Source organism: Opisthocomus hoazin, chromosome 3 (assembly GCF_030867145.1).
Source record: "Opisthocomus hoazin isolate bOpiHoa1 chromosome 3, bOpiHoa1.hap1, whole genome shotgun sequence".
NCBI classification, from domain to species: domain Eukaryota; kingdom Metazoa; phylum Chordata; class Aves; order Opisthocomiformes; family Opisthocomidae; genus Opisthocomus; species Opisthocomus hoazin.
This window is the reverse complement of record NC_134416.1, coordinates 13,593,945-13,882,302: the sequence shown is the minus strand read 5'-3', so window position 1 is coordinate 13,882,302 and position 288,358 is coordinate 13,593,945. Positions and strand designations below refer to the sequence as shown.

The 288,358-nt window shown below is 44.2% G+C and overlaps 5 protein-coding genes and 1 long non-coding RNA gene across 24 annotated transcripts; 2 read left to right on the top strand and 4 right to left on the bottom strand.

Annotated features, from left to right (window-relative positions):
- Positions 1–24,903: 24,903 nt before the first annotated feature.
- On the bottom strand, positions 24,904–59,016 carry TMEM65 (transmembrane protein 65). Of its 3 annotated transcripts, none has more exons than XM_075415597.1 (8): positions 58,554–59,016; positions 55,349–55,588; positions 36,265–36,309; positions 34,127–34,194; positions 32,761–32,815; positions 31,511–31,553; positions 30,398–30,503; positions 24,904–28,863 (listed from the first exon to the last, which is right to left on the bottom strand). In XM_075415597.1, the coding sequence occupies exons 1-8, from the start codon at positions 58,885–58,887 to the stop codon at positions 28,768–28,770; spliced, it is 987 nt and encodes a 328-aa protein (XP_075271712.1). In that variant the 5' UTR covers positions 58,888–59,016; the 3' UTR covers positions 24,904–28,767. The 3 variants fall into 3 exon arrangements, with proteins under 3 accessions (XP_075271712.1, XP_075271713.1, XP_075271714.1); XM_075415598.1 differs by lacking the exon at positions 55,349–55,588 and adding an exon at positions 50,654–50,734 and having other exon boundaries at positions 58,554–59,015; XM_075415599.1 differs by lacking the exon at positions 55,349–55,588 and having other exon boundaries at positions 58,554–59,011.
- A 39,773-nt stretch (positions 59,017–98,789) lies between these two features.
- Positions 98,790–106,276, top strand: RNF139 (ring finger protein 139). 2 transcript variants are annotated; one of them, XM_075415587.1, is made up of 2 exons: positions 98,790–99,085; positions 104,389–106,276. In XM_075415587.1, exons 1-2 carry the CDS (start codon positions 98,905–98,907, stop codon positions 106,197–106,199), a joined length of 1,992 nt encoding a protein of 663 aa, XP_075271702.1. In that variant the 5' UTR covers positions 98,790–98,904; the 3' UTR covers positions 106,200–106,276. The 2 variants fall into 2 exon arrangements, with proteins under 2 accessions (XP_075271702.1, XP_075271701.1); XM_075415586.1 differs by lacking the exon at positions 98,790–99,085 and adding an exon at positions 99,634–100,442.
- On the bottom strand, positions 100,394–101,304 carry LOC142360817 (uncharacterized). 2 transcript variants are annotated; one of them, XR_012763376.1, is made up of 3 exons: positions 101,216–101,304; positions 100,628–100,677; positions 100,394–100,481 (listed from the first exon to the last, which is right to left on the bottom strand). It is a non-coding gene; the product is annotated as an uncharacterized LOC142360817 (long non-coding RNA). The 2 variants fall into 2 exon arrangements; XR_012763375.1 differs by having other exon boundaries at positions 100,442–100,541.
- An 831-nt stretch (positions 106,277–107,107) lies between the features above and the next one.
- On the bottom strand, positions 107,108–125,999 carry TATDN1 (TatD DNase domain containing 1). Of its 5 annotated transcripts, none has more exons than XM_075415588.1 (13): positions 125,909–125,933; positions 124,761–124,826; positions 124,543–124,658; positions 124,092–124,141; positions 122,058–122,121; positions 120,704–120,847; positions 120,567–120,609; positions 113,288–113,373; positions 113,132–113,172; positions 111,663–111,739; positions 110,906–110,976; positions 110,272–110,398; positions 107,108–107,211 (listed from the first exon to the last, which is right to left on the bottom strand). In XM_075415588.1, exons 3-13 carry the CDS (start codon positions 124,649–124,651, stop codon positions 107,109–107,111), a joined length of 915 nt encoding a protein of 304 aa, XP_075271703.1. In that variant the 5' UTR covers positions 124,652–124,658; positions 124,761–124,826; positions 125,909–125,933; the 3' UTR covers position 107,108. The 5 variants fall into 5 exon arrangements, with proteins under 5 accessions (XP_075271703.1, XP_075271704.1, XP_075271705.1 ...); XM_075415589.1 differs by lacking the exon at positions 125,909–125,933 and adding an exon at positions 125,520–125,842; XM_075415590.1 differs by lacking the exon at positions 124,543–124,658 and having other exon boundaries at positions 125,909–125,999.
- On the top strand, positions 125,988–129,995 carry NDUFB9 (NADH:ubiquinone oxidoreductase subunit B9). The gene is made up of 4 exons (XM_075415593.1): positions 125,988–126,120; positions 126,512–126,704; positions 128,657–128,770; positions 129,749–129,995. The coding sequence occupies exons 1-4, from the start codon at positions 126,035–126,037 to the stop codon at positions 129,878–129,880; spliced, it is 525 nt and encodes a 174-aa protein (XP_075271708.1). The 5' UTR covers positions 125,988–126,034; the 3' UTR covers positions 129,881–129,995.
- A 3,828-nt stretch (positions 129,996–133,823) lies between these two features.
- Positions 133,824–266,753, bottom strand: MTSS1 (MTSS I-BAR domain containing 1). Of its 11 annotated transcripts, none has more exons than XM_075415577.1 (15): positions 266,019–266,753; positions 250,355–250,416; positions 247,559–247,632; positions 169,950–170,034; positions 168,598–168,689; positions 166,780–166,854; positions 160,989–161,000; positions 155,620–155,777; positions 154,221–154,328; positions 153,179–153,276; positions 150,940–151,150; positions 142,457–142,576; positions 139,005–139,169; positions 138,478–138,640; positions 133,824–136,787 (listed from the first exon to the last, which is right to left on the bottom strand). In XM_075415577.1, the coding sequence occupies exons 1-15, from the start codon at positions 266,088–266,090 to the stop codon at positions 136,090–136,092; spliced, it is 2,193 nt and encodes a 730-aa protein (XP_075271692.1). In that variant the 5' UTR covers positions 266,091–266,753; the 3' UTR covers positions 133,824–136,089. The 11 variants fall into 11 exon arrangements, with proteins under 11 accessions (XP_075271692.1, XP_075271689.1, XP_075271695.1 ...); XM_075415574.1 differs by lacking the exon at positions 142,457–142,576 and adding an exon at positions 141,245–141,439; XM_075415580.1 differs by lacking the exon at positions 142,457–142,576 and adding an exon at positions 141,245–141,439 and having other exon boundaries at positions 133,824–136,640.
- Positions 266,754–288,358: the final 21,605 nt, after the last annotated feature.

Here is a 288,358-nt window from a genome sequence, read left to right as displayed (position 1 = left end):
CATGGCTTCACTAAGGGCAAATTGTGCCTGACAAATTTGGTGGCCTTCTACGACGGGGTGACCGTGTTGGTGGCTAAGGGAAGAGAAACTGACATCATCTACCTGGACTTTAGCAAAGCATCTGATACTGTCTTGCATGACATCATCGTCTCTAAACTGGAGAGACACGGATTCGACAGATGGACCACTCAGTAGATAAGGAATTGGCTGGATGGTCGCACTCAAAAGAGTTGTGCTCAACAGTTTGATGTCCAAATGGAGACTAATGATGAGTGGCATTCCTCAGGGGTCAGTAATGGGACTGGTGCTGTTTAACATCTTTGTTGGTGACATGGACAGTTGGACTGAGTGCACCCTCAGCAAGTTTTCCAGCCACACCAAGCTGTTTGGTGTGGCTGACACACTGGAGGGAAGTGATAGTGTCCAGAGGCACCCAGACAGGCTTGAGAGGTGGGCCTGTGTGAACCTCATGAAGTTCAAAAAGGCCAATTGCAAGGTCCTGTACCTGGGTCGGGGCAATCCCAAGCACAAATCCAGGATGGGCAGAGAACGGATCGAGAGCACCCCTGAGCAGGACTTGGGGGCTCTGGCTAATGAGAAGCTCAACAGGACCCAGCAGTGTATGCTTGCAGCACAAAAGGCCAACCGTACCCTGGGGTGCATCAACAAAAGCATGGTCAGCAGGTCACAGAATCACAGAATCACAGAATAGTAGGGGCTGGAAGGGACCTCTGTGGGTCATCCAGTCCAACCCTCCTGCTGAAGCAGGGTCACCTACAGCAGGCTGCACAGGACCTTGTCCAGGCGGGTCTTGAATATCTCCAGAGAAGGACACTCCACAACCTCACTGGGCAGCCTGTTCCAGTGTTCCGTCACCCTCAGAGGGAAGAAGTTCTTCCTCCTGTTCAGAGGGAACTTCCTGTGCCTCAGTTTGTGCCCATTGCCCCTTGTCCTGTCACTGGGCACCACTGAAAAGAGCTTGGCCCCATCCTCCTGACACCCACCCTTCAGATATTTGTAAGCATTTATTAGGTCCCCTCGCAGCCTTCTCTTCTTCAGGTTGAACAAGCCCAGCTCCCTCAGCCTCTCCTCGTAGGGGAGATGTTCCAGTCCCCTCATCATCCTTGTAGCCCTCCGCTGGACTCTCTCCAGTAGCTCCTCATCTTTCTTGAACTGGGGAGCCCAGAACTGGACAGAGTACTCCAGATGACACCTCACCAGGGCAGTGTAGAGGGGAAGGAGAACCTCCCTCGTCCTGCTGGCCACACTCTTCTTGATGCACCCCAGGATCCCATTGGCTTTCTTGGCAGCCAGGGCACACTGCTGGCTCATGGTTAACCTGTCGTCCACCAGGACACCCAGGTCCCTCTCCACAGAGCTGCACTCCAGCAGGTCCGTCTCAAGCCTGTACTGGTGCATGAGGTTGTTCCTCCCCAGGTGCAGGACCCTGCATTTGCCTTTGTTGAACCTCATCAGGTTCCTCTCTGCCCAACTTTCTAGCCTATCCAGGTCACGCTGAATGGCAGCACAGCCTTCCGGTGTGTCTACCACACCTCCCATTTTGGTGTGATCAGCAAACTTGCTGAGGGTGCATTCTAACTCTTCATCCAGGTCGTTGATGAAGAAGTTAAACAAGACTGGGCCCAGTACTGACCCCTGGGGGACACCACTAGTTACCAGCCTCCAACTAGACTCAGAGCCGCTGATGACAACCCTCTGAGTTCTGCCATTCAGCCAGTTCTCTATCCACTTCACCGACCACTCATCCAGCCCACACTTCCTCAGCTTCCCTAGGAGGATATCATGGGAGACTGTGTCGAAAGCCTTGCTGAAGTCCAGGTAGACAACATCCACGGCTCTCCCTTCGTCTACCCAGCCAGTCATGTCATCGTAGAAAGCTATTAGATTGGTCAGGCATGATTTCCCCTTGGTGAATCCATGCTGACTACTCCTGATAACCTTCTTTTCTTCCACTTGCTTGATGATGGCTTCCAGGATAAGCTGCTCCATCACCTTTCCCGGGATGGAGGTGAGGCTGACCGGCCTGTAGTTCCCTGGCTCCTCCTTCTTGCCCTTTTTGAAGATTGGAGTGACACTGGCCTTTCTCCAGTCCTCCGGCACCTCTTCTGTCCTCCAGGACCTCTCAAAGATGATGGAGAGTGGCTCAGCAATGACATCCACCAGCTCTCTCAGCACTCGTGGATGCATTCCATCGGGGCCCATGGATTTGTGGACATCCAGATCGCTTAAGCGATCCCTCACACAGTCCTCCTCGACCAAGGGAAAGTCATCCTCTTTGTAGGCTTCTTCTCTTACCTCCGGGGCCTGGGATTCCTGAGGGCCAGTCTTAGCACTGAAGACTGAAGCAAAGAAGGCATTCAGTAGCTCTGCCTTCTCCGCATCCTCCGTCACCAGGACACCCGCCTCATTCAGCAGCGGCCCCACATTGTCCCTAGCCTTTCTTTTGCTGCTGAGGTGATTCTGCCCCTCTACTCTGCTCTGGCGAGACCCCACCTGGAGTCCTGAGTCCAGCTCTGGAGCCCTCAGCACAGGTAGGACATGGACCTGTTGGAGTGCATCCAGAGGATGATCAGAGGGCTGGAGCACCTCTCCTATAAGCAAAGGCTGAGAGAGTTGGGGCTGTTCAGCCTGGAGAAGAGAAGGCTGCAGGAGACCTTAGTACCTGAAGGAGGCCTACAAGAAAGCTGGAGAGGGACTTTTGACAAGGGCATGGAATGACAGGAAAAAGAATAATGGCTGTAAACTGAAAGAGGGTAGATTTAGACTAGATATAAGGAAGAAATTCTTTACCATGAGGGTGGTGAGGCCCTGGCACAGGTTGCCCAGAGAAGCTGTGGCTGCCCCCTCCCTGGTAGTGTTCAAGGCCAGGTTGGATGGGGCTTTGAGCAACCCAGTCTAGTGGAAGGTGTCCCTGCCCACGGCAGCGGGGTTGGACTGGATGATCTGTAAGGTCCCTTCCAACCCAAAACATTCTACAATTCTATGATGATTCTATGATTATTGCTGTGTCTTTTTTCAGTGAGCCCTGGATGGCACCCATTAACATCAGGAAGGGCTTCACCCTGGGAAACACAACTAGTAGATCTAGAGGTCTGTAGTGGTATTCCTGTATCACAAGGAAAGGAAAAACAGATAAGCAATAACAAGGCATTTTTTTTCTGTTCAGATTAATTATTACCATGCAATGTTTTCTCTTGTTCTACAAATTATATTTTCTCACCCAGCAGTGATTTTCCTAAAGATACTATTCATCTCCAGCCACTGCGCCAGCACTCTTCCCACTAGCTCCATACCCAAGTTTGACGGCTTGCACGCTAATGCCACTAAATATTGCGGAAAGGGTTGCCTTTCACATCAACCAGCAGTTCAAAGAGCCACAAGCCTGACCCAAAGTTCGGCATTTATCCAGCTAGAGAACATGCCAAGGCTTCTGAGAAAATAGATAGACTTTTTAACCTGTTTTCATCATTTATGTTGTCTTCTACACACAGAATGCTGTGTGCATAACTGGCCAATTATCGTCTCCCTTTACAAGAAAATCCTTACAACTACATAGGCAGAAACAAGAAAACCCTTTCAGAATGGATTTTAGGAAATTACATATGAAGTCAGATGTTCACCTCGCAAAAAGCCAGTATATGCTTCACATTAATTGCACAATATTTACGCCAAATGAAGATGTGGCCCACTCTAAGGAAAGCTTCAAAAATTTAGCAACCCTGAAAAGAATACGTAAAATCTTTCTTTTTTCCCCAAGGCATAGCGTTTCTTTTTAAAATTCCATAAATCTCATTTCCAGGGTAAATAATTTTCAGTCTTTAACAAACACCAGATGTATTGTACTATCTCTAGAAATGAGAGCTTCTTACTGCTAGATAAATTAAACCTCCAGTATGACTCGTGCTGCTGTCAGGAATTCCCAGTCTCCTGAGGACGGTTAGTGGTGATGCACAAATCGCATGCACTATCCCCTCCTCGCTGCCCATCTGTTCACCCTGAACCATGGTCCCTGCAAGCAATCACTGCTCTTCGTCACCTCCTGCTAGCGACACTCTGCAGTGACACGTGGGTCCCTCTTTGCCCAGGATGCACTGAGATGGTCTTGGTGTCTTAGTCTTCTCAGGAGAAAAGGACTGAGACATTTTCCCATCCATCAACACACACACAGAACAGCCAGAGCAGGGTGGTCCTGCTGCCATCTCAGCTGCCAGTATGGCCACACGAATTCCAGACACCCTGCTCTGAGCTGCTGGAAATGGGGAAACAAGCTGCAATACCTTATTATGCAGTCATTTAGCAAGAAAAGCCATCTATGTCTTATCATACACGTATTTTTATAAATCAAATATTTGTTTTCCCCTACCAAGCCTGTAGAGAAAGAGCTGCCACAGCTAGAGGGCCCTGGCTTTGCAGGCTGTGGTATAACAAAAAAATTAAATATTAAGTTAGGGTGGTGATTTGCTGGAATTGGGTTTTCAACACTTGTTCAGCAAGCCCTGAATAATTCAGCAGTATATTTGTTTCCTGTGAATAATGTGCTCAGTCTTGAACTCGTGCCAGTAAAAACTTACACTACATTGTTGTGAATTTCCTGCTGTACACAACAATAGCAGTGATGCTTACGGATAAAGGTATAATGGGGTTTGGGTGTGAATTTGCTCTGCATGTGCTCCAGTACAGACATACCCTTATGAATGACACCTGCTTACCATCACTTCAATGCTCATGTTTTACTGTTGTTTTCCATACCCCAAGTTCTTACTTGATTGCCTGAGAATGACTCAGGAGTCCCAGAATCTGCTGCTCCATCCTCTTCCTACCAATTCCTAGACACCGCAGTTCCGTGTTTTTACTAATGCTGAGCAAGCAAGCCAATGCCTTCACAACACCAGCTATCACAGCCCAGGTACGTTATTCCTGACTGGTAATGGTCAGCTCAGAGCCAACCATTTCATACATGAATTTAGGATTGGTTTTCACTGTGTATACCCCTGTACATTTACACGTATTGAATCTCATGTTTTTCTGCCCAGTCAGCCTTTCACTTGAAAGAACCTTCTGAAATTCTTCACATTTGGTCTGATTTTTTACTGCCCCCAAACTTTAGTGCCATTCTTATTCATTCTCTTTTTCAGTCTCTTATGAATATATTCAACAATGCGTTCAGCTGCCTTAGCCGTGAAATCATTCACTCGTTCCACAGGTTATGCATTCCTCCCCTCCATGCATATTGAAAAAAAATGAATTTTGGAGCAGGATGAAAGACAGAAATTGCAAAGGTAGAAAAAATACGAGCAGAAAGAAGACTACATGAAAATACATACAGCTGGGAAAGGAGACAGCTTTCCTCCCAGCCTTACATTGTCTACCTGGGACACAAACAGCACTGGACCCATCCCACGTGCACCCCTTCCTCCACCGTGGTGTGACAGCACAGGGCCACCTCTCCGTGACCCAGCTCTACACACATGCTCACATGTCTGCAAAGGGGACGGGAGCATCTCGGTGTCCCCCTGAAGAAGGCGCTTGGTTTGCCTCAGCACTGAGCAGTGGCACCGTGGTCGATGCTTGCAGCAGCACCTGGAAAGGGGATTATCTTGCTTGCCTGCAAGTGAATTATTTTGAATAAATAAATCCACATCCTAAACCCATCCAGAGCTTGGCATCCTTACAAAATGCCAGTATGTCCTCAAAAGTAATTGCTCGAGGCTGGCTGCTGAACATTTCCCTTTGGCACGTCAGGTCCCAAGCACCCAGGCCGTGATGGCTTCCCGGCAGACCAGAGAAATGCTGCGACGCCTCTGAGAGCAGCTGCCTGCGGGTGGGCAGCCATCAGCAACGGCACTTCTGCACCACATCTCCATGGCAGGAGGCCTGGGGCCCTCCAGTCATCCCCTCCACCCTGTGGAAGGGAAGGTGGAGGTAGATGAAGCTCTGCGATGTGTGCCAGATTCCTCCTCCATGACATAGAAAAGCAGCAGCCTCCAAACGCATCGCCTTTCCTACCTCTTGCAATCACCCATACGTCTCCCACCTCTGCGCCCAGGGTTTATCTGCTGTTACAGTCCATCTCCATCTATTCAAGCTCCAGCACCCAAGCAATGCATCAAGTGTCAGCTTAAGTGAATAGAATAGAGGATTTAGCAGAGAATAACAATAAAAAAAAAATTCCAGGAGTCCATGAGATCAGACTATGTAATCCCATGGCTGCTCCAAACCCTTAATAACAATGCCCCTAAATACACCACATCTTAAGATCAAATATCATCACAGCTGAGGAACACTGCATTTATAAAAAACGCTCCTAAAAATGTATTATTAAGCAGCACAAATATTTCCAGTAGTGCATCTTACAGGAAACTTCAACATTTAAACTTTTCTTTTAAATGTGCATTTCTTACGGAACAAACTCTGTCTCTGCTCCTTCTGGCACCTTTCTTTTGCATCTTTTCCACTCACTCAAGCAACATCATATTACAGGGAGGGGATTACAATAATCTCTTTGCAGACCTAAGTCTAAATGAAATAGTTTGGCACTTAAATAGAAGAAAAGAGGTCTTCCAGTTAGAGACCCATAAAAATCAGCAGGTATTACGTAAACACTTCCATTTTAATGAAACTACAGTCTTCGGTGGGAAACAATTCCACTAGCGGATTGGAATAATTCTAGTTAATAACTAGGGATATCTGTGAATTGCTGCAAAATACAAAACCATTAAAAATGCCCATGTGCAAGTGATGACTACCATTCAGTTCTGGTTACTCCCCTGTGTGGCATGGCTGCCTTGCAGCACAAAGGTAGAGAACACCTAGATCATACTGACAAAACCAGCCCGTCATTCTCAAAAACGTGGAAGAGACTCTCCACATTTTATTTTCAGGAGCGCTGTGGTGTCTGTTGGATCTGTCCTGAGGGCTTGGCTGCTAAGCAGCCCTGGTACAAACAGCGCTGCACTCCAGGAGAACCTGCTGGTGAGACCCAGGAGACTGCACTCTCTTCCAAAGATGTAACTAATGGTTCACGTATTCTCATTTTGCCCTCCCATTTGAATAACAGAACCATAGAATCATAGGTTTGGAAAAGACCTCTAAGATCACTGAGTCCTAATAAACCATATCCTGAAGAGCCACATCTACACGTTTTTTAAACACCTCCAGGGCTGGGGACTCCACCACCTCCCTGGGCAGCCTGTTCCAATGCCTGGCCACTCTCTCAGTAAAGTAATTTTTCCTAATATCCAATCTAAACCTCCCCTGATGCAACTTGAGGCCATTGCCTCTCATCCTATTGCTGGTTACCAGGGAGAAGAGACCAACACCCGCCTCACTACAACCTCATTTCAGGTAGTTCTAGAGAGCAACAAGGTCTTCCCTCAGCCTCCTCTTCTCCAGACTAAACAGCCCCAGCTCCCTCAGCTGCTCCTCATTAGACTTGTTCTCCAGTCCCCTCACCAGCCTCGTTGCCCTTCTCTGGACACGCTGCAGCACCTCAATGTCCTTCTTGTAGTGAGGGGCCCAAAACTGCACACAGTACTCCAGGTGCAGGCGATCACCTCCCTGCTCCTGCTGGCCACACTATTCCTGATACAAGCCAGGAAGCCGTTGGCCTTCTTGGCCATTTGGGCACACTGCCGGCTCATGTTCAGCCGGCAGTCAGCCTACACCCCAAGGTCCTTTTCCACCGTGCAGCCTTCCAGCCACTCCTCCCCAAGCCTGTAGTGTTGCATGGGGTTGTTTTGAAGGCAGCCACCAGCAAATTCAAAAATGAATTTGCTATTCATTTACTCAGTTTTATACCAAAACCTCAAAACCAGTGCCCAAGATTTTACAGCAGCCCTTCCAGAGGTTACAAAAAACACAAATACATTTTAATTGCTCACCAAGCTGCAAATTCTGCCTCCAAACTACATTTGTTTTCAAATCCACCTTGTCTAAAAGGCAGCAAACATCACAGACATCTCTGCCAGGTTCACTCAGCAACATGTCTGTATCTGGTCTTACAGTGCATCAAAGACATTCTCTCTGCCAAAGACCTGATGCTCTGAAACAATCTCTGAAAGCCTCCCTTCACCTGACTCCTTTTCCTTCTCCTGGCTTTCAAGACCAGGCTGTAACCAAGCCACGGACAGACAGGCAGCCGCACGCATCCCTGCCATGGCTGCGTGGCTCACTGGACATCCGTATTCTCTCTCCAGTGACAACCAAGTCTCACCATTCTCTAATTCTCACAGGCATCTAAACACTTTTTCTTTCTATCAGCACTCTTATTAGCATGAAAGGGTCTGAATGTGTGACACCTGCTCATGGTTTCATGTACCTAGTGCTGCTAGTCTCATGGGCTTTCACTTCCGCTGATGTGTTTAAGCACCGTCATCCTCACCACGATTTCCTTCTACATCAGTCACTGACCTCTGCTCATCTCTGGTCTCTGTGTTTTCTCAGTCTTGACCAGTGCTGGGAACAGGTTCAACGACTCAAAAAGCCTCCATACAAAGGCAATGCAGATGATTACCCCAAATGGAAAAGCTTTCACAAAACGGTAGTCACCAACAGCCCGAATAACAGATTGCAACACTATGTTGATTCTCTTTAAGTCTAATATTTACATTTACTTTTAAAAACAGACACGGCCCTTAGCCCCTATGATCTCTTGTTTGTTTGCAAATTGTCACAAACACTTGTCAGCAACAATTATCCAGTGTTTAACAAGACCAGCCTCGTTTCATGCTGAATTTTAAGTGTTCAGGAGTCCAAGGCATCCTCTGACACTAATGGGAAGGAGCTCTCTCCAGCTGCTCAGCTCCCATAAGACAGGATTGAACTTGCAAACAGTTCTTGCCATCCAGTTGAAGGAGTTTCACACTGAAGCAGTTGGGCGCAGGGAGACTTTAAGGACACACACAAAGGCGTTTGTTAGAAACAAAGAAAGTCTTTGTACAACTGAGACTTATCCCGGGCAAGACCTTAATTTCTAGGGTTCAGATACTGTCAAAGCACTTATAACAATTTATTGCAAGTTTGTACAAGAAGCACCCTTTCTCTGATAGCGACAAATTTGCCAGCATCAGTGTTCAGGGGGCATTTTGCAAAGCCTGTTAGCTGCAGCTCCTCTGAGTTTCAAAAGGTCTGAAATCTTCAGTTTTCCTCTACATTTCTGGCTTGAGTCATTCCAGCTATCCAGAAGTATTCAGGATCCAACCCTACCTCACTCCAAGTGAGCCTCCCATCAGGCAAACTATTATTCATAGCAATCGCTGACTGTCTCGACATCCTCAGTTCTCCTGTGCTTTGGATTCTGACTGTCCCCTTTTGCTATCTCCAGTCCCAGTCTGTGGTGAAAGCCTTCCCCAGTGCCCGGCCTGAGTCCAGAGACACCACCTCACACCAGCTTTGCATCAGCCTGAGCGTTACCCGAGTGCTGAGATGGTGCCGCAGGGTTGAGCATCAGTGTGGGAAACATGTCCTGAACCGTTCTCTGCCCCACTGGAAATGACTCACCCGTCCCTGGAGCTGCTGGGCAGCAAAACGCAGGCGGCCTGCCTTTGCTCTGAGTGTTGTGGAAGTCACGGAGGAAAGGGTGAAAAACAAAGGGGTCTATCTCCTTGTCTACGCAAGAGGCAGCAGGATTTCTTTCCTGGTGGAGGAATGCAACCCTGCATCCCCATGGGTAGGGATCAGCATAACATTTCCACCGCTCACCCCGAAAATCCTGCAGAACAAGCATCATTTTAAATACTCCCAAGGTACAGGTTTACTGCAGGATCTCTGCTCCAACTCAGCCTATGGCACAGAGAATTCATAATACTTCCAGAGGGGCCCAAAAGTCTTGGCCATACAAGCAATCTGAGATCCAGGAGCCTAACACAGGCAACTAAAAAAAAAAAAGTTTTCCTTGTGTCAGGCTCACGCGTTGCCCAAGGTCCCTCTGCGGCTCTGGGTACGACAGTTTAACCAGAACTCGGCAGGGCAGCTGTCTGATGGCCTCCTCCACGCTGCGCAGACAGCATAAAGCAGCAAAGGAATGAAAAGCAGAGTCAATCTGCAATTAAATAATAGCCTTTATGTTTTCCAATAGTTGTCTTCCAGCAGCTTTAAAATCTCCTTGTGCGCAAGATGTGTTTCTTATCTAATATTGGCATAAAGCTGATGATGTGCACCAGTTTTTATTTAAAAACCCCACCTCCCCTCCATTTTTTTTATTTACAGTGATAACTGTATTTAGAAGAAAATTCTCTTCTCCGGCTGCAGTCCCACAACCCACTCACAGATTAATTACACTGGTGGAGTGCCTGGAACCCAATTTTACTATTTAGCAGATGGTATTTCAGAAGCCTTCGATGCTACCATCTTTTTCACCTACATTACAACCAGTCTTTTCCTTATGCCCACCACCAGTCAACTGCAGATTGCATCCCCACCCCAGCCACTCTTTTAAACTATAAATTAATACTGAAAATGGTTTAGGATAAAATTCTTCAGTTTTCTTCTCTCTCCACTCCAGATAAGAAACACCCACTCCCACTGCTGCCTCCTCCAGATTAGACCAAGCCCTCAAAATCAGCCAAGTTTTTCTCTTCCACTGATCAATATTCTCCAGTGTCGATTAGAAAATAACCGCTTGCAGAAGGAGACTGGCCCAGAGGGCAGGAATAATGTTAAGGGGTTGCAAAGAGATAAACTTGGCCTGCAGGAGAAGAGCTATTTCATGCCAAGCCCTGCAAGCCACAGAAGGATTAGGCTGCATTTCTCACGTGCGCCCCAAGTAACTCATTCCAGAGAGATCAGTCCCTGCAGCTGTTGTATCCCCAGTCTGCTCAGAGCCAGCCGACCTGGAAAGGCAACACCTTTAGGAGGACACACACAAAAAGGGATGAGAAACAGAAATAAGCAACAAATCAGAGACGCATTTAAAAAGCAACAGAGATCCTGGTGCTGCTTACTGCCGACAGGGAGATGCAGAAGTAGACAGGCTCTCTTAGGACACCCCAGCTATGGCACGCTGCACGCCAAGGTAGCACCATGCGGGTGGTATGCTATTCGCAGGAGCTTCTTCCCACTAGGAAATCCAAAGGCAGTTTTTCCAAACCACACTTGCGACCACCAAAACCCTCCCAGTGTAATTCAGAACATGTATCCTTCCATCTCTGACAAGAACTGAGAATCCTGTAAGAGGTAAAAGGTGGACTTGACCATAGCAAAGTTTCCAAGCTCTCACTAATAATTAATTCTTAGCTACATACTGCTTGTTTTCTCTTCTTTATCACCAAAACCCTCTGAACTATCGCAGTTTCATTCCAAAGAAGAATTTTTTTTCACAGGATAACAAAAAAATATCCTACTGTCCTGGTTTTGGCTGGGATAGAGTTAATTTTCCTCCCAGCAGCTGCTGTGGTTTGGATTTAGTCTGAGAAGAATGTTGATAACACTGACGTTTTCAGTTGTTGCTAAGAAATTGAGGACATTTTCCAGTCTCCCATATTCAGCTAATGAGCAGGCGTGCAGGAGCTGGGAGGGAGCACAGCCAGGCAGCCAGCCCAAGCTGGCCAGTGGAAATATTCCATACCATGGGCATCATGCTCAGTTTATGAATGGGGGCTGGCCAGGGGGGAACTTCTTCTGTGAGTTTGATCTTTTCCATGAGTTCAGTCTTTTTTCCATGAGTTCAGCAAGTTCTGCGAAATTTTCAAGTTTGGCAAAATCCAGGAGCTCCAGGAAATCCATGGGTTCTACGATCGCTGCTCGGGGACTGACTGCATAATCAGTCATTGAGCAGTGAGAAAATTGTATTGTGTATAGCTTGTTTTACATATTCTTTATTACTCTTATTTCCTTTGTTGTCTTCTTAAACTGTCCTTATCTCAACCCACGAGTTTTAACTTTTGTCCATTCTCCTCCCCATCCCGCTGCGGGGGAGTGGAGGAGCAAGTGAGCAGCCACATGGTCCCAGCTGCCACATTACACCACGGCACCCACCTACAGAATCACATCATGTCTGAGGTGGGAAGAAGGGCTCTCTACAGATGGCCTAGTCCAACCCCTTGCTCAACACAGGGCCACCTACATCACATTGCTCAGGGCTGTGTCTGGTCAGGTTTTCAATATCTCCAAGAATGGAGACTCTACAACCTCTTTGGACAACCTGCTCCAGTGTTTTGAGCACCCTCAGAATAAAATGTTGGGTTTTTTTAATGTTTCAGTGGAATTTGCCATCCTGACACTGGGAAGCGCTGAGAACCACCTTTCTCTGTCTTCTTTACACGCCCCCCCCCACCCCCCCCAAGTCAAGCATCCACACATAGGTAAGGTGCCCCGAGCCTTCCTTTCTCCAGACTGAGTAATCCCAGCTCTCTCAAGCCTTTTCTCACAACAGATGTTCCAGTTCCTTGACCATCTTTGTGGCCCTTTACTGGACTTGCTCCAGTACGTCCATGTCTCTCCTGTACCGAGGAGCCCAGCTCTGGACACAGCACCCAGATGTGTCTGACCAGGGCTGAGTAGAGGGGAGGGATCACCTCCCTTGACCTGCTGGCAATGTCCAGCCTAACACCACCCAGGAGGCTGGTGGCCACATTTGCCATACGGGCACACTGCTGGCTCATGGTCTACTTGGTAGACCAGGACCCCAAGGGCATTTTCTGGGACCTGCTCCAGTGTGCAGCGGTGCATAGGGCTACTCCTGCCCAGGGCAATGCTTGGCACATCCCTTTGTTGGACTCCACGAGGCTCCTGACAGCCCACTTCTCCAGCCTATCCAGGTGCCTCTGGACAGCAGCACAACCCACTGGTGTATCAGCCACTCCTCCCAGTTTCATATCATCTACAAATGTGCTGACAGAGCACTCTGCCCAATCACCCAGGTTTAGTAATGACGAGGGTAAACAGTACTGGCCCCAGCACTGACCCCTGGGTCACCACTAGGGACTGGCCTCCATGTGGACATGGCTCTGGGCCCAGACCTTCAGGCAGCTTTCAGTCCACCTCCCTGCCTGCTTGCTAAAGGCAGGATAAACAGCATCCATTGCCCTCCACTTGTCCACTGAGCCCATCATCTTTGTAGGCGGCTATGCAAATTCAGTTAGAAATACTGAGAAATGACACACACATAGACAGGATAAATTATGTTATTTTAAGCTTCAAATGAAGATGATCCTTGAATTGTGATTCAATTTATATGCTCATCAAAGAACACACATTCATGCTTTGCTGAAGAACTAACATAACATCAGAGTGAAGTTTGTATTACAAATAGGCAGGTGGGTAGCTATTCCTCCCCATCTCTCCCCAGGAAAAGGACATTTGCTGGAGCTCCAACAGAGATGTCATCATGATAAACGTGCTCTTCAGTGAAAGGAATATACCACAGCCATTCAGATGCTGACTTAACCTTGTTGCCTCTTGACTCAAATCCATCATCTGTGTTAAGATAAATGATAAAGTATGTATTCTGAAATATGCATGTTAATGAAGCTAGCTTTACTTGAAGACAGTTGAAAGGGAAATTTCTTGACTTCTATCTGCTACTGAGTATATAGATTTTTTTTTCCCCAGTTTATTCAATTTCCACTTTGAAACACAAAAAACTGTGCCTCTCTGCCAAAGAAGTCAAACAATATTTGCAAAAAACCCACCAAGATTGTAAGGAAAAACTATGCAGAATCCAAACCTTTCACGTAGGTTAGTCAAAGCAACAAAATACACTCTCTCAGGCTCATCAACCAAAGCATCTCCGATTTTCACAGCAACACCCACCATCAGAGCTGAAAGAGTACCAGCAAGGCACATTCCTGCACTCCAGCTGCCTGCCTTAATATCCATAAAGGACCACATGCCCCCACAGGATTTTAATATAGTTGATTCATTTGATAAAATGTGAAGCATCTCTTCTTATTTTTTTCAATTTCTCAGAAGTTAATTCTCAGTCCTCCTTCATTGTACTACCCTCTATCCTGGTGACTCATCATTTTTCCTCTCCCAACAGCCCAGTTTTTAACCCAAATACTGTTTTCTCTCACTCTTCCCTGTTTGACACATCCATTTTCTGCATTCTAAGCAAAGCTCCACAGCAGCAGGCATCCCTCACATACACGTTACACCCCTGTTCAAAAAAGCTTACATCCCATTTCAACCACCATCACTTTCAGTGCTCCTTTTCCGCCTCCCTCCCCCACCAGCTCTGGTCCTTTTCTCTTTTTGCCAGATGCGGTTTTCTAACAATTTTTGAGGTCTCCCTCCAACAGCACGGAGTATTTAGTATGAGTAGCTGGACTTCACACTGTGCTGCTGTGACAGTTATTTTTGTGTCCGGTGCCAAAGTGATTTTTAAAAGCATCACAGCTCCCTGTTGCTGGTGTGAACCCAAATCTGTCCCGGTGGCAGACTTGGCTGGAATCAACCCTCTGCCGTCACTAATGCTGTCTGCCAACAGCTCTCTCAATGAGAGTGGAAGAACTCAATGGAGTTTTCTCCAGCAGAATTCTTCACCCACATGACCAGAGGCTGAACTTCTGATCAACAAGGGGGGCTGCAGCCATGAGAGGACAAGTGAGTACACCAGACAGATATATGTCAGATGACACACTGAGACAGCAGGGGTGGAAGCTTTCCATGGTCTCAATGTCATGCCAGAATGTGTCACGTTTGTGACAGAAAAGCCAGCTTTCCCACATGATAAGGGGAAACCTTTACTTTCATTTGGTCAAAATGATCTCGTGCCCACAAAACGTCCTCATCTTCTAGGTTAAAGGAACATCCACACCTTACTCAGTGTTGGTGCTGTACCCCACATACTGTGAACCCTCTATACAGAACATCTCTACAAGCAGACATTGAACAGTATCATCCCATACCCAAGTGATTCCAGCTTCAAGAGACTGGACCCTTAGTACTTACACACGTACTCTGATGTGAAAGCCCAGGTGAACTGACAAACATTAAGCCTACAGCATTGCAGAGGGCAGGAATGCACTGCGTCTATGCTTAGATGCTCCTTATCTACATATAGATCTTACAGTCCCTACCAATCTTCAGCTAAAGGGCTACGCTGGAGAAATAAATTGGTGTGGCCTCAGCACAGACCAAGTTTGCCCCAGGGGGACGTATCCTGTGCACACAATGGGTGCTCATCCTGTAGCAGCTGCATCTGAGTCTCAAGTTTAACCAGGGCTTATGCTCCAGGAGAAGGGGCCTTCCCACTTCCCCAGACACCCATCACGCACCCTATACAAGTGCTGCCCATTGCTAATAACATCTACGCATCTCATATAGTAGAGAATCAGACCAGCAGCAACTGCACTGAGGCCTCATCATCTGTTCAATGAATTTCACAGAATTCTTAGCACATTTTTCCATTTACTGGTGTGTTCTGCATACAGCCCTGCCAAATCTGCTTCAAATTGTTTAGAAGATCTGATACACCACTACCAGTATCTGTTCTGGCCAAGTTTCCCAAGCTGTACAGAGAACTGGAGACTGTAAAAGCAGCTTAGCAAAGAATCTGAGCTGCTTTTCCACAAGTCACTTGACTTAACACACTGAGGCAAGTCTCAGTATGGATGAGGCACTATATTTCTTTCAGGCCAAGAACGTAACAGCCTCCTTCCAGTGAAGCACAGCAGCTTCTTTGTTGCTTGCTAACAGAAATGTGAAGTCTGCCAATCCCGCACCACAACCAGAAATAATGCATTTATTTTCAATTTAGTAGCGTCTAGTCCTGAAGGTGAAAGACTTTATTATAGCTTTGAGTTTGCTTCAAGTTTGGAGCACAGACATATTAAATTGTCTCATCCATCAGTATTATTCTTCTCTTCACTTACACCTATTGCGGAAGCCACTCATCTTCCAGATCCTACAAGCCATGTATCAAAACCATCATACAGTGCAGAGCTGCAAGAGTCAGAGAAATGAACATGGGAAAACCCTAGGTGTTATTCAACAGACCTGCAAATGCAGATTTCACTTGGCTGGGTCACCGCCGTGACTCAGATGTACAATGCTCCTTGCTGGCTCATCTTCTGCCAGACAACTGGGCAGCAAACCTCCAAACCCAGCCCCAGAGCCCACTGCACGATGTACCACGGGCACAGGATCCAGTCCCAGGGAGCCAGAAAGCTGCCTGCAGTTCAAAAGCTGCAAAGTGCCAACATTGCATTTACCTCACTTCCATCCACAAGACTAAAGTTCAGGCAAAATTTACAGTTAGTCAGCTAAGGTTCCTCTCTGGAAGCAGAGACACACAAGCATCCTCTGGAGATGTCTGTCTGACTCCCTGGAGTGGCTCAGAGCTATGCATAACTTTAGACAGGCACAGTTAAGTGAGACAGATCCTACCCTCCAAACTGAATGCAAGCTGATGTGCTGCAGGTTCCTCCAGCAAAGTTATTAAGTGATAAAACTGCCAGTTTCAACAAATTGATTCAGAGAGTTTCCTCTTGAGGCTTGAACATTTAACAGTTCTTGAAAATGATGCAAAACATGCCAGGAAAAAGGATGGAGACAAAGATTGTGGGAAAAAAAGGAAAAAATATTGATTGTGTTCTTTATACGGGTGGTCAGTAATGCCAGAAGTAATGGCAGCAAAATTTTCCTATTTGTTATAGCTATCTCATGGTAATCTCTGGAATACCCCAGCCTGTGTTTATAAGCCCAGGAAAATGGAGCTTATTCACTTGCAGACAGCATAGCATCATATGGGACTAAGTGGCTGGCAGAACTGATATACAGAAAAGAGCAGTATGTTTCAACAGTGACTAAGAGTGGTTAAAAGAACGCGTATTTATTAAATATATGAATATTTACATACATATTACAATACACCAAACATGGGGAGGAATGAACTAGTATGACACACTGTGGAGTACTAATTCAAAGCAGCAAACTGCAGAACAGTTAAAAATGAAGGTTAGGGAAAAAAAACCCACTGTTGAAAGCAAAATACGTCAAAATTTAGCTACAGTTTGCAAAAGAACTACAGCATCAACATGCCGGCAACATCCTGGACATGATACTGCCAAATGTAGCCATAACAGCCACTCACGGACAGCAGCATCAACAGCTATGGGTGGTTTTTAATTATTCTAGCATTTACACTTCTCTACATCATCCAAGCAAAGACAAAGGCATCTTCAAAAAACACAGAATCTCTCCTGACTTTTATTCTAATCCTCTGTGCCACCACTGTTCCCTCTGCGTTTTCTTACAACCTGGAGGAAATACGAGTAACCACCCCGTCATCAATGTATCAAGAGGAAGCCACCAGCGAACTTTACTCAGAATGATATGAGACAAAATATGCAAAACCCACAATGTGTACTGAGTCAAAACTGGTTCCAGACGTAGGCAAGATCAGAGGACTGAAACCCTGGTACATCAGCAGACACTGACCTGTCATTTGCCCTGCAGCCCACGATTTCTGCCTTAACCAGGTGCTTCCCGGCAGCAGGAGCCTTCCAGGTTCCGAGTCATAGAATCACAGACTGGTAGGGGTTGGAAGGGACCTCTGTGGGTCATCTATTCCAACCCCCCTGCCGAAGCAGGGTCACCTACAGCAGGCTGCACAGGACCTTGTCCAGGCGGGTCTTGAATATCTCCAGAGAAGGAGAATCCACAGCCTCCCTGGGCAGCCTGTTCCAGGGCTCCATCCCCACACTTGCCCTGTGGTCTCTGCTCTCACAGGCACAACGCGTGGGTGCTGCCCCACAAGGAACTCCGCTCCCCACGGGAAATGACTGGCGGCTTCATCTGAGCTCACAGGAGCTCTCAGTGTGGCAAAACTCAGGGCATGCAGTGGCTCCGGTGCATCACAGGGACTCTGTCTCCTGCACTGCCATGCCCAGGCTTACGGACCGCACATGGGTGTTGGAGCCCCAATCCAACCACATGCAGAGTTTGACTTCCTAAATCCTTCCTAAAAAATCTACAGGAACTGAAAGAGATTCATGACTTGCCTAGACCAGATCACAAGTGTGTGTGAGTCATGGCGTATCTTGGAGACTTGTATTTTAAGGGCTTTCATCAGAACATTTTTAACCTGATTTGCATGAATTGATGACACAAGCCAGATTATTTTTGTGGTGGATTATATGAAAAAGTCTCTTCCACAACATTCAGGGCCATCTCACCAGGACACACACAAGATCAATGCCATAACAGAAAGCAACAGAATCACAGAATGGCAGGGGTAGGAAGAGACCTCTGTGGGTCATCTAGTCCAACCCCCCTGCCGAAGCAGGGTCACCTACAGCAGGCTGCACAGGACCTTGTCCAGGTGGGTCTTGAATATCTCCAGAGAAGGAGACTCCACAACCCCTCTGGGCAGCCTGTGCCAGTGCTCCATCACCCTCAGAGGGAAAGCTATGAAACCAATATGGTAAGCACACACTGAACAAGCAGCTAACATTGTATCTTCCATTGAGGCTGAAAGTCTTTTAAAGGAAATAGCCAAATTGTAAATAAAGTGTACTAATAATTGCCACCGCCTAATTGAAATGAAACACAGACTACCATTAAGTGGGAAAAGAAAGCACATCCTAACAACTTCTCCCATTTCAGATTCAGAGTGAGAAGAGAGACTATTTGTTTACATGTGACACCATCTTAACAGCACTTATCCAGCTAGGAACCATATGATAAGTTTCAAAACATGTTGAGTATTGTATTATATTATCGTATAGGAAAAAACCCACACTGTATTATTCTCAACAATGTTTTACAATGACATGCACAAAACAGAAACAGCAACTCTTTCACAGGCTGATTGCACATATGGAAAGCATCCTAATCTACTGAACTTGAAAATAAAAGGATTAAGAAATAAAATACACAAAATCCATCATTTCTGTTTAGTGTGACTCAGTTTAAATCAGAGTCAATATAGGACCTGCGCCAAAGTGGTTCTCATCAGATGGAACTCAGAAACCTTCTAGATTTGCAACCATCAGTGGGATTGCCAGAATGAAAGATACTGGTTTAGACTAAAACACTGCTGTTGTCTTTTTTTTTTTCAGATATTTTAATGAAATCAATAATTTATTTGTATTTCTTTGAAAGGAGGATTTACTTCCTTTCTGTATTCTTTTCAATTATATTCTTCAGTGTTTAATTATATGCCCCTCCACTGGCATCATAACCACAAGTGACTCAAGGAGACAGAAGCAAACCCACCACTGAGAGGGGGAAGCTACAGAACACTCACAAAACCCATCTTTTTTTTGTAGGCCACAATTCTCTTAGTGATTTATCAGTTATACTGTTTGCTGTGTCACACCATTGGTCTTTACTTGGCCTACCTTGTATTATACCTACTTCTAGCAACATCATACTGACAGCATTTAGGAGCACATTAGTTATAAGTATGCTATTAAGTTCCTTTTTGTTGGTCAATTTGTTTATTTTAACAGATTGCATTTTTCAAGCTAAGTAATTTACAATGGAGAGCCCTGCTGCTGTGCAACACGCGACGTCTGCGTGACACGGTAGCTGAAATGAAAACAAAAGAGTCGCAATTTGCTACCCAGAGACTGTCACAGAGAACAGCCATGCAGAAAGGAGGAGCTCTTCCCCGCTGGAAAGTTTCTAGAGAAGTCATTTGTTTCCCTGTCACCCCACTTCGCTACCAAGCTGCTCCACTTGCAATTCAAGGAGGTTTGCTTTACAACAGTAAACAGTTTCCATCCAACGAGCTAGTTATTTCATGCTGTAATAAACTCTTCCATTTCATGTACAAGCTAACTTGCACAACTGATCACAAGCAACAAAGTGCAAGCCAGGTCGATCAAAAATTGTGCAAACTCTGGGAAAAGGATAGGGCTGAAAGTCCCAAACACTCCAAATACTATGGCCTGGAGAACAACAGAAGGCAATGAGGATTAACACAAACATCGTGTTTTTGGTGCAGAGGCTGTATGGCAGTACCCTTCTGCATGCAGACCGTGACCAATCCCATCCTGAACTTGACACCTACAATACATCAAGCAAAACACACCCTCCAGTGCTGGTTTCTACCATATTCAAAGGGATCACAGGGTGCGCAGTAACCCATACGAAGTCACCCAGCTGCAACACGGCAAGTCTACATTCAGGCAGAGAAACCCCATTTCAGGAATCACCCTACCCTCAAAGCCTGCAGGGTATCTGCAAGTGACTGAGTTCATGAGTACCCAAAGCATTCATCTGTCATCTGGGTGACCCACAGAAACACTGCATGCAACTGCATTTTGGCTTTCTCCAAACTTTGTAACCTGCTAAAACATACAACCAAGCCATTAGTCTACCACAGAGTTAAGGAGATAGCTATCCTGAGATGATAAGGTTTCCAAGGTAGGCAGCCTCCTCTTTTTTTAGTATCTCGACGAGGGACTGCCCTTTTCCTCAGCTTGCCAATGTAATAGCCCCTAGCATAAACCAACACAATCCAAATAATTTCTTTTCCCAGAAGAATCATCCCACTGCCTGCCTGCCTTTACAAGGTGACTCAGTACTATGAACGAAGATGAGACTTCCTCTCCCAGCATGACAACTTCTTGGCATGATTTCCCACACGCAATGGCTCCAGTCAGTGTCTCTCCCAGTCCTGCCACCCCTCAGAGGTTTTGGTGCTCTCATAGAGGAAAGGGGGTAGAAAGAAAACAAGACCCTTCAGTGTTCCTACACAAAAAGGGGCAAGTAACTAATCAGAGGAAACCATGCAGAGAAAGTCACTTGCAGAACTGCATCAAAGCCTGTCTGAAACTTCACAGTCTGTTTTCCTTTTAAGATCTAACTAGCTTTTGATGTGGTCTTTGGTAACTAGGCAGTTGTATTGCGAACATAAATCACCTGCAATCATTCTCCCCTTCCTATTCAAGGACTCCTGTGTTCAAAAGGGGGTATTTTACTATCATTTTTCCTTTGATGGTTACTTCTATGCAGGGATTATTGGCAGCTCAGAGCTGAGATGTACAGAAAAGCCATGCTGGGGGAGAGAAGCCTCATCAGCTCGCTCTTCAAACCCCCCAGGATGCTAAAGGCACTCTGAGGCCCAGAGAACAGCAGGCAAGTAACATGAATGCAGATCAATTTTTTCTCTTTTAATAGATCCTCTGTGCACCCCCACGTAGGGAAAATGACCTGGCAGAATCCCATTCTCCTCCCTTTCCTCCTTGTTCCTACCTGGAAGTAACAGACAAGTCATTTTCAGCAAAAAGAGGGAGCATTCGCCACGGTGCAAACAGATCACCCTGCCAAATCCAGGCAGCAGTGCTGTGCAATGACAAAGCAGCATTCCATGTCACTAACTACCAGCCTGCTCAGTGGCCACCTCTTCCCCAATGGGAACAGTATCTGTAGGTCCAATGTGGCAAATCTTCCTCTTCAGATACATGTTTTCCAACTAGTGAATGTCCTGTTCAGTACACTTCATAATCCACTACAAAAGAAGTTATTTATTAATGGATAGTTTCAATACGTCCAGTTTTGGAAGGGCTTACACCCTCTAGGCAAAAGCACAAGGCCCTTTTAATAATCAAAGATATAAATAAGACACTGATAAGCACAAATTCAAGAAAAGAACACAAAATCCATCTGGTTTAGTCTCTAAATCCCACCTCTCTCGCAGCAATACGTATTAAGTCACATATAGGTAGTGAGGCTCATGTTCACTGCAACAGGGCACTATGAAATGCCTTGGACCTGGCTGATAGTTATGGGAAGAGCTCAATGGCTATCCAGTACCACCCCCCCCAACCATGAAACCATGTAAAACTTATCTCCCAGAGAGTTGTGACATGCACCTTCAGAAAAATTACTACTACACCCTGGATTTTAAAAATCTCACTTTGAAAATGAACAGCGCTTTCATTTCTTGAGGAAGACAGACATCCAGCAAATACTAACCATTTAAATACTCTTTACATTTTAGCATTAGCAGGTGGAGCCATCTCAAGCCTGGAACACAAGCAGATCTTGAGAACATCCTTACGACTGTAAGCAGTGCTATTCAAAAAAGGGAGATCCAAGTTTCCAGATGAAGAGTCTTCAGGTTCGAATCCCACTCTTCTTAACAGCTGTTATTTCTCGTAAGATGCAAAGCATCAAGATTATGGGAGGGGAAAAGTGTAGGAGATAGCACTGTTGCACCACAGCAGAAAACAACTCCATAGCCATTTCTGTTCTTCATGAAACTTTCAAAACTCGGCATTGTGACTAGGGTCTACCTGGTTGATTTAGTTTCACCTGTGGAAAAATTAAAAAAAAACAAACAAACACCACCAAAACAACAAGAAAAACAACAAAAAAACCCAATAAACCCCAAATAAAAAAACACCCCCAAAAAAACACAAAAAACCCAAAACCAAACAAAAAAAATCCCCAAAACAACTCCAAAACAAAACCCCCAACCATTAGGCAGCTCAAAGTCTGCGCACTGTTCATTTCTTTCTGAAGACATCTGACTATTGATTCTTCTCATATCCTGGTACGCACACCAACAACTAGAAGGTAGATTCGGCTGTCAGACAAATTTCCACTGGACTTCAAGGACAGGGTTGGAAAAGACATTCTTGATCTTTTGAGGCAACTGCAGCAATAGCATCATCTAGACGCCCTTCACTATGCAAGCCTGGGAGACCACAGTGAAAATTTCTCAGGGCAATTCTATAGCCCTGAGCTCGAGGATGCTGAGCAGTATGGACTGTTGGAGGTTATTATGGCCACAGCCGCACAGGTTTGGCTGAACGCCACACCTTAGCATAGAGGCATCCATTTTGGCCAGAATGGACAGACTTCTAAAACATTACTGTTAATGGTATTACCATGAGGACTGGAGAGTCTAAGGGGAAAACATCAGCTTTTCAGATCATGCACTTTGCAAAGGAAGATGCTGCCTAATCATGTGGGACCTTCATTTTCAAAGCAGCCAAATGCCGAATATAACTTAAAGCCTTGACAAGGCTCAGCCCCCAGAGGAGCTGAGCCATCACTGATACTTTTGTATTCAGAAGCCCTTCTCCATTCCAGCTCTGCTACAGTAAAAATCAGAACCAGGCAGGTGAAAACAAGAGATGATTGATAAAGATGACAATTTGGAGTTTCAACAAGAAAAAAATCTTGGTAGTGTTAGAAACCCACACCCATCCATTCCTGGATGCACAGGACATCCCTGAAGATACACACTATGACATGAAAAAGCAGGTCAAATGCAAATACTGACAAGCCCACTTAGACCAAGGCAGCATGGAACAATTTCATTGTTTTTTATTCTTGCTGGGACTGGAGTCAGTGAGCAGTACCAGACTTCCAACCCAAGATGCCCCCTCCTCCCAACTCCTGCAGCCAGATCCATCCAGTGAAGTCAGTGAGCAGGAGCCATCTGTTGAATGTGCATTAAGAGTAACATGTGAGCAAACGCTACCTCTACATTCATTGGATTATAATTACACACAGGACTATACTCTATGTGATATTTAGGAGAAAAATTGGGGTGAAGGTAGGACAGGGAGAAGAATACACGTCCTAGACGCCAGAAGTATTTCAGGCAGACTTGCCCAGAACAGGCAAACAAGGAATGCTTTTATGCTTTACAGCTCAGAGGAGTTGACTGCATTCTGCTCCGTGACAGCACAGGTCATGACTTTCTGTACGTTCATTTAATTTGAAAATACAACCACATTTATTACACTGAAGCACTCATCACTTCCAAAGTCTTCATGATTAATGCAGGGAAAAGGCTCGATAGACTGGAGCCTAATCATGCTCTACTTCTGTATCACTTTATGATTGTAGCAATCATATCGAAAGATAAAGGCATTTGTTACCCATCCCACCCCCAAACTGGATGTGGAAATGTTCTACGAAACCAAGCTGATGTGCAATAAAACTGCTGTTCTGGCCATTTACCTGTGCTGAAGCTGATACCTAACAAATGGAACCTCAAATCTGTTAAACAGTGTTACTACCTAGCATGCTCGGGGGAGCACAGAAACCAGTAGGGTACAGACAGCAATGTCACCATGAAGGCTGTTGTGACTAACCTTCACAGCCACCTACACGGCTCATGAACACAACCCGTGTTGGGTCATACAGTTAGATCAAGTCTTTAACCCAGTGCACGTATTTCCTTCTTTTACTCTGATGCATCTACTGCAATAAAGACACCCCACACAGGGAAACAGCTTGCTATGCTGCCCTTCAGTTGTCAGTATCTGAGGCAAGTCACCTACACAAGAAAATCACATCACTGTAGATTATTCTAATGACCACTGGATACCACAGACAGAACAGCAGGAGCAACTCATGAGACTGTGGAATAGCATTCAAAGCTGTATCATCATTACTTAAGACAGTTGCTTAGATACCTATGGACTACTGAGGGGAAAACCATTAAACCAAAGCTGTTTCCTGCCAGTTCTCTTCACACTGGCATCACCTACTTACAGGAGAGATACTACATCAGCACTGCACACTCCCTGTTGCTACCCAAGGTAACTTTTCTGAATTGCACACCCGAGGCCCAAAGACTGCCCTGCTCAAATCCTAGTGACCCCAGTCTCTCAGGGGAGCAGGGTGGGGGAAGGCTCACAGGTCTCTCTAGAAGGTTGGGTTTGTTTCAACTCAGGGAGGCAGTCTCCCAAAACAAAGCAAAAAAATCCTCCTGCATTTATCTTGGCTGGCGTTCAAATTCCAAGTTTGCCCAAAACCTTCCAACCCCCCTGCCCCAGTACTATTCTGAAGGAACACTCTGGACACCAAAGGTCCTGAACACCAAGACAAGGGCAAAAGCCTTAAAGACTTTAAAACAGTAGCTTGAATTTGTGTTATGAGGGCATAAACTGCAACCTGGAGTAACTCCACCTATTTTCTTAATATTTTAGGTTAAAAAAATTCTAGATGCACAAGACTCTCAGAGCAGGATGATAATTCCTCAATACTTTATTAAGGTCTTTAATTTACGTACCATCGCCCTGTCAGCATGTCATTAGAGCATGTAAAACACCAGACAGAGGAAACACGTTGGCTACAACAGTCATAGGCTCTCTGAACATTAATGCAGAGTTCTACTACACAATGCAATCAGAATAAAGTAACAGCCAACCTACAGAGGTCGTCAAAAGGGAGACGAGACCATCCTTCCAGTACACACACATTTTACTCACAGCATTTCTTTATGCACAGACACTCACAATAGGGACTCACCAAGGAGTGGAAAAAAGAAAAAAAGTGAAGAGCTCCAAACTCCGGGAAAGTTCAAAAAGACCTAGTTTGCATACAAAAACTCAGTTAATTCCAGAAGTCCAGTGCAAGTGGACTTCTGAATATTATTAATCAGAAACGCTACCAATTTACCATGCAAACATTTTAATTGTTTAAATTGCTCTCTTCCAAGCATGAAGAGACAGAAGCACCACTCCACAGTGGTATCTCCTATGACAGTGACAAAGGACCACCTGCTTTTAACTTAAATAATAAATTCCTGTTTTGTTCACTGAGGCTGAATACCCACAGGATATTATTAACATTTCCCCTCCAGCATCTGGTCTAATAAAGAAACACAAAACAGCTTTGCTGTAGTACAAAAGTTTACAGAAAGTTCGACAATTTAAAGACAATACAAAATATGTTGTCTGAATTCAAATAATTTATGTAAAGTACATGAATGAGAAAACAATGGTGAGAAGATTTGAGTAACCATATTATCAGATGCATGTTCTTTGTTCCTAGAGATAACATACAGTCAAAAACACATTTATATTTTAATTTACAATAAAAGACAGCATTTCAAAATAAACAATTTCAGGTTTATCAGCCCTTTAATGTGAAAAAATTCCTGTTAACAGAGGACAAACTGATAGAATAAAAAAATGAAGCAATACTGAAGTCTCTGAAAAAGCCTGTAGCGTTTGTTTTTCCTTTTATTCAGGAGGGAGAAGACAACACAAAACAAAGAGCGTTTTTGTTAGTGCTCTGTCTTCTCAGTTCAGTGTTTTAAACAGTGTGATCAGAGCATCCAGGATCACTTTCATCCATTTACACCAGAAAAAAGCTACCGTCCTTGTGAGGAGGCAGGGTGCAGATCAGGCACAGATCTTCCCTTCCGCATGAAGCAGCACCACATCCACACAAGAGTGGATCCCACAGGCGAGGCCAGCTACCCCTACTGAACTCAGAATGGCAGCTTGGCCCCAACAAGCACCTTCTCAAATCACACGTTATTTCTTCATGTTTGCCAAACACTGAAACCCCAGAAGTCACCTTCTTGATTACGGTATCAGACAACAACCTGAAACACCCAAGATTTCTTACCATGTGTCAGTTGCCCTCCACATATTTGTGGTCAACTAAATAGTTTAACAAGACAACACATATCAATTTCTTGGAAGATACTTTAGTTCATTAATTCTTGATAAAAGCATTGGTTGCAGTACAAGTCTGACATACAGCAACAAAACATACTCAGTTTACATGCACAAGCAATTTAACAATAGTACATGGTCTCTCCTATTGCCATTATAAAAATGAACTCTCACAATGACAGCAGACACGGCCTTCTGATTGTTCTCATGAGCTCCAAAAAAAGCTATGAAAACAGTGTTCCAGTTGGTATGATGGCAAAGAACATAGGTTTGGCCACTACTGGAAGACTGCAACGAAGATGCCAGTATCGTAATGGGAAATAGTGCTGGAACTACTGCAAAAACAGCTACAAAAAAGCTATGCAAAATTGTTTTAATGTGTACTTCAGTTTAAAAAAATAACATGTGGGAAATACAGCTCTGTACAGAAACATACCAGAAACAAAACTACGTGCAAATGAAGAAAAGTTAAGAGTTTAAGGCAAGACAAATGTGTGGATGATTAAAACACCTGATCACTGAAGTATTGTAAACCAGCAGCAATCTGTTGGGGAAAGAGTGCATAATTTTCTAGCAGGATTGTTTTTTGTGGGTTTTTTTGTGGTTGAAGCTGGTTTTTTGGTTTTCGTTTTTTTTTTTTTTTTTAATAGACTTCCAGCTTTGAAAATGCAAGCCAAAACTCCTCTGTGTCTGTGTTCTATTCTTGCCTGGCTGAGATTTCTTTCAGTTTTACAGTTTGGTCCAGATTCTCCTGGTTTAATGTACAAAGTACAGTATATGCTGCTAAGACTATTCACTGCAAGTCTTCCAACATCTGCTTTTCAAAAAAAACAGATACAACACTGTCACCTTTATTAAAGATTGATGTCAAAGTTTCAGTACTGCTGTTTAAAAGCTTCTAGAAATGAGAACAGAGAACTCAGATTTATGATCAAGAGATAAGCAACAGGCTCTGTAAAACGTACACGTTACAATAAGACTTTTCCTATGGCAAATAAAAGTCATCAGGGGAGTTAATTTTTATTTTTTTTTTTTTAAATTTCTTTCTAGGTTTCAGAAGTGCTAACAATTCCAGCAATAAAACTTTCAAAGTGCCCTGGCTGTGCTTTTCTTTTCAGTGTCTTTTCCAAACGGTATTCAAACAAGTAAGAAACCCTCTCCTCTAATCAACAGTTATCAGTTTAGCATTATGCCTTTGGCAAGTCAGATCCTGAAATGTGATGAATATATAGTAGTTGTCATCAATTTATTTGTAATCATATAAAAAAAGCACAGTTATATGTGACTGCACTGTCAGATCTGTAATACACCACATAGGACTGCAAAAATAAAAGGCAAAAAAGGAAAAAGGCCTCAAGTCTCCTTTTTTTGTTGTTTGTTTTTTCTACTAGTTGTCTCACAGCAAAAAAAAAAAATGGCAAAGGCATCTTAAATACAAAGTTATGATCTCCAAATCAGGTCCTCTAATCCAGACTGATGGTATACTTCATTATTTAAACTGAACCACCCACTACAAACTTGCAATGTCAGCACTCATTCATACCCTGAAGCATTTCCCAGCCTTGTCCACCCAATCAATTATTCACACCTTACTTTAAGCAGAACAATAAAAAAAAGTTTTGTGGTTTTGAAACAACTGGTCTGAATTCTTTAACACCACACTCAAGACTAAGGAAGACAAAATTAAGGATATCTCAACTCAATTCTCAAAATATTGTTTACAAATGAGAAAAAAAGGCGTGAATATGAAAGCAGAAAACGTGCTAACACACCACTGAAAAAATGGACTTGGTAAAGATCCTACCCTGGAAACACTTACCTTGTCAAAGGATTAAAATGATCATTTCAGAAGACAATTCAGAGACGCTTAGTCAGAATTGTGAAAAAATGCAAACTAGACTCTCCTAGATCAGTGAAATACCCAATCTAAAGGTAGTGCAAAATGATGGCTGGTGAGGGCGCAACCAGTCGTCTTGCAAAGTGAAGGACCTGACATTACTCACCACTGACCTCCTTAATAATCTGCATTGAAGGACCTGATGAACAGCTGTGAAATTTTGTCATGCAATTACAACTGCTAAGCAACTAATATCCAACTCAAGAGTGCTACTGTCATCCATGGTGGATTATTAAAGCAATAATCCATTAAAGAAAAAGTCAAAGGGGAAAGTGGTAAACATCAGTTGCCATAAGAGAAAACACTTCAAAAAACTTACAGTTAAACAAAAACTTAGATGGTATCTTATAAAAAGAAGTACTGAACACAACAACGCCACAATAAATTAGTGTTTCCATAAAACGACATGCTGAAGGTTTTGTTCCCAAGTCTATACATTTTTTACTGTCTGTTAATTCCTAAATATTGACAGCGTAATTGAATTATTGAGGTACAGCAGTTTACATTTGTGGATGTCTTGTAAAAAGGTTATTTTTTTTCTTCCAGTTTTTCTTCCTCATCGCCAAAGAACAACAAAGGAAACATTCCTAAAAGGCAGCCAATGGTCACTCCAATAGCTTTACCCTAGAGAAAGGGGGAAAAAAATTAAGTTTCTCACTGTTCAGTTGTTATTCGTTTGCTGTGTAGTACCAACACTACCAGGAAAACAGACCCTTTGTTCTAGCTTTTGGATAGAAGACCCATTTTTCTTAGCATGCAGACTAGAAACACAATCTATGAGAGACACACAGATACGACAAGGTTATAAACAGTGTACGCTGTGATAAAAGGCAATTCTGAATAAAGAGGAAGGGAATGACCCATGAAGAGCTGCTCACATGGTAAGGAAGGAGACAGAGTCAAAGGATTAGTAGGATGGCCAGGAAGACAAGGAAGGAAAAAAACCAACACACATTTTAGGTGTAATTATAAATGTATCTGCTTATGCAAGTTACCTAAGTCAGAAACAAGGAATTCTTTGCTAACATGATGGCTTGCAAAGGGACAAAAAAAAAAAAAAAAAAAAAAAAAAAGACTGGAAAACATTTCACAATTGACCCAGATGTAAAAGTCAAGAGGAAAGGAAAGAGGCAAGACATGCAACATCCAAACCACATCACCAGCAGCAGGTGGATAGTGTTGAGAAACTTAAGACAGTGGGTAAAAAACAAAAAATGCTAGCCTACAGGCCAAGATACTCAGATGTCTTTTCACAGAAAAGTGCTGTCAACGAACTGCAGTGCAATGACAGGCTTTTGCCACGGACTCTGCTTCCACCGAGAAGATTCTTATGCTGGACAGACTACATGGCAGCCAGCTGACAACATGACCATTCTTTGCTGCTCTATCCTTTCATCTATCACTGCTAAAAGGAGACATTTTCCCCCCCCAGCTTCTCCTCAGCAAGTGTTATTTCTCTTCTCTTAAATCTGCAAAAAGATGTGTTTCCTCTGGAAGGTTCATTCTGGCAAAGTGAAAGAAATATCTGTTTCTTTCTTCAGTTTCTTCTAATCTGTTTCGTTAATCAAAATAAACTAATGGGCTCATTGCTGAAGTGGGACTGCTTCAAATGTTTAAATGTTAATTAAGTGATCATCCTGAAAATTAATCTGCAAGATGAGTGTCCCATAACTGTAAATCCAGTCAGTGAATACTACTCAAATGCTAAAATTTTATCCAGGGGAAAGCTAATTTCATATCCAAGCTAATTATAGAATATTAAAAATTAATACATACTAGCACAGGTATATGAATAGCAAGCACATACAAAGAACCTATGTAAACTACTAAGTGGCCATAATTTTAAAATAACTATCTTATCACAGTAGCTAGAGCTCAACCCAGGTATCTGCACAGCATACATGAAGTCATGACAGCAACCATCCACGTTACTAGCCACTCATGGCTTGCTGCATACAAAAATCCACCCAAGCCTGAAACAATCCAGTCTCACGGTGCTCCCTGATGTCAGCTCACAACTAAACCTTCTGGCAAATGTGCAAGATGTTGGTGGTCGTGAAGTATTTAATGGCCAAAGTGACAAAAAGGATTTACCACATATTAGTTGAAAAAAAAAAAAAAGCTCCATGGACACAGTGCCTACCTACGGGATACTCACCAAGTGTGCACTGAGACGCGTTTGCCACATATCGGCTTGTTTGGGTGTCAGATCAGGGATCGACAGACCCAGTCGTGAAGCTAGCGCTTCTACATAACCTGCAAGACTGAAAGAACAAGAAAACAAGAACAAACGATTTTGGATCTGACAGTACCTTCTAGCGAGGGAAATATTTGAAGCACTGAACTTAAAATGAATAGCTTTTCCTTCAGCACACTGACAAAACCACAGAGAGATAAATATGGGAAAGTGTTTGGACTTCTGATGGTCACGTTTTGCAGTGTAAGTTAACTAATTTTCTCACTGATTTAATACTCAATATTTCCATAAAAACTTTATGCAGTAAGTCACAACTGGTGTGAATGTTGCTTTTGCAGAGCTTGTAAGTTCCTTTACTCAAGGAAAGATTACACACACATGCACTAGTTAGTAATAATCCTTGCTATTTGCAGAAAAAAAAAAATAGCGTGGGAAAACGAGGCATAACAGAAAGCTTTACTTTCAGCAATTAATCAGAAATTTCCTTTAAAAAGTAAAAAAACCACTCAGTTGTATCTGTTTATATCAGAAATAGGTTGCCTATATCTGGACACATCTCATATACATAACTGTTTTATGTGAGAAGGAAATGTCTTCATATCTAGGCATACTAGTATTCGAGGTGGTGTATTGTGTACAGTCTATATATTATATGATGAAAAAATGGGGGTTTCCATTTTGTATTTCAATGAACGCACTTAATGTAGAAAAAAAATTCTAACGGTTCCTTAAAAGCAAGCACTACCTACAGACTACACTGAATCAGGTTAAGCACCAATCCCAATTTTATCACTTAAAATATGTGATACTGTGATAGCAGGAAAGTTATTCTATTTCTGAACTATAGCACTGCAGTTTTAACCTCAACAAGAGCCACCTGATGTTCCAACTTTTTTTAGCAAGGACAGAATACATATGTACAGTCATGTAATTTACTGAAGCAAAATTCAAGAGGTAGGAAAAAAAAATAAAGTAATTTCGGCAGTTTGTATGTTTTAGTTCAGTAGCACCAATAGTGTTGGCAAGAGATGGGGGGGAAAAAACCAAACAGTCTTAATACAAGTTCAGACATACCCCAGTCCAGCTAAATCTGAAACAAGGTTTCCCAAAGCTGCAGCTGGAGAGAGGAAGAGGGAAAAAAAGAGAAGGCAGCAAGTATTAATTACAAACAAAATCAACTGGCAGCCCTCCCTCCCCCTGCTATCCCAGTGACCCTCACTCTGCTCAGTATATATAGCATAAAAGACTAGAAGTAATTTTCTTTTAGAGTTCTTCTAACCTTATTACAGTTTGTGAAGATACTAGCAGACTAACAAGAGGAAGTGCAAACATTTTTCTCAACTTCTAGGAAGAAAAACTGACAAACACAAAAAGGCCAAACTGACACCTGGAAATCAATGTAACAACTTTTCAGATGAGAGTTAAAAACAGCCAAGCGTCGCTGCCAGTTTCATACAGCTAAGGCTGGGCACCATGCAAGGCCTTAACAGTGCCTCAAGAGGCACAGGAGCTCTGGAAATCGGAGCTGTTACTCATGCATGTGGCTTTGATAAACTTTGACATATCCATGAACTGTGTCGATTTAGGAATAAATACTGCACACATGACTGAATAAAGTCACACACTTAAAATATGTGACTTCCCAGCAGATCTTACTGAGATAAGCTTTCTTGTGACTGTCTTGCATTGCAAGAGAGGGCGGCAAATTACTAAATTATGAAATTACTCTGCTATATACATTGCCATGTAAGCTATCTGCGTGCTTTCGAGCAATGCTGCACCTGCAGTTGGTGGATCCAGGAGCAGTTTCTTCCCCTCTCCCACTGCAGAGGCACCAAAGCTGTTGAGCAGAGCTTATCAGTTTTGGCCCAGTGCAGGAGCAGGGTGGCTGCTGGGCCCTTCCCATGGTATCACATGGAGGCAGAGAAGCCACCAAAAACACTGGTGAACACAATAAAAGGACACCAACACTGATTACTTAGCACTGCAAGCAAGCAGCAACTTACAAATACATACATATACACGTACATAAATATGAGGCCCTAGGTCAGTTCCATTACAGAAATGCAAATACACTTTCCCAGGTGACCCATGATTTGAACTTTTACATTAAAACCAACAACAAGCACTTCAAAAGCTATCTGAACTGTAATTCCACTTCTGTAAATGGAATATGCCCTTCCTTCAACCACAGGACGTTTCTTTATCAGGAAAAGCAGCTACAAGACCAATGAAGAACAATTTCCAGTCCTGTGGCCCACTTTCCGCCTAGAATACAGGAATGTGCCATATTAGTCTACATATATTACATTTTTCTTACTTGCCTGCCATAGTCGAAATGCCTAGGACAACTCCAATTGACAGTTCTATTTGGGTTCCCTGAAAAATAAAGAGTTTTCTCATTATCTAAGGGATTTGGAGTTAAAATACACGATATCGATTCAACTGGCAAAAGTATTGCTTACTGCTTGCTTAAGTTAAAATTGAAAGGATAAAGGGACATTACTTCTACTAGATCTGCACAACTTCTGCCCTCCTGGCATATGTATTTCCCTCTATGACAACAGCCTACTTCTGATACTCTTAGTATTTTATATTGTTTCATAATGGTCACCTAATGGACAAAACCAGTCTTTATCTCTGCATACTGTTTTCTCCACTGCAATTCTTAGCTGAATGTATAGCTCTGAATGCAAATATCTACAAACACTGAGCAAACAAATAAAATGCAGTACTGTAGTTCCTTACTTTTTCAGCTGAAGAAACACAAAGTCACATTGAACCGCATGATGAAACCGCAGTGTGTTGCCCAAGGATGAGAGACAATGGGTATGAATCAAAACAAGACACATTCCAGTTATAAGAAAATGTTTTCTACTGTGAGGACAGTCAAGCATTGGAAGAGGTTGTCCAGACAGGTTGTGCAGTCTCTGCCCTTGGAGCTCTCCAAGAACCACCACGTAAAATCATGAACAACTTGGTCTAGCCTTACAGCTGACCTCACTTTGAGCAGGAGGTTAGACTAGAGACCCTCAGAAGGTCCTGAGCAGGAGCAAGACTGGAGACCTAGTGGGTCCAGAGTCCGTTCCCACCTGAACTATCCCACAATTAAGATCACACTGTCATTCATAATGCTACATGAGGAAGGGTATCTTTAGCCTTTATCCATCTTCCTGTGCCACTAGCCCACATTTGATCTTCCACATGGACATGAAAATATCTCAAGCGTTACTCAGAAATGCCAGTCTACATCAGTAGAAATCAGCACCAGCACTAATACTGCCTGCATCGCACAGAACAAAGGAACTCATTAGTAAAAATCCTGAAGACCTATTCATCAATGCATTATAATCACATTATCATCTGTCAGTACAAAAAGAAAAAAATGTATTGACCACATGATCATAAACGTGTCTTACAGCACAAATTAGGAGTGGAAAAAAAAGCAAGCCTCTTCTTAATTCAGTAAAACTAATTACAATACTGGCCTTCAGAAGGAATAACAGTCCTTTGCATTCTGCAAGGGCTCAATAGAGCATGGACACCTTCTTTAAAAAAGAAAAATTAAAATAGAAATTAGTGAGTTGATACAGAGGGAATGGAGTCTTCCTGAAGCTCTCGTTTACTCATTTAATACTTGAACAATATGAATCATGCCAACTTGATCAAGGAATTAAATAATGAACTTACCGCAGCAATCATAATTGCGTTATCCAAAAATCCAAACCCTACAAAAGGTAATGCATTGTGGAAGAACACTAGAAGAAATAAGTAACAAAGAGAAAATAAATATTTGTAAGAGAGTTCACTAGTTCACACCAACAACTGAAATGCCAGTCTAATACTGCCTTTACGAGAAACAAAGACAACATACATAAAATCCCTGTCCTACTACTACTGTTAGCGATCTTTTTATTTCTGTTAGGTTTTGTAAAACCCTTTGTTATGCAAGTGTTACTACTGGCTTGCGAAGAACCAGTTAAACCAACTTACTCTTTGCAAATACTTGTACAATTTTGGATAGAAGCCACTTATGCCTACTAGTGCATAAGAGAAATATTTACACAAACTTTGATTCTATTTACAGTCCCACTAACTGATGTTGCAGTCATCACTGAAGATTGCCAAGCTGTCTCACCAGGCACCCTGCATTCTTTTCATGCTCAAAATAAAGCCCTTTTCCCTGCAAGTCCCTCTCTATTCCTGTGCAAGAGCTCCATCATCTTCACACGTTACTAAACATTCATGTTTTAGGAATATTTCGCGGGCCTAGGCAATTCTTATCCAAACTCCTTCAGCTAAATCTACAAATGTTCAGGCGGTTTTCATCTGTGTGTCACACAGCATTAATTATCTCACTGTTCAACCCAAACTTCTGTATCTTGATTTTGTTTAGGCATTATCATGAGGACCAGTTAAGACTTGAAGCGGCTCCTCAATACATTAAGAAATCAAGTTCCACCTTTTTGTTTCATGCATTTTTTTCTTTTCATTCCTGAAACTCCAAGTAAATCCTATTTGAAAATATATTCTAATTTCCTGTTCTATTTTCTCTCTCAAGTTTTAGCTTGTAAGCTTCTGATTAAGATGAGACTGAATTTGCACAGCATTGCCTCCAGTTGAGTCTCAAGTTGCAAGCATCATAAGGCTAAATACTGCACCAACAACAGGCTACTTCACTAAAACCAGTGCTTAGAAAGTTAGATCCATTCACCTTTCTTAACACTTCAAATGCATCAGCTGCTTAGGTCTTTTTCCCCACTTCAGATGAGAACAATAATTCCTACATTTTATAAACTCACAGAGAGGCAAACATATGAAGAGGGAAGAAAGAAGAGTGCATGAACCTCACAGTCATGTGAAAACAAACTGGTTTGAGTCCCTTCTGGATTTACTTCTCGCAGACAGCATGAATCCATGATCACAGAAAAAACAAAGTCACACAAGAGATCTTTCATGCTCAGGTACTAGAACACATTTGGACTTCTGTAACTATTCTGTAAGAATACACACAACTTCTTAAACGCACAGGTAAAAGACTAAAGCATAGAATGTATGAATTTTTTTTTTTATTATTTTTTTTAAAAACCACTGCAGGACAAAGACCCCCCCAAACCATAAATAACAAAAAAGCACACAGATATGCCCAGTATTTTCAAGTATTTTCAAAAAGTGTGTACCAAGCTCTGGAGCTACAAAGGGAGCTCAAATTCTTACCAAAATTGACAGAATTTTGGAATCCATGGAGTAAACAGAACCCCAAGGACTAAGCAAAAAATCCCCAAAGAAAATAAAGCGTAGATACCTAGAATAGGAAAATCTTCAACTAAGTATGTTTGCTCACTGAGAGAGTATAAAACCACAGAAAATACACTGATTTGGAAACTAAATCAGAATTAGAATGACCGTGGTATTATAAAGAATACCAAATCTATTTCCAATTTATCTGCAATTTTATCCTACTTCTCAGTCCTTTTAAAATATATGTGACAAAAAGCAAGTCAATAGTTTTAAGCTTAAACACAAAATCCTCCACAAGGTACTGCAGCATCAGCACCGCTTGGCTTAGAAAAAAGTGTTTGCTGCTGGCTTTGAACAGCACGCGCTCGTTGGGGCTTTCTGTCCCACTTTCACTGAACGGTGTGCATTCTCCACGTGAGGTGTTATGAAATAAAGACGACAGGGTGACCGTCTGTGCTTGCTTTCATTTTCTGTTATTTCATACGACAGGGATGAGGACAGACCAGCACTCATAGGAGAAAGATGAAGCAATTCAAAGACAGACTGAACAAATACTGAACCACATCCAACAAACATTCTTCTTTTACCATGTTTCAGTTGTCCTGGAGATGGTGGTGCAACCTCCAACTTCTCTAGAGAAGTCAAAATGGAATAAGAAAGTTAGCTAGTTAATATCAAATTCAGTCTATTATAATATAAAGTGTTTACCAAATTACTAGCAGGCAAAAAAGCAGTTGTTAAATTTAACAGCTTTAAAATTTGAAGAAAAATGCTTCACATCTACATTTTTATTATTTTTACATAAATACATTAAATGTCAAAAGCCTTAGAATATTACAAGATTAAAATAGTATAAGTAACAGCATACATTAGAAGCAGCTTGATAGCCATCTTTATTACTGAAAATTAGAAAAAACACACTAAATTTAGAAAAATCAGGAAACCTAGAGGGAATTGTATTTTATTATCTGTTTTTAGAGGTCCTCTAAGCATGCAGTACACAACCTTCTTTCCTCCAGAGCCAGTCTGCAAAAAAAACCCCTACCATTTCTGTTCTGGCAGAAGGCATCTTTTAACAGCTAGTACGATAATAAAAGCAAAATACTATGATGACATTAGAGACCGCTGATTTCAGTAACAGCGGATCACACTTGATCATTTGGTGCATGTTTCAGATATCCTGGCATCAAACCATTACGAGCCTGGAAGGACCAGGATGTCACTCCTGAACCAGACACAGTACTCTACAGGAAGCTAATGCAGTCTATTAGAAGTGACACACAGAACGCAGCAGCAACAGCTACCCATTTCACAGGGGCAAGGGAATGAAAACATGCTACTTTTTAAGGCTGTTTTTTTGTTTGTTTGCTCTTTGTTTTTTTTTTTTTAAGTGGATTTTGAGACTAGGATCCCTTTTTAAGGCAGGAAAAAAGTTGCCCCAATAGCTTTCAGTATTATGAACACTAGAGCTTTTGACCAGGTGTTTCTATGCTTTTGATTAGGTAACTTCTACAAGCAAAGATAAAAATATGGTAAAACATGAGAGGAGCCTACAACACTACCTCAAGGATTCAAATTTTACTTGGGGAAGCCAAGTACATGGAAAGACAGCACTGCAAAACCCAGGCTGTGAATCATTTGAGCAGATCTCTGAACTGTGCAGACCAGAGTGAGTATACCTGCATTCAAGTCATTCCTATATTCAAAGCTATTGTAAAGGAGAAACTAAAATACTCACTTAAAATAGCTTGTGGGGGAAAAAAGTAAAAACCGGTTGGACGATAATAGCAGTATTCAACCAACCAGGACACTGACTTCCAAGATAATTTCATTAGTAACTACTAAAGCTTGAAAGTTGTTATAATGTAAGACCTTAAACTAAAGAGCTGCTTCTTCCCTTTGACAATAGATAAACTACCTAAGCACTACAAACACCAGTTATCATGCAAGTAGAAGAAGTACAGCCCAAATACTATAGAAATACATACAGGATCCCCATCCACTACAAATGCTGAGGAATACACAGATTCTAACATCAGGCTTGAGGAAGAACAAAAGAACATCCCACGGTAAACAGAGGGGAGCTGTGCAAGAACCAACATTCCACAGCCACAGGCATCGTTGGTGCCTGACCGTCAAAAAAAGTCAGATCAAAATTTTCAGCTTGTCTTCAGGAAGGATGAATCCAGGAATGGGACCTATTTTCCCCAACACAAACTACTTCTGCACTTGTCTGCATATGATCTCATTCCATCCCCGCAGGTTAAGCGAAGCTTTTACAGAAGCATGGAAAAGAAAGCTGTCTGTATACACCAGTACTGCCATTTCATCAGCTTTTCTCAGAGATAGCAAATTCATACAACACTGAGGAAAATCAGAGCCACTTTGAACCAAAAAGATGATCTGAGGCCACTGTTTCCAAAAGCTCTACGTGCCCTCGGGGTGGCCAGGCAACCTAAGCCAGCACCATTACGTTCCTGATGAAGCTTTCCTAACCTCCTCTTGCTCCATCCTGCTGGATGCCAGGGAGAAAATGAAATCCCAAAATCACTAACTCAAGTATAGGTGGTCACTGAAGAGAGTGCTGCCCTACACCGACCAGTACAGTTCCTTGGCTTCATGTGACACTGCCACTGAAACCGTCCCCGCTGAAGTACCATCTATTCTTCAAGCCTAGCTCTCCATATACAAGGACTTCGTGATAAAAAGCTGTAACAGCACACAAAGGTCCAGGAAACACTTTTACCTCTAAGGCAGGCATCTTTTCATAGTCTGCCCTGATTCCGGTATCTAGTCAGTTTAGATAATTCCCAAGTGAAGTATTTTGGGTATCAACACAGAAGATCAAAGACTACTCAGTTTGTCACACCCCACTACAAAGCTCTAGAACATCAGACTTGTGGATTTAACTACAACTGATGTTTGAGTTTGATAGCACACGGCAGTCTACATAATTACACTCTGTTCAGTGTAGCTAGAAAGCTATTACAAAAAGCTAAGAACTGGTGCATAACTGATTTTAGAAACTCATTACCAAAAGGAGGAACTGAGGGCAAGAATTCGGTAGGAGAAAAAAAATAATCGTTTACGTATGTGAATAACGGCAGTTTCAGTCACATTAACTAGAAAGGACAAACTTCCTCCTTTGGAACGTAAGTCAAGGACTATCTTGGCATGATTTTACAAGGAGGGAGGCTGGGGAACACTACTTTGGTGTTAGAGGAGAGACGAGTTAGCGCAAGGTAGTGTCAAACAGCAAGGTATCAAATAAGCAAAAATTACTTCATCATTGACAATCTGCTTTGGTAGTATCGGATTCCTGCTAAATAGCTGTTGTATGAAGCAGGGCACCTACGGTGCTTCGACAACAGTAGGGCAGTCAAACATCAAACGGGAGGTCGCTAAGGACAGTGGCACCACACTCTGGAGACCAGACTGCTCTTGTCTGGCCATAGCGAACTCCTCTGCAGGTAACAGCGTATTCCTGTCATGTCCGTAAGAACTTTCCTTTGTTAAAAAAGAGTCTTGCTACACTCATCTGAAAGTGAGCCTGACATGCAGCTATCCTCCACAGTGAGATAAAAACTAGTTTGCCAGAATTAATCTGGGATCACACGTGTTAATGAGACAGGGATAGGAGAAGTCTGCCAGAAGAAGATCAGTTATCCAGCACAGGCCAATCCTGCCCACGCTGCAGAGAGGGAAGCTCCAGTCCCGACACCCTCTCTGCCTGAGCCAGGACAAACATCTCCAGCCCAGAGATGTCTAGTCCCACTCTGCTCAAAGCAGGGCCAAAGTGCTCAGGACCTCAGCACACGGGACCTGTAGGACCAGGCTCAAAGGAACAAGCCTTTAAGCACAAAGCAGTATTCTCCAACAGCTGAAGTAGAGAGCGCTGCCTGCTGCAGGGAATGGGGCTGGACCAGCTCAGCTCTACTCACAGAGCCCAAGGCTTAGTTTAAAGCTGGGACACTGGAAGGAAAAAAAAGAATTAAAGCAGAAAGAATTAAATAACTACTGTAGCACGAAAGCCAAGAGCCATTTTACAGAATCACTTTCAGTATCATCCCTTTAAAGCATAACATTTTAAAACTGAAAGATAGGAAGGCACCAGGGGAACATATCTCTTGGAGAGCCAAAAAAATTCTTTAAGCAATTTTTTTAAACCTCTAGATAGCAAAATGTATTTCAGAATAGGGTATTTATTCACATGAAGCTGTTCTGACTACTTGAAATTTCAAGGCTCAGCAAAAAAATGAGAAAAATCTTCAGAGAGTACAGCAAAGGATGTGTTTTACTGGAGGGAAAAAAAAAAGTCCAAATTGCAAAACCCCCTTTCAAGAACTGAAATCAGGCAGAATCCAACAGTTCAGAGTTTAAATGTCTGGGAAAAAACCCAAAGTACTCCAGTACAGCATTCCACAACAGCCATTCACCAGCTCGTCCTGTGCCACAGTGCTGAATAAGACACAAGAATTCACCTTATTGCAGAAGGAATAAAATGAAATGGCAGAGTAAGGAATACTGCTATTTTCTAACTGACATTCATTATCATAAATGAAGTTATAAACCAAGGTTCAAGTGGAACACAGGTCACAAGCCTTGAATTACCAAAGTCTAGGGAGCAGGAAAAAAAAAAAAACCTGCCTCTTAAATCTATTCTTGATCTTTTTTGAATTTACAGTATCACTTTTTTTGCTAACTAAACATATACTATTTTAGGTTTTTTTTCCTGATAGATAGAACCAAGCGGGATAGAACCCGGGGGGAATATAAAACTGTCGACATAAATAACACCATTATCTACAACTTGGCCCAAACCCAGCAAGTTCAATTAACTCTGTCAACTGTAGCCAACTTTAACCAAGACAGTACTTGCAATTCAGTTTTAAGATTATTTTTAGCCAACAAAAACCGCCAACTGACTAACGGGTAATGGGGGTGCATTTATTCACAGTTGGTGAAAAAAACCCCACTAAACAAAAGCCAGATAGTTGTCATCACGAGTTTTTGAATTATCAGTTTTTTAAGAACGGGCATACAAGGTAACTTGCAAGCCTAAAGGCATATATTATTATGTTTTACTCAAATTGCAGCTAAGATTGCTGTAAAATTTTATAGCTAAATCTGTTACTGTCACCCAAGGGCAGGAAACACATAACAGTGGTAACAGGTACTTGGGCCAGGGCTATCCCAGGAAGAAAAATGCTATAGCTGAGTATTGTTAAATCTAAGACAAGAATATAAGCAGTGTTTCACAGATTTTTAAATAGTGACCAAATTGTTACGATTAATGATTTCACAATGTATATCAAGCAGGTAAGGAGTAATACGAAAAAAATTAATAATCTCAGTCCATTACAACCCCGTTGTATGCTCCGAAGGGTAGTATGTTGTCTGGAAATCTCAACTCCATCAATCCTTTTCCTCCAAAAAGTCTGTCCAGGTCACTTCAGCAAATCATTCAGACTGCAAGGGCTTCACTTGCGCAGAACAAGAAATCAAACCAATTGTTGTGTCTATTATAAAGAGGTACTCCTTTACACATGAGTTCGTAAGAGGATCTTTATCCCCAAAATTCGGGATTGGAGCCTAGAAACAAGATGTGTGTTATTGCTCTGTTCACTACCTAGAGGTGGAACCTTAAGAGTAGATTCTGACTATGATGTATGAGTTCATTCATGGAATAAGCTCATAAGGCACATTCCCATCCGCCTTTGTTCCTCCTCTATTCTTCTCAACATTTTAACAAAAACTGCAAAAAAATCTCAGTACATACAGCAAACCACAAAGCTGAAAACCCACGTCCACTGATACTCAGTTGGGTTCCCTCAATATTCCAGACGGGGAAAAAAAATCCACAAGTTGACAGCTAAGGCAAAAAAATCTGCATCATTTGTTACAACTCACAAATGGTTTCCTGTTACTACAGCAATCAAGGCATGAAAGGATGCTGACTCGTGCAGTGCTAAATATAGATCTAGCTGTTAGCCTGTTCAGTCACATGCACACAAAAAGAGAAAGCTGAGCGAAGCACTAGGGAGAGACGAATAGACAGAGGACATGACAGAGTAATTTCTCCACTACCCCTGAAAAGATAACTATGTCCAAACAAATATTCTACATAAATACAAATAGGACACTACGAGCATTAAAGCTTTTTTTTTTAAATATTATCTGTAACAATGCAGAAAATTACACAGTGATCATGTTCCACCTCCCTCCCTGAAAAACCCTGAAGTTGCAGAAGACATTATCATCTTTATTTGAAACTATTGTTGTATCTAGTGGACCAAGTGCTGAACAAACTTTGCAGGAGTGCTGTTTGCTCCCTGGCATCAGCAACCAATTCCCTTCAGAACAAAACCCAGGAGTGATTTCAGGCACAGTTCGTTCCTGCGATCCCATCCTAGCAGGTGGGTAGCCCAGGCATATGGGCCCCAGGACAAATCCAGGGCTAAGTGCCATGTACAGTGGATGCAGCAAGCCTGCTCCAAATAAGAACAACGCTATGATTGGGAATACAACTGCTCTGCACCACCTCATCTAGTGGTCAGTAGTTACTCCCTAGAACTGATGCATTTAGCAACGGAAATGTACATTGTTTCTCACCGGATGCAGGACAGTCTAGGTTTAAACATCATAGAAGTTACTTTCAACTTTATCTGCAATGCCTATTGGATGTTCAGCATCAAATATTGTGTGTACACAATACACTTACCCTTTCATCCCTTCCAAAACCATGATACACCATTCATACCCTTTTAATGACGTTTAACAAAACACAGAGACCTAAGGTGGAAACCCTGACCAGAAATCTAGGAGAAAGCATAAAATGCAAACAGGTATCCCAGAGACTCGAATCACTGTAGTCTTCATTAAGAGGGTTTTTTTTCCCTGATCTAATCCAATTCTCTGTCAGTTAAACATCAGCCTTTCATTTCCACTCAAGCAGGTTCACACCAAAACAGATTTAAAGTGGTTCACTTAACAAGGTCTCAAACCACAGATGAAAAAAATTAGAAAGATGCTTGCCTCAAGATTCAAGGGGGTTAATCAGCTAAAATGATGACAATGCAGACAGGACTTGCAGTTTGTAACAGAGATGCAGGGTAAGGACAGAAACATGGAATCTGAGCTGTCTCCTTCAGAAAGAAACAGAGAATGCCAGAAAACCAGCTGAAGTGTTTGTATAAAAATGCCAGAAACACAGTAACATTGATAGGCAAGTGAACAGGAACAATAATGTGGTATTCTGATCTGCGCACTCCAGACATGAATGATTATATGTTATTTAACAACAAAGAAAAAAAAAAAAAACCACAAAATAAAAAAGGTGGTACTTGAGTACCACCAAGAAATAAATTGGCTGTAGCAATTCTCTGACTGAAGCAAGACATCCATAGAGTCACATTTCTTCTTTTCCCCCCTCACCCTCTCCATTTCAATGCTCGGGGACTGCAATGAGCTCCCAGGAGCTAGAGGAGGGACACCTCTCAGTGGCATAGCAAACTCTTCTGTCTTCGGATGAACGGATCTTCCCCTGGGATTATTAGCACCCTCTCCACTAGCTATGGAAAAAGACCAGATAAATCCTTCAGACTAACATTAGAGTGGAATTAATCTCACCCAAATATACTTGTCTAACCGTGTTTCAGTAAGCTGAGGTGTTGGCACTTCTGTCAGCACTGATTTTTCTTGGGCCTCTCGGGTTCGAGTGTCTATCAATCATTTAACCCATTCGCAGCTGAGCAGAGCAGCGGCTCAGCAACAGTGTTGAGCTGGAAACAAGTAAGATTAGAGCACCTATGTATTATCAGGGTACAAGACTGGGTTTTCAGCTGTCCTCTGTAGCAGGTTCATGTAAGACGATAAGAAAAGCAGTTCTGTGGCACATCACAAAAGATATATCAACAAGAATTATCAGAGCCCTGCACACAAGAGATCTGATCTATTAGAGGGCTTTCACCACCTTTAACTAGAGCAGTGTCAGGCACCACTGATGCCTATATACGCGTGCTGATGAAATACCTGGAGAGTTATATATACACAATTCTTTATCTAATGATGTTCCCCCAAACCCTGTTTCTAAAAAGAAATCTGAGAAGGTGGCGAGAAATTAGTTTATATATTCTCACCCCTCTGCTCCCTTATGCCCTCCCCTCACCTGCGCAAAACCACACTTGTTTCCCCAATATAGCATGAAGGAGAAAAAAAGGTAATTCATGAAGAACAGGGAGCAGTGCTGGCTTTCAAGCCCAGGCACATGATCCCCTGCTTGCAGCTAGCAGCGCATCCCTTCAGAGGACACAGCCAACTGATGACAGCCTGTGCAGCAACCGGGGGAATCGGGGAGCTCCCTCCTCCACCGCCCTAGCACGAAACCGAGCGTATTAATAACACAGGGGGCTTACGCCTCATAGCAGATGCATTGGACCAGGTCCATGCTATCCTCACTGGCTTTTTTCAACACACTTGCTATTTATACTGTCACTCCCAGGCACAGAGAGTGAGTTTTTGCCATTTGTAGCACCCAAGTGTCTTGAAATGATAAAAAGTGACTTGGTTAATATCAAGAGAAATGCTTACTGTAAGAGCAAATCCGAGGCAGGCAACAGCAGTGCTCCCCACAGTCCTTGGTACCAGCAGCACCAGCGCCCGCACTCAGTCACACAGCAACAACCCTGCCAACAGCCACCACCACGTGCAGGCAGCTACAGCAGTGCAGTAACACCAGCAGGGCAACTGGTCAATTTAATAGGTTTGGTGGGATTTTTTTTTTTTTCCTCTTTAAAGAGAGCTCTACCATCACCTTTACCGAAAGCTGAACACAAACTGCTACTAAATCACATACTGCTAAATACCAGCCTTTTCTTCAGCAGAAAGTTTCATTCCCTGCCAGAGGATGATGTTGGCAGGAAGTAAGACGGCAGAAATATGCTTCTCTGAAATAATTTTAAATACATATAGAGTTTATTGCTTTTCATCTATCTCAGAATTAAGACAACTACCCAGAATGAGAGACAGAGAGGACAGATAAACTGAATGATGTTCAAACATTTTGTTACAGACTGACATTAAGTGTAATTACACTCCTGCTAATTTTTCAGTGTATTGGGGCAACAGAGACAAAAGTATGAGTTCCCCTGAGGTCCTTAAGAAACTACTCATACCTGTCAGCAAAGAACAACACCATAAGAAGCCACTGACCATTTAAGTTCCAGCCATAAATTACACTCAGATAATTTGTACCTCTCTAGATAAATGCCTAATGAATACAGAACGCAGCAGAAATTAAGCTATTCTTAACTCTTAACCTACTGCTAGAGGTAATGCAATGGATTCATCAACTTCGTAGCTTTCTTCTTCCCTTCCCTACACAACTTCGCAAAGCCTCTGGCTGCATTTGTGAAACTAGTCAGACTTCAACATCTGACTCTCCGCATAGCCAAAGCCAACCCAAAACTTGGATTTAGCAAACTGCTGAAGGAATGAATGTTATATGATACAATGTAAAAATAGATTAAAAAGACACTTTCTGTGGAACTTGACTTCAAGGTGTTTTCTTTTGGCTTTTGTATTATAGGAATATGGAATATCTGCTGTGTTGTTATGCAGCTGCATTATTTAGTAATTTATTCTGCATGTGAATTCTAAGGTCTACTAAAAATAATCCCTCTGTTCATGAAAATGATCTGAAATTACTAAGATTGTTGGTTTTGTAAATAAAGTCATATAAATAAGGAGAAGCAGAGGAAAACAAAGATTGCTGGGCTCTACTCTTCCTACAAGTGAACATTTTTAAGTTCACTTTGAACTCTTCCAAGCAACTGTCTTTGTTTTGCAGAATAAAAGAGGAAAATTCTTCTCCTGGTCAGTGTTTCAGCAGCCTTTGGTAAGCACAAGCCCTCCCTCGGGAGGATTAACTAGCTCAGTTGCAAGTGCACCTCTGCAGCTTCCAACTGCAGAGCTACCGCAAGCTCCAGCCCACGTCACACCGCTGCAAGTCACAGCTGTGCACGCACTCCCTCCAAAGCAGCTTCGGGACCTCTGCTCTCTGAAGCGCTACACATCCCATCAGTTTATTTAATCCCAACGTTGCCTCATCGTCCCAGGAAACTACCCAGTGACAGTTTATGAAAGACTGGGTTCTGCCACTTAGCACAGTCTTTGTTTTTGAACTTGGCACATTCTCTCTTTTCCACTGCTGGTTGTTTTACCTTGCCACAATTTCAACTGTGAGCACGCAGTGGACTCCCATGAGCACTAAAATTACATGCTCCACCTCCAGGTCTGCTAATCAGCTTGAGAACTACTGAGTTACAAACACAAACCCACAGCTGAATCCAAAGTTTTCTGCATACATAAGCCTGTTCTGTTTTCTACATGGGAGGAAATACAGAATCTAATCTATTTAACACTTTTGCCCTTGGCAGTGGGAAGTATGCTGTGGTACTAGTGTATTGCTGCATCAGCAACATACCTGTAATGTCAGTGTTTACTGAGGACCTTAATTAAATTTGGGCTCTTGCAGTTTTTTCACGCTTTGTGACGGGGGCTGATCTCAGTGTGCCTCCAGCATCCTTCCCTCGCTCATTCTCAGCTGCTTCTCCAAAATGTGGGTAATGTTTACACAGCCTCTTCTCCAGCAGCGAGGAAGGGGATGGATTCACGCTGAGGACGCCTTTTGCAGTGCTGAAGCAAAGTGCTGTGTGATACAGGGAGGCAGCCACTGATCCCAAGAGGAATAAACGCGGCTAGAGAGCCGGAGAAAAGAAGAGAGACAGCTCCCTACCTAGTCACAAGATGAATTCTGAGGTCAAAATTGCTCCCAAATATAATTGCAGCTACTTGATAATACTAAAAATGCAACCTGGGAGATCAAACCAGTATTGCTCCCTAGTGCAAGTCACCACATGTGCCACTAGTGACGCAGAGAGATCCCAGAACAAACTCCCACCTGAGGCACAAAAACCCTCATAAGAAAACAGGAAAGGCAGAATCTTACAACAAATAGAAAACCGCACCTTTAAGTGATATAAAGTCACATAGCTGCTGCAAGGGATGATTCAATACACTTCCTCCCATTCCTAAACTCCCTCCAGACCATCTATTTGGGACTTTTCCTTTATTCTAGCACTTGTGCACAGCCAGGTGTACAGCCAGGCCCAGCGAAGAATGGCAGTGCCAGCATGGAAAGCAGGAACCGGACTGCATGCCCAGAGGTTATTAGGGCAGGGGGTGAGAACAGGGCACTCCCTTTGTATAACCTGGGCAAAGCCAAAAGTAAATCCACACCCATACAGAGAAGTCACATCTACTACACATCAGCTTGTCCTCAGCTCATCTGCCCATGCTCTAACCCTGCACTGGGGAAGCCATCTGAATTTTTTTCCTCCATGGCTGGGAAAGTATAATTAAAACATGCTTTTTTTAATTTATCTGAGCTTTTACACAAGGTCAGACATAAATCGCAGTAAATCTCAGCCATACTAGTCTCCAACTGCAAAAACTGAAATAAGTAGCATCTGAAAACAAGGCTGATAAGATAGGTTCCCAGCATCCAACCCAGAGAAGTAAACCAATAGTGAAAACATTACAAAGACTTCTTTTTCTTTCTGATAAACCAGGTCCAGCAACTGACTAAATAGCAAGTCACATATATTCCCCACTGGAACCAGTCATCTTTGACACGGGACATTTGTGCTGTATCAGAATCAAAAACACACCTTTGTTACGTTCCTTCTGTTCAGGGAGAGGGACACAATCACAAGAAGTCTGTCTGACATTTTCAAGAGGAAAAGGTCACCAGGCTGATTATTTATAACACCACTGTCATTTTTGCAGCTACCTATTCACTTTGCTTTATTTACTTTACTCTATGAGATAATATAAAATAAGTAATAAGAAAATTGGGAAGAGTGGGGTGTTAGGCTGCTCTCCCATCTCTGGCAAAAATCTTTATTAGGCAAGATGGCTATGGATGCAGCTGGCAATTTTAGTATCTTTTCATTTGAACAAAACAGTTCATTTTACATTTGTAGCATCACATCCTTATTTGTGCTTTGTAAAAATCAGCCCATTGCGAGGATTTAATGAAGCAAAGAAACAGCTGGACTGAAAGGCTATTTGCAGTCTGAAAGTACAAGCTGATGGTATTTAAGCAAGCAGCTGGCTAAAGAAATCGGTTTGTTCCATGCACGTTTCTCTCCAGTCTTCCATGAAACCAAATAAAGCCAATAAACTACCTTTTCTGCCCATTCAGACTGCTATGAAAGATGGGATAATATCCTGATCAAGACTGATGATTCACCCTCTTAGTTTAAGATGAGTTATAGCAAACTGGCCAGCAGTAAGGGACGGGATCACTGCATAGAGCCAAAAGCTATAAAGAGCAAGTAATTGAAAGCCATGAACAAAAAAGTTATTTTACCAGTACAATAACCAGAAAATGATGATGTCTAAAAGAAAAATGCAGCAGGTCAAAACGCAACAGTTACCTGTTGGTTCACAGTAAGCATTCGGACCTGAAGAAAATACCAGAGCTTGTGGCAATACACCTCTTCATACACCAGCACACCCCCAGGCAGACAGACAGAGCTCTGTCCGTGGCATGGACAAGAACCACATACCCTGTCCTGTGTCCCTTCCAAACCCTGCCTGAAGGCTTCCCAGAAAGTTCTAGAAGAACTGCTGGCGTCCAGCCAACAGGTCCCAGACTATCTCTGACAAGTGAGCTTTGGGAACCAAAGCCTGGGCCACCACCGAGACCCATGTCTCTGGCTTCTCTCAGTTCAAGCTGGCCTCACGGTAGCAGCCTTTTTTTCCCCTCAAGCTTTTCCACTCTTTTTGAAAAGAAAAAGATTTTTCAAGGCTTCGTCCTTCCCCCAGGTCACGCAGGAGTCTTTCACCAGGATCTCTGCCAAACAGTAGGCAAGCTTTAATTCTGGAAACGCCTGTGCTCCTATCTTAAAAGCTACCAAGTATTTAGCAAACATGCTGAGGAAGGGTTTTATCCCTGCATACAAGCAGCACGAGATAATAAAACAAGCCACTTGCTCCTTATGTCTGCTCTAACACGACAGGAGAGTTGCCATAGAATATGCCCCATCCCTAAACGCATAATATTGTCGTCTTCAAATGTGTTCCTATTTGTTCTTTTAATTATCTAGAGAGAAGCATGTAAATAAAAAAAAATGACCTGTTGGACCTTGCTAAAAGCTTAAGCATGTCAGTTTGTAAAAATTAAATTAAAAAAAAACCTCAAACACCACTGAGAAACCAATGAACATGATGAACCCATCACATAGAAATGGTAACTGGCAAATGACGCAGCAAAAAAAGTACAGCAAGTAGCAATATCAGTATGTATTATGGCTGCTAGGGTGGATATTAATAATTAACACACAAATACCTAAAAATCCAAGGTAAATGAACACTGGAAAGATCAGCTATGATTTCATCTCCCATAGTTTTGAATGACATTTGCACTTTGCTGGGTTAAAAAAGGTATTTTGGGGGCTTTGCCTTAAAATGCTCCTCGTGTTTCAGAGGACGCAAGGGTTTTGTTTCAGGCACGGGTTAGTCACCTCCCAAAAATTCCAAGGGACAAGTCTGACGTCAAAGGAAGTTCTCACACACAGCAACAAAACAGAAGCAAGAATGTGTGCTTTCAGGTTTTTGAAATAACACATGTTAACTTGAGAAAGAGAGGACCGGTGCACAAGACAGTTCACACGCACAAGTCCAGCTTTCCCCAATATGAGCCATGTCTTGTAAAAAAATAAATACCACCAGGAGATCCAAGACAGCTTCCTTAAGTACTCTGTCTGCATGATATACTTCTCTCGTTTTCCCATTTATTTTTACATTTTAGAAAATATTTTCTCCTAGAGACACTAGCTGCCTCTGTAGGCATTAGATTGCATTTAGATTGACTAAATAGTAAATAGACTGCATTTAGTCTGACTAAATAGTAAATAAGGCTGACTGAAGCTAAGAGGTTTCAGCTGAATGAGTAAGCATTAAAAAACATTTCTCTTAGATAAACTGGCAGACTTCGTTTTCTTTTAAGCTAGATCACACATTGAAAAAGCACCTGTGTTCACAGAACAAACATGATTCACTTCATTCATGCCTATTACATGGAGATACAAGTGTTTCTGATCTCTCACTCTGAAAAGATTAAGTTGCATTATGTATATAAAAGTTGCCGTTCAAGTGATCTTCCCTAAAAAGATCTAAATCAAAAGCACCCCTCTTACCAGAGAAGCTAGCTAAAAGGAAAATCTGTCTCCCGGTAGCTATAAAAAGTATTATTTTACACAAGACATACAGTTGAACAACGGCTCAAAGTTTAGATATTTTTCATTCATGATTTTAGAACTGTTCATGCATGACAGCTGTTTTGCACACATCACATGCTTAAACGCATGCAAAAGACAGAAAACAAATTTTAATTGGAGCAATCTTCTACTTTTTCTAAAACATTAATTGCAGGGAAGGGCACAGGCAGCTCACTAAATGGTATTTTTTAACAGTAATATTATTTCTGCATCATGTTTGGACCATGTGATTTAACGCACAGCACTTTCCTAGGAAAAGGCATAAGGTAGATGGCACTGAGTTTCTTCAAGTAAATGAAGCTGTTCCACAGCCTGAAATCTCTGGTCGTGTATGATCTAGAAACTATGGTACAGCTCAGGAGAGTTTCCACAAGACCAGGACTTGAAACACTTCTTTGATCTCCTTAAGGGTAAGTCCATGAAGTACTACAGGGATCACTGAAATCCTTCAGACTGAAAGCTTTCTACCAATATAAATAAACAAAACCTGTGTACTTTTATTTTTCGCAGCAATACATGCCAACTGCATCAAAACAAGCAAGCGGAAATTCCGTCAAACCAGCAGCCTGCTGGCCTTGTGCAATGCCACATCTTAGCAAACACACTCTTCTGTTTGTTTCTTTTACTGTACCAAAAGTACTGGCCTCCTCTGGTGACACTACCTCCTTCGCTGGCTTCTCAAGTGGTACCAGTGGTTTAGGATATCTGGATGCTACAACGAGTTTTCAAAAGCAAGACAGCAATAAGTCATTATTTAAAATCTTCCAGTCAATGTGGGAGTATCCACCAGCAAGGAAAGAGCCTTTCTAAACACCAGGACAACTGGATTTCTCTAGGTGTTGCACCAATTCCACTTGAAGGTTTGAAGGCTCTCCTCTGCAAAAACATACGGCAAAGTTTCTGCATTTAAGCAGAGAAGTCAGACCAGAACCCACTTTATGAGCAAGTAAAATTAGAGAATATTGAATAAAACCAAACCGCAATAGCAAAACCAACACAAACTTCAGAAAAAAGCACCTTGCTGAGCGTGCTTCAAAGGCAGACAGTCACAGTGACATCTGACATTGTCAGAGAACAGCTTCAGGGTAGTTTTACCACAAGTAACCAAGCATCAACTTTCCTGTTTATGACATTAAATCTCAGCCCCTTGTAACACTTCAGTAATATACACATGGCCCTGTCCCAAAGTACTATCTGTATTAGCATGAATAATATTAGCCTCCAAACAGACTTTAAAGTAGACAGTAGTACCAAATTTACTCAAAGTTAACACTGCATGAAAATTTTCCTATATAGTTAACATTTCCATAAGATACTATGTGTGTACTGAGATAACAGGATGAAAAATTCAACTTCCCCAAGCTACCTAAATTTGCATTTTATTGTTACTTAAAAAGGGAAGCCCAAATAAATCATATGCATCCAGTTGAAACAAAGCTTAAACACGAAAGAGCACCGCAATAAAGATGTGCAACGTCTGACTGAAGAACGCAACACAGTAAGTGCTAGAATGAACAATGGAAACAGATTTTCTTCTGCCCAAGAGTACATTTTGGAGGTGAGGTTTTGTTCGTGCATTTTTCAGAGTTTTGGGATTTGGTTCTTTGGTGTGTGTGTTTTTTTTTTTTTAACTACACTTTCACTTCTGAAAGGTTTCTTGGGGAATGGGGCACACCTCTCAATAGGACTTGAGAATTACTAAAATCTCTTAATTAAGGCACCCCCACACAGTGTCCAGACCTTCCCATGCACTTCATCTTTTCTGATAATGGGCATCCACATTCTTGAGACAGGATTTAAGAACAGAGAATCTAAAAAAAAAAACCTAACTAAATTTAATAAGTGAGAATCTGATCCAGGGATAAAAAGGAAGTGGAACTCCCACCTCTACTTGTTACTCGACAGAGCAGCTGCAGGGTTCACCTGACAACCAGCCTTACCCCTGTCACAACATCTACACAACCACCGAGAGCCGTCAGCAGAGTGAGAATCCAGCTTCTCCGGGCCGGGCTCCGTCCCAGCTCCCTGAATAGGGCAGAAGGCAGAGCCTTGCTCTTCAGCATTGAGGCCTGGGAAAGCCACAGTGGTTTTATGCATCGGGTATTCCAGATACAGAAGCACAGGACAGCTAAGGGGCTCAATACAGCTTATGGTTTCTCCTCCACTTCACCAAGGCATCAGAGCAACCAGAAAAAGATGTAACTCTTATTCCTCACTTTTTTTGTTCCACTGGCAAAATGGCATTAATTTCAAGTAAATGGGTGGATTTAATATTAGCATTAACTGACATTTAGGGTAAGAAGTCTTAAGTTTACTTTATCCTGTTCAATACTTTGCATTACACAGATGACCACCATGTGAAAAGAGAACAGTTCCACCTGTAGGTGTTACAGAAAGCATTCGGTAGAGTCTGTGTAGCACTCTTCCTTCTGCACTCTGCCTTCATGGGAGCGCTCCACGATTTTTCGGGGGGAAAATATGTTAATAAAGAGTTTCAGAAGCAAAAAGAGAAACAGCACATTTCTATCTGAAACACAATATTCCTTTCACCACTGAGTATTTTTGACTCAGCAGTGAGATTAGCAATAGTCCTAGTTTGTGTTGCGATGGTCTAAGAACATGAAGGGACTGCACACAGGCAAGCTGGCAAGAGTCTGCTGTTTTACGAGCTTGATGTGGCATCTCAAGCTTGCTAATTACACGCTTGCCAGCATTCTGCCAGAAGACCTTTTCCTAGAATAGCAATCAAGCACTAGAGTTAAAAAACAATTTCTTGACCTAGGTAACAGCAAGGGAGAGGTAGATGATCCTTCTCCACGCAGAGCTCAGAGTTCAGCTGTGTACCTTGGGCCTGTCAAGGAGAGAGGGAGAGACAAGCGTCCTCACCAGATGCCATCATACCCGCCAACACACACCAGCGAGACCATTCCCTCTTCCCCCAGTGCGTCGGGCTGGGCAGTCCTCCCAAGAAACCTCACACTTGCGCTGTGAAATCGCTCTTCAAACAAGTACTTCCAGAAGCATCAAATTATGCTTTGTTGTGTTAACACAGATTAAGTTCTAACAAAAAGAGGTACTAAAATCTGAATGGTTCTAAACCACCATGGCTGATGAACTGGTTTGTTCATACTAGCAAGAAGCACCTGACTCATCCAACAAACTTCTTCATAGGAGATTACATTTGCACTGACTAAAAACCTCAGTGAAATCCATTTGTCTTTGACGACATTTACAGTCTTCTGAATTAACTCTTCTTTTTAAAGTTGTGGAAGTAGAGGCATCTAGGCTCCAATAGTCCCCAAGCTATTCCAATAAACTGGAGAGTTCACAAATTTAACACCAGATCATAAACCAGAGATGTTTCTTCTGACACCAAAATAAGATTTCACCCAACACTGGCTAAAAGCTTGCAAATTCCTACAAAAAGATCTTGCCTCAGTTGTCAGCTCTATTGAATGCATGGAGGTGGTGTCCTTTACCCACACACTAGCTTTTTTTTAAAAAAAAAACAAAGACAAGATGCAGTAACTGGAAATTATGGGCATTTTTCAGAATGCACCAGTTTGGTCAGACTATTTATTAAACCATGTATGGTATGTTACATCAGTGCCTTCAAAGAGCACCTAGCTAGAGACTGCGTTCTCCAAGACCTACAAATTAAACCAACAAAACCAGCTGTCAAGACTGCACTGCTACTGAATTTTTGCATGTTTTCCAGTTACACAACCTCAACGTGCAGTAAAACAAGTAATTACACTTCAGAAGTTCTTTTATTTAGTGATCACATCACAAAAGCCTTCCATATAAAAATATAAAAGGCAACTTGGTGCTTTCAAGGAATTGTATTCAACATAAATTATATATCAAAAATATATTTTAATATAGTATATATAGACAAAGATAGATACTGTATATATACACTTTATGTATAGGCACACAAAGATGGGCAAACCGGAATTTGTTTCCTATCTTTGCAACAAAAGATGGGAAAATAATGCATTCTCTCACTATCAAGACCTGAGATTTCTTAGAGGCCCTAGATAGCCATCATATTAGTATTATTAATGGAAACTGGTTACATCTGGGCTGAAGAATTTTAACCCAGCACAGATAAGAACAACAGTACCTTAGAAGAAATAAAGACACAGCAGATGTGCTAAGTTTAATATTTCTTACCTAAGCAAGTCAAACCCTTTAGTTTTTTCCCCTCATTGTTACCAGGCTTGCTGCACTGCTTAGAAGTGCTTTCGTGAATCATTTCGTATTATATGCTGGAAACTAAAGGTAGAAAACCAGAATATAAGTCCCTTAAGAAAGAAGTTACATCTTCTTTCTAATACCACTCTTATGATGGAAAATTGCTACAGCAGGTCAGAGGCTTTAACCATTCTTCACACTGCCAGTAAAATTTTTACATTTTCATTTCCCCCATGCAAGAACGGAGGATATGACTGTGTTGCCAACAAAACTAAGCCTTGATTATCAGGCACCACTTCCACAAACAGGAAAGCACAACTATAACATTTAAACTGAATTGGCCTACTTGCTACTCCAGTGTTTCTGTAACCAGGAGAAAGAAAAATACAATATTTGTACTCAAGTCCACATGCACCATCTCCATCTGGTGTGGCTGACATGTTTATAAGAAACACAAGCTGAAATTTAAAACTTTGTTTCAAACCTCTTCATGGGAATATGTGAGACCTTATTCACCCTTCCAAGACTGGAAGACCGGGGGGGGGGAGAAAAAAGGCATTAATGAAGAAGGAAAACTAAATCCAGGTGAGAAGGTCTTGCAGCTGTCTTCAGAAAGAGAAATTCAGTGATGTTTTGACTAAATTTTAAGATAGTTCGCAACATAACTATTCCAGTCTAAATCACAGCAGTTCTTGAAACATCTTCTGAAAACAATTCCATCAAGATTCAGATTCATAGCCTTCCCCCCAGCTTCTCCTACGTAAAACCCATCTATTAATTTCAACTCAGGCTCCCAGCTTCACAGCCGTCCTTTATCACAAGCTCATAGATAGAGCTCTGTCTCCTGACTGATGCACTAAAACGAACAGAAGAATCTCAGTTTTTATTCATAAGCTAAACTGCTTAAACCGACTGCTACTGCTCAGCATTTGGGAGCTCCAAGAGTTCAGACACAAACACCCAGGCACGACAGGTGACAAGGTGATGGCAGGAACACCTTCTAAGCTACCCCACCCTAAACCTCTCCCCGCCTAGGGATTTGTGACTAGAGTGCAAACAGATGTGTTAAGTTTCAAAAATGCTTCAGAGACTCACCTAACTTACAGGTCAACAGCTATGACTCACCTACCTGAGGACCGTCCTTCAGCGTAGCAGCCGCAGCAAAGGATGGGTTTCCCTGTTGCCTCTGCCATTAGCGGAGGCCACAGATAGTGTGTCCTGTCATATTTCGCGCTAGGGCAATTAGTTGGTGGAACTGCATCCTTCTGGTGGTAGGCCTGGGAATGGGCCGAGGAACAGGCCCCATTTGGTTCTTGATGTGCCCAGGTCTCCCCATATTGCTGACAGCTTCCCCTAGCTGATATGGGGTCTGTTAGGGCACAGAAGAGGCAGTGAAGGAAGAAGGTCAAAACTTAACCCAATAAGGACCGCGCTAAGAAGGGTATGGACTAAGACCTCCCTTTCCATACAGAAGCATGAAAAGATCACAGGCACGAAACAAGCTTAAGCATAGTGGCAAAACTGCATAGGCTTTTCACGATTGAGGAGAGACTGATTTTCCAGACTCAGACAGGGCACAGGAGTTTACTCAGCAGGCAGACAACTGAATTTGAGGGCTGCATTTGGATCACTTCCATAGGAAATCAACACAGGAGTAAAACCAGCCACCTTCATCTACAGAATCAGCTACTGGGGCCTACAGCATGCTGCCACCGAATGAGAAGATCGAGAAGAAACCAAACACCTTTAAAACCATTTTATCTTGATTGCACACACCAGTTGTAAAAATCAAAATTGACACTAGCAGGTTAGAGAACTTGGAAAGCAGGGCACAAATACCTCTCACCCCCCATCTGCTACTCACAATCATAGCCTGTGTACCTAGTCAGATCATTCCTACACAGCCACCATTTCAACAGCAGGAAAGAGCAAGCATACAAAATATTATCTAACCATAATACAGCACGTGAAATACAGAGTACCAACACCTAGCCCAGAAATCATGTCATTTTCTTTCCAGTGCAGCCCTTCTATTCACTTTGCCTTCTCCTGGCATTCCTTGGTGTTTAGAGCGATGACACACATCCGACACTCCTCAAGAGCCTGGCTCTACGTTCACTGCCTCTCTTCACATAAAATCTAAATTCTGCCAGCATCAAACCTCTACAGAAAACAGCTAAGGGGAATCCATCCCCCCCAGGGACTCCTGGCATTAGTGTTGCCTTCCTCAGCCCAGAGCAGCTCCACACGTGCACACCAACGAGGATTCAGTGCTATGGTGGGTGACCTAACGAAAGCAGAGCACTTATTTTACCAACGCTGAATGACTTCTGTGCCATGTCTCCTCTCTTGTTCACATTATTTTAATTCTCTAGAATATCAGGCAATGTACACGAGGTACGCACTATAGTTCTAAGATTTTTTTACTCTAATTTTTATTGAAGACTTACTAGAAGCCCTTCTTGGTTATGGTTTTTCTTTTTCCACAACATACGAAGAAATATAAATTGTTAGAGTTAAAAGCTGACAGCTGTTATCATGCTGCAGTCCGGTAAAAAAAAAAAAAAAGCACATGAATGGAGCTGGCTAAAGAAAAAGATTAATTCTGAAAAAGTCATATCAAGCTACTGGTTGGGCAGATAAAGAATCTGACTCCAAAGACCAAGGTCTGATGGTGTTACAACACTTTGCGCAGCCCTTATCTGTGAGACTACAAAGCCCACAGCCGAGGTTTTGTCGAAACGATCTCTGGTGAGATTAATGAGATTAATGCTCGTGGTTTCAGGCACAAGTGAACTGCAATTTCCAATACCGAAATAAATGTGCAGTTTGCTAATAAGCAGTAAAGTCTCTAAACTCTGTAAAGTCTCTGTCTCCTATATCTTGAATCATCAGAAAGTCACAGTATTTTACAGAAACAGACTTTCATGCTATAGCTAACAACAACTGAGCAACAAGACATTACATAGGTCCATCTGTTGAATTATCTCTCTATAAACCTTAAGATATTATCCTGAAAGTCTCATTTGGATATCCACCACACGATCCTGCAGGTACACAGAAGCACTGTGAACAACCCAGTTTTACCTGAGCAGTAACTGCCAAGATAGAAACTCATGCAAAACCCTGATCACAAGAGCCCTTCAGCAGCTGAGAAGGATTTATTTTGGAAGAGTATTAGCTGTTAGTATTCAAAAGTTAGTGTCAGCTTACAGCTCAAAGCATACTTCCCACTATGCTAGAAAACAAATACAACTGAATCACGCTGTGCAAAACAGCGGCGCTGCTCCCGAAATGAACTGTTTAAGTGAACTACTCTGACTAGAAAAACTAGTGTTTATATGCCAGTGTGCTCTGAACAAAACCGAAGAGCTACCCGAAAAGGTTCTGTCCCTTTGTGAAAGCAGCACTCCCGTGCCTGACCCCTGTTCTCTGCCCACAAGATTTCTTCCAGTCACGTACAGAGGAGCGAGCCACAAGGCACAGAAGTGCCCTTTCCAAGGGCACGCTACTATCAAAGTCACAAAAGGGCCCAGATCAAACGCACACTGATCTCTTAAGTACCTGTTATCATCTCCGTTGCAACAAGGGCATAAATTACAGTTAAGCATCAGAACCAGGAGCACAGACGTTGTAATTAAGAGGATTTGCTTTGTCAGGCGTTTTGATTTGTTTCAGGGAAAGTGTCAAGTTGGCAAGAACAGTTGGATTAGACCAAAAAAAAAAAAAAATCACTGTGAATTATTTTAACTGGCGTTGCATAGCACTGTATTCAGAGACACATCTGTCAGCCTCCCCAGCACACACACACCTTCCCGCAAAAGAACCAGCACTTCCCAGGAGCAAAGCCGGCAAGCAGGCAGCTCTCTGCGCGCGGAGCTGTAACTCATGAATGAGCTCCCAGAGTAAGAGCAGCCCAGCGTCTCTTTGGAGGTCTGAAATCCATTTCCAGCTGTTCCAGCGTCAAGAGGATTTTACGGGGCACAATGTTCTACCCCCACCCCGAAAAATGGCCACCCACGCCTCTCCGAACTCATCCTTTAGAGGACAAACACGCAGAGGACGCGGCGTGGCGGGTCGGTCGAAGTTCTGAAGGCGCTGCGGATGCTTCTGGAAACCAAATGTCGGGTCGTGTGCCTCGCCCGACAGGCGGTCACGCTAACGCACGCCGGCACACGCCGCTCGACGCCTTGTCCCGCCGGAGTCTCCCACCCGCTCGCAGGACCCGCTGGGGGAATGCGGGAGGACCCACCCGAGACAAACTTCAGGGGCTGGCTCCCCGCACCCTCCCCACCCGCCCTCGGGCCGGGGGTCTGGGGGGAGCCGGCGCTCACCTTGGGCGATGGCGATGGACTCGAAGCGGTGCAGCTCCCGCAGCAGGCAGCTCCGCTCGGTGGAGTGCAGGCTGTAGATGAAATCGCGGGCCCCCTGCGCAGTGTTCAACGCCTCCATCGGCTCCTTCTTGGGGTGGGTGCCCAGCGCCCGCCCCGCCGCCGCCGGCGACCCCCGCGGGAGGAGCAGCCCCTCGCCGCCTCGCAGGCTGCCCAGGCGGCGGCGGCAGCAGCAGCGCGGCGGGCCGCGCAGCGAGCCCAGGCAGGAGGAGGGGGCGGCGGCGGGGCCCCCCGGCCGCCCCAGCAGCAGCGCCGCCCGGCCGAGCCACGCCGACATGGGGCAGGGGAAGGGCGCGGCGCTCGGGCCGAACAGAAACGCCCGCCGCGGAGCCCCCGGGCCGCGCTTCCCGCGGCTGCTGCCACCGCGGTACCCGAACCCGGCTCACCCGCCCCGCGGCCGCTCCCGCCGGCGGCGGCGGCGCCGCGTCCCCGCCCCGCGCTCCGCTCCGCGACGCCCGGGCCGCCTCAGCCGCTGCCGCCCATGGCCCCACGCCGGAGGCAGGGCGGGGCGGAGGGCGGCCCACACGGGGCGGCTCCGCGCAGGCGCGCAGCGGAGCAGGGCGGTGGCGGGCGGCGGCGCGGCCTGAGGGGGCGCCGCAGGCCGCGCCGCCGCCCGCCACCGCCTCGGGGCCAACGTCCCTCGCCCCTGAGGGGAAACCATCCTGGCCGCGGGGAGAGAAGGGCCGGGGCACCCCCTCTCCTCCAAACCCCGGCTCTTGGCGAAGCTCGCGTCCCAAACTCTTAGCATTATGTCTGTTATGAAGGTACCTGTAAGCCCACACGACTTCTCAGCAGAAGCAGCAGCAAAAGGTGCCCCCAGACAGCGCAAGCCTCCCGCATCTTACCAGAGTAGCAGAAATAAAGGTTTTGGCTTGTCTTTCCCATTTTCCAGGCCTTTGCCTTAGAGTATTGTACTGCAGTGTTGCAACATCCAGTCTTTTGTGTAGTATGCATTAGCTGTGTAGAGCATTTGGGGTTTTTTTTAATTAATTGTGTTTGAACCACCTGGAATCAGTGACGAGTGGAGTCCCTCAGGGGTCCGTACTGGGACCGGTGCTGTTCAATATATTCATCAATGACATGGACAGTGACATCGAGTGTACCCTCAGCAAGTTTGCAGATGACACCAAGCTGAGTGGTACAGTCGAGACACCAGAAGGACGGGATGCCATCCAGAGGGACCTGGACAAGCTGGAGAGGTGGGCCTGCGTGAACCTCATGAGGTTCAACAAGGCCAAGTGCAAGGTCCTACACCTGGGTCGGGGTAATCCCCGGTATCAATACAGGCTGGGGGATGAAAGGATCGAGAGCAGCTCTGCTGAGAAGGACTTGGGGGTACTGGTGGCTGAAAAGCTGGACATGAGCCGGCAATGTGCGCTGGCAGCCCAGAGGGCCAACCGTGTCCTGGGCTGCATCAAGAGAAGTGTGGCCAGCAGGTCAAGAGAGGTGATTCTGCCCCTCTACTCTGCTCTGGTGAGACCCCACCTAGAGTCCTGCGTCCAGCTCTGGAGCCCTCAGCACAAGAAGGACGTGGAACTGTTGGAGCAGGTCCAAAGGAGGGCTACAAAAATGATCCGAGGGCTGGAGTACCTCTCCTGTGAGGACAGGCTGAGAGAGTTGGGCTTGTTCAGCCTGGAGAAGAGAAGGCTGCGGGGAGACCTGATTGCAGCCTTTCAGTACTTAAAGGGAGCCTATAGGAAAGATGGGGACAATCTTTTTAGTAGAGACAGCAGCGACAGGACGAGGGGTAATGGTTTTAAACTAAAACAGGGTAGATTTAGGCTAGATATAAGGAAGAAATTCTTTACAATGAGGGTGGTGAAACATTGGAACGGGTTGCCCAGAGAGGTAGTGGAGGCCCCATCCCTGGAAACATTCAAGACCAGATTGGACAGGGCTCTGAGCAACCTGATGTAGTTAGTGGTGTCCCTGCTTGCTGCAGGGGGGTTGGACTAGATGACCTCTAGGGGTCCCTTCCAACCCAAAACTTTCTATGATTCTATGATTCTATAATGGTTACATATAGTTGAGGAGCTACGGGAGAGAGTCCAGCGGAGGGCTGCGAGGATGATGAGGGGACTGGAGCATCTGTCCTATGAGGAAAGGCTGAGGGAGCTGGGCTTGTTCAGCCTGAAGGGGAACTAATAAATGCTTATAAATATCTGAAGGGTGGGTGTCAGGGGGATGGGGCCAGACTCTTTTCAGTGGTGCCCAGTAACAGGACAAGGGGCAATGGGCACAAACTGAAGCATAGGAAGTTCCGTCTGAACGTGAGGAAGAACTTCTTCCCTCTGAGGGTGACGGAGCACTGGAACAGGCTGCCCAGAGAGGTTCTGGATTCTTCTTCTCTGGAGATATTCAAAACCTGCCTGGATGAGGTCCTGTGCAGCCTGCTGTAGGTGGCCCTTCTTTGGCAGGGGAGTTGGACTAGGTGATCCCCAGAGGTCTCTTCCAGCCCCTACCAGTCTGTGATTCTGTGTGATTCTGTGATTTTTAAAAATACACATACAGGGCACAGTTTACATCTTGAAGGAACAGAGGGTGTTTTAAAACCAGATATAAAGTGTTCTACTGTGCAGTCTGAACACCTCACTGGTGCATTCACCATCCTAGGGGTTAATCCAGGTTCTGCTTTTTCAAAGCACTATTCACAAAGTATTACATTTTGCAATTAGCCTGCAAAGAACCTAAATAACCACAACCGCAAGGGACTCTATGATATGCCTATCTCACTTAATACTAAGGTAAGCCACTTCTGGAGGCACTCAAAATTTATTGCTATATATCTAGCTCTTTTAATACCAGATGTAGCAGACTTCTGGAGGGGGGATGTCCATCCAGGTGGTTTCTTTGTTAGCGGGGTCTGGTGCCTTCTTGGAGGGAGACAGGCAGAAAGTTTTAACTTCTACCTGCTCCCTTCTCTGAAGGGAGAATTTAAAACTTTAAATGAAAAAGCAGTGTTTTCTCCTCAGTTCCACCACTGCAGAGTTAATGTGTGGTATAAAACCAAGGATCTCATGATCACCAGAGGTGTCTTACCTAGAGTATGCATTCAATATTTACTTGTAGTATGTGTACTGTAGAGAGGGAGAAGAAAGTGAGCACAGAAATATAGAAAATAAGTCCTAAAGGCTTGGATACATGGTGTTATAATTTTCACCCTGCTAGAGAAATAGTGGAGATAGATGGGTGTTGGTTACTATTTCCAGTTAAATGCAATTTTCCCTTGCAGCTAACAGATCCTGCCTCTGAGTCAAGAGATTTTTTACAGTTCTGTAACTCTTTCTTCTAGTGCTTACTGCTGACTTAGAGCCACTAAGCCTTTGATGATACCCGGAACTGTACTTATCTTCCTGGTGTTTTACTGAAAAAATTGTATCTTCTGCTACTCTTCAGGGGCAACATGGTAGTCAGTAATACTTTTCACTTTCAGAGAACTGTAACAACAGAGTTCATTAAAGGGTTCAAAGAATCAGATAGCTTTTTCAATAAAAATGGATGCTTCCATGCAGAAATGCAGGACATGCAATGGGATTGCCAAACACCTGAAAAAATACCATCTGAAAAATAAGGAAAAACAAGCTTTCCAGATGCCAAACTTTAATACCTCCATCTGACATCTTTCTGGTCATGTTATATATTTGATTTTGTATTCACACAGCTTGATTGCATCAGACTACAAAGACAGAGCAAAGAAGGAACACTGCTACCTGGCAAAAAAACGCAGCCCTTGCCAACCACACTGTACATCTGTTGTGAAAGGTGATTGCATTTGGATTATTCTTGGAGTGTTTTGATGTACTCGAAACATCACAGGTGTTTTCAGACACTGAAGGACAGAGTTTCTTCGTCTGGAGGGGCTGCCAGTCTGTCATGCCAGCCTGCAAAGGATTTTCTTATAGACGGGACCCTGTGCCAGTGCGGATCGCTGAATGTGGAATCAATGACAACGAATAGGGAGTTTCTAACATAGCCTTTAGGTATTTGCTGTGTAGGAATGTCAACCGTACAGAGAAGTGCAAGGACATTATTTAAGTAGACATGATACAATACTATTACAAAAATAAAGTCATTACTTGTGTGTCAGGGTTTAGCAGACTGTAAATTCTTCTGTGGGCAGCAGCTGTGGCTTGTGCCTTTCCAAGCCTTTAAATCTGCATTGAACAAATTGGAATAAAAATGTCTTCGGGGGACTATTCTGCAATGACAGGAAATGAACTGGATAACCTAATAGGTTTTTTCGATAATTCTTTGTTGGAACTTTTATTTTGTGAAAAAGTGAAATTGAAGCCATTGGCTAAACTGACACTTTAATTAATCAGACCGTCTATTTAACTCGATTCAGCAGGTGGTGTAGAGTAACTTTCTTTAGTCCCTGACACTCCAGCAGAGCTTGTGAACCTGCTGAAATGCATGTTTCTCACAATGTTCTGAAAAATGCAGAAGTTTCCCTTTATATTCTTGTTTTCTTGCTGATAGGTTGATTTTCTCCTAATATGATTTATTTTATGAGTGACCAAACTAATAAAGCTGGTTTACACACCAACTGACAGAATTAGGAGGAAATTGTTTAAAATACTACATGGAAAATTTGGTGATGTTCAGCCCTAAAAGCTAGAAAAATGCTTATGAAGAAATCACCCAAAAAGTGCCAACCGTCTTTAACAGGATTTCTGCAATGCCTCGTAAGGACTGCAGGGCTGAGAGACAAGTCTTTTTGTGGAGATTGGCAGGAAATATTAGGCAGCCTTCATCCTATATAAATATGGGGTACATATTTAATAATTATGCTTTTAAGTGGTGAAATAAAAGAATATTCATTATTCATGTAGGAACGTTCTGTTAAGGGAGTAGTGTGATTTTTCTGTCCAGTGCAAAGGTAAGCATTGTTAGCTAAGGCAAGACCAAGATTTGAAGGTTGGTAAATTTTTGATACTGTAAATTGCAACTATGTACAGTTTGTGTTTTACCCATTAAGCACTATATTTAGGCCTGGAGAAGAGAGGCTCCGGGGAGGCCCTATAGCAGCCTTTCAGTACCTGAAGGGGGCCTACAGGAAGGATGGGGAAAATCATTTTAGCAAGCCCTGTTGTGACAGGACAAGCAGTAAGGGCTTTAAACTTAGGGAGGATAGATTTAGACTAGATATAAGGAAGAATTTTTTTACAAGGAGGGTGGCGAAACACTGGAACAGGCTGCCGAGAGAGGTAGTGAAGGCCCCATCCCTGGAAACATTCAATGTCCAAATTTCTAGGAAACTTGCAGATAAATAGCTCCAGAGAGGCATGGACAAGCTACTTTTCTTCTGCTTCACATTTCTGAAAAAAGATGTGGCTGAGGGAGCTGGGGCTGTTTAGTCTGGAGAAGAGGAGGCTGAGGGGGGATCTTACTGCTCTCTACAACTACCTGAAAGGAGGTATTCCAACCTATGATTCTATGATTCTTCTGGTCCTGCTAGCCCAGCTAGGCTCTGGTCCTACTATTGTTTGTGTGCTGGCAGATGGAGGAATCCACAGAGAATGCAACATGATGCTCACTTAAAAAAGGAGCCCTGAAATATATTGACCACTTACTAGAACTTGAAATCCTATCTACAGTCTAAAATCAGAATGTAAGACAAGACTGGGAGCTTAAAATATCATCACTTATTGAAATAGTGCAATAATCTGATGTTTAGCAATAAAAGAAGTTAAAATAACTGTGAGAAGTTGTAGGAGCTGGATTGCAAATGGGTCTTTCTGACCATCACAATTTCCCTCCATGTACAGCTTTGTACAATCCTATGCATTATTATATTGATGAACAGTTATAAATGATTTCAAGACAATTTTTGGCATAGGACTCTGTACTGGCTTTGGCTGGGATAGAGTTACAGTTCTTCACAGTAGCTTGTACAGGGCTATGTTTCGGATTTGTGCTGAAACAGTGTAGATAATGCAGAGATGTTTTCGTTATTGCTGAGCAGTGCTTAAACAATGTCAAGGCCTGTTCTGGTCCTCCTCTTGTTCATGTAAATTACTCCATGTTCTTTACATTCAGGAAGCAGACAGGCAGATTGTGTGGTGTAAACAAAGCTGAGGATTGTGGCAGAAAATCACTGAAATAAGCTCCCTCTGGAACACTGTGTTTGAAAGGGATAGTATGTTTTTTGGGTATATAAACATGGAGTTATTAAAGACAAGATGAGAAGCTATACTTTTCCTTTCTTTCAGGGTAAATGCTTTTAGAATATTGTATTCAGCTACAGTGTCCTCAGTCTAAGATAAATTGCACTTTGCTCAGAAAACTGTTGGGACAATTATTAAAAGTTTGGAAAAATGCTGCCTAGTAAGAGACTCCAAAGATCAATTTATTCACTTTATTAACTGGAAGTTTCTGGGTTTAATATAATCTCTAAGTAACTTATTTTATAAAACAACATTTTCAGCACGCACTGAAATTATACAGAACAGTCACACTCATCAGTCCATACTGATGTATGGCAAGTCTTGAAGCTGAAAGCAGAATCAGACTACTGCACAAAATTTTGGCACTGAAAATAATTAACAGCTGGGACAACTTTCCCAAGGTTTATCTTCTAAAAGATAAGATTTGCTTCAGATAAGAATTAAGTGAAGTCTTAGCTTAGACAAGCTCTTAGCTCTTCTTTTAACTTTGACGAGCCGAAAGTAGGTGTTCACTAAAATTCCTCACACATTTGTAATATGTGGATACACAGCACTTCTTCAAATGAGTCCTGGAGTTTTTCACAGTGAACACAATGGAAACCTTTGCCCTTTGTCTTCTAATATTTGTGCTCCACTTGAAAAAGAGAAAAGATCAGTACATCCTTTGAGTTCAAAACAATGATTTTGTTAATAAATTGTGTAAGGTGACAGGGCTGAACTGTTCAAGTTAGTGAACTGCATTAAAATGTGTTGGGGAAAGATGTGAAAGAAGAGAAATATTCCAAAAGAGAGTAGGAAATGTCATAGAATTATCGAATGCTTTGGGTTGGAAGGGACCTTTAGAGTTCATCTAGCCCAACCCCCCTGCAGGGAGCAGGGACATCTTCAACTAGACCAGGTTGCTCAGAGCCCTGTCCAACCTGGCCTTGAGTGTTCTCAGGGATGGGGCATCTGCCACCTCTCTCGGCAATCTGTTCCAGTGTTTCACCACCCTCATGGTAAAAAATTTCTTCCTTGTATCCAGTCTAAATCTACCCTACCTTAGTTTAAAATCATTACTCTTTATCCTGTCACAACAGGCCTTGCCAAAAAGATTGTCTCCATCTTCCCCATAGGCCCCCTTTAAGTACTGAAAGGCTGCAATCAGGTCTCCCCGCAGCCTTCTCTTCTCCAGGCTGAACAACCCCATCTTTCTCAGCCTGTCCTCACAGGAGAGGTGTTCCAGCCCTTCGATCATCTTTGTGGCCTCCTCTGGACCATCTCCAAGGGGTCCATGTCTTTCCTGTGCTGAGGGCTCCAGAGCTGGACGCAGGACTCTAGGTGGGGTCTCACCAGAGCGGAGTAGAGTGGCAGAATCACCTCCCTTGACCTGCTGGCCACACTTCTCTTCATGCAGCCCAGGATATGGTTGGCCATCTGGGCTGTGAGTGCACATTGGTGGCTCATGTCCAGCTTTTCATCCACCAGTACCCCCAAGTCCTTCTCAGCAGAGCTGCTCTCAATCCCTTCATCCCCCAGCCTGTATTGATATCAGGGGTTGCTCTGACCCATGTGCAGGACCTTACACTTGGCCTTGTTGAACCTCATGAGGTTCACATAGGCCCATCTCTCCAGCTTGTCTTTGGATAACATCCTGTCCTTCTGGTATGTCATCCCATCCTTCCGGCATGTCAGTCCCATCCTTCTGGCATGTCAAAGAAACACAATATATAGAGCTTACATTTATTGGGCCCACTCAGCTGTTTTCTATTGTATGTTTCTCAGAAAAAGGACTAGGCGGTCTAATACAGTCTTTGGGAATTTCCACTGTACAGAGGGTCTCTCACAGCAGTGTAAAGCTGAGACTATCGTCGGGGGTACTTGAACATGCTTTCATGTTTGTAACATTCATTTTTGGTCATATGAAAACATTGAGCATGAACTGGAGTGGCTGACCTGCTGTGAGGACTGAGCAGCTCCTGCACAGCTCTGAAGTCAGGTGAACATACAGATGCTGTAAAGCACCTTTGCCCAGCACCTTCATCTGTCCCCTAAGCACTGGGGTGGCATATCATGCAAAAGATACTGTACCATTACCTTTCAAGCATGGAAAAAAGATAAAGCTCTCAAAGCATTATGAAGCAGTTGGATTAGGACCTTGGAGACACTCACCACTCCACGGTGGAAAATGGATGAAATGACCCAGAGTGACCCCGTCTTGATAATTTTTTGCTGTGACTGAAGCAGCCGTTCCCTTATGCTATATAAAACATTTCCATCAGCATTAACTGTGTTGCCCCTTGATCCTGTTTACCTCTATTGAACAAAGCTAATTAGTGACAGAAGATAAGAGTTAAATACCACCGAAAGGTTAGCCCAAGCTGTTGTTCAGCCTGTTTACACATTCAGCGAAAGGGGTGATGAACAACAGCTTTGTTACCTCTCACCAGAGGTTTTCAGGCAGTTTCAAATCACAGATTTCTCTGTCTTCCTTGGTTTTCCTCTTCATCAGTTGCTTTCTTTCTCTTACTACTTTTTTTCACTTTCTACTTTATGAGTCTTCTACCCATGCTATCCTGTTAAAACACTCATCCTGGCTGTTCTCAATCTATTGCTTTAAATGGATCTATGGCTGCTTTTTGGAGGCTTTCACCAGTCCACTATTGCTCCTTGCTGGGCCTCTGTTTTTCCAGTTTAAGTCATTCATGCCAACCCTGATGAAGTCCTCCAGCTCCAAAATTCAACCCTTTCTCCTCTCTCCAGCAAGAACTAAGCTCATCCTTAAGAAAGCTGTTTTCCACTCTAACATGCAAATTGTTTACTCAGTCCTACCTTCCTTCTCTTCAACAAATGTATGTTTTAGATTTAGGCCTCTCGATAGTCTACACATAGGTCTGAAGTCTGCGCTTTACACACAAGTCCACAACCATGCAGTATCCAAATGCCTTCACCTGGATTTCAGCGGTGGTCAGAACCTGTTTAGATAATGCTCCCTTTCAGGCTAATAGTCCTAACTCTTCTTCTTGACAGGAATGAAGACAGACAAGTTCCTTCACACCATGGCAGAGTCTCCCATATCATCGTGTGTTTTACTGAGAGGAACAGTGGCTTTTCCTTGCTTTGCTTTGTGAAATTGCTATTTGAGTGTCATAGCAGCAATTGCAGAAAATGCGTAGCAAAAGAAAGACTAAAATGAAATAATGTTCAGGTCTAAAGTGAAAGTTACTCTACCCAATGCCTAGCACAGATAGATCCTTGTAGAAACTGGAACACCTCCTTAGCTGCTTGAAGAAGTGCAGCAACAGTGTAATATAACATCTTTCTCTCCAGTAAATCTTTAGAAAAATTTGCTGCCGCATTTTCCTTTTGACTTTCCTTTAATTCCTTGCCTTTCCTGTAATTCCTGTTTACCACTTTTCACCAGTGACATCACAATGGATATGATACTTAATTTTCTTCTCATGGGGATGGGTATGTATTTGAAAATCCTTCTCCCCCATTCGTTGTTGTTTATTGGGAAAATGTGTTGTGACTTCACCTTAGAATCATAGAATCATAGAATGATTCCTTCAGTAACCATGGCAGGTAGTATTGAGGTCCCCCATACAATATTTTCAATTTCCATTTACTCATTTATTGACAAATAAGTTGCTATTTGAAGCTGGCTTATTATACAAAAGCAAATATGATTATATACCATGATAATGTGATGGGCCCTGTCTATAATTGTAAAATTTCATAGCCTCAACTCATTTTAAAAATTCCATTTTAAAAGTCACATGATGTATTAAGTTCTGTGAATACAAATTAGGATGCCAATAATTAACTGATTCTATCATGTAAATAGTTCTCAAGAAGGAAATAAGCAGGTGTGATCTGCCAAAGAAATCCGACATCTTACTATAAAATTATTTGTATCTGCATTGTCTAGAAGCTTGAGAGTCTTCTAAATCAGGGAACAAACTCTTTTCTCAGCAGGGCCACATGCATATGTCCCCTCAAATTTAAGAAACACAATAATAATCAGGATAAATTAGAATCCAGATTTAGAACTTTTCTGATGAATAGCTGTGGTGCAGATTTAACTGATGGATTAATTCATGAGGAGCATGGCAATGAATTTTTAGTTGCTACCTATTTAAATTTTGGAATATTTGCACTGTTCCAGTTAGATCTTAAAAAATTATATTGCATACAAGATGCTCCATTTATTTAATTGTTTATAAAAGATATATAAATCTATTTAAAATACAGAGATGTATGATAACAAATAGGTGAAAAGGAAAGAGGAGAAGAAACAGATGGTGTGTAAGATCCTGATAATAGTTTACACTAATATTTCATTCACCAGTGGAAAGAAAAAGCTAGAGGCAGTTCATAATAACTACAGACACATAGTCATCTCCCAAGTGTGCACATGACTGTCAAATGCTAAATCCACCATCACAACAAATGGTGTTATTAACACACGTTTTTATGGTATGGTGGTTTTGTTTTTAATTAACCACTTAATTTCTATAGAGATAAATAAAGATAAAATTGAAAGTCTTCATTCCTTTTTCCCTTAGCCATAACAAAATAAATTAACTTCCTAAGAGTAAGAGTTACAAGGCAGGGAACTTTTTTAGTAAACTGGCTACTCACAGAAAAGAATTTGAATATGCATGCTATGCTTGCGTGACTGTCTCCTGTGCAGATAAAATAATGATGGGTAACTCCAGCTGACTGTTTTTGGTATTATATTCAACCTACTGTCAAATTGGACTATGAGAGGAGGCAACTAGAGAATGTTTGTAACGGGAAACTCCTTTACCTCCAGAAAACCAGATCAAATACAGAATAAATCAGTAATGACCAAAAGTCCCTGCTTTGCAATGGCTGGACCAGTATCACAGCCTGAGCCCGTTCCTGAACAACATCATTTTGTATTGAAATAGAAACAATCTGAATTGTTAGAAGTAGCTGTGTGGATACAGAGAGACTGATACACCATTTCACTGTTGCTTAGGGTTCGCTGTTGGCAGTCCCTGAGAGTGTGCTTGCTGTACCGGTTGTGTCAACAAAGCAGTATTACCAGGAGCAAGGTATGAAGTCTTGCCTTGGCACTAAATTCAAAATGGCCCAATGAAGCTGATAATCCAGCTGTTACAGGAAAATGTGTGACTATTGCCCGTATTTTATAATATTAGCATGTATTCTGCAAAAGTTAGTATCTGTTATGTTTCAGTAATTCAGGTGATAATTGTAATAATTGTTAATGTATTTTCTGAACCTGATTTCATTCCCAAGATTTGGATACATCACCCTTATCCAGGAGACCTGGACAAGTAGGTGACAGATGGAATTCTCCTCCTAAACTCACAGGCAGGGGCAGAAAACTGGCAGTATTCATTGTAGCAAAGTATGAGGGTTTGGCCAGTGTATCTTGGCTCCATTCCCTGTGTTCTCTCAGGGTCTACCCTCCCTCTTTATTTTCTCCCTGTGCTGTTGTTGAGAGTGCTGCTGTAGAACAATGTGCAGGGTATGAAATCTGTCCTCTGCAAGCTCTTTAAGAAAGTGCTCTGAGCTGAAGAAGAGTCAGAACAAGGAAAGACACTTAGCAGAATGGTTATTAAAATTAAATATGAAAATGTTGGAAAGGAGAATGAACATTATGAGTCAGAACTGAAGCCAGACTTTAGTCACAAGACACTTTATATGGAGAGCAGGTTATTCCATACCTACCTGTTGTAGGGTTTCTTATATTCATGCAAAGGTCAGGTATCAATCACTGTCAATAATGAGATGTGTGAACTAGAGGGACAGCAGGCTGCATGAACAATGTCATAACCAATATTTCTTGTCTCTCTTGCATCCGAAGTTATTTGTTTGGAAGATGTTAGGGCAGATACACAAGCAAATAGTCCTGTGTAATAAGGGAGAATGCTTGCTGCCAGTCTTTTGTATCTCACTTGTGATATCCAAAGATTTACCTTGCTTTTAAACTGCTTATATTTCTTTCGAATTTTTCAGCACCTTGATAACCCATGGAAGAATGTAGTGCTGAATAAAGTGACCCGGGTTCTCTCAGCCAAAGAACTGCCATCATTGAGGATGGCTGAAATGTTCATTGCTTTGATTTTTTTAAAGAAAAAAATGGCAGATCAGCTGTGAGTCTATTTATTACCAACACAATAGGCCATTATTGTACTCTTGTTTTTCTCTTTTGCTCTCAGTCTACAGCAAAGTCTCTTTGAACTAATTTCTTTTCAAATGTGGATAGAATAAATGTACAGAACATGCATGTGGGAATAAAAGGCACTACAGCATCTGAAAACATATTTGTTGACTTATTGACCTGTTTTCATCAGGTACTTTAATGCCATACAGGAATTCTTTTCAAGAATATTGTTCTGTTAAAAGATGTAACAGATGCAGAGGGAATAAATTGCCTTTAAGCGGATTTACGTGTTACATAGATATTTGTATTTGGTAAACAAACAGCGGGTTTGAGCCAAACTTTGAGGTGCCTGAAGATAAATAGGTTCTGCAGTGCTATGACATTTCTGTCACTCAGTGTAATACTCCATAACCATTCAGTTTATAGTGTTGCTTTAACAGGAAAAGGAACCACAAGTTTATATTTCATTTGTTTGTTTATTTGTTTGTTTCATTCTACTGTCTTTTTATATGCTTGTACAACTATGAGAGATAAAGATCTTACGTTAAAAAAAACTTTGCCCCCAACAATGCGCCTCAGCATTTAAGACTGCTTGCTCATAGGAAGGACAGCCAGAGTCTGTCCTGCCTGATTTCTTTACAGCTATGTAATCCAAGAAGCCATCGATTTTGTTTTATTACTGTGCTTCAGTATTGCCCAGACCTCAGTGATCTCTGCCAGGCGTGTTAGGTCATCTGTTTCAGCATTTCAGCTTTGTGCTGCCTCTTGGAAGTTCGCCTCTTATGCCCAGCAGCCTACGTGATCTGGATCAGCAACATAAACTTTCACACTTTTGACTCTGTGTTACCCTTGTGGACTTTCTGTCAGTCTCTTTAGCCTGGCTGAGCCGTAGTTTGCCTGCTGGGCTTTACTGCCTGAACTTCAGATTTCCATGGACTGTAGTGACTGAAGTGACCAGTTCAGATTTAGACATCTAAGTTTTGAGACATCGATGGTGGCATCTACAGTGTAGGTGTCTCTGTGTAGGTGTCTGGGCTTCCAGTATAGACAGGAAGGAGACGCAGACACCTCCGGAGGGCAACTCCCTTGGCTTAACCTTAGAGGCCTGTCCGATGATGAGCTTAACCACCCTTTACTCGTGCCTGGGTATCAGCACAGGCTGTAAAGGGAACCGGCAGTGACTGTGACTTTAATGCATAACTTCCAGGTGCATAAGCTTTAGCAGATGAATCTTACTCAAAACCACATTTAAAGCACAGATAACACTACATTTTCCTCAGATTCTACTTTGTTTTTACTTACTCTGCTTTTCTGCTACAATGCCTAGGTCAGATTTTAAACCTGGTCAGCAGAGTGCTTGCTCTCCAGCAGGGAATAAAGCCACAGGACAACAGGATGCAGGCTCAGTGCATGGGATTTCAGCTGGTCTACCGATTTGTGCAGAACAAGGGATCCTGCATTTTGTACTGGGCATATGGCAGAAGGTAAATCCCAAAATCCAGACTAACTTAATCCATATTTATCCTGTTGTTTTACACTCTTCGCTCTCAAATTAATCCAGAATATAAACTTATCTTGTCAGTACAAATTATTATCTGAAGAACAATTGATATTTTTCTCAAAACTATGTATTTTGGCTAGGAAAAAAATATTAATAGGCCTTTGTGCATGAACTGTAACTGAGGGAGAAACAACTTTTCTAGAAGTTGCTAGTCATGATGCACCATAGGAGCTATTTGTTGATACCAGCCATTGTTATTTTCTGCTGTATTGCCACTACCAAATGTGATTTTTAAGTGATTTAGAAAATTATTCCTGTGGAGGGTTTGAAAGCACATTGTGCCACTATTAGGTGGTAATGCAGACATGATGTTAAGGACTCAAGGCAAATATTCTATAGACATATTAGTGATACGGTGTTCTCCAGAGAAGCAGCTTCCAAACTGGAGATTGCAATGGTGCTTAGAAATACAAGTGCAATCACAAGCAGAAGTTTTGCTCTTGGCATTGCTATAAGCGAAATAAATGATCAGTAACATAGCAGTGGTAATACCAGCCATTGCAACACAATTCTTCCAGATTTCTGTCTCTTCCATATCCAAGCTAATTATGTGATTATGTAAGGAGAAAGAACCAGCTCTTCTATATCTACGACAAAAAAATGCACTGTGTGTTCACTTGTGTTTGTTGTGTGTATTGCCTCTTCATTTTTGCAATTGTATAAGCTTACTATTTTCTCCTAAAAAAAATATTTCACAGGCACAGATACCAATGAACTTGAGATTTGAGACTTTGTTGTTTAACATGTGGCACCTAACTCATAAAATCAGGGTATGAGAAGAAATTTTTCAGAATAAGCAATATGAAGTCTAGTAACAAACAAGGACCTTTCTTAGCAAATTGACGATGTATTTCAGACTCCACAAAATGGATGTGAAGAGGTTCACAACAGGAGAATATTGGATTCCCAACAGCAGAGATTGCCTTTGGTTTTCCACAGCACAGAAAGTTGCAGTTGTTCCTTCCATGGCTGGGTAATTTCATTACCAAAGCACGGCTGGCCAGAGAGGTCTATAAACACACACACAGGATTTTGGGGGTAGAGTACAAGAAGAGCAATTTGTTAACACATCTATAAACTGGGAATAGCTTCAGAGAATCAGCATCAAAATACTGCTATAGTTTTTTGTTCTGATCCAGTCTCTGCCAGACATTTCCCATTTATGTACAGCTCTTGCTTAGGTTCAATATATGGAAGACACTGGACACTTTAAAAGGAGGCTACAGCCTGCACCTAAATCAGAGATTTGCTTAGAAAGTTGTACTGCTTCCTCTTTGCAAAACACCTTTTAGGTTATGGGTTTTTTTTGTTATTCTTTGGGAGTTTGGGGCTTGTAAAGTACATTCTGTTAGTATTTTCAAGGCTTTTATCATAAGCACAATGACCAGAAACTTACCTAAAAAGACAAAAAAAAGAGACTGTTGTGTAAACTTTAGACTTTTAGACTTGGGCTCTCAAAACCCCCACTCTACCATATCACAAGAATCATTAAAGCTCTTAGTGATTGCCCGGAGTGGAGATTTACTGTATGGTAGGGAGATCTTGAAACTTCTGGCATTCCACTTTTAGGTTTGGGTAGTGTTGCTGTCCTCATCAGCTTCAAATGACATCAGGGGGATCCTCAGCACATCTGAAGGTCAGACAGCAACTGAGACACCAGAAAGTTAGGGTTATGAGTACTTGTGGTGGTGCAGCCCCGCACCCCCGGCAATCTCAGAACCAGCCAGCGTTGTATTCTTGCATGTACTCCACGAGCAGTTGGCTGGTGTGACCAGCCATTTTTCTTGCCTTGGAACGAGAGCAGTGAGTTGGGACGATCAGGCACTCCCTGTCTGTACCTGAAGCCTCTGCTACCCCCGTTTGGTAAAGGCCAGAACTACATGGTCCGAGGAACACCAGAATGACCCTGTTGTCGGCAAGAGTTGCTTCACACGGTCAGGATGGAAAGTTACTGATGAGAGTCAATCATCTTGAGACCCTATAAACAGCGGTACCAAGGAAGGTCCTTTGAGCTCTCCTGGACCACAGCAGGCTGTGCCCAGTATCTCCCTCTGAGTGGAAGGCCTCTCAGAGCACTTCGAACTCTGAAGTTCAAAGTTACCTGGGCTGAACTATAGGGATCCCTCGCTCCTTGAGGCTCAACCTTTGCCCGTTGAGAAAATAATTTGAAGTGAGTATTTCACTGAACTCCAGGGGAATTTTAACAGGTACCTTTATTTATGCATATTGTCTGTCTGTGTGTGTGTGTGAATCGATTCAAAGCATAATATCCTATTACTGTGATTGTAGTAGTGCATTCTTTTTAATCACTCTGTAAATGCCAAGTTAACCAGTGATTAATTGCTGCTTAGTTTCTGTGATTTTCCTTCTCCCTCTCCAACACCTTTAATTACTGCTAGACATATCCTTTAGACATAATATTATTTTATTATAAGACCCCTTTAAACGATCCTGACAACATAAAATATCTATACAATTCAGTGAAACAAAGTCTACACCCTTTAAAAGCCCTATTACTCTGCTATTGTGCAATGAAAGCATCTTACTGTAGAAGAACACTTGAAAGCCAAGAATCTGAGAAAAAAACAAATCTTCAAGAGCTCTTAAGAGAGCTCTTTGCAACTGTAACACCATCAGCTAGCATCATCTAGAAATGTGCATCGTCCCATATAAAATATGAAGTTATATATAAAATATGTTACAGAACTTGTTCTGAATTCTGCTTGTGTATGCACTTTACCTCTGGGCACGTTCTCTCTTGTCTTGGAAGATCTGAGTGAAGCTTCTCTTTTCTCCATCCTGTTCTCAGCAAATCATCAGGAAGGGAATTGCTCAATAGCAGATGTAATAACCAAAGAAAAATCACAGTCTGTGTGGGATGCCTTTATAATTATAAAATGAAAGAAAAAATTTGGCTCAGTAGATAGAAAGATATTCTATAAGGATCCAGTTACACAGAAGTATAGAATTAATACCAAATAGGTAAAATTCTGTAGGTAGAAGTATATGAGAATATACATATTGATCAGGATGTAATACATAATTCATCTGTAAGGGTTACAAGCACTATTTTTTTATTTGTGTTATTGATTCAAAGTATCTGGAGAAGTATGATTGCTGCAGCTGCTGTGAACGTTGTGAGGGAATGAGGCCCTGACTCAAGAGAACTTTGTGCCAGAGAAGTCTGGCAGTGGCTATCCTATCAATAACCTTGATACTGAAACCATTATGAAATGCTAGTGATAAGAATATACAGCAACCAAGGATTCACAGGTAAATTTTCCTCTTGTCCTTCTGATAACACATTTATATAGCACTTTGTACTTTTAAAGAGATAGATAAATGTCAGTGAATTAATTCTCACTAGAAGGAGGTGCTTCCACATTACAAGCAGTGAAAACACTAATAATGAATCACTGATTTAAGACCTGCCAGTCTCATGCACCACATGTGAGACTTACTCATTCAATTCCCTGTTCATCGTCCTCTGCGGTGGCATTTCTAGGTCAGGTGCTTGCTGTACAGCCACATCGACTCTCTCCTGCTTTCTTGATCCCACACGCTAGGTGCTGTGATCTGTTTACCAGCTGTATCTTAGATCTCTTGACCAGCGGCAGCCTGTGTGTTGGGACAGCTGAGCCGCCCTGCTCTGCAGCCGTGGGTCATTATCCAGCAGTGCCTGATGCCAGGGAGCCCTTCCAGAAGCCAAAGCCCTCAGCTGTAGATTTGCATCATGATTAATGAATGATGCAGGCTTACCTTGTTGCGTGATCTGACACACGGGCATACAGCCCAGACTCGGACCCAGCAGACAGATGGACAGCCCTGATGTGGGCATGTCAAGTCACACGTCCCATGAGGTGATCGAACACAGGGGGGACTCCTATACAGGCTGGGAAGAAACATTAGACGTACCTTACTTGGAAGATCTATCATCGCACAAAAAATTCAAGCCAAGTGTGAAAATATTTCAGCTAATCCTGCTTTTAAAGCCATTGAAGTCCCACTGTAGGTCATGTTCCAAGCAGCCTGAATTGGCTTTAAAGCCTTCTAAAAATATATTTTAAAAAATTCAGTAAAAGAATTTCAAGACACCTAAAGCTTTGTCTATACAATAGCTCGAGCTGAGTTTAAAATTGAGAAAGCATCTCCCCAGTGTGCAACAGTTTTTTAAAAACTGATAGTAGGAATTACATCTGCCCTGAAGTCTCAGCTTTGCCATAATCCTATACGGAGTCCACAAGAGGCCACCACCTGTCGGTAGTAACAAACAGAGATGTTAAGAACAAACATACTGTTATCATGTTTTGGGTAGACTTCAACATATTCCCGTTTATTTAAACGTTATTGAAACTATGTATCAATATTAACTATTTTGAATATTGATGCACTATGCACATCTTTTATCTGTTTATATATTTACCTATTAAAATACTTCCTAACACAATGATCAAGTAATATTAAGTCTTCTCTACCATCCTCAGAGAGGGACAGATTTGTTCCAGCTATGCAGAAGTTCTCTGTGCACGCGAAGTATGATCTTGTTAGCACTGTGAATGCTACCTCTTTGCTAAAATAGCCCCTTTCATCTGGTTACTTAGAATCCTCTAGCAAATTTAGATCTAAAGCCCATCTCCAGGCAGCCATCCAACTAAACTCAGTAGGGCTTTCCTCAAAACTGTGGCAAGGTTAAAGCACAGCTCCTTCTGAAGGCGATTAAGAGTAGCTCTTTCAAGCAGAGCCTAGCAAGAAAAAGCAGAGCTTTGGGAGAAAGAGTGACAGAGAGGAATGTGCTTTAATAATTTCATTCATTTTTAGGCTTGTTATGGCTTTTATTGTGGAGTATACAAAATCAATCCCATACAAGCATGGGACAGATACAGTCAAAGCGCGAGCAGCTCCTGTCAGTGTTCTTCCAATACAGGAAGATCGCGATCTTAAAAACTGTCAGCTCTCTCCAATGAAAATACGTATTTACAGACACAGATAAAAAGGGTACAGCATGCCATACAGTAACACTGACAGCCAGGCCTTTTGCTGAAAGTTTGGAAATTCCCCTCTTCTTCTTTTCCCAATTTACTTCAAAAAAGTCTTGTTTATAGAATCGTAGAATCATAGAATGGTAAGGGTTGGAAGGGACCTTAAAGATCATCTAGTTCCAACCCCCCTGCCATGAGCAGGGACATCTTCCACTAGACCTGGCTGCTCAGAGCTCCATCCAACCTGGCCTTGAGCACTTCCAGGGAGGGGGCAGCCACAGCTTCTCTGGGCAACCTGTGCCAGTGTTTCACTACCCTCATGGTGAAGAATTTCATCCTAATATCTAATCTAAATCTACCCTCTTTTAGTTTAGAGCTGTTCCCCCCTTGTCCTATCACTACACACCCTTGTGAAAAGTCCCTCTCCATCCTTTCTGTAGGCCCCCTTCAGGTACTGGAAGGCTGCTAGAAGGTCACCCCGCAGCCTTCTCCAGGCTGAACAGCCCCAAATCCCTCAGCCTGTCCTTGTAGGAGAGGTACTCCAGCCCTCTGATCATCTTCGTGGCCCTCCTCTGGACCCACTCGAGCACATCCATGTCCTTCTTATGTTGGGGGCTCCAGAGCTGGATGCAGGGCTCCAGGTGGGGTCTCACGAGAGCAGAGTAAAGTGGCAGAATCACCTCCCTCGACCTGCTGGCCACACTTCTCTTGATGCAGCCCAGGGTATGGTTTGCTTTCTGAGCTGCAAGGGCACATTGCCAGCTCATGTTGAGCTTCTCATCCACCAGTACCCCCAAGTCCTTCTCCTCAGGGCTGCTCTCGAGCCACTCTCTGCCCAGCCTGTACTTGTGTTTCAGATTGCCCAGACCCACGTGCATCTGACATTTGTGATGCCTATGGTAAAAATAAGGGCGATTTTGGAGAGAAAGAACATGTGCTTTTAACTCTTAATAGAGATTTTCCACTGGGTTATTTTTGTGTAGTCATGTGATGGTGATTTGTAGACCACAAGGCTCTGAGGATCATTTCCTCTACAGATGTTGGAGAAATCTACATTATTTTACAGGGAGCAGATGCTTCTGCATACTGATACTAGCATTTCATTACAGCTAAAGAATCACAAGCTCAGAAACAATGAACTGGCTGTAAAATTTCACTTCCAAACTGGGTGGTCTCTGTGTTCCTCTTTAATTTCAAATTAAATCTACACTGGACCACTAAAACACCTAGCTCTTCATGCAATCATTCAAAATAGTAAACTTGAAAGTTTGCATTATGTGATAAACTTGCAAAAATAAAAGTCATTCAAATGAAAAATCGGTTACGTGAACTTAAATCTTGTTTCTAGATCCCAAAAGAATTATCATACCGAATTAGGCTATACCAGTTAGATACTTGGTTACCTTGTCCAGTGTCTCATTGTTATCAGTTATCATTAGGCACCAACATGAAAAAGATAAATATCTTCTTAACCATATGCCATTAATGGTTTCCTCATCTCCTGAAACATAAAGGTTCATATCCATTTTCCATATGCATATCCATGTCCGAATCCTCATCCACATAAATATTTAGCTCTTTTCAGCTGAGCTGTTTTATTCAGTGTCATCCAGCAGCAAAAAAATATTGTATAATTAATATAATTATAATGAAATTTAACAAGTTCAAATGCTAGATTCTGCACCTGGGACGGAGTAACACTGGGCACAAGTATAGATTGGGAGAGGAGTGGCTGGAGAGCAGCCCTGCAGAGGGAGCTGGGGGTGCTGGCTGGCAGCAGGCTCAGTAGGAGCCAGCAGTGTGCCCTGGCAGCCCGGAGGGCAAACCGCATGCCAGGGTGCATCAAACACAGCATGACCAGCCAGCCAAAAGAGCTGATCATCCTGTTGTGTTCAGCGTTGGTGTGGCCTCACCTGGAGTGCTGTGTGCAGTTCTGGGCCCCGCAATTTAAGGATGTGAAGGTCCTTGAATGTGGCCAGAGGAGGGCAACAAAGCTGGTGGTAGGGCTGGAAGGAATGTCCTGTGAGGAGTGGCTGAGGACTCTGGGTTTGTCTAGCTTGGAGAAAAGGAGGCTGACAGGCAACCTCATTGCCCTGCACAGCTTCCTGAGGAGGGGACGTGAGGAGGGAGGTGCTGAGCTCTTCTCCCTGGTATCCAGTGACAGGACACGTGGGAATGATTCAAAGCTGCGCCAGAGGAGGTTTAGTTTAGACTGCACGTTAGGAAGCACTTCTTTACTGAAAGGGTGGTCAAACACTGGAACAGGCTCCCAAGAGAGGTGGTCGATGCCCCGAGCCTGTCAGTGTTTAAGAGGCATTTGGACAATGCCCTTAATAACAGGCTTTATCTTTTGGCCAGCCCTGAATTGGTCAAGCAGTTGGACTAGATGATTGTTGTAGGTTCCTTCCAACTGAAATAGTCTAGTCTATTCTACTCTATAATATAATTTACTGTAATATAATAGAATATTTACTGATATTCACTTTTCTTTGACCTTATGCCAATTTCATCTGTTTCTGCTATATAACTCTATTGTGCATGATAGGGAAACTCTTTTTTTTCAAAGCCTCTGAAATCCATGAATGAAGAAAATTTTCTCTCCTTGACATACAATAAGATTCTTTCACTGACTGGCTTTATGCAGCTGCATAGACACAGTAAAGTAGTGATTGACCTCAGCATCTTTCTTAACCTACCTGTCCCCTCACTTCTTTTATCTGTGACTAATGGTGTCACTGTTCTTCCTGCCACCCACACCTTCTAAACTGGGTGTCTTTTGTTTATTCCTTTTTTGGAGCGCTTTCTTTTCACCATCATCTTCATTAATGTAAAATTTCTCATTCCCAGCTTCACAGCTCTGCAGGATACCCTATTAGCTTCCTTTTTGCCTTCTTCCTACATTCACTAACTATCCCAATTCTTTTGTATCTTTTCATTCTCACAATTCAGCTCTCAGTATGGAATCTTAAAGAAACTCCACCAGGACACTAGGGCCTTACTCTGATGACCCACTCCACTCACACTTCTGGCCTGCGGCATCAAGAGAAACAGTTGGATTTAGAAATATCGTTTGGCTTGAATGCATCGTCAGCCAGACACATGTGTGGGCAATAATATATAAATTGATGGTTTATGTGGCTACAAATATTTTAGGAATAGCAAATCACCCTTGAATTATTTTGATGTTGTGCTTGACATTTCATATTATTTTTGCTAGTTCTGGAGGAGGGAAGATGGTGAGGGGGAGTGAAACCTACTGTCAATATTTTTCCTGTGAAGGTTCCTGGCATCTTTAGCATTAGCTGGCTTCACTCTTAATTTTGAGATAATCACTTTACTGTGCACAGTGGGCTGAAAGGAATAGTATACCTTTATGCAGGTTTGATTATCTATTATGCAACTCAGAAGCTTATTTTTTGTACTGTGTGGTGGATTCAAACTTGCTGTTCCCTAAATTTCCTTGCCCTGGAATATATTCTAATGTCGGACTGCCACTGCCAGATTTTTTTGTGGACTCTTGTCAGAATCAGAAAGATCTCATTAAACTATAGTTGTGCAGACTTAGTTTTTGATGTTATCACCTCAACTGAATTCAAACCCAGAAGAGGAATTTTTGTTTTATGTGAAAATGGGACTGTTAAGTTTTACCTTAATTCCTATTTGGTTTTAGGTCAGCCCTGTGGGGAAAGAAGAAAGCAGTTTTCTCAGCCTTTGCTGTGGACATTCAATTTTACAGATTCTAAATTGGTGGAATGTGCTGCTGCTTGTTTACTGACAGAAATATCTCATACTAAATTAGTTCACTCCAAATCTCTTCTTCTATTATCGGCCATGAAGCTCCAGTGTCCAAGTCAGTGATATCGTATTAGCAGCTCAAATGGTTTAAAAGCAATCTGAAAATGTGGGATTTTATATGAATGTATTCTTTCTACTTAAAGTGGTTTTCTACTTATTTCTGGGAAAGCAGCTAAGGGACTTGAATATGTTACATTAGAGAGGACAATATCTATGGCACAGGTGAAGCTGCCAGGGGTTACTCTGCAATAATTTTATCCACTGTAAGTTAAGGTTAGCCACGTTACAGTGGAGAGAGACCAGCCTACTCCATCCAGTCATCTCAGGGGGCTGAGGCTGTTGCATACAATTACTTCTAGACTGTTACTGGGTGGGCAGCTGAGAAACAGGAGCAAGGAGGATTACAGGCTGAGGTCTTTCAGACCCCAGTGCAAGCCTGCAGTAGCTGAGACAAAAAGAGGCTGGGCAAGGACTAAAAGATGCAGAAACTTCAGATATGGGCCATATCTGAAGATGAGCAGTGCAGACAGGTCACTCCGCTCTTCAGAATCCATCTAGCAGGCCAGTGTGGGCACAGCTAATGACGCACCTTGTAGGTGTGTTTCTACCCCCAGCCTGCAAAGCCCCAGCAGTCCATGCAGCTGCAGGGCACTGTGCCTATACCTGCATCTCTCAGTGCTTGCAGCCTCAGAGCCCAGCCACTTGGGAATCACTGTGCAAGTTCCTCTGCCTTTGTTTTATTTTAAAAGCAAGAAAACCCTAGCCAAAAAAAGTAGGAGTTTGATTTTCTTTCATGTCAACAATCCACAGCCATCACAGTTTTTGCGACACCTGGTGAGTTAGCAAAGATGATGGATGCGAGGCATTATTCAGATCTGTCTGCAGCCATTACGCTGGCCTGGAGAAGGGGAGGAGGGCTTCGAAGGCTCACATCCATCATGTGACTTGGAAACCACACCAGGCAGTATCAAAGCTGTAGCTGCAACTCTCTCATCCTCATCCTGCCAAGAAATACATGCCAGCCTGGCACTGGCTCCAGCAGGCAAAACAAGTGGTAGGGATGGAAGGAGACATTAATGCAAAATCCTGGTGGACGACAAGTTGACCATGAGCCAGCAGTGTGCCCTTGCTGCCAAGAAGGCCAATGGGATCCTGGGGTGCATTAGGAGGAGTGTGGCCAGCAGGTCGAGGGAGGTTCTCCTCCCCCTCTACCCTAGTGAGGCCCCATCTGGAGTACTGCATCCAGTTCTGTGCTCCCCTGTTCAAGAAAGATGAGGAGCTACTGGAGAGAGTCCAGCGGAGGGCTACGAAGATGATGAGGAAACTGGAGCATCTGTCCTATGAGGAAAGGCTGAGGGAGCTGGGCTTGTTTAGCCTGAAGAAGAGAAGGCTGAGAGGGGACCTTACAAATGCCTATAAATATCTGAAGGGTGGGTGTCAGGAGGATGAGGCCTGATTCTTTTCAGTGATGCCCAGTGACAGGACAAGGGGCAATGGGCACAAACTGAAGCATAGGAAGTTCCACCTGAACACGAGGAGGAACTTCTTCCCTCTGAGGGTGACAGAGCCATGGCACAGGCTGCCCATGGAGGTTGTGGAGTCTCCTTCTCTGGAAATATTCAAGACCCGCCTGGACAAGGTCCTGTGCAGCCTGCTGTAGGTGACCCTGCTTCAGCAGGGGGGTTGGACTAGATGACCCACAGAGGTCCCTTCCTACCCCTACCATTCTGTGATTCTGTAATCCTGTTCAGGTGAATTCAGTCACAAAATTCTCATTTCTTCAGGGGACCAAGATGTTACACCTTGCACTCAACTATGGGAGTGTGTCTTCTTAAAATGATTAGGAGAGGCTCAGCAATCACTTTCAATAGCCCATTAGGAGATAAATGAATCCTAAAAACCTGCTGGCTCCCACCTCTTGCTGTAACTGCTTGCTTAAGCTAATCTTGCTGCTTCACGTAAGTGAAGATTAAAGAGGGTGGTAAAAAGTAGCTAATAGCTAAGGAAGGAGGTTTTCTTTCTCTTCCTGGTTACAGTTCAGCTTATTTCGTTACCTTATTAATCATCTCTAATGATGTCTAAGTATACATGGAAGCTGTGGACATTTAGGAAACAGCAAATTGGTCCTTGCTCCAACCACCTTTCTGTGTACACGGCAGCAGAGATGATAATGTGTCCCAGGACGGGAACTTAATGGACTTGTCTGGTGGAATACTACTTGTCAGGGGCAGAGAAGGGAGAACAGGAGGTTTCATATGGATAATTGCTTAAATAATGTGAAAACTAGATGAGTTTGAAAACAGCCTGAATGAGAAATTGTGTAGAGGCAAGGAGAGCAAATGACTCATTTTGCTTCTGAACCGCAATAGTGAAAAGCTGCCAGGTATTTGGTGCTAGAAAGCAACAGTTAGTGTATTAAACTTTGTAGTAGTGGTGGGTTAGAGGCAAAACCAGCTCTGTGTAACACAGCATTTACTGTTATATTCTGAATTCTTGCACAGAAGGTAATTGGCTGAAAAGAGAACAAATTTATACTTACCACATGCAGATACTTACAGTACTTACCATATAAAGCAGACATCTTTCTGGGACATGAAGGATGAAATATCTTTCCACATAAATTATTGGGATTTTTTCTTTCAACTTCAAAGAAGCAATCCAGAGACATTAGGAGATGAAGAAAATTAGCATAATCAGCTCACACTGTTTAATCCCCCTCTGTGTCATTGGTTAACACTTTGATCCAGGCCAGGTTTATATGATCTGTAATTGCCCTATTACACTGACTGTTACAACTGTCAGATAGCTCACAATGTGCATCTTGGATTTTACAGAAAGATGCACTACGCGCAATATAGCCTTTAAAAGTATAGTTATATGAAGTATAATGGAGAAAGGAGAGCACAGAACAATATGGGAGCTACAAAAGAAAATGCTTTCAATTCTGAATATTTTATACAGTTATAATACTCATGTATTTTTTATTCTTTCTTTTTAAAAAACTCTGAAGATTTGATAGTGACTGGACTGATGACCAGGATGGAGGTCAGTGATGGATGACCGACAGAAGAACACAACAGGAGAAGGAGGGCTTCTAGCAGCAGATTTATCAGAAAACTAAGGAATCTCTTGGAAGCTGTGATGTTGCCATCAGATGGCATGAGCACTGAAGGCTCAGGACTACCACAGGTAAGGAAATCAGCTTCTCTTAGGCAAATATTTATTGCTTGACACCTGTCACTATAATGTTCATGTCACTGTGATCAGAGACATGAAGTCATCTCGGACTTCATTTCGAATACAGGAGCTGTAAATTCTATCCTTCGGTTCAGTCAATGGCTAACTCCCTCTGACTAAGGTGAAATCACCCACAGGTAGCTTCCATCTGAAATGAGACGAATGTGCACTGTTTGCAGACCATGCAATTCATGCCACAGTACTACTAGAACAGAAATTTGGTACAAATTACTGTTATTAACAAAATGCTTGCTGTTACGGTAGAAGGAAGCAGCTTAAATGGCAGCTGTTTTATTTTCTCTTGAAAGTTGAAGAAACACATTTAGATTTCGACACCTCTGCTTGATTTTGTATCATTAAAAGGAAATAGTGCCAGTTCTGTAGGAACTTTCCCCATTTGTCGTGGACTCAGCTGGTTTCCTTAGCTCCACTGAGCTCAACAATGTGAAAACAGCTGATAACTTGGTTTTATGGCCAAATGTTATTCATTCCATTATATAAAATCTGGATGTTACTCCAATACACGAAATCTGAAAGAGAAAAAGGTAAAAACAGTATATTATACCGGTTGCTGAGAGAAAAATCTTGACAGCAATGGACTATTGGTTAAATTTGGCAACATAACTTGGTGGGAACAGGAATAGGTGGTTCAAAATGGCTCTAAGAATGCTGAACAAGGATGAAACAAAACCAGCACTATAGGTGGTCTCTGTATAACAGGCTTTGGGCAATGGCTACAATTATTTTGTACTTTCTAGAGATTAATTTCGCTTTGGAATATGCAAAGTTCACATACACATACCTGTGAATCATTTTTCAGTGGCACATTTATAATTCTTAGAGATGTTATCTTCCAACACAAGAAGAAAAACATTCCAGTCATGACAATTTCTATTTTTAAACTGGCTTCTGGAAGAAAGAAAAAAAAAAGCAAACAAAGTGCTATAAAAATCTGCAGCAAGGAGAGAGAATAATGGGATGGGCCACTCAGTCCTCGATAGTCAGATGCATTAGATGTATTACTCTGAGGTCTAATGTATCCAAGCTCTTCCCATGGCTTTCTTCCCCTCCTCCCACAATTGCCAGTAGCATGCGTGGTTCAGAGTATGAGCCTGTCAGACCATATTATGCTTTTTTATTTCCCTGTGAAAAGCCTAACCAAATGGGATTACAGGGGGTTTACAGGGTTGGGGTTTTTTTTTTACTTCAATATTTTGCTTTTGTTAAAAGGGCCAATTCTGACTCCAGGCACTATTATTTTCAGTTAATTTTTTTGCAGAAGTGCTTTGGCTTTTACTGTTTCAGCTGCTGATGGAAACTGTTCTGTTTATTATAAATAATTAAACTACAGAAAATCCACATATTCTTCTTCCCTTTATGATTATTTAATGTTTTTTTTCAACTCACACTATGTATGTGTTGCCAGGAACAAAAAAAAAAAGACAACAAGAAAGTTATTGAAGCTGTGAGCATCGCTAGTAACAATCTTTATCATGTGCAAACTACAGGTTTTTAGGATGCAGATGATGAAAAACACTGTAATCAAGTTTTCAAGGGATGTCCATTACTGCTTGATGAGGTAGATCTGTCCTTACCCCTGCTTCTTGTGCACGATCCCATCCTCTTCCTCAGACCAGCAGTTGCAATCATGTGTTCAAGTGATAATCCAAATCAGGGAGCTACTCTAGGGGAAAAAAAAACAGCGCTTAGTCCATAGTCTGGCTCATTGTACAGCCACGTGAGCTCCATGCTGGGATAGAGGGAGGACACTGAACCGTCTTGCCAGGAGATAAGGGACCACCCATTTCACCAGCAGCTCAGAAGTCCATCAGCTCAAAATGATCAAGAAAGCACACCCAGATGGGCTAATCCAAATCCTGCTAAAGCCACTGCAGCACTCCGTATCATCTCCTGTTTGGAAGGATTTCAGAGATATGGGTCACCAGAGAGCACATCACTCATACCGCAGCACTACGGACACCCTGGCCAAAACCTGGGAACAGTAGGAAGGGACATTCGGGAGCCAGAGCTGCTCCTGGAATCATCCATCGCAACTTTGAAAAGGTTTCTCACAGCACTGAGCAGTAGGGAGTGAATCCTCTTTAATCAGACTCTGGGCTGGGACCAACAATTTGGCTCTCAGAAAGAATACAGCATATTTTTTGCTGACAGTGCAAATAAAGATCCTCTTGTAAAAATTGTCATACCAGACAAATATATTTTCCATAGTTGGTATCTACAGACTTTTTTTATCTGGGCAAAACCGAGGCTGCAATTCCAGCAGCAGTACTGGCACATGGTTTGTGTCGAAACACTGAGCTGGACTGGGGAACTGCCTAGCCAGTAAAAGGATAACATCTTTTCCTTCCAGCCTTTTTTCCAGCAGGATGCCATTTCCAGTGCAATGCACTGTGAAATGATGCTGTGTAGCAGAATAGAATAGAATAGAACAGAACAGAACACATCATAGTGGCATAGTACAAATACTAGAAAAACTCCATCATTTTCTGTGTAGATGTTAATTATGAACGTTCAGTCAATACACTGATGAAAATTATTAAAATGAGTATATGTAGTAATTTTGATTCAGTTCATCGCCATCTGCTAGTATCAGAAATATCAATATGCTAAGTTATTTTAAATTAATAACAACTATCCATACTCTTGTTATACTAGGGTAAAAAGCATCAAGAATATTCCTTTTAGCTGTTTCTCTACCCTGATGTTACAAAAAGCATCAATGGCAGAATTTCCACAACCCACTAGGAAGCTCATCTCTGCACTGCGCTGCCTTTGCAGATGGAAAGCTTTCTGTAATACCTAATTGAATAATCCTTTACTGCATGTTATGTCATCTTCTTTTTTTCCTGCCCTCAAAGGTAATGCAGAAAATGTGATCATCACTGGACAGTTTTTCCTCAAAAAATCAACTGGTATATGGATATGTTTTGGTTTGAAGGCTGCAGTGCTTTTAACTAAAAGAAATAAATCTTATCTTACACGATGTAATGGGGATGAGGGGTTATGTCTTCTTCCTCAATCTGAGGTATAACACCATCCTTTGCAGGTTTGAAACTTCTTGTATGCCTGCAGTATTATCAAATAGGCAGAAGAAATCTATCATCCCTGTACCATTTCCACATATGCTTTTGAGTAATGAAACATCTAAAGCTTCTGCTTCATTCCTTGCTAAAGACAATCCTAGCTGCTCAGAATATGCATATGGAAATCAGGTTAACAAAAGTCTTAGCAGTAATGCAAATGGATGGGAGAAAAACCCTGTCTCCTCTTTGTGGTATGTTCTGCTTTGTTTGTATCAGCCTTCTTTCCCAAAAATCCTTCCCCACTCTTTAGCTCCACTGCAAGCAAAGTGATTGTATAGGCTGGCGGTGCTGGGCAGCAGCAGTGTTTCAGCCCACCCTGAGCAGTGATGGAGAACTGAGCTTCCTACAGCAGACCTGTCCTCTGCCTGGCCTGTGAGCGAGCGAGTGCAGCCCCTGGTGACCTGGTACGATGATTCCAAGGCAGTGTTAGCAGGACATGCTTCTGTGCCACCGCATGCAGTTGCTACCATGGCTTTGTGTGCGCTGGTCGGAACTGAAATGTAGGCTGATGCCCACAACACCTTCCCCAAAAAAGTCCGCAGTACTGGGAAATAATCTGAGCCTTTGCCTCTCCTGTTGGAAATGCACATCCATAATTAATCACAATCTTAATTTACGACTTTTAGATTCCTCACTAGTAGCAACTTCTCACATAGCTACCTCAGCATTACTGTTACTGCCTCCACTGACACTGGAGGCTCATTCTGTCCTGGTGAACAATGCCTGGGCTTCAGTTCTTAACACATCTATGGCATCTCAGCCGGCTTACAGCAATACAACATGTCTGGCTTTAAAACCTTCGACAAATGTCTCTGTAATTTTACCCCGTCCCTTCACAACCCTGCCCTTTGTTCCCTTTGCCTGTTTCCATAACAAAATGTAATTGTGTTCAAGACCCCTGTCCCGACCTCTGGGGAAACCAGTGACCTGTGCCCAGGATATCTGAAAGATCAGCTAAAGGCTACAGTGAAATTCTCTGCCAGCAAGTCAGCTCTGTAGCAAGGTGGAGTATCTTAGAGTAAAGCTCCTTGGTCTAGAAGGTCACACTTCTTGCAGTCCTGGTCTAAAACTATGAAATGAGCTCCCATAAGGTCAGAGACATGATGAGCATCGTGAAATTTTGCTCTAAGTGGTATGTGTAGTTCTTTAACTTTGTCTTCTCTACGGAGTCTTTGCACACGGAGGAATGCCAGGTCTGTGAAAAGGAGCTTTGCAGAAACAGAATGTTTGGCCTCTACTGGGAAGCGAGTACTTTGCTCTCCTCAATTTGCACTTCCAGCCAACTCAAAAAGGCGTTGACAAATTAAGAGCTTTATCTAGTTACCAACAGCTGGAATGCAGGCAGAATTCATCTACTTCTAAGGAAGTAAAAGGATGGCTTGCAGTTCTGGAAAGGACTGAGAAACTGCCAGTCTTTGACAGCTGAGAGGGGACAGTGTCAGACTGTGAAGCAGTATCTGAATTCATGGCATGCTTATCCTTGCGCCTCCCCATGCTGAAGTTTGGGAAGGAATGAAGGAAATAGTAACAGAGTAAAGCAAAGAATTAACAGCAGATTGTAATTCTCTGTAAGTCCATAAGCCAAGACAAGATATATCCTGCCAGCTGTGGGAGTGGGTGCTGGATCAGAAAGCCCAGAGCTGGGGCAGGTGTTGGGTAATATTTGTAACCTAATTGTGTGGGATTCCTCCATGGTTTTTCAGAACTGCTGTTACAGAGCCAGACACTAAATGTGTTAAGACTGGCACTGTGTTGTGTCCCGTGGGAGCATGCCTCGCGTCAGTGATGGCAGTGGGCTCCCAGGGACTCGCCTCCCCGAGCGCTTCTTCCCTCCCTGGACATACGCAGCTGCAAATCACTGCAGGCTTTGTCATCTTTTGTCACCTTACAGTTTAACCATTACAAGGATAACGAAAATAATGTTAACGTTTCTAGTGTTGACTGGGAATTATTTTATTCTTACAACCAGAAGACGGGTCTGTTTGGCACACTTTGCTTCCTCCCACAAAACACGCCTGCCATCTTCTGGCCAGGCCACCAAGCATCTCGGGGCTGGCTGGAAACTCCTTTTGGAGAATGGGCTTCTCCAGTTAACGCCATCGACCAGGCAAGCACGTTGAAATTAAATCCTGCTTTGGGGTGTGAAGTTCCCCTGTCACAGAAGAATTGAGCTTTTAAGCTGTGCAAAACTCCTCTCTCTTGATTCGTAAGGATTGGCATGAGTTTTTGCTTTTATCTTCATACCTGCAAATATCCTGGGAGTTTCATTTATTTCAAGTCTGAAGGGGACATTCAGCCAAAAGAGTCATTATTATGCTGCTTTTACGTTTCAGTCACAAGTTTCAGTGGCTTTTATAGGAAACCAATGTTGATAAAAACTGGAATTATGGTTTTCATGAATATTTATTAAACACCAACATTGCAGTGGAATGTGAGGCTGAGCAAAGTTCTCATGGTGTCAGGTTCCAACACAAATATTTCATGTGGCTCTAATCAAAGCCGGTGCTGGAGTTTGATATCACCTTAGGAAGCTTGAAGGAATTTGCTAACTAGGAGTAAAATCTTGTTTGGCAGTCAAGCGTTCAATTCTGAAAACAATTCTTTGCTTCTCACGATCTTCAAAACAAAGCTGACTCTCTTCCTGAAGAACATGAGTTGTTTTAGGTACAAGAACTATTGTTTGATATTTTACAACCTGTGATGCAGAACTTTAGATTCCATGCTCATAAATACTCCCTTTAAAGACTGTGACTAACCCACAGGAGCAGAATTATGACTTTTTTTTTTCCAGGTTAAAGCCATCCTGTAGGAAAATGGAATCATATGAAAATCAAAACACTTCTCAAACTGCATTGCATTAATGAACTTGAGAGCAAAGTGGGAAAAAGCTATGATGATGTTTTCTAAACAGGACACTGACCTGCATTTTCTTTTCAATATCAAATGTAGTACACAGTATTTCTTTATAATATATGCATACAATTTACACCTTATGTGCATATTATACATATACATATTATACATATCGATGCAAATAATACTGAATCTTTAAAATAAATACTTGAATTGCTCAGAATTTTTATATTTTCAATGGCTCAATATTAAAATATAAAACTGGTTCATAAAATAGAAATTCTGCGCTCCACATCACTTGCAGTTAAGAGGGATACGGTGGGAACTGGGGCCACCTGCACAAGCATGTGAAAAATCAGTCTGGTTAGTTTCAGCACCCTCCCAAAATTTCCAAGGCCACTTCCTACATCGTTGGTGGAGACTGGGCGGTTCAGCCCTTAGCGGTACACTTCCTCTCACCCACCTTAAGTCAAACAACGGGTTGGGAACCATCTAGCTTCCCTGGACAGGCGATGAGGTCTTCTCTGATATTTCTGGAGGATACCACCTCTCCAAAGACAAGTGTGTAAGACAGTGGGTGTCTGCCTCCCTTCACTGATTTCTCAGGAAGCCTGGATAGTTAACACAGAGTAGGTTTTAGACAGCAGTCAGCTGAGAGGAATCCTACCCCAGGCGTCTCGAGATGGTGATAAATGCAAAGAGCTGAAAGGAGCTTATTTCGCTCCATTAACAGAGGAAGTGAGGCTGACTGGATGTCCAGCTTCAACTCTTCAACATCAGGCAGAGGTCTGCTAGACATTAGTCCACATTTCTGCATCACCCCCCTGAAATTTATCACCGTGTACACTAAGGTCTGGATTTCCCTGGGAGAAGAAAGGCTAGACTGGTCCTTCTTTTGCACTATGCTACAAATCACTTACGCTCTGCTTCATGGGAGACAAAACTACCCTCTTCTTCCCATCCTCTCATCAAGATATGGTAATGGCATTAAACTGAAAGAGGGTAGATTTAGAGAAGGTATAAGAAAGAAATTCTTCGCTCTGAGGGTGGTGAGGCCCTGGCACAGGTTTCCCAGAGAAGCTGTGGCTGCCCCCTCCCTGGCAGTGTTCAAGGCCAGATTGGACGGGGCTTTGGGCAGCCTGGTCTGGTGGGAGGTGTCCCTGCCCGTGGCAGGGGGGTTGGAATGAGATGATCTGTGAGGTCCCTTCCAACCCAAACCATTCTATGATTCTGTCAGTCTAAGATGGCAGCTCTATGCAGTCTGAATCACACTAATCCCTCTGACCCAGCCTCATGCACAATATTCAGACCTGTCTTTTTGCTGACCATGTTCAATCATTTGCAAACACACTGCTGAAGGCTTTTCATGGGAGCAATGTTAGGATCCTCCTCTGCCAGGGAGGATCTTCCAAGACGACCACATTTTCTGCTGTGGCAGATCTAGTTTCCAGTATAATTTGGATTCTCTCGACTTTTGTCTCTCAAGTTGCCTGTAAAGAAGTGTCTCCCAGATCAGCTCTTCTGAAGACTGAAATAATCCTGAGATGTGTCTTTTTAGCTAAAAGCAGAAAATTATTCTTTCTGACATGCTTCATTAATAATAATTTAAAAAGCTACAATACAGAGCAGCTGACACTTCCAATTGTTTTTAACTATTTTTATGTTACCTAACTGGTGTTAACTAGCTTGAAGTGGTCTCACTGGTGACCAGCAGTACAGTTCGGGCCTATGAACCGTTTTCTGTTATCAGGAACTAGCTACACTTAGTAGCCCACAGATTAGCAAACAGCTCCTGTTTGGGACTACGTATGCAAAGCACAGGGTTGTTCTGCGTGTGAATTCTGAACCCTGAGCTTTTCCACTATGATTTTTTCTGCTAAGGCTTTGTACTGGTAGTGGAGTTCAGCGAGACTGGCAATTCAGTGTGAACCTCGAGACTGGGACCACTGAACGTCGTCCTGCTGAGAAGCGGAGGAAAGCTCTGGCAGATGAGGCTCAGCCCAGTGGTGACAGGGAGATTCATGTTTCCACAGAAAGCTGGGATTTCCTCTACAAGGTGGGATTTTTCAGGAAGACCACATTTTCTGCTGTGGTATGTCTAGTTTCCAGTATAATTCTGATTCTCTCCACATTTGTCTTTCACAAAATGAGTAGCACAAATGGTAAAATGAATGCCGAGCCCCACAGTTGAAGGAACCTGCCTTGCTCTTTGTTATTTCACTTTGTAACTCATGAGTTCCACAATTATATTCCAGATGTTGCTAAATATCCAAGAGAAACAGTACTGCAAGGCCTCTGCTTTGCATATGTTGAATTAGAATAGCCAGATCGTGCCTTTCAGCTGTACAACTCACCACATGCAGCCATGCATCACCTCGTAAGGGGAAAAAAAGTGGAGTGTTACATGTAATTATTTTTGTTAGTGATAAAAACAACATAGAGCAAGGTTCTATAATGTACAGCTGCTATTTAATTTGTGTTCTCAAAGGGATAATCTTCATTAATGAAGTTAAAAATTAACACTGGATCTGCATTTTATTTATTACATTTACAGCTGTATAACACAAAGCATGGCTGAGGTCAGAGAAACTGCTGTGATGGCAGGATTTGCCCTTCCGTGTGCTCCACACAAAGTATCACAGATGTTTTTATTTCTCCCTCTCAGTCAGGCAAACCATTTCTGAGCTGCTGTCTGGCATTCAAAAATATTAGCTGCACCCGCTGTCAGGCCTTTCTAGTTTCCCACCTGTTTTAGGAAAGACACATTTTTCTGTGAACTAACAGATACTGAGCTCACAAGAAGTAATAGCCAAGAACATCTGCAGAACAGAAACTAAAATTAAAATCCAGAAAAATACTGAATATCAATTCTTGGGACAAATTTCAAGCATCTGCTCTGAGGTACTGTAAATATATTTTACTACTTTAATGTTCTGGGGTTATTTTTACTGAGTATCTAATTTGTAGTAAAGCACGGTGTCTTTTCTGCCGTGGGTTAGTAAGAGGACTGAGAGGGCTGGTGAAGCCATTAAGAAAGGGTATGATACCCAACAGACAGGATAATATTGCCTGTCTCTAGCAAGATGGACTTGAAAAATCAAATATCACAGCAGGAGAAAAAGGGATACTTGGCAGTAAAAAAAAAAAAAAAAAGAGCTTTACTCTTTCTTTTTGCTTGCTTACCTAAGTCTTTAAATCAGGTCTGGACTACGTAGTTTGCAGCTCTGGACAAGCAAGCAAACCTCTGCAGCAGAAGCCACAATGTGTGTGTGTGGCCAGTTACGAAAGACAGACATTTCTCCATGTAGCGCTTGGAAAACAAAACAACAACAGAACCAGAGTAGGTGAAGGATCAGGGAGGAGCAATCTCAAGTGGTGCCCTTCCCAAAGGCCCCAGCACGGAGGAGGGCTGGGGCCAAGAAGGCCAAAGGCGAGTGCTGCCTCGAGCACGGCACCTCCGGCAGCAGCCGGGCAGCAGAGCTCTGCGGGCAGCCGGACGGCCTTGTCCCCGGCCACCGTCCTCGCAGAGGGAAGAGGCCGGTGCCCGGTGGCAGCAGCTCTCTGTAGCCAGACAGACGCCAGGAAGGGGTTGCAGTCCTTAGATATATTCCATGTCTCCTTCTTTTCTTGTCTCCTTGCTAAGTACGCTGCTCATAGTTAGGAAATGACATAAATATGCCAGTGAGCAACTGCTAATATAATTTGTTCTGTACACACTTTTTTTCACAGGAGGCAAAGCCCAAAGGCTCTTACTCTGCACAGTTTTATAGAAAACTACTGCCACAAACAGCAAGGTCTGACCCATTGCTTTGCAATCATCTTTTTGCCTTAAAGAGAATGAGAAAGTTTGTCATTAAAGGAATATGGGGAAAATGATAGAACTGAGATTGTCCTGGTGCTGCTGATGCATGTCCGTGGGTCTTGTCTCCTGTCAGAGGTGATCCAAGACTCGCCCCTGTGTTTTGACTCTCCAGTGCGTGCCTTGTTTTGTTGAGCCAGAAAACTCTTCTAGGCCTTTTGAATTTCCCAAGGGAGCATCCTCTTCAAAAAACAAGCATAAAAGTGCCATCCCCCACTGAGGGAAACAAAGTGAGTGCTCATACGTTACGGACATTGTCACTTCACGCAGGTGTGAAATGAAAATCGATCTTTCACACAAACAAGTTATGACAATTTATTTTGTCAAATATTTACTGTGAGTAAATTGCTTTCTGCTGTCTTAGCTTCTTTTAAGAAATACTATCTAAGCCCACTGCATTTAGCTGTAGGGAAGGAATAAAACCCAAACTTAATACAATAACTGATCTTAAACACATTAATTTTTATAGGCAAATTCTTAATATACTGAAAAGACCCCTATGTCAATAACAACAGTTAAAGGTTTTACTTCAGCTTTTCAAACGTTATCTTGATTTGCTCTTTTTCTCTTCAGAAGAAGACACAGATATAAACTTTCCATGGGTAAAGACTACCGATGGCTTTAATTATAATATTAAAAACAGTCATGCGAGTGTAAATTGTTTCCATTGAACCTTAAGCAGGAACACGTCAGTCTTTAAATATTTTGCAAGCACCCCATTGAAAGTGCCACGCAGGAGAGTCTGTCTGTGCTGAACTGCAGGACAAGGCAGATGCGGGGAAGTCCACGCCTCCACCTGCATTAGCTGGCAATCCGCTGCAGGAGTGGCACGCGCCCTGACACAGCCACGCGCACTGCGTTGGGGCAGGCAGAACTGGTGAGGTCAGCAGCGGCGGCACCACGGCACAGATGGGTGTCACCCACACACTGGGTCCACCACAGCCGACATTAATAAAACATTGATATTTGGCTTTTAGAAAATGCAGATACGTTGGTCTCTTTCATGCTGGAGTATCACCCTAGGAGATGATATCATCTCTATCATCATGTATAGAAGATGAAGAGAAGAAAATCCACTTTAGGTTCCTTTCATGACTCCTGGGTTTTGTTTCAGTCCAAAATAGAGAGAGACGTCCTCACCGACTGCAATGAAAAAGCTGTTGGGACAAAACGAAAGATAGACTGTGCAGAGCTTTATTCTTATATAAGGAGTGCAAAACGATAGAGGGTAATTCACCGCAAAAGGTATCTGGGAAGGAGAAATGAAATTTGGACATAGTTAATGGATTGCTATGTTCATTGCGAACTGAAACGAATTTTGGACATGCACATTTTGCACTGCTTAGCAGCCAACTCTTTTCATTCTTACAAAATTATTTATTGGTATTTTATCAGGCTAAATTTACACGTGGTATTTCAAGGCAGAGATATCGTGTGTATTTAAAGCTTTTCAGGATCTTGTAATTAGAAAAACAAACAGTCCTCTAAAACCCTCCCTGCATTTTTGGGTTTTTTACATATAAAAATGTGATTTTTGCAAGACGATGTGATTTTGTAGTATCTGACGGAAACACTGGCGTTAATCCAATAGAGCCTTTGGCTTGAAGGGCTCATGAGAGCACTTAAGGAAAAGGAGGAGTTTTAAAAACTCAAAAGTTGATTTGCCAAAACCTGGTGTTAGCATGGCCTCGGCACAGGCTGTGGAAAGTACACAGCTCTGCCGTTCCATAAGATAACAGAGATTGCTTCATGGCCAGTTACTGCAGCGCACGCTACTTACACCGCTGTAGCTCCAGGAAATCGTCAGTTGCTGCCCTTGGTATTTGTACTTATGAAGTGCATCTTGTTCTAAAAAAGCCAAAAAAATTTAATGGCTTTTGAAAAAACGTCTATGAATTTTGACCACTCTGAGCTGTCAAAAAAACCCCAAAATAATTCTTACATGACTGAGAATAAAGCCGCAACCTTCTGCCACATGCCGTATAAAACATCAAAGAATTCCGGTGACATATTTGTCATTGAAACAAACCGATCTGTGACTCATGGCCTGATCTAGGAGGTGTGTTAAATTATTCGGAAAGCATTTTCAAGTGTTAAGTTCTTATTTATTAAGGAACAAATCCCTAGGGCGTGTTCTTTTGCGCTGCCTTGTCATGGGGTGTCTGCCTGACACCTGACACGTTTACCAAGTCAGGTACACACAGCCACCACGATCTGTGGAACAACCTTCACCGGGGAGTTCAGGACTATTTGCCCTGGACAATTAATCTGTGTAGACAAATAAAGGGGCTTTCTGCTTCATCCCTGTGTTAGTTTGTGAACGAGAAATTGCAGAACTCCCCAAGTAAGAAAACTTTTAAAACAGGAATATTAATACGAATTTACTTAGAATAGGATTTAACGCCTGGATATAAAAAGAACTTGAGACTGCTTTTAACCCTAGAAATAATATGGCAAATTTTCCTGAATTTGTGTATAAAACTGAAGTGAGTTCGGTTGAGTTATGCTTGTGTAACAAAGTTGAATTTGATTTATCATTCCACATGTGAATTTATGCAGTGCAAATTGCAAAATTAAAAATTTCCAGTAGGTGTCCTCTTCCTACATATTGTATGTATGGGAATCATAGAGTCAAGAATGGTTTGGGTTGGAAGGGACCTCACAGATCATCTCATTCCAACCCCCTGCCATGGGCAGGGACACCTCCCACCAGACCAGGCTGCTCAAAGCCCCGTCCAACCTGGCCTTGAACACTGCCAGGGAGGGGGCAGCCACAGCTTCTCTGGGCAACCTGTGCCAGGGCCTCACCACCCTCACAGTAAAGAATTTCTTCCTTAACCCAATCTAAATCTGCCCTCTTTCAGTATAAAGCCATCACCCCTCGTCCAACCCCTACGTGCCCTTGTAAAAAGTCCTTCTAAATTTTTTTTTAGCTCAACAAGTAGGAGTATTACACACTGCAACAAGTTTTCTGAAGAACATGTGTAAAATATGCATGAATTTGATGTGATACGCTCTACTAACACTAGGATTTCTGGAATGTTTGCAACATGGAACTGTTTATGCGCAAAATAATTTGCAGATATCCATGACTGTACTTACACGCCTAAATAACATCTGTAAAATATGCCTGTAAGTGCACATATTTAAACCTGAAAATCCATTTAATGGATTCCATTTAGTCCACATGTCCTTAAAGCAATATAAATATGTACTGCAGCATTGCCTCTGATCCCGAAACTCGTATCGCAAAAACAGACTTAAGATCCTCTTTACTTATTGGGGTATTACATGAAGTTGTGAGGGCCCCAGGAGGGCAGGGAATTCCAGTCCCATAAATGGTGTTTCAAGTTCATAGAATCACAGAATCATGGGTTGGAAAAGACATCTAAGATCATCAAGTCCAACCACCCACCCAACACCACCATGCCTGCTAAACCATGTCCCGAAGTGCCACATGGACATGTTTTTGAACACCTCCAGGGATGGTGACTCCACCACCTCCCTGGGCAGCCTGTTCCAATGCCTGACCACTCTTTCAGTAAAGAAATTTTTCCTAATATCCAATCTAAACCTCCCCTGGTGCAACTTGAGGCCACTGCCTCTCGTCCTATCGCTGGTTACTTGGGAGAAGAGACCAACACCCGCCTCACTACAACCTCCTTTCAGGTAGTTGTAGAGAGCAATAAGGTCCCCCCTCAGCCTCCTCTTCTCCAGACTGAACAGCCTCAGCTCCCTCAGGCACTCCCGAGCGTGGAGGATTTGATTTCCTAAACAATGAAGTTGTTGATTTCTTGGAATTACACCTCATATAAATAAATACTTCTGTGTGGATTATTGAGAATTATCAAGTATCCAGCACTGCTTGATTTACATTGCTTTTCATTTCGAAGCAAATACTTTTATTTATAATCAGCGGAGTTATACTTCGCTGAGCAGTAAAATTAGGCAAGCCTGAACGGGGGTGATCCAGCCGCCCCGCTCCCCAGCCAGCAGGCGCGCTCCGCCTTTCAGACCCGCGCTGTGGCCTGGCGCGGGGCTCCGCACTGGGGCAGAGCTTCCCTGGGCAGGCGCTCTGTCCCCGGCGGGGGACGGTGCCTCACAGCCCTCCGAGCCGCCGCCTCCCGCTGCCGCAGCCGGGGGAGCCGAGCGCAGCGCGGCCCGACGCCCGCTCCGGGCGGGGCGGGAAGCGGCCCCGCTTCAGGCGGGCCGCCGCCGGCTGCACCTTTGCCTTCGATTTATTCATTTTACTTCTTAAACCCGCCCAGCTTGGCGCTTCCAGTCCCTTCTGCCCCCGGCCCCCCGGGCACCGGCCCCGGGAGCAGCCCCTCGCCGAGCCTGAGGGCGGCACCGGCGCCCCTCGCCGCCTCAGGCAGCGCGAGGGGGAGCCGGGGGCGGGGCCGCGCAGCGCCCCGCCCCGCCCCGCGGCCCGGCGCTGCCGAGCGCAGAGGAAGATGGAGGCGGCAGCGGCGCGGCGGGGGGCCCGGGCGGGCCGGGCGGCGGGCGCGGGGCGGTAGCGAGCCCGCAGGCCGCCCCCGCTCCCCCTCCGCTCCCCGAGAGGCGGGAGAGCGGCGCCGCCCTTCCCCCTCCCTCGCAGGGGATGGCGGCCCCGGGCCCTCCGCAGCTCCCGTGGCTGCGGCTGGGCCCGCGGCTGCGGGCCGGGCTGGAGGTCGCGCTGCGGGTGCCCAGCCTGTTCCTCATCGACGCCATCTTCAACTCCTCCCCGCTGCCGGGGGGCTCCCTGGGCGCCGCGCTGCTGGGCGTGCTGCTGCGGCTGCTGGGTGAGAGACCTTCCCCTCCCGCCCCGACGCCCTTCCTGCCTCCCCCTCCGCCGGCCGGGCGCGGGGCGGGGGGACGGAGGACGCGGCGCTGCCGCCGGGCCTGGGCGCGGGCCCCGCCTCGCCGCCGCCTGCCCCCGCTGGCCTTGTTCGCAGCCGCGGGAGGGGCGCGGCCGCCGCCTGCCCCCCGTCCCCTCAGCCCAGCGCCCTGGTGCCGGCGGCCGCCCGCGTCCCCTCCCCTACCCCTTCCGCCGCCCCGGCCTCCCCGGCTCCCCGGTTCACTGCTCGGCGTGGGGCTCCTCCTGGGAGCCGCGCCGCCGGCGTCTCCCGGCCCGGCCCGTCCGTCCCCCCCGCCTCCTCCACCGCCGCCCCGCAGGGCCCGGGCCGGCTCCCCCCCCCCCCCGGCGGGGACGCGGGCGGGCGCTGCTGGCCACGTGCGCGGGGCTGCGGGGCTGCCGGCCCCCGCCGCGGCGGGAAGCGTCACCGCGCTGCGGGCCGGGCTGCTGAACCGGTGGGCGCGGGGGGCTGCTGAAGTCCGCCGGAGGAGCGGCAGCCCCGGACGCTGGTCCCCGGAGGAAGGAGAAGCCCCCTGAACCTCGGCGATGGCTGTTTGTTAAGCACTGTGTCCGTCCGTGGGATGCGGGCTGCCGGTCCCCGGTGTGACCGGGTGATGCTGTTCCCGGTGTTCCTTGTGAGCCCGGACTCCGCGTCGCCTCAGCTGGAGCCCCGTCCTGCGAACGGCCAGTCCCCGAGGCAGGAGGGAGAGGAGGATCCGAAGCCCAGCAAGAGCGTTCCGGAGGCTTGCGACATGTTGATTCGGGGTCTTGTTTGATGTTGGCAGTAGAAAGAAATAGGAAAGAAGTAGGTGGTGTGGCTGTCGGGGTCGGAAGCTGAGAGGAGCAGTGGAAAGGAGAGGTCCAGGGTGAGGAGCATGGTGGTGGTGGCACAGCAGAAGCTGAGGAGTGGAGGGGGTCAAGCAAAGGATGAGCGATGGCAAGGCAGCGGGGCCAGGGACAAGGGGAGCGGAGGGAGGAAGTGGCACAACAGTTGTCCGGCGTGGGCCCTTCTGGTGCAGGGTGCTGGGGACTCGGTGTGGGCAGCCAGGCCCAGGGGCTGCTGAGCCACCTGCACGGGACCGACAGCCGCTCCGACAGCTCTGGGACTGGGAGGAGGGGTTCTTCCTCCCGGCTTCCCATTTTCTCACCCCTTTGTTCCGCACTTCTGGAACTGCTAAGAGCGCTCCCCACTGATGATGCCTTTTGTTAAAAAAATGACATTGCCATGCCTCACCGACTTACTCTTAGGAGTCCTTGGCTGTATGATCCAGGCGCTGCAGGAAGTGCCATGAGATTGATCCCAGGTGAGGGAGACTGGTGGATGTGTTACGCGACGATCCCTCCTAGGTGTGGGATTAACAGATTCAGGCACTGTTCGGGATTGCATCTGTGTGATCGCTTTTCTGGAAGGGTTTGGGGAAGAAGTGGGTTATCCCTCCCCTGCCTCTGGCAAAAGAGCTTTGGGAACAGTTTATGCCAAGAGACTTACCTTGTACTTTGAGACAAGTGGTCTGTGGCTCTTGGCTTTCCAAAATTAAACTAAAAATAAAATGTAACCAGTTGAAGATAATGTTAAAGACCTTCCGCATGGTTCAGACAACAGAGTGCTTTTGCTTCTCTCTTTTCCGCATCTGAATTGAAGGATTGCAGGGTTGGGGTTTTGCTGTTGTTAGGATAAACTGAAATATTTAAATACTGGGGAAGTTGCTTTTTTAGTTACTGCTTGCAGGCTTTGAAAGACCGATCTGAATTTTTCCTGTAGCACAATACTATTTAGCATAGGATAAACGCATAACTTGGCCTCTAGATACAAGGCTGCAGCTCTGGAGAGATCTGGTAGCTTTTGGGGTGATGTTGCACAGTTCTGAAATACTCTGCGGGCGCAGGTCTTCAAGAATGTGCACAGAGGTCTGCGTGATTTTTGAAAAGTTTCACTGCAGGATTCCTTGGTCTGATTTTTTTCTGAGTTTCTAGACAAGTACATGGAGTTACAGAGAGCACAGACCAAGCTCTACAACTGGAGTGGAGTTTTTGTTTAAGCTGATCGACCTTGCTTTGTCTCCGGCACGCTCTTTACCTTTCATAGCTTTGCAGGTGGTTTTTTCGAGTGTCTGGGCTCCAGCAGGTCCACCACCCCAGGAGTGTGAAGCTGTCCCTGCAGACAGCAGTCCCTTCTCAGCGAGGACGCCAGTTTTTGAGAGAGTTCCTAGAAGTGCTGTAGTCTGTAGAGAGACGTGGAAGCAAGTGGAATGGCTGGGGCTAGGGAAAAAAATGCTTTGGCAGTTCCACAGGATTAGAACACTCCCGTGTAAAGGTAATTGAACTCTGCAGCCGACTGAAAGTCAGATCCCAGGTAGTGTGCTGCTATAAAGATATGGACAGACTGCAGGAGTTGAAGGAAAAAATGAGGGAGGGATTCATTGTAACACAAGAAGTGATTTTTAAAAGTAGATGTGCGTTGTTCGGTTCAGTGCTGTGCTCGGAGGCCACACTCCAGAGGGCTGGGGATGGGCTGGCAGGGACAGAACAGGGAAGGTGAGCAGCAGTCTGTACAGACACACGAGACAAACCTTACCAGAGGAGGAACTGCAGCAGCCCTGCCAGAGGGAAAGTGGGAACAGATTTGCTGTTCGGTGAACACTTTGCAGGGCAGGGGGAAGTCTCGTTGTGGCTAGACGGGCTGGGCAGCCGAAGTGGAGCTGGGGAGAGGAGTCCTTGCCCCGCCACCAAGGCTGGAGTTGCCGCCGGTGGTCTTTGGAGGTTCCTCTGGGGGGGGTCTCGGCTTTCCCACGCAATGCTGGCAGAGAAATGCTTTCCCTTTCACTAGTGGCCCTCTCGAGGAAGCAGGAGGTGCAGCTGGTCTACCGAGCCGTTGCGGTGCTGTTCTCCGGGCTGCGTCCCGCGGGCGAGACGTCGGTGTAGCACAGGCCTGCTGCTGCAGCTGCCAGGGAGAGGAATAGCTTTCGTGGGCAGGCATGCTTCAGAGCTGCCAGCTTAGTGCTGTCAGGGCAAAATGCACCTCGTTTGGCTCAAATGATCAGAATTATTGAGTGTGTTACAGGCATGTGGAGCCTTTGCTGTGATTTTTGAGAAAAGACAAAGGGCACAAACTCGTCAGCAGCGATGGCTTTCCCCTGGGTGGTTACAGTGGTACGCATGAAAAGGCAGCGCGCCTTGGCAAGTCACTCAGTCGAGCTGGGTTTCAAACAAGTGCTGTCTGTGAGATATATTCAGCGTGTCATGGAGGAACTGAGCTACGGTACAAGGCGCTTTCTGAAAACTGGCTGAGGCTTTTCCCCAGTCCTCTTCACAAGGTTACTAGGTTAATGATTAGTTAAGGAGAATGTTTTTATGCCAGCCAATGCAGTCTGCCTTGTGCTGCTGATTCATGTTGACCCTCTCCCTTCTTATTCAGTCCTCCAGCCTGGGGTTTTTTGTTTGGCTGTGGTTTTTTTGATACAAGCAGCTGGCCACGCTACTGGTGGAATCAAATGCTGGTTCCTAGCAAAATTTTGTATTCCTATCAGCAAGATACCATGGCTTAAAATACATTTTTGTTAAACGCTTCATTATGGAGGATTTGGAACAATCTAAAATCCAGTCGTCAGAAGAGACTGATGTTGTCCTCCAGCTCAAAGAGGATTACTTGTGATTTCATTAGTTTTAGTCCAGAGATTGAAAACAATTTACAATCAAATATTAAGTTGTAGAGATCAAAATCTCTCCAAAGTGGTTTGGCTGAATCACAGAATCACAGAATGTTCGGGGTTGGAAGGGACCTCTGTGGGTCATCTAGTCCAACCCTCCTGCCGAAGCAGGGTCACCTACAGCAGACTGCACAGGACCTTGTCCAGGTGGGCCTTGAATATCTCCAGAGAAGGAGAATCCACAGCCTCCCTGGGCAGCCTGTTCCAGTGCTCTGTCACCCTCAGAGGGAAGAAGTTCTTCCTCATGTTCACATTCAGAACTTCCTGTGCTTCAGTTTGTGCCCATTGCCCCTTGTCCTGTCACTGGGCACCACTGAAAAGAGTCTGGCCTCATCCTCCTGATACCCACCCTTAAGATATTTATGGGCATATATTAGGTCCCCTTGCAGCCTTCTCTTCTTCAGGCTGAACAAGCCCAGCTCCCTCAGCTTTTCCTCGTAGGAGAGATGCTCCAGTCCCCTCATCATCCTCGTAGCCCTCCGCTGGACTCTCTCCAGTAGCTCCTCATCTGAGAAAGCCATTACATAGACTGGAAGCTGGTTGAGAAGCCCAAAACAAAGGCACTGTGTTTCCTGAACAAAAAAATGTTTAAGGAAGTGAATCTAGTGATAAGTGCCATTTAATTTAATATTTGTTAGGGCAGTGCCCTTACCTATTGAGTACAGAGTGATGAAATTCATAATCTGCACTACAGGAGGAGGTTACTGCAAGGACATGAATGTAGTCCCAAGGTCCTACAGATGCTGTGACAGGATTTATCATAGGAAGGTGCAGACTTTCCAGCCGTGGTCAAGATGTGTTCATGGTCAGGGGAGGGAAGGGTTAGCAAACAGGAATTACAAGATCGAAATCAGACTTCTGACAAGTAAGACGCGGGTTCGCACTGGCATTGGCACAGAGGTGACTGGTGCAGTTTTGGGTTCTGTGTACTATGGAAGGTCTTCTCCAGGAGACTATCACAAATGAAACCAAACTGAAGGGAACTGGAAGGAGAGTGCCCTCTCCCCAGTAAACTACAGCAAATTTTCACTATTTTCCCATTAAAGGGTTTAGCTAAACTGTTTTGGCAACTGTTATCTTTAGTACTCCAGCTTGGACATCTGGAGTTGAGGGCTCAAGTGAATTAAGGGACTTAGTAAATTTTACTCATTTATTCCTTATTAACTTTGCCTGTTGGGGTGATGCTACATCTGGTAATTCTTTTCTGCTTTTAGAACTTGTCTACCCTTAGATTTCAAGGGTGAGGCTGAAAGACTGAGCGGAGTTGCCACTGCTCCAGTCTGAAACCACAGCTGAACGTAACAGTAACTGTGACGTAATGCTTGCGCTGGCTCTGCATCGCAGCTGCAGTGCACAGAGGTGTTAAATGCGGAGATCAAGTCGTCCTCTCCTCTGTTCTCCGAGAAGGGCACCGCTGGTAATGGGAAGTTATGAGTGACTAACTGGGAAGTGAGACATGAAATAAATGTTGCTCCAAAGCTAATAGGTTAAAGTCTGTTGTTGAATTTCTGCTGAGAACTAAATGATATCAATCTGTTTTCAGGTGTCTTTGTATCCAGTGTTGTTCTGGTCCTACAACAGCGAGCACTTTTCAAGTTTTATATGATTGCCTCAGCATTTCTGCTGGCTGCGACTTCAGTGTTGGTGAATTACTATGCCTCTTTGCACATAAACTTCTACAGTGCCTACTACACAGCTGCGTTTGGAATTCAGATCTTCCCTCATAAAGGACCTTCGCTCTGGATGGCCCTGTCCATCCTGCAGCTCACCTTTGGAATCGGATACGTTACGCTGCTCAACATGCAGTCCGTATACTCTCAACTCATCATCCTGGATATACTGATTCCTGTCATTGGCTTGGTTGTTGAATTACCTTTAAATGTTCGGCAGATACTCGTTCTTATTTCGGGCCTAGTTCTGACACTAAATACCGCAGCCATTTTAGTTATGAAAATTAAATGGTTCTATTATTCGGTGCGATACGTTTATCTGCTGGTGAGGCACATGTATCGCATCTATGGGTTGCAGCTGTTGATGGAAGATACGTGGAAGAGGATTCGGTTTCCAGCGGTACTGCGTGTCTTCTGGCTAACGAGACTTACAGCACAAGCTGTGGTATTAACATACGTTGTAAAGATGGCTGAAACTAACGCAGAAGAAAAATTCTTCTTGATACCATGGGACAGCTGCTGGGAACTGATTTGCAGTCTGATCATCAGTGGGTGCGACTCGACTCTAACAGTGTTGGGCATGAGTGCCGTCATTTCCTCAGTAGCGCATTATTTGGGACTCGGCATCTTGGCCTTCATCGGGTCAACCGATGAGGATGACAAAAGGCTGGGGTTTGTGGCGCCTGTCTTGTTTTTCATTTTGGCTCTGCAGACTGGTTTAAGTGGACTGAAACCAGAAGAACGATTAGTTCGCCTGAGTCGAAACATGTGCCTTTTGTTGACCGCAGTCCTGCATTTCATCCATGGCATGACAGACCCCGTGCTGATGTCTCTCAGTGCCTCCCACGTGTCATCGTTTCGCCGACACTTCCCTGTACTCTTTGTTTCTGCTTGCCTTTTCATCCTCCCGGTTCTGCTCAGCTACATCCTCTGGCACCACTATGCACTAAATACGTGGCTCTTCGCAGTTACGGCGTTTTGTGTAGAGCTGTGCCTAAAAGTAATAGTTTCTATCACCGTTTATATATTGTTTATGATCGATGGCTACTATAATGTGCTATGGGAAAAACTTGATGATTATGTCTATTATGTTCGTTCAACTGGCAATATTATTGAGTTTATATTTGGAGTCATCATGTTTGGGAATGGAGCTTACACAATGGTTTTCGAATCGGGGAGCAAGATTCGCGCTTGCATGATGTGTCTACACGCGTACTTCAACATCTACCTGCAAGCCAAGAACGGCTGGAAGACTTTTATAAATCGCCGGACTGCTGTTAAGAAAATAAACTCGCTTCCAGAGGTCAAAGGAAGTCGGTTACGTGAAATCGATGATGTCTGTGCAATCTGCTACCACGAGTTCACCACCTCTGCTCGCATTACTCCGTGCAACCATTACTTTCATGCACTTTGTCTTCGGAAGTGGCTGTACATTCAGGACACTTGCCCGATGTGCCATCAGAAGGTGTATATTGAGGACAAGGACAATGCCAATATCTCTAACAACAACGGGTTTGTGGCACCAGATGAAAATCCTGTACAAGGTGCAGAAGAAGCCGCTGATGCCGAAAATGAATTAAATGAAGATAACGACAGTTCCGACAGCGATGAGGAAGACGATGACTTTGTGGCACAGCACTTGAATGAGACTCTCAATGTTGACTCTAACTCTCTTGGTGATTAAGATGCCCTTTACTAAGCCGCGAGGTATTTGTTTAAGATTGACTTCAACAGAATAAAAGTTATTGTACTGAAGCACAACAGCAGTATTTCAATGTTGAGTCTGTGAATGGTGGTTGTTTACTGTGGTGTGTGCTACTGTAAATATACCTCTAATTTTTGCTGGTCTCTTTCATGACCACCTTAAAATTATGTACATTATTGTACATGGAATAAAATGTTTTCACATGTTTTTAAGACGGTTGGAAAAACACTCTTTAATTGATGTAGTGATAACGCTGTGCCAAAGACTGTATACCAGTAAGCCCCGATCAATGAGGTCTGGACGCAAATGAAAAATACTGGTGAAAACAGACTGTTCAGCGGGTCAAGTTAGAAATGAAAAGCCTGAACCAAAGCAGCTTTACTTACAAGTTCAGCATTAGCAGAGCTTTATTGCTGAAAACTAGCGAGTTGCGTTTGAAAAAAAAAAAAAAAAATTTAGGTTGGTAGACTTTATGTTACAGCATTTGCCTGTGTGGAACAGCAGCCAAAATGGCTGAGCGTTCTGCTGAAGCAGCAAAGCACGCCACTGAGGTTCAGCGCTTCCGAGTTACCAGCAGCAGCCTGAAGCGCCCTGCCTGTGAACGCAGCAGCCGGGTATTCGCCTTGTCACGCGTGCAAGGAGTAACAGGAGCTGCCAGCTTAGGCTGACCGTGAAATTGATCCTGAATCTTGATGAAAGGGGAACAGGGCTAAGAAACTGCACAAATGCAGACCACCTTTTCAAAAGCAGCTTTAATCTTGTACCATAAGAAAAAAAAAAAAAGCACTACATATCGGCTTCCATTGACAGGAATTTGCAGATAAGATATTTTTTAAGTTTTTGCAATGTTTACTGAAGTTATGTTGAATAAATGTAAGAAAAACAACTTTATACGTTTGGAAAGAAGACTTTAATAGTGTTGTTATATAGAGTATTGGCCAACTCAAGCGGGTCATCTTCTCTTACTGCTGCCATTATTTCCAGTATTTGACTAAAAGAGAAAGATTGGTATTAGAAGACTCTGAAACTCGGCATTGAATACATTTCAGACTGCTGCATGTGTATGGACAACGCACTGAGCATAACCTGGGATAAAAACCTATGCTGAGAGCAGCAGGGCAGGGTGCTGAGATATGCAAATAGCTTCACTTTTAAGTCACTAACTGCCATTCCCTTCACACTGAACGCTGGTCGCTCACGGGTACAGCTTCATCGTTGGTCTGTTGACTCTTGTTCGGAGGTAATTAAACAGCTTTCTGTCTCAAAGAAAGTGTCATTTTGTGGGTGTCTTTATCAGTGGTCTCCATTTTTCAGACTGAAATTCGTTAGCCTTTGAGGCCAAAGCTGCACTACGAATAAATGAGTGTAAGGCAAAGCTTAAATGCCAGCCGCAGCCTATCTGAGAGCATAGCTGCCAAGTAACTTATTCCTACTGCCCCATTCTCTAGATTAATTGTGATTAATGCATTCGGATATCTGCAGTAAACATTAAATGAGTGATTTTAAAAGGCCCGCAGCCTTGATACAAGCCAGGAAAAGGAGGCAAAAGAAATGGGATGACTAATACTAACACTTAAGTAACAGAAAACCAAGCCACAATCTTCTGTCTGTACTTGACTTTCTTGATTTTGCATCAATCATTCTGAGGAAAAAAAAAGTACTCTGTGCAGTTCCTAAGCACATCACACTTTCATTTATTCTAGTAGTAGAAAAAACACTTCACAGTGAAGAGTAAGAACCTGAAGCTTGGTACTAGGGTTTGGTGGTTTTGGTTTTTGGATCTTGCCTCTTAACTTAGGCCACAACTTAACTTCTTTTGTGAGGAAGACAGAGTAAGAAAAAGGCGCTCCTGACAGTTACTGGAATGCAAATGTTTTCCCAGATGCAGAATTAGTGCATTTCGTGACCACTGCTCTGCTTTGCAGCCAAACGGCTTCTTGATTTAAGGGGATGTTCAAGATGAGCTGGGGTGAGATCAGGCCTACACAGAAGTAAGTAACAAATACTAAAGAATTTCACTCGTGAAGAGCCTTGGTAGGGGTTACGTGTCTGTCCCCACATGGATGCAGCAGGATGCCACATATTACTGTAACACTGTATGAGACATTGCTGGGGGAGAGGGGGGAAGTCTCCTGTGGCTAAAATAAAAAAATACCTTCCAAGGGGAGTAGTGCAGTCCTAAAAATACCCGTAAAGCAGAAACATCACCATCAAAATTGAAAGGTGTCCAGCACCACCAAAAAAAGACAAGTGGAAAATTCCTGCCACCAACTGAGCTATATTAAACAGTATATATACCCTAAACATTAAGTATGCTTTGTGGCCTGAGGCTAACTTTCCCCTCACACCAGATCTTGCTACTTAAGAAGTCACAAAATTGCAATTCTCAGCTACCATACTTCATTTTTCCTAAGGTTTAAGAGGTTCTCAGGTTACTAATCTACAACTAGCATGGGTTATAATTAAGGGGACAGTAATTTTGAAATAAGGTTGAACTAAATATGATTTTGTTTTATAAAAGAAAGCAAAAGCCAAAGTATTGCATTTGTGTGCCGCTCTGGGGCAGAGTCCCTGCATTTCCAGTTCAGGGGTTTCTGAAACACTTCTGCTGTCAGCTGGCACTAGGGCAGCTGCTGACGCGTACCGGCTTGCTGAAACAGCCCGACTCGGCGACAGCAGAGCTCCGCCACTTGTGACAGGGAACTGTTCTCACTTGATCTCTTCCCCTACTCCAAAATCATAGACTAACCCTAGAAAGTCTTAAAATACTGAAAAAGCCCTTCCGTGCTAACGTGTACGCTTTGTCTTTAAAACACAAATCAATTTCAAAGAGTATTCCAAATCGATGCAACTGCGTAAAACACATCTGACCACGAGGAGATGCCACCATGTAAGCCCAAACTGTGCTCTTAGCATGATCGGTGGTCTGCCTGTCTCAGATGTCTCCCAAAAAAGCAGCAGAATTCCTTTCAGTTCGCAAATAAACTCCTGTTTAATGACACCCTGCTGAATACCTGGATTCTTTAGCACTATCTTGAGCAGTGTTTCCAAAGCTCACTCCCAACAGGCCATTTACACAGCTTTTCACAGAAATACATACAGTCTGCACAGCAAAACAAATCCTGCTTCTGATCGAGTAAATGGGCTCTGCACCTCAGCAGGTGCAGCTGAGAGCTTTATTTGCTGAAAATTCATGCACATACTACAGCGCGAGATGAAACCTTCCTGAATTCCTTGTTCTTTTCAGGGAGCTGACGAGGAGACTATGACTGGGAAGATGAGCGTAACTCACCAACCCGACTTCAGTAACAGTTGTGAAAATGAAGGCATTTCACCTATCAGTGCTATTTAATGGAGATAACTAAAGGTTTTCACTAAAACTATACATTTCCCTGCTTTTCACGCCTCTGCCAGGAAGCACGTGAGAAGGTGGCAGGAAACCGTTTCTGTACTTTCCAACTCTGTCCATAAGGCCCTGGAGTTTTCTTTCGCTATTCTCTACGCTGACTGCTGTTCTGCATATCAGAATGTCATTGGATCAGCGTTCTGCAAAATTATTTTTCGTCAGGCACAGCAGCAGAACAGAGAAGTGACCCTAACCAAATTCACGCTGCGGCAGTCCATCTCGCAGGCGCTGTGACACGAGCAGGGGCGCAGGCCCGGCTCCGTGCCCCAGTACCGTCCCCTCCCCAGCACTGCACAGCTCCACTGCTGCATCAGCTGCAGAAGTAACTGGAACAACGACTGAGTGAAACTTATTCATAAGTCAGGTTACTTTACAGGGTTTAACCCCTTCTCCAGTGTGTCAAGTGAAAAGAGAAACGGTACTGGTTTCACTTTCAGGGAGCTTTTTACATCCACGGTTGGATGGGAAATGGGAAAATTAAGACACTTTAAATTTTCCCACAGCCTATAAAGCAATACCTTGCACAAGTTTCAGTGAAACTGGAATCAATTTCTATATGCTACATTTCCAGTGAACTGATTGTTTTCTTTTTCTTTCCCTGTGAGATCTGAAAGATTTAAACTACTACTACAGTAGTACACTTACATTATATGGCAGGGTTCATTTCTGTCCTTCAAGCAGTGCCCTATTTCCCATTTCTTTTTTGTAGGAAACGTAGTTTTAATGTATTTTGATCCAGCATGAGTATTTTTCACTCCACACCAAGGCGCATCTAGTTTCATTTGAAAAAAAAAAAGCATTAAAAGTATGCAATCATTGGAGAACAGCATGAGATAGTTCAATCAACTACTTCCACAGACAAGAGTTCTTGCAATCTCTTTCTAGCAGTAACTTCCAATTCAAAATGGAATTTTAGCGATTTGGGCAATTTAACATCTTCACAATCTTTGGATTTTTATACTGTTACCTTAAAGATGTCACATTTTAAAAAATTAGCAATAATAGCACGTAACAGTTATTTCCTTCAAACTGATAAAGACAGCTAGATCCGCTGCGTGTATTCCACAGAAACCTCCTGTGTCCTTTGAAAGGTCTGTACTTTCACGTGCAAGTAAATGGAAGGATTTAGGCAGTCTGTAGTTTCCAAAGTGGAGAAACATCCCGTCCTTTTTCTACTCTGAACTCATTAGGTCTTGATTCTGCCTTATCACCGCTATACACGCACATCTCGCTGCCTCACAGTGTTGAAGTCACAAACTGACCAGATACAGGATCTTACCAGTCTCTATCATTAATCGTTCACTAGGAATCGATTTCAGTGTTTCCAAGTTGGCTTCTGTTTTCAATGAACTAGAAAATCAGAGTTTGGATAAAAAAAATTAAAAAGCGTGTAAAAGTAATTACTTTGCCTGTTGAAATGTTTTGCAGCGAAGGCAGCTTCCTAAATAATTTTGTTAGTGAATAAAATCAGCTTAATTTTTAGAAGTGCTGCCTGTAAATTCAAACTTTGCAGAAAACAGCACATTTGGAGAGTTACTCAGTGGAGCCGTCTCACGCGAGCGAGCACGCAGAACCCCTGCCTGCGCTGCCCACGCTCGCTGGCCTGGCAGCCCACGCGCCCTGCGGAGTGGTGCTGGCTGCCTGCTGGCCACACGACTGCGGAGAGTTCAGGCCGCGGACCCAGCAGGTAAAGCTGCTCAGGTTACGCTTGCATCAGCCTGGCATTTGACACGGCTGCTTAAAATTAGGCTGTACTTCAAACGCTTCTCAGAAGGGCTGCTTCCATGTCCAACAACCTCATTTATTTACCAACAAGGATTGACCTGAGGGTAGCAGAATGGACCTAAGAGCAGATTAACTCGCTGAGCTGTGAGTTAAGACCTTTTTATGGCTAACAGACTGAGTGCAATTCTAAATCTGTCAGATGATTGAGAGTCTAGTAAGCTTCGAAAACCTGACCTCATTGTTTAAAAGAAAGCGATGAGTTCACTACAGCTGACATTTCAAAACAGTTTTATTTCTTATAAAGAACTTACCAGCCGTTTATTCCAATATAGAGATCCAAATCTAATATAGCTGCTGCTTCTTCCTTTGTGCCGTCAAAAGAATGTACCTAGAACATATATAAATATAGATGCACACATATATACAAATATACATACTTCATTTAAAACTCCAATGATTAAAAGTACATATTAGTGTTCATTTGTGTCATAAATACCTCTGATCGTATGCACTACACATCAACACAAATATAAAGATGGGACATCGCTTACTTGATCCTGAATTTGGGCAAAGTTCAGACTGAAGTCACCTGAATACTGCAACAAAAATGCTGACCCCGTTTTATTACTAATAAATACGCATAGAAAAGGCCGATCCAGTGATACCACTTTTGGCCCAGGAACTTCCTGTAGCGGACAGCTGGGAGCCCACGCACGGGAAGCAGTCCTGCACACGCTGCACTTTCACATTCTCTGCTCAGCACTCCCTACCGGGCACTGTCTGGGACGCAGTAAGAGCAGTGTTACGTTCTCCATGGATTTTAGTCTGCTGGAGCGAGAGACACAGTCTGTTTGGTCATCCCAGGGACTGAAGAGGCAAGTGGCAGGCCACGAACAGCGTAACGGATCCGGGAACCGCAGCTTCCCAGCCCGAGTGGAGGAGCGAAGGCGACCGTCTGCCTCCCCGTGCTGCGAGGGGCCAGTCAGCTGCAGAGGGTGTCGGCTCGTCCTTTCTCCGCCAGCTAACCGGGTTTGCAGAGAAGGGAAAGGAAGGAAGGAGAGACTGCATGGTCTCACGTAAGAGCACAACATGCAAAGTGCTGAACTAGGGGCAGGTTTCTGTGGTAGCAGAGGGGGAAACCTGGGGACGGAGATGCTGTTGCGGGAGGCGTGGTCTGATGTTAGCTGGATCCAAGCATTTATTGCTTTTGGAAAACCCTGCCATAATGGAAACCTGAAAGAGCATTGCTGGACTGTCTTAATCATTTCATCCCAAGCTCTTCTTGTTGTGCTTTTGAATTAAAATACATGATCTGAATATCTAAAGACATAAAGCAATCAAAAGTTACAGCTGCATCTAATTTGAAAACGATGTCTAACGTCAGAAGCAAATGTTTGAGGTTACAGCTTCCACTGGGAACATGCATCTGAATTATCTGTGGTCTGAATGCCCCGCAGTTACAGACACTGAGAACTGGGAAAAGGCCAATATCAATTATAAGGTGCTTAAACTGTCCTTCTGACGGGCCAAGAAAAAACGCTCCTGTCAGCTGCAGGGCTTTTTCTCAGCCTGTCGTCTTACCTTGCAGAAAACCTGCTGAATAAGCAATGAAAATAAAAATACTAGAAGGTATTGGAAAACACTTAATGATTGGTAATAACTTGAATGATGCAACAGGAAGCCTACCCAGATTCCATGACAAACAACAAGTTGCATGTTAAGCAGCAATATTCACACGCACGCACGTAAAAATGAATGCTACACTCCAGTCTGTACTTACCACCCCTCCTACAAATCTATCTCGGTTTCTTCTCATTATGTCTATGAAATGAATAAAAACGTAAGACAGCTTTATAGCAAAGGTGAAAGATTCAGGTTTCCAGATTTTTCATATTCAGAATTTTCTCTGAATTTGAAATTCTCAAACGAAACCCACCTAAAAATTCAGCGTGTGAGTTTCTACAGTGGAGAAACATGGGCAGTTGCGTCTGTTCTGACAGGTCAAATTGTTTTTCGAAATACCTGTAAAATAAAAATCACCTTTAAACAGAAACTCAGTGTAAGAGCAAATAAAGACAGTAGAATAGTTTTTTTGCCAGCACTTGTATGTTTTTGTCTTCCAGAACTAAAGACAGAATTAATGGATTTGCCATGCAAAAGCTCTTACGTGTGCAAGGATTTAAAAGCAACTCTTCCCTGTGGTACGTTCACACAGTAGCGATCTACACTGGAAGACAGATAAGCAATGGCCAAGAGCATCAATATTGGAATAGTGCACACACAGATCTGCTCTCTTGTGTAGTATGGGTGTTGGGGTTTGGTTTTATTTATTTACTTTTGGAAGAGGAACTGACTGTTCCTTCTACAAAGTTTTGAAACGTCAGGAATGCGAGAGCGGGGATCACACGGAGACCACTATTTCAAGCAGCACCTGTAAAAGTGGCGAGGGCAAGCAAGGGAGCCCTCCGCAGACTTCTCTAAAGTAACAATCCAGAGGTTTTGTCTGCCCTTCCACGAAGCTCAGTCTTTCCTGTCTTGGGGTGGAACAAATACCAGTATGAGGCACCTTACTTCTGCCCCATTCTGTCTTTGTCGTCACTCTTTCAAAGTCATCCACTGCTCTCCCTCCTCTGTGTGCCTGCATCCTTTCCCTTTCACTCATTTTTATCCCTCTCCTACCTTCTACTCCTAGTATTCCCTTTGAAGGAGCAGTAAGGGCTAGGCAGCCATCCTACGAAGAGACATGAAAACATGGGCAGAGGGAAGGTAACCAGGCAGCCAGTTTCCCAAGTGCAGTTTCCAAAGGAAGCTAATTAGCGCTGAACAAACCCGTCACTTGCCCTTTGCAGCTAGTTCTGATCCCACGGCATTACCGCTCACCACTGCTGCCTGCCACGCTACAGCCAGGCGTGCAAACTACCAGTGCTCAGGGGCACACGGCAGAGGAGCTTCTGCGTGGCAGAAGGCCAGCAGTGCACGTGTGACACAGCATCCATAGGTAATCTGTAAGATGACATTATCTGGACAAGACAGGAGGAGGACGTTGCCTGCCCCAAGAAGATGGCACTGGACGCACACATTGGATTTCTTTCGGTGTTGCTGTTGAAAGCAGTCCAGGGCACTGGGGCATTCCCACCATCAGATATCAGAAACATTTCAAAGGCAAACGCAAGCGTCCACAGACAGCTGTGTATGAGTCACATAATCAGCAAAAAGTGGCAGCAAACCATTAGTTTGATTTACATTTTCCTAACATATAAATAAGAACAATAGACACAATTAGAGACAACGCAACTGGTCATTTCATTTTGTACAATTTTCACTATTTTCTGTATATTACAGGCTGATGTTTCTCTGCTAAAAGTTACCTCCCGCGTTTGTGAGTGCAGATCTTTGAGATAAAACATGTGGAACAGAAATCAGCTGTAACATTAAAAACTGATGTGAAAATTCAGAAGAATTAATGACACCTGCTTTGAATCTTCTCTGTAGTCTAGATACTGTGCTTAGTTTAGCTTGTTCAACTAAATATAAATATAACTGCATCTCATGATCGGTCTTGCGGTTAAATAGCTACAACTGCTTGATTATTGGTGGGTTGTTTTTTCTAAAGAGAAGACTCATTTCATAAGGAAATTATGTTTTAGAGACTGAGCTGCAAACAAGTCCCCTAAGTAAGCTACTGCCAGTTTCTGTCTCATTTTGAGAAGGGCAGGGGTCTTGTAAGTACAAAGTTTAGTGCCCCTACAAACGGAAAGGCAACTCCAGCTTCTTCCAATCCTAACAACAATGAAGCCTTCTGCATCCTGCTACTTCCCTTGCCAAAGAGAAGGGGGAGCTGGATGGGGAAGTTCTTGGAGGAGGAATAAAAAGGAAGGGGGAGGGAGAAGAAACCCTGGAAAAGCACGAAGACACCAGACAACAAAAGCAGTCAGTAGGAAACCAAACCTTACTTGTTCCAGAGCTTGAGGAACAACCTTTTTGTGTTGGGTGAGTAGACTGTCATTCAATATATGCTGTTTCTATGTTGCTTCTCAATAAGGAAGTTTGAAAATAATTCTGCATGGTTGGTTGCAGGTTTAGTTTTGACCATAAAGCTCAAATGCTGTGGTATTCTCAGGTTTGAGATCAAGACATTAAAGGACCTGAAGCAAACTGGCCTTGTTGAGGTAGAAGATCTCCAGACAAACAATTCTGGACTGACGTATAAATAACAGTGAATGCCATTTTGTTCACGGCCTCCCATCTGGTTAACAAAACTCCTGTTCCGCATGTTGCCAAGCCTCACAAACCCCTCCCAGCAGTACCGCAAAAGTGAAACCTCCACACACTTATCAGTGCATTTATAATGTGAGCTTCACCACAACAGGAAGGCAATACCTTCCCCTAACTACCATTCCAATCACAATTTCCTGTTGGAAAAGTTATGAGAATGGAGAAAAATTCTGACAAGAAAAAGTTTTTAGGTCTGCTTCAACAAAGGAATTTCATCTTTATTAGCTTTTCAATCCAAGAAATGGGATAAAAATAATGTTTATTTTTTACAGGTGAAAATTGTCCAGAAGAAAACACATCATAACTAACTAGAAAATAATGATTAAACATTAAACAAGACAGAGGTCACGCTCAGATACTACCCACTGGGAAAGTGCCATACTTCTCTTCTACGGGGTAACTCTGCAGCTGCTTGCCAGCTGTCCCAGTGACTGCTACAACACCTGAACTACAGGTCAGCTGAAAACCGGTGAGCAGCCTCCACGCATTTCATGCTCTGCCTTCTTTTTTTCAGTTCATTTATCAAGCACACACTGAATATTAATTTGAATAACTCGCTATGCAGTTTGCTACAGGTCACGAAAGCCAGACTGTCTCCAACTCCATAGCATGCAATTAGCAGAAATAAAACCAACCTCAAACCTTGACTATGTTTCATGAACATGTGAAGGATGAAGAGCAGGCAAAGGTGTCCATTTACAAAATACAGAATTTATGAACATGGTGTTTGCAGGCATCTGTCCTTGAGGCTTTCAATATTTCTTTAGGAAAGACATGGACCTGTTGGAGCAGGTCCACAGGAGGCCACAAAAATGATCAGAGGGCTGGAGCACCTCTCCTATGAGGAAAGGCCGAGAGAGTTGGGGTTGTTCAGCCTGGAGAAGAAAAGGCTCCGGGGAGACCTTACTGAGGCCTTCCAGTAACTGAAGGGCTCTGCAACAAAGCTGCAGAAGAAGTTTTTACAAGGGCACGTAGGGATAGGACAAGGGGTGATGACTTTAAACTGAAAGGGGGTAGATTTACATTGGACATAAGGAAGAAATTCTTTACTCCAAGGGTGGTGAGGCACTCGCACAGGTTGCCCAGAGAAGCTGTGGGTGTGCCCTCCCTGACAGTGTTCAAGGTCAGGCTGGATGGGGCTCTGAACAACCTGACTGAGTTGAAGATGTCCCTGCTCATTGCAGGGGGGTTAGGCTAGATGATGGTTTAAAGGTCCCCTCCAACCCAAACTAGTCTAGGATTCTTCACTCCCTCCTATTTCTTGCTTTCTGTTTTTTTCATCAATCACCCTCCTTCCAACTGCAATCACAGAATCACAGACTGGTAGGGGTTGGAAGGGACCTCTTGTAGAATTATTAGTAAAATTAAGGTTTTACATCTGAAAATTAAAGTTTATATGAAAAACGTAGCATTGTTCACCCATTGAGGAGAGGCATAAAATCAAAAGGAGCTCTGAGGATGGGACACAGCTGCAGCAGGCATGTGAGGAATCCACTAACACAGCAATTCTCGGCAACGTACCATAGAGGATGGAACGGAGTGGAGACTCCGTGGCCCTGCTCCGTGACGATAAAGCCGGAAGAGATGGTCCTCTAGAACTGGTAAGCAGCTCATCTGGCCCCCTGAGCCAACAGGTTTTCGAAACCTTGCCAAAATGCTATCATTTCATGAACTTTGCTCATTTTAATATCATTTTAATACCAAAACACACCTCCATCCCAAAGGCTACCCGCCTCCGAGGTGCGACCACCCCTCTTTGAGTCTGCGCCCTCGATTTTTTGTAAACTATACCTTTAAATGTGAAGCGAGAGAATTTTATACCAATCATGATAAAAGGTATGTATGACTACAGTCACTCAAACTCCACCTTAAATGTAGAAAGGATATAAAAATAACCAGGGAAACAGGGGATTTTCGGAGAAGATAACACCGTGAGCAAGTCAAGGGAAACTCCACCTCAGACTGCCTCTGACTACCGGGATCGGCCAACGGCTGAGCCTTGCTTCTCCCCGCCTTGGGTGAGACTTAAACTAAGTGCTTTTTCTCTCGGGAATAGTTACTCCCTAATGTTTATAGCCAGGCTGTATTATTTATAACCTTTTCACGCGTTTTATATTTGCATGTGCTTTCTTGCAGACAGTCACTATCACTGGCAATTCAAAAAACCTATATACCTGTTGCACAAATAAAACTGCACTGTTTCAGTAGCCAGTCGTCACAGTTTCTCACTGAACGCGACCAAATGCGGCCGTGCCAGTTCATGAGCACGACTGGACTGAAGGTGCAGACTGCTATTAGTGTATCCAGAATCGTGGTAGTTTAATATACATATTAAAAATGTGACTGGACTGGTAGTGGCAAATTGGACATCACTCAGAATTTAAACCTAGCCGCCCCTAGCCTCTCACTCCGGTGAAGAGTTAGAACACAAGGGGGTATATTTTCTGCCAAATTCCTCCATCCATTATAACGCAACACTTCTGTGGGTGTCCACCCCCCCCAAAGCAGGGTCACCTACAGCAGGCTGCACAGGACCTTGTCCAGGCGGGTCTTGAATATCTCCAGAGAAGGAGACTCCACAACCTCCCTGGGCAGCCTGTTCCAGTGCTCCGTCACCCTCAGAGGGAAGTTGTTCTTCCTCATGTTCACATTCAGAACTTCCTGTGCTTCAGTTTGTGCCCATTGCCCCTTGTCCTGTCGCTGGGCACTACTGAAAAGAGTCTGGCCCCATCCTCCTGACACCCACCCTTTAGATATTTATAGGCATTTATAAGATCCCCTCTCAGCCTTCTCTTCTTCAGGCTGAACAAGCCCAGCTCCCTCAGCCTCTCCTCATAGGAGAGATGCTCCAGTCCCCCCATCATCTTTGTAGCCCTCCGATGGACTCTCTCCAGTAGCTCCTTGTCTTTCTTCTACTGGGGAGCCCAGAGCTGGATGCAGTACTCCAGGGGCACCCTCACTAGGGCAGAGTAGAGGGGGAGGAGAACCTCCCTCGACCTGCTGGCCACACTCCTCTTGATGCACCCCAGGATCCCATTGGCCTTCTTAGCAGCCAGGGCACACTGCTGGCTCATGGTCAACCTGTCGTCCACCAGGACACCCAGGTCCCTCTCCACAGAGCTGCTCTCCAGCAGGTCCGCCCCAAGCCTGTACTGATGCCTGGGGTTGTTCCTCCCCAGGTGCAGGACCCTGCACTTGCCTTTGTTGAACCTCATCAGGTTCCTCTCTGCCCAACTTTCCGGCCCGTCCAGGTCACGCTGAATGGCAGCACAGCCTTCCGGTGTATCTACCACTCCTCCCAGTTTGATGTCATCAGCAAACTTGCTGAGGGTGCACTCTGTCACTTCATCCAGGTCACTGATGAATAAATTGAACAACACTGGGCCCAGCACTGACCCCTGAGGGACACCACTAGTTACCGGCCTCCACCTAGACTCAGTGCCGCTGATGACAACCCTCTGAGTTCTGCCACTCAGCCAGTTCTCAATCCACCTCACTGATCACTCATCCAGCCCACACTTCCTGAGCTTCCCTAGGAGGATGTTATGCTGAAGTCAAGGTAGACAACATCCACTGCTCTCATCTACCCAGCCGGTCATGCCATCATAGCAGGCTATCAGACTGGTCAAGCATGATTTCCCCTTGGTGAATCCATGCTGAGTATTCCTGATAACCTTTTCCTCCACTTCCTCTTTCCAATTTCCAGCAAGGGCTCTCAATATCTCTCATGGAAACTAGATTTATATATTTCATATGATATACTGAAATAGCCCAGATAAAGACTTTATCTCATTATCAACCTTAATTAGCAAGGACTCACCTACCACTTTAAAAGTGATTTCTGTTCCACCCTGACACCTCTTTCCTCACAACTCAATCTCAGTGCACTTGATTAGAAGTTTTTCACCACAGGTCTTCAGCTGCAGTCCATCAGATAGGGAAACTCAGTTGGGTGTGGTCATGTCCCATGTCCCATGTCCCAGTCCCTCCCCCCCACCCCCCACATAACATCAAGGCAGTAAGGATCTTAAAATATGATACTCCACCAGTGTTTTAGTTTACCACAGAAAAGAAACAGGTTAAGCTCCAAAGTGTGCTTTGCTGAACTTTGTGCACACTGAATTCTACCAGGAAAAAAAGTTCTGTCCACTTTGCTGAATATTTTACTGTAGCATTTATGAAGAAAACTCTACCTACTGCTAACATCTGGCAATTAGAAAAAATACAACTAACCACTGCCCCCCAGTGACTTGTTTACTCAGAACAGTAATATGCCGGCGCCATTCATTAATCACTCAGCTTATTTCACTTTATCACTTCCATCTTTCAGTCAGTTCGCTCTGTAGACAGAAGTTCTCACTACAAGAATGCGAGCTGCTTTTAGAGGCTGTGCTAGCTTCTTTCCATTCAGAATCTATGCTGCATATATTACTTCCAAACACAGATCTCTCCAGCTCCCGAGATTACCTTTATCATCAGCTCTCAATTAGCTGCTCTGAGCTAACACCTCCCTTGTTATAAGCTCATTTTTTTCCACTGCTGACATACCCTTTTTGACAGTTGTTCCCTTCCTCATGCCTTTCACTCAACCTAATTCTTCTTTCACACACTACAGTCATGTTATTCTCCCCATAAATCTCTAAGAGTTCTTGAGTATTAGCGAGAATGAGCATCTGTCACACCCAGAAACCCCCAAATTCTGATCAATTTTACAGAAAAAGACATGCTAAGTCTACACCAGGCAGGTAGCAATATTTAGTACAAAGCACTAATTGAATGTAGCCATTTTTCTTTCAAGTGCCATTTCTGCCAAAAAAACCCAGACCCATTCCTGCAAATTGCAGGTCTACACCTGACAAAACGTCACCTGGCAGAACACAAGATAGAAAACCTCCTGTAAATTGCTACAAGTCAATTGGTAGTCATCAAAAGTTTCTTACTTCAGCTGGATGTCCTTTGGGCAAAACTCTAATCTATCAAAATCTACAAATAGAAAGAACAAAAAACCCACTTAGTGTTTTAGGATTTTTTAATATATGTCTAGAAAAAAGCCCGAAAGTACAAAAAGAATACTTACCTAAGCCACATTCTCCAACTGCTATTACCTTTGTCTTATTTTTTTCAATCAGATTTTTTAAGTCAGATAAATACTGTTCAGGGCTACTCTGCTCAAATTCTCCACAGCGGGTAGGATGACAGCCAACCGTACTGTAAAACATGTCTAAAGCAAGATAGCATTAGAAGATTTTAAGAAAAAATAGAAAAAAAAAATATATATAAGGTATAGACAGTATCTGGGCTTTTTTTATTGCTCATAATTTTAAAAGAAAACTTGAACATCTTTATCTTGGTGGTGATTTTACTACACTGATATTTTCTGCTTTAAAAGTGTTAGACAGTATCTCTAATGGGGGGTGTGTGTGTGTGTTTGTGTGTGTTATAGTACATATTATTTAGTATACTCCAAAAACTGCAACTCAAAACTGAATTATTCTGGTGGAGCAGTCCTCAACACATCATACAGTTGTTGAGGCTGGGACAGACCTCTTGAGATCATCTAGAAATACAACTCGTTTCAAATGGATCAGGTTATCCTCAGCTGTAAGATTTGCAGACAGCATGAGATTTCCCTCGTGTGCCTCTGCATCAGCTGTTACAGAATTTTGCAAGCAACATCTAGCCTGACTTACCCAAGTATCTAATCTAGATCCCCTTAGTGCCAAAATTAACATTTCTGCTAAATGCCTCTATGGAGAATGTAAAGCATGAGGGGGGCAGGGGGAAAGACTATACGAGGCCCCGAGCAACTTGACATAATATTAAAGCTAGTCCTGCTTTGATGGAAGCGGGGAGGTAGATTGGGTTGGACCAGATTACCTCCTCAGGTTCATTCCAACCTAAATTATTCTATAGTTCTGTTCTGTAAATAGTACTTTAACATGTATTTTACTTCAAATACATACTGAAGTAATTAGTGGAACGGTATCTGCCTTTTCACAGAAAGAAAATGAAAGCTAGGAGAACCCTAAAGAGAAAGATAACTCTTTTGTTCAAGCTGGTCATGACAGATTGCTAAGTAAAAAACAAAAACCCACCAAACCCCCACATACTCCACACCATATAAGCATTCTATCTTCTTTCTAGAAGAGAGCCTTGTAACAGAATTTTTATTCCAGAAATTTCCTGTAATTTCTATTTTTGTGTAGAAACAGAAATTACAGGAAAGACTGATTTCTTCCAACACCCAGGGATCTAAAAAGCAACATACAGAAACTCATATACAATGTATTCATCCCATTCTGAAACATAATTTCTCATTCTGATCTGAGATTCTGTAAACACCTCCAGGGGGAGGTCCTTTTGAACTCCTAATTCTGAGAGTGAAGAAGGCTATATCTTTGACTGACAACGTAAATTTAAAGTGAAAATACCATTTGTCTGTGCCAGCTGCAACGCATCTCTACTATCTTGTAGACTCCCACCTGTAATCAAAAACTTGAAGAAGAAAAGTACTGTCAGAGAGTATGTTCTTCTTTGAACATCAAACTGAATGTTTAAGAAAACACTCAGATACAAGTCAGAATCTAGACAGAGAAGATCAGAAGACAATTACTAATGTATATACGACAAAGTTTCACAGATCAGTAACAAACCGCAGGAGCTGGTAAATACACTAGGTACCAAAACCTGGATTTTTTCTTTATCAAGTATCTTCTACACAAAGTATTTAAATCATAAAATGAGTAAAATACTTCCATTTGCAGCAATATTAACTTCATTAGACAATGACTCAAGAAACTTTATTTCCATTCAAGAAATGATACTCAGAAACATTCTCCCTGTCTTACAGGTGGAGAAAGTAAAAGCTCGTTAACACCGCAAACAAGACATGAGTAAGTAAGTAGATAAACCAACAAAGGAGTTGATATCAGAGTCAGGATTACAAATCTAAGAATTTCTGACTCCAGTCTTTTACCTTAAGATCAAAGGTCATCAAACCAGAATTGTTGCTTACAGTGTTTTCAGAACCACCACTTGCAGGATCTCGCACCCTAGGTCCTAATAAATCCTGACTACACTGCTTTTGGACAACTCTTATCCCTACACACGCTACACCAGACTCAGTCAGCACCGCGTCAGATATTTCTGCAGTATGGTCCATTAGAGACAGACACATCCCAACAGTATCACCAGAAAAATAAGTTAAGCTGAAATTGGCTCAGTGTACCCACAGCACAGGGCAAAACTTAAAAAAAACCCTACCATAAATCAGCAGCTATACGGAGAAACAGAAATATTTTCAAATAAACAGATTAAGTTTCTAGGCGAGTAGAAACAATCTGGGATGGAATAGACTTCTGATGCTGTACAGGCCAGTGGCAAGAGTGAAAACATAGCTAAGGACACAGAACGCCTGAATTCCATTTCTGAATCCCCTGTGCATCTTGAAAAAGTTATACAGCTAATTTATTTTTGATGATAAAATACGGAAATTGCCACTTAGTTTCAGAGGGTGGTATAAAGATTAAATAGTACTTATATAGCACATATAAATGCATTAAAGTGACTATAATTCTGTGTTTGCTGCAGTGTGGTAACTTCTCCATCACTAGAGTTTTCTTTTTTTGTCTCCCAGTTTATTTCCCACCCTTTTCAGATGACAGCCTTTCAGCAAACTTCCAAGATGTCTGTACCTCTTCTAGAGGGGGGTTTATTTCTTTATTTCTAATCCACCAGCCTTATTAGTGCAGTACAACAGTTTGTGGCAGTGTGAATTGTATTTTATTATAATTCCTGTTTTTTTCTTGACAATTCATTCCGTTTAGAGAGAGAGAGAGATAGGCAGTTTGGACTATTATAAATAAAAGAGTGTGGTCCACTGTCGAAAACACTGATTTCAAGCTGAGAGTTACAAACTTGTTCACAATGATGCTGTTTTAATACATGTAAGCCAGTATTTACTAGCAGACATTCATATGCCTCAGCTGTAAGAATTTTATGGGCACTCCCAGCCCTTCTGCAATTACCAATTTCTTTACATACAGGAACATCTGAAGGATCGCTATTAGAAGGGCTTTCAAGTTTTGATCTGTAATGGTAACTGCTGAATGAGTCACTCAGGATACAAGAAGACAGGAGTGGCTGCCTATACTGCAACTAACATGGAAAACTACATACTAGTTGACTGCAGTAGATCAGAGATGATCTTCCTGTTGAAACCATACTAAAGAAATTCTACGTGCATATCACATATGCTACCACTGAACTTAAACATTCACCATCTAATGATCCGTGCAAATGGAAGACAATGCTCTGTGCAGAATGCTTCTGCTTTATGCTACTGAAGAATGCTACTGCATTTGCCATTGCCAGTTCCAGAAACATTTAATAGCGAAGCACTAAAAAACCCCAAGTATTAGGAAGTAGTTTAAAACAGTAAAAGAAACCTTATGATAAGAAATTACCTTTTTAACACCAACTTTGACTGCTCTCTCTACCACATCCAAAAAGTCATCTGTGAAAGTTCATAAAAATATCATAAATTGAACTTAAGGTTTTACAGCATAATTTAACTCTTTTCAACTAAAAATTACTTTCATGCAGTCAAAATGCCTATCACAAACAATCTTTAAGCCACACTTGATTAATCTTTAGAAGACAATAAAAAATGCAGTAACTGAAGGTCCAATTTGAATCCAAGAAGTCAACGGAAGTTTTTCACATACTTTAGTAGACTCTGTTTTTACATATATATCTAAAGGCCATGAGAGCAAAAAAGCATCAGTTATAATTAGTAACTATGATTCAGCAATGCAATACTTTGATAGTTTATTGTTCATAACTCAGATCAGTTTCTTCCATGCAATCCTAACATAATAGATCAGCAATTTTCCATTTTGCTCTAGAAGCAGTTACCTGTATGACAACTTAACAGTAATTCAGTAGAAGAGAACATATTTTGCTTAGAACATCTAACTTGTTTTGTCACACTTTCTTCTTCAAAGCCATAGTAAATAATAAGCATCCAGTTTCTGAGGAGAAAAAAAAATTCTAACCTCACTTTCTGACAAGTAAGAGGCTTCCCTTTTAACAAGAGGGATGGTGTCTTTCAGCAGCTACAAAGAAACATTTACCTTGATGTTTCTGTGTTCCTCTGTAAATTCCTCTGAACATAGGATCTGTTAGGTTAATACCAATATCTAGGAAGAAAAAAATAATACAGAAATCAGATGTTATAGCTGCGCTCCACGTTTCGTTCTGAGCATTAGCCAACTAGGGGAGACAATGGAAAGCAAAGTAGTCCCCGACTACCACATTGACAGGCCACATAAAGCTGAAGCATAACTTTACTTGCGTAATGTGAGAGCTTACTCCTTACTAGAAGTGACAAAAATAAATTTTTTGCCCTCTGGGCAACTCCAGACTTATTCTGAGTGTATAAGGCACGCCCTCATAATTACCAAAGCTAACACATATACTGCTTATTGCAATTAATTCTGCTTTTCGCATGAAAATACAAATTTATCTCTACCAACAAGTAGCAGCAGGGAAGGAAAAATGCAGCATCTCACGCACTGCCTTTACACGGGTGGGAACAGCAGCAGACAGCCCGACAAAAGCCGCCCAAGACCACCCGGCCCGGCCAGCCGCAGGAAGCAGCAGCCCGGCAGCGCGGCCCTCCTCGCTCGACCCCCCGGGCTCTCCCCCCTCCGCAGGCCGCAGCGCGGGGCAGCGGCCCGGCTCCGGGAGCCACCGCCCCTGCAGCTGCCGGAGCCCACACCACCCAGGGTAACACCGGGCCGCTCGGCCACGCACAGAACGCCGATCTGAGCCCACCTGCCCAAGTCATTTACACCCTTCCTGCCGAACCACGCGAGTATTAACGCGCTCACCCCAGCCAAATCCGCTCAGTCACCAGCACTAACGCGCCGGTGTAGAAGAGGGGATGAGGGGCGGCCAGAAAACTCGGGGCTGAGGGGTGGCTTTGCGGAGCCCCGCAGCAGCCCCTCGGTGCCCCCGGGACAGCAGAAACGCCCCCGGGGACTCCCCGCAGACACCGAGCGGGACGAGGCGGGCGAGCGGCCCTGTCACCGGGGCAGGCCCTGTCACCGGGGCGGCCCCGGCTGAGGGGCAGGCCCTGTCACCGGGGCGGCCCCCGCCCGCCGCGCTCGGCCCCTCACGGGGTGGGGCACAGGCGGCGGCGGCTGCCCCAGGCCGGGGGGGAGGCGACGCGACCGGCCCGGCCGGGGCCGCAGACACCCCCCCCCCGCTGTCCCCTCACCGATGAACTTGGCGCGGCTCATGGCGGCGGCGGCGGGAGGGAGAGCGGCGCGCCTGCGCGCGGCGACGTCCTCCGCCGTCCCGTCAGCCCCCGCGCGCGCGAAGGTGAGGCGTAGGGCAGGCCAAGATGGCGGCATACCTGACGCACCAGCAGAAGGTGCTGCGGCTCTACAAGAAATCCCTGCGGCACCTGGAGTCCTGGTGCATTTACCGGTGAGGGGGGAACGGAGGGGGGGTCTGGGGACGCGGGGAGAGGCCTGGGCTTCGTGGGAGCGGGGCCTCTCTGCTCCGCACTTAGCGGGGGGGGGCTGGGGGGGCTGGGCCTTCCCTGCCGGCCCTCCTCGCCTGGACGGGGCCTGGGGCTCGACTGGGGCTTTGTCCCCTTCCCTTCCCCCAGGCGCGGCTGAAGGGGTGAGGACAACGCCTCTGGGTCGCTTGTCCACGCGTGCCACGGAAAAAAATGCAGAACGGGAGCTGCTGGTAGGCCCTGGCCAAACCCTGTCCTTGCTCAGGGGCGGCTGATGGTGTTGCCAAGCTTTATTTCTCCATGCGATTAGTTTTTTTTCTCTAATGTATGGTCACTGTGCTTAATCTCTGTCTGTAGAGATAAGTACCGCTACTTTGCCTGCCTCCTGAGAGAGCGATTTGATAAGAACAAGGATGTGAAGGACATGGTGAAAGCAACAGAGCTGCTGAAGGCAGGCGAGGAGGAGTTCTGGGTGAACCAGCATCCCCAGCCTTACATCTTCCCTGACTCCCCTGGGGGCACTTCCTATGAGAGATACGAGTGCTACAAGGTAAAGTGGCCCGTGAGGTTGCGCCTGACTGTGCTTACCCTCCTGTTCTTTTAGTGAATGTAAAGTGAGTGCTGGAAGTGGACTTTCATAGGGCTGCAGCTTGACTCAGCAGTATTGTTTCTCTAAAGGTTCATTGCTGCTGAACGTCTTACTGCATGCATGGGAGAAGCTGTGCTGCTTGTCTGATCCTTGAAAATGGAGTTTGCCGGTCTGTCTGGTGACAGTTAGCTTCTTTTTGCTGGGATAATCATTAGCGCTTTCACCAAATGGAAGCTGCTCCACAATGGATCAGGCAGGCCCGGTGAAAGGGTTGGAGCTGCGCTGTGAGAGCAAACAAGGTAGAGGAAGCTGTGCTACCCTTCGTGGTGCCATCTGGTCACAGCCTTGGTTTCTCTGTGGTCTGGTCAGATGTTGGCTTGGCTGCTGAGGGACTTCACTCAGTCCCATCGTTCGTCCAGCATTTTGAGTAATGGTACAAATTATCGTTTCCCTTCATATGCTGTAGTGCCATATGTATTTGTGCATCATGTTGTGATAGGTGGTGTGCCTAAAAAGAGAAGCAGTATTCTTGGAATCTTAACGCACTAGTAGAGGCTCTTTTTCCCCCTAGGTTGTTCTGTTTAGGAGTAAAGAAACAGGTTTTGTAGAAAAACACAGGGTTTTTGCTTTCTTGGCGTTGGCTCCTAATGCATTACAAGAAGTTAATAGTAACCTAGAGAGTGCGTGCACCTGCTTTCTCCTGAATTTGAAGAAAGTGCTGACACAGTACTAGATCAGATCTTTATGCACAAGAAGCCATGTGAAAGGAAGAATCTCACATAAGATTTATCAGGGGCAGAAAAAAGAACATATGAGTGAAAAGGGATGAGGACTTAAGCTTATGCCAAGGTTGTGGGGCTTAGCAGTAGTAGAGAGAATAGTGAGAGAATCCAGACAGAAAAAAGGCCAGTTGAGAAATAAGTGGTCAAGATTGGTCTTTGCATAGAAACAGAAACTGGTTTATGTTCTTTTCTTTGCCCTGTTTGACATGCTAAAATTGTCCTTCAACAAAATGTCTGTCACAAGGATTTGGCTTGTTGATGTATCAGTGACTGTCCATCGTGGATGTTGCTACAAAATGTGGTTCTTACATCTCAGCCTGTTTGGTGGTTTTAGTTGATGTTTGATTTGTGTGGATTTTTTTTTAATTTATTTTTAGCAGCTCTGATTCTATTCAGCAAAAAGTTTACTTGGGGATGAGAATCACAGGAATAAACTGGAAGTGTAACTGTCACTGGATGAATGATGGTATTGGAGCATCTTACTAATTTTCTTTTTTAAGAACTGTTTTGGGGGTTTTTTTTGGTGGGCTGTTTTGTTTAATGTTGCTGTCTTTAAAATGTTATCATTAAGTGATACACTGCTGTAGAATTCTAAATTTTGCTTTTTTTTTTTGACTGGGCATCTTAGAGGTCAGACCATTATCAAGATCTTAAAGGCTGCTTATGTTTTCACTAGTTGTAGACAAACGGAAATGAGCTGTCAGGTTCTCTTTCTGTCAAAGAAAATGAATTTGTCGTTGAAGGAAAGGATCTCTCTAAGGTGCTGCCTGTGGGAGAAGGAGGGAAGAAATGAGATCTTCTCTTCCACCACATGGAATCATTTCATGAGTGAACTGAGATGACCTGGGACTTATCTTTGGGATGCTGTGATTTAAGCAAGTCACTATGATGTCTTCTATGACTTGGGACAATGTGTACAATGAAGATTAAAAGCACTGATCTCTGCCATATAGTGCCTTGAGACTAACAATAGTCAGGTAGCTCTTAAATGGTATTTTTATGTAGTACTTTTATTCCCTGGGTTATTTATAATTTTAATACTGGCTTTTAATTAAGTTCTTTTGTATGTGTGTAATATCTATAACTGCATGTATAAAAATAATTTAGATAAATTATATTTTTCTGTAACAGATTCCTGAATGGTGCTTGGATTACTGGCATCCTTCTGAGAAGGCGATGTATCCTGATTACTTTGCCAAACGAGAGCAATGGAAGAAGCTGCAGCGGGAAAGCTGGGATAAAGAGGTGAGTGCTTACTCGATGCAAAGCGAAGCCTCTTTAGCATGCGAGTGTTTTGTGTGACCTTTAGAGGTGTTCTTAGAAAATATTTGAATGCCTACTGCGGTCTCAGTTAGACTCTTTTATTAGAACTATTGTTAGCATGAAGCACTGGCTTGACCTAAGACACCTACACGGAGATCTGAGTGACAGCTTAAAAGCTGTGAAGGGAATTTAAAGTTAAAGCTGAACCTGCAGCTGTGGTTCTGTTAATGCAGGGCTGCCGTGGCAGCTTTGCTAAAGGAGATTCCAAAGTCGGATGAGCAGAGATTAATGACCAGATAATTCCTCTTCTGAGTTGTGAAGCTCTGAACACTTTCTGGTTGCACCTTTGAAAGTGAATTACCACGGTGTTCATCAGCTGGGAATCGAGACTAATTCCTGGCCATCCTGAACTGAGATTCAGTGGGAAGAGGTTGGTGTTCCTAGAATAGTTCTTTAATCCAGTTGAAGAGAAATAGTTGGATTGTATGTAGTAGGGCAGTCGTGTCAGAATTAACGTAGTGGCAGCCAGCACTTGCGCTGCCTCAAGAAACATGTACTGGGAACATCTAAAGGGCTGCTGGTGGCACGCGGAAACAGAGGTCTCCTAAGGGCTGGAATGGGAGTTGTGTAGGACTTGCAGTTGTCTGGCAGGTTTCAAAGCAGCAGGAGAATGCCGTCTGTTTAGCAATTGTAGACATGAATTACGTGGAAATAATCACCTTTTAAGTAAAAAATTCTCCTGTAAAGCACTTTTTACTCCTAAAAAAAATCCTTCTTAATTAGGTAATAAGAGCCTGCAGTAATTACTGAGTTTAAGTGAATACTGAGAAACATGAAGCCTGGCTCTCAACCGAAGGCGTTACTGCTGGTTCTTCTGCTCTGAAATGGGGGCCCGTTTTGTTTACACGTTATGGAAATGTGCATTTATGTACTAAAGGAATTGTATGTCTTGTCTTCTAGATTAAGCAGCTAGAAGAAGAAACTCCAGCTGATGGCCCCAAAACGGAAGCTTTGCCTCCAGCCCGCAAGGAGGGCCACCTGCCCCCGCTGTGGTGGCAGTACGTTACCCGACCTCGTGAAATCCCCATGTAAAAGCGTTATTTCACATCAGAATTGAAGCGGTCTGTCTCCTGGGGGCAGCAGACATGTCAGTGATTGCATGCTACTCTAAGTAATACAAAATAAAGCCAAATGAAGTAAAATAGAAGGCATTTTTCTGACATACCGTTCTTCTACTATAGCGTGCACAGGCTTGACTTCCAGTTTGCGCAGTGTAGAATAGATGGCTGATAGCATCTACACTATAGACCTGCAACGTCGGAGGACGCTGCCCAGCCTGTGGGGAGTTAATGGGATGCTCACACCAGAGCAAGCTTGAAAGGTGAACCTACATTGCAGCTCTCACAGTAAGAGTTAGAAAACTCAGCTAGGAGACTGAAAAAAATGGCCACGTCAAACTTGTGTTCCCTGAGGAGGAGTGTGAGCTTAAAGGTGGGAGGAGAAGCCGGTTTGCTGGGGGACTGGATCAAACCATAAGCAGCTAAACTGTGAGTAACACTGGGTGGCCAGAGCCTGACTCCCGCCGTGGAGAAGTGGGGAGGGAGGGGGGCCTGGAGGCAGTGGATGAGAGTTAATAAACAACAACAGCAGCCTGATAACTTGGAATGTGGAACTAAATACTGGAAAGGTGTTGAAGCTGGAGTTTCAAGCTAGTAACAGGAGCAACCGTGGGCTTTGGTTGCTCCTGGCACGAGGGTATTTCTAACCTTGCTTAGGGGTAAGGACTTCTTGCCCTCCCTCCTCATCTTGCTAAGGCTGTATCTTTCACTTAGGGATCAAATCTCACGAGACGTAAACCTTCCTGACATTCCATGCTTTCTTGGTGCTGTGGGTGATCATAGAATCATTAAGGTTGGAAAAGACCTCTAAGATCATCAAGCCCAACTGTCAACCCAACACCACCATGACTGCTAAACCATGTCCTGAAAAGCCACATCTACACATTTTTTTTTTAAACACCTCCAGGGCTGGGGACTCCACCACCTCCCTGGGCAGCCTGTTCCAGTGTCTGGCCACTCTCTCAGTAAAGAAATTTTTCCTAATATCCAATTTAAACCTCCCCTGATGCAACTTGAGGCCATTGCCTCTCGTCCTATCACTAGTTACCTGGGAGAAGAGGCCAACACCCGCCTCACTACAACCTCCTTTCAGGTAGTTGTAGAGAGCAATAAGGTCCCCCCTCAGCCTCCTCTTCTCCAGACTAAACAGCCCCAGCTCCCTCAGATGATCCTCATAAGACTTGTTCTCCAGACCCCTCACCAGCCTCACTGCCCTTCTCTGGACATGCTCCAGCAACTCGATGTCCTTCCTGTAGTGAGGGGCCCAAAACTGAACACAGTACTCGAGGTGCGGCCTCACCAGTGCCAAGTACAGGGGCATGATCACCTCCCTGTTCCTGCTGGCCACACTGTTCCTGATACCAGCCAGGAAGCCGTTGGCCTTCTTGGCCACCTGGGCACACTGCTGGCTCATGTTCAGCCGGCTGTCGACCAACACCCCAAGGTCCTTTTCTGCTGGGCAGCTTTCCAGCTACAGTTCCCCAAGCCTGTAGCGTTGTGTGGGGTTGTTGTGACCCAAGTGCAGGACCCGGCATTTGGCCTTGTTGAACCTCATACAGTTGGCCTTGGCCCATCAATCCAGCCTGTCCAGATCCCTCTGCAGAGCCTTCTTACCCTCAAGCAGATCGACACTCCCACCCAGCTTGGTGTCATAAGCTCGCTGTAGAGCACCAGAAGAAAGTTACTCCCACGTAAACTGAATCCTAGATAACTACGGAGCTGTATCGGTAGAAACCAGCAGCCTGCCGAGGAGCGGGGCTCTTGTGTGCTCATTTACAAACAGTTCTAGCACGCAGAGCGCTATGACGAACTGGGCATGACAGCTGTTCGCTTCCGGCCGCCTTCCCAAAGCCTCGGTGTAAGACCCAGGGAAGTTTGCCAAGGCTTCCACGAACCTCGCGGTGAGTGAGACAACCAATGGGCTGCAGCCGCCTAGTGAAAGCTGATAGGAAAACCTTCCGGGCTTTTCTGCTGTTCTCCCATTTCTAGGGCTAGAAGAGGAGATTTGGGCTACCTAATCTGACTTTCATTATATACAAGCTATTTGATTGTACCATGTTTAACCCTAAGGCCTAATGTTTCCATGAACTCCAACTTAAGGCTTGAAGATGACAAGAGACAGCAAGGGCACTAACTGCACCTGCTTTACGGACTAAACATATTGAGCTTGGGTATAAGAAAAGGCTTTAATCTGGCTGGGTTTTTTACAAATTCTATGTGGCCCTCTTTGGTAAGCCTACATGCTAAAATATGCTTGACTTTTGCAAAACAATACCACACACAAAAAAACAAGGACTGCATACATTCCACTGATTAGAGTTTCAGTTTGACCAGGAAGCTGGCTCTGTTCTCTCCCGGCGGCGGCAGAACTGAGCCGTGCTCTGTTCCAGCACTCCCCTCGCCTCCGGGCTGTTCACGCACTCGGCATGGAGCCGTCTCTTCTCCCCACACAGGTACAGGTGCTTTTCTCTGCTGTTTTTCAATGCCCAAGGTACTTGTTCGTAGTAAGAGTTCCAACCTGCACCGCGTTTTCTAACACAGGGGCTGCTCTACCAGCACTGCACTTCCCTAAATTACAAAGGCTGATTTGCTTTCGTGGCTACTCAGATTAGCTGGAACAGGAAAGGCCAAAACCACGCGCCTCCCCCAGCCCCGCACAAGCAGCCCTCGGCTCGGAGCTGGAGCTGTAACTGGGCGAGTGCCAGTGGCTGGCGAAGCCGTAACTGGGCGAGTGCTGGAGGCCAGGCAGGCTGATGCCCAGCGCTCGGCACTGTCGCGGGGCAGAGCCAGTTGGAGCAATCGGTGGGTACGCGCCACGCGGGCTTTAACCTCTGTTTAGACAAATATAAGCTTACAAAAACCGTCCCCTCTTCCTGTGCCTCACCTTCCCCCAAAGCCGTATTCCTGTGCTTTGCTTGACTGGTAGCTATAGTCAGAAATTAGGCAAACACCAAAATACTCCTTTTTTAATGATGTGGGAGTTTGCACCCTCCCTCCCTATCAGCCAGCCAACCACAATTTTTTTTTTTGCTAGAAAACAGAGCAAAAAGTCCCTCCCGACTTTCACAAACTCCTGAGCAGCTCTGACTGACATTCCTTAACATCACGGATACTCCACATCTCAGCACTAAAACACGTAACAGGAAAACCCACCCCACCACCCCACCCCACCCCACCCAAAACATTTTGTGCGCGCAGCTTTAAGTGAATTGGGTTCACGATTGAAGCAGCAGGGCTCTGACTCAAAACGAGCGCGCCTGGCCAAGCACCACGTGAAATACAGCCACAGGGAGATGGGGGAATGAAACTTCTGGAGACAGGACAGATTTCCAGCCAAACCACCGTTGAGTTTTCCTCTAACAAATGTCTTTGTGACAAATGGAAACCTCTGGGCAAAAATGAGTATCGCAGGGGCAAGGAAATAAATCCGGCCGCTGCAAGTTGGGGCACTGTCCTCCCCCTCTACCTTTGCTCCTGGGGAAGCTGAACAAAAGGAAGCCTTCGCTCCCCCGGGGGCACCGTGAGACGGCCCTGGGGGCGAGCTGGACCAAGCACGGGCAGTGTCGGCAGCAGCGATTTTCCTCCTCTGGCCAAAGGAGCTGCGGTCCAGCGCTGCGGCAGGTGATGCACCAACACGTCGAGTTATCTGTGCTCCCTGGCCAGGAAACAAGAGTGAGGGACAGAGAAATGTCATCAGGTATTATTTAATGGAATTTCCATCGTTAGCGCTGCACCTTTGCTCTGCTACCGCCCTTCCAGCGCGCGCCAGGACAACACAGCCATACGCGATTTGATTCACTTTCCTGCTTCCGTCACACGCAGACGGAACCGGCATGATCTTCAGAAGTCTGCTGAAGGGAACCGCTGACGTCCACAGCTGTGGAGGCAGAAAGTCTTTAAGAACTGAAATACAGCAGTTTTCCAGCAGTTCTTTATTTATAATGTAGGCTTAAGCAATCATTACAATGTAGAAGGGAGACACACTTACAGCAATTATTTATACCAGTTTAGAACAAAAAACTGCACAGGGAGAGGTCAACTCTCAGTACAAACTAGCAACTAAACCACAATAATTTACCATTAGAAACATTTTATTTTTTAGCTGTGACACTGCTTTTACAATATGCAAAAACACAAACAATAGAACTATCCAAAGTGTTTTGTCACATTCTTTCTACATTGAATTTGGCAACATTTTATATTAAATTTTACTGATTATACTAACGTTTAAGAACTAAACAAGTGAAAAGCTGTACTCGGGTACAGTTACATCCATTTATTTCAAAGGTTTAAATAACACTTTCAGCTACTGAGATTATCTCCTAGCAGTTTTTGTTTATGCAAAAACCATCTCAAAGCCTCATTTGCACAATGCATCAGCTACTGTATCAAGATTGGTGGGCTACACCACAGGCACTACTGTTCATTATATTCTGTAATAAGGAGCTTGTTTTTCAAAGAAAGGAAGGTTTAATATTTTCTAAGAATCATGCCTTTTTTTTTTTCTTTTTGCTTTTAAGCCATAACAAAAAAAAAACAAAGGTTAGCAACCACAGCAGTGTAAAATGTTATACAGAACACAGCGACTACACAGCTACTAGAAGTTTCACATCCAATGCAGGTCTGTATTAAAGCATAAGAGGTTATGGAGGCAAGCCCAGAGCCAACAGAAATCTGCAGAGCGCGTGGTGGCGACCAGCCCCTTCGGGGGATGGTTTGGCGCGTTTTTGAACAACCCGGGACGCGCGAGCCTGGTGCCCGTCCACGCGTGGGTGGCGGTGGGTGGGCAGGTGGCATCCCTCTGGACCGTCCGGTCGGAACACGCGTCATGCCCTGGGGTCTGCATATTTCTATCAGCTTTAGGAGACGGGTATTGCAGCAATAACTTACTTTAAGGAAAAAATCCAACTCTTAATAATTCTATCAATAGCGTTCCAAAAAACATGACTTAAAGTACAAAAAAAGAGAATATAGTGGTCGGACTCCCAGTATTATCAAAAAAACCAGTATCGCTCCCCACCCCCCACCCTTCACCCCTTTCTTTTCGGTATTTAAGAAAAGCCAATCAACTGCCATTTAAAAGAAGTTAAGAAAAACAAGCCCCTGTATTGGAAAGAAATATTCGCAGTTTATTAGATCACAAGCTGGTTACACCTGTCAGATCGTTTGTTCAGTGTTTTCTCAAAATATTTGGGCTTTCCAAGGTGCCCAGCCTGCTGGGCACAGTCAGAAAAAGGCATTTTGATAATATCTAAGAACTCCCTGCTTGCATTTTAAAAATGTTTTCACATTTGTAACTGCCCTAGGCCTGTCGTCCTTGTTTGTATTCAGTGAAAGGATGAGTGGAACAAAAAGCGGAGGTGGAAGAACCAAGCCCACACAGTTCAGGCTGCATGCATGTGACTGAGAGTTGGTGCTGTGCAGTCAAAAAAGAAATGTGGAAAAAACCCCAGTCTTTAGAACACCCTACAGAAACAAAACACTGCAATCCAGTATGGCTTATTCTGATGCATTTACCATGAAGCTACTAGTAATTAATCCTACTAGGCTACTTTTGTGCAACAGCATCTGCTATTTTGATGGCACCTCCCTCCCCCCACTACCCCCCAAATACTCTACCAACTGCAGGTTTCTTTCTTGCATTATATATTGCTTTTATTGTCAATTTTTATTCCTGTTTTCAAACGTGTTTTTTTTAATACTTAAATGAGGATCTGTTCCTTACAGCTTGACTTAAACTTTAAAGTAAGTCCCATTGTTTTATTTTTCAACCTCACTATCACAAGGCGCTCTACAAAAGCTTGCAAAAAAGCCAAATTTTCATTAAATCCTTTTGCTGAAGTTAACTACTTGACATTTTTTTTCTCCTATGATTTAAAACTTTACAAAGAGAGTTATAAAAAAGGTAAATGGGATTTGGCACCTTCAGAAAAAATTAAAAGTGTAACTTAGATCAAAAAAAAAATGCAGAAACAAAATCATTGATATTTACAAATTAAAACACCAGTGAAGATTATGTCTTACTACGCTCTTTCACCTTGTTTTCTCTTTTAGAGTACTTTCAGACGGTCTGTTACCGAGTATCTTAAAAAACTGATTGATTACAGATTGGAATGGATAGAGACAACCTAGTTTCCTCACAGTTCCTTCTCGGCGGCTAGTACTCTGGCAGCTTTCCCACTCCTAGGAAATACGAGGTGCTGAGCGATCGTTCGTGGTCGTCTTCTTCAGTTTGACCCCACGCCGAATGGCGTTCAGCATATCTTCACCTTGCGGGACATCCCCGGGACTCAGCTCTCCGGGATCGAGCTCCGGCTGGCCCGCGGGCGCGAGGGTGCCGACGCCATCCCGGTCGCTTTCTTCCCCCTCGCTCTCGGGAACCGCTTGCCTCTGCTCGTCGGCAGCGCTCAGTTTCTGGCTTGACGGCGGAGGGTTGACAGACGCTTGTCCGCTCCACGAGGATGAGGGCATGCTGGCGACACCCTGCCCACCATCTCCTGCTGCCGGCGACTCGGGACTTTGCTCGGGACATTCTTCTGTCCCAGCGAGGGCGCCGGGCAGCCCCCCTGGGATATCGGGGACAGTCGGTGTTTTGACAGGAATCACTGGCGTCTTGATCGGAATCGGACCTCCCCCGATGGTGCCGCGTCTGACTGAAGGCTTGGTGGAAGGGGTCCGTCGGATGGTGGCGACGCCGGGGGTGACTATGACCGGTCCAAGGGTGGTTGGCAGACCTGCGGTGGAAGCAGGACGCTTGGTTTGAAACATTCTGCGATAGGACTGGCTAATGTCGCTGTTTCTCGGGATGGTGGAGGATTTGTCAAACTCTTGTTGTTCTGCCTCCTGGTCACCACTCACAGAGAAATAATCATAATCTGAAACTGATGCCGAAAGACAGAGTTAGGAACAAGCTGGAGAAGACAACTGAGTCATGTCAGTAAGTCTAAAGTATATCTAACCAAAAAAGCCTGGAGGTCAATAGCAATTAAGAGAGGTTTCACCTCCAGGAGGAAGGAAGCCTCAGATACTGTGAGCAAGATTCTCACACTGCGGGGCTGAAGGCGGGCACTACAGCAGACTGACCCTAAAGCTGCAGGGTGCCCACGTCTCTAGCAAAAGAGAACTGTACACACTCAGTATCTTCTCTGAAAAGAACTAATTAAGTAACAAAGACTCAATGCTTGCTGCCAACATTAAGATACCAAAATCAGCATCGGACAAGCCGTATGCTACCACTTGTAGATACAAATACTTCAACTGACTTTAGTCAGTGACTAAAAAGTGTACTTTAGACTAGGCCATGTGGCGCTCAGGGGACTATGTACCAGTGATTCAAGCAGCAAATTTGCTTATTTTTGGAAAGAAAGTAAATCCCAGCTCCAAAACTGTCAGCTCCAAAAACTCAGTCTCAGCTTTAATAATCGGGTTCCTTCCCTTCCACGTAACTGCTGAGCCAAGCTAGGCCCTCCGCAAGCCCTGGTGCCTCCTGTGCTTGCACAGCATGACCGACCTCAGCTGAGCAAACAAGGCGGTTGCTGAACTGCAAACACCAAACTCAGTCCCTCTCAGCTCGCTGCTGGTTCTGAAACAGGGCACAAAACCCAACACCTTATTGCAGCTTCCCAGGTATGCCCAGGTTAAGGTCTCCGATGGATTCTTTTTCCAATTATGACAGTTTCTGCTGAGGTAGGAAATAAAAGGTCACAAAGGGAAACCAAGAGCAGACTCAGCGTACTGACAGAACAAGGAAGTAAAGCTCTTACACGTATTTGGTAAGACAATAGCTCAAAAGGATGCCACCAGCACTACAAGTGTACGAAGCAATAGCAGTGTCATTCCACTTAACCCATGAAATGTAATTCCAGCATCATCTTTAAAACGACAGCATCCTTAAGCTAAAACCCACGCTAGTAATGCACAAGAAAATAAGATCATTCAGTACACTATGCAGCAATCCAGGTTTCTTATTTAGTTAATAAATCCAGGCTGCATTCCAAGCTGGAAAAAAACTTCACAGCAGCAACATTCGCCCCTTTCTCCCCAGCTGACTACAAAGCCAGTGACCGACAGTTCACAGAATTACAGAATTGTTTGGGTTGGAAGGGACCTTTAGAGGCCATCTAGCCCAACCCCCCTGCTCTGGGCAGGGACATCTTCAACTGGACCAGGTTGCTCAGAGCCCCGTCCAACCTGGCCTTGGATGTTCCTAGGGATGGTGCATTTACCCACCTCTCTGGGCAGCCCGTTCCAGTGTTTCACCACCCTCATCGTAAAAAATTTGTTCCTTATATCCAGTCTAAATCTGCCCTATTTTCGTTTAAAACCATTACCCCTTATCCTGTAACAACAGGCCCTGCTAAAAAGTCTGTACCATCTTTCTTATAAGCCTCCCTTAAGTACTGGAAGGCTGGTCCTCGGTCTCTCCACAGCCTTCTCTTCTCCAGGCTGAACAGCCCCAACTCTCTCAGCCTTTCCTCACAAGTGAACAGTTGCTGGAGTACAGCTTTTTGGGGTGAGTGGGTGGTGGTCAGGCTGGGAACGCTCTGAAAAAGAACATCTCCTGGATGGTACCTTGAGATGGGATTGTGTCCTCTGAACAGCACGGCGTTGTTGTCTGGGTGCTGTAGCCGCTGGAGCACTGCAGCGAATCCCGGCTGCTCCTCTGGGTGTCCAGCTGCAGCCCTCTCGTCAGAGCGAGCGCCAGCTCCTCGCAGGCCTCCATCTCCTCACCCTGCTAGTTACACACAGAAAGGAGACTCATTACGTCTGGAAGGGTTAATCAACCTCCACCAACTTTTGGCTGTCTCTCCTCCCAAGCAGAGCTTGTCACCATCGCAACCCAGCAGGATTGTGTTCAACCATTTATTAGGGCTTCAAAGAAACAGGTGCTTCTTTGGATGCCACTGCTCTACAAATGCCGACACCCAGCAGCATGCTCTCTCATGCTCATGCCACTTCCACTGACCACCCCAACACCACACGAGTCCTGCTTGTTGGATAAATACGTGCCAACATGGAGCACGTCAAAAAAGTACTGGCAGGAAGTAGTGCATCCACTTCCTTTGCACCAAATGGCGTCTTCGAAATTCGAGCCTCACCCGTGTGGCAGCCGACACCGTCATGCTCCGAGGTCTCTGGGCCTCCTCTGGGGGCACAGGTGGTCCGCTCTGAGCTCCTCCGTTGAGATCTGGTTCGCGTTTTTCTTTGCGACGTTGCAATGTGTTCACCATTGGTTGATCGTAGGGACCTGGTTTGGCCCAGTCCTAGGGAAACGTGCTTGTTAGTGACAGCTTTTATCAGTAATTGTGCTTCAATTACAAGTAAAACTATGCAAAAGGGCAATTTTAATGAAACAGATTATGTACCAAACTGGATATGCCTTTCTGAGTAAGGCCAGAAATAAATTAATTTTGAGGATATTAAAAATCTTCACTTATAAAACCTGTCTCCTTTATTAAAGGGAATCTATATTTTCTATTCTACCTAAGTGCTCTTATATGAAGATATTTAACATTTTAATACTGTAGTTTTCTCTAAATAAAATTCAGTTGTGTTAAAGCCTCTATTTTCAGAAATTCAAATGCAAAAATCACTGGCACACAGCAGAAAATTCACATAAATGTCCAATCAGTGATGTAACTTCTAGACGAACACAAGTTCTAGTATTATGTGCTGTTACAAGTCTTCAGTTCTGAAAAACTAGGCTTGAACAGATTTTTGATACACATCAGAGGAGCAAGTCACTCCGAGTGATCTCTCAGTTTACTTACTAGCTGAAATCTAGTTGATAATAATGATCTGTACTGAAGAAAGACTAACTTCACTCTGAATGACTGGTGCCAAATTTGAACCAGAAATTCCTCAGGCCACAAGGGCTATATTCACTCAGGGCTCTATTAAGCAAAATCCTGAGTGTGTCCAGAAACCACACGCTGCGCACAAAGAGCAGGATTGATCAGCGACCTGTGCTGGGACGCGATGCAGGGGCAAGCCCAATCCTGAAGAGAGTTTTCCCTCACCAAGACAAGGGGTGCTTCAAAAATAAAATCAGAAGAAACAACTTGTACGTGAGAACGGGCCACGCACCCCACCACCGGCAGTAGCTGGCTGCTGGGCAGCCTCCACACAGCCTTCCGAGAAGTAATTAATGGCGGGCTAAGACCACACTATAGATTTTTACTGACGTGTCTCAGCCCGAGGTGTGAGAAGCGCAAGGCAGCTGCACTGACAGAAGCCCCTCGTACAGAGAGGTGTTTTGGTTTTATTAAGACATACGAAACTCCGCTTTGCCTGAACAGCTGTGTCTTTGCTGTAAGTATTTTGCTGGAAAATACATTGGCAAAGTGCTTCTAGCATGGACACAGCTAATGATGCTGAAGCCCCAAGACCACTGTGGCCACCCTATGCACATGTCTCAACAGTCTCCGGCTACTGGAGAGAGATTAGGGTAACGAGGTCTCTCAGTTTACATGTATAAGAAGGCTCCATGCATATGCAGTATCATATAACCATCCACAGGCATCTAAGACCTGTGCAGCTACTCTCAACTGCACATCAAGCTTGTGAAGATTAAAGGCAACAGACAAGAGATCTTCTCCCCCTGGTCTGCGGCAGATTCGCCCAGGGCAATCGCCTGGCCGGGACGAGAGTCAAGTCTCTGGCAGAGCAGGGACGTTTCGATGCCAAGGAAGATCCTGCAGATCCAGCTGGAGCAACTGAAAGAATTTCCTGCATTCAGACTTATCCGGTGGTCTCATGCAAGAGAGCAAAACAAGCTGGGTGAGCACTTTCAGTCTGTGGCAGTCAAGCTAGGATAGCTTCTGTCACCACTTAGGTTCACCTGGTGACAGGCGCTGCCTTAAACCACTCCAGCTAGGTCTACAAGAGCTTACCTGCCCCTGGCCAAGGTGGGGGCTGAGCACAGCCACTGCAGTGAGGACATCATGTTGGTCAATGGATGGTTTCACTGAGCCAACTGGATGCCAAGCTTGCACTTCCCTGCTCAAGTGAGCGCTTTGACGGTGCTAAACAAGCTCTCCTCTCGCTGAATAGAGCCCAGAGTGCTTTCACCAATGTTCCAGAGTTAAACTATTCCTTCCTACCTAGGTGCTGTCAGCTTTAATACGTTTTAGGCAGTGCCAGAATAGACAAGGTCATTTAGAAATACCCACTACCAGATTTTAGCTCTCTGATTATCACCATGCAGTGCCCATTCAGAGTGATATTAAACAAGAGCAAATCAATGAGTAATTACATGAATCAAAAGGCAGCAACAACTGCCGCGTGCACGCTGTTGGTATGAGGAGGTGAGGACTGCCACAACAAAAGGAACACAAACCTTCCAGCTAGGGATCTTAGATGATGGTAACATGCCTGGCCCAATGGTGTAATAATGAACGTAGTCTGGAAGGAGGGCTGAGGGAGCCCGAGTCCACGCGCGGGAGACAGGCGGGAAATGAGGGAAAGGACCTGCACCAACTGAAGCTACGGATGGGTCACTTGATAAACTACAGTGATAAAACCCATTAGACAACTGGAAACGAAACAAATAAACAAACAAAAACAGAGAAATTAATATAAACAGAATGAATATGAAAATATACTGCGACTCTGATGTCCTAGGGAGAAAACTTCTGTATCTTAAAACAAAAGAAAGAAAAGTCTTAGCTTTGCTGCAAATAAACAACAGAAAATTGACACAATGCTTAGTTCAGAAATGAGATTGCTTGAAAATTGTTATCTGGTATAACAAATTTCAGACATCAATCTAGCAGTCATTGTCTCCAGGCTGAGCAGCTTTGCCTTCTGTCCACGAAAGCAGCACACTGTGAAAAAGCCTTTGCAATTTAGGCACCCTGCAGACTGCGGACACAGAAACAAAACATTTCCAATACTGGAGGCATTTGCATTGGTGGCGTTTACTCTACATAGCTGGACAGAGAGGAAAAGCCTACAGCCTTCGAACATGACGTGCTCTGGCTGTGTGATGATATGGAAGAAAAAAAAGAAAAAACCAACAGCAAGGATTTACCAGATGAGAATGGAGACCGCTATCACCTCCTCCCCCGATTCAGAATGTATCCCCCGTAGTTTATTCCAACCATCTGTGTTTCGTTTTCCATTTTGTTTTGGTCAAAAGCAAACCCCAATTGCTCAGTGTAATGCTGCCTCATGGGGGAGCGCGGAGAAGCCGCAAACAGTACAGCCTGGGCAAGCTGCTCTCTGTTAGGCAACCAGCTGGGTTTGGGCAGCGTTCCACAATCTCTTTGAGCAGAAAAGGTGGACAATGAGCTTTTCTTAGTAAATGACCTCTGTAAAATGCCCAGTTTGTAGCTTCTCCCTAAAAGCTAGTTTAAAGGTAAGTGGTGCTGTGGTTTATTCAGACAGATTCATTTCTAAGGGAGCGTGCAGCAGTTCCTATTCTCATCTTCACAGAGCGGAATCCTGGCTGCGCCCCGTGCACGTTTTGTTTTTTTTGTTTTGTCCAAATGTTGCTAGGTTTGGATAACGAGCTAGTAGGTTTGTATGTCTTTGAGATGAAGTTTTTCACCTTATCTGTGGAGGCCCAAGCCCCCATGGTGGAGCCTGAGCTGACTGAGGTGGGGGAACTGCACTCGCTCACTGACTGGCAGGTTTCAGAGGCTTCTGAAGAGGCAGAGCTGGACGAATTCTGCAGCGTAAAACAGCACCGCAACGCAGGGAAAGGATACACAAGCCATCAAAAAAAGAAAAAACCAAACACAAACAAACAAACAAAAAAAGACAAAAAGCACATACACAGACACACACACACAGGAGAGAGGGAAGGATGAGAGAAGCAAAGGGTTAGGGTTTTAAAAATCAATTAGAAACTGCTCAAAACCATTGCTAATGTTCAGGAAATCTATGAGAAACAAAACAAGCCGTTTGCTTAATGCGAGAACTTGCCACGCTGCTTAAGAATGAGGGAATCGAGGCAGCGACCTCAACTCCTCATTGCAGTTTCAGCGTCTCAATTCTGTTAACTGTCTCAGAGCAAGTAGCTGAGGAAGCTGAGGGCACCTACGGTCCAAACATGCAATATACTGAGACAACTGATTTATACAGAACAGCAGATCATCAGTACTTGAAAGACAGAAAGTTTAGGTTTCAAACATGGAGCAGCAAACGTCACTTACATTCACAAGTTCTCGGATATTCTGATCTGCAAAAGTGCTTGTGAAAAGCTCACCTGAGTTCAAATATTTTGGAACAGAGAAAGAAGTGATACTTACCAAAACTGGAGGCTTCCAAAGCGCATTATCTGTATGCATGTGCCTCTGCGGGTAGTATGCATACACCAAGAGCACTCTGACTCAAACTTTTCTGCCCAGCAGCCACTATGAAGGTACACGTACTCTGCTGAGTGCATAGGTGGTGGCATGTGCTTGCCACCCGCCTCTCTTAACAGCAGAGAGAGAAAATATCAGGGGCTTGGATGGAGAGCGAAAGAAAATGCAGGATACAGAGCATCCATCAAACACCTCAAACATTTTGCTCCTAGCTAGGAACTTCTCTTCCAATTTTCAGTGCATGCCCTTACGTACATTTGCTGCTGTACGACCTCTACAACAGCATCTCATTCACCTACAGGCAGGCCAGGGTGCATAACCATGTGGACCATTTTACCAACTCCCAATGCTCTTGTACATCTCCCCCTTAAAAGCATCATCCCCCTCAGCGGGGAGGGGGGTGCATGCAGGTCCAGCGAGTGCTTGGAAATGTCAAGAATACTGGCAAAGCCCTCAGGGCAGTACTGAGATCTATTCACTGTCAGGACATTCAATACTACAAGATTAACTCATCCTTTGGTAGTTTAAGACCCGTGAAGCATGTCTATCCAAGGATATCCCCAGCATTTTATTTTATGACAGCAAAAAGAATGCGCTCTTGTATCAAGTTTGTGTAGCAAAGCCTCAGATTTCAAGGAATGACATTTTCAAGAGGAAGGGAAATCTCAGCTGAAGTAAAACTTCATCAGTTAACCTCAGATGAGATCTTGGGGTGAGGCTGCAATAAAAAGACAGCTGGATAAGAGCCACTGTAGAGGAGTAATTACTGCTAACACCCAGAAGCTGTCTCACTGCTCACCAGAAGCTACGTATAAGGAACGTACAGCTAATTGCCTAGGTAAAAGGAGATGTCGTCTCTTGAGTCGGAACACCATCACCACAAGGACTTTCATGAAGACTACCGGGGCTGTTGAGAAGCCAATACGGTATCAGCATCTTGAGCTCATCAGCAAACTGTGCATTTAAGTGAAACTTTGCAAAGGCTGTTAGAAGTTTTTAAAAAGCACGTCATGTGGTGGATTCTTTTACAGAAATAACGCATATCCCATCTTATGCTGACATGAGATCAGATCTGCGGGTGACCTGTCAAATGTGTTTCAGATACAAGCAAGCTCAGATAACAAGGCTTGTATTCAAAGCGCAGTAAGAGCTGAGGTGAACACAAGATCAGAAGAAACTACAACAAATGACAAGTAGCTGTTACGCAGAGAAGTGAAAAGTATGCAGTGGGGTACCCAGTGACGCAGTGGCTTGATGTTTTGTGGCACTTGTCAAATTCTTGCTTTAATGCAACTCCTTTTACAAGAGAAAAACCTCTGAAAATAAGAATACAGACAAACATGAGCTGCAATTGACTCTGCCATCAGACATAACTACAGTACACTAGATGGAGATGAGCCTATTTTTTCTATCCTTAGAGAAAAATACATTATAGAAAATTAGTTTTTACACTAAAACTCCACAGAGTTCTGCCTGACATTCCTGGTTTTGGCTGGGATAGTTCATTTTCCCCCTAGTAGCTGCTGTGTTTTGGATTTAGTATGAGAAGACTGTTGATAACACTGATGTTTTTAGTTGTTCCTAAGAAATCAAGAACCATTTTCAGTTTCCCATGTTCAGCTAACGAGCAGGCGTGCAGGAGCTGGGGGGGAGCACAGCCAGGCAGCCAGCCCAAGCTGACCAGTGGAAATATTCCATACCATGGGCATCATGCGAAATTTATAAAGGGGGGTTGGCCAGGGGGCAGGAACCTCTTTTCCGGGAGTTCAGTTCAACGTTCTTTTTTCTGTGAGTTTGAACTTATTCAGGAGCTCTGCAAAATCTGTGAGTTCCACGACTGCTGCTCAGGGATTGGCTGCAAAATGGTCATCAGGTGGTGAGAAAAATTTTATTGTGTACAGCTTGTTTTGCCTATTCTTTATTGTTATTATTTCCTTTGCTGTCTTATTAAACTGTCTTTATCTCAGCCCACGAGTTTTACCTTTTGTCTGTTCTCCTTCCCTTCCCACTGGGGGGGAAGAGGAAGGGTAAGCGAGCAGCTGTCTGGTGGTTAGTTGCCAGCTGCTGGGTTAAACCACAACACTTAGCAAAATAAACTGTTTGAGAAGCCCCACAAGAACACGCACACTAGTGCTATACTTTGGCCAAGGGAAAAAAAAAAAAAAAAAGAGAGAGAAACATGTAATTTCAGAAAATGCTTTCTGAAACCTCATGCTTATGGCCTGAAAGACTCTCCTGGGTCTGCACACCCTGCACATGGCAGGAGAGGCAGGGAAGGGTCTGAGTTCCAAACACAGTATCCTGACACCTTGTCCTCTGCAGATACCCCGATGGTGACAAGTAAGAATTTGGAGTTTATGTCTCATAGACTACTCCTGTTTACAAGCCAGAAACTTCATGAAATTATGTAAAGTAATGGTAGAAATTGGTCATCAATGAGGTTTATTAGCCACAAAGCTGCATGTAGCAAGCAGATGGAAAAAGGCTAAAAATGCAAATTCTGAAAATGCAAAGAACTGTTCAATTTACTTGGCGTACGGGGAAAAAAAGACTGGAAGTGATGAACTTATTTTTGCAATAAAGTGACTCCAAGGTGAAAGAAAGATGAAAGAAAGACTCTCCCACTAACTCAGCGTGGCCATTTTTAGCAGGCAAAGCTAGACAAAGGATGAACCAAGCTGCCACGGGGAAAACACCTTGGTAGTTCAAGGAAGTGCAAGAGGTGGTGGTAGGGAAACAGGGTCTCCTTGTCTTGAGAAACTTGCATGGCACAGGGAAGGGGAGCCTCTGATCTTCCGAGAAAAGGACTGAAACAGTGAGAAAACGATGGAGAGGGAGGCCAAAGAATACTGAACTACTGAAGGAGAAGTGTAAAGAAAACGTGAGTGGCAGCAGGTCAAAGGCTGCCTGGACCAGACTCCAGAAACAGTCTTGAATGGAGGGACCTGGGTGTGGGAAGCACAGACCACCCTTCACTTCTTAGCAGAAAGCACACGAGGGGCTGAAAACAGAAACTGCACAGTTACTGCTTGGGCAAAAAGTCTCCAGACATTTGAGTGCTTGTTCTCGATGCACACCCACCAGCACACGCACCCTGGGGAGCACACGCACAGGCAAACACCAGGCTGAGCAACTTCTACTCCACATCCCGCAGAGTGAGAAATTTAGCTATCGGATTTTTTCAACGTATTTTAGTCAATTCCTTTTTAAAATCACTGTTTAGTTTGAATCATTTTTTTTTAAATTAGTTCTTTCATTTTAGCTATTTTAATCACGGGAGATTTTTTTTTCCTCCCACAGCTGCGATAACAGCAGCTCTGCTCTGCTCTCAAACCATCTCTTCTGACAAAAAGCTTAAAGTTAACAGTATCAGCAGAAAGCTAAAACTGAGCTCTGCACAGTAACAACCAGTTCCTCAAACATACGTTATACTTATGTAGTTTGGTATCTGGTCTCTCACACATTGTGCCATGGCTTGTTCTTGGACAGTGTCCCGCTGCTTGGTGTGGTGTGTATCAATTCCAGCAAGGATATTAAAAAAAAAAAAAAAAAAAAGCCATATTTTGGGATACTGCACTGTATGATTGTATTTGCCATCTGTTGTCCTACTAACCTATAAAAGGACCACAGTTATCTTGGATTACTTGCATCCTTTGTTTGCTACGTTTTCCATTCAAATACGGTATTGCTTTCTTAACCCCTTCCCTTCCTCAAGCTCTGCATAGCAACTCAAGGTCACCTCCTCAATTTGTCTCACTTCCAGGAACATGTCTCTACTGACTCCTCTCTTCTAGTCAGGGACAAACTGTCGGGAAACTTCACTTAAAAAGGAAGTTTAGCAGAAACAAATACCCAGTGATAATTTACAGATGCATTTCAGTTATTCTGTTTTGTTTTGTTTTGTTTTTGAGGTCTGATTTGGGAGCATTCCTTAATTTACATGGAAAATAGAATAGTTGTAACAATACAATGAGGGTGGTGAAACCCTGGAACGGGTTGCCCAGAGAGGTGGCAGATGCCCCATCCCTGAGAACACTCAAGGCCAGGTTGGACAGGGCTCTGAGCAACCTGGTCCAGTTGAAGATGTCCCTGTGCCCTGCAGGGGGGTTGGGCTAGATGGCCTCTAAAGGTCCCTTCCAACCCAAAGCATTCTGTGATATTTCCCCTATTCTAACTTCAAGCTATTTCAAGCAATGGAGTCTCCTCAAAAGCAGAATCTTTCCAGCTTGCTAAGCTGTAGACGCTGAAGCAACTTCACATTCAGTTTCCCTCTATTTCACTGTTTAGGGAAAGCGATTTCCAGAATATTCTAACAATAAAGACTTAGCGCTTTGCGGTTTGACAGCACATCAACAGCTTTTTTCCTTCTTCTTCTGCTTCTTTCTCTCCCCTTGCTTTCATCCCCACAAAATCGTAAACAGCCTCTAAAATCCAACTGTATAATTGCTTCCCCCATGCGTGTTCACTCCAAGTCCAGTGGATCCTTCTATTATTATCCCCCTAAATAAAACATAAGCAGACCCCAGTTTGTCTATTACACAGGGCAACGTGTAGGTTTAGCAGCACCAGCCATGTTCAATGGCTTTACATGGTCTCAGTACAAGCCACGGGCAATGCTGGCCACAGCTGACCTCAAATCTGGCATTTAGAGAAATTGTTCCCCTCCAGGAAGAGACCTATGGTGCTTTTCCAGCTGTCCAGCTACACTCAAATCTACTTGCTTAATTAAGATTAAAGCATTTTACAGTGACCTTTCCACATGTACAGCTTATCTGTTACAGGCTAACACTTTTACTGCCAGTGATGTTAACAGCAACGCTGCAGAAAACAGATCACACTAAACCAGTATAAAGGCAGAGCCTGACTTTAGAATTGCTCTTTTTCCTATCTGCTATGCAGAGCGTGATAACTGTAAAGACTTACTATTCAGCAACTATAGGCTGAAAAGCAGTCATCATTTTGCCAGCCATCTCTCCTCTAGTATAGTCTGTATCTTGTTTGAATCTCTACTTACTCTGTGTTTGAGATTTCTTTTCCCTCATCTGTGATTTTGAACAAATTCAGTTTAATTTTCAGTGACGCTTGTCTAAAAGGTAGGTGAGAGCATAAAAGCTTCACATAGCTCATATATTCTTATTCCCACAATACAGGAATTTTATGTAGCCCCCTTCTACTTTTTTTTCTAAATGCGCTATTAAAAGAAAATGGGCTGTGTTGGCCCAGTAGATGCCACAGCAGGTAGCCAGCAAACATCAGCAAAGTGTCCACCTGCGCAAGACACACAGCTTTTAACTTCCTTTGTTGATTCCAGAGCGTGCTTTTCTGCTTTCTCAGTGTCACTACTAGAAACAATGACATCAGTGTTTTAGCAACAGCAGACGGCACCGCTGTTCCTCCCCACCCACCACCGAGCCTCAAAAGCACAATACCACAAGGAAGATTTGTCAGTTGGTTAGAGACACACAACATGAAATAACGCTGTAAATTGAACAGCTTCTCGGTAAGCTCACGATCACAATTATCTGTCAGCACAACACACACAATTTACTTAGTGCTGAACATACAAAGCAAGACACTTAAGCAAAGATGAAGCGGCCAGGCAATGATCTGTTACCTTTTCCTCTGCGTAAAGGTATACAGAACTAGAGACATACAGAGCACATACCTATTTGTTATACCAACACACTACACTTGTCAAGTCAACGCCACACTGCTGCAGCCTTCTAGGCTCATGAACAGCGCAAGTGATGCTTGGATCAGTTTGCAACTTTATGAACAGTTTCTAAACTGAAGTGAAAGCACATGAACTTGGCTGGTGTAAATCAGCAGGACTCCCATCAACTTCCTGGATGTTCTGCCAGCTGATACCGGCTTCTAAGTTCTCCCCTCGGCTTAACAGGGGAACTTGCAAAGAGAGGTGCTGGGTTCTTTCCATGCTAAGGGCAATTGCAAAGTTACATCCTCATCTGCAAACATGGCATCATCATGTAGATTACCGCCCCTTTATGCAGGTGCAGTGGATACTGTGAAAACCAAAGATGATGCTAGCGTGTATAACTGATGTACATATCTTAAAAAGTCAACTTCCTTACCTTGCTACTATTCCAGTTTACTTTATTATTGCTCATTTACTTTTTTGCATTTAACTTAGGTTAGCCATAGCCAATCTAAACAAAACATTCATTTTCTTAGTGTGCACAAAGTTCTTCTGCATGCCATCTATAAAAAAATGCTGATGTGTCCGGACTGGGGACAGTGCAGAAGATGTATTCATTTGAAAAGAAAGCATTTCTATTAAAATTAAAGAGGTAAATATACTAAAAAACTGTTGAGCTTCCCTTGAGAACGTGTTCCAAGCCTAAATGAACCAGTGGTGTTTTGGATGATACCCTGAAAATTTCACTAAGGGTGCTACTTACTAAATGATCTGCAAAAACTAAGCATTTGTGTGCTGTTAAAGGTGGTCTAGGAGTAGCTTAAGTGTGCAGGTGACACTTGGTAACCACTAACACTGAAATTGTTGGCTGCTCGCTGACTGTGAGGATTAAAATTATCATTGCCTACAAAACCATCTACTCCCCAACACACGAAAAGGAGTGCAACGATATTTATTAAAGGACAATCTTCTCCAGTGACCTCAGGGTGTATTAAAAGTGAGTAATACTCAACAACAGGACATTAGGTCCACTTCAGTTTGTAACTAAGATTTATGACGGGATTTAGAATATGAGATGGCAGTTCAGCCTTGTTTAAAAAATATTGCAGTTGCCATGTGATTTGTTAAAAATACCCCCAAACTAGAAAAGAGAATTCAGGTGCTGGAAGATATGGGCCATGGAGGCATGCAAACCTCTGCCTGCAGGTGGCCAGCTAGTTGCTATACGAATAATGCCATGAACAAATAAAGCAGCAACTTCCTTCTGCAGACCAAAAAATGCTCTGGAATGGCTTTGCTTATATTCATAGTGAAATCCTCTTAGTTTGACTGGGTTCAGGACTTTATCATTTATGACTACACAAACACTCAATTCTTTTGAGTTCCATAAAGAATTAAAAATACCTCTCATTTTCATGCAGAAAGCTTATTTCTGCAAGGCACTCAACCAGGAGTCAAAAAGCGCAGCCTATCCACAGAAAGGGACGTCATAAAAACGGCAAAACCAACTTCATATGATACTGCTCATGGCACTTTGAGTATTCCAGGGTCTTTGCAGGGGAGGAATAAAAGTCGTCTCTCTGATGCTGAAGCCACCAGTATCAACACCAAGGCTGTTAGCAGGCTGTTCTGGCACTGATATTTGTCCATCAAACAGTAAACAGCCACCAGATACTCACAACTTGCAATCCGTGCAGGATATTAACAGGTAACCTCAGTGGATAAAGTGAATATTATCCCCTCCTGTAAGGTGGGACTTCTTGATCTTTCTCATCTGTATGTATCTGAAAGTTAGGCATCTATCGTCCCTCCAGGGCCAGAGTGAAAACCAAAGCCCCCGAGAGCGATTCATGCCTTTCTTCAGTGCTAACTGCAAAAGCAGCATAAATCACTCCAGCTAGAGGCCAAACTTTTAGATGGACGAAGTGCAGTGAGACAAACCTCACCCTCAGTGTTTACCCTGACTCCAAGGTACCCCAAAACCACACCAGATCCTTTTTGTGACAGGTGAGCCAAGTTACAGAGTCCAGCTCACGCTCAGGTTTTTGTTCTCATGCTTGCACGTACCTGGTTAGGTGCTTCTGGTGGCATGGGGGATGGCGATTTGGACTGGAAAGCATCCTGGGACATGAATCCAGAATCATGGGAGGACACACTGGACAGCCTCATGGGTGCCTGCTGAGGCAGATTGGAGCTGCGATAGCGATAGTGTGAACTAGGTGAGTGCGAGTGCGAGCCACTGGACCGGGAATCACTACTGTTAACGCTGTTCAGACTGCTGTGAGAGACAAAAGGAACAAAGAAAGGAAAGGGGAGAGGAAAAGACACAAGGGCGGGGTGGGAGAGACCCGTATACAGTACAATTAACATTCCACATGTCTCTAGCAACAGGCAGCATAAACCGGAAAAGAAAAAACATTGACAAATTAATTTTAAATATATATATATGCACATATATATCAGTAAAGAACTGTAAGCAGCTGCAGTATCCCTTGTGACCAGAGAGAAAATGGCATTTTAGCTTGAATTTCACTCAGATGATCAAATTCTGTAACCACTCAGACTTCAAGGTCAGGTTAGGGATGAAGGGATCGCTACATGCCCTCTCTGGCATCTGCACAGCACTTGCACAGAAGACGTCTGCTGACGGCTCTCTCTTATCCCTGACTTACACCTTGCTGCTCTTGCACCGTGGCCAAAATTTTCAATGGGATCTCTAGCAGGGGGTCCAAAGGCATCACAGTTCATCTAGAAGTCTGCCTCCAGCCATGCCGCTGCAGTCAGTCAGCAGGCCAGTGTGTCACACTATTGAAAGCATCACCAAACCCCCATGCTTCAGAGTACCTGGGACAAGTTTCACTCACATGAAGGCTTTCTACCAGAAAAAAAGCATGTGATGGCATACTGGGTGAAGTCAAGCCTCTGGGTATGTAGCTATAGTCAGTAAGAAAGATGATCAGAGAATTAAACACCCCAAATGAAAATCCATGAAAAAAAATTAAAATTGATATTTCAAACAAAGAGATTGATTTTTAATCTCCAGTATCCATGAATGACAGCAACACCATGCCAGCCGCAGCATGGGAGCCTTTGAAGTTTCCTGCTGGGGTGGCTGAGCAGGACTAGCAGGATGCATGGATCTGAGGGCAGCTTCCTACCTTCGTTGGCAGGAGCCCCCTGACTAGCTGAAGAGATGGCTCTGAAGGACACACGCGTGAGGACTGCACCTCCAGCTCACAAACCCCATGTCATGCACAAGAGGCGGAAGTCGGTTTGGAGCAGGTGAAGAGGAGTTCTGCCTTATTTTAACCATACACAACAGTCTGTTGCCATACAGGTTTTACCACACACAAAAAATGAGGCTGATTAGGGACAGATGATGGATTTTTGGGGTTTCTTTTGCCATTTTCTTTTACAGCTTCAGGATATTGCATCTTTAAGCCTGTGCTCATTGCTCTAAATATGCATGTCTTCACATGTATATATAAAAGTACTGGAGTTTTTTTTATATATATCTGCATGCAGAGACAAGTAGGTACACAGAAGAAGTCCTGTTCACTTGCTCTGACATGCTATAGGTAACTTTGCTCATACACAGGGAACCTGTAGTACACTATTCATAAAGCAAACTAAAAGGTAATCATTCGAGAGCAGCTAGAAAGGTGTTGAGCAGAATACACAACAGGATATCTTCCTTTTCAGTAAAAGGAAAGAGTAAATGTAGACACCAGGGTATGGGGGCAACATGCCAATCAACTGTTTTATGAGAGAAAACAGTTTTTATGGAGAAAGCATAGACAGAATCCAGTGTTTCAACATATTTCAAGACAGCATTAGACAGCATTAAACAGTCAAAAAAACTTGTATAAAAAAAGCATTTCCATCTACCAGACTGATAGGGCAATTGCCAAGGATGTTTTTCCTTTTCAAACAGTTTAACTTACTGGTTAGTAACAGCTACTTAGAATAATCTAAAAACATCATCACATGAAAAACAGAAAAGGAAATTATGAATGAACAATCTCAGAGCTTAGATCAGTACAGTCTGCTCTTTGACCTGAAATGGATTCAAGAGAACTGAATCAAAAGCATCTTCAAGTTGTCTTGAGTTCAAAAGTTGTTCAGTCATGCCCATCCTTTTTAATATTCCCAGTCACACACTTAAACGGATAAACACGACGAGGGATTGATTTCATTAAGAGTTGTTATTTAAGATTTAAGTATGCATACAAATCCATACCACAGTCTGAACTTGCCTCCCTTTGCCCCCAAACAGGTTACAATTAAGTATTACCAGTCTACTTACCTGCAAACACTAGATTTTCTGGACATGGTAGTACTGGGAGAGGATGGAGGAGTCTGGTAAGACCAGCTGTAATCAGAACCTTTCAAATCTAAAATTACCTGATGAAAGATAATCAATAGCATCAAGGACGTGGAAAATTTTTTTCCCCTATTAACAGAAAGCATCTGCTTGTCATACAACATTCGTCACCGCTACAAACTTTCAGAGCCAAGTGATCCAGCCTCAGTTCTCTTCCAGAATTACACTGTGTATATTACACAGGAGAGCCAGCTTCATCCTTGGCTTTCCAGACACTACCATACTTCAATACTAGGGCTGCTATCACAGAAGGAAAGTTCAGATTTGAATAGAAAAAATCTTTAAAAAGTAATCTGGAAATTTATTTTACTCATGCTGTAAACTGGATTTGATGTTTGTTTGGGTTTTTTCCCCCTTAAAAAAACTAGTACAGCCTTAGAGTTTAAAAACTATCGCATTTTAAAAAATTAATCAAAAAGGAAAATCCAAACACAGCAGAACTTCCCTCCTTTACACTTCGAGGTCAATGATAAAGTGATTAAGGTATGACACGAAAACTGAGTTCACACAGCACAGCTGGAGAAAAAGGTCCTATTTGGAGTCATTTAGTGACACACATTTTCCTATCCATTTTAAGGACAGCATGGAAAAATGCTCGAATGTTAGACTCCATCAAGCTTTCTAATTCCAGCAATCTTGTGACCACTTAAAGACAGGGATGCTCAAATGCAGGGTGAGGAGATGACACTCATTCCTCATGTAGCCTCAGCACAAGTGGGGCATCTTCATATTCTTCAAAGTGTTACTTCTACCACTTCACACTGGTCTCACCAAATACTTCAGGAGCACTCAGTTGGTACTTCAACATAATTTTTTTAAAAAATTGTTTATGTTAAAAATCACCTGCTGCAGTGAAGTATCTACAAAACATAACATTTAGCCACTAAATGCTAGCACTTATAACACAAAAGGAAAACCGGTACAAGATAAAAATATAAATTATTTGCAGGTGACAAGAGCTAACCTGTTCACTTGAAGATGGCAATTTGTGTGGATCCATGGTGAGACTTTTGAGGTCATCTGATATGGTTTGTAAATGGGTTATTTCTCCTAGCATTGATATTTCTTCTTCCTGAAAAGACAAAAGAGCAAGGCTAATCACAGCCTTGGTTTTAAAAATCAGACCCGTAACACAATACACATCCTTTCTCTTTTTGCTGATGAATGCAGGAATGCTCAGTGGAGCTGCTTTTTCTTTGCTCATCAAGCATTCACTACTTATGAAAGAGGATTGGAAATACTAATTTAGAGTTTTATAACTGCTTTAACATTGCTGTAAGTTCTGAGGCCCAGAAATCCTTTCTCTCATCAATGAGATAAATCTCTTAGCTTCCTTTTTGTGACATCTTCAGAAAGAGAATGTCACCCCCTTTGCTGCATTTGGAAAAGATTTAACTGTTCTACGTACACTCACTAATGTGCCCTAAGGATTGTAACCTTGAGCATGTTGAACAGGTGTTAAACTCATACTTTTTGCTAGCTTTAGGAAACTTTGAGATAAAGGCACTATACAGGTACAGAGCATTAATAGGTGTATGATTCATTCTGGCTCAAGCTACATCAACAGCTAACTCAGATGATTCCTGAACTGTAAGTTACCATAGTAATCCCTTAGCTACCATGGTAATTTCATCCAGGTCCTCAGAGTCTGCAATTCACCTCCTCCCGCTCAGCCATCTCCTCCCTACTTCATTAACTATGTGTTCTGCTGAGACTGATGCCCTTTGCAAACAAGCATTGGGAACATTTTCCCAGTATGCTGGAGACCCTTCAGAAATGCATCGTGCTTGCACAAAGCCACAAACGATTCATCGCCAGGCTTCAGACAACCTGAGATTATGAAAATATACTTAAACCTTTTCAATGAACTGAAAAAGCTGTCATGTAGGAGGAAGAGAGCTGCCAGGAAACTGCACGGAAGCAGCCTGCAATCTGTCAGATAATGTCATTATATACACAGGGGAGGTCTTGAAACATTTATCAGTCCTAGCACTGGAGTAGGAATAAGGAAGATTTATATTAAAATGTGATGTTAAGAAAAAAAAGCAGTGGAAAAAACTGCATTAGCAATGTCTCAGGTCGGTATGCATAGGGAACTCTAGCCTATTTAAGTCTTTGTGCCCATGGTTTTTCCATTAGTAATCTTGAAAGCATTCAGTGTCTTTGGTTGCTGAATACTCCAAATGCCTACAAGAAAAGGCCCGACTCTTGCCACTTCCTAGGCAGAGATGCAGGCTGAATTTCAGCTAGTTTCTACGGCTCTAGACAGTCGTTTCTAAGACATAACAAGCTACTCTTCTTAGAGGCTTTTGGCCACTTATCCAGTCTGTGAATTGTACCGACTTAAAACGGAGAGCTCTTACTATAACAGGTCGAAGCATCGAGATGAAAGTACAAAATCGACCGCGCTCCTCGATCAGAGCTTTTCTGACAGCTTGCTTCTCGGTTTCTTCAAGCAGCAGGTACTTATCATTGACATCTTGTAAAGCACTATCCAACTGGGGCTGAATGTCACCCCGTCCTGTATGCAGGGAACAACGAAGAGTATATTTTGTCAAAACTGTGGATCTCCATAAAGGATGACCTTATTTTCAGCCAGCACGGCTACCAGATTGTGCTTTTGCAATTCAAGTCTCAACCAGCATTTTCCCTTAATGCAAATTCTATCAAGCATTTCATAGCATTATTTTTTCCTTTTGCACAGAACAGAAATCCAGCTCAATTCAAAAGGTTTCAACAAGCCAAAGACAGCATTTTACATCAGGACCTTCTCAAAGTGTCAGCTGTGTAAATCCTTCCCATAATCCTTGCTGAAAATCAACATCTCACTAATTGGGAGGATGTTAATCACTAACCCCAGGTATATTCCTCTTCCTTCCTACTTCTGTGCTTAGCAAGGTCCTAATGACAACTCTGTAGAGTCATTAAAGGACTGACTGAATCTCCTGTAGGAGATGGTATTAGGAATATGTTGCTGATCATTGGACCACTCGATTCAAGTACTCTGCACATGCAACTGCTAAACAGTTTTCTTCGTTCCAAAGTCCAAAAGAAAAAAAAAAAAAGGATCAACATCTCAAATACATATTAATGTCTGGTATTTGTCTATGGAAATAAAAAATTCCAATGTTTTGCAATCAAAAAGCTTCACTGTGTTAATTATAGTCAACTCATAATACCAAAACTTTCTGTGACAGTTAAGTATCTTATTCTGCACAAACTGCTTACTCTGCATCATGCCAAAAATGTGTTCCCCTAGGAATGAAGAGCTGTTGCTTAGCCAGAGTATTACTGAGCCAACAGTGTTGCAGTTGCAAGATGTGCAGTTTACACTCCTAAATATTCTAAAGAACCTCAGTTGTGTAAATTTATCTAAAATCTCCCAGAAACACCATCACATGCAAATTAAGTATCCAGGTACATGTTCATACCACTGTTGCTAAGTACCAGAAAGATAACATTGAAAAAAGGTGGGTGAGGTACAAGCAGCTACCCAAAATCAATTTTTGTGGACAATAACCTTTCTGCATGGAGGATTTAAAGCTATGAACAAGAGGAAAAAAAAAGTCTTGACATGTGTAGTACACAATGCAGATGAACCAAGGCCAGATTTACAAGGGAAAAGCTTTGCCTTCTTCTCATATGTATTCCTTCAATATTCCAGCGCGAGGTGAAGTCATCAGCTCCCCTGCACTAATACAGAACCAGAGCAGCACGACAGAGAGCAGCGATGGAAGCAAACAGAATCCGCTGGCTTAGCGGCATTACAGACTGGATAAATCCAAATCTCCTCTGCACAGAGTTACACATAGCCCAGACAGAACTGCACAGATACCCGCAAGCGGAGCTCTGCGACGGATCCTCGAAGAATCACGCGCAGTGCAACACCAGCACGGCCAGCGCCAAGGCCAGCTGGGTACCAAACTGCAGCAGGATCACCCCGTGTCTGATCCTCTACATCAGGCTGACCTGTGCAGTGTGGTCACAAAACTGCTTTGGAAGTAAGTAACTTTTGAAATAACTGACTCTGAAGTTGCAGCCACCTGCTTTCTCTCGAAATTAGCATCTGCCAGAAACAAGTTATAGCAGAGTTTTGGATAACTCCCTGAAGGTCCTGTGTTCTTTTGTCTGTGATCCTTAGGAGACAAACTGGGCCCTTCTGCTTGAAGACCATTCTGTACATTTCAGGCCCCTTCCCATACTCTCCTTTGCTATCAGATGCAGCCATTAAACATTTTCTATTTCTCTGGAGTTGTTCTTTCAAACTCCTGAAACTGAGCCTTGTATGATTGCTCAGACCCCTCATTTTGAGAGCTGCCTGGAAATTACAACAGGTGAAACACTGTTTAAACCTAGACACCGGCTCACTAGTGTGGATGTACCAAATGCAAAATCTATTAGCTGCAAACTAAATCACACACTCATTAGTTCAGCTCTGATGTAAACGTTCAGCTGCTCCACCATATGATCACGCGCTTAACACAGTAAATCCTTGTTAAATGCACGCGCCTGCGCAGTGAGAAGACACACACATAGAAAGCAATAGGACTCCATTGATAAAGTGGGTTCAGTTATAGTGAATTTTGGTAATTCACATCGACCTCAGAGCACCGCGTCTTGGACCAGAGCAACAGAGCACCCAAAACATGGGGCACAAATAAACCTCATTTACACCTGTGGAACTCACTCAATTTGACCAAGTTATCAGGATAATGTTCAGGATGTGTATTTTAACCCTTTGGCAAAAGCGCGTGTAAAACTGCATCGCTCTTCAACATCCTCTGGACCTCTGCGAAGTTTCCATCGTATTCCTTGAACCGAGCCAGGACACCAACAGACATACTATCTCCTCACCGTTCCTTCCATGGACCCATTCTTACGCTATGGCTCTTGGGCACCTACGTAGTCAGTGAAAACTGTCCGGGGTATAATTCAGAGCAGGAAACCAGCTTAGGTGAATCAGTTAGATGAGGCTCTGAAGTCAGATGTTTACATGGCATGAATACAGCTCTCTCCTGACGTCTCCTTGCAACTCATCTTTTAGGAGCAGGAAAGCTTTATTAACATCCTTTGAAACCTCCATAATGCAGACATCAATCTATCACACCATTTGAAAACAGGTGTAACTTCCCCCTCCCTGAGTCGCCAGCTGCCTCCCACAGCACTCAGACAGCTCAGGAATTTGAGGAACAAGATAACTGACAACCAGTTTCTTTCACTAAGCAGTGCAGAGCACAGCCCCTCAACAGCACTCATACACCCAGAGGACACCAAGGATGTGATAACCAACTTCCAAACATCTCTGCTCCTCACCCACCTTGGGTCTCTGCTAGTTTGAATCCACTACTTCTCTCAGAAGGGAACATCGACCACTGGAGAGCAATGCAGTTCTTTTCCCCTTTGAATTACGAGGGGAAAGTCACCTGCCTATGGCATCCCTGCCAACTGATCACACTATCTTTGCTGTGGACATGAGGCACGCTTTCATGACAAACATCAGCAACTGATTATTCTCTCCAGCCCACATTCTCTGGTCTTTAGGTTACCCATTTGGAAACGTTTCTAAATCAACACAACTACCTTAATGACAGAAAACAGTTCCAGAACAGTCTCATCATGGAGCAGCTGTAAAAGTGCACCTGGAAGGACACCCTTACGGCAGCTGCAGACAGGTCTGAATGACCCACCAAAGCACTCAGCATTAGAAATGGTCAAAAGCATCAGTTCCAGGCCAGAGACCAATCGAAGGTCTCTGGTCTGGAACCAGACAGACAGAAAGAAACACGATGTAGTGATGGCTCTGCAGAGCACGTCTGGTTGCTCTCGGAAGAATGAGTCAACAATCTGAAAAGTAAGGAGAAATTCAAATCCAGTCCTTCTCAAAGCGGAGCTCTGGTATTGCAGAGAAGAGCAGAAAGGCAGGACCAGAAGTTGTGGACTGACGTGTCCCACAGCATCATGCACCAGCAGCCCTGGGACTTGCGGCTTGACACAGGCTAAGGAACTGGAGAGAGCTGAACTGCTTCTCATCAATATTAACACGAACCCACCACTTCTCCAAGAACAGTCTTATTATGTTACCTTCAGAGCAGGTGCTTCACATCATTACCATGATGTAGAAGAGCTTTAAAGGACCAACATGCATTAAAACCTCAGTTTTACAGTGTTCTGTGTAAACCCCAGCTGAAAGCCTCAAGCAGCTCCTTAAAAAAACATTGTTTGGAAAGAACTTTAGTAAAGGAAACATATTAGGGAGAAGAAAAAAGGTAAATCTAAATTTCAACCTGATTTCATGCCTATGTATTATAAGACAACTTTAACAAAGCTGTCAGCAACAGCAAAGGAGATCAATGCCCTCAGTGCAAGTCTGACTGCTGAAGTTAATGCTGTTATTGAGAAAGTAATGCAGAGAATATTGGTGAAATTATAATTTTCCACATTCTAACCTAAAGAGTGCTCCCTCACACTTCATCCAGGTGTCTGCACAGGACTTGAATATTCAAGATGGACACTTACGAGTGACAGGATTGACACTGTATGAGACAATGCTGAGTACACCTCAGCCCATACAAACCAAAGCAGGCTCCAAGTCCTTCATTCCCAAAGCACCTTCTTCACAAAAGCACACCTGCTTCAGCTGCCAAGATGAACAACCCCTTTAAGTCCTGCACAGGTAAGCCAACAAATAAACTAATACGGATCTAGGCTGAGAAGGGAAGAATTCTGCCTCCGTTTACAGAATGGTGGAAAACATCATTGCTGGGGTTAACTTCAGACCCCTTCAGCAACCAACTGTGTGTCTTTCTGGTGGCTACTGGAGATGTGAATCAGCTGCTAATGTTCAAAAATGTGAAGCTGTCCCTTAAAAGAAAAGTTCCAAGTTACCAAAGGAAACTTCCAGATTGAATTACAAACCAGGAAAACCACAAAGTGTGGTTTCAGAAAAGGGAACAAAGCAGCAGGCACCACGGTGCCCAGCTCCAGGAGCCCAGCTGAGGCACCTTGGCTGAGTCTCCCGATCTAATCAATCCAGGCTTCTCCAAGGGGCAACACCTACATCATCATCATGTCCACAAGGTAAGGTATGCTCGTATCTCTCAAATTCAGAAACACCGCGTTCCATTCACGAGAAGATCTCAGGGCAGCCACTTTAAATTTGCAATACAACTGAAACAGCACTCCGATTTACACAGATTTGAGAGGTGATCAGGCAGCAGGAGACAACTGTGATGCTGATTTCCACCCCTTCCCCAGCATGAAGTTAAACACAGTGATTTCTTATCTGTCGGTGAAGTAAGGTGCATGCGATTTTCAGAAAAAAGGGGGACTTGGATCACAGGTTTACAAGGAACAACACTAAGGACTTTAAGCTCTAGACTTTAAAAGTCATATTAACAATAAGATATTCAATTATTTGAACATCACCTTGATGACACATCTATTCCATTTAACTTCTCTCCCAGCTGTGACATGATTTATCAGCCCACGTTAATCCCTTTCTAAAATAAACCAGAGGTTTATCTACAATACTGATTTTCTTCTTTTACAGTGTTCCAATTAGACACCAAAAGAAAATAAATTAAAAGACGGTTTGTTCATTAAGATTAGGCGATATTTTAGCTTCATTAGAAATTAAAGTCTAGGCAGTTAGTGGAGACCAGACACCATAAAGAGGCCACAGCAAGGGCTACAATAAACCAGCCACCAGGGTTACAGCATGGCACAGACTTACCCAGAGCCTCAGCTGTCAGGCAGGTGCGCATGGTGAGAAATTGCAGGACACAAAATTGACACAGAAAGGAAAATAAAAAAAGTCAAACTGGTATTCCAGCATTCCTAGAGTTCAGACATTATCATCAGCGCCAAGACAAGAGAGCGAGCAGTTTGGACTAGACTATTTTGACTTCTTCTGTTGCTGATAAAGACAAATGCGTTAGCTGATGAGCTGTTGCAAATTAAGCTCCTGGTTATTTACCATACAGTTTTATTTTAAGAGACTTAAACCAGTTTAGAAACTTTGTTTAGCTTGCAGATTCCTAGGGGAGAACATGTTAACCCATTCTTCAGACACAGACAACTGTCAAACTCTGGTCAAGCTGATGGAGCGGCACAAAGCTCGTCCCCTCGCAGGGAAGAGGGAACTCGAATTTCCAAATCTCTAGGCGGGTGCTTTTTGCTGTAACCGCAGCGCTTTTTGATGTTCTCAACTGCAATTACAATAACGGATTGTTCATTAAATGAAAAACTAATTGCTGATGCAATGTGGAAGAACATCAAAAAGATTAACCACGATATGTGTATTTTAATTAAAAACTTTTTATATAGAAAGTTTTGCAATACACCTGCCTTGCCGTCAAAAAGAGAGGAACTATCAAGAGGCGTTCAAAACTCAAGGAATGAAAAGAAATCAAAGAAATATCTCTGGTCACTGACTTTGCAACATGTCTTCACTGAATTTTTATAATGTGAAGCTCACATTGTAACATTGCAGGGGGGAAAAAGAAAGAAACATTCCCCCCCCCCCCCCACCAGCAGGCACCCCTGGCCTCATGCACACAGGATTTCTTCCCTGCAACGATAATTTGCTCATTAGCTTCTCCCCTTCTGAGCTGTATCACACTGGCTCCACAGTGAGTCCTGGCTCTCACTTCAGTCATCGTGCCACACTCGATCAATTTAGAGGAATAAGGCTGTCTCCTGGAGGAGCTAGGGTCTGGCCAGGGGTCCTCCCGCCCCAGCCTGCCACTCCAGACAGGGCAAGTGCCAATTATAGCCAGAGTGCAAAACACTTGAATGAGAAGGTCAGCATTTGCTTTAAGAAGGGAGATGTTGCTCAGCTATAATTACGTTGAAGGGCTTCATGTTTTTCAGTCACGAGTCACGGGTTTGTGCAATCATCCTTGAGAGGAGTAGAACAATATTACAGTTTCAAAGACCAGAGTGTAACCCCAAAAACAGCTGCAAAGTCTCTAAAACACAAACAGGTCATCTTTGCTAACAGGGAGGAGGGGAAGGAAAAGCACTTTTCACGGTTTTAAAGTATATTAATAATCATGTTCTGCTCTCAACTTCATTAAAAGTAAGAACACTTTCCAAAACTGCTGCATACTCAAAAGTAGAAGTCGTGAGTTTGGATACTCAACGTTGATGGGACACAAGATGAAATGTTGTACTGGATGTTAAGGGCACTCTGCAGAAACTTCTATGAATGGATTAGAGATGAAACTCAGTTTTCACATTAACACGTGTTACATTATTGGGAGTATTACACATAACTCCTCTTCACAAATCCACTTGGATTTAAACATTTTCCTCAAAGCTCACACACAGTGTCACATGAAGAACCTGAAAATGAAACCTACCAGTGAAGTTATAGGCAGAAGGGAAACCTCTCTAGCTAATCATTAACAGCCAAGCTGAAATACATAAAATAAAGCCAACATGCACTCCAGATTTGACAGATACATTCAGCTATATTTTAAGTTAGTTGCTTGACACTTTTTTTTTTAAACTAAGAATCATGCATTTTGTTAAGCTTCCAAAACGGTTACATGCACAGCCACAGCTGCTATCTCTCCTCTGAACTCAATATAGCATCAACAGATACGGATCCACTTATGAGGCCTTGACTCAGCAGAAACCTAAACGTGGAATTTATTTTAAATATATGCACAATTATTCTGATGACTCAGGTTAGCTGGGCTGACTTCTGATGTCCAATGTTTGTCTGAAAACAAAGAGCAATTTAGAAGATGTATGCAGTTCCATGCATTACGCAGCTTCATCTCTTCAGACAAGAGCTAAGTTTCAATTTAGGGTGGGCAACAAGCCCTATAGGTCTGTTGCCTTGGGAACAACAGGGTATGGAAAAGGATGAGCCTTGAGAATCCCCATGAAACACCGAGGGACTGCATGGGTCTGGGACGTGCACCAGGATCCTATTCAGACTTCACATATTTAGACTTCATATGGATTTTATTTTTTTTAATAGTCAAAGACAACAAAAAGAATGAAAATTAGCCCCGCAGGGTCTTTCAAAATGCAACACCTTTATTTAAAAACAGACTCATAATTTTACCAGATATACTCCAGCAAACTTCCAAAAAGGACCCATAACACCTTCTTGTTTTGTTTAGAAAGCTTGGTGTTTTCCCCATCACTCCAAGCTTTGGAAACACCTTTCTTGCAATTAACACACCTGCTCTGTAAACACAGTTTCTAATAAATGATCTTAAATGCCCAGCCGGGACTTTCAATTTGGCCGCATGAAACCAGAACAAAGAGACCACGCACAATGTGGAGAACAGGCAAACCCCAACGTGTTTGGCCCCTCCGTGCTAAGGTGGGGTGCCCAGCCTGAGGTGCTCCTGCCAGGACAAGCCACGCAGCCCACAGCCCTCTCTCCCAAACGTCCTTGAGATGCAGGCAAGGAGCAAGGAGCTGCCACGCATGCTGCAGCCGTCGGCTATGAGAGGAAGCCTCTGCAGCCCAACGCAGCAGGCACAGAAGACATCACCACCATGAGCGAATGAGAAAAGTAAAGGGTTATATTTGAGTTCCTAGATCTGAGGCCACCCAAAGCAGAAGAAAATCACTTTCCCATCCAGCCACAGCAGAAAAACCTTGAAGGACATTTTAAGTAGCGTGCACAGTATTTAAGCAAATCCAGAATTCAGCAAACCTCTCACTTGCTCACAGATGATCATAAGGTTAATTCAAAACTATTCTTAGAAGCGCTAGGAAGGGAATGAATTGGTTGGTTTAGACTTCCCATAGGTGAGTCAGTAACCTTACAGAAAAATCAAAGGGACAGGTCCTGCTTGAGGAAGAACAGAACAAAAAAAGTAAGTCTGAGCAACAGGGGAACAGGAGAGCTGAAGACACAGTAAGATGTTCATGCACTCAGCCATATGCCTGCCAAGACAGTTTCATCCAAGAGTTTCCCTGCTTATAGTTCAAACCTCATGTGTGATCTAAAGCAGAATCACTTCTGCAGCTTTACTGCTTTATAAATAAACCCCTTCTTGATTTTTTTTAATCCCTCAGTGACAGCAAGAGCAACACACTTCACCACGTAGCACATTAAACAGATCTCTCAAAGTGGGTACATACAAAAAAATTTTCATAACAACATTTAACATTGCACTCAGACCGATGCTTTATTCCTTCAAGGCAGGGATCAAAAAGGCAAAGAGGGGGAAAAGCATCTGCTACTTTTTCTTCTTATACATTTAAGTGCTGTGGATAACCTGCAAGAAGACAGGGTGAACTCCTTCCCACCTCCCACCCACTCTTGCTGGGAACCCACAGGGCCGGCAGCTTTGGGCATTCATTCTCACAGCCATGGGAGCCTCAACACCTCCCTGCATCTCTCCTCCCCAGGGGCCATCAGGACAACTCTCAGCTCCTCAGAAACACTGCAGCTCCTCCTTTCCCCTGTACTGGCTGCCTGGGAGCCTTCATCACTTCCACCTTCCCCACACACATCCCTCTGCAACCAGTTTTAACCCCACCTCAGTCCCACTGGGTTTGTGCTCTGGCCCCAAACACCACGTGTGTGACAGCAGTCCTGAGGGATACAGCACAGAAATACAGTACGTTCATTGACAACTCCAAAAGCGTGTCATAACAGTACAACTAATCAAGGGAATGATATTTAAAAAAAAACAAAACAAAAAAATTCAATCATAGCATGGCTGATATTAAAGTGATAGCAAAATGAGGCCTGCTCCACTCCTCGCTCAGAGATGTTTAATCCTGAAGGAGGACAAGACATCTGTGTGCTGACCCTTGTCACTAGACGAGCTACACATCTGGGGAAGGAGACAGGAACCCAAAAAACCCAAGGAGAAAGTCCACTTGCTTTAACCACTGCTGACAGACACCTACAGTGGCATCTACAGCACAAGAACAGTGGGATTTTTTTTCCAGAAGGCTTTAAGTGCTTCTCTTCTCTTCCCACCTTACAGAAAATGCTGTTTCCTCCTCCAAAACTGCAGACTGATTTAGTCAATACTCAGAAGCCGGATTAAAGGGAGATAGAGCCAGATAGCTGTCAATTCATTGAACCAGGTTCAAAAAATAGTTCCTTCTTCCCAGATCCCAGACATGCTTTTCTCAGCTCTCACACACCATGCATTGAGGGGTTGCTCGTATCACACAGGGACAAGAAGCGATGAGACCAGAAACAGGAGGAAGAAAGGAAAAGAAACAGAGGGAATATCACAGACTCTCTAATGTGGTTGGTCTGAGGTCAGACAATTTGTCACACAAAATGAGAAATGTATTTACGCATCACTCAAAAATAAAATCTTGTCACAAAAAATTGTATCCCCCTAACGATGACCATTCTGATTTAAAACACTAAACTCTTCCATGGACAGACAGCCAGACACACAGAGCCTACTGAGCTAAACTCCCTCTTGCTGGCTTCCATCTCTCCCTCCCTCACCCCCCATCTAAAGTCAATTAAAACTCAAGAGCAGTTTTCCAGTCATGTGGCTTTCTACCAGCGTAATTATTGACTCACCTATTAGGAAGGACAGCTAGATACCGCTCACCTGTTCTGGATAACACTTACACAAGTTAAAAAGTTCAAGAAAATCCACACCCCAGCAATTATGTTGCTTGTCCCTGGGCTCACAGTTTTTAGGTAGGAGGGGAAGGACAGGTTGCAACCTGCAGGCTGAGGGCTGCTCAAAGCACACTCCCTGCCCGGCTGGGAAGAGGCCAGTGCTGGGAAAGGGAACCAGAAAGTCTGTATCAGCTCCGTATCGCTTTTCCAAAGCTTGGTGGGGCCTGCACTTGGCCAAGTAAAACCCTTAGCGATGGCAATGCTGCAGCTATTAATGATGCATGTTCCCATTAACACGATGATGAAATTCCTGTGACAAGATGGTGGTGGGAGAGCAACAGGAGCAAGAGATTCAGCTGCTAAAAAAGACAGACTGCCTTTGTGGAGAACTCCTTTTCTTTTCTTACTCATCTGTAGTTTTCTATGGTTGCCAAGTGCCCTCCCCTTGACAACAACCCATGCCACCTTCTCAAACTCTGAGGAATAATGTAAGGTTTAGGAGATCACAGGCTGCTAATAAAAAAAAAAAAAGGAAAAAAAGAAGAAAGGTGGTAGAAAGGGAGAATGATGAGAAGTGTTAATAGTTAAAATTTACATAATGGCTTTTTAATATTATTTCAAAAGATTCTCGAAGATTTTACAGGTATCTGCACAAGTCATGTTACTGTGTCAATGTTCCTACAGGAATAAGTTAGCAGCAAGTGCTCTATTTTAAAACATGATTGACTTTGTACAAACAATTTTAAGGCTTTTGTATAAGAACATTAGAGAGCAGCTTCAGAATATGATTTAAATGACACATAGTAATTGTACCCTGGTGTTCAAGCGCGTACCAGGAATGCATTACAGGGGACCGAATTAATACAATAGAAAGCCCTATCACTGTTCACTCTTTGTCAATGAGCACAGCACAAAAGGTTTTCAACAGTACAAGTATGAAGCAAGTTACCTTTCTTTGCTTTCTTCTGTAGCTTCAGTGTGTCAGACGATTTCTTTTTTATCTCTTGGCGAGCTTTTTTGTATTCTAAAAAAACACACAGTCTCTATTATCAACATACTTCATGTCAAAATTAATGTTTTTCATAGAAAAGGCTATGTTTAAAAACATTAGACTACAAATTTTAAGAGGACAGCTACTATTATTCAAAGCGACTTAGAACTTGCATTTTGTAGTGCCTGTATGTTTGGCTTAATATAACATTTAGGGTGTGAGCACATTCACATACCAAAATCTTTCCCAAATAAACAAAGCCTTTACAGAAATAACAACTGAGAACACAGTGCAAAATTAGAGTGCTTTTTCGTTTCAGAGACTCATCCACTCTCTGGAATGGAAAACAGAGATGACAGGTTTCTCAAAACTTCTGTGTTCACAAGCAAGTATCCAGAAATGGCAAGGCAGAAAATACCCTGTGATCCCTCCCCAGCATGAGAGTCGGGCAGAGGGAGAGGTACTAAAACTTTGCCCAAGGAAGGGTCACACTGCCAGCTCTTTCTGATGAAGCGGAGCACACTGCAGTTGTCCTCATTTTCAGATGAGCCGTAAATCCCAGGAGAATTAAAATCCCAGAACAAAATATTACACCTTTAGTCCAGGCACACTAAAGGCACCAGTTATGAAAACTGCTATTTGAAAAAAAAAAAAAAAAAGAAAAAGGCATGTATGCATGTATATACACACACACTTTAACAAAGCAGGTCAATGTTACCGCTCTTCTATAGATGGATAAACAGAAGCAGGCTGGTCGTGGGCACAGGAGCTGCACCGGAGCCGACTGCACCCCCAACACCCAAGTCCACCCACTAAACCCTAAATCTCACTGCCACTTTGGCCAGGGTCACCCCTCCCTGCAGGGACCCAGGTGATTCCTCCTGCTCACTACCTGCGTAGCACTCTCTGCAGCACACAGTGGAAGTTTTTTCAAGAGCTGCTGATTTAGCTGCTTCATTTGACCACAGTAAGAAAGGTGCAAGAAGCAAATCCTCTTCTGGAGGCCAAGTACACTCCTTCCCATCAGTTCTCACCCTCCCCAACAGAAATTTATGGTGATGCTGCTCCTTTCAGACATAGAAAAAGTCTTCAATTTTCAAGGGTCAGTGGTGAACTGCAACCTGCTTTCAGCACCTGTGCTAGAGGGCCATTGTCCCAAATACAAGTTTTGCAAAGCCAAAAGCATCTACCAACATGTTCTTGCTGTGCAGGACTTCACTGCCTCCTGCTCATTCCCCCAGTAAAGCCTCTAGAGCAGTCCTCAGCACTGCAGCTCTGAGCATCACATATCTAACGACACAGCATTCCTGTTCCCCAGGTGCACATTTCTGTATCACAGCACATATAAAGCACCGATGCTGAATGTTTTACAGGGCTGTGCATTCTCTGGAGGATGCCATGTCTGTGACATAACATGATCTTACAGTTAGCTTTTAACTACACCCCGGGGCTTTGCAGGGATAGATGCGGCATCCCCAGTCCTCAGCAGCATTACAGATCATACCGTGAAAGTGGGCTAACAGAGTTAAAATTAGTCACTGCTGACCAGTCTAGAAAAACAACCCATTCCTTGGGGTCCTGCACACCAAACCTTCAAAATGTATATGCAAGGGTTAAAAATTTGTGAGGCACATTGGGAGGGGAGTGTTTTAGAAGAGAGAAGTTGCTATACATATTCAAGAGCGTCATTCAGTTCACCAGTATAAATATGAAAAGAAGAAGAAAAGCTGGTATCACAATCTTACTCCTACTGAAGAATTCTTCCTCTGTAACTACCTTTTGCATGGTCTTTATCCAGTTGATTGGCCACTTTCTTCCACTCTTCCATCTGTTCTTGAAGTGGGTTTATCAGACAGTCAATTAAAGCACTAATTTTGTTGAAAAAACACAAAGAGCAATCAAATCCTGCAGATGCCCCTATTCTTATAGAGAGAGAGCCAAGGTCAATATTGGAGTATTTTTACTTTTTGCTGCCACAGCTACCAGTGTCACAATGTAAATACCAGAACTTAAAAATGTTTACGCTGGAGAAAGCAAAAGAAAGGACTGGATCAAAAAAATCCACATCACAAGATAACCAGAATTACTGCGCAGAAGTTCAGGACAGTGGGGAACAGAGCGTAAACCAGAGGAGTGACCCAAAACGGGACCAATGTAAACAGTTAGATCCTACTCATCTGTTACACAGAGAGCAGTTTAAATGGATACTCCTAAGACTGAAAAGGCTCATGCAGCCATGAAGATTATAAACTTAACACATGTATATGCACAAGAAGACAGAGCAGTTGTACAAGTGAACAATGTCCTGCCCACCAATGAGCCTCACCTCTCACCAGTGGAGTCCATGATAGAGCACTAGTAATGCTCCACTAATTAATGAGATTGGGATCAAATCACTTAAACAGCTAACTCTGGGGTAACTAGAAACTAAAGTTGTCTCCTCACAGCCAATTTCACAAATGTCTTTATTTAAGAAAAAACAAAAATATCCCAGGTCATCAGGCAAATGGTGAAGCATAATTTTGGTTCACCTTAGGTCAAGTATATCTTTTAAGTCTGGTTAAAAAAGGCACATGTGCAAACTACTGCTTACTACAGAAGTACATTGTTTATGCATAGCCCAGTTTACACCCGAGTTAAACCTCTCCCACTACCTCTGCAGTCTAACTTTAACTGCAAAAACGGGGTGAAAGAATTTGCCTTTTCCATACTTGTTTCCTGAGAGCTTCTCTCTTGGCCATAAGCTATTTGGGCTCTCCAGTAAGCTGAGGAAACAGCACAACACTTACTGCTGATTTAAAACTTAGTGACAAAGCTTAGAGTCCTGAAACAAAGCCAGGTTGGTCACATCAGCAGCCACCTGCTCAGCACCAAGCAACAGGCACTGACTGTGGCAACTGGCGGCATTTAGCGTGATTTGAGATGACAAACCCAGTCCCCAGAAAATGCAGTGAAACGCTACACACTCACAACACCTAGTGTGCTGCGGGGGGGGGGAACAACTGCTGTTCCCAGCAACAGGGTCACAGATCTGCTGGAAAGCCAATGCTGGTGAACAGCTTTAGGAGCTCCCCAGTAGCAAATGAAAAACAAACCTCGAGCTCCAGGCCAGGTACAGAGCTACTCACCTCGAGAACTGCCGGAGTTTGGATTCTATACTTCTGTGCCTCATACACATCCTGGTGAGAGCAGAACCAATCTCTCTGGTACCACCTGAAAAAGAAAACACGAGGCAGGTGAGACCCCGATGAGATTCCTGCCTGTGGTGTAGAGGCATGCCAAGCAGAAGGCAGGTGCCAAGCCAGAGCAACTGTAAAACAGATGCATAATAACTGTAGAATCGACCAGGCTATTAACCGGGCAGACCTCAGGGATATTCACCGCCTTGGGAAGAGATTAATTCTTGTTCATCCAGGGACCAGAACTGAACCACTAAACATGATTAAAACAGTTCTTCCCAGCAGCTTTATGTGCCATGAGACCCAACTCTGTGGCAGAAGAGTTAAAAGAAAAGGGCCTGAAGTGTCCAAAGACAAGAAGCAAAGCTGGCAAGTGAGTGGGCATCTATGGCCAGTTTACTTCCACATTTTGGAAATAAACCTAAGGGATTCAATCCAATTTTCCCATATTCTTTAGACCCAATGCCTCAAAACGATTTTGCTCCTCCAGAACATGGAACGAATCCTACATTGCCTCATACATCACTGACATGCCATCAGTGTATCAGACGCACCTGCCATCTCAGACCATGCATGTATTTTTCATTACATTGCCAGAAGGTGGCAATATTTGCTCTATACCCCCACTCATCTCGGCTTCTGACAACCACACGACAGCAACAGTAATTTTTTGCAAGTGTTCCTCCTGTGAACTTTTCCCTTTTAAAAGCATACATTCCTCCATTTTCCACTTTAATCAGCCTATTAAATTTAAATATAATTTTGTTGTGGTTAGTGTTACTTTTGATAATTGCTTAGTTCCTATTTGCAAACCAAATTTACTATTCTCAGGGTGCAAACATCAACCTTTATACAAAGCTTTTCCAAACTGTAGTATTCTCTTCAACGGTGAAGATATCAGCATCTATTTATAAGTCTCATTTGATTATTCAAATAACCTTAGACTCGTAATATATTGTAAAATATTTTCCTTAGGCTTTAAAAATGGCATTGCTCAAGTAGAAAATATTTTCTTAGTAAAGAAACCTGAAAATTTTAATCATTTTATTTATTTTTAAGCACAAAAACAAGTCACCATCTTCCTGCATTCTTACAGAATTAAATCCTGTGCCCACGAAACGGCTCTGGAACAAAGACACTAAATAACTGGAACAAACTGTGGCTATGTGGTATTTTCCATTGTTAAAAAAGATAAAAAGAAAGTCCTTTGTCACTTGCCAAATTACTCATGTTTTTATAAGGAGCTTTTGAAATAATATTATTTGGTCACACTGAAGAGCTGCAGCCTCGCTACGTGCAGGCAGCTGGGAAAAGCATACGGACTCCAGCCTGGACCTGGACCCATCTCTTCTGGTGACGCTGCACTCGCACAAGCTGCGATAGAGTCTGGTAACTCAAAAAGCAATACAGAAGACAGGGAAAGGCGTTAACGGAGAGAAAGCAACTGGAGGAAGAGGACAATGTCCACAATAAAAAGTGGATCTCTGTCCCAAAACATGGGCATTTTTCTCTGGAGTCACTGCCTAATAAAAGGAACTTGGAGCCTAATGTGGCACAACTCCAATGGCAGAGGATGGAGAAATGAACCAAACATTTCCACGGCCATCGGCAGAGCAATTCCCAATTGAGTTTAAGCAAAAGGCAGGTTTTTCAGGTTGCAAACTCACTGAAATCCTGGAATATTAAGGACTGTCGATGATTAAGTGGCATTGCTTTCCTAAGCCCACTATAAGAAAAAAGAAGAGTCACTTCAGAAGAATAAACAGGAAATAGGGCACCATGTGTTTTGCAGACTAGGAAACAAGGGTCAGTTACTATTAATATTAAATTCCAAGGTAACAAAACTTTAACTGAAACCCCAATAAGCAATGTATAAATACATCCCCTCGACACATGGCACAGATGGATGGGCAAAGTCAGCAACACAGCTATACAGAGTTAGGTCTATACATTTGTAGTTGTACTTGTTTAAAAAAAACACACACAAAAATAAGCCTGGAATAAAAAGGTTATTCCATGGAAAAAAACCTAACCCAGCTGGTTGGGAATGAGTGGGTTACTGGCTCTTCCCACCTTTTCAAACTTCATGTTATCCGTAAGTGTGTACAAGAGCATGGAATTATGAGGTGTTAATTTTATTCTGTGAATAAAGACTACTCTAACAAAGCTAAGGAAAAAGGAAAAAAACGGTTTTGAGACATTTTTAATGCCCCTTCTGGAAACAAGGTGTTGCAGAAGACGGGTTTAGGAGCCTGCTTGGGAAGAGGAATGAGGGGCACTGCTGGAAAGCCTGGGGGGGCTGAGCCGGTGCCCCGTCTCGCTCAGCGCCGAGCCGGGGAGGGCTGCGCGGACCAGGCTCCATTGCACCGTCCCGTGCCGAGGCGTGCAGGGAGCCAGACAGCGCTGGCGAGGGTCAGCGAGGGGATCGGAGCTGCCCAAGCAGCAGCGCTTGCCAACCAACCATTCGTTGAGAAAGGTGCTGCTCAGCCCTTCCTAAAGAGCGTAAATCCCTCCCAAGCAGCACTTAAATTAATTTTGGCACTCACTCGATTAGCAGAGGCAGGAACGGTGTCCAAGCGTCCCTACACACCCACCTAGGTGAAACAGTCCATGGAGGTACGGAAACCCCTCGTGGAGAGTTTCTGGATGCCGGAACAGCAGCAGCAGCATTTTGGAAAGCATCACCTCCTCTGATATGCCTTTTGCATTTTGGGGGTGCCTCAGCAACCCCTCGTTAAAAATCAGCCACCAGACTGATGGAAGGACAGTACCAGCCCAGCATCTCCCACGCCTGAATCCCACCGCTCCTACTCAATATATTAAGTACTCTAACAGCACTGGAGTTAAACGGAGCTTTGCCTCCCTGTTCCCAGCTATATTATCTGGGAAGAATCAAAATGCTTCCTGTGAAGGCAAAAAAAGCTAAATACAGGCCTGTCGCCACCCCTTGATTTATTGAGTTGGAGCAGCACGGCCATGATGGATGCATTCAGCAGTCTTTCCAGGAACAGTGCAGTGCAGAGGGTTTATCTCAACTGCCAGCAGGTCTCTGCAAGGGCTGGTTCCCGCCAGCAGAACTGCACCGATGCTCCTGTTTCCAAAGGGCCAGGATCAGCTGGCTATATAAAGTGGCAGAAGGGAAACACTTTGCCCGACTGCAGTGGTTTGAAAACGTCCAAACATAACAAGGGACAGCAGTTTGGATTTGCTTCTTTGACCCTATCTCAGCCAGACAGCCTCAATGAACAGGAGTAACATATGCTCTACACAAATTACCTTTCGATGTTACAGTAGTAGCTTACTCACAAAAAGAGTGGGTTGCCAACAACCATACTCTACAAACAGAGACGGACCTTACAAGCAACATTAACATGTGTGCAAGTCCTGGTATTGGCTATGTAGCTGAGTATTCAAAATCTGGTGAGAAGCTTATTGTACTGGGCTATGCCACAGTCATCCAAAGCCTGCTTCAGCCTCCACATTAACTTACGGTTTATCTTTTCAAAAAGACCAGCTCCACAAGTGACGAACTGCCCACTTACTCAAGGACAGAGCCATGAGCCAGGTGGGCAGAAGATCAAGTGGAGATAACTCCTTTTTCAGTGCTATCAACCCACAGTGGTGGCAAAAAGAGCATCTGAAACCGAAGTGAGTCAGGAGCATGCCGAAAGCACTGCCCGTCTCCTCTTCACTTCCAGGCAGGTCCCTGGTAAAAAGTCACGACATTCTCCAGTAGCTATTTCCTGAAGAAAATTACTGAGGACACGTTAGCAAGCTGTTCACCAAACCAACAGTACATTGGGTGGGTGACCTGGGCTCCGTTCACCGCTCTACAGCTATGCAGGTTAAACTACTGTGCCTTGGGCTCTCAGTTTATAAAATGAGGCTGTGAATTATCTGCTTCTCTGACATACTACAATAATTCATCCATTATGGCAAACAATGCTTGGGAACGGTGTAAAGTAATACTTTGAAACCAGAGATGAGAGCAATATTCATCAGAATTCCCGCTCAGAGAAAGTGGCTTAACAAAATGCTCCTGTCAAATTTGATTAGAAAGTGGGTGATAACATCAGCCTTATTTCTCGTAAGTAAAAGGCAACTCTGCAAGGCAAAACGTGCTTTTGCTCTCACCTTCCCTGCTTCTCCCTATTCCTGCCTAAGCCTGCAAAAGACCAAAATCCTTTTTCATGCAAGCTAATTAAATGAAAGCCTGTGGACCACAACACTACAATGAGTTGGCATGAATCATTTTTTTTCGATGCTTGCTTGTCATTCAACATTGCAGAGAGACAACAGGGAGAGCTTGTAGGAGACTCTATTGTTTTATAGAAGTCATTATGTTTGTACTTGATGATCATATAGCAAGGAAATGATTATTTGATGAAATGTGCAGCTGTACAGCTGCATGGCCTCTGTATACTCCAAACAACCCACTACAATCAACCTCTTCTCTTCCTCCTCTCGCTTCGCTGTTGAGCAACCCCAGAAGGCTCAGAAGATGACTGCCTTTCACAAAGTGCCTTTAAGGCTCCAACTTATTAACAAACTCATCTTTATCTTCAAGGGCAGAGTCCAAATGTGCCAGCTACTTCCCTCTTTCCCAAAACGGAGAGAATGATGAAAAATGGGTGTAATACTTGTGTAATTTTAAAGTTATCAGAAGAGGCTTCCATTTTCAAGCAAAGATTAAAGCAGGAGCAGAACAGAGGCTAGGTTATTAAATACAAATCCGAACGCGGAGGCTATGACAGGATGACTAACAGTAGGACATTTTAAGTTAACGGTCATTACTCAACCCTCATCCAAACTCACGCTGTTAGAAGAGCAAGCAGTTTCCATCACTGATCACATGGGGCATGGACCTTGATCTTGCAAAACTGTTTATGCGGATGCCTCCGTGAAACTCAAGGATGATGGGATCAGTGCCAGGGTGTTACAGCAGACAGGGGAAAAAACGGAGGGCTTTTGCCTAAAAGTGACCAGCACAGGGTTTGTAAGCATTATCACTGGGACAGAAGCCTGAAAGTGGAGCCATGGTAGCATTTTCTGTTCCAGGGTGTCAACGGCCTCCAGGTAAGGCTTGTAAGTTGGAAAAACACATCAAGAACTGCAGACAACAGAGGGATGTTGTTCAGCACCTACCAGCCAGGAGAACAGGACACCCTTATTTCTACAGCTACTAAGGGCCTTTCTGAGCAGCGCTTGGCAAAGTCTCTGAAAGCTGCTGCTCAAAACCAGCTAAAACACATTTCCTGAAATATTAAAAAATAAAAAGTTTTAATTTAGACATCTTTCACAGAAGTTTGGATCAAGACTCAAGGTCAAACTCACCTAAGTCTTTTAGGTTAACCAAATTTAATAAAACAACTGTGGCAGACCACTGTCATGTACTGCTTCTCTGCGGTTGTCATTGCAAAGGAACAGCTTGCTTGCAATGTTCACTTGAGCACGCTTTTGGACAAATTACTTGGAAAACATATTTATAGAGGCCTGATATGAAGCTGTCACATTTGCTAGAGCCCCACGCAGCCCAGACGAACCCATGAAGAAAATGCAGTAGATGGTTCATTTTCTCTTTGGCAGAACAAACTAGCATTTGTTCATGGATGGGACTTCTAGGATCTCAGACTGCATTTGTGCTGATTTTAAAGCAGGAAGAAGAGTTAAGCAGAAGAGTGGCAGCTAATCAAAGCAGTAAAGCAGCAAAAAGGAACAGGAAACCTGAGCCATCCGTAGCCCACAGCCTGCCCTGGCAACAGCCAGCTTTAGGAAGTCCTTAAAACAGACTACAACTATGTTCCTGTCAGTATGTTAAATAACATGCAAGAAAGCTCTTATGACTTCTTCTGATCTAGTTTCTTTCTCTGTTCAGCAGCATTTTTGCTTACCCTAGCTGTTCTCCTAGCAGAGCACTGGGCCAAATCCTCGCCCCCTGGGAGTCAACATGAGCGTTTCCATTAAACAAGCAGGGTCAGAATTTCACCCATGCGCACGGAGGTCACTATACAGTCGATCAGACATGTTAAATACGGTCATGAACGAGTCCTGCTATGACCTTTGGACAGTTTGAGTTTAGTCAGTCTTCAGGGCACACAGACAGGCAGCTGGAAATGCTTTGGGAAGGCTTAAGTTAAGTTATCATAGGATGGACCAATTCGAGTTTTGGAGAAACTAAGAAGTCTGTCATTGATTCACAAACTTGTAAGAGACACAAAATGCATCAGTGAACTGTGACATCCTGTTAGAGAGCAGTGAAAGTCCAGGCAAAAGTGCTTCTCAGCAACAAAGGCCTCAAGCTTGAGCATGTTTGTATCAGGAGTACAAGTTGGCTTGGTCCTCTCCCTTTCATAAACGGTGTTGCCAGCACAGACAGCAGTGTTTTGCTTCTAGAGATTTCTTTCAAGAATTAATACCCATCCCTCCTCGCAGGTGCTTGTTGCTCATTTTTATGAACTCAGAGTTCTGCATCAAGGTTTTAATGCCACAAAAATAAAGCATCATTAGAAACAGATTTGCTTAGAAGCGCAAATACCACACTTCTGTTTTCCAAGGACTGTTATTTACAGTTTAGAATACAAATAATTTCATTACTGAAGACATACAGGGTCTGCTAAACATCTGCACTCACAATGAAGCTACGCCCACTAATATTGTCTATACCTTTCCCACATTTCTTTTCAAAGTCATAATCAAACGTATTTCTGAAATCATTCTATGAATAGCTATGTAAACCTAACGGTCTTAATCTTAGCAGATCCAACTGCTTTGCTCCAAACACTGCACCCACTAACGGCTTAAGAAAGGCAGGCGACATGAGTCATCAAGCTCACTCTCCAAAATAAAAAAGGAGCACGCTGATGAAAAGGACTCTTTGTAAGGAAAAGGGAATCCCTGAAGCTGCTGAAGAACGCGAGGCCAAGCCTCTGTGCTATTTGTTGAGTTCCCATCCCTGGAAGTTTTTAAAAAACGTGTAGATGTGGCACTTCAGGATACGGTTTAGTAGGAAAGGTGGTGTTGGGTGGATGGTTGGACTTGATGACCTTGAAGGTCTTTTCCAACCTATGATTCTATGATTTCGGAGTAACCCCTCATCTGTGCAGCATCCCAGAGCCGAGCCGCAAGCTGAGCTGTATCGACAGGCAGGCTCCATCAGCCAGGGACACCTGCTGCACTGAGGACCACGCTCCACTGCGTGCTTCAGATGGTGAAAAGATGGAGACCTGGTTCAGACCTATTTAGATAGCCAGACTCACTGATCTCCATACCTTCATGAATCTGGCTCTAAATGAACACTTAATGTCAGCCTGATGTGTGAAGAAGGCGGTAACTCAAGATCCTTATGTTCTTCTGAAGTACAGCTCTTTATTTTGTCTGGGCACAGCCATGAACTGCAACGCAATCTGATGAGACACCAGCAATATTCAATGAGGGGAAGGGATAATACAGCAAATGGCTTGGAACACCAAGTGCAATTCCACCGCACGCTCGGCAGAACATGCTCTGCTTACTTTGAACTGGTAACTTCCACAGAGGCTATGAAAAGCCTACAGGTATCTCTCCTCTTTATGTTTAGCTATCGGCCTTGCAAACACCTCTGGCCCCAAAAGTCAAAAGCTCCTTAACTCAGGTTTCCCAACCACCTGTGCTGCTGATCCCAATCCAGCAAGGATTTCAGCTACGACCGAATGGCTGCTGCCTTCGAAGCACAAAATTAAGCATGACCAGGACAAGCAGGTGCAAAAAGCAGAAGAAAAGATTATTTTTTTTTAAACCCAAGTCAGCAGATCTAACTGAAACCCCACAGCAAGCACATCTGCAGAACAAGGCATTGCTATTTTTACATGCTGCCACTTCTTCCCAACAGAGCACGCTTCCTTAGTGAACGGAGGGAAAGATCATGAAAGGACAAAGGAAGGTAAAAATAATTCAAACCACTTGAAGAAATTATCAGTTTAAGAAAGATTAGAGAAAGTCCGTTCTGTTTCAGTTACTTATACAGAGCTACAGCATCATCAACCCATCAAAAGACCCAAAGCACAGCTAAGCATTGAGCGCAGCCTCCTGGTCCCTGGGCACAAGTGGAAGCTCTGCCCTGGCCCCAGGTATTCAGGGACGTTGCTCCTTCTCGCTGGGGCAACCTCGTGCCTTTGCTCAGCGTTAGTGATCTCTTACTGCAACTGGCATGCATGGGACAATACATCCTCCTTCTGGTACTTTCTCAAGGCACCTGCTCTGTGTGCTCCAAAGGGCATTTAAAAATCACCTCAAATATGTATTTAAATACCCAGCAGGAGTCAACTTCATCTCCCCTGTTTTATTTAGTGTGCCTCCAAACTCATTTCAACTTGGCCTGGTAGAAGCCTAGGGATTACAAACACACTGACTTTGCAGATTTCTCCTCTGAAACTCAGGAGATGTGTCAGCAGACACATGTAGAACCTGCACACCTCTTTAATCAAGTGGCAGATAACAAAAGGCTAACAAAAATCCAGAGCACTAGTGATTACAGTTATCCAGATTGCCCCAAAACTCATTTTGCCCAGTGCTATATATATAGCTTTGCTGTCCATCAGGTCAGCTCTCAAACAGTTAACTAGTTTTGTCCTCATGATAAGCTTTTTTATTTCGGCAGCATCCCACTTATTTTCAACTTCAGCTTCCTCAGCCTTACTACAATATAATGAATTCTCACAAAAGCAAAGGAGAACATCACTGCATGGGTTTGAGACCAGCTGGCTGCTTAAGCCCACAGTATGAAGGAATTTGATACACAACACTGAACTTGGCTTAAAAAAAAGTAGTATTCCACCTGTTACAGAAAGGGAAATGAGGACAGTGATCTCCAAGCAGAGAAACCAGAGGTCTCTGTGCTTTTGGCCACAAACTCAACAACCACACGCTCTGAAAGACACAGCAAACTCTGAATTCACACTTTTGAATTCAGAAAAGGTACCGGCATTTTCTCTTTTACATGCAAGCAGCAAGTGAAGCAAGCTTCACATAAGAACATACTGCACACAGGTCAGGTGAGGCAGCTTACAGGCACAGGACCGTGCTCCCCAGATCTCTGGCTGTTTTGAATGCACAGGTTCACATGCTCCGCAGGCAAACTCCTGTTTATCCTGCAAGTCCTTCCAAACAATCTGCACCGTCAGGATGGATTTAAAGTGTGCCTGCTCAAACCATGAAGAGTGCAGCAGGAGAAAAGCCTCAAGAGTTTGATTCACAAAAAGAAAAAAGCACATCTTCTAGGAAAGATCAAAATAAGCTGCAGAGGTGTACGGCATTACAAACACAGTATGCAACAAGACACTTAGCAGCCCTTACTGGCATGCAGACACCAAGGATGTGCTTATCCCTTTCTGCGAGGACAGAGCACCTGGATTTTTTCTTCCAAACAAGCTCCGTTGGACTGTAGCAAACACGTCTCGACCACTGAACAGCAGACGCATAAAAATCTGCTGTACTTGCCCTCTGTGATGCACACACATGCAACTCACACCAGGTCTGTGGGAGATGGCTAAGTTTTAAAATATCACTCGATCACCCTTAGTAAGAACAACTGCAAGCAGCTTCAGGGAACCAGGATCTGAATCAATGAAAAAGACTAGACACCAAAAGACAGAAGGAAAACAAAGATGAATTAAGCACAGGGCTTTGCAAATCGTCAAATTTAAGCCTTGAAAGGGGAGCAGAATCTATCCTGTGCCCACAGAAGCTGCTTTACAGCACTGCTTCTCCATCATTTTAGCTGTTCCCTCACTGCAGTTCAGAACACCTCTCACACCCCCTCCCATCGAACAGCCCCGAGGAGAGCAGCAGGGGACTTCCACTCTATGCAGGACAAACCTTCAGAGCACTATTACCATTCCAGCCAAGTCCTGCTCATCTTCTACTCATTAATCATCTCAAACCAACCGGGGCTGGGCAGTTTTAAATAAGGCTGCCATCCATATACAGAGTGCTGCTCAGGCTTTCACAGCAACAGCATGCAAAACTACGTTAACAGCCTTCTTGGGGAACGCCCCTCCTTCCGCTGTAGGAAAGTCCATGTGCCTGCATGCTCCCCTCCAAATACTGGTGTAAAGTGTCTGGTTACTGGTCTTTCCTTTCAGCATCTCATGCAAAAACCAAAGAGACAAAACGGGAAGGGACCTCAGGAGGCTGTGTGGTCTGCTCGCCCACTAAAAGCAGGGCCAAATTTGATGCGGTTCCTAGGGGTCCGTCCAATCCAGCTTTGAGTGTTCTCTAGGGGTGGAGATTCCTGGACCCCTCTTCCAGCTGCTGGAAGTGCCACTGTGAAAATTGTTCTCCTTACCTAAAATCCAGAGTCCATTGTCCCAGTAGTTCAAATCCGCAGTTTTCCAAGCGCCTCCTGGGAGGCTGTGCTCCCCTGACACTGCTTCGTCAATGTAACACAGTGAATACATGTGGAAAGTGTCTATTGGTTTTATCCAAGTAAAAGTTTTGATGCCAAAGTAATTCAAACATACACCTTACGCACAGAGAACAGCATTGTCACAACCCAGTTTGGAAAAAAATGACATCTGGGGTACTTTCAAAAAGACGCAAAACCAATTGAAGTTCACCTGCAAAAAGCAGCCAGCCCAAGCACTAACTTGTTCAACTGCACCCACACACATACACCTTCCCTGGATTTCTTAGAATTTCTCAAAAAATGAATCTGCAGTACTTTATGGGTAAGCTGATTTTAGTACAGAAACATTCATCTCGTCATTTGACATCTCTGGTAATGCAGGAAATCCATCTGAACCTCACAGCTCCTCACACGCTCTGATGCTCCCTTGTTCCTCTAACAGACCTCATTAACCCGCACCTACAGGACACAGTTGGCTGTGACCTACTGCTATTAATTTGTCTATTAAAGACAAAAGGAAGTGTCAAAGCTGGATGGAGGATTTCTGACCTAGGCTTTAAGCACTGTAATGCACAGGACTAGAATATAAATTACAAGTTTAGAGGAAAGTGCTCAGAAAGGGTCACCTCCTATTTAGAATTTATTAACTACTCCCCCCAGAGACCACCTTGATTTAGTACCACGTTAACACGTATTCCACATTTCACAGTGATATTGTTACACGAAAGGTTTCTCTTTCTTCCATCTTGCTCGGCCATGTGAAGCAGGAACAATCAATTCACCCAGCTCTTCCCCCAGAGATGGTCAACTTGAGGGACAGGTTGCTCAGAGATTGCACACACACAAACGTGCACACAGTCACCGAGAGTTTGAGAAAACCCACGTTTGTAACTCTGTGCTGGACATGCCAGGGAAGCAAAGCCTTGGATCACTGAATAGAGTGCCATCTTGCCATGTGGTCTCAAAACCAGTTTGCAACACACAGAGCCAACAGAGATGTTGAGATTTCATTTTGCTAACTGAAATGAGAGCCCCCAGGTTTTGGAAGCTTGAAGACTTGGGCTCTAGTCCCAAATCCCTAAGCATAAGCTTGACTCAAATCCATCTGCTGCTCACCAGCATGTTTAGCTCTGTCCTAGACTGAACGGCAGAAATCTTGCAAGATAGTAAAAAATACAGTCTGCAGAATAAGGATGCAGCCGCTCTGGGAAGGTGTGCAGGAAAGAGGCAGTTACTGACTTGCCCACCTTCCCCTGACAGGTAGCAGTGCTTTCAGGCACTGGTTCACAAGCTGTGCTTTTCGAGACGATGGTGCGTACCCTACCACAGGTCTACAGGCAGTGCAAAGCCCAGGCTGCAACACAACTGAGTCGAGATCATGGCAACCAAACACCGTACACAGCAAAGCATCTGCTCACCGTCGACCCCACATGAGCTGCTCAACAACACTCACGTGCCTATATTTAATGTCTGCACTGAGAAGTAATTTATGTTCTTATTCAAGGGGAACTTCTCCAAAAGAGGCTAAAGGTGCCTCAAATTGTTTTACCCAGAGTAAAGTGCATCTCCTGACAGTTCTTGAGGAGCAGCTAATACACAGGAGTTTAATAACAGGATACTGTTCTCAGTCCTTGACATTCTCCTGGGCATTGCAGGGTCAACGCAGACCAAAACTTTTGCAAATTTAAAGTTGCCATTAAAAAGAAAAACACACAAAACACTTTTCATATCATTTATAGACCAGACACAGCTTGTTACAGAGAGAATCCATCTGTTTCTCCCGCTTGTGCAAATACCCACCGACCAACTTAACCACGCTAAACAGCCAAACACTTGTACTGGTAACTAGTTTTGTTACCACAACATGCCAAAGTGAAAATGAACCTTAGTAATGTGATACAAGCGAGATTTTTAAATACATATATTTTTAATGTGCTCATTTTTAATGTGGTGAGCTTCGGCAGTTATGCTCTAGTAAGCGTGACGTATCATCATTCTTAATCGACTTCCAATGCAACAGCAGTTTCTGATTTATTTCCCCCTGTCCCACATCCTCTTCAGAGTCCATTTCTATTTCAAGCATCAGTACCCAATGCCTGCAACATCTGCTGGTTGCCAAGCCAGTTTATCTACGGAAAAATGGATATGAACTATTTGCCAGCAGAAGAAAATACACCCTGTGCTGAAAACTATGGCTAGCTTGTGCTTTTTCCATCTATCTATAAATCCAGCAATGCCAACTGCTAATTGAAGCAGACAGGTTCAAATGGTATAAAAGTTGTAATCACATAACGACATGTGTAAGTCTCTAAATATATATTAAAAAATGAGGCTAAAAAGCCCTCCAGCCAAAATCCTGTAAAGGGATAAGCACTCTCCGCTTTTTACACTACATTAAGGAGAACAGAGAGCTGCTGATAAAGGCGACCCTGTGCAGAAAGCACAAGACATGCGGTAAGAAGCACAGCGAACACAGACCATGAGATCCGTCGTTACGTGGTACTAAAGCCACGCTCTCCTCAGGCTCCCGAGGAGCCCTTCGGCTGCCGGAGTGTCTGCTCATGACGTAAGCTGCCAGTAGCTGCAATGCAGCACTCGCACGGGTGCCGATTATCTCCGAATTCGTCTTCCGAGGCAGCAGCACTGTCACTCATCCCGAGCGAACTCAAGGGCATGCCTTCAGCAGAAATAATTGCCATGTTTCATCCATCCAGCTGCCATCCGTTTCAGACACAACCTCTTGCAAGAGGCTTTAGCCTGTATTTTTGTAACAGTTTGTTTAAAGTAGGTAAAATAAATGATTCAATTAAAAAGATAGCCCCTGAAGAACTGGTTTTTGGCACAGGAGTAAGGACGGTGTAATTGGGTCTTGATGTAAGCAGCATTTCTCTGGCTAAGAAAAAAATATGTCCAAAGAAAGTAGTTAGTCTTGTTAATCTGCCATTCCCAACGGGATCAAAAGGCCGTGAAAGGCATGGCTTGCAGGTCAGATTATATTAAAACAAGAACAAGGTACCTCAGTCAACAACCCAGGATAAATCAGCAACACATGTGGAACATATTCTCTGTCGTGCATTATTTTCCTATCCAGGAGGTGTGGCAAACCCCTATGGCAGCAGAGGTGGGAAGCACTAAAAAAACCTGTAGAGACTGATGAATTGTAAATGTTAATAAAAACAGAATCACACTCAAGGAGCTCCGGTTTATCTAATAAAGCTTTACACCAGGTTTGCTAAAATTTAGGTGAGCTAGGGGCAAATGCAGGCATGATATAATTAAAAAATAAATTGAGCTCCAAAGAGAGACAAGGTGAGTTATCTGTTATGAAAACAAAATTAAACCTGACACTATTTTAAAGCATTTAAGAAGGTGATTGAAGACAAAATAGGTACAAATCAGCATCGGCAATTACCCATCCAATGACTGCCCCCTTACTAGAGGCTGCTCTTGCAAGCCAAGTCAGCGGCCACGATGGACAGGAGGAGGGAGAGGATCCCCAGGGACATTTTTTCTAGCAAGAACCAAACGTGAGAAGCCTCCGCTTTAAACCTAAAGTGCATACAGAAGGTGGTACGATCGGCTTCCTTTGATATTTGACTGCCTTTTGCAAAAGGAAACAAAAAATAATATCAAAAGAAATGAGCTTGCAAAAAAAGGTGAAGAGATCTTTTTAGCAGAAGCTATTTTCCAAGAGGGCACCACCTTCCTTCAGCCCGACCCCTGCGTGGAGCAGCCTCCTGGAGTCCCACAGACAGAGTGGTCCTCATCCAAACGTAGCTGCTGGCTACTAAAAATGCACATTTGCTTTAAGGTTTTGTTAACAGAGGTGCACTGAACACATTTCATACAACCTTGATGCTGCCCAGCTTTGCCAGGCAATAGTGTGAAACACCGACCTATCTGTAACCTGGAGAAGTCACACTGGGGGGGGACTACAAACGCCTGGGGCAAGGTGAGCACTTACCTTCGTCATCTCTCTGCCAAGGTGCAAAGCAAAAATGTTCCGACAATCAGGCAGAGGCCGAAAGTGGAAGTCCTGTGCAATTTGCTCATTTAAAAATATATCCCCATCAATTTATTCTGCCACCTGTTAGCGAGGTCAAAGGTCAATCCAACATCCAGGCAAGCCACCAGCCCTGACGGATGAGACACCCTACTTTCTGCAGCCAGCAGCGCACAAGTGTTTGATGGGCTCAGGATCTCAGCCAGCTTCCTTGGGTTCTCCAGCCAAGGTGACGTGGTGCATTTGGAGCCAGGCTGCCCAGAGACAGCCTTAGGCACAGCACAAACCCAGGCATAAACGTGGATCTCTGGATCTGCAGCAGAACGCTGTTCTCCACCCTACCCCTTCAGAGCTTTTGGCCCCTTCTGTCTCTATGTGACTGGCATCGATGTCTCCCAACAGCAGTTCTGTAGCCCTGGAAAAGGCCACTAGCACATCCAAGGATCCCTCCTAAAAGTAAGCACCACCACTAGAGATGAGAAAAACCACCAGAAAGATGGGCATACAGACGGAAATCACAGAATCACAGAATCACAGAATAGTAGGGGTTGGAAGGGACCTCTGTGGGTCATCTAGTCCAACCCTCCTGCCGAAGCAGGGTCACCTACAGCAGGCTGCACAGGACCTTGTCCAGGCGGGTCTTGAATATCTCCAGAGAAGGAGACTCCACAACCTCCCTGGGCAGCCTGTTCCAGTGCTCCGTCACCCTCAGAGGGAAGAAGTTCTTCCTCATGTTCAGACGGAACTTCCTGTGCCTCAGTTTGTGCCCATTGCCCCTTGTCCTGTCGCTGGGCACCACTGAAAAGAGCTTGGCCCCATCCTCCTGACACCCACCCTTCAGATATTTGTAAGCATTTATAAGGTCCCCTCGCAGCCTTCTCTTCTTCAGGCTGAACAAGCCCAGTTCCCTCAACCTCTCCTCGTAGGGGAGATGTTCCAGTCCCCTCATCATCCTCGTCGCCCTCCGCTGGACTCTCTCCAGTAGCTCTTCATCTTTCTTGAACTGGGGAGCCCAGAACTGGACACAGTACTCCAGATGGGGCCTCACCAGGGCAGTGTAGAGGGGAAGGAGAACCTCCCTCGTCCTGCTGGCCACACTCTTCTTAATGCACCCCAGGATCCCATTGGCTTTCTTGGCAGCCAGGGCACACTGCTGGCTCATGGTCAACCTGTCGTCCACCAGGACGCCCAGGTCCCTCTCCGCAGAGCTGCTCTCCAGCAGGTCCACCCCAAGCCTGGTGCATGGGGTTGTTCCTCCCCAGGTGCAGGACCCTGCATTTGGCTTTGCTGAACCTCATCAGGTTCCTCTCTGCCCAGCTTTCCAGCCTATCCAGGTCACGCTGAATCAACACAGAGCATCTCCCAGCACCTCATCAGATGTGAGACCAAGGCCCAGACCTCTTCTCTAGACAAAGTGATGCTCAGCTGCACGTGTTTGTTGGCCACCAAGGTATGAGAACTTGGCAGCTGATAGGAAACACGTTGTTCCAGCACCTTGCTCTCTCCAACCCATTCCAAGAGTAAGGAAACAGTCAAGCTCAAAACATGCCAGTGGTCTATTGATTTAGTACAGCCAACACTTCCGAAAGGAAGAACTTCCAGGCTTAAATCACACACAGTCTTTAACCTTGCCTCTCAAACAGGCTAATTCATCTCTAGCAGGATACGCTTCCTGCTATAAAACATTCATACGCAAAAAATATTACAAACTTCTTTCAAAATCTATATTTAAATTGGAGTGATAATGCACTGCTGATATCACTGCTGATATTCGCTGCTCATCACTGACTTCTTAAGGCAGCCAGATGTTTAGATACTTTAGCACGGCTTTCTGCTATTTTACCTGCAAGCTCTCCTCCATCACCATCAGAAGGCTCCTCCAGGAGAGCCGTCGAGCCAGACACCACCTGTCCTGGTGACTCACGGCAGAGAACTGGATGCCATCGAAGGAGCGTGAATCATCGACAAGAGCTATTTAAACCATGTCCAGCATTTTGATAAGAAAAGTGTATCACCCTCGCCAACCTGGAAGGTTCTTTTACAGCAGAGAGCATAGGAGGATCTGCCAGGCAAACAGCCAAGTCCTCTCTCTACAAAACCTTCCTGACAATTGCTTCGGCGACCGCAGGGACGGGAATGGTAGTCCTGTCCAAGTGACACAGTTCTCCCGCTCACCTACATGGACACGTTAACTCCAGAAAGAAACAGTCTGTTCTCTTCTCAGCCGACGCAGTAAAACTAGAGAGGTCTACGGTCTCTTCAGGCAGAACCAGCAAAACTTTGTTTCCTGGAAGATGTTCTTGGCCCAGTGAAAAATAAAGCACTATTAAATTGAAAATACTGAACCCACGTGGCCATGGGAATAGGGACCTGAGCTCTAGTTGTACTGCTGGAATTCCCTGTGACGAAAAAGAATGAACCCCCCCTCAAGTATCTGTGATTTAAATTTTACGATAATTTGATTCTCCACAGGACACCGATGTCATACTGGTGGTGTTTTGGGGAAATTTGTGCAAAGCCAAGGCAACATTTTTCAGTGTGGTTTCTCTCATAAATGAACGCACTGAGGTCCACAGTGTGGAAGACCAGCGTGCTGAGCCGCATCTTCGGCATACAGCTGTCCAGAGAGCATCTTCTCCATTTCCCCTAGCAACTTCAGATGTAACACTTGAAGGGGGGAGGAAACGGACGGGGGGACACAAGGGACACAACACCATCACAACTTCTATGACAATGACCTTTAAATGTTTAACTAGCGATCTCTTCTTTGCAGTCAAGATAAAGCAGCAGGTGATTAGCTTCACTATGAGTCACTATGCCCCTGTAGTGCAATAACTCAGTTAGACACTTTAACAGCCTTCAATTTTGTTCAGGATCTGCTTACTAGACCCACAGTCCCCTAGCTACAATTTTGTTTTGCCTCGCAAGCTAAGCAGGGTCAGTCCAGGTCAATGCTGGATGGAAGGACAGGTCTCGTAGAAAATCCCAGATGCTCCAAGAAATGGGGCTGATGTTTCCAGAGGAGGCACAGCGAACAAGAGCTCTGGGAGAAGGTCTGGAGCTTGAGCCTGGATACAAGCTGCAAACTTTCAGTGAGCTACAACCGAGACCCTGACCTCTCCTGCTCGCTGATCTCAGGACACATGTATTTCACTTGCTCAGGCTATCCTCCAGCTAAATCGGACACACTATTCTGCATTTGTTCTGGTAGCTGCTGCGAATATACTCCTCAGGGGCTGTCTCACATCTCCAGAAATGGCTTCAATGGGGTGGTGTGTGACCACCTACCCACCTTCACCTCCGCCTGATCCATCCTTCAGCTGGTGTTACGGTATCAGGAAATTGCTGAGGCAGCTGAATAGCTTCCCATGTAATATGTAACAGACAACTTCATGGTCATTCAACCACACCTGGATCTTAGAAGTTACACAGGAAAGTATCTGCAAGCTTGAATCACCTTCTTAACAGCCAAGGCTCCTCCCCCTCCTCCAGAGTAATTTCTTCTTCCCCAACAGCCTGATAAGCAATTCTGAAAAGGAAAAACATACTTCCCTCCTCCCCACAGCTGAGTCAGCAACCGCAACAGCAAACTCCCAGAGCACGCGTGTACCCTGCTGACCTCTGGATCTCTGACACTGTTTCACTTTCCCTCAGCACTTGAGTTCTCCAGGCCCAGGCGCAGGCACAAAGTGCTCGAGTTGCACTCGTGCTCACAGGACCAGCCCCCGATTTCTGCTCCCAGTCCAGAGGGTTACCAAAATACAAAGATAAATTAGCAGGAAGGGTAAATTTTCTTTCCATACACCCATGGCCAAATACACTGACGGAGAATCAAACTACACACAATACCTCCTGTTCTAAGCCTGCAGCATGGGGCACATGGGTTAAGTTTAAAAATTTACTTTTCTAAGTTTTAGCTTAAAAATTACCTTTGGTCACCCTCTACCGACCATTTCATAAAGCTTAGGAATCTGTTACTGGCTGCAAGCTAACAGATAAGTGCTTTAGCTCAGACAACATCTGCTCATCGGTTTTGATCCAGAGATCCTGGGTTCAAACTCCACTGCCACAGTCCGGCCATTAGAGTTCTACAGACGTAACAATTAAGAAGAAACAAACGACAAGCTTTCATAGAGAGCAACAAAACATTTTTGTTCTACAGTAGGCAGTTCGATCAAAGCATTTTCTTAAATAGTCTGCCAATTCTTAAACCATGCCTACCCTAGTTGTATTTATAAGGCCACATTTAGTATGATATGTTTTTTTAATCCAGGATTAGACTCACCAAGAGTCTTATCAACACATCAGTCAGGGGTTTGCAATGAAAATATTTGTACCATAAGCTCCGGCATGTACACACATAGCTTCATTAACATAAACACATTCATCCCAGTAAAAATTGCATTTTCATTAGGTGTTGCACTGCTATTCACAGAAGTGTTAATGCAGGGTTACTGCTTAATGGGTCTAATACTACCGTGACTCGGGGAAGCCCTAATGAGAGCTCTGCAACACTGTATTGCAAAAGGGCTCCAGGACCAGTTGCAGCAGGAAGATTTATGTCTGACATCCGTACCTGTATCAATGGGAGATGTTTAGTTTTACAGGGGTGAAAAACTAAAACTGTGGCCTCATAACAGAAAGTGAATCAAGACAAAAGAAATTCATCTTATACAGCAAGAAGATAAGCTGGCAAAAAATAAAAGCAGATAAAGAGTAAACTCACATTCAACTTCGTGACTAGAAAGCAAGAAAGATGCAACCTATTTGGCTTCCACTTAAGTCCAAATCTCTTATTTCTTTCTAAGCAGGCTTTAAACCGAGACTCTTATCTGCCATTATAATCTTGTACTTCGGTTCGCACAACAGTAAAGGCGCAGCATGTAGGCACCACAATCTCTTTCTGTTTCCAACTCTTCTAAAATCACTTTCAATGCTTCAACCTCTCAGCACTCCTACAAGAAAAACCTGGTGAGTCACCACAAGCAACCAAAACGCCCAAATACCTGTGACCTGTGCAAGGCTGAGAAGCTCTTCTACCTACAGGATTTCATCTCCCCAGCAGACACCAGCTGATTTTGAGGTGGCATTAATGCCTTCAAAACTTGAACTGGTAACTTCTGGAGCTTTCTGCCAAAACGAGATACGCTACAGGCACCATGAGTGGAGGTTGACAGGGGGAAAAGTAAAAATAAATCATATATTTAAACAGCTGGTCCTGGAGAGGCCGTAAACCATTCCTTTTTAAAGGCAATGCAATCTCCACACCGCATCCCACATCCCAGGAGCATGGGAGAAGATACGTCCCTGGCACAGCAGTCTGGGCTTGGTACGCTGTAACTCGAGCAGCTCCTGCCTCTGGTGGGTCAGGCATAAAAAACTGTCAGCCTGAGAAAAGACACGGGTTGTCCTCTTGTACGCTCAGCACATGGGAGATGGCCCTTTCCTTCAAAGAGCGAGAGCGACTGATGTTTGGTCAATTAGTTCTCTATTAACATGCAGCCGGGGACCTGGTAACGAGAACAATCTTTTTTTTCCTTCCTGATCTGATGGAAGAGACATCGAAACATGTTTTAATCTGCAACACAGACTGATAAAACCAGCTGCCCAAAAGACAGTCTCTTTCACGAAGGCTTAATTCTCCTCTGAGAGCAGCTTTACCGCCTGCCAGATAAGTCATGTTTACAGCAGATCCTCAGAGCTGCTCAGCCTCCTGGATGAATTTAGAAATCAGACCAGAGGGTAGATTTGCAAAGCAGTAATTAGCACAGGAGACGATGGAGAAGCAATAGAGAAGAATAATTTCGTCTGTGTCAATATAAGGTCGAGGTCCAGGGGGCTTGTCCAAACTTCTGGGCAGCTAATAGGGAGAAAGGCAGGGAAGGAAGAAACGAGGGGGATCTGCACTCTGAAAACCCAGCTACTCCCCACAGACCAGCTGCAGCAGCCTTAATCAGCTTTGCAACTCTTCTTCCTTCCCATTTCAGGGCTTTTTTTATTTTGTGTTAAAAAAAAAAAAAGGCAGGTAGTGGGCACCCCTGACAGGCAGCACTGCCATATTGCCACAGTGACTGTAACAGCACAGGGTCTGTTGGCAGGCGGAGTATTTCCCCACTACTGCCTTTCTGCTAATGAGTGAGCAAGCACCTTAACTTAAATAACATGCCACAAGTTTGATCAGGCTTGTTACTGTGCAACTGCACCCCAGAGCAGAGCAGATGGGAGAGCTCCTCTTGTACCAGCTGGATTCAACCCCGCTACCTTCTAAAGCCACTTCCAGAAAAAGCCAACGTGGGTAACTCCAGGCACCATTTGCGCAGAGCTCAGCATCACTGTTTCCATCTCAGATGGACTGTGTCAGCATTGTAACAAAATAGAGAAATTGCTAGACAAAGACAAAAGGATATAAATATGAGATATAGGCAGGCTTGCTTAAAAACAAAGCTCAGGTCAGAGGAAGGCTAGGAACCATCAGGTAGAGCAGCTCTTTCTCGGTTCTCCAGATTCAAAACAGAGCCACGGCACCAAAACTCGTACATTCCCTCTCATGTGCAGAGAGACTACAGAATTTGTCAAATCAGTGTCTGTAGGGCTGGTTTATTTGTGCTTCTCTCCACCCCCAGGAACAAAGCAACTTCTTCTTTTTAAGTCAGTAAGAAACTGTTATTGGTATTCCAGCTACAGATAGAAAGCAGTACCAACAGTGTCAATATCAACACATACTCCTCAAACTACTACTCTTGGAATTAACTTCAAGACCCAGAGGTCTCTAAACAAGGCCCAGAGCACACACAATAACTGCACACTCAACCAAATAGAAACTAGAAAAAAGATTCATTCACCTCATGTAAATAGGCTCGTATTCCTTAGACCCTACTGTGTAGAACAACACATCAGATCCCCAGACGAGCTAAATACAGAGTCACGGACAGATCAATTAAGCCGTGGACAAGTCTTGCCATGAGTATCTATTGATTTTCTGAAAATGGCAAATATGAATTAATTCAGGAAGTAAAAAGCGGTTCAAAAAGATAAATAACAACAGAAGAAAAAGAGAGCGGCAGACCCAACACTTTCCAACTTCCAGCCTGCCCTTGCCCTCTCCCATTTTCCAGGGCGTTTCCCACCCCTACCTGCGCCTGGTCGAGACAAGCTACTGCAGATCTGACCCAGGAGACAGTCTGCCTACTGCTGCCATTTAATGGAGGCACAGCAATTCCTGAGGTTCAGCGGGGCGAAGTACAAATCCCAGTGGCCAGAATAAGTACGTGAACTAGGCACAAGGCACACGTAGGAAGATTTATTAGGTCTCATGCTGTAACAGTACTGTGAATTATAATGATGCCCTATTTGCTATCCACACGCGCCTTTAAGTCAATGACAAAAACTCAGCACAGAAACACACCATGCAGGGTTTCACCTGAAGTGTTTTACTTCTAACCCTTCCCGGTTCACTTTTGTTAACCCAAATCCAAAAACTGGCTACTTTGGTGGAAAAATATGGAGCAGGCCTGCAGTGTCTCCAAGCTGGTGAGCACCTGGGGCTGACAAGCAATTTGCCAGGCTGCGACAGCCCCACTACTTCCAGTAAGTTCAGGCGCTAGACACGCCAGTGATCACAGGACCGCTAACAGCAGATAATCTTATCTCCAAGTACTCCCTTTTACTGGGAACCTGTGATCTGAACCCTCAAAAATCTAGGCAAGCGTTACAGGAATTGATGCTAGTGTTGCTGTTACATTGCCGAACAAGCTGTGTTGGAGGGGTTGTTCATGATGGGCTGTTTGCAGGTGTACCAAAAGGGCCAGCAAAGGACCTCACAGAGATAATGTCTCAAAGGGCAGGAATGTTACTACCAGTGGTAAATGGCCAAAGGAAACTACAAAGAGCAACAGGAGGAAGGGAGAGGGGAAGGAAAAGTGCCTTCAGAGCACACAGCCTCTGATGGTACGTGTGATTTTATCTCCCATCTCCCACACAACATGACTACGCATCTACCATCATGACCACACTCCTCTGCGTGGCAGGTTTGCCACCTCTCTTCATGAGGGTATAGAAGATTTAGCAATAAATTTGCATCACAGAGCACCTATGAGCCCTCTGCTGCAAGGCATATTCAGTACCGGTGACACTGACCTTCTAAGGAAGTCTCATACCACCACCCCATGTTGTTTTGCACAACCTGACTTTCAAGACTACATACAGGCAAGTAGCACAAGCTTGTTTGCTGTGCTCCACAAGCCTCTGTCTTTCTCTTGTTGGAAGCAACACCACCACATCATTTGATCTAAGGGGATAGCCATATCTCCAATTCACAAGTAGACACTCTCATTCAGTGCTAACTTTGGTGATGGCTTCTCTGCTGGGAGCATGTCACCAGCACGAAAAGGATGATAACAAAATCTGTTTGCAGAAGCCTTTGGAGAGCTTTGAAGGTGGAGTAATATTCAGTTACTAACTGTGTGCTCCCAGCTGAACTATGAAGTACAGCTAAAGACCCTGCAGCCACACTTCATCTCCTAAATCACTGATTTCCTGATAAATTGTTACATGTGCATAAAACAAAACACAACACAGCGAAGCCGTAATTGTCCTTACCATCCAAGCACACCTTGTATACATTGGTCCTGCATCCCAATTGTAGGAACTGATCTGGGATCACATGGGAAACAGACAGATTGAAACGTTAGTTGAGGTCTATGTGTTTTTTCCATGATGAAAAGGGTCCCTCCAAGGCTGGTTCAGACACAAACTACAGAAGGTGAGGAACATCCTGGGTAATGTCCAGGGATCTGTTCACATTCCCCACACGGTCCTTAGTACATTTGCCTACAGTATCTCTTCCTTCTCAACAGGCTCTCCTATTCATACAAACCTCCTTCTACCTTCATTTACCAAGGACAAATAAAACTGAACAGAACACCACAGTGCTCCCAACTAACCATGGCGTAGCTTTGCCTTTATTTCTCCTGTTGTAGCAGAGACATAAGGCAACCAGCTCACGTGAGCGACTGGGGAAAATAGTCATCTCCTCTGGCGTGCAGTGCAGGCTGCAGGTCTTGGAGGGATCATTTCAGGTGGAAACCTCCAGATGCTGCATGGGGAGACAGGCCTGAGAGCGAGAGGCTGGAAGAAGGCAAGGGGGTTTCGCAACAGCCCAGCATGGCCTGAGAGCACCAGGGCTCACCACCAAGAGTGGCTCTTGCTGTGCATTCAGGATTATTGATTATCCTCTCCTAACCCCATGATTGAATGCCCAGGGCAAAAGAAAAAAAAAATTTCATATTATATATGGATAGATAGCTGTTTAAAATCATTAACAGAGATTTATATCTCTGAGCTAGTCTTCTGTTCTCTGGGGAAACCAGACAGCTGCATAGTAAGAGACTGAAAGCTACAATAAAATGCAGAAATGAGCTTCAATAAATCATTAAGCTAAAGCTCATAATGTTTATCTGCAATGTCATGTCCCCACAATCTACAAAAGCAGATGTGTAACTTTTTGTTTTTCTTTTATCAACTATTAAACTGTCATGTAGCTATTACAGAAGATTGAAACTTATTTTTAAAAGCACTGAGCATCAGGGATTGACAGTTTCTTGTCATGGAAGGGATACTTGCATGCCAATCCACACTCCACACCATGCAAGAGGAACTGGAGACAAAATATATGGAAATGAACCTTTGAAGGACAGGCTGTTCACCTTCTGCTGATGTTCTGGCAGCCAGATGTGCCCAAAACTTCATCAACAAGGCAACTCTGTGGGATCATTTATACTAGTTCTACTCCATCGTCCCTTGTTTATTCTTCTTCTGGTACAGCCCATCCCTATATTTGCAAGTCCATTACATATACAACAAGGCACAGGCAGCACCAGGGCTGGTTCGAGGCGCCCCAGCAATGCATGCAAAGTCCTGTGTGGCCATGGCACTTCTGCCCAGGGGAGGAGGGAAGGGAGGGGAGGTCGGGCAGACAGGCTAGAAGGCGACAGACCCATTTCAAGAGCAAAAGAAAGTTTCAGCATCAGCAGGGGCTCTCCTACACCCTCCCTTGCAAGCGGCACAACTCCTCCACCAGCCAGCCTCGCTCTCCCACCCGAGCCCCGGAATTGCCAGGGAGATGGGAAGCACCAGGGCTGGGGCACTGCTCTGCAGGGGCGAGGTTGGAGGGGGAGAAAGCCAGCCCTGGAGACAGCCCACCAGGGCAGCCACCGCAAGGATAAGCTGGTGGTGGACGCAAACAGCTGTGGCCCCGACACCATCCCTGAGAGGCCGGGGCAGGTGGGGTGGAGAGGGGCAGCTGCAGCCCAAGGGGACACAGTGCCATGTCCCCAAGAGTCAGCGGTGACCAAGAAAGGAGGCAGCCAGCTCTGTATCACGAGCAACGTGTTTGCACGACCTCTCCACTGAAAGCTCGGAGCTCTTCCCGCCCCGAGTAGCTCTGTAAGCACTGCTGACATTTTCCAGCCTTCCACCGTAACACACTACGGACACAGACCCTTCACCTCCTTCCTCTGGAGCTCTACTACAGCCACCAGCACAGAGGGAGGAGAAATCAGCCTTACAGGTATTTCAGGGATCCACATATTTTTTCAAATAAGTTTCCCTTTTTTAGAAGAAGAATAGAGCAGGAAAGCTCTCAGCTCCATCAGGCTTGACATCCAAAAATTAGCATTTGTTTTACAGAACAGGACTTGCTCTATCCAATTTAGACCCAATCTGTTAATCTACAAACAAAAGCAAATAAACACTGAAATTATGACTGAAGGGGATTTCAAGAGGCCTACACCTTACTGTGTTTTTTTGAGGTATTACGAATAGAGTCTTGAATTTATTCTACTGTCTTTCCTGCTGGCACAAATGCAAAATTCAAAGCTGCTGTGCTGCTTTAGTCTGCTGCTGCTGATGTCAAGTGTAACTACGTGTTCAAGCTAGCCTGGGAGGGCTGCTCTTTAAAAGCTAATTTGAAGCATGATTTCCAAAATCCTGACCGCACGAATCCACGAGCAAATCTACTGTTCTATGCAAGCCCTCAAATTACTGCTATGCTCGAAGTCCTTAAAGTCCACCAAATTAACAAGCTCTAGCCCACATGACTAAGGTTCACCAAAGTTCAACCCCAGCTTATATAAGAGACAGAACTGGTGTGTTTGCCTTTAAAAAAAACCCACCAAGATAAATAGTAGGGTCAGCAAACATGCTGTGCAATATTTAACAAGAAAAAGCTGGGACCTTAACAGGATTTGCAAGCCTAAAACTGCTCCTGAAGGCAACAAACATGACATGATCATTCTGACAGCTGTGACAAATTAGGTTTCATTTGCCTGAGAGCCAGCCATGTTCATTTAACTGCAATTACTGGCACATCGCGATCCCCACACCAGAGAACACACCCAGCCAGCCAGCAAAGCAAAGCAAAGCAAAGCAAAGCAAAGCATCTTGTACAGATCAACCTGTTCTTCTTGGTTCTTCTGTAACAACACCAAGTCCTCAAAAACAACCATTTGTTAATATACGCCAATAGCTTCTTCAGGTGTTTACTGTAGTCCCTCAGCTCTTTTTCAACCAAGAGAATGACAAAATCTGGTTGTGATGCTTTAAACTCTGCACCCCTTCCCTGCATGCCTGGTTGCCGAATGCAGTGCTCACAGGAGAACGTGCTGTTTAGAAATCTTTACTCTGGTCTAATCCAGGAGATCTGAAAATTATTTCATCCAGCCTGAAATATTATTTTGCAAGACTAAACATATAAATTAACTCATCTTTTGTAACTTGTCTTTATGCCTGAGAACATATCTGGACTTTATGATCTTTAGAGCAAAATCCTGCACACGTATCTACAATCCTCTCATTACTCTCTTCTACTTCATTCCCACCAGAGAAGAAAGCCCCAGTCAATTACACATGCACTGTTTCAACATATTTCATTGGTGAGCTAATTTAAAGGAAAAAAAAAAAAAAAAACCAACAAAAACCACCTTCCGGGATGTAGCCATCAGCTTCCTTGAAAATTCCTAGATAACACATCCACAGCGTGTCTAATCCATTTAGTCAGAGCACAAAACATCACTCTTTTTTCTTCAAGACAAACTTTATTTATTCCCAAGCAGGACTTTACAAGCCTACGCGTTCTGTAGGCAGGAATGCAGGAGCCCGCGTCCATCCGTCCCTCTGTCCGTTTGCTGTTGACGCACCAGCTGCCGGCAGTAACAGGTGTTTTCTGGTTTTCTTCTCAAGAGAAAGTCCCAGGCACTATCTCCAGTGGAATGCAAAAAAACAGCATGGCACGTACGGCCCGACACGGAGCCACATTCCTCTCCGAGCAAGCAGGCAAGACATCCTCCACCGCAGCGCCACTAACTCAGATGCTTTCCTGGGGAGTGAGCTGTGTCTGGGTACAGGCACTCAAAAATTCAGCCAAATCATCACTCGAAAAGCAGTCTTCCCCACTTTTCTCTTTTTTGCAAGGAAAGGCTAGTTTATCAACAGCTGCAAAGCACAGTACATTTGCGCAGTACAACATTAACTAACTCTCAGGACACCATCAGCTGAGGCTGAAGACTCTGCCCTGGCAGCAGCTAACTTCTATTCAATGTTTCTATGCAGGGAAAATCTTCAAAAGTTATTTTCAATAACGTTTATTTTTCTTTTCAAACTCTGCAGTGAGCCAAAATAGCTCAAATTTCTGAGAATAAGATATGCAGGAGAACAAAAATGAAAATAGCAGGATTAAGAAAAACAAGTGGTGAAGATGAGGTAAAACATGGAAATGGATTTTTGATAAAAAACTGCAAAATAACCCATGACCGAAGCAAACAACCATGCGATGTGCCACCAACACCGTCTGAGGAATACTTAGCAGCGAAGCATCACATAACTGAACGCAAATTTCAAAATTAATTCTGATCTTCAAAAGCTTATAAATGCATTAACCTTTACTCGCTCTGTGTAGCCCTGCATATTTACAGTGAATGAAGCTAAACATGGGATTAAATAACTGTAGGATTCCAGCTTAAATCATTCCTACATGCAGTCCTTCTCGTCCCGCTGTACACCAGGCATTTTCAGACCGCAGCTTCCTCATGGTGGAGACGGGCGACAGCACCTAACATACTCCAGATGGGAATGCCATACATGCAATAAAGCAGCCGCCCAAAATCTAGTCATGTCGTCCATGTTTACAATGTAAAAAGTTACGTTTATCCTGATAAACACAGCTTTTGAAAAGGTTATTTCCCTCCCCCTCTGCAAACAGAAAAGGTTAACTTCATCATCTGCTGCGCACACGTCCAACGATCATGCAAAGGAGCTGCAAAGAGCACAGCCCTGCATTCCTCTGCGCCAAAGGACCTGTCAGAGCATCCCAGAAAAATGCCCAGAAAAGCGTCCCAAAGTTATGCTAACCTGCCTCAAACTCCTCTGCCACTGCCTGCTTGTTTAGTAGACTTAATTTTGCAGCAAGCCTCTGAGGCATGGGTTTATGAGCAAATCATGAGACCAGTAAATTCAGAGGCAAAACCCAGCTTACCTTTTCATTTAATGTAGTCATTAAAAGCAAAGTAACAAGAGATTTCCTCCCTCTGCCTGCTTTCAGATTAACCCCACCGACACAGCTAAATCATAAAAATTTACTTACTCAGTTAGTGACTGCTGCACTGCTGAGACCTGACTCCAGCTAGTCTCTACCCTTATTCCTTTAATTTTTTTTTAATTTTTTTTTAAGATAGCAGAGGATGCCCAGAGGGACATCAGTGCTGTAAAACTAAACGTAGCAGCACTCACAAGCTAGACTGCTGCCTACGAGGTGTACCAGCAAAGTTCAGAACAACCATTTCATACACGGGTAGGCAAGATGCTCAAAATGTAAGAGGTCATTTCAACAAAGCCCAGATGCAGGAGCTGGAGCTCCTTTGACAGTTGCCCAGCAACACTCACGGGAGTGAGTTATCTTATATTCATTTATATTGGTATTACTTTTAATACACGTACACTTATCCCCAGGTCTCACCCAGGGTTCTCCCCAACCTGAGTTCGGCATTTTCTGTCACTGGGGGAGTGTTTGCTTGCTTTCTGGAAACAACCGAGTTCTGCCGACAAGAGCACAGATCTCGAGAGCTTTCTAAGAGCAGTTTTTGGAACAGGCTGGCTGCTCCTTCCAGCCTTGGTTTCATATCACAACCTGCATTTTTGGCAGGCTGTTTCTCAACAAGCAACTCTCACGGCTGCTACATTTCGTCAGCATCCAGCCAGACACACGGCGCATTTCATGAAGAGATGGACTGCATAGACTCCGTTAGCTAAAAGTATCAGTTGATGGGAAGCTACTGTAATATTAAAATAATGTTTATGCTTAAAAAGCATTCAAGTTTATTCCCCTGTCAATAAAAGCACAGCAAACTTAAAATTCAAGAGGACCTTGATTTGCCACTAGGTTTTCCAAATTAAGCAAAAAAAAATGTTCAATTATTTATTTCTGGAGAGAGCTATCTCCCCCATCCTACTTCCCCACTTACAGAAAAAGAAAACATAATCAGTGTCCACACAAAAAACACCCTAAAGCCCTTTGGGCATGTTTTGAAGAAGCTATTTAGAGTAAGGAACACGGGCATTCTCTACCGTTGTATTTATAATGAGGCTCCACCATCCCCAGGAGCTAAAGCAGAATGAAAATGGGTCACATATCTAATTAGCACTATTGAAGCGTGAAGCCCAAACATCTCTGAAATGTAATAGATTTTTTTTTTCTAATAACTCCAGCTTCATTAGAATATCCCACAGTCACCTATGTGATACCAGAAGCTTAAAACACGGGTGCCATAAAGCAGGCATGTATCTGGCATCATGCTGCTCTACTCCTAGGGAAGGGGAGACAGTGCTTTTGACAAAATCTAATCTATTAGCTAAAAAATGAAGCGATTAGTCGATCAGCCTAGCACAGCCTGTTCTTTAATCACTTTGTCTTATTAAAAGAACCAAAACAAAAGAACACAACCCTCTCTACTACAAAAACAACATACAGATCCACAGGGGTGGATGCCACATGTTCGAGAAGGGCAGTTTCTAAAGCAGACAGCCGGACAGGAAAGCGGTGGGTTCCCACTCTTTCTCCTCTAGAGATACCCAGGCACTGCCCCACGCTTTGCCCCCATCCCTGTGTTTATTAGCAAGCCGGTAAGGGCTCTGCAGCAAGGCCCTCCCAGCCAGCTCTGTGCCTCATCCCCACCTCGCTCCCACACGCAGGTCTCGCCACCCAAGTGTCCGACACCACCAGGCACGCCGGGCTGTCGGAGAGGAACGTGTTTAGATTACAGGTGCATGTGCTGGCAGAGAGCACTGCTGAGCTGCTCCTGCTGGAGGGAGAGAGGGCACAGGGAGGGCGGAGGGGGAGGGAGGCGGCCGAGGACTTCTCCTTGGGTGAGTTTGCAGTGCACAAGGCTCCGAGGAGGGTGCCTGAGCATCCGCGTGTCAGGTTGCCACGCTTTGCTTTCCCCTCCGCTTGCTCTCACCTCCCAGGGCTCACTTTTACTCCAGGCAGGCTCAGCCCCCTGCACCCAGCACCCCAAATTTCAGTTGCTTTAGGTGAGATGAATGCCAGTGAAGCTATGGGGAAGCACCCAGCAGCTCAGTCCACCCACCCAAAAAGACACCCAGTGAAGACTTCCACGTGCAAACCCACTCTCATTGTGAACAGGGCTCTGCACTTCATTTCGATCGAAGTCAACAAGCCATAAACGCCACTCACCCGTGAGGGTTCGGAAGTCACTACAGCCTTCTGGAAAAAAAAATACCATGCAACAAATCAGAGGGAGAAATTAACTGAGCCGGCAGCTGTCTGCTCTACATATCAAACGTCACAAAGCTCATGTTGCTGCACGGGGTTTTTTTTGAACATGAGATGAGCAGGCGAAAGTAGCGCAAAAAAACAGAACAAAGTGTTTACTCTGCCCATCCACGACCACGCTTTTATCCCGCAGGCGACTGGTCTTTTGCAGGACTTAGCACGCGAGCACTTTGATGCATCTCCTGCACTGATTTTACATTTCCATTTATTACAGGGAGAAGTTTTTTCCTTTTTTCCCTCTTTTTGTTTAAGTTCTTTTGTTGTAGTAGAGAACAATACATACCCCTGCACGCTAGTGAAATACACAGTATTTTATTTGGTTTAACCTAATAATTCCCTTATCTGCAAATGGAAACAAAAATAAGACACGCTTTGATTACAGAGACATATAAAAATTTGTATCTTTACTTAATGGCATAGCATGGCAGTTCACAAGCCACCAAGCTCTCCCAAACTGCTCAGGTCCAAGGGAAGTTAAAGCTAAAGCAGAGCAAACAGTGGTGGATGATCCATGTCGATGATGTAGATCAGCAAAGGCTGGAGACCACTGGTCCAGCATCTCAAGTCCAGACCTCACATTATCACTGCTGGGCTAACAGCTGTCATTTTTATTCCTTCTATGGGTAGAGTTTCAATTACATTAGTAAAAACACAGTTCATACCAGAAGTTACTCTCCACACACAATTTCTTCTGTAACCAAAACTCACTCTGCAGCATTTCACTGTAATACCAATATTAATGATATGGCTGCAAGGAGACTCAGCCACTAGCAATCTCTTAAGTGGTTCAAATTGTATAATGCTTCATGTACCTGCTTTTTTTTTCCTCAAGCAAACTGCACAGCAATTGGTTAAATTGGCTCCAGAAGTCCTGAGACTGAGGCTCCTCAGAAGCTCAGCTTCACGGAGGCTCTCTCTCACCAGGTCAGGCAGCTCCTTCCACAAGTAGCTCTCAAAATGTGGCCTCCTGCTTAAATATCTAATTGGAAGATGACCTGTGATGTGCTTCCCACCACGTTTGATATGGGGACCTCCACGTTGTGAAAACTGCCTTTCAGGGGACTGAACCCATATGCCCAAACTGGCCTCCTCGCTGTCCCAAATTGCACGTTCGAGGTTTCCCACCCATGCCGATGGGCACGGCCTGTGAGGAGCCAGGAACAGTGTCCAGAGCCTCCACCACCAGAAAGCCCCATTCACTATGGAACAGAAATAGCAGAGGGGAGGCTTTCAGTGGAAAATGTGATGAGAATGGAAAGCAAGAGAGTAAAAGCTCTGTCAGCACATCTCATTGACAGTCTTTTTAATGAGGAGATAAACAGATAGAGCTTTCAATCCATGTATGTAGGGTTTTTTTAAATTTGAAAAGAAGCTAACCAAGCACACGGGATTCGATAGAAAACAAAGGCTGAACAAAACAAGCCTTCTGACAAGGCCGAAACCTTATGAAAGATGTCAATTCTAGTGCCCCAGAGAAACGAAGGTTTCCCCCGATGTCTACCCACCCTATTTATTTTCTTAATTACCTCTTACCACTTAACAAGTACATACAAAAACCAACCCCCAGCTTTGCTGCAGCAGCACTGGAAGTCAGAGCAAAGACCGGGAGCAAGCTAACCTTCCCTACTGGAGACAGATCCAAGCCACACACAGAGTTTGGATCCAGACCTCCCCAGGTGTCAAAGAGCTCCACCACTGTGGCAAGACTTCGTTCTTATTACACAGTTGCTGGCTACAGTACCTGCCACCCTCTACAGCCATTTGATGTGCAAAGAAGCTGTCCCGCCAATAACATGCTGTTTCTTAAATCTGATGCAACACATTTAAATTGGGTGTGTAAATGGAAAGTCAACATTCAAAAGCCAGCCTGAAGCTATTAAGCAACAAAAGAGATTTCTTCATACGAAGATGATTTTAAACACAGAATCTGAAAAACATGAGACAGGACCCAGACAAGCAACTTTCCAAAGGAAAGCCCCTCTTCGGATGCCATGCAGCAGCAGCAAAGCACTCTCCCACCAAGGTTTCTTCCATCATAATCTGAAATGGTAACTGCAGGCGGGGGGTGGCAGCTTATCTTCACTGGCCCCTTGAACGTCCCCCCCCTTCCTGATCACACCCTTTGGGTGGAGTCTTCAAATGAGCTATCTCCCATGCACAAAGAGATTAAAAGCCAGCAGACTCCAGTGAAAGGCCTTAGATCTTCTATGCTATGCTCTCCTGGGTAGCTTGCAATACCTTCGGATTTCATACATGGCATCTTCAAAGTTAAATGATTCTGGGGATCAACAGTAAAGGGAAAAGCTATGGATGTCATCTATCCGGAATTCTGTAAAGCCCTCGACATGATCTCCCATAACATCCTTCCCTCTAAATTGGAGAGAGGTGGGTTTGATGGGTGAACTCTTTGGTGGATGAGGAATTGGCTGGATGGTCGCATCCAGAGGGCAATGGTCAATGGCTCAATGTCCAGATGGAGATCCTAGAAAAGTGGTGCCCCTCAAGGCTCTGTATGGGGACCAGTACTGTTTAATGTCTTCATCAGTGACACATACAGTGGCATTGCATGCACCCTCAGCAAGTTTGCAGATGACACCAAGCTGAGTGGTGCAGCTGACACACCAGAAGGACGGGATGCCATCCAGAGGGACCTGGACAAGCTTGAGAAGTGGGCCTTTGTGAACCTCAACAAGTTCAACAAGGCCAAGTGCAAGGTCCTGCACCTGGGTCAGAGCAACCCTCCGCTATCAATACAGGCTGGGGGATGAAAGGGATTGAGAGCAGCCCTGCTGAGAAGGACTTGGGGGTACTGGTGGATGAAAAGCTGAACATGAGCCGACTATGTGTGTTCGCAGCCCAGAATGCCATGTCCTCGGCTGCATCAAAAGCAGCGTGGCCAGCAGGACGAGGGATGGGATTCTGCCACTGCTCCACTCTGGTGAGACCTCACCTGAAGTCCTGCATCCAGCTCTGGAGCAGCCCCCAGCACAAGAAGGACATGGACCTGCTGGAGTGGGCCACAAAAATGATCAGAGGGCTGGAGTACCTCTCCTACGAGGAAAGGCTGAGAGAGCTAGGACTGTTCAGCCTGGAAAAGAGAAGGCTCCAGGGAGACCTTATTGCAGCCATTTAATACTTAAAGGGGGTTTGTAAGAAAGATGGGGACAGACTTTTTAGCAGGGCCTGTTGTTACAGGACAAGGGGTAATGGTTTTAAACTAGGAGAGGGTAGATTTAGACTGGATATAAGGAAGAAATTTTTCACAATGAGGATGGTGAAACAATGGAACAGGTTGTCCAGAGAAGTGGCCGATGCCCCATTGCTGGGAACATTCACGGTCAAGTTGGATGGGGCTCTGAGCAACCTGATCGAGTGGAAGATGTCCCTGCTCATCGCAGGGTGTTGGACTTTTAAAGGCCCCTTCCAACCCAAACTATTCTGTGATTCTATGGTTTTCTGCACAGTCAGAATCTGCCCTGCGAGTACCACCACAGCTTTATCCTTGCTGTTGTAAGAAGCCGCATGCATACATATAGCTATGGACTTTTCCCTAGACAAGCCAATATACATCTACGCAAACCCTAAACTTGAAAGTGGAAACAAAAACCAGTTTAATACAAAATCCAACTAAGTAACAATCATACTCTACAGGAAATAAATCTTCTTGTTTGGGGGTTTTAATGTTTCAGAGATCGCATTTCCGATTAGCAGAAGAAAATCATATCCTGAAGAGCCAGCTACAGAAACCCATTACAAACACATATACACTTAAATATGAGACATTGCTGCCAGAAATTTTCAACAAACTGCGAATTTACTGTATATTCAACCATCCTGAACAGTCCCCAGGGACCATTTTCTGTGGTAATATTCAAGATGCGTGTCGCCACGTAGGAAGCAGAACAGTACTACAACCTGTTACCCAAGTTGTACACACCATGCAATTCAAAGCATGCAGGTTTTTATTTTGAAGCAGTGAAGTAGGGCTAAAAACTGCCTCCTGCACATAGTTATTCATACAGAAAAGCAGAATTAAATCATTGCCTACACGTCAGATGAAATAAAGTCTAATGTGGTTCCTAATTTATCACAGCTGGGCCAAAATTATCTCTAGCCATTAAGGGTCGTTATCAGAGCAGGGACTACACCACCACAGCCCTCCCGAGCGGTATTTCAGACAGCCCACACTGCGAGGCCGGCAGACCCTGGCTGCCTGTAGAGCAGAGCCTGGTTTCAGACCTGCTGGTACAACGGCCCAACTCGGACGCTGTGCCTGCCTCTGCCTGCTGCCTGTTCAGCAGGAGGCCCGCTCTGCTCCTTGTTCTCTTGAGTGAAGGCACCATACTACGTGACTTTATGCGTCTTCATCGCTGTAAAATGCGGTCTGAATACAACCACCCCAACTCTCCCTTTCTCATCTGGATTTGTTCAAATAGCTCGTTAGCAGAGTATTCTTCCCAAACGACAGTGTAAGCGAACATCTGAGTCTGCTTTACAAATTCTTGCTTTCTCCTTTCCATTTTGCAGAAGGAGGCTCGGCTAGATTAACAAGAGCAGCGTACCATGGGAAGCAATAAATTCATCACCACTCAGGCTTCTGAGTCCACTGAGATTTGAACAGCCTACCCAAAAGTGTTGGGCACAAAAGCTTTCCATTCACACCATGGAGATCTCATTACAGGAATTCCTATGTGAAATTCTCAGTCTGACTTGAGTAAGAGATCAGATAAGATAACAAGGACACAGACTATTTTCTAAAACCTCCTCAAAACACACATGCTCTCTGAATAGATGTAAAAGTTAATGTATCTACCTAGTACTACCGATGGAAACATCAGCTGCACCAGCGATTGCTCCCGAGACCACGGAACAAGCCCTGATAAATGGGAAACTGCACAATGAAGTACCTACGGCAAGGCCGACTGCCTCAAGTATCCCAATTTGTTATAGTAGTTGGCCAGTCCAACATGAAGTATGATCTTTTTCTTGCATCTTAACTCTGACTTTTGACTTACACACTGTACTGCCTTCCTCCAACACCTTCTTTAAATTTGAAAGCTGACTTTGGTATTGAGAAACCTGTGTATGCTACTTATTAAATTTCTGAAAAGGAATTCAACAGTTAAGCACTTCTTAAAACCGGGTGTTTCATCTGGTCCAGAGTATTCACCTCACTCCCATGAATAAAGGAATTTGTTAATGGACTTTGCATCAGTCTCACTCACTTTCATGGCATACATCTACAGAAAAGAAGTTTCTACACAGATGGCAGATTTCCAGCATTTGCTTTCAGGCTGCTCATCATGAAAAATTCCTTAAATATTATATGAATCAGAGCCATAACTCAAAGCCAGAAATAATTACCTTCTCTGGACAACATTCAGCAACCCATTCCCTTCTTCCCCAGCCTGCCAGCTCCCTTCAGCACAAGTAACCATGTTCCTCCTCTTAATTGTCTGCTGCTTTGTTTCTTGTGGTTTAGTCTTTTCCCATTTTTGTCCTCATGTTTCCCACTCCAGCTTTTTACAAGGGCTATACAAGGCTCCATCCCCAGCCTTTTGCTTTCTGCACTCTGCTCAGCTTCCTCCTAGGGGACCAAGCTCCCACTGAAATCATTTTATTGTGATCGGCAAGAGTGAAGCATTCTCAACCCCTGGGGGGGTAAACAACCAACCTATATTTTCAGTATTCTCAAATATAAACATTAAACAAACAACTTGACATGGATGACTCAGATTAGCTCTTCTTTTCAGTCTTGTTCTCCATCTTAAACAACTTGGATCACTTCCATTTTTTGACGATGTTCAGGCATTACTTTAAGTGAAACACTGCCAAAAAAATGCAGACTCAAAGCACACTTTAGCCCCATTTCCTGATCGCTGGAGACATGGCCACCAACTGACAGACCCAGCTATGAGGGGCGACTTTCTGCTTAACCCTTTCTCCAGATTGCTACATCCAGGATGTGCTCGTGGATTCCTTCTGAAAAGCAGCAAAGCTGTGCTTTTCCCTTCCATCCTAGTATTGAAGCTCCTAACTAAGTCTGTGTTTCAGTAATGCTAATATCTCCTTTTCTGATATGTGTACTGTTGTTTCATTTAGATTTAGCCTTCCTTCCCCTGGTCCAGCTTTACCAATGTACTTAAAATCATTGCTTTCCTTCTGGTTTTGCACTTCTTCAGTGCCTCCATCAGGCTCATGCTACTCCAACCTTCAAGGACTACATCGTGCTATGGAAGTGTCAGCTCCAGTCTCAGACTGGCCAACCCATCTAGATGCCATTGCTTATCTGGTAAATTCACAACATACCCCAACGTGATTCTTCTCTCATGAACTGTTCATCCTGTCACCCACACCATGTCTGTCTGTCTGTCCTTGCAGCTTTTGCTGTGCTCAGAGTTTTTGGTTGTTGCCTGTCATATTGGTACTGCTGTCACGGTTGTGCACTATGAACATACGGTGGAGAAACAGTTTTCACTGGGTTCAGCACTGTAAAATCTTGGCTCAATACAAGCCAAAGTAACCCCACATTTATTAAAAACTGGCCACAAAAAACCTCAAAATATTCCCAAATATTATTGTAACTGAAAATACTCCCAACTATTTCACAAAAAACATTCCCTGCCTGATTGCTGCTTTTGACTTTGGAAGTCTATCACAATAATAGCAGCACTGATACTAGCATATGGAGCAGACTGCAGTATTTTAAAGTTGCCAACAAGTTTAAACAAATAAATTGCAGAAATTAAAGTTTAAGCAAAACTTTCTTCCCAGAAACAAATACTGACACTGGATACAAAATATGAAAGTGTCAAGCCAATACAAACACCAAAGGAGACAAAACAAAACGAGGCAGAAATTCCATTTTGGCATAAGCAACAACAGTTTGGTGCCTGGATCACAAAGCAGCAGTTTCACTTCTGAAAAAATGAAGTGTCTGTACCCTCAGGTAGGTGGTGAAGCACCCAGCAACACCGGGGAGGGTGCTACCGAGTGCTGCACTCCCCTTGCCCAGTGACTCACCAGGCAGACGCTCGCCACATCTTTTCTGGTAGTGTTTGAGTTGTTTCACAGAGGGCAGACTGGCAGTTCCTGGGGGCAGCTCTTCCCTGTAAATACTACACCGGCAGATCACAGACTCCACAAGCGGACAAGCCTTGGAGCAAAAACCGGGGTGCCCAACTTCAATGATACAGACTTGCTTTGATGTGACCTATAGGATTAACCGTAATCCTGGTGTGACTAAATATGTTATTTGCGATCTTTATTGCCCATGAAGGAAAATTTAATGACACCCCTACTTCTTCTCACTCTTCCATGCTAGTAAAAGACTGGGCAAAAGATAATATGCAATACACTCAGACCAATTTCACACTAGCCAGTTACTTTCTCCCCTTGTTGAGACGGATGCTGAAGCAAAACTTAAACTATCAAGACACTAATAAAAGAGCAATCCAACTATCAAGAAATTAATAAAAAAAGCAATCCAGGCATCCTTGTTAGTATTTCCTCTGAACACAATGTATCCTGTAGTCCTCAGCTCTATGTGAACTGTTGCCACGCACTTTAAAAGCATCTCCATTTGCCTGCGCAGGCACTGCACAGACAGAATGGAGCCCTGTTCTGCACTGAGCCCTTCGAGTTACCTAACAGGAGCCATTCAAATTAAAACATGCATAACGAAAGCAGTTCGTTCTTGAAGCACTGTCACTACATTTCCAAACCGAAATGCAAAAGCAATGCATTTGAACAGCAAGCCCATCGCCCGAAAACGCTGCTCTAAGAGCATGTTCAATATACCACCACATTTTGTGAAGTTATTTTGCTACAGGACACAATCAGTTCAGACCAGCATTAAATTTGGCCACTGCAAAAGAAGCAGCAAGCAATAAGGCAGATTACAAATAACCAAATCTTATCTCATGACCTTTTCAATCAGAAGCTGAATAGCAACTTATCTCAGTGGCAGATCGTTGGTATCACTGAGGTTGCTCCATCAGTTTCTTCCTAGAGTCCAGCCTAATATTACATCAGCAAGTCAAGTGAGGACACAGCCATTTAACCTTCTCCTTTAATTGAGACTTTGCAAAAGAGGAGCAATCTCTCAAGGCTTTTTTCTCTGCTCAGAGGAGGCCACCATATTCACACTTAACTACCTGTAAAGCTTCCAGCCCTAAGTGGTCCAGGACCAGGTTCTCTCAAAGACATTCTCTGTGGGCTGTTCTACGCCATTGCCCGTGCTGAGTAGGGTCTGGGTACTCTGCGTGGGACAAACAGCATCCCATCCAGATGGTTTTGTTTTAACAGTCACTACGCAAACGTACTCTGGCTTCTTTAAGTCCCTTCTGGCCATATTTTCTAGAATTAACTTTCAGAATCTGAATCAGAGTCTCGTCTATACATACCCTGGCTCTGCCTCAGCCCGAACGCTACAAGCTGAGAAGTTTTGGTTGCACACAGTGGATATGAAACCAATCACCTCAGGCAGCACTGCACCATTATTCAGAAGCTACCCAGATAGCAGCGAAATCCAAGACCATAAGAACACACAGGCTCCTGAACCCACGCAGATACTTTTCACCTTAATTGCTTTTCCTGTTCTACAGATTACCCCAAAGTCATTTGTCCCAGTCCGCATTCCTTCAACTGCTTGCTCATGGTAAGTACCTGCTTACTTAGCTGTCCTTAGTCACGTACGCAGCTTGCACAGCTCCCTGCCCATGCTCCGCCTTGCCTCGAAGTACGGCAGCTCCTTCTCGAGCTGATTTTAAGTAACATTACACTCTGCCTCACGGTTGCAAGCAAACTCATACAGAAGCTATGACAGGCCACAAGACCGTTTAGCGGAGGGCAAAACAGCACCCAGGGTAAAAAGGCTAAATTGCCTTATAAAAACACTTTGCAAACTCCTAGGAGGAAACCTTTGTTAAGTATTAGAGGCTTTAAGCAGTGGGAAATCACATGCCGTAATAACCCTGTGGAGTTGTACCCTCATGCTGAGGCTTGAAGGTTTTAGCCTTACATTGCAGCACAGCCGTCTTGTGCAACAGCAGGCTGATCCCGGGAAGGAAAATCAGCCGTGCCCTACCCATATCTAAAAGGAGGAGATGTTTTGTTTAATTGCTTAGGTTCAAACAGCCTCTCAGGAGTCTAGCTCGGTAGCTCCTATCAGAAGCTATAGGATTTCCTCAGTATACATTAGTCTCTTATCTATTACAGTCAATAATGTGAAATTCAGCCCCATGTTTACAGGAAGGGTGCTGACTGAGCAGCAGGCTGCTCAGAAGTGTTCCCAGCAGGCTGAGGGAGGTGTAGAATACCAACTGCTACCCACTTCTGTCCCTCAAAACTCCCACGATAGGAAATCCCACCATCCATACCTTTGCACTTGATGAAAGTGGAGGGACGATTCATTCATATGTATGCAAACATTTCTTTATTGTTTTTAATTTTTTTTTTAAATTATCAGCCTCAAATGGCCATTTTTCCCCACACAGACTTGAATAACCCAGACGCAGGAATTAAACTCAGTTTCACTTCTCATTTGTTATTACTCAACATTAACTCCTGCTATTAGTCAGATGTAGAAACTTCATTTGTCACAGAAGCGCCCGAATCTTCATTCCCATTCACAGCACCCCAGTGGCCACAGCAGCTACATAAGGACCACCAAAGCAGAGAGGACGTAAAACTTTTGTACTGCTAACATACAGCACATCGGGCATTTTAACAAGACTAAACCACAATAGCTACAGCACAACCTAATCGCTTGCGCCCATTTATCACTGCCTGCATTTAAGTCTGTTGCAGCCTGTCAAGTATCTGGAAGCTCTTCCTGCCATCTGTTTCCTTCCTCCAAGGGTGCTGCAGTCTTCCATCGCTGCTCCCTCACAAAAAAAGTCTTTATTTCTGTGAATCTTACTAATTATTTTTTAAACAGGCTATGTATTTCGACCTTGCCTGTGCAGACTGTAACAACTGTTATTTGCTTGGACTGATAAAATTCACTCCGTTACCTGTCTCCATCCTCACAGAGTCCCATCAAAATGTGTTTGCCCCACCCTTGCTTTGTGAACTGGTAATACTAAACCCAGCCAGTTAAAATGGCAAGAACACACCAAGCTGTTTCCAGAATGCAGTGACTTGCTGCTCCCACAAAAAGCTGTCACACCAATTACCAAACCAATTAACAGCAGCTAAGCCAGGAGATAAATTTGTAGAAAGACATGCCTGATTTTCAGTGCTGAGTGGTACTTTTATTACTGCCCTTTGAACACCAAAGTTTACAACAGATTGTTAATGGTACCTTTTCTGCAGCGCTGAGGTTCCTGCAGATGAGCATCTGTCTCCTCTCTGTACGTAAATATTGCCCTTTTCTCATTTCCTACAGAAAGCACCTAAGGATTTTACCATCTCAGGAAACAGGCTGCCCTAAGAATTTAAGAATCCTTTTGGAGTTTTATGGCAAATAGCCCTAAATGTACATGACTATCTGCTTGTAGTTGTAACAAAGTCCAGTTTTTCCATAATGCAGGAGGTATATTCAAAAAATAACCCAGCACTCTAAATTATAAGTAATACCCTTGAAGAAACAGTGAATTAAAAATACAGGTCATTTAAATAATTTACTTTCTGCAGCTACTAGCTCTGATAACCAAAAACTGGGGATGGACTGGCTACTTAGCATTAATTTTCCACTTTGTTTTATACTGCAACTCTTTTGCAGAAGGAGTATGGGATTTCTCGCAGGAAAACATTTTCATTTTAAACTTGAGGCTAAATGACTTGTAGTGGAACACTTACATTAAGAATACCATTGCAAAAGAGTCAGCTGAAACACTGTGGTGTTAATATCACATTTGGAAGTAAAGACTAGAAACCTGTTCAGCGTATACCTTGCAATGGGACCTCAGAAAGCAAAGGGAACAAAAAGAAAAGTGTCCTGCACCAGGTGCATCTACAGTATTTGAGAGTTGTAATAATAACGTCTTTACATAATCTCACTGGAAAACACCCAGCCAATCTGACCTACATGTTTTAAATAACCTGCTGCTTCTACTTTATGGAGAAGCTGGTATTAAACCATTAAGCTAATAGTCAGAGCTGGCTACTGGTTGGGTTTTAATAAGATCTAGCCCCAGCTGATAAAGTACAGTGAGAAAGAGCTTTGCAAATGGAAGCTTCACATGAAAACCTGGTCATGGTAACACCAACTCAATTTCCCCTCTTAAAAAAAGGCCATAAAGCCAGCACACTAAGCTGATATGCTCCATATATTAAAAGATATCAATATCCACCCATATTCCAGCAGGTTGAGAGCACAAAGGCACTTGCAGCATTAGGATGTTTTTAAGAAGTGTGTAGGCTTTGCTATTCACATAAAGAGAGCTTAGCCTTACCCATTTGGACTAGGTGACCTTTAAAGGTCCCTTCCAACCCAAACTACTCTATGATTCTATATTCCCTATGTTTTGAATAGCGAGGAACTACCCAGCATGAAGGACCATGTGCCTCACTACCCACTAAAGCAAAAAACAGCAACAAAATTCAGCACATCTGCCTCCAGAAACTGCCGAAGTGATTGCAGAAGCCAGAGCTGAAATATTTGTAGTCATGAAATTGTGCAAGAAAACTGAGAGGAGGCTGTGTTGAAAGAAAAAAAACCCAAGCACTCTTCAAAATAACTCCAAACTGCCAGGCACCGCTTGCCTCCCTTCCGCCACCCTCACAAGCTCCCCACTATGAAAGAGCAGCTTCAGTGCTGCTGGCCCTCCGTGCCTCCCCACACATCAGTACCATGGGCGTTTGTATCCTCCAGGTCGCCACTCCACCATCACTTCTTTCCCACAGACAGAAAAAAGCAGTAATTCACAGCATCACTAAATAGCATACTGGGATACGTTGGACAAATGAACACTGTTGGACTGGGAATGCTACAGAGCGCAAGATGGCCCCTGCGACTTGATCTACGACCACGGGTCTGGCTGAATCCTCTGCCTCTGCTTGTCAGATGAAAGGGCTCTGTCTGCTCTGTCCTCAAATTCCCTTCCATCTTCTACCTGGTCCTTCTCCAAAGCAAACAGCAACGCCTAAGATGTTTCCCAAGGAGTTTGTTACATGGCAGCTCCCGAGTGCTGCATCTGAACAGGCCCAAAGAGAGAGCACCGCACCGAAGGCTCAACCATGCTTAATTCCCACATTTTTATAGCAAAGGCTTATCTGCCTACCATGACTGCAGCACAGCCAATGGCAGTGTTAAAAAGGAACTACAATTTAAGAAATTGAGCTATCTTCTAGATAGCACATTCAGTTCACATTTTCAGGCTTTCTCCACATGAATGCTGGAATTCTTCTTAATTAAATATTTCATAGGAGTCACAAAAAAAAAAAAATCGCAAAATGTTGAATAAAGTATTTAATACAAGCCCAGTAACACTCTGTATTTGTAGCACCCCACAAAGAAGGCCTTAAAAAAAAAAAAAAAAAGTCTTCCCTAAATCAGCAACCAAGTAGCACAGCACTTTTAACTCCTTAAAGATAGATTTACTTTGGGGCGAGCTATGCTGTCTGCACAACCCTAACCATTGCTTGCCATCTACATTTCCCTTGAGGAACATAATTAACATCAAGTTAAAACCCCACCTCCAGCATCGGGGAGATAATTGAAATCCAGGCAGTCCCAAGACTCTTCTCAAATTGAGGAGTTGCTAAACCAAAATGTAAAGCTGCGGCGAGATGTTTATATTAATTATACCAACCAACCATCAAGGGGCTCCTATCTGAGGGCACTTTTCCATGGATAATTCATGGCAGCTTTTGAATGATGGTCCATAATACACTGTGCATTCCTCAACAACACGAACAAGCTGTTACAGCTACTTCAGGCTTCCGGTACGAAAGTGCAGTTGCTGCTTAACTCCCCGAAGGAACTAATTTCTCAAATATTATCTTGCAGTAATTCCTTTGTCAAAACAGAGGGGCATTCATGGTTTATTTTCCAGCAAAGTTCTGCCTTGTAACACCCTCAAATTATCACCATCCATTGAAGATACCTATGAGCTAAGAGCCTGAAATTTCACGCAAAACCAACTTTGAACTAGTTTTTAAAAAATACCTCGATGTTTAACTGCTTTTTGCAATGCCTCCCTATTAGGTTTTGGTCACTTTGGGTCTTCCCCTTGAGGTTCTGCCCAGCAAAGTTTTTTGCAATTCCTCTATATAAAACTACACAGAGACTTACACCAATACAGTGGGTAACCATGTCCCCCTTCTACGAGTAAACCAATTTAACTGACTAGCTACAAAGTTAATCAATTAAATTCACGGTTGACCTACTTAAAGACAGGAGAAAAGTATCTGATATTTATTTTCTAGAAAATAACATGCGATACAGCATCACCATATGAACAGCTGGGCAGTCCGGATACAGCAGGCTGAAGGCTAAGGGCATGCACAGTAGTGGAGGAATGCTGGGCTCAGTAGGATGCAAAGGACTCCCTCTTACACGAAGCTGGCAGTCTTGGGGGAAAAAGCAGTAGGACGAAGGCTCTCTGTGAAACATGGAAAGCTATCTGCTCAACACACTGAGTTTTTTCCAACAGGGGCAACTCAAATCATCAAAATGTGCCCCTCTGGATTTTCTCAGAGTTCTTCAGAGCTTGTGGTTTGAGTTTAACAAGTAGAGGGGAGAGGAAGCAAACGCTGCAATTCCCTGTTCCATGGCCAAGCTTGCTTTGAAAACCTCTCTCACAAAGACAATCATGAACTCCCGTGAACCAGCATTTCACACTGTTGCATCTATGCCCTTATAAGCCATCTATCCTGCAGCAAGCTAGGGCAGACGAGGTTTATGCACCCTCAACTGCAGTCAGCAGATCTCTCACTGCGCGCGCTGCTAAGAGCCCCTACTTCTGTCTAGGGATCAATTTATTTGACATCTGATTTTCTAATCCACTGTTTCCTATTCAACTTACAGCATTTTAGGGACATACCACATTAACAGCTGATTCACACTGTTATTCCACTGTTATGCTGGGGGAAAGGCGTGGGGCTTTTGTTGGTGCCTTTTTGGTTTTGGAATAAAAAAGCTTCACAGGGAGCAACAGTGCTTCAGACAAAGGTTACGGGTTCACGCTCCACGACAGGGCCACTGCAGCTTAGCCAAATCAGTCTCCACCCAACGCTACAGCTTCTCAACCTGCAGTGTGGTTTCACACCTGCATCACTGGATTAAGGCAGTGACATGGAGCAGAAAGCCCGTTCAAGTCTTTTGATGAAAGGCTCCCGTGGCAGTGCCATGCTACTGGAAAAGATCTATTTGTAGCAGAAGCTGGAACCAAAGCAGTCCTAGTAAGTCATTCCTTCAGCTATTTGTCAATCAACACGTGGATTCGTTGATGAAGGCTGCACTGTCTACTAGTGAAATATGCTTTGTTTCCGTGCAGTCAATCTGAACGTCGTAATTCTAGCTCGTATCAGACTGTGTGTAACGTCACTTATCATTAACAAACCTGAAAAGCAGCAAATAATTCTAATTATGAGAGACAACTGAACAAATGATGTCAGGTTTTATGACAAGGCAGTTACGCCAGAGGCAATACATCAAACAGCTATGTGACATTAAACTTTCTTCTGAAAAAACACTCACCTGCTCTCTATTAATTTACTTATTTGATATTTAAGGACTGACAGCACTGAAAAAATGTGTCATTCCATTAGACAGATCGCTGTCCTGCCTCTGGGGGAAATGCCGTTACTGTAATGGAAAGAGATTTAATGCTCGTGTGCCATCAGCCCGGGTCTGCCCTGAGCAGCTGTTCAGAAACCCCACACAACCATTCCTCAGGAAACCACAGACTCAACGGCACGGCCAGAAGTTTCCAAAAAATGAAAAGCATCTCTCGTCCCTCAAGAGAACATGGGTAAACAGACAGAAGAATGAACAAGGAGGGGAAGCAGAGGGAATAGGTAGAGTCCAGGCCAGCTTCTGCTAAATGAGCGTCTTGCGTGAGGCAATGCAAGGTGGGAGGACATAACGAGAACAACTCTGCTTTGCAAGGTAAATTAGGACAATTCACTCATGGTTCTTGCAAATACATACTTTGAAGGTAGTCCGGCATATTTCATTCAATATCTAAAATACACAGAGAAAAATAAATTTTTATTTGTATACTTATTTGCTCCCATGAGTATCCTTTCCTTCCAGTTATGCAAGGATAAAGAAAATAAACTGACATTTTGGCTGACTTATTTTATTCAATTTTTCCTGATTTTTCTGCTCACTTTTCCCAAATGTTTTTCCTCGGAGACACTCAGTCTTCAGTGGCTTCAGTTGCAAATCTTCCCTTCAGTCCTCATCCCCTCTGTAAGTTTTAGGGTCTTTTCATGAGATCTTGTCACATCATTTAGTTTCCAGAACCATCTAAACAGTAGCATTGTGTCAAGACAGCAGCAGTCCTTGGGGTAGATTAATTTCACCCTCCACCAACAGCAATTTCAACACCCACAACGCAAGATGAAAGCTAAGAAGCAGAAAAACAAATGCTCGAGGGAACCCGATTACAGGGGAGTCCAGCTATTAATGCAGTAAGCGGAGCCTCCTGCCATTTCATTTTGTTGATATATTCAGTGACGGCGTATCTTCTCCTCGTCCCCACAGAGAGTACTGCTACTCCCTGCTGAATGGGAAGTATGTGAGATAAGAGATCCTGACTATTGGGTTGCAGATCATACATTATTTCCTAATCCTTTCAAGCAAACTGACCACGTTGTTGCTTTTCTGACGCCTGGATTTGTTTCCTGGCACATACCTATTCCCTAGCTTAGAGGTGTGAAGCAAGCTGGGTTTGATATCTTGAAAGCAGCACGCCAGTACTTCTCAGCCCTTCCCCGACCCCTCTATCTCAAAAGCAAGAGCGTTGCTGGTTGAGTGCCATCCCGACCAGCTGGCCCTCTCACCACTCTTTACAACTGTCTAATATCTTCGTGTGACCTTCACGGTGTGAACCAAGTGCAGATAGGACCAGGCAAACAACCCAAGGAAGAACACTAAAAATATCCCAAACTTGCATTAGGCACAGGAGTACGGCCCCACTGAGAGCACAAGTCACTGCTCACGTTGCGTCGCAGCCCTGCTTTTCCAGCTCAAAGGGATTTGCGCATCAAGTAAGCTCAAAGACTTTCATTTGGGTTATTTTAAAATGGCAGTAAGGAAACGCAGATCCCTACCGCTAGGTTTTGTCCCATGACCAAACCAGAATATTAGGAGGCGGCTCACTGATCCCAATCAGCAGTGGCTTAATTCAATGTTCAATAGCTTCCTTGTGCCAGTGCACCACCACATCAAAGCTCTGCCATGGTGGGTCATCCTCCCGTGATTTACTGAAACCAGGCTTCCTCTCACCAGTTTGTCAGAAGACTCAGCTGAGGAAAGTACTTGCTCAGCCCCGACCTTGGGAAGATACTCCCTGCAGATGCAGAAACCAAGCCATACAACCTTGACACTGAGCTAGGGCATACCAGGAGCTACTGGGAACAGTCCATGAGTGCATTCAGCTACTTCATTCCCATCTGGTTAAAATAAAATGCAACATTAAGAATGGATGGGGGCTAAAAGGAAGTAGAAGAAAATAAGTAAATTCCCAGGCCAGAGGGTTTCAGGGATTAAAGGGCAAGCAAAGCATCTTAAGATGGGGAGAAGCTGACAGATGGATATGAAACACAGCATGAAAACCAACTTTTCCACTAATGTGAATGCTCGCCTGCGAATGAAACCCTTTCACCACTCTCAGAAAAGCTGGCTGTAATAGGAAAAGCATCTGTATTTCCCCTCAATTTTAAAGTGGCCACTCACACAAACGACCGCGCATTTCCCAAGCACAGCAAACTTTGGTGCTCTTTTAATAACCTGCAAAGCAGCCTCCCAGCTGGCCAGTGACCCACAGGCAGGCAGTTTGGAGGAAGAGGAACGCGTGGGTGCATGGAGGACGAAAATCCCCCTTTTTTCTTTGGCTTTCCCAGCAGCTGGTGCTGTGAAAGGGCTGTGGCTGCAAGGACTGAGGGCAGCTGCTGTAGGACAGAAATAGGCAACAGCTGTTTGGCCATCTGCTCTATGGGCTCCAAAGGGTTAAACTTCATCACCACCCAAAACTCCTGCACATGGAGCTGCCTGGCCACAAGGCAATACCCTCGCCTCTGCCTGCAGCATCACTGCTTCCACCCTTCAGGGCCTGGGGAGGGCGATGAGAAGGAAGAAGGCCATGTGGTTCTCAAGGATCAGAAAAATTTCTCAGGATTTTGTTTGAAAGACAAAGGCAAGGAAAACCTCCGAGGGAAGTGAAAACTCATTAGAAAGTGTACTGAAGTACTCAGAGCGTGCTGAAAGCCATCGCTCCATCCCATGTCATGTGAAGGCACTACTGCAACACTGCATGTGTCAGTACTGTTTCAAACCAACAAATTCAAGCACGTTTCAGTGCATGGTGACAGTTGCCTTCAAATACCAGCGATACCTTCTCCTGCTGTCACTGCACAGCTGGAAGCAGCTCCAAACCCTGGAGCGCCTCGCTGCTCCAGTGCACGCTCACGGAGCACGACAGAGCCTTGCAGGCACAGCAGCCAGCTCCCCACTGAAGCTTAAGTTTGGGGTTTTGCTTGGCACCCTCTTCTTTTTGGGGAGCTGGTCATGACCTTCCTCCGCCTGCCACCACCATCCACAACACTCCAGTTCCTGTGGAAACAGTCTCCTGACTGGGGCACACAAAGGCAGCAGCTCTTTTTGGAAACCAACTCCTCGAGAGCAGTTGAGAGCAACCACAAACAGCAGCTTCACAAAAAATATAAAACATAAAACACAGCCTTAGCCTGGCCTTCCTGTCAGCCACAAGCACAAGAAAAGGAGCATTTTGGGGGAATCCTCTCAGACTGGGGTGAGACAGACTGACTCACCAGGTACACAAATATAGCAGTATATGGAGCATTACAGCGGCAGAACGGAGCCCAAAGTGGTTTCTGAACTGTGAACTTTAATCCTCCCCAAATCCTTCTGACCCTGTTGCGAGGACGGCTTCGTTGCTGCTGTTTGTTGAAGTCAACGACACAACCCTTCCCCAGCCTCGCCCTTCCCGTGGGGCTGGGACAGGGCAGACAGAGCTGCTGCCACAGCACCCCACATCCAGCCATGGTCACTTACCGTCCCAAATAGTTTGCATTCTGCACCTAATGCCAGGAATGCATTCCTCTCATCACGCAGCAGTCATGCAAGATTTAATGAAGACACACACCACACCTGAAAAATAGTGACTGAAAGAAAGGGATGAATTATTTAAACTACTGGTGTATCTGTATTCCCCATCGAAAGCAATCACACGAATGCCCTCCTCTGACACAAACCCTTATCAGATAACCCAGTACCAGCTTTCTGGAGCAGAGACCAGGAGTGAACTCTACTTTTCCCAAAACCAGACCTGAAACAAAACATTAAAAAAAAAATGCAGCCTCCCAGCCATTGCAAAGCAAGACAACGAGCCGCCTCCCAGAGCGGTGAGGAACAAGAAGCAGGGACACAACAGACCGCCGTACATTAGCAAGAGATGCTATTTCTGGTAGAAGCCTGGGCCCCTCGTTTCCTTTGACCAATGATGATGATAGTATTTGGCAACAGAATCAGGGCTAAAACAAAAACAAGACCAAAATGTTTATACAGAGATATTACAGCACATTTTGTACCTCTGCAGATACAGATTTCACCAAGCCAGTACCATCTCTGCCGCTACTGAGAAACACAGACCACAAAAGAGTCCCAGGGAAGTAAAGCTAGGGGCTTCCAGGGGAAATGGGCATCACACTATAGGTTTACACCCAAGTAAAGCAACTCCATCCTGTTGTTCACTTACATGCTAAGTCCAGCTGCACTTCCCCCTAGGTTCGAAGGGGGAAGGGGATATTGCCCAGCTCACTAGGGATGAGCCTAGGCTTGGAGTGCCAAGGCCAGGGGTGAGATTGACAGCCCAGCTCAAGTGTGTTTACACCAATGCACGTAGTATGGCCAATAAACAGGAGGAGCTGGAAGCCATTATACAGCAGGACGGCTACGACTTGGTCGCCATCACAGAAACGTGGTGGGACAACTCGCATGACTGGCATGCTGTCATAGATGGCTACAGACTCTTTAGGAAAGACAGGTCAACAAGGAGAGGTGGGGGAGTTGCTCTATATGTGAGGGAGCAACTGGAATGCATTGAGCTTGGCCTGGGGGCAAGTGAAGAAGGAGTTGAAAGCTTGTGGGTTAGAATTAAGGGACAGGCTCACACGGGTGACATTACGGTGGGTGTATACTACAGGCCACCTGACCAGGAGGAGGAGGTTGATGAAGCCTTCTACAGGCAGCTGCAAGCAGCCTCACAGTCACAGGCTCTGGTTCTCATGGGGGACTTCAACCACCCTGACATCAGCTGGGAAGACCATACAGCTAGGCAGGCGCAATCCAGGAGGTTCCTACAGAGCATCGATGATAACTTTCTGATGCAAGTGGTGGAGGAACCAACAAGGAAAGGCGCTCTGCTGGACCTTGTATTAACAAACAAGGAGGGACTGGTGGAGGACGTGAAGGTTGGAGGTAGACTCGGCTGCAGTGACCATGAAATGGTCGAGTTCAGGATCCTGCATGGAGGAAGCAGGGCGATAAGCAGGATCAAAACCCTGGACCTCAGGAGGGCTGACTTTGCCCTCTTCAAGGAGCTACTGGGAGGAATCCCGTGGGCCAGGGCTCTCGAAGGCAGGGGGGTCCATGAGTGCTGGTCGCTTTTTAAACAACACTTCTTCCATGCACAGGAGCAATGCATCCCCCTGAGAAAGAAATTTAGCAAAGGAGGCAGGAGACCTGCATGGTTAAACAAGGAGCTTCTAGCGGAGATCAGGCAGAAGAGAAAGGTGCATGGCATGTGGAAAGAGGGACAGGCCACTTGGGAAGAGTACAGAAACGTAGTGAGAGCATGCAGGGATGCGACGAGGAAGGCCAAGGCTCACCTGGAATTGAAGCTGGCAAGGGATGTCAAAAACAACAAGAAGGGCTTCTTCAACTACATCAGCAGCAAAAGGAAGGCTAGGGACAATGTGGGGCCGCTGCTGAATGAGGCGGGTGTCCTGGTGACGGAGGATGCGGAGAAGGCAGAGCTAATGAATGCCTTCTTTGCTTCAGTCTTCAGTGCTAAGACTGGCCCTCAGGAATCCCAGGCCCCAGAGGTAAGAGAAGAAGCCTACAGAGAGGACGACTTTCCCTTGGTCGAGGAGGACTGTGTGAGGGATCGCTTAAGCGATCTGGATGTCCACAAATCCATGGGCCCCGACGGAATGCACCCACGAGTGCTGAGGGAGCTGGCGGATGTCATTGCTGAGCCACTCTCCATCATCTTTGAGAGGTCCTGGATGACTGGAGAGGTGCCCGAGGACTGGAGAAAGGCCAATGTCACTCCAATCTTCAAAAAGGGCAAGAAGGAGGACCCAGGGAACTACAGGCCGGTCAGCCTCACCTCCATCCCGGGAAAGGTGATGGAGCAGCTTATCCTGGAGGCCATCATCAAGCAAGTGGAAGAAAAGAAGGTTATCAGGAGTAGTCAGCATGGATTCACCAAGGGGAAATCATGCCTGACCAATCTGATAGCTTTCTATGATGACATGACTGGCTGGGTAGATGAAGGGAGAGCTGTGGATGTTATCTACCTTGACTTCAGCAAGGCTTTCGACACAGTCTCCCATGATATCCTCCTGGGGAAGCTGAGGAAGTGTGGGCTGGATGAGTGGTCGGTGAAGTGGATAGAGAACTGGCTGAATGGCAGAACTCAGAGGGTTGTCATCAGGGGCGCTGAGTCTAGTTGGAGGCTGGTGACAAGTGGTGTCCCTCAGGGGTCAGTACTGGGCCCAGTCTTGTTTAACTTCTTCATCAACGACCTGGATGAAGAGTTAGAATGTACCCTCAGCAAGTTTGCTGACGACACCAAACTGGGAGGTGTGGTAGATACACCGGAAGGCTGTGCTGCCATTCAGCGTGACCTGGATAGGCTGGAGAGCTGGGCAGAGAGGAACCTGATGAGGTTCAACAAGGGCAAGTGCAGGGTCCTGCACCTGGGGAGGAACAACCTCATGCACCAGTACAGGCTTGGGGTGGACCCGCTGGAGAGCAGCTCTGCGGAGAGGGACCTGGGTGTCCTGGTGGACGACAGGTTAACTATGAGCCAGCAGTGTGCCCTGGCTGCCAAGAAGGCCAATGGGATCCTGGGGTGCATCAAGAAGAGTGTGGCCAGCAGGACAAGGGAGGTTCTCCTTCCCCTCTACACTACCCTGGTGAGGCCTCATCTGGAGTACTGTGTCCAGTTCTAGGCTCCCCAGTTCAAGAAGGATGAAGAGCTACTGGAGAGAGTCCAGCGGAGGGCTACAAGGATGGTGAGGGGACTGGAGCATCTCCACTACGAGGAGAGGTTGAGGGAACTGGGCTTGTTCAGCCTGAAGAAGAGAAGGCTGCGAGGGGACCTTATAAATGCTTACAAATATCTGAAGGGTGGGTGTCAGGAGGATGGGGCCAAGCTCTTTTCAGTGGTGCCCAGTGACAGGACAAGGGGTAATGGGCACAAACTGAGGCACAGGAAGTTCCGTCTGAACATGAGGAGGAACTTCTTCTCTCTGAGGGTGACGGAGCACTGGAACAGGCTGCCCAGGGAGGTTGTGGAGTCTCCTTCTCTGGAGATATTCAAGACCCGCCTGGACAAGGTCCTGTGCAGCCTGCTGTAGGTGACCCTGCTTCGGCGGGGGGGTTGGACTAGATGACCCACAGAGGTCCCTTCCAACCCCTACTATTCTGTGATTCTGTGATTCTGTGAAAATCTGAGGACAAAACACTGTGCAAAGAGCCACCCTGAATTACCAGAAGGAACGTCAGTTTTCCCAGTATCACCCCACCTTAAGGTGAACTGTGGCATGTGGGCCAAAGCTGCAGTTTGGGGGGGGAAATCCAAAACCAACCAAACAAAAAAATCCCCAAAACTACCCAAGGGTGAACACTACTGAGATGCTCCTGTAAAAGAGGCCACAAGAAAATGGCAAGTAGAATGGATAGGGTTTGGCTAGGGTTTGGCTACAATTTTCTCATCTACTCCAATGATGTCACCTCTGTGAAGAGATTACATTTATCTCATCAGGCTAAATTTGGAACATTGTATCTTATGACAAGCTGTAGTCATAATATAGAAGACCACAGAAGCCAAAATGGTGATCCCCCAGGAAGAAGGTAAGCAAGCTCATATTTTTTCGGGTACTGTAACGGAGATTTTGAAGTCATTGGTGCAGAGAAACATTTCCATTTGCTAAATCTGGTCAAGACAATCCACACCATTCATAAGCATGGCTACACAGAACTGTCAGTTCCCAAATTAATGTCTGGATATAATAAATTCACAAATAAAATCACGTGCTATAGCATAAGGTGGGGTTCTCATGCAGCAAGCACAGTAGCTGGAGAAGAACAAGGGATGGTATTGTAGAAATCGCCAAATTACATAAATACTCACTCGCCTGCCACTAGTACTTCACACTATTTGCTGTGTTAGAATGCCAAACAGAACCCACAGTTCTGCAATAAACACTGGTGCTATTTATTCTGGTACTTCCTCTATTTTGGGTGTAAACACACCCATACAAACCTGATCGCACAAAAACTATCCGCTTTTATACGTCTTTTTGGCTGTCCCACTGAAGTTACAGGTACCTAGCACAAATTATTCTGCCAAAACTGGATTTTCAGTAAAGCCATGCAACCAAATCTGCTTATCTCTAATCAGGCACTCCACGGGTATTTTTCTTCTCAGAGCTATGTCCTTAATCAAATACAACTCCTTTTTAGCATCTTTTTGAAAGTTAATTAAAGGCAATGGAATTCACTGCTCCAAGTGCACGGACTAAGCACGCTCACCAGCCCTTATGGAGCAGACAGCTATCTTCAGAGAGTAAGCTAGGCAATATGAAAAAGAATACTGGGATACATTAAACCATATAAACCAAGTCCTGCTAGTCTGCAGGAAGCAGACAAGATGGTTACACACCAAAGCTTCACTCTTGCTAAAATACTGTAAGTTTATACTCTACAGTTTCACTGTTCACTGTGTTGCTAGATTTAAATACACGGGGAACCATTTAACCAGCTAACAACCTCCTAGGAGGTTACCAGTCAGACTGCTGACAGCTGGTATCAGCCAGTTGGCAACTGCACAGGCATGGCTTTTCGGGGAACCAAAGTCGATCATCTTCAAGATAGGCAAGGATTTTCTCTGTACTCTATTTCATAAAGTGATCAGTCTCAGCAAGTCAAGGATGACGTGCTTTCATGGAAGCCACGCAGCCTATTTTAATCCTATTTTAAGTAGAAGCCAGCAGTATTTCCTTACAGTTGGTTGACATCAACAGGATGCAGCTTTCCGCTAGCGAGCGCAGGTTACCTCTATCTGAGGGATATCTTCCAGAACACATTCTACGTCATTAAAATACTCACATTTAGATTAATGTATGTGCTGTGTCCCATTGTTAAACTATTTCTCCATAGCTTCCTTCCCAGGAGTTCATTTTCCTCTTGAAAACAGTCTCCAGAAAATAAAATGTCCCCTCAGAAATAAAGGGATATTCTGTAATCTATAAATCAGGAGACTTACTTGAAAACCCCCTTTTCCAAACCACCAGTAACTGAAAATAGTTCTTCTCCTTTCACAAACTAACTGGGCAGTAAAAAAATAAAGTCTTTTTTTTGTAAACTACTACTGGAATAGTTACAAACTGTATTAATTGGTTATCAAGAGTACCTTTTTATAGCAGTGAAAAAACAGTTCCAAATTCCAGAATTAATGCTGTTACGAGACACTTGTTTGGCTTGAGAATTGAATGAGAAAATGTACGCTTCCACATGGCTTTCTATTTGAGGCTTGGTTGACTAATTATGTATTCAGATGCTGCCTGATTTAATATCTACTCAATTCCCATTCTGTTTCTGTAGGAAAGAGACTCGAAAGACTTTGGAAGAAAGTTTTCCTGACTGTGAACCAGAACTTTATGATGCAGTATTTTAAAAGGAAAATTAAATCTCACAATTGGAGCAACACAAACTAAGCTGCTTCTTGGCAGAGGAAGTCAAAACGTTTCTGCTAGCAACATGTGAAAATGGGTAACGATAGCAAAAGCTGAACTACACCCTAATACCCCCTCCTGCTTAATACTAACAGTGCCACTGTGCTACTTCAGCATTATTTTAGTTCCGAGAAAATACATATAAAGAGCAGCAACTGAAAATCGGCTACCTCAAAATCCAGTTTCTCTTCATTCCACTGAAATGTTAAATATTTCAGATGCAACAGAATACCGAGAGGGAAGTGAGGAAGAGGCCAAGTTCTACGTGAACTTGAAAATTAACTTTAGTTTACACCAAACTAAAAGGATTGAACATTCCTTTTACATGCCCGGAAAGCCTCCAAAGTGATCCCCCAATTTCTGTTTCTTTGTCGTACAGTTTGATAACAAATATATTCTGTCCTGCATGACCCATGCGAACCTTGGCCTCACAGTCAAGTCCCAGTTTTCAAACATGTCAGAGACTCCAGAAACCCATTTTTGGTTGTTCAATAAGTATGTGAAGCTAAAAGCAGACACCTATTATACCTACGTGGGTGTGCAAATATAGCAAATGTACTTTTTTTGCAGAGACAAGTCTCTGCAAAAAATTTAACCTAAACATGTCTGTTACTGGTTACTTCACTGCAACTACAAAGTTTAATACACTACTGTAATGAGTAAGGCAGAATAAACAAACCATTTAATTCTTTAAAAAGCCTGTTACCACTAAATTGGTGTATCTGTTTAACCCTTATTTCTTCCACCCCCATATGAGGTTATACAAAACTTCTCAGTCTCCCTTTCTGTCTCCCTGTTTCATATGCTGATAGTTTTGAACATTTACTGTTGGGTGGACGTAGGGAATGAGAAGTCAAAACAATTTCTGTAGTCTGAATTATACAGTAACTGATTTACTTTTTGCTTCTACAGACTAAATTACAGTACTTCCCCCAAGCCTAAAGATACAGGATGTCAGATTCAGCACCCATGCTTCTTTATGGACTGCCATTTATCTCTAAAAATGGCACCAGCAAACAAGGGTGCGGCACCAAGGCATGCTCTCAAAGGGTGACTTACTAAGGCCAGATCTCACATGTAACACACCACATCCACTGGCAACACTTGGTGCTTAATCCAGAAAAAGACAGGTTCATTCCTGAATTTTAAATCTTTACTCCTACTTACTAATTTTTTAAAAAACACATGTGAATCAATTGAGACAGACTTGCTTTTAAAGCCACATGAACTTCAATGAATTTGAAGTTATAAATTTGCTGTTGAAGTTGCCTGTTTTCAGTGGAGATTGGACTGCATGATGTAAAACAACTGAGACAGGTTATGTCATTGCCTATTCCCATGTTTCTTCTGATTAAAAAAAAAAAAAAAAAGCAATAGCGTAAAACATTCCAACCCAATGTTTTTGTCTTCTTTTGGGCACCAAGGAGCAACTTCATGCTCAAAGCAAGTCAATGCCGAAAGCTGCAATGCATTTGCTGCCACCTTGAATTCTTCCACCTCTCATCAGAAGGCTCATCTGAACCTTGTTTCCTATTCTGTTCAAACCCTGAAAGTCCCAAAGTTCTCCTCCCTCCCTCACCCTACCTCCTCAGACACAGTAAAGACCACAGCAACATTCGCTTGACTCCGAGACACTCATGTCATCTCTTGGCACACGTCCCCAGGTCAGCTGTCCGATGCAGCTTCCTCTTAGAAGAATGAGGAAACGCTGCCAATCTCGTTTCCTCCTCTCATTTTTAGTCACTATTTCACAATTAAGCACAACTCTCATGACACTTAATGTCCAACCATCAATTTTCTCTTCCTTCCACCTGCTATGTGTTCGGTATGTTTACTCAAATATTTAAATGATGAGGTTTTCCTGTGCCTGAAGTAGTGACATTTGGGGTATTACTGGTATTTTTACAAGATGCAGGTGTATTCAAAGTAATTAGCAGTTAAGCACAGATTCATCTTTTACCAGTTATTAAAAAACATTGAGCAGTGCTATTTAAATAGATAACACCCTGCTACCGAGAAAATATGATTAAAAATGTATGCTAGTGAAAAGGATCTAATATGTTATTACAAAAACGAAACAAAGAAAACAATAAGCTCTGCAAAATGCCCTTTTTTAAATAGAGACTGTGTTGAACACAATGCAGATTATCTGGGAGAATATGCAGATAATCAGAAAGGAAAGATGAGATAGAAATTTTAACTGTGACAGAGAAAAATTAGCAAGAAGTTAAAAAATAAATTCTTTGTCAACTGAGAAAATTGTTTTAACAATTCTGGCATTCAATACCAGTTCCAAGGTTATCTGGACACTGCAGGATTCTCCTTTTTGTCTTAGCTCTGTCTATGTTAAAGACCACACAAATATTCTTCTGCTAGAAGCATTTGTTTTTTAAAGTTATTAGCCATGAAGATCTAAAGCAGATCTGTTTTCAGCTACATTCATAGCCCAGATGTGGATATTGTGAAGACTCTGCATGAAGAATCAAAGCCAAGATTCCAGAGACTCGTACAAGAGGACCCACAGGAGATGAAAAGAAGGCTGTCTTCAGCATTTCCATCCTACAAGCTATTTAGGGGACTATGACTTCATACTTGTTTGTTCTCAAGTAGCACAGATGTGCTCTATCAATTCATAGATTTGGAAAACGATGCGCAGACTGAGTGCAAAGAGAAAAAAAAAAATTAAAAAAAATCACTTTTGGACCCAAAGTTCCAGCAGTACAAACACGGAATTGATAGGATTTGCTCTGTTATGGTCACTGGGGCAGAATATTTATTTACATAAATACTTACACTATATTTTGTCTGACCCTCATGTCTAAAGAGGATCTGAAACCAACAACAACAAAAATCTATAGCTGGAAAACCACTTATTTTGTCGGTGTTCTCTGCTTGTCTAAACTGCAGGAACAAATGCTGTCTGCATTAGGAGCAAGCCTGTCTTTTGACATGTATGCTAGCTGCAACATATTCATTTTGTTGAGGGCTTCTTGGGTTTATTTTTAAATCAAGTACTGTCACTTTCAAACAATGCATGATGTCTTCAGAAGCCAGACATAAAAATTTAAGCAAAAACCAAGTAACCTCTACAAGAGTAAAGATACTACTAGATCCAGAACCTTGACTTGCTGTGCCATAACACAACCTCCAAGTATGCCCAAGAGGGTGTAGTAAAATTTCTTTTTATGTTGCTGGAAGTTTGCAATACTTTCTGCCAATAATGTTTATGGGAAAATACTTCATAAAGCAACCAATAAATTTTCCCTTCCTATTATTTTTACTTTACCTACCAGATTTCCACCTCCCTCGCACACATGAAAGTTACATTTGCCACCAACTGCAACACATAAAACCTGCAAGCACAAAGATCAAATGTGCAAAGAATTCAAGAATTTGCATTGGGATGTCACTGAACACCAGCATGCTGCTTCGGAAGCCATCCTGGCTCACTCGAGTCTTCTACAGAATATCACACAGCATCACGTAGTCACAAACAGAACTGCCAAAATTTAAGGGATATATCCTCAATGTGCTCCCTGTATTCCAGTCAGTGGGACAAATCAGCATGGGAAGTTCCTTAATTACAAAGCACTAAATTTAGGATTGCAACTTATTATTCATCTCAAAGGGTCACAGCCGTGTTTATTCCAGTAGCTATAAAAATCCACCTTATACTTTAATGCTGCATGATGTGTATGATTTACAGCACATAACACTTAGGTTTTTTTAAAAACAAAAAAAAAAATGAACACTCCCTCCCATTTCTTCTTCCTCCCCCATTCTCCCACTTCCATTCAAATGAGGTCAGCTAAGAAAAACCCTATTCATAGGAATTAAGAGCTAAATATCCAACCCACTCTTGCAATTAACAAGTAGCCTCAGTCAGTGTCCATGCCATAAACCTGCTCTGGATTTTTACAAACAGGCCTCTATTTTTTAATTTGAATGAAACACGTTTGAGCCATGAGAGATGCCCGTACCAGTAAGACTTACTTAAAAACTGCAAGACCTGTGTTTCACATTACCTTAACCAAAATAAAACACTGTTGCTTTTAAAAAAGAAATTAAGATTCATGGACTAAAGAAAGATCATGTACATAAAAGACATCATGCTCCTGGACTAAATCCCTACATTTTCAGTTATTTCTGTGGTGTAACTGTCTCGGGAATTAGAAGAACCAGGCGTTCTCCAGCTGTTATTCTGATGGTACTATGGACAGAATCTCTTCTGCTGATACTCCTGTTCCAAACCAAGCCAAGCCACATACACAGTGCTGAGCACGCATGCATTGTCTCAAAGGTCTTGTAATCAGAAGATTCATTAAAAACATTGTTAAATATTAACCTCCCGTTTACTGACCTGCAATTTCATTATTACTAAGCTTCCACGCTCCTCATCCACCTCTGAACACAGCTTAGCTTCATCTTGTTTTCAGAACATTTAGCAACTGGCAAGATCAGTGCCTTGACAAAGCTCAAAGCATGGCAGATGCATGGTTCTAGCACTAACTCTTCCTGCAGAGTCTCCCATTTAAAAGAAAGCGCTGAACCTCAATCCTGAGACGTAAACCTCTGTAGATCTGTGCAACTCCATCTTCAACCAACCAGCAGGTAACAAAAGCTCCTCTAACCACTAGTAAGACCACTATTTACTGCTGAAGAGGTCCTGCATGCGTAAAGCAGCAAATTCTGCAGGAGCAGGATATTCTGAAGGTGACCATACTTTCTACTTGGCTCCGCAAACCTTACTCATGGAGAAAGACGATGGTCCAGCTGGGTAACGGGTATGCTGGGATGCTCCACATTTTACATACTGTCTGGTCCACAATTTTTTTCCTGCCTAACACAGTAATTGAGCAGATCTATTAAGGCACCACATCAGTCATTTCCATGGGCTAACCTGCAGGAGCTACGCATCCTTTCAACGAAGCCTTAGAATAGCTCTTTTCCAGTCCATTTAGGGCAGGTGATGACAGGTCATACCACCTGGGCTTTTATGACCCATTGTGAACGTACAAAGTAAGGCACGTGAAGGTCACAGCCTGTTGTACAGACTAAGTGGACAGGTCACAGGGGTTGGAGACAAACCAGAGATCTAGCAGCTGAAGTTGTCACTGCTTTAACACCAAAAATACAATGCTTACCACTGAAAGACAGGCTCTAAAGTGAATAACTGAGACTACTAAATGTGCAGCACAAGAAAGTAGCCTTAAAATATTATTTCAAATGCCATATAACAAAAATATTTCCTGCCATCCTGGCAGCTGTGCAAAAGCTCTAGCAAATCTGCAAGGTCTAAGGCTGTTTTCTGCAGATATAGTGGACACACCCAATCAAAGTAGTCTGGAGTGCAAATCAAAGTTGCATGTTACAAGCTGCTGGACATCTGTTGCCAAATGATCTGTTAATTCTTCTGAGTCTTCTTAAACATAAAATCTCTCACCCTCTATAAAAAGAAAAATATTCTAGCAGTAGCTGATACAATTAAATTTATTTCAATAAAAAAATTGTCCAAACTGTAAGAATACCCTATAAATATGTACATTTCACTGTACAAAAGGACTAGTCAATCAACTTCATGAACAGACATTGAGATATTAATTTGTTTACATTAAGCGCAGATCACTTTTGTCCAGATAGTTGAAATGTCAGTTTGCACATACACAAAGCAGTATTTCCTTTTTTGCAAGCTGAAGAGACCAGCATCACATTTCTCTCCAACTAAAAAAAGAAATTGCTGAACGTACCCAGCACATTTTCTCTCTAGATGAGAGTGACAAATACAGTCAGTAATGCATTGTGCTGTACTTCTGGTCTTCCAGCTGCTTAAAGCCTCTGCTTCCAAAAGGAAGTATCTCAGAAGTACACTGCAGTGAACGTAACTTGCCCTATGCAAATGTTTCCAACTTTAAAAGAAAACTACTTCCCTCGGTGCCTAGCTCCTTCTTGTAGTGCAAATGAAGAGGAAAAGAAAGGAAAGACGGCATGCTCAGATTCCCCCTCTGTTATTTCAGGAAGCCGTTTGGGAAAATAGCTGCTGGGGCTCTGCATTTCGGAGCAGCCTGAATTACCCCAGCCAGCAGCAAAGGGCTTCCCTTCAGCCAAAGATCGTGCTGCACCCACGCACTCTTCAAAGCTCCTTCTCCTGATCCTCATGACCATTCCTGGAAACCATTATTTGTGCAATCCAAAGCACAGCTCCAAGTACATCTCTCATAGTCAGAACAACACATGCCTAACAGTGTTATAAACCACTCTGCACAGAGTACGAGGGAATCCATGCAGCTCCAAGGCTTTTTGTAAACAAGCAGACGTGGTGCATACCAGGCAGAAAAATTTAACAGCATACAAGAACTAGGAGTTTAAAATACATACAGGACACCACTGACTTAATTATGGCAACCATCACAGTAGTTTGGGTTTGGGTTGGTTTTTTTTTCTCTTTAAATGCTTAAGGTTACTTACCCCACTTATTTAGCTTTAAAATGTCAGAATACAGGTACAAAAATTGATACCAACTGCGTAAATAAGCAAAGCAATATGCTGCTGCTTTTATTCCCTTCATACAACTCTATGCAAGTAACACCTGCAACTTTTCTTCTGTTTCTCCCCATCTTCTATACAGCAGAGGACAAACGTGCTTAAAGCAACACAGGAAAAAGTACGTGAAAGGCTGAACAGACCGGCAGGGCACCACCTACATTCATCCCTTGTACACTGATGCAATTCCAACTCCTACACTTTCACAGACTTGTGGCTCAACAGCAAGGCAGAAGAAACTGAAGGAAAGCTATCTCCAGTTGTTCACTGTTATTTCATATTCTTGCTTCCACTTCTAGGCAAGCAGAAAAAAATACCCCAAAGCATCACCACAGATGGCAGTTTGGCATCCTCCCGCCAGCCTCACACCTGCAACTTCCACGAGCCCTGCTGCAGCTGTGCTTTGTGTCCTCTCCTGCCCCAGCACAGCAAAAGCTGCAAAACACACAAGTGTTCAGTGACCTGCTACCACCGTCTATTTGATTAACGAAATAAGCCCGTAAGAAATCAAGATGCAAGCCTCCGCTCTTGGCTCTGCTCCCACCAACGCTCTTCTTTACCAGAATAGGTAATCTTCTGGCAGTTTGGGCAAGATCCTTCGCCGTGGGGGTGGGAAGGGGTGGGTTATTTTCAAATCTCAATCCCACAACAGAGGGAGGAAAAAAAGAAAGCATACAAAACTGACAGATTTTGAAGAGAACCTGACAGTTACCAATACCAGCATGAACCACAGAAGCTCTATGCTAAACAGAGGGTCATGAGTCCTGCAAGGATAAAAGCCAATCTCTTCACTGCAGTTTTATTTAGATTCTCGCAGCTAACCACAGCAAAACAGGAGTTACCAGCTCTCTCCACAACACGTTACTTATTCCTGGCCACTGCATTTCATTCCAGACCACGGCCTGGCATTGCTGTTTCCATGAGACTCGCATGTAACAGAAGGCAGTACGTATTCCTGCCCGCTTTGAGATGTGGCAAGATGATCCCTCCCCTGTCTGTAAATTTTATGCAAAATCCACAGATGACAGACACCACCAAACCCAAGACTCAAGGCAAGGAAGGCAACACAAGACTTCTTATGGACACTAATTTGGTTATAAATTTTTACATACACTTTTATACGAAAAAAGATGCAGCCGAAGCATTTTCCAGTGCATCTGCGACTCCACAGAGGCTGTCTGTCCCATGCCCCTCTGCCGAAGGGCTGCAGCCACAGCTGCGTCCAGCACAAGGCTTGTGGTATCCTAAGGCCCGACCACTCCTCCAGAGATAATCAGCTTAGATGATCTAATGGCCCTTCTGGTCCTTAAAAAGAAAATTAGCTGTGAATCACTTCAGTGTTTTGAAACTCTGGTACAGCTTCTCCCGCAGATCAGTTTCACTTTTGTGGTCAGCAGCACATGGCCGCAGCCGTACATATTTCAGGCAAAACCAAGGTGAAGCAGATGACCAGGGAAGAGGGGTGAAGCCAGACTGGCTGCTCTCTGTCTCTAGGACACAGAGGCATTGAGTTGGCTATGAAACAAAAAAGGGAGGGAGACAAGGAGCCTGAGGGGCTTCCCAGCCTGATGCTTTCCATATGCAAACCCTAAAATGGCAGTCAGCTGTCTGCCACCATTCATTCACTCACCCCTACTTACCAAAGCACAGTCCTCTCATCAGCTGGGAAGAACTTGTCATCTCTGCCTCTTGGGCAAGTAACTGCGGCAAGTAACTTATCCTTTAATCATGCTCCAACCTAATACTTTAAAAAAAACATGAATTATGAACTAGATGGCTATTAATAAGGATATCCCAACAGACCTTTTTTTTTATGTTAGAAACTACTTTTTCTCCAGCATCTAACTGTCCAGTTGTCCATACCAAGGTGATTCACCAATATTTAAATCATACGAGGCCATCGCTGTTTCACACTCCAACAGAAACCTTCCCAAAGAGATTTAATTAACTGATAAGTTACATTGAGAATATATCCACCCTATCTAGGGATGCTGTTCCCTCACGTTCCTGCCAGAGCAACTCTACTCCTACTCTTCCTCCAGCATAACTAGGCCTAAAAATAGCCTTATAAAAATATTAAAATGGTTTTCATCATGGCTTAAACTACTGAGATGGTTTTGAAAACTCTTTCCACAAAGCAAACTCCCTGGAGACCATTTTTAAAATTCCTACAAAGAGATGCAGCTCTACCTACAGAATTGAAATCTAAAACAAGTTAACAGAAAAGTAAAGAGCACATAAATTATTACAAGGAAAGTATTCACTGCTGCATGGAAAGGTCTTTGTCCAAGTATACTGCGTTTAAGAAATCTTAATATTGTGTAATTAAAACCTGAACTAATATGGCCAGGCAAGTGGAGCTTTAAAAACAAGGCTTTCAGGATTGTCTCGTTTGACACCTTCTTTACACGGCAGAAACGAGTTTGTCTGCCTTAATCCTTCCTATACAACCACTGGGAACAGTCTGTATGTGTTTTAAGAAGGGCACCTGGGGTTTTCGGGCATCAAGAAAGAGTAACAAAACTGTAGCTGGGCCTAACCCCATTCAAACAATCAAGAATACTTCACATTGTTCATCTCTTGTTGTTACTGGTCCTCTTACAAAACCAGGCTATTCTTTAAGTTACATGTTTCCGAGTCCTCCAACTTAATGCAAATATGCTGAAAATGCTGCAGGAAATATATAGTGCCTCAGAAAGAAAGGAAAAGGCATGGAAACCCCACAGAAGTTGAAAACAACCACAGGTAAGCTCTTTCCAATGAAAACAAGCACTGCCCTCAGCAAAGCAGAACTAACTGAACCAGATGGGGAAATCTAGACAGACTCATGAAACACCGGAAAACAGTTATCCCAGACTTCTTACTAATAAAAAAGGGAAGGGGGGGGGGGGGGGGGGTGTGATGTGTGTAAAAATCTAGTTGTCCCCAAAATCGTGTGAACAGGTATCCACCTGTTCAGCCCCACTAATGTTTTAGGGTAGTTACGAGCATGTAAAGCAACATATCTAGGATCCTAAATAACATTACTGAAGAAATCAGGTAGCAGGTACGGAAATCACTGTACATTTTTATTGTAGTCACTTCGCTGGAGTTACATGGCATCTCATGCTGGATCTCCAAAACCACAGATAATTAAGTAACTTGCACGAGCCTCATAGATACTAAGACCAGAAGAAATTCTCATTGCTATAAATAGGTCATACAAAACAGATGTTCCTGGCAATGTTTGACATCCAAGTCTTGTGGTCAAACTACCACTTCACACCTCCATCCCAGGGGATGTTCAAACCTCTGCAATCCAGGACTATTCTTGGAAGTCTTTATTTTATTCTCCCTTTAACAACAACTAAATCTCCCTTTAAGTAGAAGTCATTACAATTATGTAAATTGCTGTTACCACATTGCTTGCTTAAAAAAAACAACCAAAAATCCAAGTTATACTCGGAAATTATAAATTCTGTGCATCTGCATAACAAAACCATTGTTTAGGGCAAAATACGTCATTACAAGAAAGAGCTAAAGGAAGCGACTCATATTTGCCTTGTGTCCCTTCAACCTTTTCTCTCTGTAACTGTTGGAGTCAGTGAATCAAAGGTAAAATGAACTGACTTGCCCCAGTTTGTTTCCACGCAACTTAAAGCTGCATCATTAATGTTTAATGTTTGGTCCCATTGGTCACAAGAAGCTTTTTACAAGCTGAGCGTGTTTCATCTCAGAGAGCTTTTCTCTTAAGGAAAGCAAGAGAAGCAAGCTATTCATACATCCTTCAGCTTCTGGGTAGACCTAGAGGGCACAAATTTTGAGTGCAGCTTCCTTTTTTCTGACAAAAATCACACACGAAAATAACTCGGAACCAAATGGGACTGACTTGAAGTAAATGGAAGATAAGCATTGACACAAAAACATACATTGCTTTATCCATGACGATCAGGACCTCAAAAACTACGATCTAGAGAAGCTGAAATTCCGACTGTTTTCAACAAATTAAGTAACAGTTAAAATAGTAATCAGAGACAGGGAGCTTTGGAAAGGACACTGAATAGTTGTATTTTTTCATCTGACCAAGCTTTAGCCTTCACTAACCAACCTCTTCACGGAGTACAGAGACTTCTGACCACTCTGGTGCAAAAATCCCTTGGCAATATTCATGATGTGCAGATGGGTGGTTGTGTGCACTTTGGAAGGCATTGGCTTTTTTCCTGTGAGAGAACCCATTAACTCCAATATAAAGTCTTACTAAGAAAGCTTTATTCTAACAAGGACATTTGTTTTGAATTACTCAGGTCTGAACTTTAAGCTCGATGATGCTGTGCATAAAGTCACCCTAGAGTAACATCTCAATCACCTTCTTCACTACCTCTACAGATGCACACCAGAAGTTCAGCAGTTCCACCCTAGTTGGGAACACACAGCAAGCTTCTTCTCCCACTCCTAATTTTGGAAGCCATGTTAAATAAGTAAGGTTGCCAACAAAGAAAATATATTGTAAAGAGCAACGAGTGTCTGAAAGCAGCCAGCCAATTCGGAGAGAATAGCTAAAACCCTTGTGAAAATGCAGCCTGAGCAACATGGAGTTTGTAACTCCCACTAAGGCCAGCCTCAAGCTTACAACGAAAGACTAAAATCTGTTAAATGCGCATGCAGCGTTTGAACCACACAAGACTAGGCAGGGCTTTGCATCACGGTACATACTCAGTGACAGCACTCACCTCCCCAGCAGCAAGCTAAATTTCAGCTTAACAGCTCCAACATTCCCTTGACTACACTCATACCCAAGGCTCCTGCCTCTACAGTAGCTACAGAAGAGCTACACATGAACTGTTTACCTTTGAACCACAGTGAGTAACGCTCACACTGAGCTGCTATTCTCCATGCAAGATAACTTAGATTTAAAAGGAATACACATTCACAACAGCATCAAAAGGCAACGTGCTCTACTGGAATCCAGTGATTTTGCAAACTAGCGGAAAATGGACAAGCATTAAAAACAGGGATAATACATCATGACATGCACTTTAAGTATTTACTAAATGTACTTTAGATTTAATTTATCACAACTCCATGTTCCAGACTTGCATCACTACATTGTGTAAATATAACAAATTCTTATTCTAAGACCTCATTTCAGCAGTCTCTTTAGTAACTGCTTGCAAAAAAGGCAGATTTTTTTTAGTTCTACCCAAGTATGCAGATAATTTCTCAGCAACATCGGTCATTATATTCTTGAATGACAGTTTCCAATCCTGCTTCTCAAACCGTTTATCTGCTCATATCTCAGTGTCAAATTATCTCAGATTATTCAAACGCATCATTACTCTCTTGATGCAACTGGCTTAATCCGGTAATATTTTTTTTTTAAATCACTGTAATACTTTTTACTATGGACTTGCATACATAAACGGTGAATATAAAAGATGGCCTCTCTGAAAAGATTTATAAAAAAAGAAAAAAAAAAAGGCTTATTTTTCATGAATATGTACTTGATATCCCCTAAATGTTCCCAGCACAAGACATGCAGCTCCTATTTGTCCTCCATTCTCCTCTTCTTCTGTACACTCTCCTTCCTCAAACCCCCCAGCATCCCCAAATACCCAACGAATAAGAGGCTGCTGTTGGGGTGGCCAAGTCAAGGCTCCCCTTGAGCGTGCTGAGCGAAGGGCACTCCTCGCGTAACCAGGTGCGTGTGCACACACGTGTGCATGCCTACAGGTGCATGAGACATAGCACTTCACCATCTCCTCAGTGATGTTTGCTTTTGGGGGAGAGGGCTTGGGAGAGAAGCGGGGGGCACACATGTTCATACACACCTCCTTCCCTAGCACATCCATGAAAACTGACCTGCAGTTGCATGCAAAGACATCTTCACACTTCAGACTATTGCATAAATGCCATAAGCTTACTTTACAGTTCAAGCTTGACCTCAACACAGTTCTGGGGAACTACAGCATGCGGCGGTAGGGGGGAAGAGATCAAAACGATGGCTGCCTGCCTAGCTCCAATTTTTTGTACTTAGGGGACTTCTCTGGACAGAGGCCACTGTTCTGCATTCCTTTTCCATCTCCATTACACGATGTACATTTTACTTTGAAAGTGGCCCTGAATGGAAGATTAAGTTTCATTTTCATGCACTTGACCCCACTGTGCCTTTCTGGGCTACTTGCAAACTGTGAAAACCAGGCTTTCCATACTGCCTGACACCCTGAAAGCCTACAATCTACATGTGAAGCTTCAACCCTCTCCATCCCCTTCCCTGCTTAACCCTGCAAAACAAATACATTTAGTAGGTTTGGCAGGCCCTAACTAAGGGCAGAAGCTGGTCCTGCAGATGAAAACCCATTAACAGTGCTATTTATCATGCTAAGCAGAGCAAACACCAGCTCTGCTTCAAAACAGAATAGTGGCAACAGCAATAGCTGTTACTCTTGGGAGAAAACGGACCCAATTCCTAGGCTTATGTTTCACTCCAAGGTGGGCTGAAGTGATGCCAGAACACAACAAACACTGATCAGTGTATTCTTCAGCGTTTCCATTCAGCAGCTCTCCTTCGGAGAGGAGTGGGGGGGGAAACGACACCTTCTCACACTCCACCTCCAACTCCCACATTTTGTAAATGCCTATTTTTTTCTGGTTTTTTTTTTTTTTTTTTTTTTTTACACCTCAATGTACATGCCAAGGTGCAAGCGCTACTATTGTAGCAATGGCAGCCACAACCCCTGACTTCTTGTTTGTCATCAATGAAATACTAGTACAGGATTGCATCGCACTGCGAAATACGCTCAAACACAGCTCCGAAGCGAAGTCCCAGCCAGCTCCTCGATATTAGTTACTATAGAAACCAGTCCCTCGGCACAGGCGCTCACAGCAGGAAATCATGCAGATTTCAATTTTACATAGTAATAAATGCTGCAGGAGAGGAGGATTTCACAACAATTGCAGGGGTTGATTGTACAAACCCAGACCTCTTCTACCCCGTGACACCACCACGCTGCAGATGAACGTGCTCTCCTCCTCTCCCACGCACACAATTGCCACCGCTATTAGTTTTGAAGTGGTTTCCACAAAGCCTGTGTTGGGATGGCTGCTGCAAAGGTTGCAGCATTTTTCAATGGCTTCATTAGATTAGAAAACATACTCGTTTTTATACGCCAGAAGCCCAGGTGAAAACAACAGTAAAAGCAAACACTGCAAAGCAGTAGAAAGATTTAAGCATATATAAATGTAAATACAGAAAGTCCAAACAATTCACAGGAAATAGTCAGGTCACACACAACCCAGTGCTCCTTTGGAAACAGCCCATCTTCTCTTCCTTCTCCGCCTCGTCCAAAAAAGCAACCCGGATGGAGGGCAGGGCACGGATTAATTTGCAGGAAAAACCACTGCAGAAAGCACAAAGGCAAGCAGAGGGCTCTGAGCCCTGAAGTGAAGCAGCGAGGTAATTATATTATTTTAACTTTTCAGAAGTAGTTCTGCAGGTTGGACTTCATCAGGTGTGGGAGTGGAACACACTTCTTGTCCCAGGCCGATGCTCATTTTCTAGGGAAATTCAAGAACCAGCGGGGACGCTTCCCTACCTCTCTACGTGAGCCCGTGAGCCTGAACAGCACAAGTTTTGCTACCTCAGCCAGGGAAGAAAAGAGCAGGGAACTGCTTCACTAAAGGAAACCAACATGTAAGGGAGGAGGGAAGGGGTGAACAGCTTGCACAGCAACAGGGACAAACATTTGTGCTGACAACACCCGACAAACCGTCGGGCAAACAGAAGGACAAGAAAATGAAGGAAGCTGGTCTATTTTTAAGCAAGACCTCATTATTACCATGAGCATGCACTGCTTTTCTGGAAGCAGCAGGTATGCAAACATGAGATGAATCCTATCGCTGAATAAATCACCTGGCAGTAGGAACGCTAGTTTGCGGAGCGAACATACACACATCTACTGTCCTGACACCTCCGAAAGCACGTGGAGGAGCGTCCTTCTGGGAGGCAGACTGGTTATAGGGAGCAAAAAAACCTGTCAGACAATGCAAATGTCACTGGTGCTTCCGTTAATGACTTTTGTTAATGGTTAGACAGAGCTCCATTGTTCTGGACACTCCACTCAACCTTCCTATGCTGGAGCTTGTGATTTCACTTTTTGTACACCTCTTACGTCAACAGAAACAAATGTAACTTCTGTCCAGCCAGGGTAGGAATACACTGAGGGAGCTGGAGAAGGCATCCCAAGTCAAAGCACACATTTTTATGCCACAGCCTTCACACAAACTGCCTTGCTGATATAAAGAAATGCTTCAAGGGGTTCAAGGGACTGGGAGGCAATGATTGAGGTAACTGCCTCGACTCTGGTCAGGTCCACGCTTGCCTCCCTGGAGGTCTGGTGAGCTTGCATGAAATCAGTTGACAGCACCAACCTGATCCTTCACCAACACATTCTCTCTTCTTGGAAGCCGCCTCTGAGGTGACCAACAAGAGGACAAGAGCTGAACCTGCACTTCAAGACAGCCGCAAGGCACAAGGGATGAGGCAGCAGCAGCACCGCAGCTGCTCTGCTGCCTCCGCAGTACATTGTGGACAAGGTCCCCATGGCAAGAAGCACGACCCTACTTGACGGGGTACCTAGCCTAGTCTGAACTGATTTTTCAGTTCTCTTCCCACACCACCTCCCTTCCTGTCTCCTGGCAAATAAATAAATACTGAATAAAATGCAATGGAAACAGATCTTCAGCTACCTTTGCTACCCAACTGGTGACAGATTAAAAAAAAAAGGAAAAAAGCTGCAACAACTCTCTTGTTGTGGTTACTATAGAATTGTTGCTATGCACCAACTAGCAATTTATCACATCAAAAGGCTGACTGAATTAACCTGAAAGGGGATCTCCCACCGCAGGAACATGTGCTACACCGGGAAAACCAACTGCCAACCAAAACAAACCAAACTTGCATCAAGAAGAGTGTGGCCAGCAGGACAAGGGAGGTTCTCCTTCCCCTCTACACTGCCCTGGTGAGGCCTCATCTGGAGTACTGTGTCCAGTTCTGGGCTCCCCAGTTCAAGAAGGATGAAGAGCTACTGGAGAGAGTCCAGCGGAGGGCTACAAGGATGGTGAGGGGACTGGAGCATCTCCACTACGAGGAGAGGTTGAGGGAACTGGGCTTGTTCAGCCTGAAGAAGAGAAGGCTGCGAGGGGACCTTATAAATGCCTACAAATATCTGAAGGGTGGGTGTCAGGAGGATGGGGCCAAGCTCTTTTCAGTGGTGCCCAGTGACAGGACAAGGGGCAATGGGCACAAACTGAGGCACAGGAAGTTCCACCTGAACATGAGGAGGAACTTCTTCCCTCTGAGGGTGACGGAGCACTGGAACAGGCTGCCCAGGGAGGTTGTGGAGTCTCCTTCTCTGGAGATATTCAAGACCCGCCTGGACAAGGTCCTGTGCAGCCTGCTGTAGGTGACCCTGCTTCGGCGGGGGGGTTGGACTAGATGACCCACAGAGGTCCCTTCCAACCCCTACTATTCTGTGATTCTGTGATTCTGTGAAAACCTCAGTCTCCATTTTCAAATCCACATCCCATTATCAAAAGCATGCTTTCGCATCTTTGCTTCTAACCTAATAAATCATCTGAAGGAAATTCTCAAACCCATTTACGATTTATCCTCGTTATTTCTCAAGCTGGATGTTTAAGACATCAAAAGTTTGGTTCTATTGCTAAGACTAAGAAAACTCTTCGGAGCTGCAATACCAGTATATAGCTACTGAAGTGTAGGTGCTCCACGTGAAGATGCCCACAGACACACAAAGCCATCAGGGAGCTGGGAACAACAACGAATCCATCCATCCCAAGCCTGTAGAAAAAAAAAACAGGACCTGATATTCTATCCTACTAAAATCAACACAGCTGTGTAAGGAAAGGGACAGAAGAACTACAGCTAAGACTGAGTATTTGAAAAGTTAACTCTGTGCTGTTCCCCCTCCCCACACTCCCAAAGATTTCTGATTCAGGTGATAGTGAGTAAGTTTACATTCAGTCATGAAGGGGAAAAAAAAAAAGACCAGGCACTCCTACCTGGACACACCTGCCCGCTCCTTGGATGAAGTATTAAAGAAGTTTAATTGGTTTCCTCCCCTCATCCTTTTATTTTTCTCCTTCATAAAGTTAGTCTTGCATTCAGATTTTCTGTTAGCATATGGCAGCTTTACCCTTTTCCTAACAACACTTCAGTCTCTCAGCAAAGCACCTTAAGCTCAAAAAATACTGGGTTGTAGGGCAAATACAAACTCTGCTTATGCATCACACAGCACCACAACAACGGGTAGCTATGTAAGTTATTATAGCAATTATTTTTATCGATTGCCCTGAATGTTTCTCCTTAGGTAGGAACATCAAAGCAGCACAAATTTTGCCAGTGACCCTGAGCTAGATTTTGTCTTGACCTCAAGGGGAAAAAAAAAAAAAAGGCCAAAATAAATGAAGTTTCATTATGCTGCAATGCATGCGTTCACCCAAAGAAAAGGCAATGGTAATGTTTTACTGGCACAGTAGCCCTTTTAATCGCCTAAATATAAAATCTAGTCATTAATAACCAAAACACTCTTCTTGTGTTTGGGCATCTAAGATGGTCATCCCATTTTGACTGCTCCAGCCAAACAGGCTCACATCATCAGCAGGATTCTCAGGGTGCAACACTTGTTTAAAGACATGGACTGACATTTGCTACTTGTCTAGAGAAAAGACAGGAACATGGAAATGTGGAAACAGAGAACGACATAGCACTGCCCATTATGTATGTGTTTTGTAGCAGCATTTCCAAGTCCCACTTCTCAAAATGCAACAGATGTGTAATACGCATCCAGCTTCAAAATTATCTGCCAATGATTTTCAATTGGTCCTGTGCTTTGCATCATCTTCATGAAAGTATAATGGAAGACTGAATGGTTCATTTAAATAATTTTCTTCTTGATTATTTTATATTTGAAAATCCACAAAGAAAGTGCCCGGACTGTATTATTTTACTTCTAAGACTCCATGGGAGGAATAAGCGCTTATTACAAAGTCTTATCTTAACTGACAGGAAGCTCAAACAAAGGTTTCGTTATTTGAGTATGAGCATCTGAAGTTAAAGAGCAGTCAGAAAAACAAAAGAATTGGACAATGAGAACCCCTTTCCTCTTGTGCGCAGCTGTGTTTTCACTCTGAAATTACGCACTGATCATCATCAAGGCTCCCCAGTTCATAGCCAGGAGCACAGGAATTTATTTCCAAAATGTTATACAGATTTTGGGTCTGCTGCTATAGACTGTGATGTCTCTCCCCTCCCCTGGCTCCCTTTTTTTTTTTTTCATGAAAATAAATGAAAAGCTACCTTTGGTATGTTTCTGTCCATAACATTTTGCTGTGGCACCAATGATTTATCCCTTGGGTCACACTGTGCCTTACTTGCAGTGAGTGAGATACTGGTTCAGAAAGCCTAAGCACACTTACTCGGGAGATAACAGATGCTAATTCCAGCACTGCAACACTTTGTGCAGCTTGTCACCTTGGAAAACCACTTCAGTACACAACATTTATACCCTGGCTAAGATGACACTGAAACACCGAGAGTAAGGACTCCCTGAAGGTGTAGTCACACAATACCTGGAGCAACGCGGATGCAGAGCCTGCCGAGAAACACAGATCTGCAGCAAAGGTACTATTTTAAGCAGCTTTATTAAACATGAAGAGCAGTCATTGAATATTGCAGTACAAGAGCTACCCAAGGCAGACACTCACAGATATTAATCCGATTTAATTTTGTAAGCAAAAGTGTTAAACCATATTTACATTTCCAGGTGCTGATAAAGTTTAATGGCGCCTGAAAAAAGTACAGACACTTTAATGCAACACTTCTTCCAGGCTAATATATCCTGCTCCTCACAAGGGGAACACTAAAACGGCTATGCTGTTTTTGGTACTCTGCCACTGCTGTGTGCCATGCATGCTCAGGCTGAGTTTTGCCTCCAGGTCTGCTCAGTGTCCCTTTGTAGCTGTTGGTCATCCACAGCTCTTCCCTCCCCAACCTCAGACCCCCTCTGCCCACCAGGCACCCTCAACTGAAATTTCTTATCATAGAATCATAGAAAGTTTTGGGTCGGAAGGGACCCCTAGAGGCCATCTAGTCCAACTCCCCCCCTGCAGCGAGCAGTGACACCACTAACTAGATCAGGTTGCTCAGAGCCCTGTCCAACCTGATCTTGAATGTTTCCAGCGATGGGGCCTCCACTACCTCTCTGGGCAACCCGTTCCAGTGTTTTACCACCCTCATTGTAAAGAATTTCTTCCTTATATCTAGCCTAAACCTACCCTGTTTTAGTTTAAAACCATTACCCCTCGTCCTATCACTGCTGTCTCTACTAAACTCTTGTTAGTAGCTCTGCATTGCCTTAAAGTCCTCTCAGACATCCGTAAAATGAAAGAGATGGAGAAACGTAAATAGCACCAACCAGCATGACAGATGTCAAAAGCACCAAAGGCAGGGAAAACATACCTTCAGTAGCACTTGCCAAGTTGAAAGGAGGCAGCTTCAAACAGCTTTACAACCCGTGGAATCCAACTGGCCAGAGAAAGCCATGTGATACACTGCAACATATCTTGAAGTGATTTAACTAATCTGCTAATATCAAGCACACCTAAGTATACGTAAAACCCTTCAATATGAACAAAAACAAAAAAACGACAAGACTGAGTATCAGCTGCCTCATTTAAAATCTTACTTTTAAGATCAGTTTTATGCTTCAGGGTAGATCAAAGCTTTTAGACCATCCTTCCATAAATTTTTATTTACACCTGTGAAGATGCAGATAGGCAAGACTGGGGCGGGTTTTCTTCCACAGAAGCTACTGACAGTGTATTAAGTAGATACAGAATAAGTGTGCATATCTTCACATTAATCTCCCTCATAAGACAAGGAGGATAGTTGCTCTTCTCACCTAGTTTTTCAAGTTCCTGAATTCTAGCACTTATCTACAAAGGACATTCAAATGCAGCAGAGGCAGAAGAATACTAGCATTCAAAAAGCAAAGCAGTTCACACACATCCTTTTACATACCGTTCAAACTCAACTTACACTATGTTTACATGTGATACATGTTTATGTTTTGGATGCACAGTTCTTGCTTTCATAAGAGAATAAATTTTTAATGCACAAGACATCATGTAAACGACTATTAAACGAAATCAGACTTAAATCTCTTTCACACTTCAGTTAGAATTGATGCCGATTTAAACATCCCGAATTTCAGATACTGAAATACTTAAGCCATATGAGAAAAACCTGAAACTCACAAACACACACCTCCCCAAAAGGAAACTTCACTGAGGTTTAAAGGTATCCTGAAGTATCTATTTAATTTAATATTTTGTGAGTATCCTCTTTAGTAATCATAGTGAGAAATAATACCAGATTCCACTGCAGACTATCAAGTTCTGCCAGGCTGCATGTCAAACAGATGTAGCCTGAATAATACTAACTGCTAGATAGATACGTATATCTTGTTTTGACTTTTGAGCTTTGACAATTAAAGGGATTTTGTTCTCTGGTACCAGCAAAAACCAGTACATGCTGCTGTATAGCTAGCATTATTGAGAATTAGCAACATAACTTGACAGAGTTCCCATTCAAATGAATTTTTTCAGATGATCAGACCCACAGAAATAAAACCTTTTGGGAGATGGATGCATAAGAACTACTTTCCCCGTGTTTTTTCTTGTCAGGTAGAAATCAAAAAGCATTGAACTTAGGGAACTGAACTCAGGGGAAAAGAGAGACTAAACTTTAGGCTGATACGCATGTAAATAGAGAGACAGCAAAGGAGGAAGCGAAAGCTGAAATGAGCTGGTCAGGAAATTCTGTGTATCGAGTCACCATAAAACACGGGGTACTTCACATTCAGGGCTTTTCCTACCTCACAAGCTACAATGTGAGGAAAATCCAGCAAAGTACAGGTTATCCGACTCATCCAACCATGTGTTTTACCATCGGCAGAGCTCCAATTATGCCCTCTATTTGAGCTCCAAATGCACATGTGAAGATAAACATCGTTACCACTGCAGAATTATAGAAGTAAGTAAATGGCATAGAAAACAAGATGCACCAAAAGGGAAAATCCAATGTTTGGGAACAGCAGTAATGGCACACGAGGTAGAGAAATAGCAGCTGGAACAAGGACTGGAGTTGATGGAAATAACCTCTCATACTTGAACACTTGGTGTCTGCAGAGTAATCATCTCCTCTTGCGTGTGCGTGGACATGCGCATCCATGTAAATACTTTTTCATCTTTCAAAGCCAATGCTGATGCAAACAGAGTAAAGAGTAGCCAGAAAGTGCTTTTGTTGACTGATAAAATGCTTTCATCAGCTACATCGGTGGGTCTTAAAAAAAACCAAGCCACTTTCTGTAAAACTGTATGCAATTACAAATAAAATGCAGCACCCAGCCTCACAGCACTTCAGTCATCCCCCAAGGAACTGACACTATCCCTCCAAAACAAGCATCTGCTTCAGCATTTTCATATACGGCCCCCAGAAGAAGCATTTGGCTCATTCAGTGATAAAGCAGCCTTATGATTTAAAATACATCAACCCTCCCTGCCTTTGTCATGGAAACTGCTATGCAAGTCTTGTATATCCCCACAAGCTGAATAGGAACTTTGCTGACTTTGGTTAACCCGATAACTGCGAACCCTCTAAATAGTGTGAAGCATTGCCAGGTGTTTGATTAGACAATTAAATAGATGATTTTATAAACTGGGTAAGTAACAGCCAAAATTTAACAAAGAATTGTTCCAAGTTAGGTAACTCCTCAAAGGCAAAACTGGGAACCCATTAAAGTCCCCACATCAGAGAAAAGAACACTAAGTTTGTTTGTTTTTATTTTCTGAATATGGTTGTTCATACTAAGAGCAAAATACATGTTTTATGAAATTGTGCCCTAGTAAGTCATAGGGAGTTTTGCCATCATCTTCAATGGGGCCCGGTTTTTATCCCTGTCCACAGCAAGCAAGAAGGATTTGTATTTGTCACAGGACCAACGTGCAACCTCAGAGATGCTCCAAGGCAATAGACTACTAATATGTAAATGCTTGAACGGAAGTTGGGTTGGGAGGCAGATCAGAACCACCAACTAGCTTGGAATTTTGATTCTTTGCCCAGAACATCACTTTCTAAAAATAAAAACAAAATTCCCTTCTATACTTTCAGTCACAGAAGGCAGAAAGACAGAAAAGAGGAGCCATACAAATTTGGCAGGCCTGGATTTACAGAGCACCTTTTGTAAAGGATGTGTCTGAAGAGATAAAACACAAGACACGACGCCTGTTGGACACGGTCCAAATAACACAGCAGAAAGTGCAAAATACCCTTCAAAAACCCACACAAGCACAGCCAGAAGACAAGTCTCTAGGATTTTGGTAAGGCTTACTTTGTTTCCGCTTTGGGGGAAGAAGAAGAACTAGAAGACAGCATGTTAGAAACCCAAGTGAAGTTCTGCCTTGGGCCTCATGCTTAGTTTATTCCACTTTCTGGAGTGTTTATTATTTTACATGAGTAGATTACCCATCATTTACAGAAGGTATGCATGTAATGAGGAACTTATTATCAGAATGTAAACATTAGCTTTAAAACGGAAAAAAAAAATATTGTTGCCTCTTGTCATTCTATGCTTTGATACTTGCTCCAGCAGCCTCTACTACTCCTGCTAGCCAGAAACGAAGGGAAACTGAAGTCTGGCTGAGCTTGCGCACTGCTAATGGAAGCACACCCTCTTCATGTTAGCAATATTACTTTCTTACTCTCCAAGTCAAATGCCAAGGACATATTGGGATTTCAAAAATATCTTACAAAACCTCTAAGGTTAGAGGTGACCAAAAGCCACTCACTCAAGTGATACACGTGCTTTGGATTTGCTCTTCAGCAACAGAGCCTGGGGACACCTGCACAGAATGCCTTGGTCACCGGGCATCCAACAGCAGAGAGAAGCAGCCTTTTGTTTCCTTCCAACTCAGCAGCCTGGAAAGATTGCCAGCTGCTCTATTTTGGCCTCCTTACTCACCGACAAGCTTAGACTGTTCCTCAAAGCAGCCCACAGCCCAGGAAAATTAATTTTGACCAGTAGTGTCAGAATAGAAGAAGAGGAAGGACAAGCAAAGACCTTCCTCAAAGATGCAAGTACAGGCTACTATCATCATTACAGACCGCAAACGCCGCAGCATCAGCTGGTATCAGCTGTATCTTCAGCAACCCTACACTTACTTATACCAACTGAATATCAAGCCTTTTACATTTACTTAAGGTACAGAAGAATCAGTGAATACACATTTCAGTAAATCTTGCTTTTTAAAATATTATTCATCAACATATAATTCAAATGGTAATTAAGAAGTGTTCACATGATTGATGACACATTTAAATTACAGGTTTCCAGCATTTTTTTTTTGGTAAAGACAACTTCCTTTTCCACGTGCCAGTTTTTCAAAGTGCAAGTCCATCTAACAGATGTCTCTCAGATCTGCTTGTCAATGTAACAAGTTAGACTTTTTTTTTATTACGACAAATGGTATCAACCACACAGCATTATGTTAAACTCAATATTGACACATCTGCTTACCACGTGTATTCGTAGCCATGTCAGCCACTTTCTGAAAGGCATCCAAAAAGGCAGCAGCTGCTACTACTGTAGTCCTGAAATGCATACAGATAACAAAACATTAGCAGTGTCTCATTGCTGCCTATTTAATTATTGCCAAAAACATTTAGGCTTATAAAGAATACCACTGTGAACTTGCAGAGGCCACAAAAAATATCCTCTTTTATATCTGAATTTAGCCTTTTCCCTCCTTCATTTCTTAATCCCTTCCTCGCTTTGTGTTAGCACTATGGACTTGGAGGCAGCCACGCTAATTCCGTGCTGTGAATTGCACAGGACAGGTGCTATTTCAAAAGCGCTCAGCCATCCCCCTTCTAGCTGATTTCCTCTGATGAACTAATATTAAGCAGTCAAACATGAAAAACAAATCTAACACACATTATACTGCACCCATTAGTGTACAAATTACAGCCACTGCTATTTCCAGGGAACATGTATATTTTAAGAATAAGCATACAGGACCTTCCTTTTATCTAGGATCCTCGCCAAACACTTGTCCTGAATTTCTCATCTGAGGAGCATGAGCATCCCTCAAAACAGAAAATAGCAACTTCTTGGAAATCAGATTGGTCTGGAGTTCTTGGGCAAATGGGAAAGAGGGAAAAGAAGAAGAAAAAAATCTCCACTTAAACACAAAAAAACCCCACCACCCTCAAAAATAAACAAAACAAATGAAAACCCTTTCTGATCCAGTGCTTCTCCAAGCAGGTCTCTTCCCGAGAGGTACACCGTTAATCTCCACAGTGTCAACCCCCTTAGCCCCATCTCCCTCCACGTTTGGAAAGCACATACAGACCACACGTCTGTTCAAGTGGACAGCAAACGTGAGTCACAATTTTCCAAACACGTTTGTTCTACATAAGAAGGCCCTAGAGCCCTACACACCTCAGGTCGGTACCAGATTTCTGATGGTTTATAGTCTGGTTGACCTAATTCAAGTGGAAGTAGGCCAGGGCTCTACAGGTAAAGAGCCACTGTGCCCTCTTCACAGTTACCTCGCGGTTCTGCTTCTGCACATCTTTTCTACCAGTAACTCCAATTTCCTGTCCTGACGGTCAAAAAACCTGGGTCAAAACCCTGAAGAAGGACCATCAACTTCACTTTGTTTCAAGAGCTCCTTGCTAACCTCAAAAACCCCAGGAGATCTGCAGGAAAGCTGATCCTCAGCCAGAAAGACCACAGGTCTGCTTAATTAGGTCAGATTTTATGCAAATCTCAGTTCAAATATGCTCAAGATACAGAGGACGTAACTGGCAGCGTAGTAAATGGCCTACTGACAGCAGAAAAGATTTGGACACAAAAAAACACCAACAGGCTGGAGAGGACCAACCACATGCATAACGACTCTCCACAGAAGAAGGATATTAAAGAGAAGGCAAAAAAAAAAAAACAACCCTGACAGCTAGCTAGCAACATTGAGCCCTGGGACTAGATAACCTTTTCTGGGACTTTCCTTAACAGCATTTGTGTTCTTAGTCTTCCAAACTTGTGGGTCATGCTGTTATTCATGTACCATGTTGTTAATTATTAATTATATTGCTAATAACAAAGTTCCAGTTCTTCAGTAACAAGATCCAGGAAGACCTGGCTCCAGCTCAGGTGACATCTGCTGTCCTTTATCAGAGGACACAGAAACAAATCAGTGGCAACAGGCTCACATTTGCTAGAAACAAACAGCAAATTCTCGAACACAGGCTTTCAAGCTGCCTGCTTGCACGTTCCTGTAGCTAGAAAAGCACTACACTGATTGAATGCAACACCACAGTACTGGGAAATCAACAAAACTATTCCTCATGCCTTCCCAGAGGGCCTGTGTTTAAAGAGCACAAAGGGCTAGAAAAGTTCCCCATCTCTCTCCTTTCTCTACTTCTTCTGCTTCTTCCACACTCACTCAATGTGACGTGATTGCTGGAAAAGCAAAAACCACGTGCCAAGTGTGATATTTCATGCACCGTGTGGCAAAACAGCGTATTCCAGCTGTTTAGCGCAAATGAGCCTAAACCCTAGCTTCTTCAAGAACAGTTCGCAACACAACACAGAACCGCAGAACAGACTGCCAATAACCACACCTGTTAAATACTGCTGCTGAAAAAAAAAACGCTGCTGCTCTGGAGAGCACAGCAGAGATTGTGGATTGGGGAGAGTTGTGAAGAAAGGGAGCTTGGATTCATATTAGCAGAAAGAAATTTTGCAAGCGAATGAATTCTAGAGATAGCAGAATTGGTGTGAGTGTGATACATACAGCACTAAGTAGTCCAGAATGCCATTTGCAAAGCATACCCCAATAAAGTAAGTTTTAATAATCATTGATAAATAATCCGTAACAGGAATTCCGTTGTTTTTAAGGCAGCAGAAAGTATTGTTAGGACTACCAAAGATTCTTTAAAATTCCAAGCCTTTTCCTAATATAAACCCGCTGTATTCTACATTAATAAAAAGGACAACATAGAGCTAACTTCAAACGCGGGTTCACTGAACAGCAATAAACTGTCTTTCCAGTTTTCCATCAGAATCCATGAGATTTACCTCATTTTATGTTTATTATGTACAGCTGGTAGTAGATATGTATTTTTCTAAATACATTAAAACAGCAGTAGTAGTACGTGAAAAATACATACATCGGTGTTGACTATGAAATACGCGCAATCTTACTAGGGCCATGCTTAACAAATTATTCTGGCAGAAGTTGTATTTAATCTTAACGTTTGCACATACAAAAAATTGTAGGGGATCTTGACTGTGTAACACAAAACTTACCGAAGCTGAGACTGCAGTTTCCCGGCTTTGTTTATAAAATCTTCCCACACTGGGTAACTTCCCTGAAAGAAAAACAAAACACGATGATGAATACTTAATTTGAGCATTCTTGTTTTGATGCTCCAGATCAAGTGAAACTAGAAGTAAAGCAATAACTAATACTTTACTAAATCCTAATTTATTAACACCAAAATATATTTTCACAGCAAGTTCTCTCTCACATCCTCAGATACTACTCTCAAGCAGATGGGACACCAACCAGTTCTGAATCCAGATGAAACAGTAGGTCCTCCGAGAAGGCTTTAAAGGTTTTCCAAACAGAAACACTGAACATTTCAACTGAAGCAGAGAAAAGAAAAGCCTTACTTCAGATGGATACAGCAAAACCAAGCCTAACAGAAATGGAGCGCTAGGATATTGCAACAAGACGTACAGAAAAGCTCCCCAAACCAAAGGCCGGATCCCAGTTATTCTTCTCTACAAACGGAATTGGGCACAGAAAAGGCACAGTGGCCCTAAGACAACAGCATTTCCCAACAGCTGCCCTGTAACTGCAAGACCAATTTCCAAAACATTCCCAAATGACCTTGGAACCGATTTCTGAATTGAAGCTGATAAAGCAGCGTGCCATTGAGCACATACAAAGTTTTTAAGAAGGTTTCATTCTTTTTGACGTCAATTTTCCTGTAAACTTTTTCCCCATTTTTAAAAACTGTGTTAAAAGTCCAAGTTTTCCTTTAGAATATAGACATCAAGTGCTCTTGCCAGTTGTGATCTTTTTTTTCCCCGAGTCTAAAAAAAGTGCTGATTTTTATGGTTTAAAAAAAAAAATCATCCTTTTTAGACCAAAAAAAGGTTAACTTGCTCTCTGCAGAGCAAGCGAAAATTTTCTGTTAACAGCAAAAACCGTGGTAGAAAGAAACCTCAAAATTTCCCTTTGAGTGGAGTCTAGAGAGTAAAACTAAATATCCCTGCTTCCTTTAATAAAGGTATAAGACTTTCTGTTACCAGAGCAACGACACAATAAAACCCAGATAAGGCAGATCCTCAAGGCTAACATTACCCCAGCTCTGACTGGAAGATGTTGCAAGCAAGTGCAGTTGCTTGTAGCAAACTCGATCCACCCCAATAAACTGGTCTGCTTTTTGTTAAGCAAAACAAAATCCATTGCCCACACTGCCATGAGAGGCTGCATCTTCTCTGGGGCAAAGACAGCCCCTTCCCCAAAAGCTGACAGCCAAATTCCAGCTCCTCGGTACATCCCGGCAAGGCAGCTCCCAGACGTTCACTGGGAAGCCTACTGGTACTCCGCATATTTTTCAGCAAGGCTTGTGGGTTTTTTGCTAAAAGGCAAAACAAAAAAAAGGAAAAAACCCAAAACCCCCAGGGTAAAGCAAGTGTTCATAGAACCTCACTGTATCTACACACAAGGAAGCCAGTAGGAAATGCAGAAGGGGAAAGAGAAAACAGCAGTTAACCGGGTGGTGAGACCTAAAATATAAAGTGCTCTGTGCTAAGCAAAAACTGTCAGACATTAAAAAAATGAAAAGAAACCTACCACTTATTTGAAAGAGGGGAAAAAAAAAAAAAGCCCTATTTCCTTAAACCTATTAGTCTTTCCGAAATCCCCTAACTCTGAACCCCATCTCCATGTTTGTCTGCACACCATGTATGCGTTACGCGTGTGTATGCCAGGAGCCCTGAAAGCACTGACAGCAGGGCCCAAGGCTTTACTGAATTCTCCAGCAAATCGCCAGCCGGCAAGCAGAGGATACCAAAGGAGCCTGATTATGTTTCCATCTCGGTGGTGTATTATCCAGCTAAACATGCCTGATGGCATTCAGGAGATTGACACCAGCCTTGCGCCTAGCTGCTTCACGGGGAAGCGTTAAGACGCTCCTATCAAAACACAGCTCGGGAAGAAAACACCTCTTTTTGTGTGGCCAGCGTGGTCACAAAGCAAGCAAAATTGGAATAGTCACCAAGCATTTCCATGACTGTTTATTCTTTATCTTGAAAAGTGTTGTTCTCTTCAAGCCAAGTCTATTTAAATAAGCTGTAACAGCTCACTTCAATAGTTTGCTGTGTTTGTTCGGTTGAAATCAATGCAATCTCTTCACCTGGGCACTGCTACTTTGGCCAAGGGCACCTGATCTCATTCTGAATAGTAGAAAAATGCAGCATTTTTTTAAATGTTACTGAATTAATAGCTTGGGTGGTGGGGTTTGTTGTTTTTTTTGTTTTGTTTTTGGGTTTTTTCAAGTGCTAAAGAAAATCTTTCAGCAGTTTTCCACCAGTGACAAACTCCTGCATTATCTGCTCAGCCTGCAGTTATCTGCAACTCTGAATTCTCTCTAATAAACTCAGCTGAAAATTAAGAGGAATTCACTCTATCTGTGTTCCATTAGAATTTGCTTTCACTTTTCCCTGCTGAAGCCACATCTCCAAGCTCGCCTTTCTTTCTGTAACACACAGCACAAGCCTTGCCCATGAATTCTGTCATCCTTTTGAGCTTTTCCAAAAAACTCTCCCACACCACATCCCTGCTGAAACCAAAGCCCCCCCGACTCCTACCTACAGCAGAAGTGCAGAACACCTACCACTCCACAGGACCTAATAACTGGGGTTTTATCCCACCCCCAGCAGCGAGGAAGCGAGGAAGCCATTTAGTGATGCTTGTGGGGACAAACCAAGGAGACGACACAGGAATCACACCAGTGCAAGACTCCAGAACCCTGGGGAGCAGCTCCTTCTCCAAGACCTCTTTGCAAGCCACCCCGAGCACGGCAGCCCCACTGCCACCCCGTGTCTCACCTCCAAGCTGGCAATAATAGTTCTTGCTTTTGTCAAAGCGCTCGTCAAGAGAAATGCTAAGGATGGTGGAAAGCACACACTGAAAGAGCCAGAAAACGTCATCCTTGATTCGACGTGTATTACTTTGTCAGTTTAAACACAAAGAAACAGCAGGTGGAATTCGACGTCTTTGTCTAAGAAGTGCTTTTGTGACATAAAGCCACTTTTGAAGAGTCCTCACAGAGTATTTTTAAATGCTGTCTCTCCCAGAGCTTTCTCTGCTCCTTCTTCCATTTCCGATTTCAACCGGCTGATAAAGGAAATCAGTTCTCCCCCCTGGAAACGTCAGGGTAACTCAGGTCCTGGCATTGTCTGGGGAAGCAGCAGCCCTCCTCTGCCTCCAGCCCTGCTCCGAGAAGGAGCTGCTACAGGAATCTGGGTCACAAATCCTCTTTTTAGCTCCTCACGGGTTAAAATAGAAATCGGTTACGGTGCCTGTTTGTTTAAATGGTTTTCTTTACCATCATTAATGGTTCAATCCGGGGACTACTTCCCCCAAAATCACTTTGTGCCCAATTATTTCTTCACCGTCGGATGCAGCAATCCGACGTGTCTTCCACGAAATGTGCGTTCCACCAGTCCCGCACAGCACCGCACGGCGCCAGCTCCCCTCACGCTGCTCGGCGGGGCCCGGCCCTTGGCTGCCCGTCGAGACAGGTCACCCGTAAGCCCTAACATGCCATTATCCTACCCTATTGCTTAATTAGCCAGTTTACAGGTGATTAGTCATCCGATTCCAGGGCCCAGCTCCACCTAATCTACGCTGAACAGAGGCAGGGAAACACCTTTCCACCTCAGGGCTGAAAAACAACATGGTGCCTTGTGCCTGTCACCCATGTAGCCAGGCCGCAATTAGGGGCATGAAACAACTTTCCCTCAGGGACAGGCACCACAACCAGTGTTTGAAAGGCACCGGGCTGAGCTAGCAAAGCACCTGCAATCGCCGGGCAACACCACCCAGACCCAGCAGCGTCCTCCATAGCTGCAGCTCCTGGAGACAGGTCCTTCCCGCCTGCCGCCGGGACGGGACGGAGAAGGACACCTCTTCATTCAGTGACATCCCATCCGACATCCAGACCCGTGGACATGGGCATAGGTTTTCATTTGTGTCTCTCTTCCTCACCATTCAAATCTCTTTTAACTGGCAAGAAATTTCATCTTCCCCAGTTGAAGGTTTGCTCATGACAATAACTGGTAAATTATTTCCTTGCCTTTGTCTCAACCCGGAGCTTTTTCATCTTCTTTCCTGCCCCGTCTCGTTGAGGAGGAGTGAGAGAGCAGCTGGGCGAGCGCCCGGCAGCTGGCCACGGTCAGCCCTCCACACCAGGGAAGAGGAGGCGATGCTCACTCACAGGCAGCTTTGGAAGGAACATTTAAACCCTGGATGGATGAAGAACCCTTGTGTTTGCGAACCAGCACAGACACCCTACACAAATACGACTCTACAAGAGATTTACCAAAGTTTGTTTTTCCCTTCCTTTCAGGCCAACAATCCTGCAGGCGGAGTGAGAAGAGACCCAGATGAGAAACTCAGTGATTTCTCAATAAAGGAAGGGCAGACTTGCAGCAAAGGATCATATTTACTGAAACTGTTATTGATCACATCTAATGGCAAGAATAGGCACCCAGATTGTTGTATTTAAGATTACAACTTCAGTATCAGCAATCTTGACAGTTTAAAACTGTTCTGTCACTCCTTCTGCTAAGAAGTTATGATTCTTCTTTTTCCATTAAGAGAAAAGACACTTACTTCCTTTAATAATTTATTTCCATGCACCCCAACTCCCACAGACGAGACGCATCACATCTTCTAAAAGAACACTGTCAAGAGTTTTTAAGTGCTTTCATTTATCAGAAAGGCTTTACAGTCGTATTATCGGCTCTTGCTGGGACACAGAGTACAAAAGCAGCAGAAAGAGTCTGGTATCTTGTTCACAGCAACAACCCATCTAAACTTGTGGGGCAGGGGGAAAGAGACAGAGCGCTGCTCTACAGTAAAGAAAATTCAGAATCTAATTTTGGCTGTTCCAGCTAAAGAGGTAGGAGCAAAAGGGACCAGGCGGGCAGCGCCTTGGCTTTATCTCACCGGTTATCAAAGCAAGAGCTGTATGCCTTCCAGAAGAGTACTGAACAATGACTATCTGCAGACTTGAACAGAATGGAAAAAAACATTACATAGGCTACAGGAGTTGGGACTTCTCCACCTCAGTGCAGTCGTTCAGCTATGACCAGCTAAAAAAACGTGTCGCAAACACACATCACTTATCGAGCTTCATGCCCTAGTAACACATCCAAATGCTATACACCTATCTTTGGAACAAAAATTGTAGCTTTGCTCCTGCACATGTCCTCCTACCCCTCCAAAGTAAATTATGCTGAAAACAAAAGATTTTTTAATACAGTTTTATCAGATATCAGAATCACAAGTATTATTACGAATGGCTGATTTCTGTGGCATTCAATACACTACCTCTAAGCAGCAAAGAGACTTCATTGTGCTAGACACCACACAAAGTCACAGATGTTACACACAAAGAATGGCCTGCATAAGCAAGTATGGTTTGCACGTAGAGACTATTACTTTTCCAAGGGGCCTTCAACAGGCAAAAACAGGAAAAAGTGGAGGGGAAGGGGACAGGAAAACAATGGCAGCCTCAAAAAAATGGGTTCCGGCCACAGACATCTCAACACATGGGAAGATGTAAGGGTGGACAATCAGCTTCCCTTCCCAGCTAACATGTGGCACTGGAAGTTTTTCCTCTTTTCTATAAGAATCAGTAGTCAACTGGGGAAAAGGGCACTTGGGCAGCTACAACTGCAAGAATTACAAAGCACTACCAAACATTAACACATTCCTCTGTGCAATGCACAGATTTAGCCAAGTCCATGACTCATGAATAGGATCCCCCGGTCCTTTAATGAGCCACAAAAGCTCCTGCAACACGCAGGTGAGCAGAGTATGAACATCATCTTACAAAAAGTTCATAATTGCTCTTCTCCATCCAAAAATATCTGCTTGTTGGTTTTGCCTCTTTCTAGGTTAAAAGAAAAAACAATTCAAGAGCCTGTCTCATGAAGCTGCATCTACTTCCCAGTCACTCACCAGAACAGTCTCAATCTTTCAACAGTCTGAAACACAAATTTTTCTAGTAAGATGGACTTCACTCCATGAAGATGCAGAAGTGTACACAACACCTATGACTTATTTGGTTTCATTTACCTCATTTCAAATACAGAGTATTGTAGAATGGTTTGGGTTGGAAGGTACCTTTAAAGATTATCTAGTCCAAGCCCCTTGCCATGAACAGGGAAATCTTTCACTAGCCCAGGTTGCTCTAAGCCCCATCCAAACTGAACACGAACACTTCCAGTGATGAAGCACCCACAACTTCTCTGGGCAATCTGTTTCACTGTCTCACCACCCTCATTGTAAAAAAAAAATTCTTCCTTGTGTCTGATCTAAGTCTACCATCTACATCTATCCCCTATTTGTTAAATTCAAAATCAGAACTGAACCAACAAAGTCCCAATACTGATTTCAAGAGCATCCCATAGACCGATGTTGTCTATCAGCTGGTTTCCAGTGGCGCAGCACAAGAAAATCAGTTTTACTTGCAGCAGAGAAGTTTCGGGTTGGACAATCCATCTAACTAAAAGATCAGTTAACAGGCAGCTCTGAAAGGTCAGGGAGATTCCCTTCACTGGAACTCTTTAAGGAAGAGAAACGTATTTATACAGAGGTCTTCTAGGAAAGCATAATACTCCCACAAGGCAAGGAAAGGGGCTACCTGACTGCAAAATCCCTTCCATCTTTCTAAGCTAAAGGTATTGCCATGCACAGGGGAAGTTCGAGCTTAACTCCAGCAGCAAAAAGGACGCTCAACTCATGCAGAACGCTTGCTGGGCCAGGCATGAAAACAACATGGCATGGGCCAGCAAAAGACAGGACACGAACTTCACAGATTTCACAGCAAGAGCTGAACACACTCATTACTGAATGGAGGAAGAGACAGGTACAAACTCAGGGTCTGAGAGATAATAGTGCACACAAGTGAAAGCAAAAGCTTGTCAAAGATCAGATTCAGCTGTCATTTAACACGTAACCACCCTTCAGGAAAGAAAGCAGGGGTAATTAAAACCAAAATCTTGTATCCATACACGTATTTCCATTCTTTCTGCCACTTGCTTAGGGAACAGCAGGGTTAGAAACTCATTTCCCTCAGCATGCACAGCATAAATAGGCATGCCAAGCTTTGCTTTCACAAGATGATACATTATCACAACATTGCAAATTATGCAACAAAACACTACTGAAGACATCTCAGGCTATTAAAAAAAACCCTGTTGACTAGATATTTCTTCTATGCATCACAGAACCACTCATTTAATATTTTCAGAACTGTTTGGTTTTCAGTCTAAACAGAGCATTAGAACATTGAGAAAAAACAGATAATGGCATAGTATCTGGATTTTAATCTTGACCTTCTCAAATCTGGAAAATCCAGAAAAGGTTAATCACCCTACTGGGGAAAAAAAAACACCACACAGGTATCAGTTATTTCTACATTCCCAAAACCACCTCAAGAACTGTAAAGAATGCCCATTTCCCTGAGCACTGAAATGCTGCACTTCTTAGTAAGAACGCAGGTATTTATTAGACCTCACTAACCATTTACAGGGGGAGGGAACCTCAGTCTGGTACCATTCTGTTGTTGGAGCTCTAGAGTCTTTAATTTGTATTATAATAAAGCCTGTGCTGCGCTAGCCTGTATTTAAACATCCCCACTGGAGGAGACCAGTTGCTCCGTGGTTGTGACTTCGGTTTGTAGTACAGCAAGGGCCTGTGAAAACTCATCCCCCTTAGTTGCTGCATGGCATCCTGGCTTACAACCCAACCCATGGTCCGCACTGACACAGCACGGGAGCCAACATCAAACCTCTACCATCCACAGCCCAGTTTCGTAGTTTGTAAGACGAAGAAACTCAGCTCCACAGCAGCCACTTCGTGGTTTAAATCCAAGATTGGGTAATTAGCAAACAAAAGTTATACTCATACTGTGAAAAAATACATCATGCATAAACATACAGTCTCTGCTTCTCTAAACACAGGAAGTTATTCGCAAGAGAGAGGAGGGGGAAAAACCAACTAGCCACAGCTTCTAGAGATCTTTCATCCCATGCTACATTAAAAAAGCTGGGCATTAAGTAGTCCTCCAGAGGAAGCATTTAGTTCCACATTCTTCCCTGCAGGTCTGAACAAGTTCGCAAGCCTGAATAGCAGACCTCTCCTCAGAGAGTCATCAATACGGCCTTTCATCCACTCAGTCATTAAGCGGCCACTGTGCATACTCGGCAGCTATTTTCTAAACCCACAATATTTCAGCTGGATCAAAACAAAGATAATTAAAATATCAGGAGGCACTCGGTCAAGTTAATGCCTACACAGGACCGCCTCAAGCCAACAGCCCTGTGCTGGTAACGCCACCACCACCACCACTCGGGTCTCATCACTTCTTTCCAAGCAAGGAGGAACCTTCATTTCTGAGCATTCGTTGACTGATCTCAACACAATCTCAACCACACAAGCAGTCAAAACAATCTCCAAGACCCAAGAAGCGGCAGCATCTATTGCCAAAGTACTGACAAGCGTCTGAGTTGACCACAGAAGTACCTCACTGGGCAAAAGGCAGCAGCCAGGTAACAAAGTTTTTACTGCTGTATGAACTCTGGCTCTTGCCAGACAGTAAAGCAAAACCACGGTTGTCACAGGCTACTTTTCTCTCCATTTCACTCATGAGAAGAGAAACAACCACTTTCAAGCTCCAAGTTCAGCACTGGCTTTGCTCATGGACAATGGACAATCATCAGGTTTGCTCACAGATCATTTTGTTAGGAGGCATCTCAAATAAAGCTTTATTAACAAAAAATCCCAGACTAAGCCACTACACAGAGGGCTTCAGAGACACTACAAAGCACACATGTGACTTACATAGCAAAAAAAAAAAAAAAAAAAAAAAATCTCATATCTCATGTTTGGGTGGGAAGCATGATGGCAGTTTATGTGGAAGACAAAAACGGGAATAAATCTGAACCTTACTGTATCATGAACTAAACACCTCTATTTACACGCTCATTGCTAGCATTGCACACAAGTTCATTCCTGCAAGTATTCTTTTTAAAAATATCAAAGCCGATTTGTTAAATGATGTTTGTACACCAGCTAGCATCCTAGAATTAAAATGAACTACATAACACTTGGGGTTGTTGACCAGAAGAGTGAAAAATACAGAGCTCACACAGCCCCACAAGACAGACGGCCAAATTCTGCACAATCTATCAGCCTATGGTTAAGATGCTCCAGTCAGACTTCTCCATTAAGAAACTGAGATGTTCTGTAATTTCAGTTACAGAAGAGGAGTTCAAGACACTTGTGTTGAAAGTTGATCAGTTATTTGTAGATCAGTGCCTGCAAACACTGGGCTATCATGGGGGGGCAACAGCAATACTTCTTAAGCAGCAACACCGAAGTGTTGTGTATGTGTGGCTAGAAACATGCATTACACTGGGAGCTTAAACACCATCCCCTCATTAACTCCATGCTCTAGATGCACTCAATTCCTTCTTGTCCTAGGGGAAAGCAGCAGAAGTCACAGAACCTGCAGCCATAGCTTGGCTTTCTGTAAAATGGGAGCCATTCTTTGGAGCCAAGTCACACACATAGCACTCTGAAGATGAAAGCTGTTATGGTCTTAACCACAAAGCTACCAGACATTTTGTCTCCAATTCTTCGAAACATCTCACCATTCAAGCCATCTCACAGCCCAGCAGGAAAGAGTCAATCAACATCCTTAAAGGTCAGCACAGATGCCTGTGAACAGGGCAGTGCCCAGCGCCTTACAGCATCAAGGCAGACATAATTTTTAGTTGGAAAACATGCACTTGAAGAGGGAAATGCATTTCCACAGTAGCCTCTTCGTTGTACTAGCTCAAACCCCTCTGTACCCACCTTTGTGTGCTCTGAAATAGACCAAAAGACCTTTCTGGATACAGTTCCTATTCTGCTCTGTGCCATGTAATGCTTTCCACTCATCTTCAAGACCACACTGTCTCTAAGTAGATCATGAACCTGAAAGACGTTTTTCAGAAGCTAAAACACACAGGCTGTTAAGCAGAAGATGCTATGTACAGGTTCACAGGACTACTCCACCAACTGTAGCGACTGCTGTACTTTGAAAAAAACATTGCAAATAAAAAGTGGGATTTTTAAAGTAATTTATAGCAAAGATTTTGGTACATCTCCTGCACACTCAGAACTGAGGAAGAGAGCAGCTAACTCTCCTGAACATCACCCTCTGTTAGGTATTAACCAGCCCCGAGCCTGTAATTACACAGACTTCTTGTCCTCCAACATTTGTTCAGTCAACTGTGTTTCACGCAGCACTGCACAACTCCTTCCACACTCACAACCTCCCAAACCCTATTATGCAGCCCCTGGCGTCCTGCCATATCAAGAAGGAGCACTCTTCGAAGACATTAAAAATCCTTGCCCTGGGTATGCCACAGAACAAGCCAGCCTCATACACACTTACACAGCGAATGCTCAGCAGTCATATGAATTGCTAACACTCACACAAGAGTATTCGGATCAAGAAAGAATGTGTCCCTAAAAAATAAATTATTTGAGAGTAAGTATGTTCCCAGCTATGTCCTGCTGCATGAACCCCAGTATTAAACAGGCACGCAGGAGCTCCCTTCCTGCACCACCATTCAGCCTGCGCTGCACATCAATCCCTCCCCCTCCAAGATGTTTGCAGAAAGACACTGCAGCTGCTTAGAAAACACAAGGAATTTCAGTGTACGCAAGCCAACCACTTGGGCAAGCAGGTTTGGGGAGGCAGCGGGGTTAAGGAATCAGTACAGCCAGCTAAGCCCAAAATGCCTTGGTGGTAAAAAGATTAAAGAAAAAAAAAAAAGGAAGAAAAGCTGCATAGAGTGGAAATTAACTCATTTCATGCCTTTTGGAGAAGGAGAAGAAATGTCCATTTGCTAGGTTTGGAATGAATCAGTTGCCCTACAGACTGCCGTGCAAGGGGCATACAAGTGCAACGCAGCACGCGTGGGAAAGGGAGGACAGAGATGCCCTTTCCTCTCTCCAAGCCTGTACCTGTCTGTTGCACATGAAACATTTGCTTTTCCTCACAAAAGTTACCATCCTTCACAGCTGGATTGAAACTAGACCTTAAAATCGTTGAACTGACCATTCCTAATCTCCACAGAGACCCCAAGCATCATGTGAAGCACAGCTGCAGAAGAGCTGTCAGATGATGACATGTCAGGGTAAAACAAATCTGCCCAGATTCTCTGCTACATGCGGGCTCTGCCTCGGATTAACACAAATGCAGAGGACCTGCAGCTGCACTTGCCGTAGTAACTGTCTCAGCATTTCCATTTGTTCCAGCAATTATTTTTTTCCATTTGGTTTATATTATTTGCATGACCAGCACAAGGCCGTCCCTCGCAAAGCAAATCAGGCCTACTCAACAAATGGCTCTTAATCCTTCATGCGACCACCCCCCGGCTCCATCTTCCACAGAAAAGCAAGATTCAAATGCAGCTTCTCACGGCTCACTTCCTAACAGCAGACAGGAGGCTGCAAAAACATAAATGTTTCTTGTACCCATATGCTCATGTCTTTCTCCTCTGCTTTGACCAAGAGCTTTGCACAGCTGAAGCCAAAGGTGCACGGCCCTCTCGTCCGAGAGCCCCACCAGCAACGGAGTGAAGGGAAGGGTTCACCTCCTTCACAGTACTAAAGTAGAAGTTACTGCCAAAAGCAAAACATTGCTTTTATAGAGTCTTCAGCTAAACAACTGCAAGTAAGGCACACAGACTTCAAATAAATGAATTTCTACTCCCTCTTTGGGAACCTTGTTTTTGCTCACCAACATGACGACGTTTGCAGTCCCCCTCATACCAGCGCATCCCTCACATGCGGGGAAATGAGGGAGACCAACGGGTAACTCGCACCAGACCCATAAAAATTCAGTTATTCCTCCCACTTGGTATAAATGAAGTCACAGACAGCCTCTGTTGGTCCACCTGCTCTTCACCGACCTTCTGCACATGCCCACCCCAAGGGTGTTGGGTGCTGTACACGTACAGCAAGCCCCTGCCCTGCCAAAACACATGCTGGCAGGAGAGGCGAGGCAAACAAAAAAATGTGCAGAAAGGAGAAGAACTGGCATCAAGCAGATGATGAACCACAAACACTACCAATTTCAACGTTTTCAGGGGCATTTCAAATCAGAAGGAAAAGCAGCATTAAAGAGAATCTGCTCTGCATGACAAGACAAGACCTTTTGAAACTCATTCGCAACAGGCCCTTCCAAAAATTAGCTGCACTGATTTGCTTTGCACTACAAGAAATATTGAAATTAACAGCACATTACAGCATCTCATTTCTCAATTGCCAGAAAAGAGTTACAAACCATTCAGATCAAATACTTCCTTCCCACAGGGAGCTACAGAAAGTATGCCGTGTTCAAAGAGAAACCGCACAGCGTTCAAATACAGCACACAAAACTATTCCTCCGAGGGGACACACACGTCTTATATTTCCATTTATGAACTTTGATTGCTTTGAAAAAGATCTTGCATAAGAGTGTAACAACCTACAAGAGCCACGTACTCAGCGGTGTATCGTAGGAAACACCGGGGCTGTCACAATGGACCAAAACTTAAGGATGGGACGGGCAGAAGTTTTCCCACCTTCATGATTCTTTAATCTGATCTTGACATCTCAAAGCATCAAAGCCCAATTCTAGAGCACAACGGCCAAGTACAATTCCCATTGTGGACTTTCCACAAACAACCCTGTCACCATGTACACCACATGCTACTCAACAAATGGGACCCTTGTTTTGCATAGAAGACATGGACTTCCCTTGTCAGCAGACTGAAGTTCCAGATGTCCACTGAAGTGCTGTATAAACGGGATGTTTGTTACCCATTCTTATATTTAACTCAATAACATAATTTCTCTAAATCAGTTAGCTTTATGTTAAATTATTTTGGAGCTTGTTTTGCAGAGCATTAACCACAAAATTAGTTTTGGTAGAGGATGGAGAGAAATTTTTGGTTTCTGGAGGAAATATTAAAGGCAGTTCAAGAGACCCTCAGCCAGCAAGAGATAATCTTGCTATCAAAAAAATGTGTTAGCCACACTGGCGTATATTGCCCTCATTAAGTTTCAAAGTGAACGCAGCACGGAGACAAATGGAAACAATCACATCACTCAGGACTGTAATTCCAGTTTCTGTAACCTTGTCAAGATCAAGGAGAGCTCAAAATTAACAACAGGTACACCTGAGCTAGTTCTGTGTTAGTGTGACCAAAGAGAAAAATCAGTCCACGCATACTGTATCTTCATCACCTTGGCTGCAGCACCCATCTGCATCCGCTGGCAAGACTTCAGAGTAATTTTAATACACTGCTGATTAACCCTACCATCTTTACAACTAAGTTTAAGGAAGAGGAATACATATGACAAAAAGAACCTGCAAATTATTTAGTTAAAAAAAATTAAAAAAAAGGTGGATGCTGCAGCAAACCCCCCAGCACTGCAGGGTATGTGGGGCCTTGATCAGAGGCTGCGATGAGCAATAGGCAGAGATAGTGCACTCAGGTATGTATGGGCAGACTCCTACGCAAGTCTCCAAGATTTTGCCAGAAGCCTGCCCACACAAACCTGACTACGTGAAACAGCACTTAAAATGCTAATTTTCACCTTACTACTAAAGGTACGATGAGTTGAAAGGTTCTGTCAAAAAACAGCTACTTTTTCTTCGAAATTGTCACGATCCTTTGTGCAGAATTCACAGAGAATCCTAGAGCATCTCATCAGCCGTACGGCATTAGCTGCATCAAACTGAACTACAGGTAAAAATTTTTAAACAGCCACCATGCTGCTAAAGATCTGATGTGATTCCTTCCAAGCCTCTCTCACCAGTAATTGCCAGTTCACAAAACAGGTTCCACTACTATGGAGGATTAAGAAAAAAATATTCACACCTGTGCCCATCTTCATAAGCTCATGTCAACATGCTTCTGAGGCGCATTCCCATGCAAGTAACAATGTGTAAAGGAAAAAAAAAAAAAAATCAATCCATACAGCAAAGGCCCATTTACTTAAGAGCAAGAAAAATGAAATGCACTGCTTATGGAAAGAAGCGGAGAATAAACATACTCAGTGTGTGTCTGTGCTGAAACCAAACCGTGCTTCATCTGGAACAGAGCATCTCCTGCATGTTCCCTGCACAGCCCACTAAAATGATTCCAGGATTTGTGATCGTTTCCTGATTTCGGGGGGGAGGGTGCGGAGGTGTTTTAAAAACAGAAGGAGGCCGAGAGCCCACGGAACACCACCGCCAGGACTGCAGCATTGTCTTGACAGACACACACACAGACACACGCACGCACACCCCCCCTCCTCTCCGCAATCTGCCTGCTCTTGACAAGCCATGCTTTTAATTAAACGTCTCCAAAGATCTGTTGAGAGGGAAGTGCATATGAAGCCTTGCCAGAAAATAACTTCTAGGGCAAACAGCTTCTCCACCCTCCCAAAAATGACACTAGAAGCCGTTCACCTCTGCCAGGCTCCCTCCTAGAGCAGACCACCTCCGCCTCCACCACTTCTTGGCGGCTCTTTCTCCCGCAGCCCTCCCCGCTCATCCCCCCGCACCGAGCAGAACACCCACACAACCCCCGTGCCCCTGGCCGGGAGAAGCGCAGCGCGCACCGTCGCTGCCTTTACTCGACGGCGGTCCCCCCGCTACCCAGCGCGTCCCTCGACACCTCCCGACCACCGCGTCCTTCCCAGCGGCCCTGGGCGGCAGCCGGGCTGCCCTTGTCCAGGGAACACTGCAGTATTCTGCAGTACGGCCGCGCCGGAGAACGGGCACCTCGCAGCCGGGCTTTGGGGGACGCACGGCTGGCAGAGCACAGCAACGCCCTCGCGCTATTTATTGCCACCAGCGCAGGGCGGGAGGTACCCGCTCGCCCAAAGCAAACCCTGGAGAAGTGCCCTTGGCCGCCAAGGGTGACGGGGAGCGCCTCTCCCAAAGGGACCCTCGGGCAGGCGGGGATTGCTGGTGGAGAGACCCGGCCACTCGAGACCCCTGCATTCACGCACAGAAAGCAGCGAATAACCACCTCCGTGAGCACACAGGGCGTGAAGGTGCCACCACGTAACCAACCGCTGTGATCCAGGCAGCCACCAACTTTCCAGCATCTCCCGGCCGGGGTTTGCTTCCCCGCCAGCGCGGTGCAGAACCCTGCGCTGCCCGCCCCACCCCGGCACCCGCCGCGCCCTGATCCCCCACACCACGTCCTCCCGGCGAGATGACAGCCCACAACCGGAAAAATCAAAAAAAGAAGGTGGTGGAGGAGGGAAAAAAAGAAAAAAAATATATAGGAAAAAAAAAAAGAGAGAGGTTTAGAAACCGCTGGCCCTGGTGCAAGATTGCTTGCGCGTCTGAGGAGATGGAGAAGAGCGAGGGAGGGCGGGAGAGGCGGTGTCCTGCCAGCAACTCGCAAGCCCCGGGGGCGAAGCGCCTACACGGAGCCCCCCGCCGGGAGCAACCCCCGGGGCAGGGTCCCCCCCCAAGCCCCCGACTAGGGGCAGGGTCCCCACTCGACCCGGGGATCGCTCCCCCGGGATGCGGCCGCACCTCACGGCGCGAAGTTTCGCCGGGCCCGGCGGGGAGAGGCGTCCCCTCAGCCGGGCCCCCCCCCCGGCTCCTCCGCCTCTTACCTTCATGTCGCTGATGATGGTCTGGAAGAGCCCTCCGAGCGCGCCACACTCCTTCTCTATCACAGCCTCCATTTTCCCCGCTCGAGCACAGCGGAGGAGGCAGAGGCTGCCGCAGTCTCACCACGAAGCCGGAGAAAAACTACACGCCGCGCCTCACGCAAAAGCAAAAAAACAAGGGGGGGGGGGGGGGGGGGGGCGGAGAACAAGCCGATGTGGGCAACAAGGGGGAAGGAAAAAAAAAAAAACAACCCACCGCACCTGAACGCCTGTCTGCCCACACCTCTACAAATTTAAAAACGGGGGGAGGGGGGGGAACATGAAACCCGGCGCTACCGGCGCCTCTGCCCTACAGACGGCTGCCGGCCCCGCTCGGGAGGGGGCTCGGAGCCGCGACGGCACCACCCTCCCACGCACCGGCGCCCACCACAGCCATCGCCGCGCCCGGCGGCCCCGACCGGCCCGGACCCCGCGCTCAGGGCGGCGGGAGCCCGCAGCCCGCCAGCTCCGCGGCGCTGGGCGGACGCGCACGCACGCTCCCCCCCGCGAAGAAAAAGAGGTGGGGGGAAAAAAAAATATGTATCTGTACAAAAGGAGGCGAGACGGCGCGCCCAGGCGCTCGGCGGGCGCAGCCGCCGGGGGTCCCTGCCAGCCCCAACGGAGCAGGCTGCGGCGACCGCGCGCGAACGACACACCGCCTGCCCTCGCCGGGAAAAACCCGCCCGCCCGCTCGCCTGCCCCGGCGGCGGCGTCCGCGTCCCCAGCGCCGCACCGCCCTGCGCCCTCCCGCGCGGAACGCAGCGCCCCGCCCCGCCGCGTCACCAGTGCGGCCGCTGATTGGCCGGGCGCGGGCGGTGGGCGGTGGGGTGGCGCGGGAGGCGGGTCCCGGCGGCCGGGGCGGCCCCGCCCGCAGCGCTCGGCGGAGGGAGCGCGGGGAGCGTGCGGGGCCCATCGCCGCTGAAATCCGGCCGTTTCTGGTCAAAAACGCCCGCTCCCACCGTGGGAGCTGGCAGTGCCCGGCGAGGCCCCACGCAGCGGGGGGCGCGGCCCTGGCGCGGCGGGAGCAGCCGTGACCGTGGGGTGCGTGGCCACCCTGGGCCACGGGCGCAAGGCGATACCGACGGGTGTCAGCGTCGGTATTTTTAAGCCATTGAGTTTTCACCTGGTGCCCAATCTCGCAAAACGTTGCCGTCAGAATTACCGGACGGAAGCCGGCGCCTGGCGTCCTGCGGGCACTGGCACGTGCCGTTGGCGTCGCGACATGAGCGGGGCGCGCCGAAGGGGCTGGGGACGCCGCAAGCTCGCCCGCTGGGTTGGCGCGAAGCTCTGCTCGCCTGGCTCGGGGAGCTCAGGCCCAAAGGCCCCGCCGCCGCCGGCCGCAGGGGAGCCGCGCGCTGGCGCGAGCAGGCTGCGTCGCCCGGCCGTTTGGGAAGAGCCCGGGGTAGAGCCGGGACAAGGTACATGGGGAAGAGCGAGCCTCCGACCTCGAAGTGTGTGTGTAGAGGGGTCTGTGTTCACACACACAACCATGACTGAGCGGGAAGTTTAGAAATCTGAGTTACTGAAATAAAAATCTATCCTGCAAGCTCTGCCTGAGAAGAGCCAGGGTGCACGCCGCCATATTTTGCTCCGTTTCAGCCAGTATCTAGGTACACGCACGTGCTGTGTTCAGTTCTCTGCGTTATTTCGGCGCTGAAGGAAGAGGCTGGACAGGCACCCTGCCTCCGGCCGGGCTGTGGCAGCACAGGCTGCCGCAGCAATTCCCCCTCCGCTTTTTCCCATTTCACAGAATCACAGAATGTTCGGGGTTGGAAGGGACCTCTGTGGGTCATCTAGTCCAACCCTCCTGCCGAAGCAGGGTCACCTACAGCAGGCTGCACAGGACCGCATCCAGGCGGGTCTTGAATATCCCCAGAGAAGGAGAATCCACAACCTCTCTGGGCAGCCTGTTCCAGTGCTCCGTCACCCTCAGAGGGAAGAAGTTCTTCCTCGTGTTCAGACAGAACTTCCTGTGCTTCAGTTTGTGCCCATTGCCCCTTGCCCTGTCGCTGGGCACCACTGAAAAGAGTCTGGGCCCACCCTCCTGACACCCACCCTTAAGATATTTAAAGGCATTTATAAGGTTCCCTCTCAGCCTTCTCCTCTTCAGGCTGAACAACCCCAGCTCCCTCAGCCTTTCCTCGTAGGAGAGATGCTCCAGTTTCCTCATCATCCTCGTAGCCCTCCGATGGACTCTCTCCAGTAGCTCCTTATGTTTCTTGAACTGGGGAGCCTAGAACTGGACACAGTTCACCCAGGTCTGACTGAGTGGCTCTGCACGACCCTTTCTCCCACCGATGAGCCCAGCAATTGTCCCCAGCGGGTTGTGATAACGACACCGGCTCATTGCGCGCAGAGCTTCAGGTGCTGTCACAGCACCAGAGGTCCCCTGGGACACAGTCGCATCCAGCGGTTCAGCACGGAAAGTTGGTGGCCTACTTTGCTTCCTTCAGCTGCTCCGTTTCTGCGATGATCCTCGTTATAGGACAAGTAGTGTCTTGGCTAACCTCCTTTCTGGGAAGGAGAATTTCCAGTGTAAAAGGCTTCACAGGAGTAAAGGTAGCAGAGTGCACAATGCACGTGGGACAGGAGGGAGAGAAATCTCCTTCTGTAATGAAAAGGCTGTTGTTTAAGGACTGCGTTAATGCTTTAGTTAATACATCAGGGCTGTCTGCCCTGTGCTAAGCAACAAGCCTCCATACAGCGATGAAGCAGCATGCGGGTATGCAACAGAAAAATGAAATAAGCATTTCAAGCCTCGATAAATTATAGCAAGTAAATCAGGCATACAGTGTAAGAGAATGATTTTTCACCTCGCAAATTTGAAAGGAGAAACTGTGTACGTCGCTGGTTGTGATGAGTAACTTGCTGAACCACCATAACTCGAGTGTACCCAGTCACAACCTAGAGAGGCCTTATCAAACTGCTCAGGTGGAATATTTTTCTGTCAGAAGGCGCTAGGTCATGAAAGACGGAGATATGATGATTTCAACAAACTTTATATTCAGAGGACAAAAAGTCAAAATGGAACATTGGAAGCAAAAAAGTATTTTTTTTCTTCCGGTATTTTTTATTTCAAATTCTGTTTTGTAAAATTTTCATTGTATTTATCACTTAGAGTAACGATTGTGTTAATTTTATATGTTAAAGTTTTTGTTTATTCATAGCATAACACAGCTAAAAATAAAGCAAGGCCATATAACCTAAAGGCATCAAAATAGGGTCTTGATAACTGAAATATTTTTTTCTTTTGCATTGAAGGAGATTTCAGACTTTAAATTTTACTCTGCCTTTTAGTGACTTTTAATGATGGAGTTTTCTGCGGGATGACAGTTCGGCTTCAACCAGAGTGAGAGTCAACATCTTTCTCTATTTTTCTCTAAAGACCTGAGTCCAAACGGTTGTTTAAAGTGCGAGTAAAACGTAGTTTGGTGATGTTGCGGTAACGTCGAGTTACCATCTGTCACATTATTTCTGGGATCTGCTTGATTGATTCCTAGCAAATCGCATCCTGCAAGCATCATTTGCAAAACTTTATTACGGGCAAAGGCTATTTCTGTGTTCGTGAGCCATCGTTACCAGGGAACATTGCATTACCAAGTGATGACATTCTGTAAAATATCCTGGTGCATGGGCAAATGCCAGCACCACTTCTTGACAGTGGGTTGGCTGAGTGCATCTTACGCGGCAACCCCCAGCAGATGTCAACCTTGAAACTTGTCAACGGCGCAGTAGTAGCCCCTGTTCTGACATCCTTCAACACGTTGGGTGCTGTGCTGACGAGAAGCCCATTCCACTGAAAGCTCAAGAAGGCTAATGGTTAAGAAGGAATTTCTCCAGAGAGAAGTGGGCAGGTTGAGCAATGGCTTGGTCACTTTGCCTGGCCTGGATCGTTCCTGCTGCTCCTCCCATGCTGAGCACCAAGGCACAAAGTGCAGCCAGAGTGAACCAGGGCACAGGTCCGTGAGGGTCAGGAGTCCGCAGCCTGCTCCCCACTCTGCCAGACTTGCCTTGTGACCAGAATGTATCCATTCACATTCCTGTGCCTTGCGTTCTTCTTCTGTAAAAGGAAAATCCCATTTTTTTAAAAGCATTCTGAATGTTTCCGCACTGAGCACGAGTATGAAATGTCATTGCAATCAGGACAAATACGTACCCTGTCAATGTGCCATAAAACGTTTAATGGTGATGCTTATTTAGGTACTGATCTTACACAGATTTAAACCCACTTATGAATGTGAGGAGCCCCGTGGAAGACTAGATTACACGTGCACTTAAGTGTTATCAGATTGAAGTCATAGAACAACAATCACAAAAGGTACTTAATCACCTTTAAATTACAGTGTTCCTAATTTAGCTAATGTTGTTCCCCAAGGAAAAATTGCCTCATCTAGCATACAATCGAGAAAGAATCAAGGGCTGTTCCTTCATGTGGCTGACAGTTCAAAAAGAGATATGATTTTTAAAAAATAGGTTGCTAAAGGCTGAACTATTTAATTGAATTATCTCTTTAAGAAATTGATGCTAATTAATATTATAATACTCTATTATAATGCCACAGAATCTTTCATCCTCAAGCCTTCCTAAAACATATTTATAAACTTGAAAAGCAAATGCATACTTTTTTTTTTTTTAATGGAACCAGTATTCTGTCCCTGTTTGAGGCTTTCTAATAATGATTTATATTTTGAAAGATGGTGGTGGTTTCTTCTTTACAGACTGAGGAAAAAAGAGCCCAAGAGCTTCCAAGAGATGGAGTCCCCAACATGACTTTAATCCTCCGTCTGCTCACCAGGTACAATCTGGCTCTGTCCATGAAAGCAGATGAGCTCACTTTGCAATGCCTAATTGGATGCAGAGGTAAGATGGCAGGCAAGACAGCCAGAAAGATGACAAAAGGAATGGATGAAAAATGGAGCAAACCCAACAGAATCCATGTGAGCCAGCCATCCCAACGGCATTACAAATTTTAAATACTGACTCCTCCTTACCAGTAGTGAAAAATCTGCATTATATCTAAAGAGGCTTAATTATTCACTGGTCATACATGGAGGTGGGGACCTGGCAAGGGAGAATTGACTTTTTTTGGGAGCAGGTGTTGGTTTCAGAACAGTCTCTGGTTTCAGAACATGAGAAATAACAATGTTGTGGTTCTCCAGCTTTATTCAGGTTATTTTTATGTCCCAAATTGTTTTTAAATCACCAAGTAGCATTGCTGTAGCGGGGGTACCTCTGCGACTCTTTGTGCTTGCTGCTTGCTGGCGACATAACAGCTGCTGTTGCTTTACCAGGATTGATTTCCATAGAACAGCTCCATCTAAAGCCTACCTACAGGCAACAACTCTGCAGCAAAATATCAGTGCAGTCTCATTTGCGGCTGTAAGCTTTTCTCAGCAGAAAAAAAAACCAAAACCATTTTCAGCAGAGTCCAACATGGGATGTCATTCATTCAGAGCAGGCAGAGGACGGGATGATTATTTTTTAAGGGCCTAAATTAGTCTTTAACTTCCCCCCACTGCCAACAAGTAGAAAAAAAAGTCCTTCCCGCAGCTATCTCTGTGACAAGGCACAAAAGCTGAGAATCAGGTATCAAGGGCTTTACAGGCCACACTTCTCAGTAGTGGGGATGTGAAATGTTCTGGCTCACATTTGCCGTCTCAGGCTGGTAGATTCAGAAAAGGCGCTCAGGTCTGTCACCTCCTTCCAAGCAATGCTCCTGTCATCGCTCTTAAAACTCTCACATGATGAACCTTAGTCAACGGCCAGCAGGATTCCCATGGCCGTGGTTGCGTGGGCACTTTCACCCCGTGCAAGTCCGCAGTAGCACCGACAGCGTATTTCCAGGCTCGCTGCTCCGCCGTGGCCTCCTTCCTACGCTGTCCCATGTTACCAGCACCAGACCTCAGGCTACTGTATGATGGGTCACGCAGGGACTTGATTTATTTGAAAACTAAGCCTACAAAGAAACATTATTTTAGCCCAGAAGAGGATCCTGACTTTTTGTGTTTCAAAAAGAAGGGGCAGCCTGTATAACCATTTATTCCCATGCTCATTCCCCACTAGATACCTTCTTGTTTCTCATTTACAGCCAACATAGCTTTAAATATCTAGAACTGTTGATCTGAACCCCCTTCCAAACTGGCTTCATTACCTTCTATCAGGTTCTGGCATGGACACATTCAGTCCACAAAACCTGACCTCCCTTTCACATTTTTAAACTGTTTAGCTGATGCACGTTAAAGTCATGCCCTAAATTAATTTGGATAACATTTTCTGAGTGCACCTGTGTAGACAGGCTGAAAAAGTGAAAAAAAACCCAACAGGTTATCCTTGCAGTTGCATACATGCTTAAATGGTCTGAAGAAGTAAAGCCTATAATAGGTGTCGCTTTTGCAAATAGTTCGTGTTCTCTTCTTTAAAGCAACACCAACTTTGACTTCAGTATAATTACACGTATGTATCAAAGTTGCCTGCTGGGCTGTATCTCCAGTACGTACATTAGTCCAAGCCTTTGTTGGCCATTTCTCCCTTTAGGTGTGGTATAAAATGAATCTGAGTTCTTCTGTAGTTCCAGCGAAGCCACAATTTTTAGTATGTCACTGTTCATGAAATCTCTGAGATCCATATCTATTGGTATGCACAGAACTCAGTGTGTTGAACCACCTCAGGACATGGTCATGTGAAACATAATGCAAGACTTTCTCTTACAAAAGAAAACATGATTTTTTGACAGTCCATAAATCCAGCTTTTAAAACAAGCATTACATTCACAATGAAATGGTTTAGAAAAAAAAATAATTGAAAAAATAATGAAAAAAAAATATTTCAATGGGCAGACTTCCAACTCTGTGTTAGTGTGGAATAATCAGACGCGCTTTTTTTTCCCTATCTTTGTAGTTATTTGGTTTTTGAAATTCTGTTGAAAACAACTTGAATGTGAATGCTGTTCTCCAGACCTATACACCTAGGATGTCAGTAAGGAGAAATTGTTAGGTAGAGGTTTCTGTTGTGAGTCCAAGTTTACATTCAGCTGCAAACTCCGTGGCCAAAAAGAGTTTTGGGAAGATCAGATCATGCTGAGACCCTGTTACTGTACAGTTTCTTCAGAAAAAGAAACAGAAGAATCAGAAACAAGAAGAGCCCTTCCAATGAAGCAAAGAAGATGGACAAAAAGAAAAATCTAGTCTACTGATCCAAATAATACAGGCAGACTGGCACGTACTGGAATTTGGGACTAAAACCAAGGAGAGCTGACATGAGGACATACTGCAGGGAGGGACAAGCGCAGTGATGAATGGTGCCATTGTGTGACTATTTTAATTAATTTTTGTAATGAAGCCAAAACTCTAATTTACCACATCCCAAAAGTAAATAGAAAAGGTTATGACCTTAATTTCAGAGGCGGGGAAGGAAAACCTAATTGTTAAGTAGTCAGCTGTCACTCGTCATTGCAATTGGATAGATACACTTGGTGTGTTACTATGAATAGTCCAGATTCAACAGTCAAAGTAGTGGATAACGACAGTTTCATTCCCTCTCCCCTTCGTCTTCTTTCCAAGACTTTGATTAGTAGCATTTTGTACCACTTTCACCACATGGATTGCAATACTCCCGGCTCCACCAGACTCTCAGTAAATCTGTCTGGGCCATATAAGAGCCTTTTTTTCTGATCTTCTTAATAGGCAGGTGTGTGCAACTTTAGCAGGGTGCAAAACATACAGAGATTACAGGAGGTCCTTCCTGCCTTCTTACTTTCTGCTAGCCCCAACTGAGTATATTCCTATGCAGGAGCTAGTGATGGAGAGACAGTTTTTTGATGTGACATCTACAATCTGGAAAAGTGCAAAAGTCACATCTGTTTCTAACCATGGCCACTAAATAAATACAATTAGATGTGCATGATATGCTGTTCAAAACGTGCCTCTATTCGCACAACTCAGACTGTGCACAACCATCCTTGCATTTAACTTATGGGGTCGTTTCTATGGACCAAGGGAAAGATGCACGGACAGATCTGAGACTGGTGTGTGAACTCCTTATGTCTTATCAAATGCTGTACCTTTATACGTGCCCACATAAAAAGAATACAATATGTGTGCCTGCTAAATTAAGTGTTTTCTACTCCGGATCTTTTTGTTCTTTGGCCTATAATGCCAGTTTGAAGAGGAAGTTGTCCAGCATCAGAACATGGAGGATTTAAGCAGAAATGTTCATTATGAAAAATGCTGTTCTAGCAAGTTCTGCTTTGGCAGAAACAAAGGAGTGGTCTGTGTTAGGCTGACTAGTTCAGACAAAGCCTACCGGTATTAGACAGCGTGAATATTATTAGATTAACACCTATAATGTGGCAGCTGTCATCCAAAATACAAATAGTTCCTGCCTCAAAATTCTTGTGCTAAAGCAGCCCTCCTTTCTCAGTATACGCAGAAACAACCACATTTATTCTAGAAACATGAACATTTCTTCTGGCACTGTCCTTTTCTCAGTATACCTACTCAAAATCCTGAATTACAGGGCACTTCATCTATAGTATGTCTTTAAATCTTCAGTGGCAAGGCAGGTTAGTTAGCTGGTTGGCATCACAGTTTAACAGTTTAGGTCCTGAGCACAACATTAGATAAGTTCTTTGGCCAGGAATCAAGACCTGGTGCTTTCAACAACTGCGAATAAACCTCATGAATGACTCTCCAAACTTCTGTCAGTACAGGGAAATAACAGATCTTCCTTCTCTGTGGCTGTCGTATCAGGAGTGGACTATCTTTTTTTGAAGTCCACATTCTAATGAAACACAAATCCTGATGGCTCATGCTACCCGGCAGGATGATCTAAGGGTGTCTTTTGACTTTGAAGGCTATGGCTGCATGAATCAACCTCTAAAGAAGACGCAGCGTTTAGCACAACTCTTGAGAGACGACTGCCAGTCTTACTGATGCTCAGGGATGATATATAGGGAAAGCACTGATCCTTTCACTCTCTTGTCCCAGTGGGTTGAGGCATAGCAGCAGGAGGGAGGAAGATCCCATGATATATGATCTGTGCATGCCCAGCGGGCAGTGTGCTGGTCTCTGAACCTGTATGTCTTCTGAGGACACTAAGGTTGTCAGCAGAGGTAATATCTTTCATTAGGCCAAGTAGGATATTTGGGAAAAGTAGACAAGTGTTGGAGTGCACGAGCCTTTTCTAAAACCTGCATGAAATGCAACAAACATATTTAAAATATGAAAATTATTTCTGGGCAATATTTGACGTTGCTCTCATGTGAGAGAAAGCAAAGCATCTTTTTTAGAGAAGAGCATCCACATTGGTTTTGTTTTTAGGACTGAAAATACCCTCCCTGGGTATCTTGGTACTTGGTTGACATCCACATCTTTTGGCCTTTTGTATCTGAATCCCATGGCAACGCTGATTTCCCAGCCTGTGCTCCCCGGAGCAGGGATGGGTGAGCAGGGCCGATGGGCTTCAGTTCTAGCCGATGGAGGCTGTGACGCGGGGTCCCCTCCTGCTGACACCGCTTGAAAGGGGGAGCAGATTTTACGCCCTCCATTTGCAAAAGGAACGCTTGGCTCTACTGTCAAGGCTGGCCTTCAGCTCTGTAGATCGCAGTCATCTGTGAAGAATTGCTGCACGCTGACCTAGATACTCCGTCAGCTCTGCTGCAGCGCTGGCTCGGTGACGAGGCTGCCATTTCCCTGGTCTCTGCTCTGCCCTATATCCTGCCTTGGAGATAGAAAAAAAAAAAAGAGGGACAAATTAACGTTAATCAGAACAGCATTTTTCTCTGAAGGTGTTTCTGGAAAACAGTGTTTCCCAGGGAAATCTGTTGCCTTAATCTTTCCCTACTGCTTCCCTTCCCTGCCATCTCATTATGTTGCTTTTTCTCAGAAATCCCGCCACGTTTCATACGTACGCTGTCCTCAAGAGAAGAGAAGCGTGCCACCTCCATTCGCTCCTTTCCTTGCACGTCCACCCTGTGCTTCATAGTACATCGGAGTGGGGAGGGCAATTTATGAGATAAAAAGGGGGGAGCAGAGGGAGGGTAAGGCTGGACGTCTGGCAGCAGCCATCTGAGATATCCACATTGCACTCCGGTCGCGTATTATTAGCAGGGCACTCAGTCCAGATTGAGGATGGCTGATAATATGAAAGTGTCTTTGTAGCCTCCAATTTGTAGTAGATAGGAAATGAAAAGAAAACCCACAACCCAACTTAATTGCCTCTAAAATTTCACTGGTGTCAAATTAGATTGGCAAATCTAATTTTTCCTCTAAAAATATTAACAAGCGTAAAGGTACCTCTGGGATTAGCAGTAAGGGCAATGCTCACCCTTGCAGTCTTGCTATAGAGGGCTACAGGGGCCCTACAGCAGAGAGTCCCAGAAGGCAAACTTCCTCCTACTTTTTTGCTTCATGTGGCAATGTTAGGCCTTGAAAAGACACAATATCATGCAGCAAGATGAAACACAGTGGTGCGCTGCCTTGCCTTCCTCCATAGCTCAAGAAAAGCTGCCTGGACCTGGAGACCCCTTGTTTGAACCTGCTGCACTACAGACTGCTTTGAATAAAATCCCCGCCCTCCTTTCTGCTCTGAACCACACGGAGCCACAGGCTCGGTTCTCTGTGGCCTCAAGTTGCATCAGGGGAGGTTTAGATCAGATATTAGGAAAAATTACTGAAAGAGTTGTGAAGCATTGGAACAGGCTGCCCAGGGAGGTGGTGGAGTAACCATCCCTGGAGGTGTTCAAAAAACGTGTAGATGTGGCACTTTGGGACATGGTTTAGCAGGCGTGGTGGTGTTGGGTTGACGGTTGCACTTGATGATCTTAGAGGTCTTTTGCAAGCTTAATGATTCTATGATTCTATGGTTGTGCTCCTCCACACTGCTTTTGTGTGGCCTGAAGTGAATCATTCAGACTAAAATGCTCGAACTCCATCCCTTGGCTTTCTATCTTCGTTACAAGGCTATGGCAGCCTCAGAGGGACCGGCCAGCCCTGCACACTGCACCAGAGCTATGGTAGCATCTGTCCGTTGGGATGGAGGATGTGGTTTCAGCATGGCATTCGGTGAGATGGAGTGAACAGTCCTGCCAGTTGCCCAACCATGCGTGACGGGAGGAGAGACCATTACCAGCAGGGTTTTCTTTCAGATTGTTCATATAAGTGGGAAGAAAACACTGCAAAGCAGAGCAATAAACATCGTAATTCACTCAGCAGGATTTGCAGGGTAAGGTGAATAATGCAGAAGCAAGGGGAAACAATGTGACTTTATTCAAAGATACATAAAACCACAACACTGGAGCCTGATAATTTCTTAGAATTAAAAAAAGAAAAATCATGTAAAGACTGGCGTCTTGAGAGAAGTGGGGGATTCCTTGAACTCAGGAGACATCTTTTCCTAAAAAAGGGGGAAGCAGAAAGGAAGGTGAGGTATGACAGCCCTGCCCTGCGCTCTTTGACTGATGCTTTTCTTCTTGAGGTAATAAAAAATAACAGTGTTTGCAGAAGTGCTGTTGCTGATGGAGTGACTGTGGCAAGGGATGGTCTGGGGACGTCAGCCCCGTTTTCACCTCATGTCGCTTTTTCTTCCTCCCTCACTAACCTCTGATTAAAAGGGATCTTTCTTTTACGTCCATGGTCTTGCCAGGGACAAATCCTCAACCTCAAGGTGAAGTCTGAGTGACAAAGCTAGGTGGGAAGAGGGAGTGATGGGGAAGCTGGGTGGCAGCAGGACTGAGTTTTGAGAAGAGCTCCTGAAGGAACAAGTGTGTACGGGATGGTTTCCCACTCCCTGAACACTTCAGAGCATTTCTGTTGTTAGGGACAGGGACTGGGTTTCATCAGATCGGCAGCCTTGAAAGCCAGTGCCTGGCTGACATTTGCTGAGATTGTCAGGTGACAGAGACCACAAAGTCCTAAAAGTTTGGTGCCCCACTGCTCTGGGGGATGGCTTCACCCTTCCATGCCACGCGGCTGCATTTCAGCTGAGCAAAATCAGTCCGGGCAGGAACTTGGCCTGGGACAAACCGGTCGGATCTTTTCTTACCGTCTTTGCCACAGAGGGCTCCTGCAGCAGAGAACTGACTTGCTTTCCCCATCTCTCAGTGCACATTGCAAAGCCCATCTTCCCCAGGCTGCAAAGGTGGACAGCGTGATGTGATCGGAGATGCAGGGCTGGAGGCTGTGGCATGTTTAAGCACACACATATAACTTGACAGTATAGACCATATTTGGGATTTTTTTTGAGGGAGAGTTTGTTATTAGAAGATTTTGTCTTCGAATTATTGAACCAGAGTATCTCACTGAAAAATGTAGATGTTTTATTTTTGTGTAAAAAATACAAAATACACTGCAGAGCACTGCAGTGGCATCAGTGGATTAAAAATAAGGTAATACAAGAAGCCAGTGAGTTGATCTGTCTGTTACCTGCCAAGAGTTTAACTTTCAGTTGAATTCAGCAACTTTGCTCTTAAAGGTACTGAGCTTTCCAAGTAATAAAGTAAATGCAAAGATGGCAAGCAGTGCATTTAAAATATTTATCATAGCTAGTGCAATAAATATATTCCATTCCCCCATTTCTGTTTATGAATTTACTTAAATGCAGCTAGATGAAGTAATTTTACAAGGAGCATAATATTATTCCCTTGCATTAATCATGCATTGATTGCCAATGCAATCTGAGATAGTGGTACTGAAGAACAAATAGGAAATATGCTTGCGGATTTTGTTATTTCTCTCCCACTGTGATCACTCGTTGGCTTGCTTTCCTTCTCCGTCCGGTCCCTCCGTCGCAGGCAAGAAGCTGAGCGTGCCCAGGAGGAACAGTGGTTTGCAGTGCATCTGTGCCACGCTGCCGTATGAAGGCTGGTCCTCCTGCTCCCACGTGGGCCGTACACAGAGGGCACAGTGGATGCACGGCTGCTGCAGCATAAGCTCTTTGAAGCACTATGTCAGCTTGTCTCTCTGATATCCCAGTGAAACAGAGCTTTTGGAGCATTAATTTTTCAAGACGTGAGTGGTTATTTATACCATTGCAGTCTATGCAATGGGTGAGCCTTGTTCTGCCAGGTTGCTGTTTTATTTCTTCAGGATTCAGTGCACTTTCTATTGATGCTAGCGGCAAGTCTCCCACTTACGATGCTGGGAGGAGGAATTGTCTGTTGCGATAACAGCATATTGTGTGTGAAATCTGATAATGATGATTTTGTAGATATGGCATTGCATTGATTTAATTGATTTAATGTCTTTTCCATGCCTTGATCTGCAGCAAAACCCTCTCAGCTACACTTAGTCCTTGAAACTAAAGCAGACTTTTATGAAATTATTTTTTGTGATGGTCAAAATAGAGAACGAAAGAAGAAAGTGGGATGGTTCGTATGCTGGGAGCTCCTACATTTCACAAGTGATAGGAAAATTTCTGTCTCGGAAGACACTGAGGCTTTTGTCTCCAGGTGGGAGCGGGGAGGCAGGAGCAGGTGTCTCTCCCGTTGGCAAGCTCTGCGAAAGCCTGTACCCACCTCTGCGTGGAAAGCTCGGCAGCGTTCCTGCCGTCCACAAATTGTTGCCAGCTGTCAAAGGGAAATGGTTCAGCAGTGAGTCTCTGGGGCTGCGTTCTGGCCAAAAGACAATCGGATTACAAACCAATTGCTCCAGCCTGTCCCAGAAGCAGGAAACCACCGTCAGCTGGCCGGTGGGGTCTGGTCTCGGTGACAGACAGTGCTGCTCCTCGCCTGCTGCACTTGTGTTTGCAGCAGCTCGCTGGGAGCAGCGGCTCTCCTTGCAGGTCTGACACATGCAGCCCTCCCTCCTTCCCCAAGCTGTGGGAATGATGATTTCCTGAAAAAAATAAAAGGAGTAGGAGAGGACTGAAAGGTGCACTGCTGCAAGCAGCTTTTCTCCAGGCAGTGATTTTGTGGCAAAACATCATCTGAAACCCCAGGCACTGCATTCTCCCAAAGCGCTACCACTCATATGTAACAGAAATAGCAAATATCTTGGACCAAAATAAGAAAATTGCTTTTATTTCACGTAGTTTGGTTGTGGACAGCCTGGCTGTAGATTGTCATTGAAGTCAAATCAGAAAGACCTGGCCAATTCTATAAGTAGAAAGACTATCTAGTGATAGTTTGTAATGAAAAATGATTTGGAAAACAGATAGAAGTCTCCCATTTTGGGACTAAGTCAGGCTCCGATTATTTGTGATTAAAGGCAAGACATTCATGAGAAACAGATTGTCATACATGCACCTACCTGCCACATTTCTTCCCTCTCGCTCTTCGGTGCTGACTGCCTACGACATGACAAAGGACTTGGTGATGGACCTTAGTAGGATGCCTCAGCTAAAGTCCTACTAAAGCCCATTTGTAAGCTGGACCTTCAGCAGGACTCACTTGGAAGAAGAAGTCATCATGTTTGCTTCACTTGTGGGCGCAAAACAGTGAAGCAGGCACATGTCAGTCTTGCCAACATTTTAAGGCTAAGCGTGGATAAGCAAGCAGGATGCTGCTGAGGCACACGGCTGATCCCGCTAAGTAAGAAGTGCCAGCAGTGGAGCGTTACCAGGCTGAGCAGTGGGCTGCCTGTGGGCTCCTTTGCGCTGAAGGGATGAGACCTGTAAGAGCAAGAGGAAGAGAAGAACATGGAAATGTGGGTGCCTGAGGGTTTAATCAGGAGCTTCGCCTCATGAAAGGGATGGGGGGGGGAAGGGCTTTGATTCCTCTATCTCCCACGCACCTTCACTTCCCTTTCTTTTCCTCTCTATTTCTAGTCCCATGGGGAAAACATTGCTATTAAAGCAAAGCTCCAGGGACCTAAAATATATGTAGGGATTCTTTGGAGGAAAACCTGGCTATGGTGAAGTCAGGAGGAGTTTTGGAATCGGTTTCAATGAACCTGAATTTCACCTTGCTGTAATACTGTACTAAAATGTTTTCAGGACCGTGCAAAACACTGCCTGCTTGATGCTGACCTTTCTATATCACAGCTGTATGGAGCCTGGTACTGTCCTGTGAAATTCTCCATTCTTTTGTGATAAATCACATCCTTCTCTTGAGAGGTAACAACAAATAAATACCCCTTAATTAGCCTGAGAACCGGATCAACAGTTGCATGTGTTGCTGGGCACTGTGACCAGATCTCTGTCGTTTCAGTGGGAAACTGCTAGAAATCGAATGTTTCTGCAGAGGTTGTTTATTTGAGGGACAACTGGAATATTCCGGTGATCCAGATTTAGTTATTTTTGGTGTCCCTTCCCATAGGGAGTTTGCAACCTGTTTAAATCCAGGGGACCATGACTAGCTGTTCAAGCTTTGCTCTGCTAGATTTGTGCTGTGTGTATTTTAGAAACAATGTCTGCTCTGAGCAGCAGATAGAAGGATGCCACAGCCTGCATCAGTGAAAAGCTTTTGTGATCATTTTTTTTCTCCTCTTCCATTTTCAGTGAAGGCTGTCCTCTGTTCTCCCTCTTTCTTTTTTTTATTGCCAGTGTGGAATGCTTTAAAAATGCCATTAAGGAATGTGTTACCCAGTAGGATCTACACTGCATTTGACTCTCTATGCTCTTTCCAACAGCAGCAAAGCTGTGAATCTGTGATATTCTGATGACTGAAAAAGCACAAGCATTTTCTGTTTGGTAAGTGTAGCTTTGAGGCTATTGACGACAGACTTCTAGTGCAATGTGCAGAGCCCACGCTTTCTTAAATGCACGGTGATTTTGACATGATTGGCCTGATTTTCTGAGGTTCTTGAACATCTGAAGCTCCCAAGCTGATGGCCTTTAACTTGTCAGCAAATGAGACCAGGCACTGAAGATTCAAAAGTTAGGTCTAAAGAATGAGCCACCCAGATTTGTGAAGTCCAATGACTTGACCTTTTTCCTCTTCCTCTCTTTCCCTTCCCATTTCTGGGAGAAGTCAGCCTGATTTCTTCACTTGCACTCTACCTTTCAAAAGCACTTCTGGAGCCATTACTTAACCAGCCTGGAAGAGACTTGGGATCAGGGAGTGCATCAGCAGCAAGGGGTGACTCAGCAGTGAGGAGCCATTTTCGGTTACAAACCTGCCTCCCACAGCGACTCTGAGCAGGCAGTAGTCAGCGTGTGCATGCAACCACATCGGCTCAGCGTGATGAAATGGCAGCTGCCCCTCGTGCAACATCTGCCTCCGCTGTCAGTCTCTCACGTATGCCCACGTATCACCGTCCTCTCAGCAGCAAGGCACAGGGAGTGCATCTCCCCTGGCAATCCTTCCCCAGCCAGCAGTGAAGGATCCCTCGCCTGCCTCTTCTCCATCTCACTGCTTGCCTGGCTCCGGTCTATGGCTCCCTGCAGACCTCTGCTACTAGTAGTGCGGATCGGTGCTTTGGGAAGCCCCTAGCAGAAGATGAGACTGTAGTCTTTTATACACTGTATACTTTTATACACTAAGATGATGTAATCATAGAATGGTTTGGGTTGGAAGGGAGCTTATAGATCACCTAGTGCCAGCCCCCCCTGCCATGGGCAGTGACACCTTCCACCAGACCAGGTTGCTCAAAGCCCCATCCAGCCTGGCCTTGAACACTGCCAGGGAGGGGGCAGCCACAGCTTCGCTGGGCAACCTGTGCCAGGGCCTCACCACCCTCACTGTAAAGAATTTCTTCCTGATATCTAATCTAAATCTACCCTCTTTCAGTTTAAAGCCATCCCCCCCTGTCCTTTCACTACATGCCCTTGTAAGAAGTCCCTCTCCAGCTCTCTAGTAGGCTTGCTTCTGGTACTGGAAGGCTGCAATAAGGTTTTCCATACCTGCACTACTTTGTCACCCCCAAACCCTATCTCAGGCTGGTTTGATTGTGTCCTTTGGGACAAGATGGCAGTGGGACTAGGAAAAGACTGGCTGTGCAGGAGCAGGATGCTCAGAGATGTTCCCTCTTCTGCTGCAGACTCACTGTGTGAGGCTGTAAGAGCAGCTGACTTCTCTGTTCTCTGTGTTTAAAGACTAAAAAAGCAACTCTGACCTACTGAGATTAAAATAACTTAAGAGCCTGGGCAGTGTCTTTTTAACTGATCATTGTCAGAAAAGGAAGAGAAAAAATAAGCTGCAAAAAAAACCTCTTTCACTTGCCTTGTGCTGTCTGTAAAACGACATTTGATGAAAATGTCACTTCAGCATGTACAAGTCAGCGGCTGGCTGGTATGTACTTCCCACAGCCTCTGCCTGCCTCCCTGGGCCCTTGTATCTCAGCACAAGCAAAAAACTTGGTTGACCCAGGGAGACACAGAATCCTGGTGTAATGCGCCTACCAGGTAGCTGTTGTTAAGAGGAAATTTCATTAGAATACTGGTGAAAGATGGAGGCGGTGGATCATAGAATCATAGAATCATTAGGGCTGGAAAAGACCTCTAAGATCATCAAGTCCAACTGTCAACCCAACACCACCATGACTGCTAAACCATGTCCTGAAGTGCCACATCTACACGTTTTTTAAACACCTCCAGGGATGGTGACTCCACCACCTCCCTGGGCAGCCTGTTCCAATGTCTAGCCACTCTCTCAGTAAAGAAATTTTTCCTAATATCCAATCTAAACCTCCCCTGATGCAACTTGAGGCCATTGCCTCTCATCCTATCACTAGTTACCTGGGAGAAGAGATGAACACCCGCCTCACTACAGCCTCCTTTCAGGTAGTTGTAGAGAGCAATAAGGTCCCCCCTCAGCCTCCTCTTCTCCAGACTAAACAGCCCCAGTTCATTCAGCCACTCCTCATAAGACTTGTTCTCTAGACCCCTCACCAGCCTCGTTGCCCTTCTCTGGACACGCTCCAGCATCTCAATGTCCTTCTTGTAGTGAGGGGCCCAAAACTGAACACAGTACTCCAGGTGCGGCCTCACCGGTGCCGAGTACAGGGGCACGATCACCTCCCTGTTCCTGCTGCCCACACTATTCCTGATACCAGCCAGGAAGCCGTTGGCCTTCTTGGCCACCTGGGCACACTGCTGGCTCATGTTCAGCCGGCTGTCGACCAACACCCCAAGGTCCTTTTCTGCTGGGCAGCTTTCCAGCTACAGTTCCCCAAGCCTGTAGCGTTGTGTGGGGTTGTTGTGACCCAAGTGCAGGCCCCAGCACTTGGCCTTGTTGAACCTCATACAGTTGGCCTCAGCCCATCGATCCAGCCTGTCCAGACCCCTCTGCAGAGCCTTCCTACCCTCAAGCAGATCGACACTCCCACCCAACTTGGTGTCATCTGCAAACTTACTGAGGGAGCACTCGATCCCCTCATCCAGATCGTTGATAAAGATGTCAAACAAAACCGGACCCAAAACTGAGCCCTGGGGAACACTGCTCGTGACTTGCCACCAGCTGGATTTAACTCCATTCACCACCACTCTCTGTGCTTGGCCATTCAGCCTTTTCTTTTTCCAGCAAAGAGTACACCCATCCAAACCATGGGCAGCTAATTTCTTCAGGAGGATGCTGTGGGGAACAGTGTCAAAGGCCTTACTGAAGTCCAGGTAGATGACATCCACAGCCTTTCCCTCATCCACTAGGCAGGCCACCTGGTCATAGAAGGAGATCAGGTTGGTCAAGCAGGACCTGCCTTTCATGAACCCGTGCTATCTGGGCCTGATCCCCTGGTTGTCCTTCACATGCCCGGTGAGTGCACTCAGGATGAACCGCTCCAGAAAAGCGATGATCATAAACCAAGGTCTAGCACAGAACATGTCCTGCAGAAGTCACTAGAGCTACTTCAGTGTCTTTTGCAGAAGTAAGGGTGGGCGCAGTGTCTGGGCCATTTTGTAGACCTCAATCTTCTACTCTTCTGAGCAGTCCTGAAGGAGGATGGCTTTAATGTCCCTTTTGGAAAATTTTTGGCCAGAGAAATGTGCTTGTCCAAGATACTGCAGGTGTTTAGAATTTCTTTTGCTAGCACAGTTTTTTAAGAAATGACCTTGGTGATATGGTTGCTCAGTGCTTTGTTCTACGAGTTATGATGTGAAAATAAACATTGCGCTGCACATAGAGAAAGGCTCGTTAGTCTGTACTGAATTCCCAATGGGTAGTGCCAGAGCTGTGACCTCAAGAAGCTACAAAGTCTTTGTCAACTGGGACTAAAAGAGTCTAGAGCCTGAAGACTGGCCTCCACTCCTGGAAGAAGCACCGGTGGGATGCTGTATGCTTTAGCGCTCTGTTGTGTTCTTTCCAGGTGCTGCCTTGCTCCAAGCAGATAATGTCCTCAGTTCAGTACCTGGAGTCTGTATGGTTGACCAGGTAAGCAGAGCATTTCCAGGTTGCTGTGAAGTCAAGAGATCCTGAGTTCAGCAGTTCAGCTTCACCTCAGCACCACTCTGTGATCTCTCAGAGCTTTCTCATGGCAGAGAGCCAGGGCTGTGAGCTGACTCTTTTCCAGCTGGTGTCATGGGTTTTACTACGGCCTTGCTGATTACCATCACAGCTACTCGCTTCTCACGTGCCGCTGCTGCTCGGCCACGCCGTCCCTTTATTGCAAAGACAGCAACTGGTGGTGTAACATTTTCTGCTGCGAGAAACACAGGCCCTTGCCACTTGCATAAATAAACTCCTACAGCTCAAGTCTATTTGCTTGTGCTTTTCCTCTGTGTACATAACCTATAACTATTTTTGTCCAGCTAGGCGCAGACCTTGTATAGTTATCTCTGCTTATTTTCAGAAACCTTAACATTTGGCACAGATCGTATTGGTCCCACTGATTTTGTGTTGCTTTTCTTCCCTTTTCCCTTCACTCCTTGCCTCCTTTCCTCGGTGGATCCCAGCCAGTGTCTCCTCCCAGACAGGCACAAGCTGCTTTCCGCCCTCTCTGCCCTGCTCTGATTTAACCTAGCCCCTTCCCCCAACCCAAAATTAATAAAACCTTCTCACAATAGTCAGTCACAGTGGTGGTGGCTTATTTCCAGCTCTTAAACTTACAAACCTATTTATAGCTCAAAAGGCTTGAAAAGAGATCATTAAGAGAACACATTTGCAAATGTAGAACGAAGATCTGATTCTGGGATTTTCTTTACACAATTACTTAGTGTAAATAATAATATTTGACACCTGCTTTCCTCTCCCATAGGAATCTCAAGGCAGTTTACAGCTATGAATTCACTAAGCCACTCTCAGCCTGAGTGCAGCAGAGAGAGGAGCCATCCTTGAGGGTCTTCAACTAACACTGTGTTCAGATCTACTAATGTTATTTTCTTTTAAATTCACTGACTTGCTCTTAGTCTGTGACCCGTCACTTCAGAGGCTGAAGCATGAGTGAATTAGACCTTCACAGATTCGAATTATATCAAAAATATAGCACTACAGTGCTCAAAGGTGACATTGAATGGAGACTCTGAGCTCCTTTCTTTATTCGGAAGCCATTAAGCATTATCATTCATCTATAAAATATAGCACAGTTACACACTGATGCAGACAGATTATTTTTTCCCTATTTCTTCATTTCCCTTCACTATTAATGTAATGTGAACATCAGTGAGGGGCTCAGGAGCTCTATCCTAGCCCTGCTCTACAGTGACAACCTGAATACATTTTTTGTGCAAACAATATTTTATTGTTTGCCTTTGGTTCTGTTGAAAAATTGCAAACTTGTAGTTAGTGTTCAAAAACCAGTGCTAAGTTGGAAAGTTCATGCATGGAAATGTGCTTCACAACCAGAATTTTTCTTCTGGATTGTATCTCCACCCAGAGAAATTTGGACTCAGTTATAAACGACAACCCCCAAACAGGAATCAAACTGACGACAGAGCCTCCTGAGCTTACCATGGCTTTTTTATCCCTGAATTCAGATTCTTTTTTTCCATTTCCCTTCCACCCTTCAGCTCTAAGCGACACTTTGCTGCTGGTGACGGAAGCTCGGCTGTGATGTGCGCCTGTTGCAGTTTCCTTCCGTGCAGTCAGGCCAGTGTTACAAGGACGATCACGTTGACTTAGCCAAGCAAAGCCATCACCTGCACCTGATACAGCCCGACAGCTGGCGAAAGCACAGCAGGGCCAAATACTTCAAACACGAGATATGTCCTGTTGTAACCCTTTTTCACAAGAAACTTTCTTTAAACTTCAAGCCCACATTCTCCCAAAATGTGTCATTTGGTGCAAGGGTTGATTTGCTCTGAAAAGTTTCTTCTTGCTGTGAATCATCATTTTCACTGCATCTTTGCTGTGGGCCTCGACAAAGGTCTCAAAGTCCATTTTGTTTTCCCTGAGCAATCACCGACCAGCAGACCAGAGGCCACATTCTGAATAGTGCTGGCCATGCTTGGACAGCGCTGAGGGTTCAGGACCTCTGTGTGTAACACAGATGTGCTCCGCTTGGACCTGGATAAAGCCTAAAAGACATACCTCAGTGAGATTTCCCCTAGAAAATAAGGCAAAAATTATCTTTACTGATGATGCACGTTTTAATCCCAGTCAAAATATTAGGCCTCAACCCTGAGAATTCAAGTGCATCTTGTTGTCTTAGGTGCCTTCTGGGTGAGGAAGTATAACATAGTCATAAAATGGGGACACAGGGATTTTAGGTGTTAAGTGGAGTAAGGGAGGGGGAGAAGAGCCAGAATCGTAGTTCTTTACAGCACCACGATGTGTGACATGGGGGTGAGACCAGAAATGTCTCTGTAGACACCAAGCGCATGTCTAAACCTCATCAGGTTCCTCAAAGGTTTTTTTCTGTTCATGTGCAGAGCTTGACATGGTTGGTCTCCTCACAGCTCATGTAACGAGCTGGATTAAAAACCCGCTTATACTTCTACTCCTTCAGTCTATTTGTGCAGGGCTCAGTCACTTTGAAACAATGATGGGCTTGGCAGAAAGACTCACTGAGATTCTTTAAGTTCATAGATTCTTCCTTGTTGTATTCTCTGGGCTGTGTTTACATGTCTTTGTCCACAGCATGTGCATCACCACTTTTTCTTCACCTGAAATATGCCTACACTTAGACTGAGTGTTCAGAGGTTTCCTCCATCCCTTCAGTGGCAGGGAACAGCACTGAAAGGGGCAGGAAAACTCACCTGGTTAACAGGTGGCTCAGGGACTGGTGCCATCGGTCAAATTTTGGCTTCTTTGATCATGGGGAGGTGTACACAGCACCGGGCCTGCTGGCGACAGGTGGAACTCAGCTATCTCAAAGGGGAAAAAGAATTCTTGGCCACGAGCTGGCGGGGCTCATTGAGAGGGCTTTAAACCAGGTTCGAAGGGGGAAGGGGATATTGCCCAGCTCAGTAAGGATGAGCCTAGGCTTGGCGTGTCAGGGTCAGGGGTGAGATTGACAGCCCAGCTCAAGTGTGTTTACACCAATGCAGGTAGCATGGGC

What these genes read in the sequence shown, in the direction of transcription:
- TMEM65 (XM_075415597.1), bottom strand. Translation starts at nt 58,887, where the DNA reads ATGTCGGCGTGGCTCGGCCGGGCGGCGCTGCTGCTGGGGCGGCCGGGG. An exon ending in CGCTGAAGGACGGTCCTCAG is followed by an intron (nt 36,310 to 55,348) that starts GTAGGTGAGTCA and finishes TGACTTCTCTAG; the next exon opens with AGAAGTTGGAGGTTGCACCA. An exon ending in ACGCAATTATGATTGCTGCG is followed by an intron (nt 32,816 to 34,126) that starts GTAAGTTCATTA and finishes TTTATTTTTCAG; the next exon opens with GGAACCCAAATAGAACTGTC.
- RNF139 (XM_075415587.1), top strand. Translation starts at nt 98,905, where the DNA reads ATGGCGGCCCCGGGCCCTCCGCAGCTCCCGTGGCTGCGGCTGGGCCCG. An exon ending in CGTGCTGCTGCGGCTGCTGG is followed by an intron (nt 99,086 to 104,388) that starts GTGAGAGACCTT and finishes ATCTGTTTTCAG; the next exon opens with GTGTCTTTGTATCCAGTGTT.
- TATDN1 (XM_075415588.1), bottom strand. Translation starts at nt 124,651, where the DNA reads ATGCTTATTATTTACTATGGCTTTGAAGAAGAAAGTGTGACAAAACAA. An exon ending in TCAAAGTTGGTGTTAAAAAG is followed by an intron (nt 122,122 to 124,091) that starts GTAATTTCTTAT and finishes TTCTTCTTCAAG; the next exon opens with TTTTTGATTACAGGTGGGAG. An exon ending in CTCACACGCTGAATTTTTAG is followed by an intron (nt 113,173 to 113,287) that starts GTGGGTTTCGTT and finishes TTCATTTCATAG; the next exon opens with ACATAATGAGAAGAAACCGA.
- NDUFB9 (XM_075415593.1), top strand. Translation starts at nt 126,035, where the DNA reads ATGGCGGCATACCTGACGCACCAGCAGAAGGTGCTGCGGCTCTACAAG. An exon ending in GAGTCCTGGTGCATTTACCG is followed by an intron (nt 126,121 to 126,511) that starts GTGAGGGGGGAA and finishes CTCTGTCTGTAG; the next exon opens with AGATAAGTACCGCTACTTTG. An exon ending in AGAGATACGAGTGCTACAAG is followed by an intron (nt 126,705 to 128,656) that starts GTAAAGTGGCCC and finishes TTTCTGTAACAG; the next exon opens with ATTCCTGAATGGTGCTTGGA.
- MTSS1 (XM_075415585.1), bottom strand. Translation starts at nt 266,090, where the DNA reads ATGGAGGCTGTGATAGAGAAGGAGTGTGGCGCGCTCGGAGGGCTCTTC. An exon ending in AAACTGCAGTCTCAGCTTCG is followed by an intron (nt 247,633 to 250,354) that starts GTAAGTTTTGTG and finishes TATGCATTTCAG; the next exon opens with GACTACAGTAGTAGCAGCTG. An exon ending in CACCAGAAGCACCTAACCAG is followed by an intron (nt 142,577 to 150,939) that starts GTACGTGCAAGC and finishes TTTACGCTGCAG; the next exon opens with AATTCGTCCAGCTCTGCCTC.